The sequence below is a fragment of the Bemisia tabaci genome, chromosome 1 (assembly GCF_918797505.1).
Source record: "Bemisia tabaci chromosome 1, PGI_BMITA_v3".
NCBI classification, from domain to species: Eukaryota; Metazoa; Arthropoda; class Insecta; order Hemiptera; family Aleyrodidae; genus Bemisia; species Bemisia tabaci.
The window spans coordinates 43,281,604-43,504,131 of record NC_092793.1 but is presented as its reverse complement, the minus strand read 5'-3'; the positions used below and the strand labels follow the sequence as shown (position 1 = coordinate 43,504,131).

The window sequence follows — 222,528 nt, the reverse complement described above, 5'->3', positions numbered from 1 at the left end:
ATCAAACTTCGGATTGGACCCAAGGAGGGGGAGGGCTGCATTTTTGATTAGGTAACCCTCTTTCAGTCCCTGGTGATTTTGAAGCTGAACCAGTTAACAACGTCAAAAAAAGAAGGGGGGGGGGGCCTTCTAGTATCCTATATCGACGGTGTAAGTCGGCAATCACATACCTAACTCGTTTGCGGTGTCTGAAAATCTCCGCCTATCTATCATTATTTTAAAGGAGAAAAAAATTGACATTATTTCTTTAAGTTTTTGCAGAATTTTCTTCGCATAGAGAAGAAAAATCATGACAGATTTAAAGAATTGCCATTGAGTAGTTTTCCGTTTAAAAAATAAAGTATGACAGGAAGTCTGCGACGTCGCAAACCGAGTTATGTGATTGCCGACTTACACCGTCGATATGTGTATATTAAAATGCAAAGTTCCGAATCTTTGGGCGTTAGGTAACTTTGAGCGAACCACCGGACCGATTTGCCTGATCTTTTTTTTAAATGAAAGCCCCTGAGCTGTAGATTTTCAGGCTGTAATTTGTTTTTCGATTTTTCGAAATTTTCTCCAATGTATTAAAACGGAGGTCCGAATCTTTGGACATTAACTTTGAGAGAACCACCGAGCCGATTTGCATGCTTTTTTTTTTTTTTTTTTTTTTTTTTTTTTTTTTTTAATGAAAGCTTCTGATCTGTAGATTTGCAGGCTGTAATTGTTTTCTCGGTTTTCTCAAATTTTCTTACTTTTATCGACGAGTAAAGTTCAGCTGTTTCGAGCGGTCGTCCGGCCGCTACCTGCTTGCCCGTCCCTAGGTACCCCCCCCCCCCCTCTACGGTCTCAGCCACCCCTCCCGCCGCGCTCTTTCGGCTATCTCCGTTTTATTTCGCATAGCTCTCCTCCCACCAACCTCAAAGAAGGAGGTTCGGGTCGCATCGTCGTTCGTCACTTGCTACCCAGACCCACATTCTTTTGCAATCCCTCGGCTGCTCCGCGCTCCGCTTCACAGCTTCTTGATATTCTGGCACCTTATTCTCTGCGGCTTGACTGACCCTGACTTATTCACTTATTAACTGCAGTATTGCGTATTGCTATCAACACGTATTGTTACAGACATTTTATTCATCATTATTAAATAGATTCAACTAATTGCTCCGATTCCAATTTAGCTACTGCACCACCATTGCTAGCTGTGGAGGGCGCCCGGAGCAGCTAGTTTGATCTTAAAACAATGTGTTAAATTTTAGCAAAAAATGGTGTCTTTCATCAATCATGGCTTCATGAAAGCTTATTTGCGAGTAATGCCTCTTCGGCTCTAAATTAATTAATGCCTTTGCGGCTCGGTGTTCATTGATGTGTCACGGCTACTTGTTCATGAAGGCTTCTGCTGCTTTCTGTTCATTAAGACGTCTGTTCTTCATTGCTTATCGTGTCTTATAGGTAATGTAATTGTTATTAATGGCCCAATGGCTAGTGTGCTTTGTTAATGCCCCAATGGCGAGTGTGCTGATTATTAATGCCCCAATGGCTAGTGTGCTTTAAGATGATTCGATGGACGCCATATTTTGTGTCAGAACGGCATGCGATGTATCGCATTAATTGTTTCCATTTTTCCAGCTACTCGTTATTCTTTTCCAATTTTGAGATTGCAATTCTGTTGTCAGGAGACTAAAGCACCCACTTACCAATTTTAACAAAGAAATTCAACGTAAAAAAGGCGTGGTTTTATCAGAGAAAAAACATAGCATTCGATACTGATGTGGAAACTGCACTCGAATGCGATGTTTTCTCTCTGGAAAAACCACGCCTTTATTAGGTTGAATTTCTTTGTTAAAATTGGTAAGTGAGTGCTTTAGTCTCCTGACAACAGAATTGCCATCTCAAAATTGGAGAATAATGACGAGTAGCTGAAGAGATGGGACCAATTGATGCGATATATCGCATGCCGTTCCGACACAAAATATGACGTCCATCGAATCACCTTAATGATGCCCCAATGGCTAGCGTGCTTTATTAATGCCCCAATGGTTTATCTGTATGTATCAATGCTCCGATGGCTTATTACTGATAAAATGCCTTACTGGCTGCACTGTATTTTCTTTTTAGGGTAAGGGTGGAAAAAAGGAACTTTTTTATTATAAAAGGGAGGTGTTGGGGTTATCGGTGGCTCACCAGCCATCAACGACAACTCTCATTCGCGAGCGGGTGCTCATCGCGGCGGTCTGAACGTTGTATTGCGTGTCCTCTTTTGTGATATTTTATATCAGATGGCTGTGTGTCACCTTAGATGAATAAACGTGTTTCAAAGTGAAAATGGCTTTCTAGTTCTCTTTTCAAGCCCACCACTTCACCACCAACTAACAGAACCAGTTAACAACTTCAAAAAAAAGGGGGGAGGGGGGTGCTTTCAATTTGACTGAACGTATGCATTGCACTAAAGCAGCAATAACTAAGGCCTTGTCTCGACGGCGCAACTGTCGACGGAATCAGGTGCAACTGTTACGAGTTTGTTGCACCAACCGAAGTTCCCTGTCTCGACGCACGAGCATGTGTTCCTGGAACTTTTAGGCGGGAATATTTGAACAACATTAATTTTTTTAGGTTAAACGATGTCAATTGAGGCAACTGAACTGATAATTGGACCGAGTTCATCAGAAAGGAACCAACCCACGTTTTCGAAAAAATTGAGTTAAGAATGTTTTTGAGTTCTACTCGTCATATACACTCTCCTGCCAAAATCTCTAAGTCGAGAAAAAAGAAGTAGGCTGTGTTGAGAGGGGTTAAAGTTTATTTTCTACATTGAGCCTAATGGAGGAATAAAATTTCGAACCTCTTTTTCTGAGTTTCAATTTTATGTGGGTTGGTTCCTTTCTGTTAAACTCGGTCCAATTATGAACGAAAGGTGAATATTTTGCGTTTTTTCGACCAGGTACAAAACAAAAAACAATAACATAACACAGATATGGATAAAAAGAAAACATATTCGATAAAATTTTATTTTCTTGCTGTAGGTAGTGATATGCTATAAACGAAAATATAAAATTAATACTGAAATGTATACAAATATTTCTAAGTATTAGGTAACCGCTCCGAAATGAAACACCCGCAATAAACTCCCGCTTGACGTGTAACCAGCGTTTATCAATTCAAAATACGAAGGTAAACAACTGTTGAGGTTCCAGGTTTCTGACCCTGAAAATTTCTCTTATACGTGAAACATTTTTGAGACACTTCCTTCCTTCAACAGTTGCGTCGTCGAAACAAGGCCTAATGGCATATAAAACGAATGAACTTCAGGAATAAACTTATACTGCTAGGTTCACGAGATCTATATGTCGCAGGCAAACAGTAAAATCAGGCATTTTGTCACATGCCTAGGCAAACAGTGAAATGTTCTAACTTAGATTGAAATTCTGATTCTTTTCCTAATTTCAGACAAAATAATTCATTGCTCCTGCAAGAAAAAATTCTCAGTAAAAATTGGTATCTTACAATAGTATTTTAAACGGGTTTTAGCTCCTGAACAGGCACTTATCTTGAAATTTGCAACATGTCATAAAATACAGAATTTTTAGAATTTTAACATTTCAAAATATAAGAAGTGATTCACAGGTATTTGATGAGTTATTTTTCCAAAAATAGTGAAAAGTGGTGAGCTCTTTGCCATGAATTCGCAAAATTTTGTATAGACCGTTAAAATTTGACTATCTGCCTAGGCATTTGACAAAATGCCTGATTTCACTATTTGCCTGCGACATATATAGAGCAAGACCTGGATGGCATAAATATTTCATAGAAACATCGGTATCTATTCTCTAATCTCAGAGATTGGAAGAAGAATAAGATACAATACAAGTATAGGATGGTTTCCCACGGAATTAAATCCCTTCAGGATGCTTCTCCTAACGCCAAGTTAGAACACAGAGCCGTACCGATTTTACAGACGAACATATACATGATGAAAAAAGAATTTGTTGACCTTGACCTTGACCTTGTCTCATGCTGTCAGTTCAGCCTTTTGTCTTTCCTTCAGAGGATGCTCTGATGTTTTGCTTCGACCTTAGGGGGTTATGATCAAATTGGAACAGCAAATTAATGAGGTGTGAAGAAATAGGGGAAGAGGGAAATTAAAAACAGAAAAATAATTAAGAGATAAAGAAATTTTCGTCATGCCAGGGAGAAACAGTAACTCTCGCAATTTCACAAACTAAAACCTCCTGTTTTAATTCTGAATTTTTCCGAATCACTAACATCTGCACATATCATAGAGATGTAGGTAGGTGGGTGAGTTCAAATAAGCGTCTAATTTAGTGTCCCGAGCTGTTTTAATCGTCATAATCTGAGAAACATGGGCAGATCAAATTTTTTTCTCATTTTCCACACTACTGTTGACTATTACATGCTATTTCCCACTTTATTTGGACTGAAATAAAAATTTAGGAGAACTTTGAATGTGCAAATTGCCTACATTTGTCCCAAATTTGCGTGTCCCCCGTGCCTGGTTCTTGACTTTAAATCGATGTTGCAGCATAACTAGAGTAATTATTTAAGAAAACTTTATCGGAGATGATAGGTAATGCTTTTGAATTTGAGAAAAAAAATATGTCAATTTATTTTTTGCTCCATCAATAACTTTTTCACGCGCTAGAATCATTGTCCCGAGCAACAGTCAGTAACTGTCAGGAGAGACATGGCAACGATGTAATAAGCTCTAAATGATTGCCGTAACGTTGAGGTTTTTTCAAAAACGACTTTTTTTGTTTTGATTGAATATTTCACACGTCGTGGATGGCAAAAATTCTGAAATTCGCAAATTTTTGTGCAAGATTAACGCCATTAACGATGCCAAACAGAATGCTATACACGATAACTAACAGGGCGTCAAGCATACACACTCACTAATATCAGCTCGTAAAATACTTTTGAAGTGTGCGTAAGGGAAAATTTTCTCTTATTCCGATCCTCTAGGACGTGCTACTAAATATTCTGTGAAAAAAAACACCAAAATTGTCTTTACTGTTAGAGATAAGCTTAAAAAACAGCTTATTCCATCCTGTCCCGTTCCATCTTGTCCCGTTCCATCCTGTCCCATGTCCCAGTTTAGTGGGACAGAGTGGAAAACTGTTACAACTGAGACTTGCTTGTTTAAGCTTTGTAGGCGCTCTTTTCTACCGATTTAAGTGAGACTTGGTACCCGAGGGTATTTTTCAATTGGAAACTCGAATTTTCAGTCGAATTTTGAAAATTTGAAAATCCAAGATGGCGGACATGACCTAAAATGCTATCGCAGCGCCTAATCAACTGAGACTTGTTTGTTTAAGCCCTGTAGGCGCTCTTTTCGACCGATTTAAGTGAAACTTGGTACACGAAGGTACTTTTCAATGGGGAACTTAAATTTGTTGTCAAATTTTTAAAATTCGAAAATCCAAGATGGCGGACATGGCCTAAAATGCTATCTCAGCGCCTAATCAATCGCTTTACGCAAAACTTGGTACCCATGCGCCGCGGGTATTTTTGAGTGGGAACTCGAATTTTAGTCAAATTTCCGAGATTCGAAAATCTAAGATGGTGGCCGTGGCTTAAAACACTATCTCGGTGACTAATTAATTGATTTTAATAAAACTGGACCGGAAAACCATGGTATAAGGAAAAGAAAGGAAATTTTAAGAGGGGTGCAATAGGGTTTCTTATGTTTCTTAGGCTACGAAATCGAAAAATTCCTGTGTTTTTTCCATCATGCAAAGATTCTCCTGGCAAATTGACTCTTCTGGAAAAGCTAGATTTTTAAGGAAAATTCCGATTTCTCCGGAAAAATGCCGAACTTTCCCAGGATAAATCGCATCGATACAGGTAAATGGAGGTGTTCTTCAGAATCAGCGCCAAAAATCAACTCTGAAACCATTGGCAAATCTTCGGAAAATCAAAAATTTAAAAATAAAAAGTTGACCAGTGTAATTGTTATATTAATGTAAGTCCTCAAACTTTTCCTGGCTTTATCACCACTTCAGCGGGTACACGCCCTCTCGAAGTTTTAAAATTCGGTGTTTTTGATCTATTTTGTATTGCAATATTCCAAGAAATAAAAGCTTCTTCTTGTGTGAAACGAAAACAGTGCGCATTTTGATAAACAGACGGAACTGTCTAAAAGACGAGCAGAATAAGCTCCAGATATCTCTCATGACGGATGAATTTTTTCTTAATTTTTTTGGTTCTGCAAGATATGAAAGGGTTACATGTTTTCAATTATGCTTTAATTTAGTGCTCGACGATGCTTTTATGACAATAGTGTTCAATTTTTAATTAAAAGTATTATATGTCACCTCTGAGATGAAAATTTAGGAAATCAGGCAAAATTACGGCAAATTTTGGGAAGTGATACACTTGACGGTGGAAATTCGGGTTTAAGCCCAACTATTAAGCTCGACGGGCTATATTTCCTAAGTATACACCTAATGATAGTCAAAATAAAGTTTGGTTTGCCCAAAAATTCAGAAAAAAATTTTGGGAGGAAATAGAACCTGGAATTTGACCCTTATTTGAATTCACCCAGGTACTGCACAGTGATTATTCAAAAAATTTTGCAGAATGACAGCAATTTTTTATCTGATTATTTTCTTCAGTACTTAATTTCCCTCTTTTTTTATTTCATTCAAGCTTAATTGATTTGCTGTCCCAATTTGACGATAACACTACAATTTCAAAGCAAAAATCGGAGCAAACTTTGAAAAGAAAAAAAAAGGCCATAGTGCGGTTGCAGATGTACTTCTGTGTGCAGCTTGTGTAATAAAGTGTAATAAAGGCCGGCAAACTGAAAAATGCGGAATAATCTGCGTTTTTCGCAGCCCGACTAATATTTTCATTTCTTCAGTGTGACGATAAATGATTTACAACATAAAATGCTCCTGATATAATTTACAATTAATTATTTTGCCAGCATCTTGCTGAGAGGAATCCAGTACGTATATTATCATGTCAACAAGATAGGAGATGTACTAAACTGTTAAAATTTTAAATGAGTAATTAATAATCAGAGATTCTTTAAAACTGGGGGAGGGGGATAGTTTATGGTGTTGCTCCTTATGGAGAGTCCGACACCGAGCTGTCTCGATTTTGCGAATAAGTTTATGTGATGTAAAGAAATTGACACGTCATTTCTAGACTTTGTCTCGTAGTTTTCCGGTAGAACGGTAGCAGGTGAACAAAAAAAGACTCCTGTGTGCAGCTTGTGTAATAAAGTTTAAACGATACATCATTCTCTTCGTTTTTTCGTGCAGAATCCGATGTTGTCAAGTCCAAAAATGATGCTAGTTCCCCCAGTTCAAGATGGCGCCCAAAATGGCCGCCTCAGGGGTCAAAATTCTAAAATTTGAGAATATTGTCGAGTTTGGTGTCCATTAATATGTAATGTTGGTCGTAGAATTCGTATTTTGTGTCAAAAAATCATTTCAACCCCTTTGGGGCCGTCAAATCCAAGATGGCGGCCAAAATTTCAACTCTAAAGGTAATTTCACGAGATGCACCCTTCACTGCCGATTGACGTGTCTTTTTGTATGCAAACTGGGTTGTAAGACCTATAATGAAGATCTGCAATGCCGCTACATCGTATGGGGGGCCAGGAGCAGCCCCCTCCTCCCTCCAATATGGCCGCCGCGGGGGGCATGAACGGTGACATTCCCTCAGAACGTCATAGTAGGAGTCGATTCCTATGTAATTTGAGGCGTAAAATCCAAATTTCAAGTTATAAATCGCAAATATGAGACTTGCAACGGCCTATACCGTATATGGGGCCAGGGGAACCCCCTTAACCCCCTCTTCTTTCTAATATGGCTGCCAGGGGGGCATAAATAGTGAAATTCTCTCAGGACGTCATGCGAGGTGTCGATTCTTAAGTAAGTAGAGGCGTAGATTCCGAATTCCAAGTCGGAAATCGCAAATTAGGGGTCTGGAATGCCATTACACCCTACGAGGGGCCAGGAGTAACCAGCTCCTCTCTCCAAAACGGCCGCCGGTGGGCATAGTTGCAGTGAAATTCTCTCAAAGCGGCATGTGAGGTGTCGATTCCTATGTAATTTAAGGCGTGGATTCCGAATTCCGAGCCGGAAATCGCAAATTGGTGGTCTGGAATGCCATTACTACTACGGGGGGCCAGGAGCAACCCCCATAACCCTCTTCAAAACGGCCGCCAGGGGGGCATAGTTGCAGTGAAATTCTCTCAAGGTGGCATGTGAGGTGTCGATTCTAATGTAATTTAAGGCGTAGATTCCGAATTCCAAGTCGGAAATCGCAAATTAGAAGTCTGGAATGCCAGTACACCCTACGGGGGGCCAGGAGCAACCCCCTCTCCTCTCCGAAACGGCCCACTATGGTCTGGGAGCGCCAAATCGTGGCCAAAAATCCGATTTTTGAAAGTGCGGAAATCTGGTAACCTAGCATGCAGCCCTTATCTACATCCCTTGGCAAGTGTGAAATGACCGATCAAATTTTTTTTAAGTGTTTTTAAGATCGGATATACGGTGGCCAACTTCACAGACTTTAGAGGTAAATGAAGAAATGTGAGAATTCGAGGTGAGCGCCATCACATATTACCTTGTGCTGTTTTGTTAAAAGTCGGCATAGATCCTCGATCAAATATGGAACAGAAAGCTCAAAGGAAGCACTTTTTGATAGTTTAATAGTTTTTAGTTCTAAGATTAATTTTATGACCACCACGAGACTTCAAAGTTTTGTCCTAATTTAGGCAAAAAATGACCTTCACCTTAACTTTTAGTTATCACTAACAAGAGCTAACACGTTCTTATCGGTGCCAGAATGTAGCTCATATATTCCTCTAACAGGGAATAATGGGTTTTTTGCGTATTTTTGCGTCTGAGGCCTTTTTCGGTCATTTCAGTGCAGTGGTTTTGTGATTTTGTGAGTAATCCGATTCCGCTGTGCAACAAGATAAGAGAGATGAGGCAAGGTCAGCGTTGGACAATAAAGGGTGGATCTTATGTAATTTTGGCTGCTGAATCCGAAAATGATGCCCATTTTCTTCCAGCAGTTGCCAGTTCTCTGGAAAATGAAGTTTTTTTTGCGGGAAAACGCATTTTTGAGCGAAATTATATTTTCTCCACAGAAGTGATGATAACTGGATAAAACGAAGGTCATTTTTTCATTCTTGAGATTTCATATGCATACACATTTACCAACTCGCCTTCCTGTGGTGTAATGGTTGTAGTGCTAGCCCTATGATCAGAAGATCCCGAGTTTGACTTCCGCCCAGGCAACTCGAGCTTGATGATCGCAAGCCATATTACTGGGAGCTTATTGTTGGGAAGGGACTGATGGGGAAAGGAATTCAAGCACGGATATTAGACCTTAATAGCAATTTTAGTTCCGTTTTCTTGTATTTATTTTTTGAAATGGTTCAAGTTTATCATTCCACTTAAAACATTTTTAATAACATTGTAACCATAAAAATCAGCGCAAAATGGTTGAACTGCTTCCAAGAAATATAAGAATGTCCAGGCTATTAATTTTTATAGTGGGGCCGATAAGTGGAAAATATCATAACAATCGTGCACTTCTGGAAGAAAGCATGAAAATTTAAGGGATTCATCTCTACCCTACAGACTTTCGATTTAGATATAGACCCCAAAAATTGCGTTTTTTTGCGGTTTTTGCGAAAATCCCGGGTAGTTATGCTCTCAGTGAATCCCACGTAATTTGTGACGCTGAATCCGGATTTCAACTTTTCACCATTATATTCGGACCGGAAAGTTGCCAAATTTGGCTAAAATGGCCTAAAATCGGCCTTTTTTCTGGATTATGACCTGTAACTTGCTAAAAATTGATCTGACGATAAAATTAGTTATTTTCAGAAATAAAGCTCGTTAAATTTCCTGTAAAAGAGTTCCTATACACTTTTTTGCTCAATGCAAAATCAAGCGGGCTGGCGGGCTCCGAACTTTGAAAAATGAGCACTTTGAAAAATGAGCAAAAATTGTGTTTTTCGCGGTTTTTGCCCGATGTCTCCTGTTTTAATCGTCCGACGAGTAATTTCTGGACAAATTAAGTGAAGATGATAAAATTTACACTGAGTGAAATGAGTTGATGTAAATAATAGGGATAACCCAACACATTACAGTATGCGCAATTTTCGCACATTTTACAAAGTTCGGAGCCCGCCAGCGCGCTTGATTTTGCCTTGAGCAAAAAAGTGTGTAAGAACTTTTTTATAGGAAATTTAACGAGCTTTATTTCTGAAAATAACTAATTTTATCGTCAGATCAATTTTTGGCAAGTTACAGGCCATAATCCGGAAAAAAGTCCGATTTTAGGCCATTTTTGCCAAATTTGGCAACTTTCCGGTCCGAATTTAATGGCGCAAAGTTGAAATTCGGATTCAGCGTCAAAAATTACATAGGAAACGATGAAAACATTGCTACCCGGGATTTTTGCAGGCTCTTTTCCTTGTTTGCCTGGACTAACGGTGTTCCCGACGAAATAGCCGCTTGTCTCGGTTTAATCTCAACGGTGCGCAGTTTTAAAAATAATTATGAATTTACTGTACTGCCTAAATACTTTTTCATAGTGATATAAGCCCTACTTTTTATTAGTAACACATACAAACAAGCAAAAGGCGAAATACTCCAATGCGAAAGCGCCGAGTCAATAAGAGGGGTCGATCATCGCGCATCACGCGTCTTGTTTTCTCTGAATACAGAGCTTTTCCGATCTCGGTACTAAGTGCATTACCCTTTCCTCACGTAGGTTTTTTAAAGGGTTACATTTTTTAAGATATTAGAGCGAAATAACAAGTTTTAATATACGATTTTGACCCACTTTTTAATGACTATTGGAAACGGCGGATCCTTGATAACTTATTTTTACCTAGTTTATTTTCCACGTTACTTTCGGCGAATGGGACCATAAGCTGCTTACATAAGCAAGAATTTTGCAAAACTTGATGCTAAAACATTACTTGAGGAGTAAAGAGGGGGGCTTCACATTCCCTTCGCCACCAAGGTTACCAGATTTCCTTCATTTTCCTCCAATATCGTTTTTCGTTCATGTTAATTGGTTTCTCGCAATTGCACAGGTTACATACGAAACATCCCGACAATGTTCTTTTCTCCTCTTTTTTCCTCCAGCCAGTCAATAGAAGTTTTCATTTTCATGCACTCCCCACTCTTTCAGTCATTCAACAAATATGCATATTTAAAAAAATAGAACAATATATTATAATGAATAATAAAATAGTGTATTTCCTTCCGAAAATACCTACACTAAAAGAAGATATCTGAATCCTATCGCTTCTTTTTATCGAGTCACCTATGAAGATATTATTGGTACTTTCCACGAGAAATGAAAAATGGAATGAGTAGTAAAAAATTAAAAAATCCATGTATATTATCTTTCATTTTGTTCTACGGAGTTTGGAGCGGAGTTGGTAACATTTGTATTGAAAAAATATTAATGTAGGAGGAAATTTATTTATCATGCAGGTTCTGATCCTTTAAAGAACTTTGAGAAGGACCAGTACGTCAGGAAAAAATTCATTGCATTTCTTCTTTTTCAATCCACCAAATCTCGTACCGATTTTTGATTTGTAAGTATGTCGGAGAAAATTGTCAAGAAACGGGACTTGCAAAATATGCAGTGCACAAAACGTACAGTTTAAACTGTATCGTACAGTATAACACTAGGTAATCGAATTAGCTTTAGAGATTATCAAAAGCTTAATTTCTCGTCAATATATCAACAAATCAGTCAAAATCAGTAATCAGTAATCAGTTGCAAAATTACCGATATTGCGGGATATCGAGTGATGCGCGATTTAATTGATGACATAAGAACAGGATAGTTCCCCAGTAGGCGCGACCAGGGCCGGATTTACCTATAGGGCACTGGGGCACTTGCCCATAGCGGCAAATTTTGGCACTGGATTAATTGAAAGTTAAAGCGAGAAAAAAGGAAAAAATGGAGACAGAGACGGAGCGAAGTGAAAAATGAGCGGCAAAATGTATGAAGGAAGGGAGTTGACGCTTGAGGGGAGCGGCAAAGCTGCGGCCCCTCAGGTCCGGCCTTTGAGCGCTAGGATGATCGTTCGTTGGAGTGATACTAAACAACACGGCAATTTTAAACATCGGGGCAGACTTGATAATCAATTTAGACGTTGATGCTCTGGTTGACAGCTTTGCTAAACTGAAAACCCGGAGAAAAATTTTTTAACCTGATTTTCCGAAAATACATTGCAACTAATACATTGAGCTACACTAGCTTCAACTTTGTCTCCACATTTTATTTTTGTCTCATCCATCCATTCCATTTTATATATTCGCGGCGCATTTTGAAGCAGCTACGCGCACGCGCCCAGGCGGCGCACGAGGGGGGGGGGGGCAAGATGAGATGGCGTGGGAAGTTGGGAGTGCGGAGAGGGGGAGGGGGAGGAGGGAATACTGTTGACAATATAGTGGCGAAATATTGCAGACCCAGGGGCGGCAAAATGTAGCTTGCCCAGGGGCGGCAAAAAGCTAAATCCGGCCCTGGGCGCGACTTCCTATCACTCAAATGGACCGTTTTTGCAGATTAGCGGATATTGGCGGCTGTTTATTACTTAATAATATTCTTTGTAGTGTACAGGAAGCAGTCCAACGCATGTTTTTTGGGGGTCTTTTATCCCTATCAAGCTTTCTCAAGATTCTTTTGGCGTTTTTTCGGAGCAAGTTTTGAAGGTGGTTTTGGTCCTCTTAAAAAATGCCTGTACGTAGCAATGATGTACCAATATGTTCCTTAGAGAGGAGAATAAGCATGTTTTTATGTATACTCTTTTTTTACAAAACTAGAGGGCTCCGCCCCCTGGCCGCTCCGCGGCCCAACCCCCTCGTAGATTCTGTCAATTCATGATGAAAATATCACATAATTTTTTTTAATTCCCATTATTCTTGTAATTTTTATTGATACTGCTGAAGTTCTGTTAGATACTTATTCATTCAAAACATCATCATCAATTTAGCCACAAACTTACTTCAATTAAGTTTGGAATTTTAAGATAAGGTGAATAATCTGTTTGAAACGGTTTATATGGGATAAAACATGATGGATGGAAAGTAAAAATGATGGCCTTTTTTGTGCGTACGTCCGTGTCATTCCGCATTCTCATTGGTCTTTCATTAACCAATCAGAAAACGTCATTGAAAATCCCCGGGAAATTTAAATGTATTCTTCCGTAAATCATTCGATATTAATGATAGGTAGACACGGATAAAAATGGGATGTATCTCTTCTAGTTAACCAGGATAAAATGGAGGAATATTACCTATACAGGATAGTCCTGGAAAAACGGGATGTACCTCTATTAATAAACTGGGATGAAGGGAAGGATATCGATCTTCGTGTATCGCTCTTCGATATATCGTTTGATTTAAAGGAGTATTGATTGGGATAAAAGGTGATTTCTTCTCATTAACCAGTATAAAAGGTAGTAATATTACCTATACAGGATAGTCTTGGAAATAACGGGATGTACCTTTATTAATAAACCGGGATAACAGGAAGGATATCGATCTTTGTGTATCGATCTTCGATACATCATTTGTTCTAAAGCAGTATTGACTGGGATAAACGGGATTTCTTCATAATAACCGGGATAAAAGGGAGGAATTTTACCTATACAGGATAGTCATGGATAAAACGGGATGTAACTATGTTAAGAAACCGGGATAACAGGAAGGATATCGATCTTCGATACATCGTTTGTTCTAAAGCAGTATTGACTGGGATAAAACGGGATTTCTTCATAGTGACCGGGATAATATGCAGGAATTTTACCTATACAGGATAGTCATGGATAAAACGGGATGTAACAATGTTAAGAAACCGGGTTAACAGGAAGGATATCGATCTTTGTGTATCGCTCTTCGATACATCGTTTGATTGAAAGCAGTATTGACTTAACGCAGGGGATCTGTCTGTGGATCTGGGGTTTGACGCTCCCCCGTACCCGAGTTAGCCGGCAAATTGCTAGAGATAGTCGGCTACCCTTCGACCCCGTAGACTGCCACCTCGGTGACTTTCTCGGGTTTCCTCCTCCCGCCTTTTGGCGGGATAGGCATCCCCTGATGTTGCCGCTCCACTGTGCCTGCGTCCTCGGTCGTTAGCCCACATCCTGTCGCGGCGGCAACGCGGCGGCAGATCAAGCGGGATCGTTGACGTGTCTGGTTTCGTGATTCCCGCGCCCCCCAGGATCCCGGAATGCGGACCTTGAGTCCGCGCATCCGGCCCTGGTGGTTGGCGGGGGCTGAAAGCGGGCCGGACCGGAGGAGCAAGTCAAAGTTGACTAGTGCTTCGGATGGGGTTGGCCGGCCGCGTCGCTCGCTACTCGTAGGGAGGGGCGCTGCGAAGTCTGAGTCCCATGGGTGCAGTGGGTAGGACTCGGAGCGCCGGCGTAACACAGGACTCCTTGGAGTCCTGGCCGGGTGCCACCTGGAATCCCCCACACATCCACGGGAGGTAACCTTTCCGCTTCAGAGGCTCCAGTGCTGACGGACCCCTCGGGGTACGGATTCCCATCCTCAGAGCTGCTGGGAGGTTTAAATCCCTCCTGGCGGGGGTTAGGTACTCCGGAGGCAACGGGGTGCTCCTATGAGGGTGGGGTCCGGCTGGACACTGCTGCGGGGGGCCCTCTCGCCTGACGAGGTAATGGCCGTAGGCTGACCGTTGGGTGGGAATTAAACTCGGACAAAAGGGGATGCGTAGTGCGGATGCATCTCAAGGGGAGTGTCGTTAGTGTTTGGCGGGCCTACCGTCATAGGCCAAACCCACATAACCATTCACACTCCCGGACCGAGGTCCCCGGACAGCGATGCCCGGGGACGTTCCACTCGGACCGGGCCGCGATTGGTATCTGGTACCTGGGAGTGGGCCTGGAAAACCCCCCCGGGGCTCGCCGGATCTGGGGGCACTTCGGTTCCCCCTCAATCCAGTGCGGGAGAAAGCAGATTTTCACTTCCGTTTAAACAAAAAAAAAAAAAAAAAAAAAAAGCAGTATTGACTGGGATAAAACGGGATTTCTTCATAGTGACCGGGATAATATGCAGGAATTTTACCTATACAGGATAGTCATGGATAAAACGGGATGTAACTATGTCGAGAAACCGGGATAACAGGAAGGATATCGATCTTCGATACATCGTTTGTTCTAAAGCAGTTTTGACTGGGATAAAACGGGATTTCTTCATAGTGACCGGGATAATATGCAGTAATTTTACCTATACAGGATAGGCATGGATAAAACGGGATGTAACTATGTCGAGAAACCGGGATAACAGGAAGGATATCGATCTTTGAATACCGATCTTCGATATATCGTTTGATTGAAAGCAGTATTGACTGGGATAAAACGGGATTTCTTCATAGTGACCGGGATAATATGCAGTAATTTTACCTATCCAGGATAGTCATGGATAAAACGGGATGTAACAATGTTAAAAAACCGGGATAACAGGTCGGGCTTCTTCGATTTTATCCCGGTCGTGATTTAGGGATTTTATCGTCCTAAAATGGGAAAATTGGGGAGAGGAACGGGCAGCCTCGCCGTATTGTGATTATCGATATATGCGATTATCAGTTTGATGTGTTTTTTGTGTTTTTTGTGTGTTTCGTGTCACAAAAAACACATCAAATGCATCATGAAACACAGCAAACACATCCAACACATCATGAAACACAATCAAACATATCAAACACATCAAACACATCATGAAACACAGCAAACACATCATGAAACACAGCAAACACATCATGAAACACATAAAACACATCAAACACATCATGAAACACAATCAAACACATCAAACACAGCAAACACATCAAACACATCATGAAACAAAATCAAACACAACAAACACACCATGAAACACAATCAAACAAATCAAACACATCAAACTGACAATCGCATGTATCGATTATCGCAATGACAATTTTACCTAAACAGGTTAGTCATGGATAATCCCGTTGTATCCCAGTCAATACTGCTTTAGAAGAAAGGTACATCCCGTTATTTCTAAGACTATCCTGTATAGGTAATATTACTACCTTTTATACTGGTTAATGAGAAGAAATCACCTTTTATCCCAGTCAATATTCCTTTTAATCAAACGATATATCGAAGAGCGATACATAAAGATCGATATCCTTCCCTTCATCCCAGTTTATTAATAGAGGTACATCCCGTTTTTCCAGGACTATCCTGTATAGGTAATATTCCTCCATTTTATCCTGGCTAATTAGAAGAAATACATCCTATTTTTATCCGTGTCTACCTATCATTAATATCGAATGATTTACGGAAGAATACCTTTAAATTTCCCGGGGATTTTCAATGACGTTTTCTGATTGGTTAATGAAAGACCAATGAGAATGCGAAATGACACGGACGTACACACAAAAAAGGCCTTATTTTTTTTTACTATAGTAAGATTAGTTTCCCTGTCTTAAAAGTCTGGCTGGAAGCCGTCTCCCGGGAACTTTAGGGTATGTTAGCATATTAGATATCATTCTGGTGGCGCAGCACCGAGGAAAAGAGAGAGAGGAAAAAAAAAACACTTTAAACTAATTTTTCAGCTCATCGTGGTTAACAAAAAAGATTTGTGATTTTTAGCCCCCCCCCCCCCCCCCCCCTCTTCGCGAGACAACTGTGCGTCAGATTTTATTCCGTTCAACTGATGTCTGATACAGTCATCTCGAAAAAAATTACGCTTACATTAGCCGTTCAGTAGTTATACGAAATTTAAAATGTGGGGGCCCCCCTGCCCCCCCAGGGGGCTCAGATTTTTGGGGTCTATGTCTAAATCGAAAGTCTATAGGGTAGAGATGAATCCCTGAAATTTTCATGCTTTCTTCCAGAAGTGCACGATTGTTACGCTTATCGGCCCCACTATTAAGTATTCTAAAATATGTCCCGAAAGTTTTCGTAGCAGGGTCTGGCGATCAAAGAAATGAACATTTTTGGAAGAAAATTTTTGTTCAGGGAGGGGACACTCTATGCCTAGGCTTCATAACCCCCCCCCCCCCCCCATAATATATATCATGCTCAAGTCAGGACCAATAGACTAAAAAACATACCCTAGTAGCAGAGTTATATAAAAAATTTGTTTTTAAAAGTATAAACCGTAAATAACCACAAGCTAATGAATATTCATTGTTTATGTAATGGATGTAAAGTTTTTTTGTTAAAAGTTTACATTATTATGTAACCCTTAGTATAAAAGTTATATAACCAAATTCAAAGAGTGTATAAAATGAATTTTCATTATTCTTCCTGGCTGGTAGCGCACTCTAGTTATGAAATGTGCAAGTTTTCATATGCGTTACTACCAGGTGGTGGATCATCGTAGAGTTGTGACTTACCTTAAATCCGCGGCGCACTATGGTCCCATAGCCCAATTTAAGCGGCATTAAATCAGATATGTATGTTTATACCTTGCAACATGAGTTTTCAGGGGTTCTTGGGTCGCTGAGTGCAAATATGCTAACATTTTTCAGAAAAAAATCAATTTTTAACATTTTTATACTTTTTTATAACTGCGGTATAATTTGTCCAAAAACCTTAAATTGAGGCGATATTTCAACAGTTCCGCGGTGGTGTAGTGGACACCGTGTCTGACTCGTAAATCTGAGGTCCCGGGTTCGAACTTCGGAGGAATTTTTTTTTTTTTTTTTTTTTTTTAAGCTTCACGATTAAATTTTACATTGGATGGACTATAAGAAGCTAAAAGTAGAACTTAGTCGAACACTACTGTCAAGGGAACTTGAAAAAGACAGCTCAGGATAATACTTCAAAGTTTCATGGCTGCGGAGGCCTACTTTCAAGTTCCACCGATCAGCCGTTTGAACTTGTTTTTGTTCTACCAAGCTGAACTTAAGCTTAAAATATATCCATTTTGATAGACTATGTGTTTGATACATGGGTAAACGTCAAAAAAAAACTTTTGCGGGACCTCAAAGTAGCTTCCTAAGACGATTTCATCGCTTGGGAGCCTTACTTTCAAGTCCCACCGATCAACCGTTTGAACGCGTTTTCATCTGCCAAGCTAAACTTGAGCCTATATGTATCCATTCTGATAAATTATATGTTTGAAACATGGTAAAACGTCAAAAAAAAACTTTTACGGGACCTCTAAAGTGGCCTTCCGAGGCGATTCTTCGCTATTCTTAAGCATAAGTTTCAATTCCTTCCGATCAGCCCCATCAACTCGTATTATTCTGCCTGGGTAAATTTAGGCTTTAAGGCATCTGTTTTGATAGAATATGAGAGTGGAACATGATAAAATGCATGGTCAATGGCACATGATAGCTAATAGTAGTGACTGCTAAGAAACGCGAAAACGTCATTTTTCATGAGAAATAACTCGAGGCTATGGTGGACTATGGTTCTGCCACTCAGACTAAAAGGTAGTCTAGAGTCATGACAATAACTTCCGAGTAAAATTACGAAGTGCTCAGAGGTGCAAGGTATATTTTTTGGGTCATACTTTTGCGATTTTATTGAAAAAACTGACCATATCTAAGGGTTAATCTAGAGCATTAGACATGATAAAAAAGAATTGTTTCAACATGGAACATCTAGAAATCACCTTATATTTTGTGAATCAAGTACCCAAACACTTTCAGTTACGGTGAAACAACGAAAACAAGCCCTTAAACACAGCACTGCCGCTCGGTAACTGGAAGCGTACTCAAAAGTGCTCCGCGCGCCGCACTTCCCAGGCTTGTCACATCTTTATTAGTGTTTCAATCTAGATGATATTTTACAGGAGTCTTCTTTACAGTATGTACTATCGATCTACGTATTGAAATCGAACTTTTTTCAAACTTCATTTTTCCGATTTATTGCCGCTTAAACCGGCTATTCGGACCATAGTGCGGCGTCCTAGTCGGGATTAGAACCCACGCCTCGGGATGGAGTTGCAATCCGAAGTCCAGTACTTTACCACCAGACCAGCCAGGCTTGATATGGATGGGCCCCTAAATTCAATCTCTTGACTATCGCAGGCCTCTGAGTCCGTAATATGTTTGTTTATTGACGGATTCTTATGATATTTTACCAGACTTTATTATTTATTATTTATTTATTTATTGTTTTTTATTTCATGATGTAATTTTTTCATTTTCATTTTTTTTAACTCTCTCTCATTTTTTTAGCTCTCTCTTTTTTTTAACTATCATGATTTTTAACTATCATTTTTTCTAACTCTCTCTATTTTTTTAACTCTCATTTTTTTAACTCTCTCTCTCTCTCTATTTTTTAACTTTATAATTGCGTCTTTTTCCAGTTTTAATTATTTGGGCCTTTTTCTAGTTTGAATTTATGTCGATGTATTTATGTTATTTATTTATTATTATTATCATTTCCTTTTTTCTTTTAAATTTTTATAATATTAATTTAAACATTTTAAAAAATCAAAATTTTTAAAATAATATTTAATAATATTTTTAAAATATTAACAAAAATAATTATGATATACTTTAAAAATATTATAAAATAGTATTTTAAAAATTTTAATTTTTTATATTTTTAATATAATTTTAAAATGTTTTAAAAATATTCATTGATTGTATTTCAAAAGTACTTTTGAAAATATTTTAAAAATACATGAAAAACATTTTAAAAATATATTAAATTTCAATATTTTTAAAATATTTTTAAAATATTGCTGTCTAACTGGGCAGGGTTATGAGCCAGACACGCTACCAACTGAGGTAACAGGGCTCCTCGGATTGTGTGCCGAAATATCCCCTTTTAACTCGTCTCGGAGCCACTAGTACCTCTAATAATACCTATCCCACGCAGTCTGAGAGTCGAGGGTGTTCATTGAAATGAGATCATCATCATCATTCATGAAAATGAGATAGGTTTACGTTAAAGTCATTCAGGTCATTTATATAACAGTTATACATATTAAGCAAATTAAGCAAAAGGATACTATGCGTATAAAGAAAATTTATAAAAACCCTTCCTCAATTATATAAATTTTATATAAACGTTATCTTCTGAAAATATGAATAATTATTTTCATGGGCATTTTATATAAAACTTATATACACGATATATAAACTTTAGTTAAAATGGTGCTTATATAACCGGTATTGATTCCTTATACGTTTGTTAGGAAGGGGAAAGTGAATCATGCTACTAGGGTAATGCTAACTTTATTCAATTACGATAATGTCTTATCTTTTCCAGGGTAAAATACTCATTTTTAAGCCTTTTGCTCTGGTAAACGCGTCATTTTTGCAAAACTAAGTTAGCAAAGTGTAGTCTGGCAACCTTCAAAACACTAAACTGTCATTTAAAATGGCATCCGAATCATAGTTTGAATTTTTTTCTAATTTTTTTAGTTTTTAGGGTCCGCCGCCATCTTGGATTTGAGAATTTTGTAAAACTAAGGTCAAATTTGAATTCAGCGACCCTAAAAACACGAGCACACCAAATTTCATGATAATCTGACCATTTCCTGATTTATGGCCACAATTCGGCGCCCCCAGACCATATAGTGCGGCCGCTGGGAGGGGCATAGATATTACATGTTCGAAAATTTCAAATATGGTATTTACATTCTTGTCTCTGGTATTTCATTAGCATATAAATATGTTCTACTCCTATTTTTTTGGCCTGAATATGAAGAAAACACTTTTTCCGAAAAACAAACATTAAAAAATTGGCTAAAGTTCTTTCTTTTTTGGTAATTTTATACCCTTTGAATGATGTCAAACGCACGACTGTCTCCCGCATTGCGACACTATGGTTCCTAGCTTGCACTGTTACAACTCAAAGAGTAGACCGTTATTCGAGAACTTACACATCATGAAATATTGTAATACGTTTCTTCATAGTAAATAAATAAATAAATAGATATAATTATAATTCGTTCACAAGCGGATAAGAACGTTCGAAAAAGTTTACTCACGACCGTCAAAGCTAGACTCTAGAGATAAATGCTCCTATCAAACTGTGTGTAAGTAGCGCAACCGGAATCCGGTCGGCGTCGGTGATGCCCAGGGATGCCCCGAAGTGGGACGAAGTATTTATCATTACCAGGTTGAAGTTTTTGGTGAATCGCAACAATATTAGTCGGCAAGTAATGACTCTGTTTACTTGGGAACTCACGACCGCCACGCTAGTTTTTTTGTATTTGGAAATGTTTTTCATTAAAATCATGCTTGCCATGTGTTAAAGGGCATATCCTTATACCAAGATAGAAACCAAGATAACAAGATAGAAATCCAAGATAGAGATCTGGTGCTCATCTGTTCGTTTCCATAGATGGCGGTTCGTGCAACGTTTATGTTTCGAAACTCATGACCGCCACACGCTCATAACCGTCATAAATAGCTGGAGTTTTTATAGGAAAAAGTGTATTAAAAAAAAACATCCGATAACATTGGGACCATATACGTGTTCAGATCCCAGAAATCGTCCAGAATTAAGAAAACACAACTTCCAAGGGAAATTATGAACTTGATTTATCGACTTTTTTCACCCTGAAATGTCCGCTATTTCAAATTTTCGCCCATATAGGAACAGTGAAATTCTCTCAAAGCGGCATAGTAGGTGTCGATTTGTGTTTAATCTGAGGCGCGGATTTCGAATTTCAAGTCAAAAAATGTAAATATCCCATAGTGACGAAAATACTTAAATATGGCAACCGCTTTGACCTACATTTTGGACTAAAAATGCTGCTTGGATTCATTTTTTTCAAAAGAACTGGAAATGAATTGGTTAATTCAATGGTAATTGACAAATTTCACGCGTATTTTTTTCTAATGCACGCAAAGGACTCAGCTGGGCGTCTGTTTTTTTCATTTTTAAAAATTCCCACAAAAATATAATTTTTTGCCGCCGAAGTATGTATCTGCATTCAGAGTTCCTATGTTATTATTTATGCACACATTCAGTTTAATTGCAATTAAAACAACTGGACAATAGAGTGCTTTTTGTAGCGCAGGGTTCTGTCTCCTAATAGAAGCTACACCTACAGTTTCCTGCGTTTGCAATAAAACGCACGCTCCTGCTAGAAGAGAATCGATTACAAAAAGAACCATCTATTATCCAGTTATCAAATAATGAAAGAAACAGACGCCAATATGAATCCACTGCGTATATTTGAAAAAGAACATCGGTGAAATTTGTCAATCACCGTTAAATTATCCGATTCATTTCCAGCTCTTTGAAATTCGGAATCTACGCCTCAACTTACATGAGAATCGACACCTCACATGCCGCTTTAAGAGAATTCCACTGCAACTATGCCCCCCCCCCCCCCGGCGGCCGTTTCGGAGAGGAGAGGGGGTTGCTCCTGGCCCCCCGTAGGATGTACTGGCATTCCAGACTTCTAATTTGCGATTTCCAACTTGGAATTCGGAATCTACGCCTTAAATTACATTAGAATCGACACCTCACATGCTGCCTTGAGAGAATTTCACTGCAACTATGCCCCCCTGGCGGCCGTTTTGAAGAGGGTTATGGGGGTTGCTCCTGACCCCCCGTAGTAGTAATGGCATTCCAGACCACCAATTTGCGATTTCCGACTCGGAATTCGGAATCCACGCCTTAAATTACATAGGAATCGACACCTCACATGCCGCTTTGAGAGAATTTCACTGCAACTATGCCCCCCGGCGGCCGTTTTGGAGAGAGGAGGGGGTTACTCCTGGCCCCTCGTTGGGTGTAATGGCATTCCAGACCCCTAATTTGCGATTTCCGACTTAAAATTCGGAATCTGCGCCTCTACTTACATAAGAATCGACACCTCACATGACGTCCTGAGAGAATTTCACTATTTATGCCCCCCTGGCAGCCATATTAGAAAGAAGAGGGGGTTAAGGGAGTTCCCCTGGCCCCATATACGGTATCGGCCATTGCAAGTCTCATATTTGCGATTTATAACTTGAAATTTGGATTTTACGCCTCAAATTACATAGGAATCGACACCTACTATGACGTTCTGAGGGAATGTCACCGTTCATGCCCCCCACGGCGGCCATATTGGAGGGAGGAGGGGGCTGCTCCTGGCCCCCCATACGATGTAGCGGCATTGCAGATCTTCATTATAGGTCTTACAACCCAGTTTGCATACAAAAAGACACGTCAATCGGCAGTGAAGGGTGCATCTCGTGAAATTACCTTTAGAGTTGAAATTTTGGCCGCCATCTTGGATTTGACGGCCCCAAAGGGGTTGAAATGATTTTTTGACACAAAATACGAATTCTACGACCAACATTACATATTAATGGACACCAAACTCGACAATATTCTCAAATTTTAGAATTTTGACCCCTGAGGCGGCCATTTTGGGCGCCATCTTGAACTGGGGGAACTAGCATCATTTTTGGACTTGACAACATCGGATTCTGCACGAAAAAACGAAGAGAATGATGTATCGTTTAAACTTTATTACACAAGCTGCACACAGGAGTCTTTTTTTGTTCACCTGCTACCGCTCTACCGGAAAACTACGAGACAGAGTCTAGAAATGACGTGTCAATTTCTTTACATCACATGTACTTATTCGCAAAATCGAGACAGCTCGGTGTCGGACTCTCCATAAGGAGCAACACCATAAACTATCCCCCTCCCCCAGTTTTAAAGAATCTCTGATTATTAATTACTCATTTAAAATTTTAACAGTTTAGTACATCTCCTATCTTGTTGACATGATAATATACATACTGGATTCCTCTCAGCAAGATGCTGGCAAAATAATTAATTGTAAATTATATCAGGAGCATTTTATGTTGTAAATCATTTCTCGTCACACTGAAGAAATGAAAATATTAGTCGGGCTGCGAAAAACGCAGATTATTCCGCATTTTTCAGTTTGCCGGCCTCTCTTAAGTTACAGTTTAATTTTACCCTGAGAAAACAGTCCCTAGCAACAATGTTCCTTCCACAAAATTTGACGGGATTTTCTAGTTTTCTACAAAGAAAAACACCTGTATTGTCCTCGGATCAACAGTCTGAATATAGTGGGCCTAAAGTCGCCTTAAGAGCAGATTCCAGGATTTCCAGGTCATTCCTTTATGGAGAAAGGAGGGGTATCTCGATAAGGGCCGATTTTGGCCCCACTTCAAAAAATCATCGGAACCCATATTTTAAGTACCCTAGGGTGGGTGCATTCTGGCGCAAAATGTTTTTGCGATTGTGCGTCGTTTTTCTGCCAAAACAGCCGACTCAATTTTTCGGCTGAAAAATGGTTTGAATTTTATGACGAGCCCAAAAAAGCTTTGTTTTACGGGAGGTTTCTATGTGTAATTTTTTGGGTACTTTTCAATGGAACAGGCGAAAATTGTCTAAACCCACTTTTAGTGGGTCATTCTGGACATTTTCAACGATTTTTGGGGTTTTTTGGCAATTTTTCACCTGTAACTAGAAAACGGATAATTATACTACATAAACGATTGCAGATTCAGAAAGAGCGTAAAAAATCCGTTAGAAATCATTGGTTAGACATTTTCTCAGCTTAAACTGTCAACACGAAAAACAGCTCTAAACTTGAGAAAACCGAAAAAACTGCATTTTCCACGATTATTAGTCCTCATTTATACCCAGCACAATTTTGCCACATCACCAAAATTCAACAGATTAAAGATACATACCAGTACATGAAACACGCCAAAAATTACGGTGTGGAAAAATTGTGCTCATAGTTAAAAATAGACTTTTGTTGAATGGAACCATCCTTGAATAAAAGATGAAAATTCTCTATCTCTCCGGGAAGATTCGCCAATCATTCATGGGATATCAGTCTCCGGGTAATTTTTTGCGTACTTTCGATTGGAACGAGTGAAAACGATGAAAAATCATGTTAAGTGGGTCATCCAGAGAATTTATCACGATTTTTGGGGGGTTTTGGGGTTTTTTGTAAGGGGGGGGGGGCGTTAGGGGTTTTTTGGGGAGCTTGGGGAGCATTTTTTGTTTGTAATACACCAAAAAAATAACAAATTCAAAAAGAACGCGAAAAATTCGATAGGATTCGATACTTGACACTCTCTCTCAGCTTGGACTGTCTACACGAAAAACGGTCTCAAAGTCGAGAAACTGGAAAAACGGCCTTTTCTCCAGCTCCCCAGTCATAATTTACATCCTGGTCACTTAACAGGTTAGAACGTTAAGCAGTATACAAGGTGTAAGGTGTAAGTGACGACAAACCTTCAGGGGTTGTTCCATGGCTCAAAACAAGCAGAAAAGTCCCGTACCAAAATCCTCTAGGATGCGTGGTTCTCGACTTACGGGGAGTTCAATTTTTGAAAAAAATACCACACGTGTTCAGTTATGACGTCACAGTGGCTGTCCTAATTGTCGGAAACGAAAAAAATTGTGGAAACCGAGACCGTTTTCCGTGTAGACATTCCAAGCTGAGAGAGTGTCAAGTACCTATCGAATCCTATCTAATTTTACGCGTTCTTCCTGAATTTGTAATTTTTTTTTTTTTATTAAAAACAAAAAATGTTCTCCAAGCTCCCCAAAAAACCCCTAACCCCTCCCCCTTACAAAAAACCCCAAAACCCCCCAAAAATCGTGATAAATTCTCTGGATGACCCACTTAACATGATTTTTCACCGTTTTCACTCGTTCCAATCGAAAGTACGCAAAAAATTACCCGGAGACTGATATCCCATGAATGATTGGCGAATTTTCCCGGAGAGATAGAGAATTTTCATCTTTTATTCAAGGATGGTTCCATTCAACAAAAGTCTACTTTTAACTATGAGCACAATTTTTCCACACCGTAATTTTTGGCGTGTTTCATGTACTGGTATGTATCTTTAATCTGTTGAATTTTGGTGATGTGGCAAAATTGTGCTGGGTATAAATGAGGACTAATAATCGTGGAAAATGCAGTTTTTTCGGTTTTCTCAAGTTTAGAGCTGTTTTTCGTGTTGACAGTTTAAGCTGAGAAAATGTCTAACCAATGATTTCTAACGGATTTTTTACGCTCTTTCTGAATCTGCAATCGTTTATGTAGTATAATTATCCGTTTTCTAGTTACAGGTGAAAAATTGCCAAAAAACCCCAAAAATCGTTGAAAATGTCCAGAATGACCCACTAAAAGTGGGTTTAGACAATTTTCGCCTGTTCCATTGAAAAGTACCCAAAAAATTACACATAGAAACCTCCCGTAAAACAAAGCTTTTTTGGGCTCGTCATAAAATTCAAACCATTTTTCAGCCGAAAAATTGAGTCGGCTGTTTTGGCAGGAAAACGACGCACAATCGCAAAAACATTTTGCGCCAGAATGCACCCACCCTAGGGTACTTAAAATATGGGTTCCGATGATTTTTTGAAGTGGGGCCAAAATCGGCCCTTATCGATACCCCTCCTTTATAGGTATTGCTTTCTGATTTGGTAAGCCTTACTCTAACATTACTTATATTATAGTGCCTGCTATTATTAGAAGGTTTAGAAGTAAGATCATTCTGATTTTTCAAGCTGTAGGAGATTGCTTTGATGGTTTCATAGATGTATAGCGAGGGGACTGTCATTAGATTGTTTCTGCTGAAAAGATCTTTAGAATTATAATCATACGGCTTTTTGAATAGTATTCTAATCATTTTTTTTTTTTTCTGCACAAATACGTCCTGTGAATCAGGGCTTCTGCCCCATAGAATGATTCCATATCTGAGCAATGATTCTAAACTAGAATGATAGAAGGCCGAAACACTATCAATACTTACTTAATATCTTAACTAAGTTACTGAGCTTCCAGGTCTGCTTCTGCAGTCTGGCTAACAAGTCTTCGATGTGAATTTTTCAGTTCAATTTAGAGTCAATGTACAGGTCTAAGAATTTGGCAGTATCTCTCCGTTGAAGGCTAAGTGAGCTATTTATGATAACAGGTTCGGTGTAGGTACTATAACCTAACAAAAGAGCATAGTAGAGTAGTTGGGTCTTGGTTTTGTTAAGATAAAGGCCATTATACCCAAACCATTTACATATTTTCATATATATTTCCTGGATTTGCAGCATGTTTACACCAGCGATAACTGTAGAGGTGTCATCAGCGTAAAGGTATGTTGGGAAGATCATTAATGAATAATAAAAATAACAGAGGGCCCAGTATAGATCCCTGAGGTACTCCTATTTTACATTCAGAAACTTCCGAGAAAATTGGACCACTTTCAGTATCAATTTTAACTACATGTTTTCTATTCTTCAGATAAGACCTGATCAGATTTAGCGCTGAGTCATTTAATCCGTAAAATTTTAATTGATTTAAAAGAAGTTCATGATTTATCGTATCAAAGGCTTTTGAAAGATCAGAGTGAAGACTAGCTACCTGCACTTTGTCCTCAAAAGCTTCATAGATACTACCCAGCAGCTGCTGAACAGTTCTTACTGTGGATCTTTTTTTACAGAATCCAAATTAATTTTCATGAAATACAAGGTGATTTTCAAAGTAATTATAAAGTTGATCATGTATTGCCAGCTCAAAAATCTTTGATAGAGTAGGTAGGATTGTTAATGGTCTATAATTAGACATGACAGATTTTTTACCAGTTTTTTTTTATACACTGGTGCACCTACCTAATTTTGCCAATTTTGAGCGATTCAAGGAAGATTCCTTCAGTTAGACACTTATTTACCAGCTGTAGGAGACCTGGTGCTATAAAATGAAAGTAGTTTTTGAAGTTAGGTGAAGGTGTATCTCCAAATTTATCATTTTTATCAGGCTTTAGTTTACTAACTAACATCTGCAGTTTAGTCAAGGATATGAGCTTCAACATAAAATTGGTCGTGTCATCATAAACATCCGCTAGGGTGTTTAGAGCCTCCTGCTCATTCATGGTGGTGGTACCTATAAGCAATTATATTAGGTAGTATTTTAGGTAGTATTTATCATTTTCTTTCTAAAAATACGTGGTTCTCTGCACTACAGGGACACTTTGAAGAGATTGACCTGGTTTAAAATCGCAGATTATAAAAATATGGAACACCCCAGGGAGGTAGAACTGAAGGGTCCGACTGAGGGCACTTTTAAAAAAACTTTGCAGGGAAAAGTGTTTTTCGCCTATAAAACGTGCCGTGGAATGTGGCTGCTTTACCCTGGAATAAGACAGCTTGAGGGATACATAGAGTACATTACATGACGAGCAACTACCTAGTATTTCTGGCTCATCCATAAACGCACCTATCTGCGTGGGGAAACAAGTGACAAAAATGCTTTCTCCAAAATGAGTCAACAATTAATCCCTAACTGCATTGATAAAAGATTGCCGTACAGGGATGGAATTTTTTAAAATTCCTTTTACACAAAACTGGGGAGTAAAAATGCAGATATTACTAATTAAAATATTCATATGTTTATTTACTACCAAACTGCAGTATTAGTTTATACAATGAATGTTATGAACATGCGGCTTAACAACACCCTCTGATTTTTTTCTTCTTCAGTCTCACAATAGTGAAATTTACGAAAAACTAAAAGTAAACATTTTGGAAAGTATGCCCACCGTCACAAACTTCAGTTCAAAATTTCTCCTACCCAATGGCCAGCTTTTTTAATATTGGTGTGCTTCTCCTACCCATTATTAAACTTTAATAATCTCCTGGGCTTCAAAATACCCCCCTTATCAAGTGAACATTACATTTAACTTATGGAGCAAACCTGGCAATTGGCGAGTGAATAAAAATAAAGAAATGAATAAATTTAAGAAAATGGCGGGAAGATAAAAGTTTGGGAAAAAAAGAAGCTTACTCTAAGGAGCGGTGGAAAAAAGGTTTGCAACGTGTGGTTGTGTCTACTTTTTCCTACAATAGTTGAAAACTTTTTTTAAAATTAAATCAGTGGAATTGTAATCATTCAAAACTTGCAATTTGAAATGGAAGTTTAAGCAACTACAGCCGAGAGTTTGTGGAAAATAATTGGATATTTAGATGATTTAGGAGAATAACTTCGAATCCAGATTGAAAATCATTAAGTTTGTAGCTTGGAGTGGAATAGGTAAAATCTTGTCTAACATTACCAGTCCTCTCTCGAAGAGACACTTAATCGTCCAGGCGCCTGATAGCTAAAAATGAGGCTACCTGGAATTTCGGGTACACAGCGATTTTTTTGGTTTACTTAATGTTTTTTGGGTCGCTGAATCCGAATCTGAAGTTTCCTACCGCGTATCTGGTGAGCATTTTCGGCCATTTTGAAAAAATGGCCTAAAAAGGTCTTTTTTTGCGGTATTTTTTATAAAGCGGCTAAGCATGAGAAAAAGTCCCGGATTTACCTAATGTTTTGAATAGCTGACATAATTTGGAAGAAAATGGTGTGTACATATGCTAGGTTTGCTTAAAAATTGAGGAAGATACAGCATCGTGAACATCGCGCCCATTCACGTTTTCGCGGCGCACCCGTCAACGCGCGATCCGGCTCGCCGCGGTCAGCCAAGTTCCGAAGCGTTCCAAAGTTCCGAGATCCGAGGTTCCTCAATTTTTGAGCAAACCTAGCATATTTACATACCATTTTCTTCCAAATTTTGTCGGCTATTTAAAACATTAGCTAAACCTGGGACTTTTTCTCATGCGTAGCCGCTATATAAAAAAACCGCAAAAAAAGGCCTTTTTAGGCCATTTTCTCTAAATGGCGGAAAATTCTCACCAAATACGCGGTAGGAAACTTCAGATTCGGATTCTGCGACCCAAAAAACATAAAGTAAGCCAAAAAAATCGCTGAATACCCAAAATTCCAGGTAGACTTACCAGGCGCTTGGGCTAAAAAACATCTAGTCCAGGAAACGAAGTATTTTGATGGCCGTAAACGAACATACGGCTGGATTTAGGCCCAATCGATTCTTCGTATGAAAAGGAGTTTTTAGCCAAAAGTCCCCATGAATCCCCTTGGGGAACTGCGCACAGTGGTCCGATGAAGTTGAAAATTGGACATGTTTTCAAAAATTCACCACGAAGCGAGAAATGGACCTAGAGAGTTCATTTTTTTTTAAACTGTAGGTAATTGAGTCTACTTTTCGAATAAACTATAGTTTTGATTGTCAAAGTAATTTAAATGTGAGTAAAATGGAAAAAAATTGAAAATTGAGAATTATTGCCCGGCATTTTCTGCATTTGCGTCCTTATGAAGACCCGGATCGAAAAATACCCTTAGGTAAAGGTTGTAGATCGTTCTTTTAGCGTTGATTTGGTATAATACATCATAGGTTTATCTTTAAAATTGAGGGAGCAAAAGCGCAAAAACGGAGCGGGTCGGCGCGCGGCCGCCTATGTTTTGAATCGTAAACAGGCGATTTTAGGTGGTGGATGATGGCAGTGATGGTTAATTCACCTCTGCTCGTCTACTTACGACCGAACTCAATCATTTCCATTATAAAGGCTCTTTCCTAAAGCGCCATAGTTGCCAGTTTTCGCTTTACCATTTAACTGTTCACTAATTTGTTCTGGTAGTGATTCATGTGATACTTACAGCTTTTTGGACTGCATTTTAAGACTCCACCCCTTGTAAAGCAACAGTGCAAGCACAGTAGAATCAATTAACTGCCCTGATCCTCTCTTCCCCCCCCCCCCCCATTTCCAAAAAGTGACTGAGAAAGTGTGAAAACTGGCGACTTTATTTTTCTATTCAAAATTATTATTTTTTCTTGAAGTGGGAGGCTCACGTAAGACTTGACTTGACTCTCCTCCCCCTTCGTAAGACCCCGTGAGTCAAACTTAAACCTAACCCCTCCCCCCCTTTTTGAGTAGCTTACGCAAGGTTTTTATTGTTTGGTAATGTTTCAGGGTTGCACTCTTCAGTTGTGTGCAAATTGACTTTTTTTCTATTTTATTTCATGCGTTTTCTGTAAAGAGTTACTTAATTCACCAAGCGACTCTTGGTCACTCGCAGACTTCACCTCTGGGCCCACCTCAACACCGCGCAAGGCTCGATGAGGTGATTCCATTTCAAAATTTCAGTACGATCTCGTGAGCCAAACTTAGGCCTTACCCCTCCCAGCTCGAGAAACTTACGTGATACTTAAACGGTTTCCTAGTTCGGCCCAAAAATCATAGAAAGTACCTACCATGAAAAATACAATTTACCAAAAGTTCTAATAGTTCGTTTTTGCGTGTCGATTCAGTGTATCGTATACCTACTTTGACCGTAGGATGGGTTCATTTTGGAAAAGTGGGAAGCTAATGGAGACGAGAAGCTTTTTTATGTCGGTCGTATAGCAAACCGATTGATTACCCGAATGACATGGACACGAAGGCGATAATGCATTTTTCTTGCGTTGTCGATGCTTAGAATCTGCCGCAAAAAAAGTGCGCGACGGAACGGGCCATAAAAAAGAAGACAGTGGTTTTGTCCATCCGACGGACAAATAGCATAGGCCATAACACAATTTTCCATTTTTTATCCGTTTTTTGGCAAGTGAATTGGCAAGCACGTGAAAATTGGGACTTAAAATTTTAGACTCTTTTCATGGTAGATAAAGAGGTTGCAAGAATTATTTCATCTAGGTATATTTTCGTAGCTCCGAGGAGAGCCAAGCAGGGTCAAAGGATTTAGTTCTTATCGATTTTTTTAAAAGAAAATTTCGCATATTTCTTTTTTTTTGGGGAAGGTGGCTAAAAAATAGGGCCTCCAATTTTTAGAGACCATACTAAACCGTGCAGAAAAGCCCGGTCGCGTTGTTTCGTGTAAAACTAGTTAGGCAGCAGCCACCCGTCTTTTTTTTTTTTTTTTTTTTTTTTTTTGGCGTCATCATTTTTTAGGGGGAGTTTTTTAGGATTGGGCCGGGGTGGCTACCGCCACCTAGAATAGAAGATTAAAATGGTGATAATCGTCTTGTACCACTTGTCGTCTTGTATCGCTAAAAATTCGCTGATAATTTGTATATTAACCTTTGCTGTTGCCTCTTAGATGTAGTCCAAGAGCCAGCACCGAATTATCTAACCGGAGAGTATAAGAATTTTCACATATATTCTTAGATTGGGACACTCGAGTGTAGCAAGGATCGGGCAGTCTGGCTGGTCATAGCCGCTGGGTTCAAAATTTGAGACCCATCAAATTTCCGAAAAATTGCGTAAAATTTAACCGGAAAGTATTATACTTGGTTTTAGTCTCATTTTGTAGGGGTGACTTCCCTGATTAGATATTACCTTGCCAGACCGTCGAACTCAGCTGGGAAAGGGTTGCCAGACCGCCCGAAAGTTCCGAAAAATTGCGCAAATTTTAACCGGAAAGTATTATAGTTGATTTTAGTCTCATTTTGTAGGGGTGACTTCCCTGAGTAGATATTACCTTGCCAGACCGTCGAACTCCGCTGGGAAAGGGTTGCCAGACCGCCCGAAAGTTGCTAAAATCGACCTTTTCTGCCTCATGTGAATGCACAATAGTCCATAGCCAACCTATCCCAAAATAGGGGTTTACCTTCCACATTCTGGAAAAAAATCTCTAGCATATGTATCCTATGTGTTTTTTAGCGCTAAGTTCGAATCTGAACTTTGCTACCTTCAATTTTTGCCGCTAAAGCCGCCATCTTGAAGAGACGTTGCCAAATCTCATTTTTGTCCAAGAATCGGTAATAACTCGTTCCCTGTGCGTCGGACGACAAATAAAGTTCTGCAAAGCGAAAGTACGTTAAATTTTGATTTTGAAACATGCATCAAAGTTTTGATACAATGCATGTACCGTCCACCAGAGCGCGCTGAAAACCGCGGGAAATTTGAAAAAATTGTCATTTTTGTAGCTTTTCCTGAACACCTTTTTTTCTGGGCGATTTTTCGGCGAAAATGGTCGTGGAAAAGTGAAGTCAGCAAGAAATGCTACAAGAAAGACTCCAATTTTTGGACTAATGACTGTTTTCAAGGAAGTTAGGAGCGCTTGAAGTCGAAGATACCAACGGCCGAAATCGGCGTCAACGCTGGATCACGGTTCTGTCATATTATAAGGATTGCACTTAATATGGTTTCATGACGTATTATTTCAGCTTTGAGGCATTGAATCTCGCTGTGAACATTACAGTTAGAGGTTTCAATTCACCCAGTATGGCATCCCTTTCTAGATCCCTGCTCTGTCCCTATTCCCGCAGGTTTCGCAAAATTATGATGGGGCACTTTCCTTTCAGGGTCTAAATTTTTTCGAACCCGGGGGAAAAAGAGTTGAAGTCGCCTAACCATCATTTCAGCATTATTATTAAGAATTTTAAGTTTTAGTCAAATCAAATTTGGAAATATTTCCTTCATGGGAGTAGTATATCCGATCTTTACAAAAAAATTCAACACATGATCAGCTACGCACGCTTGAAGTTATCAGAATAATTGAACCTGGCACTCTTCTCAGCATGTTGGAAGCTGAATGAAATGATTAAAAACTCGGCATTTTGGCTTGAGCTCTCCAAGCTTGAGCTTCGGGTTCCAAAGCTGGCAGGGACGCAGAAATTTTTAATATTGGAGTTGGTAGGGAGGAGTATGTCCCCGAAACAGGGTTATCATCGACGTCTTTAAAATCAATTTGTACGGCCTCTGAATCGTCGAATTCTGCTACTTCCTCTTTGAGTGAGAAATCCTCCTGCATGGATTTTTCCATACATTTCCGCACAAAACTGTGCACCCTTAAGTGCGTACACGTGTGCAGCTTTTGCTCTGTAAGGTTATAAAAACTCCGAAGAAACTTCGCTGAATAATGATGGTATGAAGCCTGGTAAAAACGGCAATCCAAAATTTGACTCGTTACCTTGCTCTACGGAGGAAGCCCAAAAACACTCTTTTAGGACGAACCCGCAAGTTTAGATTAAATATGTCTGCGTGCCAACAAAGAATTACTTGTCGCCGATACTTAGTAGGGAAGAAGCCTAAACCGGAGGAGCTGATAAAAATATTTTCCTGCGAATCTCAAATGCTGCTGCCAAACAGATTATGTGACAGTTGACCGCTGGGTATAAGAAAACGACCTTATTCGGTGCACATATTTGCATTTATGAAACAAAGACATAAGTGCACAGGCAGCCCAAAACAGAAATAGCATAAAGAAAACAAAGGACACGGCGGAAATAAGGCTATAATATACATAAAAATGCACGGGACGTTTCGGTGTCTCATGACACCATCATCAACCGCCAAAAAGTACAAAAATAAAAAAAAAGAAATTAAAATCAAAAGAAACCAGCACGGCGTTACATGGTGATGATACTTGTCTCAGTATGTTGACCATCACCATGTGATGCCATGCTGGTTTCTTTTGATTTTATCTTTTTTTTCTTTTTGTACTTTTTAGCGATTGGTTATGGTGTCGTGAGACACAAAATCGCCCCGAGTATTTTACTGAATATTATCTTCGTATTTATGTTGCTGTGATTTCTGTGAAAGTGCCTTGAGGGAGGATTCCTCCCAAGAAAAAGAGGTAAAAAGCATTGACGCCTGAAATATTCAAAAACCTCGATTAAAATTGGTTCGACTAACAATTTACATTCCTAATAATGATGCTGAAATGATGGTTAGGCGACTTCAACTCTTTTTCCCCCGGGTTCGAAAAAATTTAGACCCTGAAAGGAAAGTGCCCCATCATAATTTTGCGAGACCTGCGGGAATAGGGACGGAGCAGAAATCACAGCAACATAAATACGAAGATAATATTCAGTAAAATACTCGGGGCGATTTTGTGTCTCACGACACCATAACCAATCGCTAAAAAGTACAAAAAGAAAAAAAAGATAAAATCAAAAGAAACCAGCATGGCATCACATGGTGATGGTCAACATACTGAGACAAGTATCATCACCATGTAACGCCGTGCTGGTTTCTTTTGATTTTAATTTCTTTTTTTTTATTTTTGTACTTTTTGGCGGTTGATGATGGTGTCATGAGACACCGAAACGTCCCGTGCATTTTTATGTATATTATAGCCTTATTTCCGCCGTGTCCTTTGTTTTCTTTATGCTATTTCTGTTTTGGGCTGCCTGTGCACTTATGTCTTTGTTTCATAAATGCAAATATGTGCACCGAATAAGGTCGTTTTCTTATACCCAGCGGTCAACTGTCACATAATCTGTTTGGCAGCAGCATTTGAGATTCGCAGGAAAATATTTTTATCAGCTCCTCCGGTTTAGGCTTCTTCCCTACTAAGTATCGGCGACAAGTAATTCTTTGTTGGCACGCAGACATATTTAATCTAAACTTGCGGGTTCGTCCTAAAAGAGTGTTTTTGGGCTTCCTCCGTAGAGCAAGGTAACGAGTCAAATTTTGGATTGCCGTTTTTACCAGGCTTCATACCATCATTATTCAGCGAAGTTTCTTCGGAGTTTTTATAACCTTACAGAGCAAAAGCTGCACACGTGTACGCACTTAAGGGTGCACAGTTTTGTGCGGAAATGTATGGAAAAATCCATGCAGGAGGATTTCTCACTCAAAGAGGAAGTAGCAGAATTCGACGATTCAGAGGCCGTACAAATTGATTTTAAAGACGTCGATGATAACCCTGTTTCGGGGACATACTCCTCCCTACCAACTCCAATATTAAAAATTTCTGCGTCCCTGCCAGCTTTGGAACCCGAAGCTCAAGCTTGGAGAGCTCAAGCCAAAATGCCGAGTTTTTAATCATTTCATTCAGCTTCCAACATGCTGAGAAGAGTGCCAGGTTCAATTATTCTGATAACTTCAAGCGTGCGTAGCTGATCATGTGTTGAATTTTTTTGTAAAGATCGGATATACTACTCCCATGAAGGAAATATTTCCAAATTTGATTTGACTAAAACTTAAAATTCTTAATAATAATGCTGAAATGATGGTTAGGCGACTTCAACTCTTTTTCCCCCGGGTTCGAAAAAATTTAGACCCTGAAAGGAAAGTGCCCCATCATAATTTTGCGAAACCTGCGGGAATAGGGACAGAGCAGGGATCTAGAAAGGGATGCCATACTGGGTGAATTGAAACCTCTAACTGTAATGTTCACAGCGAGATTCAATGCCTCAAAGCTGAAATAATACGTCATGAAACCATATTAAGTGCAATCCTTATAATATGACAGAACCGTGATCCAGCGTTGACGCCGATTTCGGCCGTTGGTATCTTCGACTTCAAGCGCTCCTAACTTCCTTGAAAACAGTCATTAGTCCAAAAATTGAGTCTTTCTTGTAGCATTTCTTGCTGACTTCACTTTTCCACGACCATTTTCGCCGAAAAATCGCCCAGAAAAAAAGGTGTTCAGGAAAAGCTACAAAAATGACAATTTTTTCAAATTTCCCGCGGTTTTCAGCGCGCTCTGGTGGACGGTACATGCATTGTATCAAAACTTTGATGCATGTTTCAAAATCAAAATTTAACGTACTTTCGCTTTGCAGAACTTTATTTGTCGTCCGACGCACAGGGAACGAGTTATTACCGATTCTTGGACAAAAATGAGATTTGGCAACGTCTCTTCAAGATGGCGGCTTTAGCGGCAAAAATTGAAGGTAGCAAAGTTCAGATTCGAACTTAGCGCTAAAAAACACATAGGATACATATGCTTGAGATTTTTTTCCAGAATGTGGAAGGTAAACCCCTATTTTGGGATAGGTTGGCTATGGACTATTGTGCATTCACATGAGGCAGAAAAGGTCGATTTTAGCAACTTTCGGGCGGTCTGGCAACCCTTTCCCAGCGGAGTTCGACGGTCTGGCAAGGTAATATCTACTCAGGGAAGTCACCCCTACAAAATGAGACTAAAATCAACTATAATACTTTCCGGTTAAAATTTGCGCAATTTTTCGGAACTTTCGGGCGGTCTGGCAACCCTTTCCCAGCTGAGTTCGACGGTCTGGCAAGGTAATATCTAATCAGGGAAGTCACCCCTACAAAATGAGACTAAAACCAAGTATAATACTTTCCGGTTAAATTTTACGCAATTTTTCGGAAATTTGATGGGTCTCAAATTTTGAACCCAGCGGCTATGACCAGCAAGACTGCCCGATCCTTGCTACACTCGAGTGTCCCGATCTAAGAATGTATGTGAAAATTCTTATACTCTCCGGTTAGATGATTCGGTGCTGGCTCTCGGTCTAATGGTACCAAACGCGCGACCACTGCCAGATAATTTTAAAAGCTTCTTTTTCAACTTTGAAAATTGAAGGCCCAATTTTTTCCTAGTTACCAAATTATTAAAAATATTTGTCGAAAATCACTGCAAAGTCGATAAAAATCGTGTTTGCGACCTTCATATTGGTACCAACCTGCCCATTATTATACTCACAACAGCCTCTTAATGTCTTTTAAATAGGCTTTTTAGAAATAACAAAACTCTCATTTTTTCATGCTTACCAAGCCGGGTTGAAAATTAGTAGAAAGTAAAAATGAAGAGACTTAAGCCCTATCGAGCGATTTAGCTGAACTATATGCTTACACATGGAACAAGAAACCGGGCATCTAGAAAACAAAAAATAGCACTTGATTTATTATGAAAATATTCCCCCAAAAACCGGTAGCAGATTCTCTGCATGTTTGCAAAGTCAATTGAAAAAATCTATAAAATTGCGGAGATGGCGGTCCCAATTGTGTATCCAGCTTTTCTAGGGCATATGGCAGACAATAGATTATTTTTATCCCACATTCAATTAGTATGACGCGCCGTTTGGGCAGAAAAACGCACAACTCTGACCGCGGAGCATCAGAGTGCATCGTTCGCATCGGTTTCACCGGTGCAACACATCGGTGCCACCAGCCTTCCCCGGCTTTTGATTGGCTCGCAATTTTCCTCAATTTTCTTTAGTTTGAAAGAAAATTTCTCGTGGAAACCTCTCTGAAGTGCTTCTCAAAGCGACTACAAAGCTATTGATATATTACACCTACCATGTTTCTGTTTTTTTACTTTCAATTTGAATCAAGTCTCAAAAAAAAGCTGTACCTAACCTAACCTCAACCATGGGTGTTCATTTTCATTGCCAAGAGAAAACATTGCAAAATAGCCACCAGCAGTTCTCGATCTGAAATTTGACAAATTTTCAATTTAAAATCATCTTTTGTGACCTAAAATGTTTTTTTGTCTTTCAATCAGTGTCGGCTTAATACCTTTTCACTTCAGTTTCTAAAGTTTATGGCATTTCTTCATTGTTCCTTTCGCTCCTAATGGTTGAAGCTGAGCCAAGTAGCTCGTCGGTTTGATCTGCTTTTTTTTCCTCGAAGAGGATTTAATTGTGCCTCTCCTTCAAGTCTCAGCTTTTGCAGTGTTACTTTTTCATCATAAACAATTACTTTGGTAATAATCAAAAGTTTACATTTCAGTTCTGTATCTACAAGTGTCTGCATCAGGAATCGTTCTCCGAGAGCAGCATCTCATGACTGCAGCATACAGATGGAAATTAAGCTTGTTTCATGGTTTTATTTAAACAACTTGTGCTCTAAATTTATCGTTGAAGTGACAAATGGTGTGTATTACTGTACCCGAAAGCCTAGCGTAGAAACTTTGAGCACCTGTCTCAGTGTGAGCGGTCCTTTGTTGCGGTCAAAGCTGCTCATTGATGACAGTTTCTCAAAGGAAAAGTCTTCGATGGATCAAGAAAAATCGTCTCCCTGAAATAGTAATTCACACCCTTTCTCATGACAATCTCAAAATTTAGTCCTCGCCTAAGTTTGGGACCATTTCTCAGTTTTATCCTTGGTGTTGCGGTGTCATCAGAAGGTGCACAATTTCTGTAGGATCAGTTCATGGTATGATTTGGAATATTTTAATTACCACTTATCTCGGTATGTGGACACTACAGACTTCCTGTCATACTTTATTTTCTAAATGGGAAACCACTTGACGGAAGGTTTTAAAAACTACCGTGATTTTTCTTCTTTTTACGAAGAAAATCCTGCAGGAACTTCAAGGAATGATGTCGATTTGTACTCTTTTATTAAAAGAATATAGGAGCTGAGATTTTTAAACACTGTAAGAAGTTTCAACCATCTGCTCTGCAAAGATAATTTGAATTCAAATCATCCTATGAATAGAATACCATGCATTCGGAAGGGGTGAGCACTTGAGGTTTCATTTGCCTGGGGAGGGCCCTTTCAAATTCACTGCCAAAGGGACTCTAGCAATATCTGGCAAATGGAAGGTACTGTCCTAGTCCAAAAAATGTAAAGAAAGCCTAACCACCCCCTGGGCTCGATGTAGTTGCTGGATTTTTCCCCCTATTTCTGGATTATTATTTGAGGATGCCTACTGGATCTTAACTTTTACAGAAGACGGAGTTAATGCTGAAACAGGAAAATTTAAGTTGGAAAGTCTGAGAAGTGGATCCGTACCTCAAAAGTCTGAAGCTTCACCTTTATTCAGCCCAAAGAGATGGTTATAGAAACATTCAAATTTTCAAAAGATGTTGACTTAGGGCAGCAGAGAAGGAACAAGCAAGGTCAAAGGTTCAACCTGTAGGGAAAAGGGGGGAATAGGAAGGAAATAAGGACAAATCTATCGGGATCAGAAAAGCGTGTATGAACGTGAGAGAGGATCAGAAAGACAAGTGGTGGTGCGTAACCATAGATACATACAAGAGATATACATGATACAGTCAAAATCGTACAAACCCGATACAGGGAGAAATGGCATTGATTATGACTCTGTTTAGAAAAAAAAAAGTTTTAAAAACTTGCTTTGGATGTTTTTCACCCCTCTCGGGAAAAAGAACAGATATAAATTCAGGTATCAAAGAAAAACAGTGACAATAATGGGCGGCGCTTCGTTCGAGGAAATTTTGAGTGACATTTAGTGCTCACAGCATTCATAAAAGCGCTCATAATGACATTTTTGAAGGTTTATCCAAACGTGAATGACCATTAAAATCTTCTTGACATGACTTGGAAATAATTTCAATGAAATTTCAATGCACATTTCAAAGATTTAGGAAACCTGTGATGATGATTGATTTTAAATGATTATGAGCTTTGAGTTAGACCAAGAACAACACAAGACACACCTGAGCAGCCTGATTGTTGAAATTTTTTGTTTGTCGGGACGGCATAGATGACATAGGTTAAAAAACCGAGCGAGATTAGTCGGCTATGTCTTATCCCTGCTTTGTCGTGCCTTTGTCAGGTGGAATGGACAACATACTGTCGGAAACTTAAGAGGTGCCGTTAGCTTGTCAAGAGTTCAACTTGACATAGGCACGACAAAGCAGCGATAAGACATAGCCAACCAATCACGCTCCGCCTTTTAACCGATGTCATCTATGTCGTCCCGACAAACAAAAAATTTCAACAATCAGGCTGAAATCACATGATTCATTTTGTTCCCTATAATATCCGTAGAGGAATGGTAAAGGAAATCATTCGGAGTCCGATTAGCACTCACTAGGAAAGATTTATTCACGTCAAGGAAATACATATTAAATCTTAATTTATACCTACATACATAAGCCATGGAAGAATTATTAGAGAATGACATAGAATGCGTCATCAGTATAAGTCATTAGATAATTTTTCTTGATCCATCGAAGACTTTTCCTTTGAGAAACTGTCATCAATGAGCAGCTTTGACCGCAACAAAGGACCGCTCACACTGAGACAGGTGCTCAAGTTTCTACGCTAGGCTTTCGGGTACAGTAATACACACCATTTGTCACTTCAACGATAATTTTAGAGCACAAGTTGTTTAATAAAAACCATGAAACAAGCTTAATTTCCATCTGTATGCTGCAGTCATGAGATGCTGCTCTCGGAGAACGATTCCTGATGCAGACACTTGTAGATACAGAACTGAAATGTAAACTTTTGATTATTACCAAAGTAATTGTTTATGATGAAAAAGTAACACTGCTAAAGCTGAGACTTGAAGGAGAGGCACAATTAAATCCTCTTCGAGGAAAAAAAAGCAGATCAAACCGACGAGCTACTTGGCTTCAGCTTCAACCATTAGGAGCGAAAGGAACAATGAAGAAATGCCATAAACTTTAGAAACTGAAGTGAAAAGGTATTAAGCCGACACTGATTGAAAGACAAAAAAACATTTTAGGTCACAAAAGATGATTTTAAATTGAAAATTTGTCAAATTTCAGATCGAGAACTGCTGGTGGCTATTTGCAATGTTTTCTCTTGGCAATGAAAATGAACACCCATGGTTGAGGTTAGGTTAGGTACAGCTTTTTTTGAGACTTGATTCAAATTGAAAGTAAAAAAAACAGAAACATGGTAGGTGTAATATATCAATAGCTTTGTAGTCGCTTTGAGAAGCACTTCAGAGAGGTTTCCACGAGAAATTTTCTTTCAAACTAAAGAAAATTGAGGAAAATTGCGAGCCAATCAAAAGCCGGGGAAGGCTGGTGGCACCGATGTGTTGCACCGGTGAAACCGATGCGAACGATGCACTCTGATGCTCCGCGGTCAGAGTTTCGCCCAAACGGCGCGTCATAATTAGCACGCTTCAATGAACAACCAGATGCAAGTATCAACTCCAGAAATGAGGACTAAAGGCGATTTTTATTATGTATAAAAAGTTTGAATGATTCTACAGCAATGGCGAAAATGAAGGGCCACACTGAGGGCGAGCCCAAGACTTTAAAGGGACCAGTCGCTTCCTGAAATTTTGAAATGGAATCACCTCATCGAGTCTTGCGCGGTATTGAGGTGGGCCCAGAGGTGAAGTCTGCGAGTGACCAAGTCGCTTGCTTATCGGTCGCCAATCGGTTTGCTATACGACCGACATAAAAAAGCTTCTCGTCTCCATTAGCTTCCCACTTTTCCAAAATGAACCCATCCTACGGTCAAAGTAGGTATACGATACACTGAATCGACACGCAAAAACGAATATACTATTAGAACTTTTTGGTAAATTGTATTTTTCATGGTAGGTACTTTCTATGATTTTTGGGCCGAACTAGGAAAACCGTTTAAGTATCACGTAAGTTTCTCGAGCTGGGAGGGGTAAGGCCTAAGTTTGGCTCACGAGATCGTACTGAAATTTTGAAATGGAATCACCTCATCGAGCCTTGCGCGGTGTTGAGGTGGGCCCAGAGGTGAAGTCTGCGAGTGACCAAGAGTCGCTTGGTGAATTAAGTAACTCTTTACAGAAAACGCATGATATAAAATAGAAAAAAAGTCAATTTGTACACAACTGAAGAGTGCAACCCTGAAACATTACCAAACAATAAAAACCTTGCGTAAGCTACTCAAAAAGGGGGGGAGGGGTTAGGTTTAAGTTTGACTCACGGGGTCTTACGAAGGGGGGAGGAGAGTCAAGTCAAGTCTTACGTGAGCCTCCCACTTCAAGAAAAAAATAATAATTTTGAATAGAAAAATAAAGTCGCCAGTTTTCACACTTTCTCAGTCACTTTTTGGAAAATTGGGGGGGGGGGGGGGGATCAGGGCAGTTCAAAACATAGGCGGCCGCGCGCCGACCCGCTCCGTTTTTGCGCTTTTGCTCCCTCAATTTTAAAGATAAACCTATGATGAATTATACCAAATCAACGCTAAAAGAACGATCTACAACCTTTACCTAAGGGTATTTTTCGATCCGGGTCTTCATAAGGACGCAAATGCAGAAAATGCCGGGCAATAATTCTCAATTTTCAATTTTTTTCCATTTTACTCACATTTTAATTACTTTGACAATCAAAACTATAGTTTATTCGAAAAGTAGACTCAATTACTACAGTTTAAAAAAAAAATGAACTCTCTAGGTCCATTTCTCGCTTCGTGGTGAATTTTTGAAAACATGTCCAATTTTCAACTTCATCGGACCACTGTGCGCAGTTCCCCAAGGGGATTCATGGGGACTTTTGGCTAAAAACTCCTTTTCATACGAAGAATCGATTGGGCCTAAATCCAGCCGTATGTTCGTTTTCGGCCGGAGACGTATCATATAAGGTGAAACCACCAGTTACAGACACCCCCAAAAATGTGACCAGTTATAGACACCCTTCGTCTAAATATGGTAATAATAAGAAAGAAGTGACTCGGTTCTTTGTGTTGTTGTTTTAATTCAACCCACATTCTCAAGTGAGTTGAATTAAAAACAACGACACAAAGAACCGAGTCACTTCTTTCTTATTATTACCATATTTAGACGAAGGGTGTCTATAACTGGTCACATTTTTGGGGGTGTCTGTAACTGGTGGTTTCACCTTATGCCTTCGTTTACTGGACTAATCTGGGGCCATATCTGTAACAGCGGCAGATGTCAACTTCCGCCATTTTCACGAAAAACGCCTTTTTAAAAATTCTTGGACATTGAAGGGTGTTTCTGCAAAGTTTTAGACTTCTTGATTTAAGCAGATGTAAAAACAACGTGGAGGCGAATCTTCCATCCTCATTGCCATCGTGAAATTCAACGTGCCTACACAGTCCTCCTCACCATTATTGGAAAGACACAGCTGGGAGTTAATCACTTTTTCAATCTTTTTCCTTCAGTTACAGGACAGAGGATTAATCTCATTCCAATTTCAGAAGACTAATTTCACAATATGCTCCTTATTTTATCTCGAAAGTTACCTAGGGTTTGCTTGTTCACTTAAGTTTATTAAGATTCAGAATAAACCCAATTCTTGATCCTTTCAAATCTTTCACCCCCATTATCCTACCTCATGACTTTATTTTAAGCATAAAAGAAAATTCTCTGTAAAAACAGCAGACAGTGCCTTTCATTTAAAATTCACTGCAACCTACTAACTATTCCTTCAAACTTTAAGTTCTTAAAACCATTAATTAGAGAAGAATTTGTTCTACGATAAACTCGCCTAAGCAAACCCTCTTCATCTTGCTAAGTAGGTGCATTACTTTACAAACTTCAGGGGCCATTTTATCAAATCTTAAGAACTTGACAACTGCCAGTGTTACGGGGAGAGCCTCATTTACCAGTCCACATAGCAAAAGTCATAACTCTTGCTGAACGTCAAGATTATTCTATTGGACTAATGGCACAGAAAAGAGTTTTATATGATTTATTCATTTTATTTCAGCCAAAACATTTACATCATACATATTGATTATATTTCATTGATGGACGATGATAATTTTAGAATACCCAAGCTAAATAGGAGCCTCCTTGGTCTCCTCATTTAGGAATTGGTTGAAAATCAGAAAACAAAAGAGAAAGACTCTGGATAAAACTGATGTACCTTTCCGTTCGTGTACTGCAAAAATCAAAGAAAAGAAAGGAAGAAAGAAAAAACTTCTATCTCTGTGAGTACACAAAAATAAAGACCAAGCCTTTAGGTAAGCAGTAAAAATATTAGCAAAAAAAATTACTCTTTGTTGTAATAATATTCTCCTTGAAAAATTGGAATCTTCATCTCCCTTGGCCACTAACACATGATAAGGTAACAGCACCAGTACCCGGAATGGTACCAGTATCCGGAATGTCGCTCAGTTTTTCGTAAAAAATAAGCGGCAGGTACATCAGTGCAAAAAGGGCATCAGGTTTTCACAAATTACACTCAGAGGGCGCCACCTTGCAATAAGTGTGATGGTCGTGCGCTCCTTTTATTATCTGTACCATGCTTCTATAGTGACGTATTCACAGAACGAACCGCTCTGTGAATACGTCACTATAGAAGCATGGTACAGATAATAAAAGGAGCGCACGACCATCACACTTATTGCAAGGTGGCGCCCTCTGAGTGTAATTTGTGAAAACCTGATGCCCTTTTTGCACTGATGTACCTGCCGCTTATTTTTTACGAAAAACTGAGCGACGTTCCGGATACTGGTACCATTCCGGGTACTGGTGCTGTTACCTTACATAAACATCATCAGTTTTTAAGCGTTGCTGCAGTTTCATCTGAATTTGCCGAGGTGTTAATTAGTACATCATGATTGGTTTAAAACCGTGAAACATTTTTATTGTAAATGACTGCATCAGACTCTATAGACTTATCGTAGGAATGCTCCACTGAATGAAAAAGTAGGTCCCCAAGATTTTGATGGTGAAGGTAATTTGGAATTTGACCCCGGCTTCAGACAAGAGTAGGCATCTCTCATGCCTCAGATGAAAATTTAACTTTTAAAATTTTATAATAAAACAAACAATTGGAATTTTCTTGCTCCCCGTCTTCTGTAGCTACCAAGTCACTGAAATAGGTGTACTACAAGATCAAATTGTAAGTCTTATGAAATATGGACAAAAAGATTAAAGGAAATACTCAATTAATAGTGGTAGCATTATAATGGTAGCATTGAGCACAAAAAATTGAGTGAGAAAATCTTGGAAGACACTTGGTGACAGAATTTTGTCCAGAGCAATTAGCCTCATTACAAGAGAAATATTTGGGGTAGCATCAATTTCTTTGTTGGGAGTGTATATGCAATGTACACAAACACAACTATTATATTGGAATGAGCTCCTGATAACATGATAAATGAACTTAAGTGACTGGAATTGGAATGGAGCCTTGGAACTAGGGAAAGAAAAGAATACCTAGACAAAAGTCACATCAGTCTGAATGCATAAATCATCAGTTGGCCCATTGGTTAGCATGTAGCTCTGTTACATCGTGCAATTTTTGTATGTGACATTGGTCTATTCTTTTCTTTCCCCAGTTGTAGCCAGGGAAAGCAAGACAGAAAAAATTTCAATTCATAAAGCCACAAGCTTAAACTCTATCTGAACTTTGTGAGTCCAAATTAGTGCACATTGCACTAACACCAAACGAGAATGATACAATTTGATGTTAATACTGCACATACGATTGTCTGGGAGGTTAACGTTTTATTACTGGTCAGATTGAGAAACTAGTTTCTGCTGTTCTAATACATGTTTCAGTTTTGAATCAGAAAAAAGAGAGGGAGGGAGAAAGAGAGAGAAAGGGGAGGAGAGAGAGAGGGAGAAAGAGAGGGGGGAAAAGTATGAAGGAGTCGTATCTTATACTCACTATGTTCTAAAATTTAACTACCTAACTCTGTACAGTTGGTCTTGCACCTACAGCTCATAATAAACAGTTGCTCTTACTGAACATTTATTCATCCAGATCCCTCCATGAGATGACAAGAGCTGGCAGTAAAAAGGAATGAGAAGGGTTTGAGAAAGGCCTCTGCTACTAACTGGGTCACGAGAAATTATTTGAATCTTTGTTAGCTAAATTTTACATGATAACAAAAGCGTTTCTATTTACAAAATAAAAAATATCCATTTAGAATGTAGCAGGCTTAGTGTTCATTACAAACAATGCCAGCTGATACATTGCTATTTAGCCAATTTAATTTTCCACGGCGTACTTGCGGGTCCATTCTTTCGCATTCTTTATTGCCTCGCTCTCGTTAACCTTCCATAATTCAGCAACATCATTTGCTAAAGGATCGTCAGGATTAGGGGCACTTAAAAGTGCTTGAATTGATAATAAAACGGTGCGTATTTGAAGTGCAGGACTCCATTTATCTTTTAGAATGTCTAAACATATTCTGCCAAGGCGATCAATGTTCGGGTGATAAATTTTAGTAATGAATCTTACTTTAGGGGCTGACATTGGATAGTCTTCTGGGAGAAACAGTTCAAGTTTGAAAGAGCCTCCTTCAAATGGTGAGTCCTCTGGTCCAGTTACGATAACATGAAAATACCTGGCGTTGCTCTCATCTGGGATGGCACTTATGCCTGGCACTGGTTCTTGCAGCAAACGTTGAGTTTCTTTAATGATTCTCCTTGGTAGAGCAGCCATGTCACTAAATGTTAAATGAGAGGATGTGATCTGCGAACTGTCTGAAATAATGGCAATACTCGGAGAGAGACACCACAATAACAAGGGGAAGATGTAATGGAATGATTCTGTAGGGACTAACGAATGTCTTATTTGCGTATGTAAATGCTGTGTAAGAATGAGACAGGGATATCACATAGTTCAACAAATTTTGGTAAAATTGTTTTACTTGCTCTGCTACACTGAGGGCAATTCCATTGATGAATAGTGGCCTATGAATAGGAGCGGTAACAAACTAACCAATACGACACATAACCTTAAACTGGCAGTATACAAATCACACAAATTACTGTGAGTATCTGGTATAGAGAAAAGACATCAAGACGCAGACGGAGCACTCACGGGGGAAAAGTGATGCAGCCCTGACGCTTAGAGTCCCTTTATACCCAGAGTTAAGACAACTCACTTTTGGTTCGGCTGAAAGTGGCCTAAAAAAAAATCCAATTCTGATTGGTTCTCGCTCATGGAGGCCGAAACGAGTGCACCAAGATGGCGGTACCTCGAATGTGAACAAGAATAATGAAAATATCACCTAATTGTGGTTTATCAAGAGTAAATTGTTATTTCCATCGGTCCAAAATGAAAATAGATTAAGAAATTATTCACAAACCAATCTCTTTTTCTTTTTAATTGATCAATTTGTTGATGTTGTTGTTTTTGTGTGACAGACATCGCAGGATTCCTGATCCTTATCCCTCAATATCGTTCGTTTGGGTGCACTCGTTTCGGCCTCCATGGCCAGCCAAGGCCGGCTGCCAGTCAGCTGATAATCGAGTTGTCTTAACTCTGGGTATAAAGGGACTCTACTGACGCTCTGCGTTTGTGTGAGTGTGTAAATAAGCGCGGGAATCCATGGCGGCGAACGGAAATTTGATTTCAACTTGTCCTCTTAATTTTTACACATTTCTTGCTCTAAACTCATTTTAAATGCTTAAAATGAAAAATTGAATACAGTTGGGGGGGGGGGGGGTGACTTAATACTTCTTGTCTCCACGGGACGAACCACGAGATTTTTCCCAAGTTCGAATCGCAGAAATGAAAAAACTTCTAGACTTTTTTCCCGTTGAACCTAGAGTCCCAAAATTATACTGAGAGTCAAGACAATTTGAATCCATTTCTGATTGGTTCCCGTATTTTAGGCCTCCACAGCACAGATTAGTCCAGATCGCTAACATCTAGAGTACCTGTATAGCGAGAGTATGGACAGATGTGAAACTCCGAAAATCCATCAGGCCTTCACCGATGCTTCTGCGAATATAGTTAGGGCCCAGAAATGCAGCCAACCTATGAATTTCAATTATCCAGAACGATTTACTAATACTATTGTTACGAACCGTCGTTTATTAAGCACGTGTTTGACTCAGTTTTTGCATAAATTTACTCAATTTTGCGGAAGAACGCTCATATATGTACATTCTTGGCCATCTTGGTTAGAATTGGAACCTGCAGACTGGCAGTGAAATTTTGTGCGTTAGGAGTTGGTTAGAAGGGTGGCTGCACTTTTGGGCCCTAAGCCCTCCATGATCCATGAAGCGATCTGTCCATACTCTCGCTATATAGGTACTCTAGCTAACATCAACATCCAATCTAGCCAATACTCTCAGAGGGTTTTACCGACTGACGGAAAGGAGGAATCCATCGTTGAATTCGGGCGGAGTGACCCCGAAACCGCACCCAATTCGGGTGCTCGATGTCGCACGTTGACCCGGTGCGCACAACGTAAACAAATCGGCCGCCATTTTGAAAATCATTCCTGTTCCTCGCCGTTCTCGCAGTCGTGGTAGCGTGCCGCTTGAATCCGTTGTTGAATCCTAATCGCTCTTCTTTTAGTTCATCTTTCTCCTCTGGTTTGTTCTTTCTCTCGTACTAGAACATGAATTCAGTGAATTTCCCTTTTGTGTTGCTAAAATAAATACTGTGATTATATTTATAATGAACTTGAAGACTAAACTTAAATAAATATATTCATTTCATCCCCTGATCACCCTTTAAGTAGATTTTGCTTTTTTCATGTAGGACGTTCAATATTCTCTCAGAAATAGGTTCTCATTGCCTGTCACAGAAAAAAAGAGCAACGCGCAATCCCATCCTTGATTTTTCTCATTATTATTGTTATTATTTTTAAAATCACATATTCAGTGCAGTATTTCATAATAGGAAGAACTTTCTGCGGGTAATTTGATCACCATGCATAGAATCATAGGAAACGAAGCTTTTCCCACCAAACTTATATCGGAGTTAATAAATTTGCTCCAGCTCTAAAACTCTTTTTGAAGATGGCAGGCAAATCATCGGTGGCAGGTCACTCATCATCTTGAGATAAAGAGCATTGATGCGGGCTATATTATTCAAAATTTGCTCAAGCTAAAAATAATGAGATTTATGCTGAGCGTTAACAACCACTCATTTTGGCAAATTTTTCCTCAACTGCCACGTAGGGAGTACCACTATTTTGCTGTTTTGAAAAAATGGAACAAATAATCTACTATAGAAAATAAACTTTTCCTCTAAGGTTTTTAGAAGGAAATTTTCCAGTTTGACGTATTTATGCTGCAAGAACTGTGTTGCCCTCAAAACCATGTGATGCAAACAATTAGCAGACAGGAATAATTGCAGATAATACTATCGGCATGCAACCTAGGTTGGATAGTGATCGTAGATTAAGAAGGTCATATTCTTTCTGGATATTTCATTTATAACAAACTATCTTCAGTAGATTGTAACTTAAGCCTGCAAGTCCTCATGCTATCATGAGTATTCCAAGTTGTAATTTTTGAATAAAAAATATTTCTTAATACAAAAAGAAAAAAAAAAATTTACTTTGTGATAATTTCGATGCGTTCATGCCCTTAACTTGTTGAATGAACAGATAGCTGCTAATACAAAGTAGCAGCTCAATTCACAAGTTCCCACTTGAAGACAGTGTCAATGAAAAATTGTGCATCTAGGTTTGCGATGCTGCATACTTCCTGCCATTATGTATGTCCTAAATGGTAGGATTCTCAATCTCAAGCGATGATAAGTGCCCCAATTCTTCTTGTGAGAGTAAAGAATATTCTGTGAAAATTTCAAGCAATGTTCGTCCACTCCCTTTTAAGAAAATAATATTTGAGCAGAGATTTTGACTTAGGTACTGCAAACGAGATCCGCATAGAGCAAGTTAGGTAACCGTTGATTTTTATTTTTTGTTGTTCTTTTTCTATGAGCAAGATACCCCCTCCCCCTCCTATCGGCAGTAATTTCTGTCACAGATAAGATGTAAGTAACAAATTTTAAATCGTTATTTTACTATTTTCAGTCACAAAAACCTTATTTTAACTATCACTGCTGCATTAAAAATACTCACCTGTACACAGAGAAAAATTTATCGGCACCAGTTATTCCATTTATCTAACTCCATTTTCAATTACAGCTCATGATAATCAATGAAAGCAATGTACCTAATAAGATGAATAATTCCATTCGGAGCAAATTTAAGAGTTCTTAGTGACCAAAAGAACATTTTGACAAATTCTACCTAAAATAAGTTTTTATAGCTACAGGGCGCGCATGACATAATAATTTGATGATATTTTAATACGTGGGTAAAAAATTAATTATTGCCAGCAAAAGGATGAAGCGTCATAGCTCTGTGCCCCGCTTTTCATAATTAATGCAAACAGGGATTATTCATCAGCAACACAAGTAATTGGTTTAAAAAGAAGTGAAAGAAAAGTTAGTTTAAAAGAGAAAAATATCAAGAGGGTTGAACGTAGAACCAAAATTGAAGGGCTATCTTACACTTGACGAGAAATTAGGAACAAAACTACCGCGCAAAGCGTTTCCTCGTCAGAGAAACCGGAGTCACGCATTTGAAAATAATTAAAAATACCGCGCTTAATTTGAATTTGCCGCGCAAAATAGGTTCCGCCATCTTTGTAGGGTCACCGGTGTGCCGACCCGAAGAGCATCATTTGATGCTTTTTCGGGTCATTCTTTTGGTCAAACGTTGGCCTCTATTCCGTCAGTTTGAACGACTCATGCTTCAGAAGCGTGAGTAATTTTGCTACAGGTTAGGCAACTTTAGAAAATTGATGGCACTACCAGTAGTGAAAGAACTTGACCGGATCGAGAGAAATTTCCTATTGAATCTGATTATAAAGCTTGAAAAAAGTATAAATAGTAATGTGTAATAATGGTTTTTGATCAAATAAGATTTTATCAAGTACTGTTATGCTAAGTATTCTGTTTCAATATTCTTACAACAGTTGGTAGCAATTAACTGCTCTCATGGGGGCCTGGCGGGAATTCAAAACTAGGAACTAAAAGTCTCATTTTGGCAGGATTTTGCTTTAATTTTCGGTTTCTAAGGCATTAAACTTCAAAAATATGATACATTATAATCTGCAAATTTTTTCAATAATGTCATCTACTCAGTATACTGATGAACTCTGATTTGTTTATTTCCACCGATAAAGCACAAAAACATAGCCCGATTATACGAATAAAGAAGGAGAATTAATTAAAATACGGGTAAACAAGGCTAAAAATTATTGAAACACTTAAAGGCAGGACGTTTCGAGCTGCTACCAGCTCATTTTCAGCTGCAAAAACACATAAAAACAAGTAAAAAATTGAGTGGCGACCTGACCCCAGCCGTTATTATGAGTGGTTACGTGATAACGGCTGAGGTTAGGTCGCCACTCAATTTTTTACTTGTTTTCATGTGTTTTTGCAGCTGAAAATGAGCTGGAAGCAGCTCGAAACGTCTTACCTTTTAGTGTTTCAATAATTTTTAGCCTTGTTTACTCGTATTTTAATTAATTCTCCTTCTTTATTTATTTCCACCTTAATTATTTAATCTGGAAATATTGAACCACATAAATTCTACTGAGAAACTAATTCTTGAATTTTTCGGAACGTTTCATCCCACAAAAATCTGAAAAAGAAGTATTATCCCGCCGAAAATCTGCTGAAAATTTCAGTTTTGGTTCCTAGTTTTAAATGCCCATGGATTTTCCCGCCAATGGCGCTCACAAAGCTACTCACGCTCTTCCGCCGATGTTAGCGATCTGGACTAATCTGTGCTCCACAGTGTCACAAACGAGAATAAAGATTACATTTTCACCAATTGCAAAGATTATAATCTGGGATGGACCAGGGAATTACGGGTTCGGCAAGGAACAAACGGAATGAGAGGAGGAACGGAGAAAGGCATTTGAGAATGGGCCGATCAAAGATTACGAAAAACATTCAATTTCTGTAATCTTTATTCCCGTTTGTGACATCCATGAGCCGAATTGTCTTGACTCTCAATAAGGGACTCTAGTTGAACCTACCCAGAGTACCTTTATAGACAGAGTATGGCCATTCATATCTTGTATAACTACAGGCGTTGCCTACGAGAGGCCGTAACTATGATTCTGTGACGTCACACTAGTAGATGAAACTCGGCCGCGGTTTAACACGCGTTCCTATGGGAGAACGCTTGCCGCGCGATGATTTCTCGCCGATATCTCTTTCAGGGTTGATCTGATGCAAAATTTCATAAGATAACCGTTTAGAAAGAGGATGAAATTTCACTTTAGAAAACTAACCAGTTCAACAGGAAAACTGTGCCGCTTTTTGATTGGTCAACGAGTTTTTAAGCCCTTGTCCTAAGACATATAGATCGTATTCGATAGTGGTTCGATCAAAGACATAAAGACGGAGTGCTCGTATCTAAAAGCACGGGGAAAAAGTTGGAAAAAGTGAAGCCTGGTTTGGCGCTGGGTGTTTGTGTGAGTGTGTAAATGAGCGCGGGAATCCATGGCGGCAAACGGAAATTTGATTTGAACTTGTCCTCTCGATTTTTCCACATTTCTTCTTCGAAACGTATTTTAAATGCCTAAAACGAATATATTAAGAAAGTTGGGACTGCGTCCTACTATAATACACCTACTTTTGCTAAGTAACAGGCAGTAATCTCAGATAAAGTTAGTTTTACTTCTGCTCATGGTGGTTCCGCAGGTTCAAACAGGCCGTTACAGTCGTTGATGACCGTTACTCCAAAATGAAATTAATCGCTCGACGACGGACCAAAACTAACGTAAAGTTATAAAAATGTGAGTGTGTTAGTGAATTTCGGCAAAAATCAACCTAAAATACTTTGTTTCCGCAATTTTATTAAGTTCTTGCCCTACATTTGAATTTCAAACTTGTCCCGATTTCGCCGCCAATCCTCTAGCCAATAGTAGAGGAAGGAGAGGTGATTGAAGAGAAGCTTCATTTTTTGCTTTTTGCGCTCCGTCTTTATGTCTTTGGGTTCGATGTATCGTTTGGTTCAAAACGATGAACATAACCTCAAACCAAACTAACAGGATTTAAGTTGGAAAAGCTGAAAAGGAGAAAATTCCTAACAATTTCTCTTTGCATTGGCATTTGGTACTCAAAGGAATACAAAATCTGTTACAAAAGACCCGTTCCCTCAGATTTCTGAATTGACTTTTGAGGCTATGTTTATATTTTGAACCAATCGATATCGATACAATCTCACCCGTTTGATGTATCGAATACGATCTATTGAATCACGGGAATACTGCATTACCTCCAACGGCATTACCTCCACAAGACTACCCTGCGATATATCGAATCGATTGTGGCAATGTGACCCAAGAGGGGTTGCGGCCAGAAGCCGAAAGAGAGCGCTAAAACTCATACAATGTTGCCAGTCTGTGGTTTATGATGTGTTGCTTGTTAAACGAAATGAAGGCGCGAAACCTATCAGCAAATGCCCGTTCTTCTCAATAAGCCAGTTGTACGGTGGATTAATCGCAATGAAAATTGAAGGCGATACATTGTTCAAAACAAATAGTTTTCTCGACTGACCCCTTTAGTCCACATAACTCTGCCGAAACGACCCCGAACTGTGTTGCTTTTCTTGTGTGAGTCGCTTTGTTGATCTTAGTTTGATTTTCTCGGACCAATATTGGCCCAGCCCATATATGAAGGATATCAATGAAATGAAGCGACATTTGAACTCTCTTAATAAATGTTCAACGATACTACAAACCATGAATGATCGGATGGAAATGCCGAGATTGTGGCAGTTGGTCGATCAGTCCGTCGACAGCAAAATATATTCCCCTGCTCTCTGCTCTCATCAGCCGGTAAAAAAACGGTGACGTTACGTCCCCCTGCGGTATTGGACGTTGGTCGCAGAGATGTTAAACTTCATGAGTTTTTATTTTTTTTTATTTATTTTTTTTTTTTTTTACCACTTCAAATAGTGCACAAGGACCAATCCTTGCCCTTTATTCCCGTCCCCCTCCAACCCCTCAACCAGTCCCAGGCAACCATTGTTTGAGACTATCAAACTCGGGTCATCTGGCCGGGAATCGTACCCGGGACCTCCCGATCATAGAGCTGGCGCTACAACCATTACACCATACTGCCGTGCTAAGGAAAAACGCCGTATGAACCTTCAAGCGTTGCCACATTTCCTTTGAAAAACACGAATTTCCTGGTAAACTCATGAATATTTTCCCTCCACTTTTTCAGATAATTTCGCTCGTAATTCCACCGAAAAGTCCTGAAAATTTCAAGGGAAAATATTCATGAATTTCCTCAAAAATTAACATTGTATCGAAGGAAATTTGGCAACCCTTGAATGTTCATACGGCGTTTTTCCTTAGCACGGCAGCTTAGGAGGCCGACTATTACGAAATTTCATTCAAAATTCATTACTTACAGAATACTAATTCGAGGAAGGGGATCATACAAAACGTTACGTTTTTTTTTCTTCTTCTTTTTTGAGTAGTGCAGACGTATGTCACAGGTGGGTTATGAAGATGAGAAAGAGTGAAAAAAATCTGAATTTCAAAATTACGTATTTTATAGCTCCCCTAAGCACCCACCCACACTCACTTTTTTTGAGGCGAACGAGCGGCGTTCGTCTTAAAAATTCACATGAAGTATCAAATTTGCAATGCACGGAAGAAAATGAAATTGCTGATTCAACAATTTTGTGGTTAAAAGAAGTGTTCGACGGTGTTTCATTGTAGATTTGACCATTAAAAAATGCTAATGCAACCACCCCCTGTAGCTCAATTAGCTTTCCCTTATTTAAAAGGACATTTGAGGGGCACATAAGTGCAGTTTTTGCTATTGCGAGAAATGCGTGTTTAAAGTTTCGAAATTACATGGATCCATGGCGGAGAGAAAGCTCAAACTGACTCTTTGATGCTTTAAAATTGGAAATTTGGAACGAATTTTCCACAGAATATGCATTAAGACTAGTTTTACTTAATATCATTAATATCTTAATTTTTTCAAAAACTGCATTTATGCGCCTTGTCCTCCAAGCTCCTCATTTGGAACAAGTCGGACAGTTTGTAAGTACAAAACTGTTAAATGAGCAATTTAATTTTTTCGGTGGATATTCCCATGCATTTAAACTTAGGTACTTTTTACGGGTTGGTTCCGCAGCCTGTAACAAATCACGCCGACGATTTGCAAGTTCAACTAACAATGTTTTTTTTCCAACGAAGTTTATCTCATAAAAAATTCAAAATTGAATTTTCATTTTTTTTTTGTTGGTTCATAAGCAGCCTCATTCATTCGCATAAGTTTCATAAGTTTTACGTGAAATTGCCACAATATCCCCCTTGAAATTTTCCGTCACTCGGCGGAGCTCTTATATATGCCGAGCGATACCTAATTTATTAACCAACTATTCCTATTTTTTTTCCCCCAAATTTTACGAGAATCGCTGATTTTTTTCCGTATGTAAGAAATCAACTTTCAAAAAAACCTCTAATCAGGCTGCAATGATGGTATAGTTCTTAGGGGTTCTATACGGGAGAGTTTACCTCTAACTACTCTTACTCTATGCTGCTATCTCTTCTATCTCTGTGTAAAAGTAAACGAAGAAAGTGAGGTTATGTTTACTTGATGTTTACAGTTTACTGGAACATCTGAAAGGATTCTAAAAAGGTAGATCATTGTCTGACAATGCAGAATTGGTCTATTTGTCAGAAAACTGGCGCTCTAAGATGTGCTGATAGGTGGAAGGCTGGTACATGACTTACTTTAAGCCAGACTTGACAAACCTTCATACAAATGTACTTCTCCTTCGATGCTTGGACGGACTATCGACGTGCTTTTCCACAACATTGTCGAACATCAATTAATGGAGCCCATTAATTGTTTAAACAACAAGAGTTGTGGAAGAGCATGGTGACATCCTGGATGAACTAGGTAACTGATCAAGCTACAGTCAAGTCAAGCACATCATGAAATCTATTAGCTCAGAGAGAAAACTGGATTGTTTCATAGCCGCAAGAGAGATGCTGTGTTCTTCAGCTGCAAAATATTATTTTGCGTACATTGAAGTAGAGAAATTCCAACCGGAGAGAACTTAGGTATGATTAGACTTTCCACAGGGGGCAGACTTAGCAAGCGATCTGCATAGCTAGGGAACACGGCAGCCTTGTGATTTCGGAGCGGAGATGCCAAAACATAAAATTTAGTGAAAGAGTACTTAACAACTGAAGTAACCACTTTTATTCATCATCTGCCTTCATAAGGGTGCGGTCGTGTAGTAGAGGAAACTAACTGATGACAATCATTGCATCAAAACCATAAGCGCTAGTTAAAAGCAAGCAATGCGGTTACACTTTTTCACGAATCTAATCACATCACCCATACTCCTTAAATTACAAGTCTCCCGATCCACGAGTATTAGGGGAAAAGTCTACGAGAAACTAATTGATCCTGTGATTCAATGCCTTTTAATACATACATTTCTACCAATTTCACTTAATGGATTCTAACCTCTAACTCTTAATTCACGCTCATGCTCATGTTTCGAGAGCGATGCGATTATCAGATTATCTCACAACTCGCACAATCTCACAGACCATCGACAGTGGTAGAAAGTGAGAAACACCTATAAAGAAATCTCATGCTTACTTTTTCGTTTGGCAACATCGTAAAATTCGAGACAGCCTTACATCTCGAAACCTCGACCGATCGATTTGGGCACATTGCCAAAGTTTCGATCTCTCGCTCCACCATGTTGGATTTTTGGAGGTAATGCCGTTGTAGGTAATGTCCTGCCCCCTTGAATCACGTAGACCGTGCGTTCGGCTCGGTTAAGTACTGGCGGAGCGAGGCAAGTCTCTCGGAGCCCCATGATGGGCGGGCGGGGAAGGGGAGAGAGCGTGTGTCCCAAGCACTCGAAGAGGCAATGGAGAATTCATGCCCGCGCTCGGTTTTTCACGAATATCTCGTTTAGAGTCCATTTTCAGACAAAATTCCTTAAAAGAAAAGTTATAGAACACATAATTTTACACCCGAATAGCATTGTTTCATTTTTCCGAACTAATTATTATCCGGGGAAAAAAGCCTCACAATTCGACAAAAATTCACTGGAGCTAGAGTCCCTTTATACTGAGAGTCAAGACAATGTGAATCCATTTCTGATTGGTTCCCGTATTTTAGGCCTTCACTGTGTCACAAACAGGAATAAAGATTACATTTTCACGAATTGCAAAGATTATATTCTGGAATGGACCAGGGAATTACGGTTTCGGCAAGGAACAAACGGAATGAGAGAAGGAGCGGAGAAAGGAATTTGAGAATAGGCCGATCAAAGATTACAAAAAACGTTCAATTTCTGTAATCTTTATTCCCGTTTGTGACTCCATGAGGGGGTGTTGTCTTGACTCTCAGTATAAAGGGACTCCAACTGGAGCCGCCAGGAGCCGCTACTGCGCATGCACAGATGTGCGCAAATGGGACACACTAGAGTCCCTTTATACTGAGAGTCAAGACAATTCGGCTCATGGATGTCACAAACGGGAATAAAGATTACAGAAATTGAACGTTTTTCGTAATCTTTGATCGGCCCATCCTCAAATACCTTTCTCCGTTCCTCCTCTCATTCCGTTTGTTCCTTGCCGAACCCGTATTTCCCTGGTCCATTCCAGATTATAATCTTTGCAATTGGTGAAAATGTAATCTTTATTCCCGTTTGTGACACTGTGGAGGCCTAAAATACGGGAACCAATCAGAATTGGATGCAAATTGTCTTGACTCTCAGCATAAAGGGACTCTAGGACATACGAACTCATCGATGCGGGTCGGTGCCACCACTCATTACATGCGAATTTTTAAAAGTTGCTTCGCCTTCCGTAACACAGGATGCACGGTCTACGTGATTCAATGTCTTTGCCCTTGTCCCATGATCATCAAATGAACTCATCAAATAGTCATCAAATGCAAGATGGCGACTGGTTTTCGCGCAAGTCTGCTATCCAAAATTAGCGGGCCGTCAAATGTTGATGAACACGCCATCTTGCATTTGATGAATTCATTTGATCGTGGGACACGACTTTAGGCTTTATGATGCTCTTACGGCCGTAAATAAACAAACAAGATGGCGATCAAAAACATTGAATCACGTAGACCGTGCATCTTGTGTTACGGAAGGCGAGACAATGGGCCTGTTGCATGCAAGAGATACAGCCGCGCGAATAGACTTTTTAGAGGTTAAATGACACAAAAATTACGATGGTCACATTAAAAAAGTCTGAAATACACTCCTTTCTGCGCAATTTGCGTTGTTAGGAACGCACTTTTTCAAATTTCCCGCGTCTGGGGGCAGTAAAAAGTCTATTCACACGGCTGTATCTCTTGCATGCAACAGGCCCCATTAACTTTTAAAAATTCGTATGCCGATGAGTGGTGGCACCGACCCGCATCGATGAGTTCGTGTGTCCCAGTTGCGCACGTCTGCGCATGCGCAGTAACGGCTCTAGTGAATTTTTGTCGGGTTTGTGAGGCTTTTTTTTCTTGGTTAATAATTAGTTCGGGAAAATGAGATATTGCTATTCAGTTGTAAAGAGCGACGCCAAAAACGACCGTTTTTTGGCACAATTTGGGCCAGAAGGGATTTTTCTGAAACCGGGCCCAAACGATACCTCATGATACCCTAAAACTCTGGTTAAAATTTTAGCTTGAGTATACGCTCGGTTTTTGAGAAATGAGGGGGCAAAGTTGCCAAATCGCCATCATTCTGGACAGCATTTCTACAGCAAAAAGACGGGGAAAATGGACGAAAAAGTCAAATTTTTGATGGGTTTCGGCTGTAAATGTTCTCATTGGGCCCCCAAGCATTTAACTGTGTTCAGTTTCAAAAATTTTGGTCGCACAGTGGTCCAAAATGGGGAGAAATCGTCGACAAATCAGGATTCTTTGTCAATTTTTTAGAAATGGAAGTAAAATTGTCGGTCTGCTGCAGTTTTCATGGCTAACAATGTTCTTATTGGTCTTCAATTTATGAAAATGTGTTCAGCTTCACAAATGTACATCGCACAGTGGTCAAAAATGGGGGAATTAGTGGACAAATTAAGATCCTCTGTCAAACTGTTGGTCCCCAGTAGAGTTTAAATCCCGGAAAAATGCATGTTTTTATTTTTTTTTAATTATTTATATATGTCAGACCGTATTGTTTATAGAAAGTTGTTATAGAATAGACTTTGTAGAATTATTTCAATAAAATATGCAAACTTTCAGAAATTTAAAAAAAAGAAAGAAAAGTGGAGAGAAAAAACGTAAAAAAGATTTAAATAGTCAAAAAAAGAATTTAAAGAATTTTTCTGGGATCTAAAGTCTACTGGAAACCAATAGTCGTACATCATTTTTAAAGAGTAAGGCAGAAGATCTTAATTTGTCCACTAATTTCCCATTTTGGACCATTGTGCCATGAAAATTTGATAAACTGAACCCAATTGAATGCATTGAAGACCGATAAGAACATTGTTCCCCATGATCTCTGCAGGAGACCAACAATTTTACTTCCATTTTTAAAAATTTTGACAAAGAATCCTTATCTGTCCACGATTTCTTCCCATTTTAGACCACTGTACGTCCAAAATTTTTGAAACTGAAGACAATCACATGCACGGGGGCTCAATAAGAACATTTACAGCCCAAACCCATCAATGGTGTAACTTTTTCGTCCATTTTTCCCGTCTTTTTGCTGTAAAAATGCTGTCCAGAATGATGGCGATTTGGCAACTTTGCCCCCCCATTTCTCAAAAACGGTGCGTATACTCAAGCTAAAATTTTTACCAGAGTTTTAGGGTATCATAAGGTATCGTTTGGGCCCGGTTTCAGAAAAATCCCTTCTGGCCCAAATTGTGCCATTCTTGGCGTCGCTCTTTACATGTTCTAAAGCTTTTCTTCCTTGGAATTTTGTCTGAAAATGGACTCTAGGTTCGATGTCCGATGGGTCACTGATATTTCTTGACTTCATAAACCCTGAATCATTATTCTCGGGCCAAATAGGTCACAAATCTCATTTTTTCCCGCTTAATAAGTGACGTTTACCAACTTGGCGGTTTTAGGTTAGGGTAGTTAGGCAGTCAGGTTAAGTTAGGTTAGGTTAGGTTAGGTTAGATTAGGTTAGGTTAATTAATTTAGATTATCGGCTCTCTAATTTATCGACATTCTATTAAATGGACAATTTCGTGTTAAGTTAATAATTATACTCGTATTTAATTTTTTTTTATTTCCAGCTTTTAAAATTACGCTGTTTTGTGGTGAACACTTAAGGTGATTCGATGGACGCCATATTTCGTGTCTGGACGGCATGCGATATATCGAAACAGTTGCTTCCATTTTTACAGCTGTTTGTCATTTTTCTCCAATTTTGAGATCGCAATTTTCTTGTCAGGAGACCAAAGCACTCACTTACCAATTTTAACTAGAAATTCAACGTAACAAAGGCGTGGTTTTTTTAGAGAGAAAATATCTCATTCGAGTGCAGTTTCGATATCAGTATCGAATGTGATACATATTTTCTCTTTAAAAAAACCACGTCTTCATTACGTTGAATTTCTTTGTTAAAATTGGTAAGTGAGTGCTTTAGTCTCCTGACAAGAAAATTGCGATCTCAGAATTGGAGAAAAATGACGAGCTGAAAAAATGGAACCAATTGATGCGATATATCGCATGCCGTTTTGACACAAAATATGGCATCCATCGAATGACCTCAAGCACAATATTAAGGTCTTGCGTCATGCGCGCTGCGGACAGCCGATGCGGCGCGGCCGGCGACGCTCATGAAATGGAGATGTTGCATGCGTGAGGAATTTGCGATTTGACTAGTGATACCTACGTAAAAGTTCGCGAGAAACACAATGGTGCCACTGGTTTTCTCTGAAATCTAATCCCAAGCTCAAAAAAAGCTCTCAAGTTGAGGCCAAGATGGAGGGGATATCCCACGCTATTCTTAGAGTCCCTTTATACTGAGAGTCAAGACAATTCGGCTCGTGGATGTCACAAACGGGAATAAAGATTACAGAAATTGAACGTTTTTCGTAATCTTTGATCGGCCCATTCTCAAATTCCTTTCTCCGTTCCTCCTCGTTCCTCCTCTCATTCCGTTTCTTCCTTGCCGAACCCGTAATTCCCTGGTTCATTCCAGATTATAATCTTTGCAATCGGTAAAAATATAATCTTTATTCCCGTTTGTGACGCTGTGGAGGCCTAAAATACGGGAACCAATCAGAAATGGATTCAAAATTTCTTGACTCTCAGTATAAAGGGACTCTAGCTATTCTGAGAGTCCACCTCTACATCAAGATAAACTATCCATACGAAGATAGGGAGCAAATACATTAGCAAGGTTGTCGTGTTTTCAGTTTTAGAGTGTTGGGGACTCTAAAACTGAAAACACGACAACCTTGCTAATGTATTTGCTCCCTATCTTCGTATGGAGAGTTTATCTTGATGTAGAGGTGGACTCTCAGGATAGCGTGGGGATATCCCCTCCATTTTGGTCTCGACTTGAGAGCTTCTTTTGAGCTTGGGATTTGATTTCAGAAAAAACCAGCAGGACCAGCGTGTTTCTCGCGAATTTTTACATAAGAATCAAAAGTCAAATCACAAATTTCCCACACATGCTACATGCAACATCTCTATTCTCCCCCGTGCTTTGTCGGATCTCCTACATATTCGTGCACAAAAATTCAATTTCCCGCGTAAAATCCGAATTTGAATTTGCCGTCACATCAGTCATCGGGCAACAGATAACCGGCTCTTTTTTTTCTTCATATTTTATGATGGTCTTTTATTTTTATTATGTTTTTTTCTAGAGTTACGGAATCCGTTCCATATACCGTTGCAATGACGGAAAGAGCGAATGGTGAATGGTGATGACTGATGACATCACGATCTGTTAATCAGATACACCTGCTAGAGTACCTATATTGAGAGAGTATGGCCACTGGTGTTACCACCTCTGATTGGCTCAGCCATCTTAGGCTCAATGGAGCCCTTAGGACCCAAAAATTGCGGACGCCATAAATTAATGTAATACAAAATGACTCAAAATGTAGTTTTCTTTCCTTATCGTAACGGGAAACCCAAATGTAGAGTACCTATATTGAGAGAGTATGGCCACTGGGCCCCATGGAGAGACTTAGGACCTAGAGTACCTGTATAGGGAGAGTAGCGACAGATCGGTTCATAGAGGGCTTAGGGCCCAAAAGTGCAGCCACCCCTCTGAGCAACTTCTAACACACAAAATTTCACTGCCAGCCTACAGATTTCAATTCTAACCAAGATGGCTAAGAATGTACATAAATGAGCGTTCTTTCGCAAAAATAAGTAAATTTATGCAAAAAGTAAACCAAATACATGCTTTCTAAACGACGGTTCGTAACAATTGTATTTGTAAATCGCTCTGGACATTCGAAATTCATAGGTTGGCTGCCCTTTTGGGCCCTAACTTCATTCGCGGAGGCATCGGTGAAGGCCTGATGGACTTTCGGAGTTTCAGATCTGTCGCTACTCGGATGGGAGGGGGGTCATTGCCAACTTTTGACGGTTATCACCAACCGCACTTGTTGCCAACCTTACTACATCTAAGATCATTTTTCTCAAAAATTGCACACGATTAGCCTTAAAAATATATAAAGATGTCGCAATAGTGCATTTGAGTAAATTTCTCGTTACGATAAGCGAAAAAAACTACATTTTGAGTCATTTTGCATTACATTAATTTATGGCGTCCGCCATTTTTGGGTCCTAAGGACTCCATTTAGCCTAAGATGGCTGAGCCAATCAGAGGTGGTAATCCCAGTGGCCATACTCTCTCAATATAGGTACTCTACCCAAATGCACTATTGCGACTTCTTTACATATTTTTAAGGCTAATCGTGTACAATGAGCTTGTTCAGCAATTCGTAATTCTTGCATTTTTGGAAACTAGAGAGTGCACAGAGTTCACAGGAATTTTCCCCGATTTTATTGAGCAATATTAACCCACGAAATACGAGTCCAAAAGTCCGTATTTTGGGCTCCCATTTAAACGCGCGCCGCTTGGCCCATCTCAAAATGGCGCCCATTTTCTCCGTCCGGCGGTGGCCACACTTTTGACCCGGCGTGCCGGCGAGGTACCTCTGCATGCCTCAGCCGTGTGTGGGTCGTTTAAACCTAAACAAACTAAGATTGATAACACTAACACAAATGATCCAAACAACTCGAAATCTCTTAATTTTAATTAATTTAAATCCATTTTCGACTTCAACCAAGCAATTGGCAATAATATTCATCGTATTTTACAACCAGGAGCCACGGCCTATCTAGAGTACCTATATTGAGAGAGTATGGCCACTGGGTCCCATGGAGAGGCTTAGGACCCAAAAATGGCGGCGTTTTGTTATGGTTCTTGTGGATGGGAGGGGGGTCATTGCCAACTTTTGACGGTTATCACCAACCGCACTTGCTGCCAACCTTACTACATCTAAGATCATTTTCCTCAAAAATTGCACACGATTAGCCTTAAAAATATGTAAAAAAAGTCGCAATAGTGCATTTGGGTAAAGTTCTCGTTACGATAAGCAAAGACAACTACATTTTGAATCATTTTGCATTACATTAACTTTATGGCGTCCGCCATTTTTGGGTCCTAAGGGCTCCATTCAGCCTAAGATGGCTGAGCCAATCAGAGGTGGTAACTCCAGTGGCCATACTCTCTCTCAAGGCCTAGATACACACGGCGATTAATCGCCGCGATTGCAATCGCGGCGTTTAAACGCAGGTGTATTCGGTCAATCGCCGCGACGGGCGAGTGAAATTCTCGGAATTTCTCCAATCGCCGCGATTGAATTCAAAGTAGGATTCAATCCTACTTTTTGGGCGAGTAGATGCATTTGTTGAGTCCTGTTTATTCTTGATGGATGCGAAATCCACCAGTACATGTGGTCTACATGTGTTTTTGTTTACGTTCTTCTGTCTTCGTGGTTCTCGCACAGAGTTGCTAAAAGAAATTTCATCGAATGAAATTTCGTGAAATTTCTTTTTTTCCCATGAAATTTCTTTCGACCGACAAAATGTCTAAAATGCTTGTTTTTTCAAACAGAATTTGTTTTTATTTTTAAAGAGAATAGTATTCGTCAATTAGACCAATTGGAGCTACTTATTTATCAAATATTTCCTATTTAAAAAAAGAAATACGTTAGCGAAGGAAATAACTGTTAGTTTCTGAAAAATCATTTAAATTGTTTCAAGGATAGTTTAATATCCCTCCCTCGCTTTTGTACCAAAAAAGGATGGACTATTAGGGAGAACTAGGATTCTTTATAGTTGAGAAATTTGTTATGTTCCAAATATGAAAGCTAACGTCTTACTTTATCCGTAAAATTTATTTTGGTGTTCAACCGGTACGGCTGTGTGTTTAACCAAGATTTGAGAAAAAAATTCAAAATTATGTTTTTGCTGTTTTACTCAACTTTCTGGGCATTTCTAAAGTTCCTTTTCACAGTATACCACGTGTGTTTAAAGGGAATTAAGGAGATTCATACGTTTTTAGGGTTTAATCCTGCATTCTGAGTGTTATATGAAATTTCTGGAAATTTCCTCATGAAATTTCTTCTTATAATTTTTCATTTTTGTAAAGATGTAGCAATTTCTATTGCTCTCAGGAAGAAAATTAAGAATATCAGAGATACCATATGCTGCAGAAGTAAGGGAAGTTAGGAAAGGTTTTAATAACATAAACAATCAGCGCTGATCCATAGAGTACAATAGAGTCGCAAAGTACTGGATCGCCGTTGAAGTCACTTTTCGAGGCTGTTTTGTCCAGTTCTCCGGAGACTAGTGTGCGGCGACTAGCGACGACGCATACGCAGAGACTCGCGCTCAGCGCTCCCCACCTCCCCACTCCCGACTCGGCTCCGTTGTTCGTCGGCTAGGTCCACACACATTGAACCAGCCTAGTAGGCCGGTAATAAGTCTGACAAGGGGAGTATACGAAGTGACATCCTGGGATTGGGTTCATTTTGCTTGTACATGAAGAAGAGACAAATCTAAGGTTGACGTATTTTTTTTTAGCCGCCAACTCCCAACCGTTCTCGAGATATCGATTTTTAAAGTTACGATTTTTGCACGTTTCCGCGCGGAGTTCCGGCGAGTCAACTGAGCGCCGGCAAGCTGCACGAAGCGCGTTTCTCATGAGCGCTGCAGACCAACACGCCTTAATAACTGTTCCGTGGCCGAGTGGTAAAGTGTTCGTCTACCATCCCAACAATCGCGGGTTCGTGTCCCGCTTCGTGCAGTAGCTTTTAAGGTAAGCCGCAGTGCGTTTTTACAAGATTTCTTTATTTTTATCACACACCAAGGGGTCCCCGCCCCCTGGCTGCTACGCGGCCCAACCCCCGGGGCGAAAAGGCCCGCTTCGCGGCAAGCGAAATCATCGAAATCAACCGTTGACGGTTGCAAATTCAGAGTAAGGAAAAAGTCATTAAGAATATTGTGTGGTGGGAAATTTTTATTTGAAACATCATTTTATCATTCAATTAAAATTATTTACCCAGTAACCGTCAACGGTTGATTTCGATGATTTCGCTTGCCGCGAAGCGGGCCTTTTCGCCCCGGGGGTTGGGCCGCGTAGCAGCCAGGGGGCGGGGACCCCTTGATGTGTGATAAAAATAAAGAAATCTTGTAAAAACGCACTGCGGCTTACCTTAAAAGCTACTGCACGAAGCGGGACACGAACCCGCGATTGTTGGGATGGTAGACGAACACTTTACCACTCGGCCACGGAACAGTTATTAAGGCGTGTTGGTCTGCAGCGCTCATGAGAAACGCGCTTCGTGCAGCTTGCCGGCGCTCAGTTGACTCGCCGGAACTCCGCGCGGAAACGTGCAAAAATCGTAACTTTAAAAATCGATATCTCGAGAACGGTTGGGAGTTGGCGGCTAAAAAAAAATACGTCAACCTTAGATTTGTCTCTTCTTCATGTACACGCAAAATGAACCCAATCCCAGGATGTCACTTCGTAGACTCCCCTTGTGAAATTGAGTCCATATATGAATATTATCTAGGAGTAACATACATTAATGGATTCATTATGGCTTTGGATATCTATTTAAAGCAAAATTTGTACAAATTAATACCGATGGAATTAAAAAAAGTCGAAAAAATACAAGCAGTCCTTGATTTCTCCATAAGCCACCGTGTTAAAAAATTCCGGTTGGTTCACACTTGGTATAAGTCAGAAATTAAATCCCTGTATGAATATTATCCAGGAGTAATATACATCAATGGATTCATTATGGCTTTGACTATCTAATTATAGCAAAATTTGCACAAATTAATATCGATGGAATTAAAAAATGTTGAAAAAACACAGGCAGTCGTTGCTTTTCCCGTAAGCCGCCGTGATAAGAAATGCCGGTTGGTTCACACTTGGTATAAGTCAGAAATTAAATCCCAATATGAATATTATCCAGGAGTAATATACATCAATGGATTCATTATGGCTTTGACTACCTTTAAATAGCAAAATTTGCAAAAATTAATGCTGATTGAATTATAAAATACCTAAAAAACGCAAGCAGTTCTTGATCTCTCCATAAGCCGCCGTGTTACAAAATGCCGTTGGGTTCAAAAATGGTTCACTATTTTCGGAGCACACGCGGCTCGGAAACGCCTGTTAATGGATTGGCTTCATCGGCGCTCCAGTACTTTGCGACTCTATTGTACTCTATGCGCTGATCGCGGCGATTAATCGCTAGGTGTATCACGTAATCGCACTGATGGTCTCTGTTGATCGTATTGCGTTGAGCGATGCGACCCGAACCAACCCAATCGCGGCGATTAATCATTAGCTACGTTTCGATGCGACCCGAACCAACCCAATCGCGGCGATTAATCATTAGCTACGTTTATGCGAGGCTCGAAACCGAGGTTTCACGAAACCCGAGTTTGTAATGCAAGTTTCCTCCGTCGGGTTTATGCGGGCGCTGTAACCCGACTTTCGCGGGAAATCAAACTTTCCGATTCTGGCGCTGTTTATGCGCATATTTTCGATTGAACTTGAATTTCATGCGTTGGCGCCATTTTCACAAGCTATACTTCATTTTGTCACTATGAATTGATTCAATAAAATTATTATTACTCTTTTATCCCGTGTATGTTCCACAATTTTTCCGCAATATTTAAGCGGAGGGTTCATCTTCACTAGAAAAGCCTTTACTGACTTTCTGAGCAACAGTTGGAAAAATGACAGTGGACTTTTAATCATTTTAGGTTCATATTTAAAAATTGAATGAATACCTAGGTAATCTCAACAACTCTTCAAATCATACTCGAGCTTATATTCTGAGTTCAGAAAAGTTGCCATTGGTAATTTTAGTGATGTTAAAAATAATTGTGGCAGGCGCAGAAATTCATCATATTGTTTATTGAGCTTCTAATGATCTTACAATAGGTAGATATAGGCATTGAAAGTGTAGGAGTGCTAATCCAGTAGAGCACCGCACCTTCACTCCATGGTGTCGTAAAGATTGTATGTCCGCCATTATTGTAGTGAAACAAATAACTAATCGGGAATACTTATGGGAATTGCTCCTTCAAAATATGATCAAAATAAGCGGATATTGATAGGCCAACAATGTATCGCTGAAGCAGAAGCGTCTAAATCCTCTTGAGGCAACGGACGGTGACAATCTTAACAAACTGATGACGCTTCACAAATTTTAAATTTCCACATTCCCAGAGACACGCGCTGAAATCCTGTTTCTCAATCCTCTTTCCGACTGCTCTCTGCGTCCATGAGCAAGACAGGAAGAAAATAGGCAAGCTACCTACTACTGTTTGCCTACCTATGTGTTTTTTTGGTAATTGTTCACTTTAGGGGGCCACGCTCTTTCACGATTTTTCCTTCAGAAACTTGTAGTATGCATCCTAAAGAACACAAAAAGTGCAAAATCACCGGGCGCAATCAATTTTAAACTAATTTTAGAAGCGATAAAAGTTACGTGAATTCCCTATATCATAACGCATTGCGTCCGCCATTACTGTTGACGGAGTCACGCAGTATGACCAACCTTGCTATCTTTCCTCGAAACAAAAGAACAGCGGAAAACACTCCCCAGGTCTACCAAGTGGGTAAGAATTGCACTGAAATGACCGTAGGCGGAAAATCCCACGCAATTCAAAATCGACTGATTCAATATGCATGCTTCTGAGCTCTGAGAAGTTTTTCCATTGTTACTATAAGAACTGACAGATCCTGCCCCACAAGCCTGAGTGGCGTAACGTAACCTAACGTAAGCTTACCTAACGTAACAGACCCATTGGTTAGGTCGCGAAGCGACCTAACTGATAGCCTGTTACGTTAGGTTAGGTTACGTTAGGTAAGCTTACGTTGGGTTACGTTACGCCACGTAAGGCATCCCTCGGGAGGTTAGGTTGGGTTGGGTTGGGTTAGGTTAGGTTAGGTTAGGTTAGGTTAGGTTAGGTTAGGTTAGATTAGGTTAGATTAGGTTAGGTTACGTTAATGATTGCTTTTCACATTTATTTTTGAGGATTGTTTTTCAGTTTTTACGATAACCTAACCCAACCTAACCTAACCTAACCTAACCTAACCTAACCTAACCTGACCTCCCGAGGGATGCCTTACGTGGCGTAACGTAACCTAACGTAAGCGTACCTAACGTAACGTAACCTAACGTAACAGGCTATTAGTTAGGTCGCTTCGCGACCTAACCAATGGGTCTGTTACGTTAGGTTACGTTACGTTAGGTAAGCTTACGTTAGGTTACGTTACGCCACTCAGGCTTGTGGGGCAGGATCTCCGGCTGGCCGTTTCGTCGGAAACAGGTGTCTCTTGTTTCGGGGAAAAAAAGCAAGGTTGGTCATACTGCGTGGCTCCGTCAACAGTAATGGCGGACGCGGACGAAATGCGTTATGATATAGGGAAATTATGTATCTGTTATCGCCTCCAAAATTAGTTTAAAATTGATTGCGCCCGGTGATTTTGCACTTTTTGTGTTCTTTAGGATGCATACTACAAGTTTCTGAAGGAAAAATCGTGAAAGAGCGTGGCCCCCTAAAGTGAACAATTACCGTTTTTTTTCTTAAACTTGATTTTCAAAGCTGACTCATGTAAAGAGCAACTGACAAACAAGATTTCAGAACCTGCCATTGCATTTCACTAACCTAAGACACAAACTCAACCTTACCATTGATATTCTTTCGCTTACGCTGTATATTATTCTCCCATTGAGATTCGATATGAACTCAATTCAAAAATGCTTTTGAATTTAATTATTCGGGTAGATTGGAATATGGAGCTTTCAGTCTACCTGTAAAGCGCATTTACTGACATTCACTGCTGTCACAAAATATTTTTGCACAGGCAGAGCCACTTTCCACAGTTGATGCATCTCTAACGCCAAGGCTCAATTATGACAAGTGATTCAACGACCAAAAATTGTTACACGCCTCAATAAAAACCGTATTCTTATCACAAATTGCAAATCTTGGATAAGAGAGCACTCACCAAAAAATCTCCTTCCTTCTGCCTCAGTATGAACGAGTGACGATACTTTGGAGCAATAACTTTGAACTAGTTTCAATAAATGATGGCCTCAGAATTTGAGTCATCATTTACAAGAGATTGGGTCAAAGAAATAAGTCAGCAGGTCACGGTTGTGGCTGGTCTCACACTTCCAGTAGGACAACCAGGAAATAGATACATGGATAACACACAAATTCAAGAGCTACACACCTCTGATTGGATCAGATTTTAGATTTAATCGGTAGATTGAAATGAAAAAATTCGGTGCACTACTTAAAGGGAAGCAGGGTGGCTTATCTTGAAATCTTAGGCAAATCGTGTGGATACAGTAAAAAAGTTCTCCGCAGATGATGAACTGGTAGGTAAGGCTATTACTCAATTGTAGCCTGTGAAGCTCTTTGCTTGCTTTGCTTCTGTAGTCATAAAATGTTGATTAGAGTTGCAAGAATTATCTGAAAAGCAGGAAAAAGCCTGGATTCCATCTGACACTAAACACCTTCACTAGAAAATAACGCCCTACGTTTAGCTAAATAAGGATAAATAAGCCACATATAACTGAAGGAATCACGTAAAAGTGCTTAAGCAACAATTAAAGTAAAATGATGATTGTAAAAAATGTTAAATAATGGCAAAATTAAAGCTAAATCGTGGGATAAGCACCAGGTGTTTACGAACGGTATGATAATAAATCCGCCATATTGCCGATCGCGCACCTGAAAATCGCATTTGAAGTCGAATTTCAACTAATTTCAACCTCCGGTTCGTTTATGCGGAGTGCGAAAACCTAGTCTTTAGTGTAAAATAAGGTTTCAAACACAAATTTCGGAAACCTACATTTCGTTAGTTCCGTATCGTTTATGCCGTGATTTGAACCTTGGTTTCAAACTTAGGTTTCGATTGAAGTTAGGTTTAGAGGCTCGCATAAACATAGCTAATGTAAAATCTCGAAAAATCTCGATCGCTAGTGAGATTTTCCTCTGTTCTCTTGTAAAAAATCGCTTGAAAGAGCGATTTTTTGTATGTGTGAGTGCGCTCCCAGAAGATCTGATGTAACCGCTTATCGTATTAGTGTGTATTTTACAGGGGTTTTTCGAGACTACCGATAGTCGCTGTTCGATACGTCGATACGTCGATTCAATTCTAAACCTACCAACCCTTTCCTACAAAATACCCTGTTCCTTCTGAGTTTCCTTAACTTTGCCTTCTTTAACTCCGTTTCTAAATAAACTGTATTAATTATCTGAAGTTCTTTATATCTTAAAGCTTCAATTTCCAATATGAATTTTCTAACTTTTTCACCATTTTCCTTATAAAACAAAATCAATTTACGTATGTACTTTTTACCCTTGTGTTTAGCGCTTGTTTCATTTGTGCGTCAGCTTTGATACAATGGCGGATTGTTTACGTTCATTTTATAGTTGAGCATTTTCCAATTTTTTCCTTTAAATCTCTTCGAAAAAGTTCCAAAATGACTTAGCACTCTTTTAATAAGTAATTCACCCCTTCAACTTAACATTGATGGTACTTTGGATGGTTCCACCTTTTGCAGTGAGAGAAACTGAATTGCCGAGTTTCTGAGCTGGCTATGGCTGGCTCCTTGGTTTGTCCGTGTCCTTCGGTTTGATTTGTGATTTGTGCAACTTCCTTAATGGATAATCTTACTTATCAAAATACTCTTTGACTGTGCGTGGAGTGTAATTTTGTCTTGAGTCTTGACAGCATTAGCACCATGTGAATCAAAATTTCAATCAACTCCATTTTTGCCGCAGGGTAGGGATCCTTTAGCTATCCTACCGCTATTAGAGTGCTGTCGAGAAACTAATCACAACTGTCGGTATGTTCTGTTGAGCAGTTATGTAAATATAAAACGGTTGTATTTGTTAGTCAATTTCTTTTGTATGTGAACAATAACTGAATGTCCAGAATTCCAAACATCTGACTGTATCTCAAGTATATGTCGGAAATATTTATCAAGGTCAGAGTTTGTGAATCCTTGGCAGCAGTTAATGAATTTCCCCTACTTAAGTAACAACTTCGCTCAACAAAGTTTGGTAAGTAAGTACAGCTCAGATCCACCATCGTACACATATAATTACATATTAGTTTAAAATCAGTGCAAGTAATGTTTTGAGGGTAAAGTGTTCTCTATTCTCCAACATTTATTAGCAGGGGTGCGAATTGCGCGGAGGCTGAGAGGTACTTGTTATTTTTCTAGATTTTTCAGATTTGCAATTTTTGTGGAATACTTACTGTGACTTTGGCACACATTCTAAAATTAACAAGAAATTCCACAAAAGTTTGATCAGCGCGTTGTGCTGACCTTCTTACGAGAACCTAGCCCGAAGCTGAAAATTGCAGAGGCATGAAACAATGTTCACTTTGGTTTGTGAGATTTTCTTATAAACTTGGCATCCTCATATTTGTCCGACTTTTACCAAAATAATCTTGAAATTATCTCTCCCATCACCACATAGCAACAAAATTAGCATAAACATTCTTGATAAGAGGTGGCATAGTATCCAGAGACCCCTGAGAGTTTTGTATTAAATACTAATGATGCTCCTCTGGCAGAATTAAAAATTGACCATTCTAAACTACATACTCATATCAACAGCTCTTGCTGACAACAACCTGCTACCTTCATCAACTTAATCTAAAGTTTAGAATAATAGATAAGCCGCCAACTAATGTACTATCATTGCCATGCAAACAGTCAACCTTGTATTTATTGAGGAATGATAAATACAGTTTTTACTATGCCTTAGAGTTCTTACCATAATTCTTACCATTTGGAGTCAGGAAATAAAAATAATTGCTTCATTGTTTGCATTTTTATTGGCCAACTAAGTTCACAGTGGAACTTTCGTCTACTTGGTGTTAATGAAGGTAAATATTTATTCCTCTCTTATTTGGATGAGAATTACCTAGGTACATCAGATAGGTATGACATACTGTGACACTGGGTGCCGCTACTAGGTACTCTACTTATATTTCAACGATACTGGAAAAATTCATAACTCAGGTAAGGGCGTTATCTTGCAAGCTACAGAGCTAGTAATTAGTCATATTTCGATCCTTTGAGATTCTTTCATCATTCAGAAATAAAAAACTAAATTCAGCTGGAACAGGCACATTTCTAGGAAGGAATGTGACGGATCATTTATATCTAATTTATCATCGTCATCTCACTTATCAAACAATGCTTCTCGTCCTCATCTTGTTCTAATCTTGTTGAGAGCAGGCGAAGATTTGAAATGCGCGCTACAGATTCGGTAGTCGCCTGGCAAAAGTGGTACCCGCCTGACGTCACAAAACTTCAAGATGGCAACAAAAATCAAACTGGGACAATAATCAAAGAAAAGGACTGTGGTGGTTACAAAGGAATACCTAAATGATCATTCATTTTTTCGAACCCTTATAATTTAAAAAAATTAATTTGAAGTGAAGTACGTATTTGGAGACTTTACACTTTACTGGGAGAACATCCAATGCCCAGCATGAGCATTGGAAACGTCATTCGTGAACTCAAAATGACCGACTTGTTTTTTCTCTATGCTCTAGGCCTATCGGCCAGTGCTGCCGTTTCCCGGAACTAATTCCGAATTTCGGAACTTTTGAAGTTTCTCGGAATTTTTCCCGGAATCTTTATAATTCCCGGAATACCCCGGAATTTTTGCCTTTTTTCGGATTTTTCCCGGAATTTTTGCCTTTTTTTCGGATTTTCCCCCGAAATTTTTGCCTTTTTTTCGGATTTTTCCCGGAATTAAAGCCATTTTTAGGAATTTTTTATATTTTCATCGGAGGTATTGAGATTAAACTGGACATTTTCTCGCAATGATCATTCTGAAAATGGGGATTCTGTCTTCCAAAATTTTCTCGAGTGTCGTATCCATTTTCCCGCGGTTTTCTACCAAACCTAACCTCAAGAAAGAAAATCAAAATATGAAAATAATGAAATGAACTGAACAACTGTTCACATCATGTTTTGGTGCTCGTTACTAAGTAGTTTTTTTTTTTTTAGTAAATAGTTAATTATCAGTGATTCCGTGTCTATTTTTGTCCAAGCCGTACTTACTTTTCTCCTTGTCCTTTTTCTATATTTGTTTGTTATTTTCATGTAAGAAAATAAATTATTAGAAAATTAAAGCCAATTTATGCATTAAAACCAAAAAATTCCTTTCCTAAACGGATGTGTCAGTCGAGCTTCTATACTACACACTACACATCCATTGCAGTGACTCTGAATAAAACAAGTTCAAAGCTGAAAATTTCAAAAGTTGACGTAGCATAAATGAAAAAAAAAGTGCTCTGAAAATTTATTAAACAGCAAATATTCTGCTGCTGGGAAAACCTGTGTTCCTAAAAAAGAAAAACTTCAAGTAAATCGACTGATCCATTTAAATGTGTCATTTTTACATCTCTAACGTTTAATCTTCAATTTATATAAAATTAAAATAATTTGCAGAGTTTTCATTCCGGGGAGATGGTCAATTATGTCAATTAATAATTACAATTAATTCCCATTCCTTAATGCGGGCTTTTCAAGTGATTTAACTGTTTTATAGGATAGCCACCCCTTAAAATCACTGTCAGGGCGTCATAATTACGTCCAAACCAGTTGAGAAACTGTTCATTTAATATTCATGATGCCCTAACAGTGATTTTAAGGGGCGGCCGTCTTATAAAACGGGTAAACCATTTGAAAAGCCCGCGTCAAGAATCGGAATTAATTCCGGGCCGATCTCGGAACTTTTTCCCGGAATTTTTGAAAATAATCGGAATAAAATAGTTCCGAATCACGGAATCTTGGGCTGAGCGAGAACGGCAGCACTGCTATCGGCTCTGTAGTGTACTGTAGTGCATAACATACTTATACACAGTTATGCTATCGGTACAGGTATTATTTCTTGTTTTCTACAGTCAGGACTTTCTCTTAAGCGCAATAATTTACCAAAGAAATTCACCTAGTTGCGTAAATAATTTGGTGTATAGATATTCTGTTAATGTCTCCTTGCGGTGATTCAAAGTTTCTGAGATCTATCACAAGTGGATTTTGCATTTAGACGGTCACTCTTGTCTGATAAAATTACTGCTCTAGCAGCTTCAAATTTATACTTTGATCTCTGATTCATCACTAAATGACACTCATGCGGTGTCATTTATCTTTAATCAGTTCAAAGCTATTTCGACAATGAATCATCAAAGGTCCGATCGAAGAAGGAATTTTCTGGTGAGTGCTGCGGCTGAACCGACATCACAACTCAACTTTCAAAAGCATCAACTTATAAAAATTTATCAGGAAGTGGTAACGGTAAGTGGAAATCATGGTAGTGCTCGCTTCTTTCATGAGCAAATTGTGCGCTCAAAATTTCAAAATCTACTCACCTGCATGTTTATTTGAGAGGAATATGACATGATATGTAGCAGGCTACACTTCATCTATGAGTATGAATAATACGTAAATTTGTCTTGAGAGCATTCTTAGGAAACTTCCACAATTTTTAGATTTGTTCCTGAGAGAAAATTTGGAGACGACTCTGCTGGTATTCCCAGGGTTTTTTCAGAAATTTTGTACTTCATAGGTATCATCAAATACTTAAGTATCAACATATATTGTACAAGACAGAAAATTTATTTGAGGATTCCTGCTAGCATGTTGTGTTTCCTGCAGAAACAAGGCTCATCATATTTCATGGAATGAAGTAATCAAAAACTACTTACTTACCTACAGCTTGGTCAGTTTCATGTCTTCCTAGATTGAAGAAAATATTTTTTTTTTCTCTCTATTTAAGAATTCAGGGTGAATCGAGCCTGTCCAACAAACATTTTAATAAAATCCCTTTGTTCAAAAACACCTAAGAATCATTTCAATGGTAAAGTTGCCAACGATTCTTGTTAAAAGTCCGAAAGTCGGCTGGTTTACTGAATTTCTCAGGTACAGATGGATGGAAGGATTTTGAAAAGACATAGAATTACATCCTACCATAAGAATAAGTCAGGAACATGGTTAAGGTTATCTGGGGATGACACTTGTAACATTTCGTTGCATGATTTTATAATCGAAGAGAAACAGAAAGTCTGAAACTTTGTAAATCTATGTTAGTGGTTTTCTAGTTAGGCTATGACATTGATATGCTCGTTTTGTTATCAATTAATCTCCACAAAGGTAAGCATACTTACAAAAACTGTACCACAAGAGATGCGAATGTAACTTGTGATACCTAAGTGACTTTACAAATCTTACCTGTTAAACTACCAGCTGCCCGATTATTGAAACTATGTCAGCCCGACATGAAAAGACATAGCCCTATCATATCCATGCAATATATTCGAATTTGATGTCTTGTCAGGTTGCTCTAAGCCTTCAATAATCGGCCTGCTGACTAGTTGCAAAATATTTCCACTTCCAGACGAATGATCATGTCTTGGTTGATGCTTTCGATAGTAGAGTTGTGATGTCGGTTCAGCCGCAGCACTCACCAGAAAATTCCTTCTTCGATCGGACCTTTGATGATTCATTGTCGAAATAGCTTTGAACTGATTAAAGATAAATGACACCGCATGAGTGTCATTTAGTGATGAATCAGAGATCAAAGTATAAATTTGAAGCTGCTAGAGCAGTAATTTTATCAGACAAGAGTGACCGTCTAAATGCAAAATCCACTTGTGATAGATCTCAGGAACTTTGAATCACCGCAAGGAGACATTAACAGAATATCTATACACCAAATTATTTACGCAACTAGGTGAATTTCTTTGGTAAATTATTGCGCTTAAGAGAAAGTCCTGACTGTAGAAAACAAGAAATAATACCTGTACCGATAGCATAACTGTGTATAAGTATATGCACTACAGTGGTCACTTATAAAGAACAGACACGAACAAACACTTATGACAAACATTGAACAAGAGAGCAGAACTGGATTAAGTAACTGTAGTCTCTGATTTAGTTCTAAACTGCGAATTTGAAGAGCCATAAGACACACATCAGATGTGTAATCACTTGGTTTGGGCCAAAGAAACCTCAAACTACATGAGATCATATCGGTAGGTAAAGCTTGAGAGGTTAAAAGGCTATAATACTAAATAAATGGTGAACTCCTAACTCTTGAATGAAATATGAATTCAGGACCACATACTTAAGGTTAATCTTCAGCGTTAGTTCTGAAAAAATCCACCACGTCGCGCTGCTAAAATCTGACTCCGAAATCAGCGATTATTTAAATATGAAGAGAAAGACTCTAAATTCTGAAGCTAATAAGTTCTAGCAGCATGTCTGAAGAATGTGTAAAGTCAAAGATGAGCTTTCAAAGTTGCACAATAAAGGCTGGAATTTGATCCCCGTTTTCCTTATGGGAATCCAATGAGTGTGAGAGAGACAGCTCACGGTGGGAGAGAGATATCTGCCAACTGCTGAGAGCGATCAAGCGCGATTGGTTGCATCAAGGTCATCATGCTTAACCCTACTTTTTTCTGGGATCAAATTGCAGAGCTTCAGAAACGACTTTTCACGTTGCTTTTAGGGTCAATAGGAAGAAGAATGTTATAGCTAGAACTTATTTATCTTCGATTTAAACAGAAATTCCTTCAACTTTTATAAAAGCTCAAGGACTCACGTGGTGCTGTACGGACTCTAAAACACAGCGGTGGCGCCCCCTGCGCGGAGAAATTTCTTACTTCACGCAGCTGTAGATACACCTTAAGACAAAGAAACTGCAAAACATTTGATTTGAGGCGAAAATGAAAAGAGAATGGTTAAGGTGTATCTACAGCTGCGTGAAGTAAGAAATTTCTCCGCGCAGGGGGCGCCACCGCTGTGTTTTAGAGTCCGTACAGCACCACGTGAGTCCTTGAGCTTTTATAAAAGTTGAAGGAATTTCTGTTTAAATCGAAGATAAATAAGTTCTAGCTGTAACATTCTTCTTCCTATTGACCCTAAAAACAACGTGAAAAGTCATTTCTGAAGCTCTGCAATTTGATCCCAGAAAAAAGTAGGGTTAAGCATGATGACCTTGATGCAACCAATCGCGCTTGATCGCTCTCAGCAGTTGGCAGATATCTCTCTCCCACCGTGAGCTGTCTCTCTCGCACTTACAGATATCCCGTAAGAGAAACTGGGATCAATTTACAGCTTTTATTATTAGACTTTCAAAGCTCGCGTTTGTTTCTAAGGATTCCAGACGTATGCTGCTAGAACTTATGAGTCTTAGAATTTAAGATACCTATTGTGATATTTAAATAATCACTGATTTCGGAGTCGGATTTTAGCAGCGCGACGTGGTGGATTTTTTCGGAACTACAGCTGAAGATTAACCTTAAAAAAAAGGGAAAGAAGAAAGTCTGGGTTTGGACATTGGACTTGTAAAACTGATTTTCAGAATGCACCTTAAGGTTAATCTTCAGCGTTAGTTCTGAAAAAATCCACCACGTCGCGCTGCTAAAATCTGACTCCGAAATCAGCGATTATTTAAATATGAAGAGAAAGACTCTAAATTCTGAAGCTAATAAGTTCTAGCAGCATGTCTGAAGAATGTGTAAAGTCAAAGATGAGCTTTCAAAGTTGCACAATAAAGGCTGGAATTTGATCCCCGTTTTCCTTATGGGAATCCAATGAGTGTGAGAGAGACAGCTCACGGTGGGAGAGAGATATCTGCCAACTGCTGAGAGCGATCAAGCGCGATTGGTTGCATCAAGGTCATCATGCTTAACCCTACTTTTTTCTGGGATCAAATTGCAGAGCTTCAGAAATGACTTTTCACGTTGCTTTTAGGGTCAATAGGAAGAAGAATGTTATAGCTAGAACTTATTTATCTTCGATTTAAACAGAAATTCCTTCAACTTTTATAAAAGCTCAAGGACTCACGTGGTGCTGTACGGACTCTAAAACACAGCGGTGGCGCCCCCTGCGCGGAGAAATTTCTTACTTCACGCAGCTGTAGATACACCTGAAAATGAGCCGATAGGCCGTGGCTCCTGGTTGTAAAATACGATAAATATTATTGCCAAATGCTTGGTTGAAGTCGAAAATGGATTTAAATTAATTAAAATTAAGAGATTTCGAGTTGTTTTTATCATTTGTGTTAACAATCTTCGTTTGTTTATACGACCCCCACACGGCAGAGGCATGCAGAAGTACCTCGCTGGCACGCCGGGTCAAAAGTGTGGCCACCGCCGGACGGAGAAAATGGGCGCCATTTTGAGATGGGCCCAGCCCCCAGCGGCGCGCGTTTAAATGGGAGCCCAAAATACGGACTTTTGGACTCGTATTTCGTAGAGTCCCTTCATCCCCTAGGTATAAAGGGACTCTAGTATTTCGTGGGTTAATATTGCTCAAAAAAATCGGGGAAAATTCCTGTGAACTCTGTGCACTCTCTAGTTTCCAAAAATGCAAGAATTACAAATTGCTGAACAAGCTCAAGCCACCCGTACGTGCTTCGCACGTATGAAACATACAATCAGAGAAAACAGAATTATTCTCACAATAATCAATAATCAGTAGGACATGAATCGTTGCGATGTATTATACGATATTATAATGCGGCATTATTATTATAATGGATTATAGGCATTATAAATCATTATTACCACGTGCGAATGAAATGTTGCAGAATGAATTGAAAAGCATGTTGGCAAAAATTACAAAAATAGTATAACATGTAGGTTCATAACATGAAGGTAATACAAATTAAATGATTAGAGCGTGTTTATTTTATTATATTATAGGTATATTATAATCATTTTTGTCATTATTGGAAATTTTGATAGTTTGAAATTTGATAGTTTGAAATTTGATAGTTGATAGTTGAATAGTTAAAAAATAATATTTGTAAACAGGGTGTCCCAAAAGTCCGTACCCCCCCCCCCCCCCCCCTCGTAACTTTTGAACGGTTAGAGATAGAAAAACGAAACTTTGAGAATGTTTCTATCTTAAAGGGGTCCATCTTCTAGGGGGGTCAAAATTTTTGTCCTCCCCTCGGGGGGGGGGGGGGGGGCGACTTTTTTTTCTTCAAATGTTAACCCCTATCTTGTGATACATCATTAGAAAGAGCATAAAAAACTAAGAATTTTGGCGCAAACCGCAAATCAATATCTTAATTTTTGACGGAGTTATGATAGGTCAAAGGTCAAATTTGACCTATTTTCAAAAAATCATATCTCCGGTTCAAACTATCGTAAAGAAAAAAAAACGGGAAAATTTACCAAATTGTAAGCACTTTCAAGTAAAAATCACAGAAATTACTTCAAACTAATTTTAAGGGGGATTTCGGACCCCCAAATACGTCATTTTAAAGGTCATACGATCTTGCGAAATGAGCCAATTTCTCCTTACTTTTCCTCAACATTATCTTAGTAAGTTCAAAATCAGTTCAACATTGCGTTTTCAAGTTCCCAAATTTCGAGCAAAGTTCAAAAAACGAAATTTAAGGTGATTCAATTCAACCATTTAAATTTCATTTTTTTTTTAAACTTTGTTGAGAGATGACAGAACAAAAATTTCGGTAAGAGATGAAGTTTCTGACATCGATTGCATCAAAGGGCCTGTTGCATGCAAGAGATACAGACGTGCGAATAGATCTTTTAGCGGTTAAATGACACGAAAATTACGATGGTCACATTAAAAAAGTCTGAAATACACTCCTTACTGCGTAATTTGTGTTGTTAGGAACGCGCTTTTTCAAATTTCCCGCATCCGGGGGCAAACAATTAACGGCAACTCGCGCTTATTTCCGGTCAACTAAAACTGACAACATAACCTTAAAATTGGAGCTCGTGACATCGTGAAATGAAATGTAGAAGGATTGCCTTGGATATTTAAAAGTTGATCGATTTGGTTACCGCATAAAGCGTATATGGACCACAATAGGAGATCACGTTGGGTTTGAAAACAAACTGAAGGAAAAAATAACAACAACAACAACGACTCGGCATCTTCCGGAAATCACCGAGCCCGCCGTTTGCTCGTTTCGGGTAGAGTCCCTTTATAATGAGAGTCAAGACAACACACCTCATGGAGTCACAAACGGGAATAAAGATTACAGAAATTGAACGTTTTTTGTAATCTTTGATCGGCTCATTCTTAGATTCCTTTCTCCGTTCCTTCTTTCATTCCGTTTGTTCCTTGTCGAACCCGAAATTCCTCGGTCCATTCCAGATTATAATCTTTGCAATTGGTGAAAATGTAATCTTTATTCCCGTTTGTGACACTGTGAAGGCCTAAAATCCGGTTGACCAATCAGAAATGGATTCGCATTGTCTTGACTCTCAGTATAAAGGGACTCTAGTTTCGGGTGATTAGAAAACTGCCCCCAGACGCGCGAAATTTGAAAAAGCGCGTTCCTAACAACGCAAATTGCGCAGTAAGGAGTGTATTTCAGACTTTTTTAATGTGACAATCGTAATTTTCGTGTCATTTAACCACTGAAAAGTTTATTCGCGTGGCTGTATCTCTTGCATGCAACAGGCCCATTCAAAAATTTAATTCAAGTCCCGAGGTGAATTCGAAATTTCAAATTGATGGATTTCAACGGTCTCTGGTGAGACCAACGAAGAAGTCAAATATCATTACATACATAGAGTCGTAATGTAATTGGGAGAGCTGGCGCCACTTTTAAGCATTTTCCATGTCCCGAATTCCGAGACTCCTGTGTGACGCCGGATCACTTTTTCGATACACAATCGATTGTTCGTGATACACGGGTACCCGGCCATCCGATGACAACAACAACAACGGAGATAGGAATTACCACGTATTCCACACCGCCATTTTGGATCGAAAATGTATCGAAAAAGCGACCCGAACTCGGCGCACACCGGGCTCGGAATTCGTCGAGCAGAACATGGCGCCAGCTCTCCCATTTACATTACGACTCTATGTGCTCTATGCGCGCGTCTAGCTCGCAGGTGTATTTGCCCCTTAAACCGGCATTTTGAGAAACTTGTGACGCGTAAAGGGCGCGGGTTGGCTTTTACTACCCGGTACTATGTGACGTCATCAGGATACGAAATGCGATCGTTTCAACAAGTCAAGAGGCGGATGGTGGTCGCATATCGTACCCTCTTGACGTCACACGGCATCGGGTACGTCTCGGGTACACTGATTGCATGGCAAAGCATGTTGATGTACCTTCTGCGCGTCACAGCCTTTAAAATGGCGGCTCAACTAGAAATGCGACCACCTTTCTTTATCCGCCTTAACTTACAAGTTTAGTCCAGTCCCAGTCCTTAATTTGCGTGAAAGCAGGCTTCAATGGCGGCATGGCCAATGGTTGCAATCGAGACAGTGCCGTGTCGATGCAAACTTTTTGTAATTATTGTAGTCAGCATTTCTTCACATTTCTTGCGTGTGAAATTCCTCTTAGTTTAGTTCACAATTTGAAGAATAGTGCCTTGTGTCTGTCGAACGTGGTTTCGGAAGTAGCATTGCGTAGTTTGCTTGTGTATGTTTCTCATGCGCTGTGTTTTTTTGTCGAACCCTCGGTCCCCAAAATTCCAGCGTTCTGCACCTGGCTATCCTGGCAACACTGAGTTTGAGCGTGGCTAGCCCTTTGTTCCTCGATTTATGAGGTAAGATTATTCAAGTTTGTGCGAAATTCATTCGAGAAACCGATAATTTTGCTGTTATTTAAGTTCAATTCTAATGTTTTAAGCGTTTCCAACCCCTCCTGTAGTTCAATTTCCCCTAAATGCGCGTGTATTACACTTGTTCTTCTGTAGGTGCGTGTGAGCCTATTCGGTGCCTATGTGAGTATTGACATTAACGAACAGGCGTTTCTCAGTTCGCAATTGAGTTCCACTTTCTGCGTAACATCCACCACTTTGTATCTCTTCACTGCACCCCACCCGAGGATTTGCAAGAAGTACATCCTGTAAGTAAATGCATCCAATTTGCATTGATAATTTGCATAACTTCATCCCATTATTAATCACCTATGGACGATGCCTTTGGAGTGATTTTTACCCTACTGTTACTGAATTTTCCAGATTTTGATCCGTCTTCTGTACGTAGTTTTGATTCATTTAAGTTGCCTGACTCTTAGGTCATTGGCTAAATGTTATGGATTGTTGCATCCATAGAGTTGGAGTTAGTCTTGCTGGAAGATGCCCAGGTTGAAAAGCAGCACTAGACCACTCAGATAAACTTTGAATTGAAGCACTAAGCAACATACTTTCTCTTCAATTCAAAATACCTGAAGGAAAGGAATCTTGTAATGGGAAGTCAGAGGATCGATTCCTCTTCAGAAGCAACTGATTCTTCTCAACATTGGTTGCTTAAATGGCGCAATTTTAAACCAAGCCATTTGTTGAGCTTGCTCATTGCATGTTGAGACACAAACATGTCAGTCCAAGTTCAGACCTAAATCAGCACTTCAAACGTCAATGCATGCAATCAGATGGCGCCATCGGTGGGTTATGACGAAAACAATACCTTATCTTTTTTCTGCCAAAGTATCACAAGTCCTAATTGGATTGCATATTGCTTGAAAGAATTAAGAGTATTCCAATGTTGCTAGGATTGAGCAACTCACATTCTCTGCAAGAAATCACATAAATCTCGCCAAAAATATCAAAGTAAATTTTGGCTTGAAGTCTTAGTTTACTAGGAATGAAAATCAAACTCCTTGAGTCGCTGGGTATCTATTTGCCAGGCCAAAAAGTTGCACAATGCTCTTGGTTCCCTTTCGCAAAATGTAATCTAATTGGTGCCGACCTCTCTAAGACTAATGAGAGTAAGTAAATCAAAAAGTCATTAGCGATTGACGGAAACAGAACGGAGTCTGAATGTTTGGTGTAAATGTGTAGTATCACTCCTAGCATCTGATGGTATTAAGTAATTTTTGAAGAGACCAGTCTTATTAAGTGTCCATTTGGTGCCTGCAATACTCAGATTTGAGACCTCAAGGTATTCGTAATAAGCTGTTTTTCATTTATCTAGAGCTGGGAAAAGAAAAGAATAAGACAATTGTTACATCCAAAAATTTCACCATTCAAAAGATAGGTACATTCTAACTAATGGGCGATCTGACGATTGATGCATTCAAACTCATGTGACTTTTTTATATTCTCTTCTTTCCCTAGTTCTAGCAAGTTTTAATTGAAGGCTGATTGATATTAGATGTTTTTCATTAAGTTTAAAATTATAAGGTTTGACAGCTGAATTTTTATTTTTAACCATAAAGAGTCCCTGAAAGGCAGTCCGTATTATAATTTGCCATTAATGGCGTTTGTGATACCCAGACCAAAGGGTGATATCTTGATTTCTGTTTTGAATTACGATGATTGAGCTCTGTAAACTAAGTGACTAGAGTTGGGGAAAGAAATGATGAGTCACATGTCATCTTGACAAATGGAACCATTTTCTTTAAAGAACCCCGCACAGAGCATGGGGTCAGTGGCTCTCTCTAAAAGTCGATGAAACTTTAATACATTGATATAAAGTTCATATTAAGGGAAAGCCAAAAAATTAGCTCACTTTTGCGAGTAGGAGCCGAGATATTAGCAATTGAATCCGGACTATTTTCTATCATGCCGCAGCATGGCTAAAGGATTCCGGGTCTCCTCTCCTCTCGTTGTTCAGCGTTCTCAATCAGACCTGCTCATGCGTTCGGCCGGTGCGAATGCCAACTCCCTCCCTCTCCCCGTATCTGTCAATTCTGTTTCAGCGACTACATTTCAGATTCAACCGGCCGGCGAACGCATGGGGATTCAAAGAGGGTATACGTGAGAGGAGCGAGAGGCAGAAAACTCCATATCTCACAGCCCGAATGTCCGAATGAAAGGAGTGAATGTAAACAATGCGACATCGTAGTTACCTGGTGGGGAGAGGGGGTTTCCTGGCCGAAGTGCTCAAGCCAGGCAAGGTTAGGCGACGCGGAGCGCCCATTTACCTCCGCCGGACAGAAAATAGTCCGGATTCAATTGCAAATCTCTCGGCTTCTACTCGCAAAAATGAGCTAATTTTTTGACTCCCTTAATTATGAACTTTATATCAATCTATTAAAGTTTCATTGACTTTTAGAGAGAGCCACTGACCCCATGCTCTGTGCGGGTTCTTCACATGGTTACCAATCGGCCAACCTATGATTGACGCATTTAGGTTAGTGTGATTTGTATCCCATTTTTCCTTTCCCTTGTTTCTATCATCTGATCTGTGTCGAGAAGACTTGTCAATATTTTGCTCAGGAGTTGATTTCCATAGGTCCTGTTGTAAGAATCGTATTCTACTAACCTTTTGTGAAAACTTGTGACATTTCACCTCTCGTACAAGCCTTGTCTAGTGGCCCCTTTTTTTGACAGTGGAATCAGTCTTTAATCTTAGCGGACAGTCTTTTAGTCTTCACTAAAAGACTTTAATTATATTCTCATTTTCAAAATTATTCTGCTGATCATCCCCTGCAATGCTGTATCTGCTCGATTTCAGCCACGGAATGTTGGAACATCTGTCCCATGTACTTTTCCCCTCTGCCTTATTTAACTACCTTATCAAATCAATTCAAGGCGACAACAGACAGGGAAAGCCTGCAAGTTGGGGAATCTGTAAAAACCTAGCAGTTTAGGCAATTTTATTTATTTATATTATTTTATTAGGGGGCTACGCCCCTTGGCCGCTACGCGGCCCAACCTGGTGAAGGCGCTCCGCGCCATCAATGGGCCGCTTCGCGGCCTTATTTTTACCTTCCTATCAGTGTTAGTTTTATTTTTCCCCTAAAAAATTACGATATGAGGTATACTTTAATTTTAAACTTTACTTAAAATTACTTTAAAATTAAAAGGACGCGTTTTGGAATGACTGATTGATGAAATATTGCAGTAAAACAATGAACAATGATAGTCAGGTAATAATTAAGATCTCATGAGACGGGGATTGTTCCCACATTGAGTTCATTGTGGACGCACTCGACGTCTTAGACGACTCGGCCACCGCTCTACTTGAGGATCACGGCGCGATTCTTGTGGAGATAAGTGTAGAGCTGATCCTTCCAAAAAAACAAAAATATGATTTTTGTACAAAATTTCGGCCCAATCCAAAAAATTTCACGAATTACAAAAAAAAAAAAAATAAAAAAAAAAAATAAAATAAATCAGGCACCCAAAAAATATGATGGCAGTACCGTTTGGATTCATCATTTAAAAGGAAATGATATCAAAACGGCCCAATTTCCTCTGAAATATGCCCATCTCTGATCAATAATTTTTTCGAAACCTTCCGACTCATCACTGAGGAGACACTGATCATTACTTGACCCTTAGTGTATGTCCTTGTTTAGATGTCAAAGAGTTCCTTATGAGAACTGTAATGAATTTTTTTTCTTTGAAGAGATAAAATCAAAAAATCGTCATAAAATTGAAAAAAAAATTCGAAGAAAAAAAAAGGAATGGGCCGGCCGGCCGTACATACAAGTGGTAGATAATATAGGGTGATTATCGTCTCTCTTGCACATATACATGAACAAGTATCATCGTTAAAAGGAGGATCAGTCCTTCTCGAAATCGTCATTGAAAGATAGACTGAAAGATATTCACACATGAGTGAACAACTTAACAACTTTTAAGCAATGCCATATTCTTTGTTGGTTCCTGATAGAAGGCCTTACAAACTTCTGAACCATAGCGTATTATTGCGAATATTATGTGCCTCCTACTTACAATGCTTCTTTCTTAACAACTTCATGGATGTGGCGAGACCGGGTCGGTCACCCATGCCAAAATGTCGGGGCATACCAATGTATCTATTTTCCCTCCTTTTTCTGTACGTGCCGGCCGGCCCATTCCTTTTTTTTTCTTCGAATTTTTTTTCAATTTTATGACGATTTTTTGTTTCCTATCTCTTTAAAGAAAAAAAATTCATTACATGTCTCATATAGACCTCTTTGACATCTAAACAAGGACATACACTAAGGGTCAAGTAATGATCAGTGTCTCCTCAGTGATGAGTCGGAAGGTTTCGAAAAAATTATTGATCAGAGATGGGCATATTTCAGAGGAAATTGGGCCGTTTTGATATCATTTCCTTTTAAATGATGAATCCAAACGGTACTGCCATCATATTTTTTGGGTGCCTGATTTATTTTATTTTTTTTTTTTTATTTTTTTTTTTTTTTGTAATTCGTGAAATTTTTTGGATTGGGCCGAAATTTTGTACAAAAATCATATTTTTGTTTTTTTGGAAGGATATCATGTATTTTTGGTATGACTTCTACGCAGTAGGTATCAGGCAAAGAGAGTTCCCATTTTAAATTTAAAAGTTGTTCCCGGACGCGAAGTAGAGAGGTAACGACCCCCTGGACCCCCCCCCCCCCCCCCCCACTCGAGAGCGGCCCACCTTTTTTGAAGGAAATTTCGTTCAAACCGCATGTCAATAATCTGTAATCGTTCTCGAGACATCAATAAGAAGGATCCATATTTTTGTCATAGCCTGTGTATTTTTGCCTGTGTGTCATAGAAAAAAAACCGCAGGTCAATATTAAAATCGTGACCAAGTTGGGTCACTTGACGTAATGCCTAACTCTCATTGGCTACGCACGATAGAAACTATAGAAGCGATAGATAGAGGTTATGTTATTGTTTTGTTCGGAAATTTTGGATCGGATTTGAGCCGCAATTTCTCCAGGCTCCTTTTTCTTTCTTTGTCATATTATTTCTGGAATTAATAACAATATAAATTCTTAAATGGTTTTCTTATTGTATGCACGAAACTTTTTCAATTTTATGCTGCCCTGAGGAAGAATGCTTCCAAATTTTTGCATGAATCACGAATCATGCATCTCTCTCTAGGTACCTTTTTGGTTGTGAGTTTTCCTATTTGTCTCTGGTTTTCCTTTATGATTCTCTTTACTGAGGGAATGATGTGCCTGAAACGAAGAGATGCTACTTACTTTGTTTATTATGTGCATTTCTATCTAGACAACACATGAAATCATCTTGGTACTTACGTTAAATCTTTCCGTTCATAAGGAGACGGTATACAATAAACTTTAGTTGTGATGACATAAATTTTCTCAACTGCATGCCGATTATTGAAACTATGTCAGTACAACAAGGCAAGACAGCCCTATCTTAACCGTGCAATGTATCGCATTTCGATCTCTTATCAGACTGCTTCGAACTTTCAATAATCGGCGTGCTGCAATGAAACCCTTTGATAACTTTCATCATTAGGATTCTCCATTTGCCCATTCCGGTCAACTAGAGTCCACACCGACCGATTTATTTTAAACAAGCAACAGGGTGAAACGGAGAGCGCCATTTCAATTACTGATGGGTTTACTTTCAAAGATAAAATTAACCAGTCTATTTTCTGTCACTCCTTCAAAGTGGGTGAATGTATCGAGCGAGAACCCTGATAATCAACAACTTGGGAGCCGCCTTTAATATAGGACTTTTATGTAATGTTCCATCTCCTGTGTACGGTAGGCACAAAACCAGGATTTACAGTAGGGACATCACCTATGCTTAGGGCTAATTTTTATGTCTCACATTATATCTGACACTTTTTTTTTATTAATGGAGCTAATGATGGAATACGAGCTAAATTCTGAAGCTCAGTGCAGGAGCACTATTATTTACGCTGCTTATACCCAGTTATGCCTGCCAGGTCCTTTGACCATTCATATTGCAATTTCTCCGAACTCTAATTTCATCATCAGTAATAACATTGCAAACGCTTATTACCGTCTCCTAAAGATAGCGTTTGGCAAAGTAAATATTTATCAATAATTTTTGGTTTTATGAGAGCTTTCTCTAAAGCTGTGGCATTATGTATCTTGAGAAATGTGACCAGTTCACTCTTCATCAGAAAAGATTAACAGCAAAAGTTGATCCTTTCGCAAGCAAAAATTACAGTTGCCACAACTGAAATTTCAATTGCAATAGCATAAATCTTTTGAACTGTAATGAAACAGTTTGATACAATTTCATTTTCATGAGCCTGCATCCTCTACTTCTGGTCATGCAGATTCCGTACTTGGTACGGATTGAGTTTAAATGCATGCGAACTAAATTCTGCAGCTCACTGCAGGTAAGTCAATAATGTGTTCCATCATCTATACTACGAATAGCCAGCCTCTCTGACCTACAATTTAATCAGCAGTAATAACATGGAGGATGCAGGACACTGCCTCATCAAGGCTGGTAGACAAAGTAAGTAGGTATCAATGCTTTCTGTTTTATGAGAGATGCCTTTCAAGCGCAGGCATTCCTTATCTTGAGAAATGTGAGCAGTTAACGCTTCATCAAAGGAGATAGTGAGTGTTGAGGCTGTAGCAGCCAAAGATTTTAGTCGCCCGGACTAAAATTTTTGGCTGTTTGAGTCTCGATTGATAGTTTTCAATAACCTGCCAGCTCCGGTCATCAATAGTCCTCATCTAATGAGTTTTAATGCACTTGCAGGGTGTGCCAGAGAATTAATTCTTGTATCCAATTTCCGTGCTAAATGGAACAGTTAATTTTCTGTCGCACTCTGATAATGGGTAAATTTGTCAGGCGAGGACTCAGATAATCTAGAGGTCAAGAGGCACTGATGTTTTATATTGAACAGCCGCTCTGCATTATCTCCTATATGCGGTAAGCAGTGACGGAAATTGCGTCTCCAGGTATTGCAAATTTTAGTGTATGTATAGAGAGGTTATCATCAAAATTATTCTGCATTAGTTACCACCTCAATTTTATCAAACCAATGAAGTAGTAGTATAGATACATACCTTCTGCACAGGTCAATATGAAAGACCTTGATTTGAAGAATTTTATCCGAACACAGGCTTTGATGATTCAATCAACTTCTGACCCAGAATCAAAGAGACTTGATAAAAATCAAATTAAAGCTAATGCTTGAAGTCAAGTATCTTTGATTTTGTGACATTGAGATGATTTCATTGAAGCGGTTTCATTTCAGTGAAGCGTAGCTTCTTTAAGTAGACACATAACAAAGACTGGCGGGTGAATGCGTTAACCAGTTTTCCAATATAAAGCATCACAAGTCTATGAATACATACAGGCTTTAGGCACCAGTTGCATGATACACTGAGAAAACACACATCAACTCCGGAGGAGGTAGGCTGCCTGGCTGCTAGCAAAATTTTAGTAGAAAGTGGAAACGCAGATTCATTCCCACCGATTGAGATCCCAGACACACATCATCATATTGAGGGAAAGGATGATTTTCTGGTGAAAAGTTGCTGAATCTTATTAACGAGAAATAGTATCTGGGACTCACTATAGTGGGATATCATCAATCATTCATGAACAATTACTTGAAAAGATCACTAGATCAGGGCCGCTGGGAAGAAATGGCAGGTTGATCCGAGTACTTACTGTGGCAACTAAATTTATCAAGGGTGCGGGAATCATAAAAGGATCATATAGAAATGGATCCAGTTATCTTCGGCTTTGATAAAAAAGAAACACGCATCAATTAATCTATCTTTTTCTTAATGTTAAAATTTAAAATATTTTAAGTCATAATAGCAAATAGCAGAAATATAACCTGAAATTTAGCTTCTGGAGTCGGCGCTCACCATCCATCGCGCGGTTCTACAAGTTATTTTCAAATTCAAATGTGCTTGAAGAATTGAAGGACCCTCCTTCTTTCGATTATTTCTCCTTTCGATGCCTATGTAGGTCTGCGAAAGTACCAAAAGTTCCATCTCCGGAGTCTATAGATTTAAATTTTACCTAAGTAGTTTAATGGGTTTCATGCTACCATTACTTCCACAGCCGTGCCCCCAGGTCGCCTTGGAAATACTAGAAAATGAACTATTTCTCCCTTATATGTCATTATATTCAAATTTCCAAAAAGTCATTTTTAGTTTATATAATGCTGATTCAAAATATATATACTTTTGTAGGGTTTTTTTCTACGATTAAAGCTGTAGGTTTGTCTAAATGAACACGCCCGCCTTCCGCGGGTCTCGAATCTGCTTATCTGCTCAGTGATTGGTCAATCCATCATCGTCATGTTTTGGGGTCCAAAATTTGTCGTTAAAGCTTAATAACTTTTTTAATATTTAAGTAAACTTAAAAAGGGTGGGCATTATAAGTAGAGCTGAGCATACTCTACCCAAATATTATAGGGTTTTTGGGGTTTACTCTCCGACTTAATTAGTAGGAGAGCTTAATGGACCGCAAACCGTGCAGAAAAGCCCGGTCGCGTTGTTTTGTGTAAAACTAGTTAGGCAGCAGCCACCCGTCTTTTTTTTTTTTTTTTTTTTCTTTTTTTTTTTTTTTGTCGTCATTTTTTAGGGGGAGTTTTTTTAGGATTGGGCCGGGGTGGCTACCGCCACCTAGAATGCGCAGGCTACACAGCTACTGCGCAACCTCCTTGACCACTGCGCATCCTCCCGCGCATAGCGGTAGCAGCACCAGAGCATTCAGTAAACTCACTCACTTTTATAACGTGATTTTAAAAAAACCTGGGTCCTTTTTCCAAAATCTGATTAGAGCGGGCTCATCTAGGGCCTATTACCTGTCGATTTACGCAAGAATCATGGAAATCGGCCCGGTAGAACGCTCAAACGAACTATGACAAAAAGTATAAATTTACATTGTTTAAATGGGAGAATTCGCAACTTTACCACGTAATATAAAAAAACCTGGGCCACATTTTGAAAATCTGAAAAGAGTTGGCTTATCTAGACACAATTGCCCGTCGATAGCCGCAAAAATCATGAAAATCGGCCCGGTAGAACGCTGGAACTAAGCGTCACCAGTTTCGCAAAATTAGGAGGTCTTGGAGCTTATAGTATAGATGGAATTAATTATCTGAACTTATCTGAAGTTGATCAAAGAATGCAATCAAGATAGGTAAAGAATTGAAGAAAACTATTTCACTGCTAGTGGGTGGTTTCATAATAATTGGAATAGTTTTGTCGCTGTAACAGATAACACATTTTTCGGTCATATTTTTAGTAGTAATGTTAATCACTAGAATTTTTTTGCATTATTCTTCAAAGGGTTACGTATTATAACGCGTTCTAATGATTTATTGCTCCTTTTCTCAATTGATATCATGTAAATCCCGAAAATTTGCTGTTTGTTACGGTAACTTTTTACGGCGTATCAGACAGCACATTTTCGGAATCTACACAATATAAATTGAAAAGTGGAGCAATAAATCATTAGAGAGCGTTATAATACGTAACTCTTTGAAGAATAATGCGAAAAAATTCTAGTGATTATCATTACTACGAAAAATATGACTGAAAAATGTGTAGTCTGTAGACGATTTTAGTGGTGACGTTACGGAGCGATATTGGTGGTTCGATATCTCGAAAGTCGAAATGTGCCCCAATAAACAAACATAACCTCCAAAATGAACAATTGACGAAATAATGCTAAAACTAGCCTGAAACCAAACAATTAATCCATGGGACTTTAAAATTATGAAAGCTACTCATTTACCAAAACGTTTGAGATCACAATCACAAGAATTGATTGTAAAATAAACTCGTAATATCATAGACAGCCATCGAGCGAATACCCCTACCCCCCTGCCTATATCCCGCAGATTCCTCCATGTTCGTTTGTTGGGGCACGTTTCGATTTTCGAGGTATCGAAATTATAACGAGATGTGACGTCACACTAAATTCGTCTGTTACGGTGACGAAACTATTCTCCAGTTATCGTGAAACCACCCTAGTACACTTGCCAAGAGCTCAGCTCGTATGGCCTTAGTAGGTAAACCTATTACACAGAAAAATACTGATAGGACAGGCATCTACAATGAATATTTTTTGCCAGGTAAGAGAAGATTACTGAGAAAAATTGGTACTCCTAATTTAAATACATCTTTTGGTTGGCTAAAACTCACGGAGTGCCATTTCAGACAAATAAATATAGTACTGTTTAATTGTTCATTTTAGGAACATTTGTTAAAATTACAGTATACACAAGAAAAGAGAGAACAAAGTACAAAAAATTTAAAGAGCATTCACTTTCAAGGAGATGTTTTTTTATTTTCGGGAATCAAATGTTTCACTGTTTACTTAGCTTATCATACTTACTCGGTAACTACTTTGTAGAATACATTTTGTTTCGATAAATCTAGGCGCAGAAACGTTTTTATGAATCAATGCAAGCTAAGTAACAAAATTAACGAACATCCATCCAACTTTCGAATTATTTATCTGTAAGCATTATTGACATTAATTCATAAATGTGCTTGAGTAAGCTACAAAAGCATCTTTCGGCTTTTTTCCACGATGTCCAGGACGTTCATCAGGGACTCTGTTCCAGAAATCAGGAATCTAATCCTAATCAGGATCCTAATGAATCGTAGAAAAGCTAAGATTTTTACAGATCGCCGTCTTTAATAGGAGGCATCATTAAACTAATACATATTTAATTGAAGATGCCTCATAATATCGACAAGTCGAGTCCGAACACATAAATCCATCACATATCACAAAGACATTTATAATAAAATTCAGTGGTTTGAATAAAAATTTTATAACTATTATCCTGCGATCAAAATTCCAATCAAACTTTATGATTTTGTGAAATTGGCACTATTTTTCTAAATATTTCAGTAAAAGTGTTTATAGCGCCGGCAAAAGCGAGAATGTGTTGTGCGATCCTTGCACCATGATAGAGGGACGAAGCCCCCCCACATGCCGGCGCTTGCGGCGCGCATAAATTGGCGGGAGGCCAATCTCTTTTTAACCTTACATAACTTAACCTAACCAAACCTACCTCACATTAACCTAACTTCATCGTCCCAAAGTTTCCTACGTCATCATAAAGTTGCTATCATCATCTTAAAGTCACTAACGCCATCATAAGGTCGCTATCGTCATCTCAAAGTTGCTATCATCTAACCAAACATACTTAACCGTCTAATATAACAAGTTTGTTACATTACACTTGAATCATCATCGAGTACCTACTGTGTTTTCCATCCTAAAAACAATTACCAAATTACATTTCAACAGTACAAACAAACCAAAGCTTCAAGTAGCAGTCCAAGTACTGAACTCGTCAGAAGTACCATTGATGGTCTTTCCATGCAGTCCGCCTACACCCGAAACTTCAAATCATCAAAATAACAGAGAAACTTTCATAGATCAGATAATAGAAACATCACTAACACCCTTGGAAATTGAATGTGTGCCTATGAAACAGCTAAAAGATAAAACAATCTATATCCACATGGTTTTCTCAGGAAAATCCTGGTGAAGTGAAAGAAATCTTCGCTCTCTCATCAGGGAATAAGCTCATGAACATCAGGGAATTAGTATGGTCAAAAATTCTAGACATAATGCACCTTACAAACAGGTTTTAAAGATGAGGGAAAATCCTTCGACCCTCTAAACTACTTTAATCAATTGAACATTTTTGGCCTAGCACAAAAAAAACTATTTTAAGGATCAGAATCAGTGGCGCAACAAGCAGTTGGCTCACTTTTAGTCAAAGGTTTCAGTTAAGTAGCAAGTCAGGTATCTCGCACAAGCAGATGACTGCTCAAGGATCTAAAAATTAAAAAGAACAATGATCTAAGAGGCTAAGAATACTCACTCTCTGAGGTGGGCAAATTTTGTTAAAAAATAGCTGCATTAAAAAAATTCACAACCTGAAACACCATTAATTGACTGCGCGTTTACTATGTTCTCTTTTACAGGCATTCACACACATAATGATTAAAGCAATAAATCTTGAGCTGTTGGAATTTTTGTCATTAAACTGATGAAAATCTATCAATTTTGCCAAACTATTGCATTGTTGCTTCTCGTGTCCAAGGTAGCTTAATATTTTAAGTATGAACAAATTGGGTGAGTGAAACACAAAGGGAGAAAGGACCTGCCCACTGTTTGTCCAAGCCTAGCCTGTAGGCAGGTCATCTTTCTTGAATTCTGATCAGAGGGAGAAATAATTGATACCTGCTGTCATTTTCTCCTGCTTGATTATCAGGCAAAAATAGTGTTTTTTAAATCCCCAGTAAAGAAGGAAAGAAATTAAACAACTGTTTCCCTGGGAATAAGAACTTACTTATCTAAGTTGATTAAATCATGTCTCTTGCTGTACCTCATCCACTAGAGGCTGCACGCTACAAATAAGTATGGGAAAATATGTTAGAGAAAACCTGGCATGTGAGAAGAGTGCAAGGAGCCTGAAATCGTAAAAATAATTGAGTTCTATATCTTAGAGTCAATTTTCTCATTTTTTGCTGTGGACACGGGCAACATGCAAATACTGCTAAATAGCAGTGCAAATATTTGCACTGAACATGTGTTTAGTTCATAATGCACGCACATTATTATTCTGCATTTTTCACTGTGGACAAGTTCACCATAAAGAAGTTCTTTGGCTTCAATTATTATCTTTCTCTGTTGCAGGACCGGTGTGTTTATCAGCGACAGCTGCTCTGGCATAGCTGCGTGTTCAGTTTGTAAGTTAACACTTCCAAATCAATTGTTATTCAATCTATTCACATGATGTCACATGATAATTCAAGTGATAATTGAGGACCTTGCACCAAGAAGGGCATGCACATGTATAGGCCCCTATTCCGTTGGTTTTCTGGATTCTTCGTACCCTTGCAGTTCTGTGGTATCGGTAAAATATTGATAGGTAACGGCTAGAGGTCAAAAACGCTTTTTTCCGAGTTTGATGAGTCAGGTCTCTGGATTAGTGGGTGGAAGAACAGTCTACATGAATGCCTGGGATGCTCCGTTTGGAGGCGACCATCTGAAAACCTTGCTCCCGGGGCTTTTTCCAATTCCTTTTATTTCCCCAAAATATAATTCTAAAGTTTCAGCATCATGGCTGAAGTCTATACTTTCCCATAAGTGATGTTAATTTTGGAAGAATTTACATTGGTTTTGATAGGGAGAAAATAGATTGATCCGCAGAACTGTGTTTTTCGGCTTTTAAAATGCACCCTAGTGATTTCCAAACTGACCATATCTTGGAACGACATCCAGAAGCCTATTTTGCACCAGAAAATTTCATTGTAGACCCAGGGATGAAGGAAGGGTGGGTCTTGGCATGTTTAGTTTTGAAGCCCTGCGCGCAGCAAAATTATCGCATTTGACAGTTTTTCATCAACCTCATAACAGCTCTTTCAAGGTTATAAGAAACTAATTCATCTAACTTGTAAAAAAATGGTTGTTTTTATCCCTCAACCCTTAGATGACTAACCGAGTCTACGAGGCCCAGCAGCGATTTATTTTTCTCGCCACAGAGGCTGTACTTGACCAAGAAGTCTGTACTTCACAAATAGCTCTACAAAAACCCTTAAGAACATATTTCTTGAAAAGAAAAATTTTTGAAATTTTTTTTTAGGCACAGCAATTTTTTTTGTCTACCCCTAGAATGACCTAGCAGGGCCTATGAAGTCCCCATTAAGAATAAATGGTTTTTAAATAGCTGCAATGGTATTTTCTCTGTTTTTTGCAGAATTTAATAAATATCATACTTCGTCTTCCATAACCAAGGTCCTACATTCTCTCTCCATCCATAAACTGCCCTCTCTACCTCTAAATCACCCCCTCCTCTCCCCAGAGTCCTCGGATCAAGGCGCCTCTCATTATAAACACAGTTTTATATCTTTTTTGAAAATATGAGGATGCTATATTGAAGAAGCATTATTACCCCACTCCCACCCCCTCCCATTTTGCCTTAAGTTAGTGGAGGGAAACTAGTTTGTAGCACAATAAAATACAATTCGAGATTCATAGCGAGGACTCTTTTAATTAAACGCTTGTAGGCTTTCACATTGTTACATAGAATGATAGAACATACTAGAGGGGTGTTCACACCGACACACTTTTTGCGCAAGCGCCGTACTGAAATACGTCACTATTCATCACTTAACAGTTAAGGCGGTTATTGTAATTTTTAGTTTATAATTCAACCAAGATGATAATTAGGCACAATGAGGGCTTTTAAAATGATTTTTATATTGAACATAAATATTTCTCCGAAAACTGAAAATGTATAGCAATATCCATTTGCATTCTTAAATGGAATGGTCAGGTCGCCCAAATAAGAAGAAAAAAAGTTTCCTGCATAGCTTAGTTGGGGTAGTACATCATGAACAGAAGTTTAAATGCGGTTTCCTTACAATGTCTCTTCCAGTTGTAGCCTCTTATTCGTCTGATGTCCTCAACTCTCAGGTGAATGCTACAAACCAGAGGACTGTGTCCCATAGCCTCTGCTTGACCCAATATTCCGGAAGGGACTCCACAGCCCTCTAATGCTCACTTTGTAGGCCTCGCGAGTGGAATGGCTCATTCAAGAACATAATAGTAGTTTCATTATAGCAGGGTGGGTCATTCCATGCCAACTGGTGCCACTTTCAAAAAGTGACCCCTTCAGAATATGATGAAATTTGGAATACTTAAAGTACATGCATAGCCTAGTAAGAAACCAAAACTTTAAGTTGATTCGACAGTCGGTTGGTTTTTTATCAGACACTGAAAGTTCTCGAAAGTTGGCCTCTCTCGAGGGATGCCGCTACTCGGAGTCAGGGCATGCATCCTTACAAAATTTGTGCGTAGTTCTATGTCAAAGAATATAACTTTAAGCTGGCTTTCTGGTAAATGCTCAGCATGTGGAGCCATCATTTACCAGTAAAAAATCAGGTTTAAAGTGAATCGAAGTCTTGCGGAGGATGTGATTACAAAGAAAATGAGTGGATGAGAAATAGAGTCTGAATCACTCATGTTATAGTTCGCATTGAGACAAACTATCAAAGAGTGGAACATACTAGCGATTGACAATATACCTGTTCATAATTAAAGAACACCGAACAGTCCTAGAATAGAAAATCGTGGAAGGCTATCTAGAGTTAACATGAGGATATTTCTTTAAAGAGAGGCATTAAGGGAAGGAGATTCAATTACTAAATCTATTTACATCGCTGTAATTGAGAAGTTAAAAGTTTCCTCAAAGATATTTACGTCCTGAAATGAAGCAAAAAGCTCGCATCATGAAGCTTCGACATGGTAAGTAACAGTGTCAGGATTTCACCGTGTGATCTGAAGTAATTAAAAGTTTGTAAGCCTTCCCCTAATGTCGTACTCATACGATAATGTATGAGTAAAAGGGTAATTTACAAATGAAATTAGCTTTCTAAGCAAAAAATACCACAGTTATAAAGGGACATGAAAGATTCTTCAAGTGGCAGCTGAACATTTCACCTTTCACAAGATTGTTTCCAAAGGAAAATAGAGACTTACAAGTTCAACCGAAAACTATTGCCAAAGAATATGCACTTTACATTCTTAAGAAGAATGATTCCCAAATTCTCTTCTCTATCATGGAAACAGAGTATCTGAGTGTACTGAATTAACGGAGAAAACCAGCACAAATTTAAGTGATGTTTCCGGATTTCCCAACGTTCCAAGGAGATCGCAGGTCGATATATTTGTAAAGCAGGATTAGATATTTTAGTTGAACAAGTAATATTTCAGAAAATATGCCAAAAACGAGTGAACTCTGTCAAAAGGTGAAATTGATAACAGCCAGTTGGTTGTTTTGATCAGCCTCGATGTTCGAAACGCGTAGAGGTCCCGCTGACGGCGCCCGGTCGAATGTGTGGCAAGAAGCCAGGGGGTAATTTTGACGCCATATGGGATTGCCGCTAAAGCGCGGGCAAACGCGGTGTTTTCAAATTTCGAACCTCAAAAGTCGTTTTCGGAGGGAAAAACGGCTCGGAAAAATCTGAAAAAATTAATGCGTGATCAGGAGACAATGCAGTTTCTGAAAATGCAAGAATTAGAAACAGGTTTACAGGCTCATTCTCCGATAAATGAGTCGGAGCGCTCCTGGGTATAAACAGCAAACGATTGGAGTCAGGTGAAACCTAAGATTTCAAATGCATTATACAGGGTGTCACAGGATTAAATACGAATATTGAAGGAGTCGATTCTTTGGGTCAAAAAAAGGCGTTTTTGTGATATGCATTTTTTTCCTAAAACGCTTTCCCTGGGCGCCACGACTCCCCAAAATTGAGGGAAAAAATCGTCTTTTTAACACTTCGGCAATGTTTATCAACCAATATTAATTTAAATTGGTAACTGGGAGTAATTTTTAGCGTTCTTTTCAATTTTCACCTCCAAAAAAGGTCAAACTCATTTTAAGGGGGGTTTAGGGGGGGGGGGGTGCCGAACCTAAAAGTGGCCAAAATTTATGTTTTTAGCGACAAAAAATGATTTTTGACGGCACCTCAAGATTCAGTGTTGAAAAATATTAAGAAAATGTCCTCTGCGTTTTTCCGCCATAACTCATTGTTTTCGAGTTAATGGCTCCTAATAGAGAATAATAGTATCTGATAATAGGGGAATAATGGGGCCCCCACGGAAAGTTTTTCGAAAAAAGTTATACCACGAAAACGTCCTCTTTTGACCCAAAGAATCGACTCCTTCATTATTCTAACTAAATCCATGGACACCCTGTATAATGTATCATATACTATCCCCAAAATTACTCCGTAGGTGTACACCTAGCAAACTTATACGACTAATTGCGTACTTACATACTATGAATCATCGAAGCTAACACTAGAACTGATACTTAGATCTTTAATAGAAACTAATATGTTTTTTGTTAAAGAACTTAGAATCCCTGCAGATTCCGTCTTTTACGGTTCCTTTTTACGAGCTACTGAACACAAGTATAATATTACTGCATGAACATGATTGATTTAATGATGAATGACCACAGGAAAGCGCATTTGTTTATCACGGTCCAGACAAAGAATAATGGTACAGACTTGTTGTTGTTGTTGTTTCACACACAGGGATACGAGCTAAGGAGGTGGCGCTCTCGGTGGGCAGGTGGTGAACCATTTCCAGTGGGGAGATTTGACCGCCAACTTTGAAACTTGGGATACTTGGCAATACCAGTTTAATTTTTTTGAATAGTGATTCCACACCCATTGCTCCCGGACTAGTAAATCTCTTCGCGATATGTGATGAATTCATACATCCGGGTCATTCCATGCCAGCTGGTGCCACTTTTAAAAATGACCCCTTCAGGATTTGATGAAATTTGGCACACTTATTAACCATGCATAGCTTAGTAAGAATCCAAAATTTTAAGTTGATACGACCACCTGTTGGGCTTTGATGAGACACTAAAAGTTCGCAAAAGTTCGCCTCTTTTGAGGGATGTCACCACTTCAGTGATTTGTAAAAGTTTAAAAAAAAAAAAGAAATTTAAGGTGATTAAAGGACCCCGCACACCTCTTATGGGAAGCTGCACCACGACCGATTGCCTTCTGACTTATGTACTTCGATTCTCCTCAAGATGCTGATCAAAAGTTATATTTGCGCCAACTTTCTACGATGCACCGTTTTCGCAAAAAAGCTAAGTGAAGATTCAATTATTCGGCGACTATGAATAAAAAAGAACAAAGCATTTAAGAACAGGCCCGATGTAAATAAGGAAAAAACGTACCTAGTGCGTGTCCGTCTTCTTATCTGTACCTGCCGACTCTAGGGCTATCCCCCTCCTCCCACTCTTGATGCGTCCGTTTGACGCTCATTTTCCTGTTCATATGCTCCTCACGATGGATGGTAGAGGAAAACGGCGCACTATGGTCCCAATTCACTTTTCAGTGATCAAAAATCATAGCGGCTCTCCGTTTGAGTATAAATACATTTAAGATGTGTTTTCCTCATGATTTTGATGCGCTAAATCCGAATTTGACCTCCGCTTTTCCCTAAAAAATCATTTGCAAAAGTTACCGTCATTAATTCACATAAATCACAAACTGCCATACGATTGGCTTGTTATACTTGCTTAGATTGGATGAAAACCATGCGTTCATTGCACAGACATGTACAGTTCATGCAAAATTAAGGATGTTTTAATTTTTTGACACCCCCCCAAAATTTTTTTTTTTTTTTTTTAAAGGATAACTGAACTGAAAAAAATGAAAAAGATCTAAAATTCATTTGTATTTTAAAAATGTCGAAATAATGCTTCAGAGAAGACTTTTCTTTATGTTGATTTGCCCGGAAATGCAAATCGGGTACATAACAATGTTGAAGAGCAGGGCAGGGGGTGCAATATTGTCACGTTAAGGAAAATAAACTACAAAAACCCTCAAAAACATTTTCGGGCAAAAAATCCGGTCGAGGAAATTGACGTGTTACATCTTATTAACCAAAAACATTCCCTTTCACCCCTCCAAGAAGGTTGATAAAACTAAGTAAGTAACTATGAGATGACAAAAACTTCTCTTAAATTCTCAGGGTCCACCAAGGCCACATATGTCCAAACACTTACTCTATATGGTTTAAAAAAAAGAAACAAAAAATAATCCCTCAACAATAAGAAATTTTAAAAAAAAAACCGATTTTGTGGTTCACAGATATGTACATAAATCCTTCGAATGAACTTGAAATCAAAAAATCGGTCGAGAAAATTTAAATGAATTTTCTCCTTCAATTATGAGTTCCGCATTAAGCACGACTCGCTTGAAGCTTTCCATACACGAGCCGCAAGAAACTAATTTCTTCTTTCTTACCTACTGAATGTGAGGAGAGCGGGAACATTTACTTTTTCCTTCATTTATACAGGATGCAACAAGCATGACTCTTGCGTTTGCAGAAACCCTTTCATTAAGGAGATCGCGAGAGCCTTTACCGCGTTCATTTCCAAAAGGGATTACTCCAGAATTTCACATTTTAATAATTTAAACGATTCATCTGTTCTTCTCTTCTCTCCTTCTGTCCATTGACAGAAATACAAAATTTTTCCGACTCACTGACGCGACCGGCTCGATGCTCTCAGTGAAACGGTGCCTTTTTATCCCTGACGCCAGCTTCAGTTTTACCAGTGGACCCATTTTACCACATAGGTACATTTCAGGCTCTTTCGATTAACTTCGCTGAATCTAAATCATGGTTGCTTTTACTGTAAGCTTACCATATGATTTGGATGGTGAGAAGGCTAAAAGTTTTCGTTTACTTTTCCTCTTTTTCATTTTCACGAAATGGGTCCCATTTGACAAGAGGAGTTATTTAAAAAAATTGAATTAAGTTTCGATATAAGAAAACTCACACCCATGCTGTGATTTAAGTGTTATTCTGATTTTTTTTTTTTTTTTTTTTTTTTTATTTTTTTTATTTTTTATATACCTTAGAGGTAATCCACACTTGTTTACGCATCGAGCCGGTCGCGTCAGTGAGTCGGAAAAATTTTGTATTACTGTCAATGGACAGAAGGAGAGAAGAGAAGAACAGATGAATCGTTTAAATTATTAAAATGTGAAATTCTGGAGTAATCCCTTTTGGAAATGAACGCGGTAAAGGCTCTCGCGATCTCCTTAATGAAAGGGTTTCTGCAAACGCAAGAGTCATGCTTGTTGCATCCTGTATAAATGAAGGAAAAAGTAAATGTTCCCGCTCTCCTCACATTCAGTAGGTAAGAAAGAAGAAATTAGTTTCTTGCGGCTCGTGTATGGAAAGCTTCAAGCGAGTCGTGCTTAATGCGGAACTCATAATTGAAGGAGAAAATTCATTTAAATTTTCTCGACCGATTTTTTGATTTCAAGTTCATTCGAAGGATTTATGTACATATCTGTGAACCACAAAATCGGTTTTTTTTTTTAAAATTTCTTATTGTTGAGGGATTATTTTTTGTTTCTTTTTTTTAAACCATATAGAGTAAGTGTTTGGACATATGTGGCCTTGGTGGACCCTGAGAATTTAAGAGAAGTTTTTGTCATCTCATAGTTACTTACTTAGTTTTATCAACCTTCTTGGAGGGGTGAAAGGGAATGTTTTTGGTTAATAAGATGTAACACGTCAATTTCCTCGACCGGATTTTTTGCCCGAAAATGTTTTTGAGGGTTTTTGTAGTTTATATCAGCTCGTTTTTGAATGGAGAAAGGTGTGGCCATAAAATATTAAGTAGGTACTATTGGCTATTTGAAAATCCTGAATGAATGGAAAGTAAACAACATCTGCTAAAGCACTAACACATTCAGCGGAAATTTTAATAGCACCCACTGATTTGTGATCAGTCTGGAAATAGGTAGTTGAAAGTAGTGGGGCTACCTGAGGTAGTCAAATGTATCTGTGCCTATTGGAAAGGCTCACAGGAAAAGGGTGACAGGGGAGGGGGAGGGGTTAAATAGCTGTAGAGTTGTCATTTACCTGCGTGAGAAAATTAATGGAAAAAGAGTATAACTTATTGTCATAGGCATTACACTGGAAGCTTATTCCAAGTGATAAAATAATTTTGCTCATTTGTTTCAACTACGCACATCATCCCTCTTAAGCGCACCTATGTTTGTATTAATGCTAGCGGCAAGTTTTTCGATACTGAATTTCATCACTCAGCAACCTATCAGATGATTATGGAAATTCATGAGAGCGTTGCCTTATAAATCATAGGTACTCCGTATGGAATGATGAATTATTCATGAAACAACCAGTGAATGAAGTAGTAGAGCACAAATTTTACCAAAATGAGGTTATTTGGTGTGGCATGACTTTAAACTAGCTAGGTATTTTCATGACTTTTGGGATTATTATTCTTTAGAGCATCCAAACATCCAAACTTTGTTCCTACAGACTCTAGGTGCACCATACTCTAAGGAGCATTGTAAAAGAAAAATTGTCGATGATTGCAATGAAATGAGAAATATTTTCATCTCCCCCGAATACTTAATTTCTCTTTGAAAATTTGGCAACAGGCATACTTATCGCATAAGATGATCTTCCTAACTTGAGGGTGCCAGCAGCCTGATTGTTGAAAATTTGTGTTTGAAAGGTAGACACAGATGACATTGGTTAAAAGGTGGAGCGTTATTGATCAACTATGTCTTATCGCAGCTTTATTGTGCCTTTGTCTGGTGGAATGGACAACATACTGTCAGAAACTTAAGAGATGCCTTTAGCTTGTCTAGGGTTCCACCCTTCAGAGGCACGACAAAACAGCGACAAGACATAGCGCCGACCAATCACGTACTGCCTTTTGACCTATGTCATCTATGTCTACCCGAGAAACACACAATTTCAACAATCAGGCTGCAGGTTCTGACAATGAATACCTATTAAGAGAATTTCTCACTGACCTTATTAAGTATCGGCCATTGCAAAAAAATACCTGCGCATGCAATGAAATAGCTTACCTTTCTCTTGGATTAATTTCGAATAATATCGCTTCACCATAAAATTTGTCAAATCATATACTTGCCCACATAGGTAGTGCCTTAAGTTATTTTACAAAATGCAAAAGCCACGGAAAAAGTATTTGGTCGTAATACAGGCATTTTAAGGATAAAATATTGAAAAATTTACCTCTTAGTTTCCTTGAGTTTTCAAGGTTCACTGACAGACATCAACCGAAACGGCAATCTCTTGATAAGAGCATTTAGTTAATATATGGAAGGTGATATGCGAGCTTTCCATTTCTTCTTATAAATGATACCAATAATTGATCTAATCACATTCAGCCTTGGACGATTAGCGGTGCAGAAACTAGGTAGGTCAATACTGAACTCCGCACAACTGATATTTTACGTGCACTGTTTCACTGGAGTAATTACATGCTGGGAGCTGAGCTTAGAAAGCACTCGCTAGGTCAAAATGGAATAATACTTCAGTAACACATCTAGCAATAAGTATAAATAGCAATAAGTGGGTGCAAACATAACCTTATGACTCAATGTAAACAAACACTCAATACGTGAATGACACAGAGCGTGCACAGAGGCTCCCTCTAGCAAACTGGTCCTCATTTAAAACAGAGAACTGAGATTAAATATCCATTAAAAGGGTGGAGATTATCCCCTTACATAAGCAGCAAGAAAGAAGGGCGGCGATTTAAACAAAGCTTTCCATTCCGATTTAGGTGGGTATATCCTCTCACTTACTGGGGCTGATGCGATCAGGCAAGGCTCATAGACAAAGTAAGGATCATGAAGACATACTTCTGGCTGGATAAAAAGATAATTGTTAATATAATTGTATTCAGCCTTGATTGACACAATCGCACTTATTCCAATAGAACTGGGTAGGAACTGGCACCTACGTATATTACTACTGTAGTCCTCTTAACAGATAAGCAATTTATTCTGTTATGCTTTTGTATGGAGGAAGAATGGACGCACCCATTTCACACGGTAATCGATGCAAGAAAATGAAGCCTTCATTGTGTTTTCATCATCAACTTATGAAATTATGAGAATAATACGAGTACATACCTTTCATTAAAGACCTTGTTACTATTGTTGGGCAAAATGATGTTTCTAACAACTCCTGACACAAAATCAAAGAGACTCTGAAGAAACCAATTTGAGCAAATGCTCACAGTCAAAGATCTTTGATTGTGTGACATTAAGTTGATCTATGATTGAACTGTTCCGAAAAGGGATGGAATTGTGCCTCACATACCAAGGTACGCAAGCCCTGCGTAACAAGAACGGTAGAGGAGATAGGAGGATTCCAAGATAAATAAGGAAACATGTTCTTAATGTCAATAACATACACTTCAGAAAAGCATAATCTAACCAGAGCACATAGGTTGATAGTAAGATATAGAGCAAATAAATTTTGGTCGAAGTTCAGTGACAGTCGCATGTGAAGGCCGAGGCTCATACTCTAGTAGTTTTTAGACTTTAGTCATGAGCATGCATTCTGTGATGTAAATGCTGCTTCCTCTCGAGAGTTTGGCACAATTTCGGTGTAATTTCGTTAACGTAATTTACCTGAATTACATCTATCGCTTCGGTCAGGTACAGGATCTGACACAAACATGACGACATAACCTCACTTATGATTTGTCACATTCGTTCAATAAAATAAAGATATCACTTGATCATTTTAAGAGAAACCATCGGGATCTAGTAGAACACGTGCGACGAATAATAGAATTTGTAAATATAGTAGTTAGCATCTACAAAGAATTAGACTCTTATCTAAATTAGGTAAATCTATTCACAAATCACAACTAGTTAGAGGCTGGTAACGACCGACCAGGGGAATTTTGTTCCCGAAACTCGGACGGACCTGAACCTGAACAGAATGAACCAATGGCATTGAACCACTACCGGTTTTTCTCTAAATAATTCAAAAGATTACAGCTAAAATTGTGAAAGATATTAGCCGATGCTGAATTATCCGTGCGATGAAGCCCTATTAAATGTGGTAGAAAAGAAATCCTCATATCCTCAACCTTGATCCTTTGTAGGTTTCACTGGAATTGGCCGACGTGTAAGCGAGAAATCTGCTGTGAAAGGTGGTCTTGACGGGGAGGTCGGCAGTCAGTTTAGTCGTTTTTACGTAATTTCTCTTCTAAAACATTTGGAATGTTAAAATAAAGTCAAAAGCGGCACACACGGTAACATGGCGATTCTTTAGGTACCCACTTTTATGGGTCTAAGGTTTACCGTTATCGCGGAGTTTGAGTGACTTTCTCAGGACCTTGGATTCTTGAAATTCAAATTTCCCGGCAAAGTGAAAAGTAAAATTTTCGTCGTTTTGGGTCATTAAGTGCTTATAACTTTTTGAAAACTCAATGGATCTTAATGAAACCCTTAAACGCCATCCGGCTAACTTAGCTGCGTCCATACACACCAAGATCGTTGGAATCCGTGCCGCCGTTTGCTCTGAATTCCATTCTAAATCGAATCAATTTTCAGATTAAGGGAGTTGCCTGTGACTAAGAGTGTCGGCCACCCGTTTGTTATCGGGACTTTAGTAGGACGTCATTTTCCTCGACCGGGGGTGGCTACTGCCACTCTTGATTCTATCAACAATGGATAAATATTCGGGGAGTAAGGAATTTTACATCAATAGGTACTTTCTAGGATGGAAAAGAGCATTTTTCAAGATAAAACTGCGGAACGGAAAACTTTTCAAAAAATCTCAAAAAGTAGGGGGAACCAAATTTTTTTCGAAACGGTCAACCTCAAAAAGATTCGAAGAAGCTACATAATGGCGTCTCTGTAGATGCAAAATTGCTTAGCACGTGTTAAGGCTGCAATTAATTACAGCTGTTTTTCAGGGCAAAAAATTGAGTTTTTCTGGGGCAAACACGTAGTCACGTAAAAAATTCAAATTTGGTCGAAAAAGCAGGCGGAAGCAATTATTTTTGGTTCGGTTGCCTTCCTAAGGATCTGCAGAAACTACTTAAAAGTGTCTCTGGAGGTGCCAAATGTCTCAGAATATTTTTCGAGGGGCTTTCCAGGGTTGTAATACAGTATTTCGAAGGAAACACGCAGGTACGAAAAAGATTCAAAATTCGTTCAAAAAGCAAGAAGAACCAACAATTTTTGGTTTAAAATCCTTCTTAAGGATTTATAGAGACTACTTAAGCACGTTTTTGGAGGTGTCGCATTCCTCAAAAAAGTTTAAGACGACTGCAGATTGATCGATGGCTAAACTTGCTAAATACCGTTATCTTAGCCACCGACTTAGAGACCTAATAAATTCGATTTCTCGAGAAAAAGCAAACCAAAGCACGAAATATTTCTACTGTAGCTTTCCAAGGATGTGTAGAAGCTCCCTAAAGGTGTCTCATTAGGTGACCTTTGGTGACTTTTTTTTAAAATGAAAGTACGTGGGAAAAATCGGCATTTTTTCATGAAAAATAGGTACCCAACTTCTACCTCGTGTAGAGTGTATCAGAATGCCTCGGAGAAAAACTGTAATTAGTGCGTTACAATCCTCTTAGAGTCCTCTACAAAATGGTATAAGCAAGAATTCTGAGAGACCATTTCATGATTCAGGAGAGGCTCCGAACGCTTTGTTAGAAATAGCCACTTCACGGGTCAGAAAATACATATCCGACTATTCGCACAGTTTGTGACACTTTCAAAGTGACTAGAAATTTTTTTGAGGTATAGTACGTGTAGTTTATGACCCGTAGATACTATATTTATCAATTTTTAACTCGAAAAAAAATGTCGTCCAATTTCATAAATATCGATTTTTGAGCGCTCCCGAGTGGATTGGGACCATAGTGCGGCGTGCGGAATCCGAGATAAGACTCCCGGTCGGTGCGGGAGTTCCCCTGATTTGTTCACTCGAGTACTGAAATGAGGAATCTTTCTGGCTTTTTGTCGCCAAATAATTGAATCTTCACTTAGCTTTTTTGCGAAAACGGTGCATCGTAGAAAGTTGGCGCAATTATAACTTTTGATCAGCATCTTGAGGAGAATCGAAGTACATAAGTCAGAAGGCAATCGGTCGTGGTGCAGCTTCCCATAAGAGGTGTGCGGGGTCCTTTGACTGTTTAAATTTCGTTTTTTTTAAACTTTTCCCGAAATTCGGGGACTTGCCAACGTAATGTCAAACTGATTTTGACCTTACTAAGATAATAGGGAGGCAAATCTGGGGGAAATTGGCTTATTTCGCGGGAAAATTGAATGACCTGCGAATTGACGTATTTGGGGGTCCGAACCCTCCCCCCCCCCCCTCCCCGTCAAAATCAGTTCGAAGTGAATTCTGCAATTTTTACTTAAAAGCGAACCCAATTTGGTAAATTTTCCCGTTTTATTTTTTTCATTACGATAATTTGAACCGGAGTTATGATTTTTTGAAAAAAGGACCTTTGACCTATCATAACTCTGTCAAAAATTAAGATATTGATCTGCGGTTTGCGCCAAAATTCTTAGTTTTTTATGCTTTTTCGAATGAGGTATCACAAGATAGGGGTGGCTATTTGGAAAAAAAAAAGTTGGGGTCCGCAGTCCCTCCCTATGGGAGGGGGGGGGGGACGAAAATTTTGGAGCGCCCCAAAAGTAGCTAACATTGATGGATAAACATCCCCAAAGTTTCGTTTCAAAATATTAATTAGGTAAAATTTTAGTGGGGGTGGAAGGGACTTTTGGGACACCCTGTATAACAATTTCCAAGCGACGTTACAATTTTCGTCGGTAAATTCCAAATTTTGAACATGATTAAATACATCTCGCAGAAAATTGAGGACACCGCACCTAGAACAGCCTATAGGCGTATAGGTCGTTATTACGCCCGTCTGCTTTTCGTATTCTACGTACCCTAGACTATACTGTGGTAGCGATAGAATATAGATATAGTCCAGGCGCCTGGTAGCTATAAATGAGGCTACCTGGAATTTCGGGTACACAGCGATTTTTTTGGCTTACTTAATGTTTTTTGGGTCGCTGAATCCGAATCTGAAGTTTCCTACCGCGTATCTGGTGAGCATTTTCCGCCATTTTGAAAAAATGGCCTCAAAAGGTCTTCTTTTGCGGTTTTTTTTATAAAGCGGCTACGCATGAGAAAAAGTCCCGGATTTAGCTAATGTTTTGAATAGCTGACATAATTTGGAAGAAAATGGTGTGTACATATGCTAGGTTTGCTTAAAAATTGAGGAAGATACAGCATCGTGAACATCGCGCCCATTCACGTTTTCGCGGCGCACCCGTCAACGCGCGATCCGGCTCGCCGCGGTCAGCCAAGTTCCGAAGCGTTCCAAAGTTCCGAGATCCGAGGTTCCTCAATTTTTGAGCAAACCTAGCCTATTTATATACCATTTTCTTCCAAATTTTGTCGGCTATTTAAAACATTAGCTAAATCTGGGACTTTTTCTCATGCGTAGCCGCTATATAAAAAAACCGCAAAAAAGGCCTTTTTAGGCCATTTTCTCTAAATGGCGGAAAATGCTCACCAGATACGCGGTAGGAAACTTCAGATTCGGATTCTGCGACCCAAAAAACATAAAGTAAGCCAAAAAAATCGCTGAATACCCAAAATTCCAGGTAGACTTACCGGTTGCCTGGACTAGTAGGTAACGGATCGAGGTCGAAAAACCTTTTTTTCCGAGTTAAGTCAGGCCTCTGGATCGATGGGTGCAAGAACGACCTATAAACGGGCCTATAAGGTATTGGTTACTCCTTTCCTCATTCACTATCGATATTCATTCATTTTGCGTTAATCATGCGTGATTAAAATGATTTATACTTCATATTGCCACCAAAATGACTATTAGGCGTAATAATGGCCTATAAACCGCTTTTTTAATTTAAATATATTAGAGTGTAAACCCAAAATGTATCGCAAAATCTACCCGGCATCCCTCAATAGAAGGGTTAGGTCACCCGAAAACACTAAAACAGGGTACCTGCATAGAAAAGTCAGCGCAGTACATCAAAAACAAAACTTTAAATGCGTCTTTCTCAAAAGGCGGTTTCCAGTTATAGGCTGTTCTTGGTGCGGTGTCCTCAATTGAGCTAAGAGATAATGAAGTTTCTCCTGTTTTGTCAACTCAGTGGCATTATGGATTGTTTATTCTCAAATAGACCACGAAAAACAGGCCAATCTGCTAGACTTGTACCGTCGAATTTTGGTAATTTGATTTTTGGTAATTAAAGATGAGAACGCAGATTTACTGAAGGTCTCAGAGAATTTCTTGAAGAACTGACAACAGAAGCTGCTGCATGCTTCGCAGGTAAATAAAGTTTCTCAACTAAGTCCTATAACTTTCCCTGTCATATTGCTTCTTCCTCCAGATCATCCGAGTTCATGACAATAAAGTCTTGACTTAAAAGAGTCTTAAATCAGATCAAACTCATCACGGAATTGTTTAACCTTTTAATGGACCAATCAAAGTCGCCCACATTATCGATTGTTACCTCCCGTAATGATTTTACAATCCTTTCAATTTTATTTACCATTTCTTCGTGGTTTCGGGAGGAGTGGCGAACAAGTTTCTAGACGAGTGAATAGAAGAAGAGCGGGAAGAGGAACTTTTAAAGGGACCACCGGCAAGCAACCGAGTAGCCCTGCGAAAATTAACATCCTCTAAAACCCTTTTGGGTAAACGAGTTTCACTGTGAGTCCCCACTTTGAGATCGAATTCAGATTCCATAATTATGAATTGATTCAGAGTTCCCATTGAGTAAAAGGTTTAGAAAATTGGCAAAGAAGACGAATAGATGATACCAACAGCAAAACATAACCTCAAAGCATCATCAAATAATGTTACGATCCGGCTTTTTTAGGATATGAAAATTTGAACGACTAATTCAAGTTACTTATGAATTTTTACTACAACAAAGAAAGGAAAAATAAGAAAAAAGTCGGAGCGACCTCATCGATTTTGACGATTTGAGGTTCTAGGACAACTTAAGATTTTGACCAGTCGCACAGTGCGCCCTTTTGTGGACAACTTTGATAGTGCCAAAGGGTTTTCCTATGTTGGTGCTACTATCTTTAATATTTATAGTTAAGTGTGTTTCGTCCATCAGGATGCCGCACTGTGAGTCGATGGATTGCCCTTTGTGATTCGTGCAGAATGGGATCAATTGAAAATGCGCCAGGCAGGATAGGAAAAGTTACGGCAATTAAGACGCGGAATGCCGCCGCGTAATAATGCTGCTGCGACCGACGACCCAAGCGAGCGAGGCGTCGAGTGAAGCCAGCAGCAAAGTCGATTTCCGTCAGTCCCAGGTCAGTCCCTGTCAAGACCTCGTGGGCAGTAATACTCTTGACAGATGGCATCATCTGCATTTAGACGACGATGAACGAGAATATCAAACGTACACTCGATCATGCGTGCTTTAAACAGGGGTTTGATAGGTTTCCTGCCTTTTTGAATGTTTTCTAAGGAGAGAAGCATCAACAGTATTTTCCGTTTAAGGGAATTTTTCAGTAATAAAATCAATGTTCTTCTTTTATTATCTGCCCTCATATTTTTGCTGAAAAGAAATAAACACTAATTCCCACTATAAAATAAAGCTGAGCGCATCTGTACTTTCTTTTTTAGCAACCACATTCGTATTTGTTCGCCAGTGGAGAAACACTTCTCAGCGGAACCACAGGCGACGAAACGGGCTTTTTTGCCGCGGCGAAGAAATCGCTCACGATTTGGCCGCGCGGCAAAGTCGGCCACCGGAACTGAAGCTTGAGTTTCCGCTCCGCCGGCCGTGCCCGGCGACTAAGCAGCGAAATCGCCTCCAAAATTCCGTCGTGTCCATCGGTAGTCTCGTCGTAAGTATCCGATGATAATTCGCGAATGTGTGTGTTGTGTCTTGCTACAATGAACATTCACCACGTTTCAAAACCTTCAATATCTTTTACGAGAATACCAGCCAAAATATCCGTTTGTAAAATTTCTAAAAGTATTGTTGAATGAGCCAAAATATGTTTTAAAAAAGTCCAAGATAAGCTTCCTATCAACAGTTTCAAATTAACGAATAAAACGTGAGCAAAGAGTTGTAACATTGCTAGCAAAGACCCGCATTTTTTTTCACTTTCAGGCATGATTTTAAAAAAAAATTGGTCGGTTAGGTTTCTCTATAAATACAGCAACGTCTAAATAAATTGTTCAGATGCCGAAAAGTTCTAAATAGTTATTTCGTTTTGTTTTTACAGATTTATTTCCCTGAAAAAAGGTGTCATGTTTCTTTTACCTACTTGTATGGTACGCTCCAATCTGTTCTCCCATTGAAACGCGTGTAACCGATTTTCCTTAAGGTTTTCCTCCCGATTTCCATTCCACCAATGAAGTGAAAAAATAAAATGACGTAAAACAATGCATTAAAATAAAAATGGAACAAATCTATGTTAATTGGTCGAGATATCCTGGCTGCCCGTTCAATTGGAAGTTAAATGCGGGGTTTTCGACCCCCCCCCCCCCCCCCCCTCGATCAAGTTCTCGGCATAGCTCAGTAGGTAGGATTCTTGTCTTCTGCTAGGTAGGTAGCAGGATCAATCCCAAAAAAAGCAAACAAATCTACACGGAATTAATGATAACAATGCATTCATAAGTCTCGCGGACCTCATTTTTGGTGGTTTTACTTCGTAATTATTTCCGTAAATAATCTCTTTTAGGGGGCTCTTGTCGACTGTCCCCTGGCTAGAAACCCCGATTTTTGCTGCCGATGCTTCAGCTTTGCGATAGTAACCAGGTTTAGCTCAATGCCGAACTATTTAAGAAACTACAAAAAACCCCAAAAAACTTTCAGATTCTAAGGGGTAAAGAATCCGGCCAAAGTCTTAAACTTGTTGAACCAAATTTTCTTATTACTCCTAAAAGAAAATTAAAAACTATACCTTACTGAAAATCGAATGTGGGCCCCTTCATAAACGAGTGATACAACATTCACTGCATGTGTGTATGTGAACCTCTATTGTAGGAGCCCAAGCGGTTCGCTCTTTGCAACAAACGCTACATTCGTGCATGGAAAGTCCTTGAAGGAGCACATAACGTCCTCTTTCTTTATTTAACTTTTGCATTTTTTATTCAGAATCTTCATAAAATTAAAAAGAAAAGTATGGACTGATCTGAGCCTTATATGTGCTCTAAAACAATATGAAATATTTTATCGCACGAAGTCAAATATTTTTTTCTTTAAAATTTAGAGCTACGCAACTAATTCAATAATCATGACTTGTGCATTCGCAGAAAAGATTTCTCAGAGACTCAGTAAATTCCCTTGCTAAGCTGCATGTATCTTCAAGTAGGCATTATACTTCTAAAAAGAAATGTAGGCCCCTTCATTTAGGAGTGATGCAACAGTCATGACGTGTAAGTATGTTTAGCCCTTCCAGGGCAGCCTCCTTCCTCACCTATTTGCATTTTTATCTAAAGTAAAAAAAAATATGGATTGATCTGAGCCTTCTATGTGCTCCAAAATAATATGAAATATTTTATCGCACAAAGTCCAATATTTTTCGATTCAGGTCCTACAAATGCTTTTAAAAGAGCATGAAAACAAAAATACTCAATCGGCTGGCTAAAGTCCAGTATTTTTCTTGAGAATAGTCTCCTCCTTCAATGAGTGATGCAACAATTGCGACATTGTTGTATGAAAAGCCCTTGTAGAAGCCTTTTTATTTGACTCAGCTAAATTGAAGAATCACTGATGTGTCCGCAAAAATGCGTAAAAAACATAGGTCACTGAAATTAATGCTTCATAGAGATATCTGAGGATCTATGTCAAAACCCTCTTACCTATTCTACTCTGCGTAAAAATTAAAAACGCTATTTTCAACCATGATTTTTGTTTTTTTAAATCTTCATTAATTTTCTCTTAAAACAATTTTCAATATCTAGGTATTCTGGAGTCCTTTTCGTGACGATCAGTTCATTATGCAGTGGTATATGATACAATGTTATGATAGCTTGCATTTACATGCATATGAAACTGCAGCATCATAAGTTGAGATTAAAAATATTATACAATAAATAAGTTTTGAGAGAAAGCAAAGGAAGAATGATACGCTCGAAAAATACGCTGCAAGCAATCTTCCAGCATGCAGAGGGGACAAATACTAATGATTACAGTAAGAGCATTTTTGCGGACACGTCAGTGACTCTTCAAAATTTAGCTGAGTCAAATAAAAAGCATGAAAACAAAAATACTTAATAGGCTGGCTAAAGTCCAGTATTTTTCTTGAGAATAGTCTCCTCCTTCAATGAGTGATGTAACAATTGCGACATTTTTGTATGAAAAGCCCTTGTAGAAGCCTTTTTATTTGACTCAGCTAAATTTTGAAGAGTCACTGACCGGTCCGTGACTCTTCAAAATTTAGCTGAGTCAAATAAAAAGGCTTCTACAAGGGCTTTTCATACAAAAATGTCGCAATTGTTACATCACTCATTGAAGGAGGAGACTATTCTCAAGAAAAATACTGGACTTTAGCCAGCCTATTAAGTATTTTTGTTTTCATGCTTTTTATTTGACTCAGCTAAATTTTGAAGAGTCACTGACGTGTCCGCAAAATGCTCTTACTGTAATCATTAGTATTTGTCCCCTCTGCATGCTGGAAGATTGCTTGCAGCGTATTTTTCGAGCGTATCATTCTTCCTTTGCTTTCTCTCAAAACTTATTTATTGTATAATATTTTTAATCTCAACTTATGATGCTGCAGTTTCATATGCATGTAAATGCAAGCTATCATAACATTGTATCATATACCACTGCATAATGAACTGATCGTCACGAAAAGGACTCCAGAATACCTAGATATTGAAAATTGTTTTAAGAGAAAATTAATGAAGATTTAAAAAAACAAAAATCATGGTTGAAAATAGCGTTTTTAATTTTTACGCAGAGTAGAATAGGTAAGAGGGTTTTGACATAGATCCTCAGATATCTCTATGAAGCATTAATTTCAGTGACCTATGTTTTTTACGCATTTTTGCGGACACATCAGTGATTCTTCAATTTAGCTGAGTCAAATAAAAAGGCTCCAAAAGGCGCCAAAATTTCCACGATAGGGTCAAATCTCCGAGAGTTGCGTAGAAGGCCGAGTAGGATATCTTTCATAGGGTTTTTTGGGTCGTAGATTTCGCCGATGAGGTCAGAATTTTGCTACAGGTTTATTGAAGCCCCAAAATTTCAATATGACGGCCAAATGACTGCCGTTGCGGGGTAAAATATTTTGTTGAGGCTCGTATCGTCGAGTGAGGTGTCCCTGCATGGGTTTTTTTGGGTCGTAAATTCCACAAATGAGGTCCAAATACCCAAACAGACCCATAAAAGTTCTCTAAGAACCAAAATGGTGACCAACATGGCTGCCGCTCAGATAGTGAGAACGTTAAAGAAGTTACCTTTCATGCAATGATGAATTTTCATGTATGTGTTGTACTCCGTTGATTCCAGATGTAGTCCTCTAGTACATCGGAGTGTTAGCGGTAGCGGTCTGTAGTACATCTAGGACATGCTTAAGAACGTATTTCCCGATTTTTCCCAAGAAGATGCTTTTCTCGATGGAAGGACAAAATACACTATTCTGAATACAAATCTTATTCGTTCGTGTTCCGTCTGGAAAATAGGGTGAATATTTTGTATATATCCGGTAGGACAAATTGTGTGCAGTTTTGATTGATTAGAATATCTCACTGAGTCTACCATGAAATTTAATTCAAAACTGTCCTTGAAAAACACTTTACGCATTCATGGTACTGTTAAATCTACATGACCGAAATTTATTGCAATTATTTTGTGAGGATGAATAAATTAATTTCAGTCTCAGTGTCAAACACGAACAAATTACTGAACACAATGAAAATTAATTCTAGTATACGATTTGTAGCAATTTCGTATGCAGATAGTGTTCGGTTTTCGCACGCCTCATCCTACTTAACAGCAGGAACGTTAACTTAACAAGTGAGAAGCTTTCTGGAAAAAGGGCACATCGCAAAAAATTGCGTATGAGAAAAATGCATCGTAAGTTTCCATCATTACTTTCCGGTCACTGATGATAACTTACATCGCAGCTTAAACTCCCGATCTCGAACGTAAGTAACAGTCGGTAGCCATAATTTAATGATGGAAACTTCAAATGCATTTTTCTCAAAGGCCATTTTTTGCTATGTGCCCTTTTCCCGGAAAGCTCTTCAATTACATAGACGTATTGCTGAGTATGAGGCAAGGATCTCATATAGTTACTCTAGGAGGAATCTTAGGGCTGAGCCCAGATACCTTGCTGAAATTGGCAATAGGAGCCTGAGTTTCAAAATTCCATAGAAATTCTTACAATCGGCTACAGAAACAATAGAATTCGTATGGCTGGTTTTAGGAAGCGAAGGAAACCAAACAGCCGTGCTAAACAGTTTATTGCCAAGCAATAACTTTATCGCCGTTGTCTATCGAATCCTGCAAGAAACTGCGTATAGCCGTCAATAGATGCTATAAGAAATCCTATAGCCGGCTATAGGTCTATGGCATTTGGGAACATAGATCCTAAAGCCAATTTTCACCAGGGTAAAGATATCCTCTTTTCCCTATCGAATGAAGATTTTCTAGAAAATTGCGGCATGATGGGAGAAAATGGATACCATTTCCAGCTTTGACAGTCAAATGTACAGGATGTCCTAAATCTCACGTGTCAGAATTTTTTCTACATGCGTTATTTTAGGCCGGACACAGTCCAGGACCACGAGGACAAAGAGAGCTGACCCGAGGAGTGCAGCTTTCGTCATCCCAAAGCCCCCTCGGCCACCCTTGGGAGCTCAGAGGACGAGGGAGGATTCCAACTTTGGAGAGCAGGATTCTCACAACAATTTTAAAAATTAGCTGAAGTTTAAGATAAATCAATACAAAAAAGTCCACCATCAGCCAATGCCTGTGCGCAGTATTGGTATAGCTCTTCGAGGGGAAATTAAATTTTCCGAAAGTGTATCCTCCTCCCCTTAAAACGCATGTGTCGGAAATTTCGACTCCTGCAACATTCTTAATGTTAGAGAACAATAAGGTAAAGTAGCATTCCTGCAATCACTGAACAGACAATTTCATGCTGTGTCGCAGGATTTTTCCCCGAACATTTTACTTTTTTGCCGTGTCTATGATTGCAAAATTTTCTGAGTATGATATAAGTCATAAATTTTCTCCAAAAGGAAGTGTGGGTTGCGAAATCTCATAAGCGTTGCAAATTACGTGGCATGCGTATCCGCTTCACTTATTTCCTTGACATTCTGGACTACATCCGGAATCAACGGAGTACAACGGATACATGAAAATTCATCATTGCATGAAAGGTAACTTCTTTAACGTTCTCACTATCTGAGCGGCAGCCATGTTGGTCACCATTTTGGTTCTTAGAGAACTTTTATGGGCTGTTTGGGTATTTGGACCTCATTTGTGGAATTTACGACCCAAAAAACCCATGCAGGGACACCTTACTCGACGATACGAGCCTCAACAAAATATTTCACCCCGCAACGGCAGTCATTTGGCCGCCATATTGAAATTTTGGGGCTTCAATAAACCTGTAGCGAAATTCTGACCTCATCGGCGAAATCTACGACCCAAAAAACCCATGCAGGGACACCTCACTCGACGATACGAGCCTCAACAAAATATTTCACCCCGCAACGGCAGTCATTTGGCCGTCATATTGAAATTTTGGGGCTTCAATAAACCTGTAGCAAAATTCTGACCTCATCGGCGAAATCTACGACCCAAAAAACCCTATGAAAGATATCCTACTCGGCCTTCTACGCAACTCTCGGAGATTTGACCCTATCGTGGAAATTTTGGCGGCCATATTGGATTTTGGGCATCCCTTTGAGCCGGAGACAATTTTGGACCTCAAATTCGGATTCTACGACCAAAATTACATAGTGATAGACCCCATGCACGACATCAAAAACAAATTCCAACATCTTCAACCCCCGAGCTCCCATTTTGGCGGCCATCTTGAATTGGAGGGGTTGGACGCAAAATTGAGCTTGACAACATCAAAATTATTTTTCTACGCATCGAATAGAAGAGATTAGGCCATTTTCCACACTTACTCCATTTACTATTCCACGGGAGGTTTCTTTTCAACATATGCCCGTGGACTAATTTATGCAGGCTCGCGCTGTGCCGCCGCCGCGCGGATCGCAATGGGGCGGAAACCTTAAATAATAGACCCATCATGTAATATATCGTTGGAAAGCTTAAAAGACGCTCTTTAACATGGTGAGTATTTAAAGTGACCTTAATAATGCGATTTTGAAAGTTATGCGAATTACAAGCTTTTTTTCCACACGCGAAACCCAGTTTTTGTGAAAAAAACACCCTGTATATTGTCAAAATCAAAAATTTTGTAATTTTTTTATATTTACCTTTAAATTATCTTTAAAACAAAAAAAAGAAAAATTAAATCGGTTCAGTGGATCTCGATCTATAGCGGCTCAAAGTACGCGCCCGGCCGCCATTTTGAATGGCCGCCATCTTGGATCTGCCACCATTTTGAAAATGCCTCTTCGACTCAAAACTCTTAAAATGTCATCTAGTTTGACCTCCCAAAGTGGCAAAACTGAATCACGATTTGCAGCGTACTTGCCATAAGCCACCGTACTAATAATCGACTTAATTTCAACCTCAAGTTACAATGGCCTCAGTCAGAAAATTAATTGAAAAAGAGAAAAACTTGCTGCAAATACTACACTGTAAGCTTACCCCCTGAGTGGCTACCGCCACTCTTGCTACAGTATACCTGTATTAACGCTAGCGGAGAATATGTTGATTTATTTTGCTTAAAGTTGCTTCACCACATAATTTGTCGAATCGTATACCTAACTGGCATGAAGTAAGCATTTAAATTTGAATGGAGTCTTTTGATTCATAAAAGATAATGAAGGCTACCTCTTAGTTACCTGGTAGTTCAAGAATTCCTAGTAATTTTGTTGTCCACTGTCGGACTAGAAACACCACCCCCAAAACTCTTCATCAGAGCATGTTCCGCAGTTGGTACCTAGGCGCAAACTTTTTGATCATAAACGCTACCGATTGGTCTAATCTTTTTTGGCTTTGATTCACCCGATTACATTTATTCCATTAAGAACTAGGTAGGCACGCGAACCATACATAGACCCAACGCGCAATTAATTCCAGAGTGCACTGTTTCACTGGAGTAATTATGCTAGAAACTCACTAGGTAAAGATGGAATACTCCTGTGACACAACAACCAACAACACCACAATATTTTCACATCAAGAGTGGCGTTAGCCACCCCCGTTCGGGGAAAATGACGACCTACTAAAGTCCCTATAACAAAGGGGTGGCCGACACTCTTAGTTACACCTTCAACTCACTTCATCTGAAAATTGATTCGATATAGAATGGAATTCAGAGCAAACGGTGGCACGGATTCCAACGTTCTTGGTGTCTATGGACGTAGCTAAGTTAGCCGGATGGCATTGAAGGGTTTATTATCTAACAGTCGGTAGCTGCACCACCAGTGTAAGTCCATAACATAACCTCACTATTTGATGTGTTTACATCAAGTTTTCATATAGGGCTTTTTTTTTATCGCGGATCAGGGTGGATCTCTGTGGAATGCACTGGATCGGAATCCTGATCGATCCGGACCGATCCAAGTGTTCCAAGCGATAAAAAAATCCAAACTTGGAATTTGGTTTGATTTGTTATTGTTTTGATTTTTTGGGGACTGCAACTTCCTCGCATTAGGTTAGGATCACAGTGGATCGCGAGCTCCCCCCACCTCGGAAGAGCGATCCAGCGTTCCACCCTGATCCACCTGGAACGCTTGGATCACGCTGAGGAACGGAATAAAAAAATACCGATGTTCATCGCGATCCACCGCGTTCCACTGCGATCCGCATAAAAAAAAAACCCCTTATGTTAAAATAGAGACGGAATGGGCGCTACGTAATTACTTGGTCCAGCGATTTATGCAGGAATATAAATTCTTGATTTCATAGTAATCATCAAGCTGAGAAAATAGAACGAGTACATACCTCTCATGAAAGACTTTGTTACACATTGACTGGCCACATGGTGTTTCTAACAACTTCTGACGCAAAATCAAAGAGACTCGAAGAAAACCAAATTTGAGCTAATACTCATCGTCAAAGATCTCTGATTTAGGGACATAAAGTTGACTTAGTGATTGAATTATACCGCGCATCCCCGCATATGCCGATGATGTAAACCAGCAACGGTAAGAGGCGAAAGCTTTCCAAGATTAGTCATGAAGAACACAAGATCTTAATGTCAATAACATACACTTAGGAAAAGCACAAGCACTCCAGAGCACCTAGGTTGAAAGCAAAATTTAAAGCGAATAAATTTTGGTCAGAGCATTGTGACCGTGTCGCAAGTAGTGTGATGGGGGAAGGCTCATATTACAGTAATTTTTAGATCTTTTCTTGAGACTGATAGGGTCCACTGAAAACAACTACATCTCATCAAGATATGGAAACTAGCATTCGTGACTTGAGGAAAACAATAATGTAATTAAAAACTGAGAGTAATGGGCTCTCCCTTCGATCCATTGGTGTGCACGGTAGGGAAATATTTGGATGCTGTTAGTCACGGGAATGCAAACTGTGGTGTAAATCCTGCTTCCTTTTGATAGTTTGGCACAACTTTGGTGTCCTATTATCGACGTAATTTACCTGAATTACATTTATTGATGCTTGGGTCAGACATACACACCGACTGATAATCTCACTTCTGAATAAAGACATCACTTGAACATTTTAAGAGAAACTAATGAAATAGTGTATCGGGCTCTGGCAGAAGACGTGCGACGTAATAATATAAGTGTGTAAAAATATTAGTTAGCTTCTACAGAGAATTGAACTCTTATATTATATTAAATCATAAATCTGTTCTCAACTAGTTAGAACTTAGAGGGAGAAGTTGGTAACTAGGCACTAGGGGAATTTCGTTTCCGAAACACGGGTTGGACTGGGTGAACTGAACGGAATCGAACAATGGCATTGAAGCACTACCAGTTTTTCTCCAAAATTCAAAACATTAAAGCTAAAATTTTGAAAGTTATTTGCCGATTCTGAATTATCCGAGCATTGAAACCCTATTAAATGTGGTATAAATGAAATCCTCATATCTTCAAGCATGATCCTTTGTAGGTTCCATTAGAATCTGTGGCCGTGTAAGAGAGAAATCTGTTGTGAAAGGTGGTCGTGTCGGTTTCCCGCTACTAAACGGCCTATGTTACAAAAAATATTTGTCATTTTGGGCCTTTAAGTCCTTATAACTTTTTGAAAACTCAATGGATCTTGATGAAACTTTCCAACTTTGTACGCCCAATTTAGGTGCGTCAGTAGACACCAAGATCGTTGGAATCCGTGCCGTCGTTTGGGCTGCAGTCGTTCTAGAGTCGAATCAATTTTCAGAATAAGGGAGTTACGTGTGTCTATGGTTGGCTGCCACCTTTTTCGTTTGGAGGCTCTCCAGTGTTGTCGAGTTCAGACTTCCTCCGGAGGTGGCCACCGCCACCCATGATATTATCCAAACTAAGCCCGTGTGCTCCAATTTTTGGCATTTTTGGCGTTCAGTACGATTTTTCTCGAATAGGCAATGTAGGGAAAAGTTACAAATCACATTTGTATGTATTTTTTTACGTTCTTTCCGAAAATGTATACGGTTTTTAGATTAAATTAAGTTTAACATACGTAAACTTGAAGAAACGCCTAATAATTGGTGAAAATTGGCAACCATGGACCGTTAGGCCTTTTAATATTCACAGAATGCCATTTTTAAGGCCAGATATGAAAAGTACGTAGAAAAATACCTGTAGCATTCACCCATAGAGGGTGACTAAGGTCGAAAAACATTCAGAAAAGCTACATTCAAGTAAGAAAAGGCCGCTGAAATCGATATCCCGGTCAATTTTCACATCGTGGGAATCCAGGTACAACTATAATTTTTTGATATGTTGTATATTTAGGTGAGAGCTGTTACGTACGTCAATGTAAAAGTTGTACCCCACTTTCTTGAACCTTAAGCGTGGCAATTTATGGAATTTTTGCCATTGGCTCTTTGGGACGATTTTTAGCGAAAATTTGGCAACTTAAAAAAAAAGTTGTACTGGACATTTTTTATTCATTTTTTTGCGTTCCTTTCAAAGACGTACACGGCTCTTAGTTTTAATTGATTTCTGCGTGTGTAAAATTGAAAAAAAAAAACCCTAAAAATGGGCCAAAAATGGCAACAATGGGTCATAAGGCCCCTTCAAATTTATCGGAGGCCTTTAAAAAGGCCAGAAACGAAAAGTACGCAAAAAAATACGCAGGAGGGATCTGCTGAACGAGTGTTAACAGTCGAAAAAGTCGACGAAAATAACTATTTTTCGACGCCAAGATTCTGGGTTTGAGGCGTTGTTGCACCTTTGGATGGGCTCCGTTCGGTAAAATATTTGGCCTAAAGTCTACCTAGGACTAGTACTCAGAAAATATGAAATATTCAGCAAAATCCAGGTGGGGCCGGAAATGGCCCAAAACGATACTCCTCCTTTAATGTTCCCGTTTCATTCTCATGCTTTTCTTCAGCCCTCTTGCGGAACTGAAAGGTCTGCATCATATGTTTTCGTCAAATAATACACTCACAAACAAACAGACAGACAGACAAAAAAAAAACAAAAAACAACGGAACAAACCGTCAAACACTGGAAAAAAAACTTCGGTGATGTGAACCAAAGTTCGGTAATGCAAACCGAATAGTTAAGAGCATATGGAACCACGAACCATTCGGTATACATTTGCGAACTAGTTCGGATCCGGAACTACCGAACCATTTCGGTCGTAGTTACCGAATCATTCGATTCGTCGCACCGAACTGTTTTTGATTATTATTCAGGCAAAATGCTGAAAAGGTGCGCCTTACACATTTTTCTGGCTTAATTTTCGTCGCGAACACCTGAGTAGTGATTCTGAGTACCCGAAAACCAATATTTACCGGGATCAATCCGCGCTGCGCCCGGGTTCCCAAGCGGTCACCCATCGAAGTACTAACTACGTCCGACGTTGCTGAACTTCGGTGATAGCCCGTCTATCGCTGCCACTAGGCCACGGATGCTCCCGTAGAGAATGCGGCCAAATTAGCACTAATAAACGTCCCCAGAGCTGGTTGAATGATTGGAAGCATTGATATTCTTGCAATTCTGTACGTCATTCGGTTTCACCATGAAAGATAAGACAATAATATGAAGTACATCAAGTTTTTGAAAGAAAGGAGTATGAACAACACATGAAAAAAATAAAATAAAGTATGGACGAAAAAATATTTAGTAAAAATGGAATAAGATAGATAAATAATATGAATTAATGAAAGACGAGTAACCCAATATTTTGGGGAAATTATTTTTTTTATTTAATCATTTTTTTAAGAGTTTAGAATAAGTGAAAAATCTTTAAGCTCAAGCTAAAGCCAGTGAGGTAGTGATGATCTCTAAAATATAGCAAAATGCAATGGAAATTTTTTTATAATTACTTCCTGGTCCCATCAAAATTGAGCAACATTTTTTTGACTCTAAGCCGCAGATATAAATGAAATTTTATTCAATGCACAAAGGAGTTTTGAAAGTCAAATTGACGAAAAAATGTTTAAGGGAAAATTCACTCACAGAAAAAATATCAACATGGATTTTAAAAATGAATAAGGCCACAAAGGCAAGAATAAGAAAAACGTCTTTGAACATATCTATGGATCAACACAATAATAAGACGCAAACCGAACGTTTCCGACTTTCTCCGAATATACTGAAAGTTCGGTGCGAATTACCGAATGATCGGTATCCATGACCTTAAAAGTTCGGTGAAACCTCACCGAACTCTGTTGATAGTGTGTTCCAAACGCCGTAATGCCGTTCGGTTCACAAAACTGAATACTTCGGTTTGTGCTACCGAACAACCGTATCTATAAGTACCAAAGGGTTCGGTAAAAATCACCGATTTTTTTTTTTCAGTGAATGAAGAAAACTTCTCAGTACTGTGCCGACGAGAGTAGAAGAGAATCAAAACTATCGATGAGATGTGTCGCTTGGTATGGATACACCGCGATCGTTGACATCTTACTCAGGGCCAGTTTTAATTTTTTACTGTCTGAGCACGACGTCAACTATCTTTGACGCCACGATCAGATTTGGGGTTTGTTGACATCGTGCAACATTACGACCGATTTTGTAAAAAAAAACTGAGTAAACTCCAGCACGCAGTCGGGCAATTAATGAAAATGATATCATTGACAGTTTTCCAGAAGAACAAAAAAAAAGCAGAATTCTGATACCGAGTACGAATTTTAATATTGCAGTACCTACTCACACCACGATAGCCCTTAAATCTACCACGTATCAACGTCTTGGCGGTATGTGGAACTAAAAGCTCACCGCAGAAGATTCATGGCAAGAAACTGAGCTTGAGCTAAGATAACTCTTCGAAGAGCGGGAGGTGTGTCACGGCGTGGCGCAGTTCAGAGAGGGAGTACCTCAACTTCACAGATGGCTGAGGGGAAGAAGCACGAGCTCTACGTTTCCCCTCTGTTCCGTCCGTGCGCTAGCCTTAAGTCGAGAAGTGGTGTAATCAATACCGACTATTCTCATGACAATTAACTGCATACAGCTAGCGCTCACTTGCCGTCGCAATGGGAGCTGCCCAGCGGCCGGTCAACGTGCCGCGCCGCACAGTGGATAGAGTCAATCAGGAAGGTCGGACATGAAATATTTGACCTAAACCGAAAATTTGAATGTTTATTTCGTCCAATTTCTAATTTTGACTGGAGTTTCCAGCCGAAAATTTCACGAGGATATTAATGGAACCACTTCTAGAACCTCAAAGTTTAGTATAAACGGAGTTATAAGCGTTTAAAGTTTCCCAACTATGACCCACCTCTCCTATTGACTCGATTCACTGTGCGCCGGGCCAAGTCGCCTCGCTCGGATACGAGGATTAAAATCCGCAATTCAGACCTGCCGAGGGTTGGTTACTTCATCATCAATCGGAGCTTTTCGAAGGTCAAGGAAGGGAAAGAGATGATGATAATGGGAGAAAAAAGAAGAAATGAAAGGAAGAATGCCGGAATAAAGGACCTCTCAAGTATTGTGTAAGCAATTTTGTCAGACTTTTTGATCCCCGCTGCCCTTGTTAGGCATCCGCAAGACACCCTCCCTCCGCCCCTTCCATCTGGTTTACGTAATATGGACGCACGGCCCACCCCACCCCCTTCCACTTTATTAGCCGTAGTAAGGCGATCTGAGATTCTCTCCTCCCCCCCCGAAAGTAGCTTACAAAATACTATAGACGAGTGAAAGGTACAAAAGCGCAACGCGTAACACGTGACGCTGGGCGCGTCCTATAACCCTCTCACTGCATGTCTCCTCCCTTTGCCTTCTGCGCCTGCTCAATCTGCTGCATCTTCTCATCCAGACCTCTCACTCCACCCCTACTTTCCCCTCCGCCATTTTACCTTGTCCTGCCGCCTTTTTGCTACTTTCTCCACCGACCATCCAGAGTTTTCTGACAATTTCCGGCAGTTTTCTCTGCGACGTTCTTTTGTGCTGTCTCATGCTCTCAAATAATTCTTTCTTTAATTTACCTTTTCGCTCACTTATTCAGTGATTCCACTGATTTTTACAGTGATTCCTAAATCACTCTTTAAAAAAATTATTTACTTTTCCTCGGTGAAGTATCATCATTATTGACTTCTTTACTAATTCTGAGCATATACCATTTTCTTATTTATTTGGTCTCTTCCATCTCTTCCATAGAAACTAAAAAAAATGATTAAACCGCTTCGCCCCACAATCATGTATATGGTCGCCGACATAAGTTGTTAATTGAAAGCTTTCTTATTACATGATAGATTAATCCCCGAGGGGGCCCTCGTCTCGGGAGTTGGGCCGTGTAGCGGCCAGGGGACGGAGCCTCCTTTTTACCAGCAAAGAGAGTTAATAGAAAACGAAGAAAAACGATGAAAGAGGAAAAGGTAGAAGAAAATAGAAAAGGGGCTGAAAAGACGCTAAAGGGATAGTACAAAAGAAAAATTAGAACGAGGGAGTATGAGAGAAAGGGTACACAATAGAGCCAATCAATCTTTTATACTAGAAGCTCCTAAGCCTCCGGAATTTTCATTTCTGGTAACTCTTCGTTCTGGAGTTCTACCGAGACGATTTTCATCATTTTTGTGGCTATAGGCAGGCAATTGTTTGTAGATGAGCCCGTTCTATTCAGATTTTGAAAGTATGGTGCATTTTTTTTTATTCAGGGTGTCCCAAAAGTCCGTACCCCTCTGATAACTTTTGAACGGTAAGAGATACTCGTAGAAAAACGAAACTTCAGGAATGTTTCTATCTCAAAGGGGACCATCTTGTAGGGGGGTCAAAACTTTTGCCCCTCCTTGGGGGGGTCGGGGGGGGGGGGGCAACTTTTTTTTTTCAAAAGGTAACCCCTACTTTGCGATACATCATTGGAAAGACCAATCAAAGCCAATTTTCCCTAACTTTGCCTCAACATTATCTCGGTAAGGTGAAAATAAGTTTAACATTGCGTTTTCAAATCTCCAAACGGGCAAAGTTTAAAAAAAAAAGTAATTCAAACGGTTAAATTGGATCACCTGAAATTTCGTTTTTTTTAACTTTGCCCGAAACTTGGGGACTTGAAAACGCAATATCGAACTAATTTTCGCCTTACCGAGATAGGTAATGTTGAGGCAAAGTTAGGGAAAATTGGCTCATTTCGTGGGAAAATTGAATGACCTTTGAATTGACGTATTTGGGGGTCCGTACCCCCCTTTGAAATTATTTTGAAGTGATTTCTGTGATTTTTACTTAAAAGTTCTCACAGTCTGGTAAATTTTCCCGCTTTATTTTTTTCCTTTACTATAATTTGAACCGGAGTTATGATTTTTTGAAAATAGGTCAAATTTGACCTTTGACCTATCATAACTCGGTCAAAAATTAAGATATTGACTCGCGGTTTGCGCCAAAATTCTTAGTTTTTATGTTGGTTCCAATGATGTATCACAGAGTAAGGGTTACGTTTTGAAAAAAAAAGTTGGGGGCCTCATGTTCCTCAAAAAACTCATGTTCCAATTTCGTGCTCGTGGAAAAACTGCATTAGATGCATCAGTCCCGTCATTATCCCATCCCATCCCACCTATAATAGTTACCCGACCTATGTCGTCAATTCTTTTGTTCACGATAATTATCGTTAGATTTACGTTAGCCTATTCAAATATTGTAATTTTGTCCATTTTGATCTTATAAAGAACTGTATAGATTTTTGGTTAATTCGCACTTACCGTTTAATCATAAACGGTAATTAACGTAAGTGCCCCACATACGCTGTTTTCCACTAATCTGTTTTTATGAAAGTTCCACTCCTTGGTTTCTTTGGTAACCTTTGTTTGCTGTCAGCTGATGTTTTATTTCATTTTTGTCTCTTTTTTTTCATTTTTTTTTTCTTTTTTTTTTTAATAAATCATTGCTAGGTTAGTTCTAATTTTTTTTGCCAGCATTTATTCTACCTCCCCCCGAGCTCATTCTTCTAGCTCCATCACCCTCTCCCCTCAACTCATTTTTCTATAGATTTTATAATTTTTTTTATGGCATGCCTTGCTCTCCTACCATCATTTTTTCGGGGTCATTTATGTATAGATATTTTAGCGGCATCTAGACCCGTGACTCCAGTCACGGGTATTTCGCTAGTACTGTCTGGCGTTCGTAAATCGATGAAAGCTTCTTTAATTTCATGCAACTCCCCCCAAAAATCCAAGACGGCAGCCAAAATGAGCCTTTCGAGATGAAACAAATTTATGTCGCAAATGTGCCGTGTTAGGTGTCGATTACTACGTCATTCCGGTCGTGGAATCCGAATCTGAAGTAAAAAACTATCTTAAGTAATCAGGATAAGGCCCAAATTCAATATGGCGGCCAAAAAGAACCTTCCAGACTAAAATGAAAGAAGTTCCGTCGGAGACATGCCTTGTATGATCTCGATCTCAATGTATTTCTGGTCGGAGAATCCGAATCTGAAGTCGGAAGCCACCCAAAGTATCAAAATAAAGCCTTAATTCAATCGGAAATATGCCGCGTGAGATTCCGATTCTAGCGTATTTCAGGTAGTAGAATCCGAATCTGAAGTCAAAAGCCACCCTTAGTATCAAGATAAGACCAAACCATGGATACCAAAATGGCCATAAGAATAGAAAACAAAGTCGGAAATATGGTGAGTAAGGTATTGATTTGATTGTGGTGTAATTGTAGTTGAAGAATCCGATTCAGCGGTCAGAAATCATCAAACATGCCGGCTTAAAATCAATGCTGACGGCTGGAATGATTGATCCCGCCCAGAACCGTCATTATGCACGTTTAAAATCACTTAGAGTAAGATGTGTTTTAATCTTTTTAAGTCTATAGAAACTTAGGTTTTAGACATTAGTTTTGGATTTTTACGACCAGAAACTCAAAAATGCCGAGAGCTACTCATGGAGGCAGCGTTGAATTTTAGCCGACACATTTGAGTATCATAATAAGGCCTAAATTCAATACGGCGGCCTTACCATCATATGAGGCCAAACTATCTCTTGTGAGATACACGAAATCGTTATGAGATTGGTTACAGTCACTTAAAATTTGGAATCGGTCTGCAGATTTTTTATCTTCATGAGGCATCAAGAAAAAATAAAACTTGAGTTTTATCGTAGGGCTCTGGACGAGATCAGTCATTCCAGTCGTTAGTATTGATTTTAAGCCGATATATTTGATGATTTCTGACCGCTGAATCGGGTTCTTCAACTACAATTACACCACAATCAAATCAATACCTTACTCACCATATTTCCGACTTTGTTTTCTATTCTTATGGCCATTTTGGTATCCATGGTTTGGTCTTATCTTGATACTAAGGGTGGCTTTTGACTTCAGATTTGGATGCTACAACCTGTAATACGCTTGAATCGAAATCTCACGCGGTATATTTCCGATTGAATTTAGGCCTTATTTTGATACTTTGGGTGGCCTCCGACTTTACATTCGGATTCTCCGACCAGAAATACACGAAGATCGAGATCATACACGGCATGTCTCCGGCGGAACTTTTTTCGTTTTATTCTGGAAGGTTCTTTTGGGCCGCCACATTGAATTTAGGCCTTATCCTGATACTTAGGATAGTTTTTGACTTCAGATTCTAATTTCACGACCGGATTTACGTAGTAATGGACTCCTAAAACGGCACATTTGCGACACAAAGAGGCTGTCCCAATTTCCGTACGAAATGGCCGCAAGAGCTTTTACATCCATCCTTTCAGGAATCTTAACGGATCATCGTAGAGGCCTAAATCCGGTGACATTTCTCGTCTAGTCCTCCAGGTGGAAAGGGCGGAGGGGGTCAAAGTTCAAACGCATCGACCGCCATAACTTTTGAACGAAGCGTCGCGAAGGATCAACTTGATCTTGGGCTCAGATGAAAGCTCTTGACGAGACCTTTCATTTGATGTATTATAGTCTGTTTTTGGTAATTTTTCAATGTGGAAAAAATCATTGTTTGATTATTCGAGCCCGAGAAATTCCGTTTTTCGGGGTTTTCTATTAAAGGGAACGCACAAATCATTACAAAAACCAATTTAGGTGAAAGCCCTTGATTGAAGCTTTAAAACGAGCTATCATTGAACTTTGGGAAACAAATGGTTCTAAAGTTTTGACCGTTCAAAGTTGGCTCGGCGCGCCATTTTCGAAGCGCGCGGAGTGTATACTCGCGTGCCACCCCTCTCTATCATTTCCCCCTGATGCCCGCTTCAGCTGATGACGGATACAGGAAGGTCTTAAGCTCCTTTCACCTAAAGAATGACCAATCATTAGTACAAAATTACTTTTATGTCTAACGAAAAAAGGAAATAAAAATAAATTAAATGCTAATAAACCATAAGACGCTGGCATACATTATTTTTTCGCCCCCCACCCCCCTTTCATGATTTTATATTTAATAGCCAAATCAAGCCTCTCATCATTGCGGTATCTGATCATTCCCGTGCAGATCAATCTTGATAAGATGGGAATAGATCAGAGAAAGGTATGCCCGTTTCTAATGCTGGTCGGCTAGTTGCGGTACAAGAGCCTATGAATATTATCTACTGCTTTTGACTGTATTTTGGGATAAAAGAGGCTTGATTTGGCTATTAAATATAAAATGATGAAGGGGGGGGGGGGGCGAAAAAATAATGTATGCCAGCGTCTTATGGTTTATTAGCATTTAATTTATTTTTATTTCCTTTTTTCGTTAGACATATAAGTAATTTTGTACTAATGATTGGTCATTCTTTAGGTGAAAGGAGCTGAAGACCTTCCTGTATCCGTCATCAGCTGAAGCGGGCATCAGGGGAAATGATATAGAGGGGTGGCACGCGAGTATACACTCTGCGCGCTTCGAAAATAGCGCGCCGAGCCAACTTTGAACGGTCAAAACTTTAGAACCATTTGTTTCCCCAAGTTCAATGATAGCTCGTTTTAAAGCTTCAATCAAGGGCTTTCACCTAAATTGGTTTTTGTAATGATGTGTGCGTTCCCTTTATTAGATAACCCCGAAAAACGGAATTTTTCGGGCTCGAATAATCAAACAATGATTTTTTCCACATTGAAAAATTACCAAAAACAGACTATAATGTACATCAAATGAAAGGTTTCGTCAAGAGCTTTCATCTGAGCCCAAGATCAAGTTGATCCGTCGCTTCGCTCAAAAGTTACGGCGGTCGATGCGTTTGAACTTTGACCCCCTCCGCCCCTTCCACCTGGAGGACTAGACGAGAAATGTCACCGGATTTAGGCCTCTCCGAAGATCCGTTATGATTCCTGTAAGTATGGATGTAAAAGCTCTTGCGGCCATTTTCTATGGAAAATGGGACACCCTCTTTGTTTTATCTCGAAAGGGTCATTTTGGGTGCCATCTTGGATTTTTGGGGGGAGTTGCATGAAATTTGAGAAGCTTTCATCGATTTACGAACGCCAGACAATATAATAATGACGGGACTGATGCATCTAATGCAGTTTTGCCACGAGCACGAAATTGGAACATGAGTTTTTTTTAAAATCTCACTATACTGGAAATTGCAAAAAAATGAAATTTGCTGCTGAAGGGCCAGACACACCTGCGCGCTACACGCGCGTCTTGACCCGAAAAGTAGGATCCGATCCAAGAATAAGATAATCCAATAATCCGGACAAAAAATAAGATTCGGCAACGTTTCTTCAAGATGGCGGCTTTAGTAGCAAAAATCGAAGGTACCAAAGTTCAAATTCGCAGTAAGCGCTATGAAACACTTAGGATTCATATGCCAGAGAGTTTTTTCCAGAATTTGGAAGGTAGACCCCTATTTTGGGATAGGCTGGCTGGACTGTCGTGCATTCACATGAACTAGGCAGAAAAGGTCGATTTTCACAGCTCTCGGGCGTTCTGGCAACCCTTTTGCCATCGGAGTTCGACAGTCTGGCAAGATGATATCTAATCACGGAAGTCAATCTTACAAAAAGAGGCTTAAATCAACCATACTACTTTCCGGTTAAATTTTATATAATTTTTCGGAAATTTGATGGGTCTCAAATTTTGAACTCATTGACTATGATCAGCCAGACTACCCGACCCCTGCTTCACTCAAGTACCCTGATCTAAAAATGTATGTTAAAATCATTATACTCTCTGGTTAGATAATTCGGTGCTGGCTCTTGGACTAAAGCAGAGACAAGGGACCCTCCACTGACCTCCTAGCGACAGGTGGAAGCCTTCACTTTCGGGGTTTCAGTAATTCCTTATGGACAATTATTAAGGAGCAACAGTCATCACCCTAGTTTCGGCTGTTGACTTACCTACATGGTCGATGATGAGCTTCGGATGACGTCTTGAGCCAAAGAAGTTTCCCAAACGTCGGCAATTTTTGGCTTGTTTGCAAGATTACGTAGCATGGTGTCAACGATTACGGTGTCAACAAACAGTTTTTCTAAGTTTTTGTTGACACCATGATCATCCAAAAATAAAAAATTCTGACTCTTATGAAAGATGATCATGGTGTCAACGATCACGACGGCAACGAAACTTAAAACTTCCCTGTTTAACATCTTTCAAATTTCAAGTCTTGTTCTCTTGTGTTATTTACTCTAACCTAACTCAACCTAACCTAACCTAACCTAACCTAACCTAACCTAACCTTGCCCAACTCTACCTTACAAGACCTAACCCACTTTCACAGAACTCAACTTGCCCCGACCTTACCCTACCTAACTTTAACCCTACCTTCCTAATCTGACCGTACATATCCTGACCTAAACTAACCTAATGTACCTATACGTGACCCAAACCTCTTCTGCACACTTAATTTTTAATTTTACTCATAAGGAAGATATTTTTCTGTGTGTTAACACTGTGATCGTTGACACCATACTCAGGGCTCATTTTTGAGTTTTACTGCCTGAGCACGACGTCAATAATCGTTTACTCCATGATCAGCTTTTGGGTTTGTTGACACCATGCAACGTTACCGTTTGGAAAACGAAACTGCCAATACGTTGTTGAACATCAACCATGTAGGTAAGTCAACAGTAGAATGCTGAAGTCCCGAAAGTAAAAGCTTCCACAATGGCCAATATACTAGTGAAGGGTCTCTTGTTCTCTGGACTAAAGTGACCGGGAGAACCGGAAAAAGTCAGGGGATGCAACTCGACTGGAAAAAATCAGGAAATAGTCAGGGAATTTTTTTGTGGAGGAGCTTCCCTCGTAGTTGTCGGGTCCGCGACGGGCCAGCTGATCGCGTTGCTGTGCCAGCGTGCCAACTGGTGTACCAAGCGGTGTTTCCGATGACTCTAGGTCAAGGGATTTCAACAGAAGTCGGGGAATGATAAAATGAAATTTTGCTAGCCACCCTGCCTACTGCTGCTAAAACTCAGACTCTGGGGTGAGATTAGAACACAGCGTACTTGATCGCTTTCCCCCCCAAATTTTCAGACCTGAACAAATTTTTGGGGGCGCTAGGGGGTTAAAGTTCATACTTCTTGAACTGTTTGGCTCCTCAGCGGACCACTCGTTGGAACGGAAAAATACGAACAACTCTGAGGACAGTTTATGGTTCACATAATTTGAGACTTCAATGAACTCTTCGTTTGCAGAAACTTTCTTCGACTTAAAAACTAATAGTCTAAGAGCCAGCTGTATTTTTGGCACCACTACTCCGTCACGCTTAAAACTTTGTGGATACATAGTTCTGACCCCCCTCAGTAACGGATTGGGCAATATCAGACTTCAAAAGTGGTTCCTCTGGCCGCTGCGCCCCCCGAAAAATGGAAAAAAGCGTGCGATCGCAGCGGCCAGAAGAACCACTTTTGAAGTCTGATGTTGCCCAATCCGTTAGTAGGGAGGTCAGAACTATCTATCCACAAAGTTTCAAGCGTGATGGAGTAGTGCCGCCAAAAATGCAGCTGGCTCTTAGACTGTAATAACAAAATATCCCCAATTCAACCGAACAATGTTGTTTTGCGGTTTTAACCCTAAGAATCTTGTGCAGTGTGCAATTCTAGACCATTTTTCGTGAAAATCGAACCTCCGTAACTTTTTTCGTTAGAAATAAATCAGGACTCAAAAGTTTTAACTTTCGCCCTCCACGTCTGAAAAGTTGGGGAAAGAAGCGATAATTTGGCGGGGTTTGGAGACATTAAAAAAATATCGTAATTCCCATCGGCACAACGCCTCACGCCTCACCGTGCCAGGCGCCGACGTTTGACCTCTCTGAATGATGTTGCTCGCCCAGAGAGCCGAGGAGCGGGCATCACTAGTGAGGCAGCATAATCTGGCGATGCTGGGTGACAGCATCAGCCAGCTGTAGGTGTCGGCATCGCTAGCGAAGCCGGCTCGTGGGCAGATGCGATTCCCCGGCGCACTGCCCGATCTGGCATCGAAGTTTGCGCCGGATACCTGCCTACTGCCTCGCACGGCGATGCCGCTCCGGCTCCGTGTATGATGCTGCCTCACACCCTTAGCTCTAAAGCCCTGGCTCTTGCCCATAAGGATTACGTTTGGAAATGTACACCATTGTAAATTTTAATTCTTTTGAGGTTTGCCTTCAAAGCTCCTATTTTTGCGTGTAGTGTGAACCCAAGTGAACCTAATCTGAATCAATTCCAAAGAGTAACGCAGTGTTTGTACTAAACAGCCATTCTAGACGTCTTGTCCGTTATCCTAGACCCCAAGCGGATCATACTGTGGCTTCTCCTTTCAAAGAGCCCCTCACGACGCGAAGAATAAGTTTTTAAATCGGCAATTTACAATCGAAAAGAGCATGACTAAGGTCATATTTGGATTGTACCCCACGGACCATGAAAACGGCAGCTGATGGTTTCAAACGAAGCATGGTTCTTTTTTACTTTTTGGATGTAATGGTTCTCCTCTAGAGTTGTCCTGTTGTAAAGAAGTAGCTATTTTTCAAAAGCTCATCTTTTTTCTCTCTGTTTTTTGTTGCAGGCCTATCCGAAGGATGAAATCCGCTTAGTGCAGCGAAGCTCAGAGTGACCTGTGCTTTGTTTGACGACCATGAAATGATGTGATCCAAGTTCCTCCACCATTTTTGTCTTTATTTTCATATTTATCCTGTTACTCAAAAATAACTTAATTTTTTTTTCGCGCATCCTTCAATGAAGTGTCACAGAAATCATTCTAAATTTTTCTAAATCTTGCTTAACATGTGTCAGAAATTCATTCACTCGTAAAAATAACCTGAATCAAAAGGTATTTAGGTTTTCGCCCAAGAATAGTGTAGTCGCGTAAGTGAGATTGTTGACTAACGGAAAATGCGTGAAAAATGTACAACGGGGTGATATTGAAAATTTTTACTTTCATAATCGGGAGTACCTCGTGATTCGTCAAGTTTAACGTCTGCGATATTCTTGAGTTTTTGTGTCCGGAGTCAATAATAATAAGCTTTTATGTTCCTTCTTAAATTAATGATTTCTTGTTCGGGCGTGTCGCGTTAAAATGGACAAGCGGAAAATGATGCCTAAACGACAGAGAATTGACAATTTGCGCGGGCCCATTGCCAACGGCCCAATGCAGACGAGGCCTTTGGTTGCCTTACTAGATGGCAGAGATTGTTCGATAGAAATGCCGATTTTAAAGGATGTAGCAACGGTCGCATTTTGTGATGCTCAGTCTACATCAGAAATCCACGAAAAGGTGAGAATGTTTCTTCTCTAGTATCTATAATAGTTGAAAAAATTGTATTTTTATTTGCATACCGGGTGTTTCAGACCGCGTGTCCACTAAATTTTTTTTAGGAAACGGCCAAAAATTGAGCTTTGGGACGAAAACTTTTCAAGCTGAATCAACCGCACAAAATTCAATGAAAATATTTTCCGACCTTATCAACCGCATTTTGAGGATAGTAGAGGGGTTCCCATTATTATTATAGTCCAGTACCACATGTAAAAATAAGAGGTCCCGTGTGCAGTTTCGTGGGTAAAATTGTTGTCATATACCTTTCTCTTTTTTAGGATGTCTAGAATCAGAATTTCGATGGTGTCAAGTTCAAAAATTGAACCAACGGCCAGAATTTAAGATTGCGTCCAAGATGGCCGCCACCATGGTGAAAGTTTCAAATTTTGCGGATGGCGTCGAGTCAGTTGTCGACTCCTACGTAAAATGACACGAGGAATCCGAGTATCACATTCAAAAACACCCCCGACCCAAAGGAGGGCTCCAAATCCAAGATGGCGGCCAAAAGTACCACTCAGGGGTATTTGCCTATACGGGTCCAAGTGCATAGTGAGGTATCAATGATTAGATTTGCAGGGTTGTAGAGTCCGAAAATGAGGTCCGTTTTATGCTGCGGCCCTCAAGAAACCCTAAAATCAAATATGGCGCCCAAAATGGCCACCGGTTTTACGGCTTAAACACCAATTTAGCGCAGCTATGATAAGCAATACGTTTGAAATTTAGTTTTATGGGGCAAGGAGTTCGAATAGGCGATCAAATGTTTACTCCTACAAAAAATTGAGCCTCCGAATCGAACATGGTTGCCAGTTAGAGGCGCAGACCGGTAAATGACTATTGATATTAAAGGGATTTGCTAAAGGAGGGGTTTCGATAAGGGCCGTCTTTCGACCCATTCCCTGAATTTCTTCAATTCTACGATTTTTTGCTGATTGGAAGTCTAAATTTTACGGAATGTTTCATGCTTTGGTCATTTTCGGTCTATTTTGGGGTCTAATGCTGGCCTAAACATGAGTCTGAAGGCTAATTTTGGAGGAAAATGCGGGTTTCTTGGCATTTGACACGCTGCGCCCACTGTTTCATAACGATCATATATCATCGGAGGAGCAAATTTTCCTTCAAGTATGTTCATTAAGGGTGTAAGATAGTTACTCTGGCCAACTTTCATCGATGGCAAACCTTGCCCTTATAGTTAAAACGAACTTTTTTGAATTTTCTTGTTTTCCATCATTATGGTGTAACAAGGTGATAAAATAGTGCTAGACTCCCACTATTTGCGGGGGGAGGGGGGGGGGGGGGGTTGGACGAAGCCAAAAAGTTCAAAAATTTTCAATCAGAGCCAAAAATGTTGTACTCTAATGAGGATCAGTAAAAAACTGATAGTGTTGAAGTCACACAGTTTGCATTGGAATATTAATTTGAGGTCACGTCGAAACACACAGTTTGCATTGGAATATTAATTTGAGGTCACGTCGAGAGATAAATAATTTTGGGTCTTATTTAAATCTCATCAGAAGATCACACTTGTCAACGAAATCAAAAGCCAAAAAGTCCGAAAAATTTTCAATCAGAACAAACAATTTTTAGCTTTTATGAGTAGATATAACAAAAGAGGGTGATTCCAGTAGAAATTTTATGTTTTTTTTGCTGGTTTTTCCTATTTTTTTCGTGAGATGAACCGTTGAGGAGATATTTGCAAAAATCTAATTGTGGGTTTTCTCAATTTTAAAAAATTTTAAAATGGCGGCGTCCTGACCACCAGATAATTTTCCTGAAGTTAATATGGGCAGCTTGGTGAAGAAGAAGATGAAAACGAAGATGTTTTCCTCCCATCACTGTTAAAAACTGTGTAGGGCGGCGGCGACTCGCTCGCGAAGCGAAGAACTTGTGGTCCTGGGGCACTCCTTGGCTAGGCGTGTCAGCTCGCGAAGCGAGCTAATCACGGCTAGTATCATGAAAAAGTATCCCGTAGTCCCCCTCATAATCGCTGAATAAGCCCCTCATAATAATGTTTTTGATAGATTTATCACTGCAGTATCTTTCTGTGACCAAATGAATGATCGAATACTTCAGCAAATGATCCAATACACTTTGTGTCTATTCTTCAAACGTTTCAAAAATGTTGACAGAAGCTTAAGAATGTACATTCCCGTCAATTATGAATAAGCTCTCCTCAGTTTCTGTAATTTCCAAAAAATAAAATAGTATCTCTACGTTCCCTGATTTAATTACGTATCCCTTCAAATCTTAAAATTCTGCTACTGCAGCTAGGTTTCCCTGTCCGTCCTATTATTACGCAAATGACGTATTTAAATTACCCCTCCCCCACCCTTTTTTAATGTTGGCTGGGGAGGCTAAGATGTCTAACGCCCCCCCCCCCCCCACCCACAGTCAATTATATTAGTGTGAGCGTGACCACGACACGCCCTGTAAGTTGCCTTTTAGAGTATGGTATTTTCGCGTTTATTTAAATTTTTTCGTGATTATTGTTTTGGGGGAGGGGGTGGAAGAGGAGGGGAAGGATAAACCCTTCTCCCCTTCCCCCTCCCTCGTTAAATTATGTTAGTATAAGCGTGTTAATGACAAGCCCTGAAAGTCGTCTTACAAAGAGGAATTTGCACGTTTAATTATCGTTTTTTGTGATTATTTTTTGGGGGGAGGGCGGAGGATGTACCTTCCTCCCCCCTGTCACCTCCCACAAGAAGTCACACTGATGTTCTCTTAGAACAAACGCCACTTGTTTTCATTTTGCCGCTCATCTTTGCGCATAACGCTACTTCAAGGAAGCGGCCAATCTTGACGGTTTTTATAGGGTGGGTACTATTGGGGGGTCCCCCTCCCCCCCACGAGGGGCTAGGCCGCCCCTCGAATGAAAAATTAATGCTCTATCATTTTAGGAATAAACAATTTTTCGATATTACCAACCTCCTGCGCGTTATTAGCGAGAAATCGCGGCGAAACGGTCATTTTCGCGGAAATTTGAGATATTTTGACATTTTAAGGTCCCCATTTTGGGGGACCTCGGGTAATGGCCAAAATCACTTATAACTTTTCTAGAACAAAATTTCACGAGCTTTCAGAATGTCTATGTAGAGTTTAGCCCTAAAATCAAACCTGCTCGAGAAAAATGGGAAAATTCGCGGAAAAGTCGGAATTTTGTGCAATTTTGGGGGGTTTAGGGGGGGCTTACTCCCCCCTCCCCCACCACGATAGCATTAGCGTAAACAAGAAAAATCTTTTTCCACCAGTCGAGAGCTTCAAGAAAATCACCATCTTCAATATTCCCACGGGGGGGGGGGGGGGGGGTTTACCCCTTGCTGGCCCACGGTCAATAAGATCAATTCCACTTTTGCTACGCTTACAACTTGCTGAACACCATCTCCGTTCCATATTAGCATATCACAAATTACCAGCCGTCAATAATCAGTGTTCAGTGACTGATGGGAAAATAATATGCAATTTATAGCAAAACTAAAGAATCAATTATTTGACAACTTAATTTTTCTTGACTACGATTTTCAATTTAAACCAGTTTCCAACCCTGAATCAGTCCCAGTAACTCGAATTTTTTATCTCCTAACTTCGTTCACTCAAAACCTCTAAAACATCAAAACCTCAATTTCTGAAATTTTTCATCGCTTCTCCTAGTACTTCTATCTGTAGCACCTCTTTTTACTACGAAGCAATGTAAATCACCAGGTGTTGATTCTGAAGTGTGACAACTGTTGTTCTCACATGACAGCTCATGTTGCATTTCATTTTTTATTTCAGGTTCTGAATGAAGCTGTGGGTGCTCTCATGTGGCACACTATTATACTAACTAAAGAAGATCTCGAAAAATTCAAAACATTGCGAGTTATTGTTAGAATTGGCAGTGGAGTTGATAACATAGATGTTAAGGTAAAGTTTTGCTCTTCTATTAAAACCTATTTTTTGGTGCATTCTTGTTCAAGCGGTACTCTCTGAATAGCAGCGAGAGCATTTTTGTATTTTCTGATCTTTTGTGGAAGGAGTTGTACAAGGTCCTAAACCCCTCGTAGTACTGTTTTTGGAGGCTACCAGCGTAAAACTTTGTAAGTTCTTTGCCGTAACTCCTAGGAAAATTACAGGGTGATCCAAAAGTCCCTTCCACCCCCTCTAACTTTTTACCTAATTGAGGTAAAGATTTGAAACTTGGGGGATATTCCTAGGTCAAAGGGAGCTACTTTTTGGCCTCCCTAAAATTTTCAGGGGGCCCCCCTTGGGGGGGCAACGGCCCTCAACTTTTAATTTTCAAATGGGAAGACCCCCTTTGTGATAGCTCGTTCGAAAGAGCATAAAAAAAGAAAACTTTTCGCGCAAACCCGAAGTCAATATCTCAAACCGTTTCAAAATGGCGGCCGGTTAAAGTTCAAAATGGCCGAAAATTCACACCGGTTATTTGTCGATGGATTTGCGCGAAAATCGGTATGTAGGGGTATTTTGACACGAGAAAAACGAATTTGACGTCAGATTTTCAAAAAAACCGAAATTTCCAAAATGGCCGCCGGTTAAAGTTTAAAATGGCCGAAAATTGTCACCTCGGTTTTTTGCTGATGGATTTGCCTAAAACTTGGAATTTGAGAGTATTTTGGCATAAGATAAACAAATTTGAACTTAGATTTCTAAAAAATCAATTTTTTGTCATTTTGAACTTTAACCGGCGGCCATTTTGGAAATTTCGGTTTTTTTGAAAATCTGACGTCAAATTCGTTTTTCTCGTGTCAAAATACCCCTACATACCGATTTTCGCGCAAATCCTTCGACAAATAACCGGTGTGAATTTTCGGCCATTTTGAACTTTAACCGGCCGCCATTTTGAAACGGTTTAAGATATTGACTTCGGGTTTGCGCGAAAAGTTTTCTTTTTTTATGCTCTTTCGAACGAGCTATCACAAAGGGGGTCTTCCCATTTGAAAATTAAAAGTTGAGGGCCGTTGCCCCCCCAAGGGGGGCCCCCTGAAAATTTTAGGGAGGCCAAAAAGTAGCTCCCTTTGACCTAGGAATATCCCCCAAGTTTCAAATCTTTACCTCAATTAGGTAAAAAGTTAGAGGGGGTGGAAGGGACTTTTGGATCACCCTGTATATGCTTTTATGTATTAATAACGAGACTAGAACAATAAAAAATAGCTGGAATTGTTTGTAACAAGGTGGAGAAATGGTACTGGGTCCACACCATTTCGCGGGGATAACAAAGCCAAGAAATTCCAAAACAATTCTAATGAGAGCCGAAAAAATATTTTGCTCTACTGAGTACCAGTACAGACTGAGAGGGAGGGGGGTGTGTTTAGCACAGGCAGCTTGCATTGGAATATTAAGTTGAGGTCACACCCAGAAATCTTTAACGTTTCAGGTCTTTTTAGACCTCGTCAGTAAATCACACTTGTCAGTGAACCCAACTTAGCATCCCACAAAATCCGCGACTGCATCAAAACGTCAAACGTCGGCATCAAAACTCGAAAATGAGCAAATTTGATGGATATTTGTCGTGCATGCAATTTATTTTTATAAATTTTCCTGGACCAGTGGTAGTGCGTTGGTTTTGTATTTTGAGCTGCTAAATCCGAACATGACCTTGGGTTTTTTCTATCACCCTTCAGTTTTCCGGTGCAACCGATTTTTTCGAGCCTAAAACTGTAAAAGCTTTCCGAGACTCAAAGTGTTATTGAAAATACATTTTAAAAATTTCTGTTACGTTATACATCGATTCCGATGTATTTTGAACTGTTGAATTTAAATATGACCTCAGATTTTTTCTATCACCCATCCTTACCCTGGGAAAGTTCTTTTCCTCAGAAAACGCTCTTCCCAGGAACTTTTACGATGATTTTCCTGTTTTAAGGAATTTTAGAAATTTTCCGAGATCCTCTTTAGGCTTAGATCTCTCCTGCTGTTTTAAGAGGCACTAAACTCGAATTTGACCTTCCTTCATCCTTGATACCCCCCCCCCCTTTTTCTTAAAAGTCTGATTTTTCTGGGTTAAAAGCTTTTCCAGACTGTTCCCACTTCCAGGGAATTCGAAAACTTTTCTACATGCACATACATCAATTCTCATTAATTGAGCTGAAAACCCCAAATATGACCTCAGAAATTGGTTGTCACCCACTATTTTTATAGAAATTTTTAAGAAAAATTGAACCCACATTTCACTGGGATAAGAGTCGCAATGACACCGCAAAATAGTCTTTAGTACCCATTTATCCAAAAAGTCGGGTTTTCATTCAAAATGGTGGGGGTGGATGATAACTGAGGTCATATTCGGATTCAGCAGCTCTAACTACATAAGTAGCACATTACCACAGGTCCAGGAAAATTTTTAAAAATAAATTGCATGCACGAGAAAGATACGTAAAATGCTCATTTTCTTGGGGGAAAGTCGCTTTTTCGGAAAACTGAGAGGTAGACTGGAAAGATTAAGGTAATTTTGGACTCAATGGCTCAAAATACATTGGAAAAGTTATATCTCGCAGCTACGGAAAATTTTACCTACATCCTGCAGGGGGTAACAGTCGGAACAATTCCAAAAATGCCCAAAATGAATTAGCCCAGGCAATGGAGGATAGAATAGGGGTTTACCTTGCAAAATTTAGGTGAAATCAGGTTATGGTTTGTTCCTATGTAATTTTTTACGCTGAATCCAAATTTTTGGTTTCCCAACAAATTTTCCTTGTGCTAACTCCGGAAAATCGGAAAAACCGCGAAAAATCACGTTTTTCCGCGGTTTTCCCGAGATATCTCTTTTCCAGTGCGATATATCGAGAAAATAGTTATTTCCAAAAGTAATGCTGATAAATTTCCTATAAAAATGATCCGAACGTTTTTTTCATACGTCCATTAGGGAGAGTGCTGAAGCCGTGGAAAGCTCTACAAACTCGTAAAATCGTGATTTTCCACGGTTTTCGCCACTTGAGTGAAATAAATTTGTTCTTTCGCAAAATTTCAAGATAGTCTTACCTTAAAAATTAATGCTGCTTACTTTGAAGACAAAAATGATGACAATTTTTTCTCTTTAGGTCTAGTGGGAGCGGTTTTAAAGCCGCGAAAGGCCGTGAAAAGCTCGAAAATCGCGATTTTCCTGCATATTTTTGTAACAAGTCCGTTCTTGTACAAAAAACTCATTTAAAGTGACTTCAAAATTCAATCTTATAAAATCGTCAACATACATACGTAGAATTTGCTCCCTTGGCGCACCCTGGTGCTCTGCGACATCCAAACGCCAGGTGTGCTTATCTACATAAAGGTAAGGAGACAACGAACGACGTAATAAAATAGTGCAATTTTCAACATACTTAAATGATGTTGAAAGTTCCTTATATATCTATAGAAACAACGGATATGGATTTGTCGAAAGTGTAAATAATGCAAAAAGTTGACATTTAAAGAATGTTTTGATACAATTTTTCAATTATAGCGAAAACAACTATAATAGTATCGTAATAATTTTATAATATAATAACTATGATAGTAAATACGTTCAATGTCAAGGAGTATAATTCAGATGCATGATCAGGTACTCTGCTAAGTGAATGTCCTGAGGATCTGAAAGCATAATGGAAAGCACGTGTATATTGGCATACCCTAACATATTTTCTATCGGTGAAAGAGCTACTAACAAGGGAAACTTCTCAAGCTGCCGCCTCCGATCGGGCTGAAAAAATTCGTACGAACTCTTTGGATGAATTTATTTGACCTGTATTTTTTGGTTTTTTCCAATGCCCCCCAGAAACACCCCAAATAAATTCCGGAAAGTTTTGCTTTGAGCGCTTGAGTGTATATACGCAGTATAGTAGCGCCCTTTTATCGTCAAGTGGTGGCTCTGCGGTAGCGCGCTCGCCCAGTGATCCGGCGGGCCCGGGTTCGGTCTCCGGGCGCCGCGCAAATTTTTATGACCGAATTTTATATTCTCACACATTTTCGCATCGATTCCCATCTGATACATTAGAACTTAAAACATCAATTCATTTACAACCATCAACGATCAACAACTTCTTCAATTTGAAGTGTAGATTTTTTTTGGGAGGGGGGGAGGGGTCACGCGCGCGATATTCTTGCCAATCAGTGTGCTTTCACATTAGCAGACGACCCGCTCTGCCCCCTCACATCAACATATTTCTCCTGATCACCCGTATGCGTCATGATTTTTCCCATCATTATCCAGAAAATGATAATGAAAAATTACCTCGAACTTTCAAATTAAAAATGCTACAATTTTTCATTATCATTTTCTGGATAATGATGGGAAAAATCATGACGCATACGGGTGATCAGGAGAAATATGTTGATGTGAGGGGGCAGAGCGGGTCGTCTGCTAATGTGAAAGCACACTGATTGGCAAGAATATCGCGCGCGTGACCCCTCCCCCCCTCCCAAAAAAAAATCTATACTTCAAATTGAAGAAGTTGTTGATCGTTGATGGTTGTAAATGAATTGATGTTTTAAGTTCTAATGTATCAGATGGGAATCGATGCGAAAATGTGTGAGAATATAAAATTCGGTCGTAAAAATTTGCGCGGCGCCCGGGGATCGAACCCGGGCCCGCCGGATCACTGGGCGAGCGCGCTACTACAGAGCCACCACTTGACGGTAAAAGGGCGCTGCTATAGCAGCGCCCTTAGAGTGTATATACGCAGTATACTGCGTATATACACTCAAGCGCTCAAAGCAAAACTCTCCGGAATTTATTTGGGGTGTTTCTGGGGGGCATTGGAAAAAACCAAAAAATACGGGTCAAATAAATTCATCCAAAGAGTTCGTATGTATTTTTTCAGCCCGATTGGAGGCGGCAGCTTGGGAAGTTCCCCTTGTAAGTTATAAAGTTGGGTCATGGTTTAAAATGGCAAGAAGAATGTAATTGTTGAATTGTTATAGGTGTTATCGGTGTTTTTTTTCTTTCTTTTCTGCTATCTGAGAATGTTAATTTGTGCCTACTATAATATAAATTTTCTCTTCTTAATCAACTCATCGAAAAACTATTGTATAATTGATGGGAAAATTCTCACCTGCGTTGTCATCACTGCCATCTTAGCAGTATTTTACGACTTCTGCATGAAATCGTCTAAATCGGAGAATAGGAACTTCTGGTTTGATGGATTTATCTGAATTTGAATTGCTCGTTTGAGCTTTTGCAACATCGTATACTAGAATAAGAGAGACATATGCCTAGGAAAATCTTTTGGTATTAATCTGGGAGGAGAACAATGATAAATGCAACCTGCATTCAATACGGTTTGCAGATTCAATGGCAATTTTTCGCTTCCTTGGCATTTCAGGATCTTATTTTTGTTGTCAATGAGTATTTATCCATTGATTGTTGGTTCATAATGACGCTACAATTTTTTGGAAATAATGTGACACTTGCGCAATTAATAGAGTAGTGTCATGATTGCTGAAATCAAGGATATTAATGTGATCTGCCGTAAGGCTAAAATTCTACATCTATAGTACAAGCCTCCCAAAATTTTGAGTAGTTCACGGGCGCGTGCCGTGATTACTCTCATTTTCGTTTTCTCATTTACCTAGAGTTGCCTCATTTACATCACTGATAATACCGAAGTGGAAGAAACCGTGATTTGAATTTCCGCGATATATGAAGTTAATGAGTACAATTTTTTCAGCATCACTGGCCATTTCTATCAATTCAAATAAAAATAAAAAATTGAGTGAAATTCATACCTGCAAACGTCTCCGAACTTCTTTCATCTCTTCGGTCGTCCGCTGTTCTTTCTGTGAACGATTCAGGAGCATATTCCATAAATCATCAGGATCATCTACGATAAGTTCCACGGATAAGTCCTCATTGGGTGCATTCTCACATGTACCATTAAAATTTCGACACATAATTGTGCAATTTAATCCGCCGAAAACATCATCACATTGAATTTTAAATTTTGAGGTATATTTTTAGCCCCATATTTTTACACAAGATGATTAATTTGCGGCTGAAAAGTGGAAAATCACAATTTTTCGCATCTTTTGAGCTACCCATAATTCTCTATGCCGCACTTTTTGACCCATGCTAAAAGCTTTTCACGTCATATTATGTGTTGACAATTTTATAAGATTAAATCTTGAAGTCTCCATTAGCCGAGTTTTTGGCACAAGAACAGATGTGTAACGAAAATATGCGGGAAATCTAGGAAAATCATTCCAGAAATTGTAGTAGTACATTCTTTAAATGTTAACTTTTTGCATTATTTACACTTTCGACAAATCCATATCTGTTGTTTCTATAGATATATAAGGAACTTTCAACATCATTTAAGTATGTTGAAAATTGCACTATTTTATTACGTCGTTCGTTGTCTACTTACCTTTATGTAGATAAGCACACCTGGCGTTTGGATGTCGCAGAGCACCAGGGTGCGCCAAGGGAGCAAATTCTACGTATGTATGTTGACGATTTTATAAGATTGAATTTTGAAGTCACTTTAAATGAGTTTTTTGTACAAGAACGGACTTGTTACAAAAATATGCAGGAAAATCGCGATTTTCGAGCTTTTCACGGCCTTTCGCGGCTTTAAAACCGCTCCCACTAGACCTGAAGAGAAAAAATTGTCATCATTTTTGTCTTCAAAGTAAGCAGCATTAATTTTTAAGGTAAGACTATCTTGAAATTTTGCGAAAGAACAAATTTATTTCACTCAAGTGGCGAAAACCGTGGAAAATCACGATTTTACGAGTTTTTAGAGCTTTCCACGGCTTCAGCACTCTCCCTAATGGACGTATGAAAAAAACGTTCGGATCATTTTTATAGGAAATTTTATCAGCATTACTTTTGGAAATAACTATTTTCTTGATATATCGCACTGGAAAAGAGATATCTCGGGAAAACCGCGGAAAAACGTGATTTTTCGCGGTTTTTCCGATTTTCCGGAGTTAGCACAAGGAAAGAGGTGTGTGAAAAAACGGCCAAAAATGCCTCAAGGCATTTTCGAATTTTGATCACTTGGGGCGATACAGTAGCTTCCGAGACGCCCAAAACCGGTCGCCGTTTTGCTTAGAAGCGCCGGGTTGCGACGTTGCCATTTTTTAAAGTGGAAACCTTTAAAAATTCATATCTCCGCTGCATCTCAACCGATTTCAATGAACTTTTTTTTCAAAATGTTCCTCTTAAATAGAGCTTTCTAGCCATGTATAGTTTCTTGGGGTTTACTTGGCTTTAAGTGGCACTTACGCGGTTTTAGCAGTTTTTGATAGACCCAAAAAGAGCGACGCCAAGAATGGCACAATTTGGGCCAGAAGGGATTTTTCTGAAACCGGGCCCAAACGATACCTTACGATACCCTAAAACTCTGGTTAAAATTTTAGCTTGAGTATACGCACGGTTTTTGAGAAATGAGGGGGCAAAGTTGCCAAATCGCCATCATTCTGGACAGCATTTCTACAGCAAAAAGACGAGAAAAATGGACGAAAAAGTTACACCTTTGATGGGTTTCGGCTGTAAATGTTCTCATTGGGCCCCCAAGCATTAAACTGTGTTCAGTTTCAAAAATTTTGGTCGCACAGTGGTCCAAAATGGGGAGAAATCGTCGACAAATCAGGATTCTTGGTCAATTTTTAGAAATGGAAGTAAAATTGTCGGTCTGCTGCAGTTTTCATGGCTAACAATGTTCTTATCGGTCATCAATGCATGAAATTGTGTTCAGCTTCACAAATTCACGTCGCACAGTGGTCAAAAATGGGGGAATTAGTGGACAAATTAAGATCCTCTGTCAAACTTTTTAAAAATGAAGTGAAACTGTTGGTCCCCGGTAGAATTTAGATCCCGGAAAAATCATGTTTTTAATTTTTTAAATTATTACTACATTTCAGACCGTATTGTTTATAGAACATTGTTATAGAATAGACTTTGTAGCATTATCTCAATAAAATATGCAAACTTTCAGAAATTTAAAAAAAGAAGGAAAAATGGAGAGAAAACATTAAAAAAATATTAAAATAGTCTAAAAAAGAATTTAAAGAATTGTTCCGGGATCTAAAGTCTACTGGGGACCAACAGTTTCACTTCATTTTTAAAAAGTTTGACAGAGGATCTTAATTTGTCCACTAATTCCCCCATTTTTGACCACTGTGAGACGTGAATTTGTGAAGCTGAACACAATTTCATGCATTGATGACCGATAAGAACATTGTTAGCCATGAAAACTGCAGCAGACCGACAATTTTACTTCCATTTCTAAAAAATTGACCAAGAATCCTGATTTGTCGACGATTTCTCCCCATTATGGACCACTGTGCGACCAAAATTTTTGAAACTGAACACAGTTTAATGCTTGGGGGCCCAATGAGAACATTTACAGCCGAAACCCATCAAAGGTGTAACTTTTTCGTCCATTTTTCTCGTCTTTTTGCTGTGGAAATGCTGTCCAGAATGATGGCGATTTGGCAACTTTGCCCCCTCATTTCTCAAAAACCGTGCGTATACTCAAGCTAAAATTTTAACCAGAGTTTTAGGGTATCGTAAGGTATCGTTTGGGCCCGGTTTCAGAAAAATCCCTTCTGGCCCAAATTGTGCCAAAAAACGGTCGTTTTTGGCGTCGCTCTTTAGTTTTTATTTTACCACGATCGTGGAATCGACGGAATCTAAACAAAAACCAGTCTAAATGAAAGTTCAGATTCTCACCTTTCTAACGAGCACAAGATCATCCCGGGGAAACGTTTAGTTTCGGAGATATGACCGCTCAAAGTTGGCCACATGCGCTTTTGCGCAATGTGAATGCGTGTTATCACTAAGTCATTCGCGAACTAGGGGTCCCTTACGTTCAATTTACGTTGAAATAATTAAACAGAGCAGTAAGGTGTACAACACGAGCCGTATTTTCACCTTCGGCTGCCGATGTGCGACGTTGCCATTTTTTGAAGTGAAAACTCTTAAAACTTTTTTAAAATGTTCCTCTTAAATAGAGCTATCTAATAGCATTTAGGTTTCTGGATTTTATTTACCTTAGGGAGGCACTTAGGTCGTTTTTATGGTTCTTTGCAGAGATTTTTCTTAAAAAAATAGGGTTGCTATTTTTTTTTTCTTTTTTTTTTCAGGAGGGGGTCTGTATTTTCCCCGATTTTTTTTAACATTCAAACTAGATCGGATAAGATCACCATCGCTTAAAGTATAATGTAAAAATATTGGTAAATTAGCAACACCACCTTCTCCTGTACAATGAGAGCGTCGCGTTCAATATTTGTACACGTAAAAATAGTGATTCAAAGAATCCCTTTTTTTAAAAGTTCTTTCTTTTAAATTTTGCCATTTTAAACCTCCCCACAATCCGCCGAGAAAAAAAAAAATATAAATAGTAACACTATTTTTTGTATGAAAAATCTCTGCAAAGAACCATATAAACGACCTAAGTGCCTCCCTAAGGTAAATAAAATCCAGAAACCTAAATGCCATCAGATAGCTCTATTTAAGAGGAACATTTTAAAAAAAAGTTCATTGAAATCGGTTGAAATGCAGCGGAGTTATGCATCTTTAAGAGTTTTCACTTCAAAAAATGGCAACGTCGCACATCGGCAGCCGAAGGTGAAAATACGGCTCGTGTTGTACACCTTACTGCTCTGTTTAATTATTTCAACGTAAATTGAACGTAAGGGACCCCTAGTTCGCGAATGACTTAGTGATAACACGCATTCACATTGCGCAAAAGCGCATGTGGCCAACTTTGAGCGGTCATATCTCCGAAACTAAACGTTTCCCCGGGATGATCTTGTGCTCGTTAGAAAGGTGAGAATCTGAACTTTTATTTAGACTGGTTTTTGTTTAGATTCCGTCGATTCCACGATCGTGGTAAAATAAAAACTAAATTTTTGTGTCTATCAAAAACTGCTAAAACCGCGTAAGTGCCACTTAAAGCCAAGTAAACCCCAAGAAACTATACATGGCTAGAAAGCTCTATTTAAGAGGAACATTTTGAAAAAAAAGTTCATTGAAATCGGTTGAGATGCAGCGGAGATATGAATTTTTAAAGGTTTCCACTTTAAAAAATGGCAACGTCGCAACCCGGCGCTTCTAAGCAAAACGGCGACCGGTTTTGGGCGTCTCGGAAGCTACTGTATCGCCCCAAGTGATCAAAATTCGAAAATGCCTTGAGGCATTTTTGGCCGTTTTTTCACACACCTCTTTGTTGGGAAACCAAAAATTTGGATTCAGCGTAAAAAATTACATAGGAATAAACCATAACCTGATTTCACCTAAATTTTGCAAGGTAAAATCCTGTATTGCCTGGACTAAATGGCCATTTTACTGAGTAAAATCTGCTTTTCTGGAAAATTGGAGGGTATTGGAAAGAAACGGAGGCCATATTCGGATTCAGCGCCTCAAAATACATTAGGATCACCCGTCCGGGAGGCATTTTTTTCATTATTGTCGTTGCGCTGTTGAACAGTGTTATTTGCCTTGGTGAGTGGTCTGAGTTTCGCCAAGTCACTGTAAAACTATAAATAGTTTTTGGGTCTTCGGGTTTCTTATCCCGAAGTCTCAATTAGAAGGTGGTATTTAATCAACGAACTACACTTCTAGAATGGCTGACCAGTGTTAGAGACGCGTAACGTTTTGAAGTTGATATAGGTTAGGTTTACTTGGGCTCACACAGCAGGCTGCATCTTAACTCATGTAAGACACTGCCCACCTTTTGCCCCAATTTCTTGAATAAAGTGATAGCAATGAAAAGATGGCATAATAATCGCTCCTCAAAAGGTTTTCTTCATTTAAAAAATGGGAAATTTGAAAGCAAACCTCAGAATAATTAAAGTTTACAAAGGTTGAAATTTTAACATGTAATCCTTATGTGCGAGACGCGGTAGAAATGGAGATTGAGGTTAGCTATACTTGGGCTCCCACTCCCCTCCTGCCTTCAAAAACCGTCCCATGCGCGTTTCGCAGGTTTGCTCTCTGGCGGCCATTCTAGAGGTGTAGTTGGTCGTATTTAATTCTATATTGAGTTTAAATCAAACAATACACCGATTATGAGTGCCTTCAAAAACCGTCCCATGCGCGTTTCGCAGGTTTGCTCTCTGGCGGCCATTCTAGAGGTGTAGTTGGTCGTATTTAATTTTATCTTGAGTTTAAATCAAACAATACACCGATTATGAGGCATATAACGAAAGATGGTCCCCCCCCCCCTCCGAAAAGGGGCTCAAACCTAAAGAACAAGCATTTTCACCACATTAATAAGTGTCTCTGACCTCCAAGAGTATTTTAACCCAAAACTTTCAAAATTTTATAAAACAGACATTAGCGGTTTTCACACGAGCCGATTTAATTATAATACATGTTAAATTGTATGTACATTACATACTACGCTTTCAGCTTTTTTGTATTGTTCTTCCGCAACGTTTCAGTTACTCATGGGAGCCATCTGCAGAGGATGTCACTTAGAACTATATTGTACTGTAACTATGAACTAGGATAAAACGTTAAAATTGCACCGTGCTACGGTATTATCAAAATGGTTACGAATTGCACAAAACTGTAAAGCTGCTAGCTCGCACACAACCAGGTTATGTTGTTACTGTTATCAAAATCAGCCGAATAACGAAATCACAAGCCTCTTACATACAATACTTCGATCAGCCTACTAGTATCTATTTTTTCTGCAGGTTGCCTCCTCTGCCCTGTCTCACATTTTTACTCAGGTTTCTGTGATAACTTCTTCAATAATCCTGATGGACATCCATTATTTAGCTCTATCATACATACCAGATGTAAAAATCTGTCCGTGTGGTGGTGGTCTAATTGCGCGCTGAAACAAGTTATCCACAACATTCACTCTCCAAAGAAGTAACTGCCCTACACCAACCCCAGCAGGAGATGGGCCGTGAATTTAATTTTGATGAAGTTTAAATCCTATGTCATGAAAAAAGAGATTTTCAGCGTATGCTAAAAGAAATGATTGAAATTTTAAAACATGAGGAAAATGTGTATAATGCTCGATCAGATGTAAGCAAACTCAGTTTTCTTTACCACTGGTTTTCCATATTCGGACGTAAAGGCCTGGATACAAATTTCCATCATACACTCAAATTTCCATCAATTTCCGATCAAACGGTGACTGGTGCGCACCATCTATCAAATTTTTGTGGCCTGCAAAAATTTGACGGCCATTTTTGGCATCATTTAAAGGAGGCGTCTCTTCAAGTTGAAACCTTGTATGGAAGTTTGCCTTACCATAAGCTTTCATTTGAGCCTTGTCTCGTTGACCAATTCAGGTGTACTAGTCTGTTGAACCACGATGATCCAGAATTCCTCGATATTAGCCCATGAAAATGGAAAATTGGCAACGCTGTACATCCTAAAGGAGGTGTCACTTCAAGTTGAAACCTTGCATGGAAGTTTGCCTCGCCATAAGCTTTCATTTGAGCTTTGTCCGGTTGACCAACTCGGGTATCCAAAAAGGGGCTAAAAAACACCCCTTTTTTGCAAGGCTCCGAACCGCATGCTTTTTGGCAGAAACCGAGAATCTCCTCTTCTACCGCTTAGGGATCATTTCGTTTTCAAAAGCGGTCGAATCTGACTGAGCGCTATTATTGACTTCTTGAATTACACATTTGAAGCTTCAAATAATCCAAAGAATGGTGGAGTTTTCATTGATCAGATAATATAAATATCAGGAATGCTTTTTGCATGAAAAATCCAATGCTCACTGAAGAGTCCACTGAAAGATGATGCAAATTTCATATTCATACCTGGAACAATAGAGAGTTGTATTGTTATCCCCAGAAAATCCCGGCAAAGTCAAAGCGGGAGAAAACATTAATTCCACATACGGGAAGGAGCTCTTGAAAATCATGGAATAAGCATGGTCAAGAAGCTTAGACACTGTGGCAGAATGTTTCTGGTAAGCATTGTTGAGGAGGTCACAGCCAGCAAGATGCTTTACTGCTGTGCTGTAAGTAAGTAATGAAAAGAAAATGGAACCTAGCTCCATAGAACTGCCGTGATAGCGAAGAGAGCGAGAAGTACAAAATTTTCGAAATCGAGTTTTCTTCAAAATTCGTTTAAACTCTTTTAGATGAAATTACTGAGACAGCTAAAACAGCAAAATTCATCCTAATTTAATGAAAACGAGACGTATGTCAAAGCCGTAAGTGCACAAAAAATGACACAGTTTTTTTTCAAGACAGCCATAGATGCATGAGAGCCAATGAAAACAGTGCTTTCCAGTTAAGTGCCGCCCTCTTCTGCCAATTCCCAACCTGAAAATGTGTTTATTGTGCGTCCAAAACGCAACCACGAAAGCATGCAGAAGATAGCACCTACGGCTGTCTTGCCTAACAATAACCTAACACGAAACTGAATTTTACCTTTTTCGTGTACTTTAAAATAAAATCGGTCGAGTTTCAATCCCCCAAATGATTTCTAGGAGTCTTCCGGACGAATAGTGGCAATTTGACAAAGAACGGAGGCTTCTTTCAATAAAATGTTCCGGTCACAAGCTTCTGAGCCCGTTTTCTCAGGACTTCATTTTTGCAGTTACGGCTCTCTTCGCTATCACGGCAGAGAAGCAAAACGTTGATAGCCAACTGTCAAGCATTGAAAACTCTTAAAAGACACTTAGTATCGGACGACTGGAATGTAAATGACTTTGAGAGTTGCATCAATAAATGTGGCTCTGCTATGATCATTGATTTTTTCTAGAACTTCTAAGAAACTTGAGAGGTCCACATTTCAATTCAGTTCAAGAAATAATTGATGTTGTTTAAAAGGTTTTCAACTCCCTCTCATGAGAAGATTTTGAAAAGGCAATTTTGATTGAATGGGAAACAATGCCTCAAGTTATGTTTGAAAAAGAAAGGTACATATTTTGAAAGTCTAAGAGGAGGAGAGTCATCAGATGAAGGATCATAACGTCTATTATCATTTGTAAGAACTATTTGCAAAGAATTGATTAGCACTCATATAAATTCAATTTTCAGTTCCTTTCTCTAGGGCATTGAGGGATATTTAAAATTCTACCAGGGGTTACGCAAACAAGTCGCCAAAAAATCACTGTAACTTGGTGATTTTTCGACGAAATGAGTTCAACAAGGTTGTTGTAGAAAGCTAATAAAATGATCTCTAACCTTGGCATTATGAGGCTAGGTTCCTTGTGCGCATGCGCCTCAACGGAAATTTCTTGTTATGCAAACAACCCTGATTCGACTCAGTTAGGAAGTGTCGGAATATAATTCAGATCCTCCTCGACCGTTACAGCTACTGATGTGAATATTCCAAGTAGAGGCTGTTGAGTAATAGTAAAAATGCTGTGCAAAGCAAATGGTTTTATTGAATGCAGATGTTGCACTCATGGTAATGAAACCGTTTAGCTTGTACAATTTGCATCCCGTTAGCTTAATTTGTTGGCCTATTTTAGGGTTGGTGACAAGAATTCTGGGCCACCCAATGCACTCTTTACAGAAGGGTAGGTGACAAAACCTGCAGGACACCCATTTTACTCATGTATGTTCCTGCCATAATACATGAAATTAATTGCAGCATAACCTCAAAAGTCTGGGAAACTGCGAAGAAACGGGACCGAGGTGGTAGTACCCATTATGTCAGCAAATAGCCAGGGTTAAGTGGCCAACTGAACACGTGTCCTGATTTCCCTTTATTATAGACATGTTTTAGCAGATCCCTGTCAAATGAAAACCTGCTGTTAGGGGCCATTTTAGAAAATGGCAGCCTTAGAAAAGTACAGGTAACCATGAAAGATCCGGCTTGTGTCTCAATCGATTTTTGTTGTTGCTGTCGAGTATCTCAAACGGCTTTTCCACCAAGTTTCATGTTGGTAGCCTAAAGCACACTACTAGGGTTATTTTTGACCCCAAGCAAACCTACTAAAATTCAAATTTAACATTTGATGTCATTAACTTTTCTTCGCATTCAAGGTATTCATTTTTATGTCAATTTTTAATTTTTAGGCTGCTGGTGATCTAGGAATAGCTGTATGTAATGTTCCCGGTTATGGGGTAGAAGAAGTAGCAGATACGACAATGTGTCTCATATTAAATCTGTATAGACGTACATATTGGTTAGCAAATGCTGTTAGAGAAGGAAAAAAATTCACAGGTCCTGAACAAGTCCGGGATGCTGCTCAAGGCTGTGCTAGAATAAGAGGAGATACTCTCGGCATTGTTGGTTTAGGTATGTGCACCTATCTTATGAACATTTTTATTTTTCAAGTATTGAAAGAAGGAGGTTTACAGTTGATGTATGATGACAGATTTAATCATTTGGAGGAAGTCATTTATCCTGGTCACCCAACTGTTGCAGGTGTGCAACAATGTCACAACTAAAATTTCAACATCTTCCTGCAATTAAATTTCAAAATTCTTCACCTGAGCTAAAAATGGAGCCTCCTTAAGATTCATTTAGTATATTATGCATTGTGCTTTTTGTGTTCAGTGTGCTAAAAAAGGGGGAAGAAAAAAAAACTAAATTCAGTACATCACAGATAAGACCAAGAGCTTGATTTATAAACAACAGTTTTTGCCCCCTCAGTTTTGTTTCCTCAGTCTTTACCCGTTTACTGACTACATAATCCTACTCGAGCCCTTCTTTTTCCAGGTTTTCAGACTCTTAAAAGAATCTCCGGGGGATGCCAGCAGGAAGGGGTCAAAATCGTTACTTGTGTTGATTAATATCCCCTGAATGAGGAAAGATATCAAAGGCTACTCAAAATTGTCTAAAATTGCCTCCTTTCAAATTCCTTAGAGAAAAAAATTCCTAAGTGTGATTTTTAGGCACTGTGTCTAGCAATTCTTCAATTTTTGAAATGAAAATATCTTGCTTTCTTTAATAAAAAAAAAGGGAGAAAATAAAAAGATTGCAATTTTCGATCTGAACCACAACAAGTTTTCTAAAGTGGCATCCCTATTTGGCGAGGACGTTTTCAAGTGTGGAAAGCAGGGAATTGTCAGGTCATTAAGTGAACAGATCAGCCCACATATTCCGGACCTAAGGAGGGGTTGCCATTTGGGCCGAAATCGGCCCCTCCACGGATTTGAGAAATTTTTGGATATTTGGTAGTTGACAGTGCATATTTGACAGAAATAATCCAGTTTTTCCGATACTCATGCTTTATGGCTGCGAAAAAGAGGCATAAACATGGCTCCGGAGTCGAAAATAGCTGAAATTTCGCGTTTTTCGTGGCTCTACCTTAGATTTCGACCTGGGCCCAACGGCGACGGGTGGTGAGCTTCAAATATGGTGTCTGAGAAACCTAGACACGTAACATACTTGAATATGATCAACCGTCGCACAGTGTGGCGAAAGGCCGGTTTGCCCGCACGTGCGCTCGACCACTTGCGTTTTGTTGTCAACTGTGGCCCTGAAACGCATCATTTCTTTCTAATTAAGGAGGACCCTCTTTAGGCAATTTTTGTCATAGATTTCAAATCTGCCCTTATTTTTACCATTAGAGTGATGAAAATCCGAGAAAAATTGCTATTTACATAAGTTGTTCCTGAAAAATACTAAAAACATTGATTTCCACTTCGAAACTGTGGCTTTAACACGCATCATTTGATGAGCATTGGGCAATTTTTGTTGTAAATTTCAAATCTGCCTTTACTTTTACCATTTGATTGATGAAAATCCGAGAAAAATTGCTATTCACATAAGTTGTTCCTGAAAAGTACTAAAAACATTGATTTCCATCTCGCAAATGAATGTATTTCTATAATTTAAACGTTTGACACATCTTAAAATATTTGCAGCCGTCCTTCTCTCTTTCCACCTGGCTTTATAAGTAGCATTGTACGTATTCATATCTGTATATTTTAATACTGCTGTTAATATAGGAACAAAAAAAATTGAATAAAATAGAAGAAACAAGATTTTAAACAACATCTCTATTTGCCCTTCATGACCAAACAAAACGCTAACTCTCGACTACGTCATCCACTACCACATCCAGCTAATTAGCTACATTCAGCTTAATTTATCAATATGAAATATTTTTTTTAAATATTTGGTAAAATTAATTAGACTTAAATTTGTAATAAGTCTATATTTACAATATTAGTTCTATTAATATTGACTTTCCACAGGTAAAATTAAATGATATTCTACATGATATTCGAAATTTCTATAATTGCAGTGTTAATAATTATTATAACATGAGGATACCAACCAGCGCGAGTAGAAGTCACATTATTTAAAGTTAAAATAACAGTTCTAACCTCTTTGCCATTCATTATTAGTATGTTAAATAACAGAAACAATTTAAAGTTCTGACATATCCAATATATAGAAGTAAATAAATTACACTACTACTGTTGCATCCAGTAACTTTTTTACTCGTGATTAGCCTATTTTAACCTCTGACCACTTACCTGCGTGATAGATCTTAGAGAAATATCAGCAATTGGTTGCGCGGAGTGATTAAAACCGATTTCGCGCAACCGACTTCATATTAGATAATATCATGCTGCCGTCAGAGAAGCAGATATTAGCAGCTAAAAATTGTTCAGGAGGCTGCTCAGGGGTCCTGTGGGTCTGACCCAACAAGTCCCAGCGTGGCACTCCTTGGCACTTGCAACGAAAGTTAATGTAAAGTTTTATTTTCAGCATTTTCGGCGCGAGGACTTTCAGACGGCATAAATCGTCTTCAAACCTATTTACGGCTACATTTTAGTAGTGAAAAATGATCAGCAGCTTGCAAAGAGTAAGATTACATCATCAGAAAAGGTCTCATTAAATTTTAAATTAGGCGAAAGAATGCATAAACATTGGTGCGTTTTTAGAGGAAATTTTAGATTGCCGACTTAGCGGACTCTACCACCCTCAACCACAAAGACCCCCCCCCCCCCCCCAAAGACCTCTACCATCAATATGGGGGATGAAAATTTAAAAACTATCATCAAATCCATATAATATAGTACCCGTAGAACACATTTCCGGTCCTAAACATTCACAATCCCGGAATCGCCCATGTCCGACCTTTTGCCCATATCGCCACACCGTGCGTCGCCTTAGGGCCCAATTTCAAAATCGAACTTTTCCAACTTCTTAGCCTGAAACAGCTGAAAATTCATGTTTTTTGCGGTTCTAACTCAGATTTCGACCTGGACACAAAGGCGACATGTGAAGAGCTTCAAATACAGGGTGTCCCAAAAGTCCGTACCCCCCCTCGTAACTTTTGAACGGTTAGAGATAGAAAAACGAAACTTTGGGAATGTTTCTATCTCAAAGGGGTCCATCTTCTAGGGGGGTCAAAATTTTTGTCCCCCCCTCAGGGGGGGCGCGGGGGCCCCCAACTTTTTTTTTTCAAATGGTAACCCCTATCTTGTGATACATCATTAGAAAGAGCATAAAAAACTAAGAATTTTGGCGCAAACCGCAAATCAATATCTTAATTTTTGACCGAGTTATGATAGGTCAAAGGTCAAATTTGACCTATTTTCAAAAAATCATATCTCCAGTTCAAATTATCGTAAAGAAAAAAATAAAACGGGAAAATTTACCAAATTTTAAGCACTTTCAAGTAAAAATCACAGAAATTACTTCAAACTAATTTTAAGGGGGGTTTCGGACCCCCAAAAACGTCATTTTAAAGGTCATACGATATTCTCGCGAAATGAGCCAATTTCTCCTTACTTTTCTTCAACATTATCTTAGTAAGTTCAAAATTAGTTGAAAATTGCGTTTTCAAGTCCCCAAATTTCGAGCAAAGTGCAAAAAACGAAATTTAAGGTAATTCAATTCAACCATTTAAATTTCATTTTTTTTAAAACTTTGTTCGAAATTTGGGGACTTGAAAACGCAATTTTGAACTAATTTTGAACTTACTAAGATAATGTTGAAGAAAAGTAAGGAGAAATTGGCTCATTTCGCGAGAATATCGTATGACCTTTAAAATGACGTTTTTGGGGGTCCGAAACCCCCCTTAAAATTAGTTTGAAGTAATTTCTGTGATTTTTACTTGAAAGTGCTTAAAATTTGGTAAATTTTCCCGTTTTATTTTTTTCTTTACGATAATTTGAACTGGAGATATGATTTTTTGAAAATAGGTCAAATTTGACCTTTGACCTATCATAACTCGGTCAAAAATTAAGATATTGATTTGCGGTTTGCGCCAAAATTCTTAGTTTTTTATGCTCTTTCTAATGATGTATCACAAGATAGGGGTTACCATTTGAAAAAAAAAAGTTGGGGGCCCCCGCGCCCCCCCTGAGGGGGGGACCAAAAATTTTGACCCCCCTAGAAGATGGACCCCTTTAAGATAGAAACATTTCCAAAGTTTCGTTTTTCTATCTCTAACCGTTCAAAAGTTACGAGGGGGGGTACGGACTTTTGGGACACCCTGTATGGTGTCTGGGACACCTAGACACGTAACATACTTGAATATGATCAACTGTCGCCTTTGGGCCCAACTTCAACAATGAACTTTCTCAACTTTTAAGCTTGAAGTAGTTGAAAATTCCTGTTTGTCCAACGTTCTCTTCAGGTTCTGGACTGAACCCAGAACTTGCCTTCGAATATAGAGAATGGATTCACATAGTCTTGCTATATTGACTGTCACAAGTCACTTGAATGACTGTCAAAAATGAGTTTTGTACTATTTACCGTATAGGTAAACTTGTCAACTCCAGATTCCTTGATTGCTTGCTTGAGCTCTCTAGTGCTTGGTAATGTCACCTTTATAAAAAGCTCAGTGTAATTGAACAGCATACAGGTTTATATTTGATGACTATCTCAGCTGAGAGATATCCGTTGATAGGAACTTCAAGATAGGTTTTTTTGACTGAATGCAGTTTTCACCAAATGTAACTCTGTAGTGCTTATCATGGCCTCATGAGGTCAGAGAATTATGCTGTGTTGGAAAGTTGGAAAAGTTCGATTTTGAAGTTGGGCCCAAAGGCGACGGTTGATCATATTCAGTTATGTTTTGTGTCTAGGTGTCTCAGACACCATATTCGAAGCTCACCACCCGTCGCCGTTGAGTCCGGGTCGAAATCTGAGGTAGAACCGCGAAAAACATGGATTTTCAGCTATTTCGGGCTAATAAGTTGGGAAAGTTCGATTTTGAAGTTGGGCCCAGAGGCGACAGTTGATCATATTCAGTTGATCATACTCAAGTATGTTTTGTGTCTAGGTGTCCCAAACACCATATTCGAAGCTCACCACCTGTCGCCGTTGGGTCCGGGTCGAAATCTGAGGTAGAACCGCGAAAAGCATGGATTTTCAGCTATTTCGGGCTAAAATGTCGAAAAAATTTGATTTCGAAGTTGGGTCCAAAGGCAACGGTTGATCATATGCAAGTATGTTATGTGTCAAGGTTTCTCAGACACCATATTCGAAGCTAATCACCTGTCGCCTTTGGGCCCAGGTCAAAATCTTAGGTAGAACCTCGAAAAACGAAAAACGCGAAATTTCATCTATTCGCTGCTCCGGAGTCATGTTTATGCCTCTGTTTTGCAGCCATAAAACGTGAGTATGGGCAAAACAGGATTATTTCTGTCAAATATGCACTGTCAACCGCGAAACATCCAAAAACTTTTCAATACCGTGGAGGGACCGATTTCGACTCAAATCGCAACCCCTACTTTCACCAAAAACAGCTGTTTGTCAAACCGCTGTCAACACCTTTCAATTGAATCAATTGCTGAGTACCGAGGAAGTGGAAGAAAGCTTATTATGTCATAACCTTAACACCTTCTTCATTAGTTGTTTTTGTGGCTTTTGTTGCATGAAGTCCAGGAGGGTATGAATAGGAAATCGACTCTAAGAAATCTGAATTTTATGGTCCCAGAGCCCCCCCCCCCCTTCATCTCATGGTAGGAGGGGGGGTAAAAGAGGGCTCCATACTTCGAAAGTCAGGGTTTACATCAAAATTGTGAAATTATTTCATTGGAATCTGAAAGTACGAAAATTCTTAACCTACAGTGACACAAAGAAATCCAAAATCGGCCCATCCATGTCTAAAATTCCGACCGCTAAAGGTGGGGGACTGAGCCTTCGATTAAAAACTCAAGTTCGTTAAATTGACGTTGAGACTCAAAAATAATGTGTAGTCATGGGTTATCGACCCCAAAGAATCCGAATTTGAGAGTCCTGTTGTATTCAGAGACTTTTCTGATGGGGCACATAGGGGCTCTGAACTTCTAGATTGAAGCAGTATGGGTTGGGGAGGGTTACCCCTGTGCCTCATCAGAAAAGTCTCTGAGGACATCAGGTCCCTCGAATTCGGATTCCTTGGGGTCGATCACCCACAACTACTTATTTTTTCCGAGTCTCCACGGCAATTTAAAGAACTTGAATTTGAAAGGAGGCTATTTCCCCCATATTTAGCGGTTGATATTTTCGACACGGATGGGCCAATTTGGGATTTCTTGGTGTACATTTATGTCAACAATTTTCGTACTTTCTAATTCCGATGAAATAATTTCAACATTTTAACATAAACCCTAACTTCTGAAGTATGGACCCCTCGTTTACCCCCCAAGGGTCGCCGGGGGGGGGGGGGCTCTGGGATCATAAAGTTTGGATTCCTTGGGGTTGATTGCCTATTCATCTCCGCGATCCTGGACTTTGTGCAACCTAAATTAACCCCAAGAAAGGACCGGTACAATAGGTCTGGGCCACCCTTTATGATTAGCGATTTTTCTCGGATTTTCATTACTCAAATGCTAAAAGTAAATGCAGATTTACAATCTACGACAAAAATTACCCCTCCCTCTTGCTCTGCGATTCTGAATAATGCGCCTTGAAGCAATAGTTGATAACATAACGAGTGTGAAGGAACGCATGTCTGGGCAAACCTGCCTTTTGCCACACCATGCGCCAGTGGCAGATCTGATGTGCTCTCTTAGCGTTAGAATTTTAGACCCCATTCTATTTTTTCAGCAGACAATCCTTGCATGTTTGCTTGTAAAGTTTTGCCGAATTTTTCTTGAGTTCTACTGAGTTTGACGCCAAATAGCAAGAAAATTCATGGATAAATATACTTGCCGACAGAACAAAAAATAGTTTTGCCTTTTATTGAAACTGTTTCCTTTGCTGAATCAGATGTTGATAGACAACTAAGGGTTTGCTGAATAATTTGGTTACGGCCAGGATTGTTAATTGGTACCTTCAAAGTCTGGTTGTTACAGCTAAAGGTAAAACAGTGGCTTTAATGTAATGCAAAACCAGAACCTCGCAGAGACTAGAGAACATCCATGAGAAAGTGAATTAGGAGCAATGTACTTATCTTTGTACATCTATCTGATGTTAACCACCACCATTACTGGGGATTTCGGATTTAGATTCGCACATCAAGGCATGAATTTCTCGTTTCTCTTATCGTCTGGACATGCTCGCTAAACTGTTGCAATTCTAGCTGGTTTTATGATCAACACCTGAAAATGAAAATGTTCACCTGCTTCTGTCATATGCAACAAAAAGAATGGAAAAAAAAATGGTTAGTTTTTAGCACGTTAAGAGCCCTTCACCAAAAGAGTCAAAATTTGCCAGTTTTGTTTAGTGCCCATCCAGAGTAGTGCGTTTAAAAAATGAGAATCATTCAGAAAAAATGATTGAGATCTGCACTCGTGATCAGCACTTGTCTCTTTTCGCCCTTCTATTGCTGTATCCTTATATCAACTTAAAGTCATTTTACTTTGTTTCAGGTCGTATTGGCTCAGCTGTAGCCTTAAGAGCCAAAGCTTTTGGTTTTAATGTAATATTTTATGATCCTTACCTGCCTGATGGTATTGAAAAATCATTGGGTCTAACACGTGTTTATACATTACAGGTAATGATACTATTTAAGCCAATACTTTTGACTGGGTAGCTTTGACATTTGTATCACATTTTCTTAAAAATTAGGAGCATATGCCCATAGATCACAGATCACGTTCGGTTTTTAGGGGGAAGGAGGATCAAGAGATAATTCAGTGGAGGTTGTCAAACACTGTTTAAAACTACGCATATTCGCGGCTGCAGAAATATACAAAATTAATTTGCCACCAATGCTCCAGACAATTTATCACTTTCTCTCTAGTTTCTAATTTTTGAATGAATAAGAGGTAAATCCGCTGATTATTCTCTTACAACTGCTCTTCAATTTTATGCACCTGTCCTTGTCTTTTATTGTTACTTCTGTCCTGATGGGAAAAACATTCACTTGTAACTGTAATACAGGAGTCCCTTGAAAAAATTTACTGTTGAATTTTCACTCAGCTTTAGTAGCATCAGGTTCCAGAATGTAAATTCCTAATCAAACTTTAATATACAGGGTTATTCAAAAGTTACGCACCACTGGCCATAACTTTAGTTCTAATTATGATATCGATTTGAGGTTTGTGGCGCCCTTCCTCATATCGAGGGGGAAACTTATTGAGGTACTTTCCAGTTCTTCACCCCCCCAGGGGGAGGGGGGGCGGGGGGCAACTCAAAAATTTCAAATGGCAACCCCCATCATGTGATACATCGTTAGAAAGAGCATGAAAAAAGAAAATTTTTGGCGCAAACCGGAAGTCGATCTGCGTTGCAGTCCGTAAGCATTTTTACTAGGGCGGGGCAGGTGGGGTGCTCTAATGCTTTCACTATATTTTATTATCTCTTAAATTTCTTTAAATTTACATGTTATTTTTAGCACAATTGCTTTATTTGAACCGCAATGTTCACATTTAAGATGAACATGAATAGAAACAAATGGTTAAACGGTATTTATCACCAAGGAATTAGTTTTTGGGATCATTCTTGAAACAACCAATGCGCCACTTGGTCTCCCTATGCAGTTAGGTGTTTTTATTGATGAGCCAGAAAAAGTGGTACCTTTTTGCAAAATGCAGCTCCTTCAATGTTGTCAATGCAAATAATTTGAAAAAAGCAAAGAAAGCCCCACTTCTCCTGGCAAGTTGCATTATCTGAAAACGTGTACGACAAAGAAATGTATCCTGTGTTTTTTCCCTCTAAATTTACAAATTTTATTTTGCAATTTTCTCTCTTACTTTTTAGGATTTATTATTCCAATCAGACTGTGTTTCACTACATTGTACATTAAATGAACATAATCATCACCTCATCAATGACTACACTATCAAACAGATGAGACCAGGTAAGATGATTGTTTTGTTGACCAAGTTCATGGGTGATAATTCTTTTTTTCTTTGACTTTTCCCTAACATAACGTCTCTCTCTATTCCCAGGAATTTTTTATGTATCTTAACCTCAAAAGAAGAGGCACCTCCGGTGTAATTACTTTTGACAAGTCACTGGCCAAAGTCAGCCTTACACTCCTACTTGCTTGAAAGTTAAAAACTTAAAGTAATTTTTTTTTTTTTTCGGATGAGGGGAATAATTCGCTACAGTGCCCCCATCATGAGGGTCGCCAAAACGCCCCCTCCCCCCCATGGAAGGGGCCCACCGAATACCGGGACGGCAACGGCCATCAGCTGGTGAAGAGCCGCCGAGGCGACCCCTAACCGACCCGACCGCTGTGAGATGGGGAAAACCCGGTTATGTGAGGGTAGAGCACGCCGCTGTATTCCATACCCACTCAAAGACCCCTGCAAGTGTGGCCCATCAGACACTCTATCCTCCAGTCGGATGTCCCTAAGGCACTCCTCGAACGGCAGTCCCCGGCACCGGTGCAGCCGGCGCCCCTCAGGACCCCCACTTGGGGGAGGGTCCCCCATCCCCTGGGATTGATCTGCCAAAGCCATCATTGTACCCGGAGTCAAGGGCGTAGGAGGTGAGCCTAGGGTGCGTCAAAAAAAATGAAAGTCTGAAATGTTCCGCTCTCCAGGCGGCAATCGATGACATTTGGTAAAAAAAACATGTTTGCTAAAATTTGGGCCAATTTCAACCATTTTAAATGGTGCCAAAGGTCAATTTTGTGATGAAACTATGATATTTTGGTTTAGACCTCGATTTCGTACAAAAAACTCGATTTTACGCAGAAATGGTGCTTTCATGAGATAAATGCCACAGAACTCAAGTTGTAGAAGAAGAAATTTTTCTGTGGGAAGACGTCTTCCTAAACAATAAAAATCATATTGAACTAGAAAAACTCACCTCGGTATTTATTTTTTTGGTCCTCAGCACTTTGAAGGTCTTACAAAGTAGCGGTTTAAAAGACTCATTTCTCGCGCAAATAAGTCAAAAGAGGGTATAAATTAACTGTAGGCAAGTGTTGAGGATGCAAAAGTCATCAGAACTTCCTCAGTTTTAAAAAAAGTTCCAACTATTTGGCACAATCTCCAAAAAGTGTACGGCTCGAGAAGCAGGATAACAATACAGGATACAATAGTAAGGGAGAAGTGCGGTTTGACCGGGAAAAATTGCTTAAAAAACTTTCCCTATGTAATCGTCATCAGTAGGTCCCCCTGAAAAACTGCCTAAAAGATAAAAATGGCCCTGATCGCATCAGTGGCCCCCCGGAACACCCCTCAAAGTAGTTAAAATTGAAAATGGCGGCCGTAATGAGGGGGTCCGGGAAATCGGTATTTTAAAATGCTCATTCTGTCTCATGTGAGGTATCATTTCTGTGTAACTATGGTCGTAAATTTCATAAATGAGCTCCAGAAGGCCCCCCCGTCAAAGGGGGCGCTCCAAACTAAAGATGGCGGCCAAATGTGAAAGGCAGGAGATTGCATTTTCTTAAATATTCAGCGAAGAAACAAGGGAAGTGAAGTGTCTCTATTTTCATGTATTTATGGCCAAGAAACCTAAATTTGATGTTATGGATGCATTTGATAAAGGAAATTAAAAGAAATATATGACTACGGAGATAAGCGTAAGCTCTGAAGCTTGTTTGCATTTTTACGGCCGCCGTTTTCAATTTTAACTATTGAGGGGTGTTCGGGGTCGGGCCATTTTTATCTTTTAGGCAGTTTTTCAGGGGGACCTACTGATGATGGTTACATAGGGAAAGTTTGTAAAGCAATTTTTCCCGGTCAAACCGCACTTCTCCCTTACTATTATAGCACGATCCTGCTTCTAGAGCCGCACACTTTTTGGAGGATTGTGCAAAATAGTTGGAACTTTTTGGAAACTGAGGAAGTTCTGATGACATTTGCATCCTCAACACTTGCCTACAGTTAATTTATACCCTCTTTTGACTTATTTGCGAGAAAAATGAGTCTTTCAAACCGCTACTTTGTAAGACCTTCAAAGTGCTGAGGACCAAAAAAATAAATACCGAGGGGAGTTTTTCTAGTTCAATATGATTTTTATTTTTTACAAAGACGTCTTCCCAGAGAAAAATTTTATCTTCTACAACTTGAGTTCTGTGGCATTTTTCTCCTGAAGGCACCATTTCTGCGTAAAATCGAGTTTTGTGTCCGAAATCGAGGTCTGAACCATAATACCCTTGTTTCATCACAAAATTGACCTTTGGCACCATTTAAAATGGTTGAAAATGGCCCAAATTTTTGCAAACATCTATTTTTACCAAACGTCATCGATTGCCGCCTGGGGAGCGGAACATTTCAGACTTACATTTTTTTGACGCACCCTAAGGAGAGCCTAGGCCCAGCTTGCGCCAAACTCTGCGACAACCCTACGGCAGGGCTCTGGAGCTGAGGACTGTAGGGCAGGGACGGCAGGGAGGGCAGACCTGCTACGTTTCGCTCAGTCCTCGAGGCACCCGATCTTATGAGGCCCCAGAAGGGTGTGTCGAACCTGATATCCCCAATTGGATAGCCTGCTGTTTAAAGTAAAATTAGAACACAAGAAAAGCAAAAAGCAAAATTTGAAAAACGGATGAAAAAATCAAAAATTGCATCTGAAAGAAAGTAATTGACACTAAGAAACGACCTGATGATGCCTGACATGCTTATAATAACGGACTTCTGCAATGATTGCAACAGGTTACTCGTTCTTCCTAGGTCTTGAAGAAGTTAAATTAAACTTTTCTGAATTATTCCTGTGACTGACATTTTAAGGGGCTTGATGTAATTTATGTCCGGGCTCCATTGTCGTTTTATTTTCGCAGCTAAGGGCAGATATTTTGCCATTTTTTCTTGATATTTTAACTCCAAGTTATGTTTATTTGGGATGTTAATATCAGTGATGTAAGTGGTGCAATTTTGCTTATCAACCAGCACTATGTCCAGCCTGCTAGCCGCGATGATCGAATCAATCAAGGTTGAGCTGTCCCAATAGAGCCACACTGCCCTGTTGTCTTCCCACAGCCCTTTCAGGGAGTTGGCACTCATGTCATTTCCTTTAGAACTGCTGTTGCCATTCTGTAACTGGGCGTCCCCTTCATCTCCTTCCAGGAGGGATCCAATCAAACATTTTCTTTGGCAGCTTCTCTTCAAGCTTGATTCAAAGGAGGTTGGTACAACTAGCCAAATTGTCAATGTACCAGTGGGACCACGATCTGATGCGCAGTTCGAACTGCTTGTTTTGATATGCTACTTGTAGTGTTTCAGAGCACCCATCCACTATCTTTTTCTCGAGAACGGCGGAGAACTGAGCTTCAGGACGAATTTCTAGGTGCAAATTGACCCCTCCGAATTCAATGAAAATATTTGCAGCTCCCTGAAACTCCATTCTGGGGGAATTTTAAGGGGGGTAGCGGTACCCCTCATTTCTCGCAAATTTCAAATGGGTAGGGTATGTTTTGACTTCGGATTCAAAGTTTATTGCCATAAACAAGACATTTTTGTTCTATGCCTTTAGTCCCTAAATCCCAATTTTTTGGTGTTACGCCCTGTAACTTTGCCCCGTTTTGGGGTATTTTTTGGGCAAATCACAATTTGAGACTGTAGGCGTTAAAATTTCGATTTTCGAAATCTAAAAGTCTCCTGAGAGAGGAGGTCAATACCTTTTTGTTGATGTGCCACCCAGAATTAAGGGGACCACGATTCCCCGAAAATTTTGTGACTTCAGGGAAATGAAGCAATTTAAAATATCGTGATAACAATAAAACACTTTCATAAAGTGTTTCGAATGTGTCCAATTAATATATGAGGACTTATCTGTAACAACAGCAGATGTCGAGTTTTCACATTGTGAGAAAATCGTATTTGAAGTTTTCGAAGCTTTGCAATTTGCCGCCCGTAGAACCGAGAGGATTTTTATAAAGATTTTCATGAAGAGCAACCCTTCCTGTTATAAAACACACGTTTTGGGATCTATGTAAGTGAAAAATTGAAGGAGTAACAGTGTTTCAAAGAAAACAGGACATCTGCTGTTTTTACTGAAAATGTTTTTCTATGCATGATACAAAGTCTTCAGGAGGGTTAAAGCTGGTGAAACGATTGAAATGAACCAAAAGTAAGTCAATACTGAGTCATTTAACACAATTGAACGAAAAACTAGAGCGTTTGTAACTTCTAGAACAAAAATAAGGGACCAATTATTAATTCAGTAAAAAAATCAATAATTCTGGAAAGACTGTCCCGATACGTATATTTTGAGTGTCAGCTATAGCCCATGGCTGGTGCGCGGGCAGTTATGGAAAGTGGATTCGATCCTCTACCATGTCCTGCTGCGCCGGCAGGGGAGAACAATGGATTCTCACACCCGCTGTTTTTAGAAATAACATGGTTTTCAGTTCCTATCTCGCTGAAAAATTGTCCTATAAGTCTGAATCTTTGCACAGGCATTCTTGAGGGTTCCAGAATTCGAAAATAGCATTTGCCCTAAAAGTGGCGTATGTCAGCGACCGCTTTTGTTACATATAAGTCCTCATATGTCTTCATATTCTGTCGCAATAAACAATGGGTGCATAACAAGAAATAGTTGTTATTAGTATCAGTCTGCTTGCACGCAACCCGCACCAGTCGTGTCAATTCAAACTTTGCGCTATTCGAGGTCCTACTAGTATGTCATCAACATGGCGCCGAAATGGTTGATTGTACCAACCTGCTTTTAATCAGCCTTGGCTTCTCTTTTGTCATCCTATTAACAAGACCATACTAGACAAGCCGTTTAGTCATGATATCTAATAGGTACAATGTCATTTTCGACTTCCATGATCTGATGCTCTTTTTCATTACGGACCCTACCTTTTCTGAAAATTCCTGTAGACCTCCAAGAGAAATCCATCTCTGCTTGGTTGAACATATCCTGTGTCTGTTTCTTTAGCCGCCAAACTTCTCGTCATAGGTTAAAATACTTTTGTTTACAGCATTGTAAATGCTCTTCTTGCTGTCACCATGTTTTTTAAGAATGTTTTAAAATTATTTTTAAAAGAATTATTTTATACTTTTAAATTACTTTAGGAAAGCATGGGGATATTCCTCTGTAAAAACATAATTTCTTTTTTTACAGAAGGGTATTGCTGAGTAAGAATGCCAAAAATGCCTACCCCTCCGTAAATACATTATTTCTTTTTTTACAGATGGGTATCCCTGAATAAGAATACCAAAAATGCCTATGCTCATGGATTTTGATTTTAACCGTGTCGAGTGCTTGAAGGGATTCTATGACCAAGGATTTTGGCCATTTTGGCCACCTGATTCCATCTACCTCCTGTAGCCCCCTCCCTCCCCCCACCGGTTTTTTAACACTATTTTTATGTTGTATTTTGTATCTCCCATGCTTTTCAACTAAAATAAAACAAATTTTGACTGGATTTACTTCAAATTCGTCAATGCGTTATTTTGTAGGATTGAAAATTTGAATAATGTTAAGCAGCATTCAGAGAAACATAATTTCATGTATTTGGAGAAAGAAATTTCCTAACTAAATTAAATACGTAATTCTATCCAAGGAATGAAACTTTTCAGGAACCATCTTTATAGAGGGTGGAAGAAAAGTATGGATACTTATTCATATCTCGGAAACTGCTGCAAATACTGCCTTGCTGTATGGACGAAACTTCCTCCAAAGGAAATGCGCAAATTTTTCAAGGGTGACTGTGACCCCTAGCCTCCACATTGAGCGTCAGACGAGGGGCAACTTTCGAATCTCCAATGGGAACCCCATCACTAGTATATTGTTGAAAAGACCATAAAAAACAAAAATTTTGGCACAAACCGTAGGTTGCTTCTATCATTGTTAAAAAATGGAGACAGGGGAATCACTGTCCTCTTCAAAAAATTTGCCCACTTCAAATTTCGATCACTTAGAGGGAAGTTTCGTTCGAACCGCATGTTAATGTCTGCAACCGTTTTCGAGATATTATTAAGTATTCATACTTTTCGCCCACCCTGCAGTAAGGAATCCTAGTACCCAGAGCATTTTTGGAAAATGAGAAAAGGCCGTAGCAATGACTCTCAGGCAAGTACCATCTTCAACTGCATAGAAAGTTACTTAAACCATGGTGAGATGAACTCATCTGTGACTGATTTTTCGCTTAATACTCACAGGTGCATTTTTGGTGAATACTGCAAGAGGTGGATTAGTTGATGATGAAGCACTTGCCAACGCCTTGAAACAAGGACGCATTAGATGTGCTGGTTTGGATGTCCATGAAAATGAACCTTATAATGTTTTTCAAGGTAAGTGAGATTCCTTTCTCAGTTTTCCTTCTTGTTTATTTTACCACATTTCAATGATATTTATCATGTTCTCTATCAAAATATATGCCGGGTGTTCCAGAGCACCTGTCCACCACCTTTTCCTCGAAAACCGCCGAAAATTGAGCTTCAGGATGTAATATCCGAGGGGTAAGTAAAGCCCAAAGAATTCAATGAAAATATTTTTAGCCCCCAAAATGGATTTAAGGGGGTGCCCCCGTTTCTCGCGTATTTCAAATAGTAAGGGTATGATTCGACTTTGGGTTTAAGTTCTATGGCCAAAATAAGAGCTTTTTCTTCAATCCATTTTTTCCCTAAACCCCATTTTTTCCCTAAACCCCATTTTTTGGGGCAAATTTCTATTTAACACGGTCAGCATCTGATTGATCCGATTTTCAAAATCTAAAATTCTTCTGAGAGTAGAGGACAATGCATTTTTATTGATGTGCCACAAAAAAAATGAAAGTCTGAAATGTTCCGCTTCCCAGGCGGCTAATGAAGTTTTGTTAAAAATAGATGTTTGCCAAAATTTGGGTCCATTTCAACCATTTTAAATGGTGCCAAAGGTCAATTTTGTGATGAAACTATGATATTTTGGTTTAGACCTCGATTTCGTACACAAAACTCGATTTTACGCAGAAATGGTGCCTTTATGAGAAAAATGCCACAGAACGAAAGTTGTAGAAGATGAAATTTTTCTGTGGGAAGACGTCTTTGTATACAATAAAAATCATATTGAACTAGAAAAACTCACCTCGGTATTTATTTTTTTGGTCCTCAGCACTTTAAAGGTCTTACAAAGTAGCGGTTTAAAAGACTCATTTCTCACGCAAATAAGTCAAAAGAGGGTATAAATTAACTGTAGGCAAGTGTTGAGGATGCAAAAGTCATCAGAACTTCCTCAGTTTTAAAAAAAGTTCCAACTATTTGGCACAATCCTTCAAAAAGTGTACGGCTCGAGAAGCAGGATAACAATACAGGATACAATAGTAAGGGAGAAGTGCGGTTTGACCGGGAAAAATTGCTTAACAAACTTTCCCTATGTAATCGTCATCAGTAGGTCCCCCTGAAAAACTGCCTAAAAGATAAAAATGGCCCGACCCCGAACACCCCTCAAAGTAGTTAAAATTGAAAACGGCGGCCGTAATAAGGGGTCCGGGAAATCGGTATTTTAAAATGCTCATTCTGTCTCATGTGAGGTATCATTTCTATGTAACTTTGGTCGTAAATTTCTTAAATGAACTCCACAAGACCGCCCGGTCAAAGGGGGCACTCCAAATCAAAGATGGCGGCCAAATGTGAAAGGCAGGAGGTTGCATTTTGTTAAATATTCACCGAAGAAACAAGGCAAGCCTGAGGGGTCTCCATTTCTTTGTAAATGTAGTCGTAAACTTCATAAACGATGGCATAACCCCCCCCCTCCCCCGATCAAGAGGAGTGCCCCAAATCCAAGATTATGTTTATGATAAGTCTAGTAATAAGAAATTGGTGGAAGAAAACAGGATCAATCATGTGTGCACGGATTGCTAAAGAACGGAGAACATGCACTAGAATTGGAAGAAATTATCTGTTGACACATTAATACATTAACTCATAAAAATGCAAACACGCTTCAGAGCTTACGCTTATCTCCGTAGTCATATATTTCTTTTAATCTCCTTTATCAAATGCATCCATAACATCAAATTTAGGTTTCTTGGCCATAAATACATGAAAATAGAGACACTTCACTTTCCTTGTTTCTTCGCTGAATATTTAAGAAAATGCAATCTCCTGCCTTTCACATTTGGGGGCCATCTTTAGTTTGGAGTGCCCCCTTTGACGGGGGGGCCTTCTGGAGCTCATTTATGAAATTTACGACCAAAGTTACACAGAAATGATACCTCACATGAGACAGAATGAGCATTTTAAAATACCGATTTCCCGGATCCCCTTATTACGGCCGCCATTTTCAATTTTAACTACTTTGAGGGGTGTTCCGGGGTCGGGCCATTTTTATCTTTTAGGCAGCTTTTCAGGGGGACCTACTGATGACGATTACATAGGGAAAGTTTTTTAAGCAATTTTTCCCGGTCAAACCGCACTTCTCCCTTACTATTGTATCCTGTATTGTTATCCTGCTTCTCGAGCCGTACACTTTTTGGAGATTGTGCCAAATAGTTGGAACTTTTTTTAAAACTGAGGAAGTTCTGATGACTTTTGCATCCTCAACACTTGCCTACAGTTAATTTATACCCTCTTTTGACTTATTTGCGCGAGAAATGAGTCTTTTAAACCGCTACTTTGTAAGACCTTCAAAGTGCTGAGGACCAAAAAAATAAATACCGAGGTGAGTTTTTCTAGTTCAATATGATTTTTATTGTTTACGAAGACGTCTTCCCACAAAAAAATTTCATCTTCTACAACTTGAGTTCTGTGGCATTTTTCTCATGAAGGCACCATTTCTGCGTAAAATCCAGTTTTTTGTACGAAATCGAGGTCTAAACCAAAATATCATAGTTTCATCACAAAATTGACCTTTGGCACCATTTAAAATGGTTGAAAATGGCCCAAATTTTTGCAAACATCTATTTTTATCAAACGTCATTAGCCGCCTGGGAAGGAACATTTCAGACTTTCATTTTATTTGACGCACCCTAATGACCCCTGTTGATCCTAAATTATGAAGCCATGACCCCCCCCCCCCCTAAAAATAGAATTTTTTGGGGGGGCTTCAGAGGGCCGTAAGTAAAAAATTTTGATCAAATGGCAAGGGTATATTTTGACTTCAGATTTGGATTTAACGTGAAAAGTTACATTGAACTGATATAGTTCACAGCCTATTTGTTCAAAGATGTAACTTCCTTTAGTTGCTGTCAATGACCGTCTCTCAATAATTTCTCTTATGATAATCTCTTAAAAAGAAAAGTTAAAATACTGAAGAAGAAAAAATGAATGAGACGAAGAAAAAGAAGGAAGATGTTGGCAATTGCAACATAATAGTGTTGTAGTAGTGTGTGCATGAAAAATGTTTGAAGGTATCTTTTTCTTTTTAAATTGAAGTGAAAAAAATTCATGTATATAAAATCAATTTGAAAATTCATTTAATTATGTAATACACAATAGACAAACTTTTAAAATATGAGAATTTCACTAAAAATTTTGAAGACAAGAATGTTTGTAAAACCCAAGACAAAGGACAAAAGAATATGATAATCAAGGGAGAAAAAAATCAGATTTTACAGTGTAAGACGTTTCTAAGTATATTTAAAAGCCATTTTTAGCAATATTTAAATTTTTAATTTTATGGAACATTGCTGAAATTTAAATTGTTGGACTTTTGGAAGAAAACCGGCTTCTTGGAAAGTTTAGAACAAAGACTTGTATGTTCATTTTTCATTTCAAATAACCATGGAAACAGAATTCGAGCTTAGATCCAGTAATGTAACCCAAAACAGTATCGGCTGATAACTTGGTGCACAGCAAATGTAGACTAATTATTGATACTATCGAGACATGGGAAACAGATACATATCGATTTATTTTCTTTGAAAAAATTAAGGAAGGCTATTCAATGAAAGATCAATTCCAATCTAATTTGATGCAAATATTAGTTTATAACATAGCAAAAAAGGATGGCAAAGATATGTATTTAACTTAGAAATGATAAAAAATTGCACATATACACGGAAACAGATTTCAACATTTTATGAACCATTTTCAGTGCTCAAATCGCTGCTTCTGAATGATCTGACAGAAAGAAGACGTACAAAATATAATAAGAAATATATACTACAAGCAAATAATTGTCAATTGTGATTCAAAATAGGTGCTTAAATGTTTATATAATTTAGCGAACAATCACTGTATTAGTTAATTACTTCAATCGCCACCATGACAAGTACTGCCAGACTTATTTTGGTACACATTAAAACACTATGCAATGTCATTGCACCAAGGCTGTCAGTCTTGTTGGCATTCTCAAAAAAAGACTTTAACACCAAAAAATAGATTGTTTTTGAACGGTCACAAGTAGCTCAAAGCAACTGGGAATTACATTGTAAAAATGACAAAATGCCTCAAAGTGGTAGGATTGATAAATTATAACTCATTCTATTCAACAATGACTTATCCGTTTTTCAACTTTAAGAAACGAAGAAAAAACTTGATGGCCACAAGCTTCAGCACAAAATCCATTGAAAAGAATAGAAAGCAAGGCTGGCTGTTCACTCTCCATATTATGAAATCCAAAGCGTGCCTACATACCAATAAAAGGCATGCTAAAATTAAAATATTAAAAGAAGAGGGGAAGAAAATATAAACAAAAATGAAACGAAATGAGTGGATCTATAATAAATAGTACAACAGTAATAAAATATGAATAAAAAATTTGGTGATTGGGATATGAAAGGGAGAAAAGTATCAGGAAAATTACTAGCATGACGAAAGGAGGGGGGTCAATGAGAGGAAAGTAATCTTGGAGGAATGTGAAAAGTGGGTAAATGTTGCGATTTGAAAATGACGAAAGTAGCTTTTTCGTTGTGATGAGGAGGGGAGGGGCATAATGTCATAATAACACCAAAGGACGACGGACCGGTACTATGGGAAAAGTGGGCCCGGTTAAATCGGCTGGCTTTTGATATGTTGTAGGTCTTAACCTACTGATCAAAAGTGTTAATGGGCGTTTCTTCCATAGAGTACATAGAGTCGTAATGTCAGTGGGTGAGCTGGCGCCACTTTTAAGCATTTTCCAGGTCCCGCATTCCGAGACTCCTGTGTGACGCCGGGTCACTTTTTCGATATATAATCGATTGTTTGCGATACACGGGTACCCGGCCATCCGATGTCAGCAAAGAAGATAGGGATTACCACGTATTCCGCACCGCCATCTTGGATCGAACTTGTATCGAAAAAGTGACCCGAACTCGGCGCACACCGGGCTCGGAACTCGTCGAGCAGAACATGGCGCCAGCTCTCCCATTTACATTACGACTCTATGTACTCTATGGTTTCTTCCTATCTCGAAGTTTTATCCTCCATTTTGGGGGTCAAAGTTGCCAATTCGGCGTATAATGGGCCTGTTGCAAACTTTTGCTAGAGCAAAACTAAGAGTTGTTTCTTATAGATAATGCCTTAAAAATCACGATGAGCGCATCGGCAAACTCTGAAATGCACTCATAACTTCACAAACTGCGTAAGAAATTTGCGGTTTTTTGAGCTTCCCGCTTCAAAAACGATACTACGGCACAGGTGAACATTTTGTAAGAGGAGTCGTTCCATTGTCGGCAATAATCATCATAGCCGACGCCAATCCGCCAAAACACGTTTGATGGGACGAGATAACACCTGAACTGGATTAGACCAGATAACAATCGGTGTGTTAACGTTCATATTTTCCACGCCCGAATTGATTGACCTTGAACTCTCCTTGAATTACGCGCGGAACTGCGTGCAAGCGTCGGCCATGATGAATATCGCCGACGATGGAGCGACTCCTCTAACAAAATGTTCACCTATGCCGTAGTATCGTTTTTGAAGCGGGAAGCTTAAAAAAACGCAAATTTCTTACGCAGATTGTGAAGTTATGAGTGCATTTCAGACTTTGCCGATGCGCTCATCGTGATTTTTGAGGCATTATCTATAAGAAACAACTCTTATTTTTGCTCTAGCAAAAGTTTGCAACAGGCCCATTGGTAGTTTTGACACCCGGATTTGTTGGTTGCCTTTCAGATTCCATATGGTTTTTTGAGTCTATTGTATCCTCTGAATAGGTTAGAGACCATCCGAACTAAAAAACTGAGCAATGTTGCCTTACAGGGAAGGGGGGGGGTTGTTTACGCCGCCGAGTTCAGAGTCGGCGAGTCGCATTAAACCGATTCTCTCGCCATGTTTTGGAAAATTTTTTATGCAAATGATTGCGACTGCATCTTGGAAGGTTGACTAAGATGCTGCTCAGAGTATACCCCTGGGCGGGAGGGGGGAAGGGGAGGCGACCGGACTCGAGCAGCGAAACTGGCTCGCGCAGTTCGGATCAAACCGATGGTTTCGTCATGTTTTGGAGACTTCTTTTATCCCAATGAGGCTGACTGCATTTCGAAAGGTCGACTGAGATGGAGCACGGAATATATTGTAAGAGAAAGGAGGCCTCTCAATCCGCACCCTCCGTCGCAATACGATCTCTCAGCATAGGTCAGTGTTGGACTGGCACTATAGTATAGTGGCACTTCTTAGCACCACCATCACTCATACATAATTCCAAGGGTCATTTTTAGTTGGCACGCTTTTCCGACTGGACACAATATTTCTACACGCGACAGCTAATGGTGCAGATGATTCCCTTGGCTGAAGCTTTATGACGTTGCTTCAGTTGAGTTCAGAAATATATCATCCAGGTGATTTTTCAACGAAATTGCGCATTATATTATCGCGTATCACATTATCGTGCATTAAAAACTTCTGCAGAATGTCATCTGTCTCATAATCAAGCCAATCGCCTCTCGTCTCGAGAGTCGAGATTTAAAAGGAATGACTCTGCTTACTTCAATTCCTTCTAAATTACCTGACACCACCCGCCTCATGTCAGAGCCGCCCAGAATACCGTCCCATTGCGACTTTAAGATGCAAGTGGATAAAAGAGATAGTGAATATTACAATAAAATTGGGGAAAAAGAGAGGATTTTAAGCAGCCCTGAAATTAAATACGAGGGCTGTCCCAAAAGAAACCGGACTTTTGTCATAGAAGGCGAACCGAGCGTCGTGATGAAGTTTTCTTGGGCTTGTTTGAAAGCTGATAAGCTACTGGAGATGCTTGTTTTTACAGAATGCAAAAATTCGTCTTGGTAAGGAAATTACACGCTTTGGAATAAAGGAAAGTCAAACTCGGGTTGCGATTTTTGTCTTTATTTCAAGAAAAATTTGGATACAACTTACAAAAAACCCAGGTTCTAAGTGAAAAACTTCTTTGCTCTCTTATTCAAATGCTTAAAAATAAGGAAATTAACATTTTAAGCAGCTTACCAAGTAATCACCTATCCCCTTCAAAATACTCGCCAGCTTTGTCGATGCATTTTTGCCACCGTTTCTTCAATTAGAAGAAACACTGTTGGAAATCCTCAGGTTTGAATGATCGCAATTCCTTCAAGGTGTTCTCTTGAATTTCCGGAATGATTTGAAAACGTCAACTTTTCAAGGTAGATTTAAGTCGTGGAAATAAGAGAAAATCACACGGAGCCAAGTCAGGTGAATATGGGGGATGAGGGAGGACACTCATGGCATTCTTTGCACAAAATTCGCGAATTTGGAGGGATGCATGGGCAGGTGCATTATCGTGATGCAGAAACCTCCGTGTGATTTTTTCTTATTTCCACGACTTAAATCTACCTTGAAAGGTCGACGTTTTCAAACCATTCCAGAAATTCAAGAGAACACCTTGAAAGAATTGCGATCATTCAAATCTGAGCATTTCCAACAGTGTTTCTTCCAATTGAAGAAACGGTGGCAAAAATGCATCGACAAAGCTGGCGAGTATTTTGAAGGGGATAGTAGACCGAGAGCTCATGACGATTCGTTCAACCGGAATAATATAAATTTGCCACCCACCTCATTCGAAGCGGATTTTGGTGTGTAAAAAGAAATGGGCGGTCTGGCAGGTCAAACCGGTTGCATTAAGAAAGTTTTAGGCCCCTAAAAAGCCCAAAAATTGCTCGGATTTTGACCGGAATCATATACACTTGAAATTGGGCTCATTTAACGCGGAAAACCTTCCTGATTAAGGATCAGTCGGTCTGGCAGCCGAAATCGGTTGCTTAAGGGCCGCCAGACCGGTTCAAAGTTGGAAAAAAAGTGCTCAAATTTCAACCGGAAACATATACATTTGATATTGGGCTCATTTAACGCGGAAAACCTTCCTGATTAAGGATCAGTCGGTCTGGCAGCCGAAATCGGTTGCTTAAGGGCCGCCAGACCGAACTTTCTCCGGAAATTCTTGATTAATTATATATATATAAGGTGGCTCAGACCTACTATTCCAGGCCTTTTTTCAAGAAAAACTGGTTTTGATGTTTTGAGAAGTGGTCAGTGGAATAGGGAATGGACCAAAAAGAATCCAAATTTCATATATTCAGGACCCCTCACGACCCTTTAGGGGGTATTTTTGGGGGGCCCCCCTTGTAACTAAAAATTGCGTTGAGAAACGTGGTCATTTAAGTTCAATGAGAATAGAGTCCACGCAAAAGTTCAATAAGTATGGAGTAAAAGAATATGCCGTCTCTCAATTTTCAATCAAATTAAAGACCCTCCAAAGAGAGAGGGGGGGGGGGGGCTGCGGCTGGTGTTACCGTGCTTGAGCTCCCCACGATGAACACCAGTTTTCTTTCAAATGAACTAACATCCCTGGAAAAGCTGCAATTCTGAGCTATTATAGGGTAACTTTTCATGAAAAACACGATATTTTAGGTTTAAAAGACCTAAGAGGACTCCCCAAGGTCATGCGGGGAAAGGGCGCACTGCGCAAGCCCCCTTTGTCCTCTCCATGTCAAAAGCCTAACCTTAACTGTTCAAGAGAAACACGCATGTTGAGGTTTAAGATTCCCAAAGGGCTTCCCACAGTAGGATGTGTCTTTTTCGCAAAAGTTTCAAATAGTCCCGCTCCACCGGGTTTTCCTGGTGATGCCTGGCATTAGGATCGCCTACTAAAAATTGGAACTTGATTGGACAATTTTTGGACCTACCGATACACTTTAAATGCAAATTTGGATCCATAGGTCCAAAGATTTAAAAAAAAAATAGATAAATAAATTAATAAACCAAAAAACCAAAACTAGCTGAGTGAAAAACGTCGGTTATATGAACCAAACGTACGGTGTTCAATATCGGCCGTATTGTTCGGTGCTGTAGCCCTCCCGGTCCTGAGAACCGTATCCTCCGTTCATGCAACCGAGCACCCACACCGAACAGAACTAAGGAAAAAACTCGGTTGCATGAACTGAGGATGCGGTTCCCAGAACCAAAGAGAGCGGTTACATGAACCGAAAAATACTGCCGGTGAACACCGTTCACACGACTGAACTTTTTTTCTCAGCTGGTTCTGTACCGGTATGGCGGTGAAAATTGACGAAAATGGGGAGTTCTTGCGATTTTTTCTCTCTTCTCCAATCTCCTCTTCTTAATCGGAACGTCTACAAAGTATCTTATTATATTTTCCTAAGTTTGCAATAAAGCGAAGAATCGAAAACAAAGGGTTGTATTTAATCGTGGGTTTATGTGCCTCTCATGATATATGTATTAAGTTGACCTATTGGTCTGTATGACCAGCCTGAGATGACGTCCCTGCAGTAGGGTATGGCTCTTATCTAACAACAGCAGGGTGAATAATGGAATTTCTTAAGCAGCATCCCCTGGATCGGTATTATTTAATGTGAAGGACTGTAAAAAAATTGGAGTCCCTCACAGCAAGGTCACATGATGCCGCAAACAGGGGAAAGTTCTCGCGCTTTAATTTGAGGAACCCGCATTCTTACGGTCTTTGCCGATTGGACAAGTGTTTACGTGGAAGCTGTAGATACTATCGACACCCATTATTTTTCATCATTTAACTCCGGTGCAGAGTAAAATATTTTAAGATACTCGTATCTGGTCTTGAATGATTACCTACCTACCTCTCGAACGGCGGGATGAAATGACCTCAAAAACCGGATTTTAACAGCAGACATCCATTTTTTCGAAGTTTGCCCTCCCTATTGGCGAATTGAAAGTCTGAAGAAACATCATGGTCTTACACGTGTCACTAATTTTTGCGTAGCTTAAAAATATTGAAACAGATTTGGTCTCGGAATAGCAATTGCCCTCTCACGCGGTGGGCTGAGGCACACCTAAAATGCAATTGCCGCACTTAATACCACAAGAGTTGTCCTTAGTGTGAAACTTGTTATACATAATATAGAACAGAGCAGGAGCATAATATTATCATAATCTTTATCTCTTTAAGATAATACTTTTTATCAAAAAAGATGAGTTTACGGAAAGATTCGACACAATATCCTCCCCTAAGAGGATCTTCCTCTCTCATCTTATGAGACATATTTAACACGTAAATACCAATGATACCAGCCCGTATGCTAGAGACTTTTGCTGCGGATTCACGTAAATAGAAAAAATAAACAGAACAAGCTGAAAAGTCTACAACGACCGATAAACTAACAATGATTAATGCTGTTTTTAGTGCAGAAATTGCGTTTTAAGTGTACCGGTAGGTCCAAAAATTGTCCAATCAAGTTCCAATTTTTAGTAGGCGATCCTAATGCCAGGCATCACCAGGAAAACCCGGTGGAGCGGGACTATTTGAAACTTTTGCGAAAAAGACACATCCTACTGTGGGAAGCCCTTTGGGAATCTTAAACCTCAACATGCGTGTTTCTCTTGAACAGTTAAGGTTAGGCTTTTGACATGGAGAGGACAAAGGGGGCTTGCGCAGTGCGCCCTTTCCCCGCATGACCTTGGGGAGTCCTCTTAGGTCTTTTAAACCTAAAATATCGTGTTTTTCATGAAAAGTTACCCTATAATAGCTCAGAATTGCAGCTTTTCCAGGGATGTTAGTTCATTTGAAAGAAAACTGGTGTTCATCGTGGGGAGCTCAAGCACGGTAACACCAGCCGCAGCCCCCCCCCCCCCTCTCTCTTTGGAGGGTCTTTAATTTGATTGAAAATTGAGAGACGGCATATTCTTTTACTCCATACTTATTGAACTTTTGCGTGGACTCTATTCTCATTGAACTTAAATGACCACGTTTCTCAACGCAATTTTTAGTTACAAGGGGGGCCCCCCAAAAATACCCCCTAAAGGGTCGTGAGGGGTCCTGAATATATGAAATTTGGATTCTTTTTGGTCCATTCCCTATTCCACTGACCACTTCTCAAAACATCAAAACCAGTTTTTCTTGAAAAAAGGCCTGGAATAGTAGGTCTGAGCCACCTTATATATATATAATTAATCAAGAATTTCCGGAGAAAGTTCGGTCTGGCGGCCCTTAAGCAACCGATTTCGGCTGCCAGACCGACTGATCCTTAATCAGGAAGGTTTTCCGCGTTAAATGAGCCCAATATCAAATGTATATGTTTCCGGTTGAAATTTGAGCACTTTTTTTCCAACTTTGAACCGGTCTGGCGGCCCTTAAGCAACCGATTTCGGCTGCCAGACCGACTGATCCTTAATCAGGAAGGTTTTCCGCGTTAAATGAGCCCAATTTCAAGTGTATATGATTCCGGTCAAAATCCGAGCAATTTTTGGGCTTTTTAGGGGCCTAAAACTTTCTTAATGCAACCGGTTTGACCTGCCAGACCGCCCATTTCTTTTTACACACCAAAATCCGCTTCGAATGAGGTGGGTGGCAAATTTATATTATTCCGGTTGAACGAATCGTCATGAGCTCTCGGTCTACTATCCCCTTCAAAATACTCGCCAGCTTTGTCGATGCATTTTTGCCACCGTTTCTTCAATTGGAAGAAACACTGTTGGAAATGCTCAGATTTGAATGATCGCAATTCTTTCAAGGTGTTCTCTTGAATTTCTGGAATGGTTTGAAAACGTCGACCTTTCAAGGTAGATTTAAGTCGTGGAAATAAGAAAAAATCACACGGAGGTTTCTGCATCACGATAATGCACCTGCCCATGCATCCCTCCAAATTCGCGAATTTTGTGCAAAGAATGCCATGAGTGTCCTCCCTCATCCCCCATATTCACCTGACTTGGCTCCGTGTGATTTTCTCTTATTTCCACGACTTAAATCTACCTTGAAAAGTTGACGTTTTCAAATCATTCCGGAAATTCAAGAGAACACCTTGAAGGAATTGCGATCATTCAAACCTGAGGATTTCCAACAGTGTTTCTTCTAATTGAAGAAACGGTGGCAAAAATGCATCGACAAAGCTGGCGAGTATTTTGAAGGGGATAGGTGATTACTTGGTAAGCTGCTTAAAATGTTAATTTCCTTATTTTTAAGCATTTGAATAAGAGAGCAAAGAAGTTTTTCACTTAGAACCTGGGTTTTTTGTAAGTTGTATCCAAATTTTTCTTGAAATAAAGACAAAAATCGCAACCCGAGTTTGACTTTCCTTTATTCCAAAGCGTGTAATTTCCTTACCAAGACGAATTTTTGCATTCTGTAAAAACAAGCATCTCCAGTAGCTTATCAGCTTTCAAACAAGCCCAAGAAAACTTCATCACGACGCTCGGTTCGCCTTCTATGACAAAAGTCAGGTTTCTTTTGGGACAGCCCCCGTATTGTAATTTTATATCTTAGGGTTTCAAAACGCATGACTTGTAATTTTTCCCAAATACAAGCTCTTTTATCCAATGCAATATTTGAATAATTCTCGCATTATCATGTTCTGTTTTTATGAGACTGTTGCTCCTTGGGCACCCAATTTGAAAGCCCTGGGTGAGCCAATTGATGAGGCAAGCTTGTTGAGATTTTTTCACAAAATCAAAAAATCTGAGAAAAAAAACAAAGTCATGTATTTCTTCTTTTTAATATTTTTTTTTCTTTTCAAAAGCAACTAACCTCTCCCCTCACCAAAATTCTGAGGTGCATCAGGATATGCTGATAATTTAATGATGCGTCAAATGCTATGAAGTTTTAATTGTACTAGCCACGTTAAAAATTGCCACTATACTATAGTGTCAGTGCAACATTGACCTATGCTGCGAGATCCTATTGCAAAGGAGGGTGCGGATTGAGAGGCCTCCTTTCTCTACAGCATATTCCGTGCTCGATCTCAGTCGAACTTTCGAAATGCAGTCTGCTTCATAAGGATGAAAAAGTCTCCAAAACATGACAAAACCATCGGTTTGATGCAACTCGCGAAAGCCAGTTTCCCTGTCCGAGTTCGGTCGACTTTTCGGCCCAATTTTCGCATCTCCGGGAGGTACATTTTGAGCTACATCTCAGTCGACCTTTCAAGAAGCAGCCAGAGTTATTTGCATGAAAATCTCTCCTGAACATGGTATAGGCATCGCTTTGATGCAACTTGCGAATGCCAGCTTCGCTGCCCGAGATCGGTCGCGCACTTTTCACACCCTAAAGTTTACAACCTAAATACTGTGAATTTCTTATGGTAAAGTTCCTTTTCGATCGGATTAACCTCCACTTCAAACCCATATGTAAACGGATTTTTGGAGGAAAATAAAACACAAAAGTACACACTCGTGTCCGAAAAATTGCCCTGATCACGAATAATGTAACAATAATATTTGGAAAATTTGAAATTCAATTTTTGATTTTTGTCCTTGGGATTCCGCACTGTGCACCTGCCGACCTCGCTCTTCGAGACTAAGCTTGAGTCTGAGTCTCCACAGACTCAACTGGAGAGATCGTTAAAACCCCTGGTGCCGAGTATTCGGGGGCCCCTTCCCCCTGGCTGGCTGTGAAGGTTTGCTTCAGCAAGCCCAGAATACCTAGCCTTACTCAGTATAAATATGTTTTCCAATTGGATAAGCACAAAAGTATTATTGTTTTAATGTTGAAAAATTGCATCATTGTTCGTAAAATACAATTAATACCCATTGGGTTTGATGTACCTCTTTTGATGCGATTATTTTTGTTTTTGTCTTTATTAGGTCCTTTGAAAGAGGCTCCTAACTTAATCTGCACTCCTCATGCAGCATACTATTCAGAGGCATCTTGCACAGAATTGAGAGAAATGGCAGCCAGTGAGATTCGCCGAGCAATTGTTGGCCGCATTCCTGATTGTTTGCGCAATTGTGTGAATAAAGAGTATTTTCCAGCTGGGACGGTCTCTGCGTATCCAGGACCAGGTCCAACCTCAGCAGCAGCTACTGCTGATGGAATGAATGGAGGGTAAGTTTTAATATGTGCATTCAATTTAATGTCCAATTTTTTAGTTTGCACAATGTGCAAGGGGGGGGGGGGGATTTCGCCTTTGTCCAGTGACAAAAATTCAAACTTTTTTTTAGAGTGAAGTCGTAATACAGGGTGTTTGAAAAGTCCTCTTTTTCCCTCCCCCCTTCGCTGACTTTTTACCGAATTGAGGTAGAAATTTGAAACTTGGAGGACGTTGCTAGGTCAAAGGGAGCCACTTTTTGAACCACCTAAAATTTTCAGGGTCCCCCTGGGGGGGGGGGGAGATCCAGGGTTGCCACGGTCAGGGAATTCAGCGAAAACCTGGAAAAGTCAGGGAAAAAAAGTGCTCTGGAAAACCTGGAAAAGTCAGGGAAAAAAAGTGCTCTGGAAAACCTGGAAAAGTCATTGAATTTGACCAAAAACAGCTAAAAGTCCGACAATTTTCACAAGTTGCTTAAAATCTTGTTAAATAAATGCTCTACAATTAACTTCTGACTCCTTAGCTTAAGCGTGTTTCAGATGAGACGCTATATTAGTGCGATGGTAGCTAGCAAGGTGTAAATTTGGCTGTGCGATCATGGCGCGCGTTCTCAAAGGTCAGGGAATATCTCCATTTTTCGTCGGGGAAAACCTGGAAAAGTCAGGGAAAATCATTTCCAAATTTTTGTGGCAACCCTGGAGATCCCATCTTTTTATTTATAAATGGGAAGACCTCTCTTGTGATACCTCGTTCAAAAGAGCACAAATAAAGAAAAGTTTCAGCGCAAATCTGAAGTCAATATCTCAAACCATTTCAAAATATCCGTTAAAGTTCAAGATGACTGATAATTGACATTGGTTGTTCATCAATGGATTTGTGCAAAATTTGGCATCCAGTGGTATTGCGACACTAGAAAAATGAATTTGAGGTTAGATATTCAAAAAATACGAAATTTTCCAAATGGTGGCCGGTTACAGTTAAACATGGCCGGAAATTGGCATCTCGGTTATTTCCCCATGGATGTACTAGAAACTTGGAATGTAGGGGTATGTTTGCATGAAATTAACGAAAAGCGACCCTACAAGCGACTGTTTTTTGGCACAATTTGGGACTGCAGGAATTTTTCTGTAATCAGGCCCTAACAATACATTATAAATCCCTAAAACTCTGGTAAAATTTTTAGCTTGAGTATATGAACGGTTTTTGAGTAATAAGGGGGAAAATTTGTCAACTCGCCATCATTCTTGACAGCATTTTAACAGCCAAAAGGCGGGAAAAACGGACGAAAAAGTTACAATTTTGATCGGTTTTGGCAGTAATTGTTCTTTTTGGGCTCCCGTGCACACTGCTCATGATTGTGTTCGGTTTCAACAATTTCGGCGGTACAGTAGTCCATTCAAAGGTCATTCAATTTTCCCGCGAAATAAGCCAATTTCCCCTAGATTTGCCTCCACATATCTCAGCAAGGTCCAAATCAGTTCAACATTACGTTGGCGTGTCCCCAAATTTTGGGAAAAGTTCAAGGAAACGAAATTTAAACGGTCATATTTAATCACCTTAAATTTCGTTTTTTTTTTAACTTTTCCCGAAATTTGGGGACTTGCCAACGTAGTGTTGAACTGATTTTGACCTTACTGAGATAATCTGGAGGCAAATCTAGGGGAAATTGGCTCATTTCGCGGGAAAATTGAATGACCTCTGAATTGACATATGTGAGGGTCTGAAACCCCCCCCCCCTCTAAAATTAGTTGGAAGTGATTTCTGCAATTTTTTCGTTACGATAGTTTGAACGGGAGTTATGATTTTTTGAAAATAGGATTAAAAATTTGACCTTTAATATATCATAACTCTGTCACAAATTAAGATACCGGTCTGTAGTTTGCGCCAAAATTCTTAGTTTTTTATGCTCTTTCGAATGAGGTATCATAAGATAGGGGTTGCCATTTGAAAAAAAAGTTGGGGGCCCCTCCACCCCCCCCCCCTGAGGGCGACCAAAATTTTGACCCCTCCCCCCTAAAAGATGGTCCCCTTTGAGATATGAACATTCCCAAAGTTTCATTTTTCTATCTCGAACCGTTCAAAAGTTAGAGGAGGGGGGGCTGGACTTTTGGAACACCCTGTATGAATGAAATAATGCTACAAAATCTAATCAATAACAAAGTTCTGTGAACAATATGGTCTGACATACAACAATAATTCAAACAAACTACGTACAAGGATTTCCTCAGGATCTGAACTCTGCAGGAGACCAACAGGTTTTCATCATTTTCAAAAAGTTTGACTGAGGATTTTAAGTATTCTTAAACTCCCTCATTCTGGATCACTGCGCGGTGAAAATTTGTTAAGCTGAACATAATTTTATGCATTCAGGATCATTAAGAACATACTTAGCCATGAACTCTGCAGGAGACCAATTTTTTATCCTTTTATGAGGAGATCCTTTTTTAAAAAGTTTGACAAAGAATGTTATTTTATTTTCTTTATTTACAACAGGCGAACCTAATTACCAAAAGCACAACAATTCAAAGGTAGTGAGAAGACGGTAAGATGAAGACCAGTAGAATGAAAACGACAGTAATAAAAGAGAATAACAAAGCAAACAAGATGACAGAAAGTAGTTGAAATTGGTTGAACACAAATGAAGCGTCCTTGGCCTGGCTCTTGAAAAAAGAAATTGGGACATCAAACAGATCATATGAATCATTGCAGCAATTACCCAGGTCCCTCAACGTAACTGTAGGTTAGAGGTTACGGCAGTTGCTATGATCATGAAAAATGCTGAAGAGTGCCCCACCCCTTCTTAGGACCCGACCAGGAACGTGAAGATGAATCAACTTAACTAATTAAGAGCAATCAATAAAATTATTGAACAATTTGAAAAGAAACATGAAGAATTCTCGGCTCTCGAATTAAGGTTACTAATATGCAAAACATTACTGATGTCACCATAATCATGGTCTAGGTGAGAAAGAGCAAGGTCAGTTCTCCATGAGGCCATTCTGAGAAAAAGATGTTGAACACCCTTGAGCTTATTTGACAGGACTTGAACAGATGGGGACCATATTTGGGATGCATATGCTACGGGTAATCTAGTCAAACCGGGTAATGTCGACATTACCCGGGTAATGGCGGCAATAATTGACATTACCCAGGCCGTTTTGGTTAGGTTAGGTTAGGTTAGGTCCAGCCGGTCCCGTCTGCGGCCCTCCCTGACGACTGAGGGGTGGGATGCCAGGTATTATAACCTAACCTAACCTAACCAAAACTACTTGGGTAATGTCAATTATTGCCGACATTACCCGGGTAATGTCGACATTACCCGGTTTGACTAGATTACTCATAACACATACATTAGGATGGGTTTAACAAGTGCGGCATATGAAGATACAAAAGTCCAAACACTACAGAAGCGCATGGATCTCCTGCGAATGAAGTAGAGCTTTCTTTATGCTCTCGAGACAACAGAATCTATATGCTGGGCTAAAGTCAACTTAGAACAAAGAAATACACCTAAGTCCTTAATAGATGAGCATTGATGTATGGAGGTGTCATTTACTCTGTGGTCAAATAAAGGGGCGTCCAATTTGGAGAAAATAACACAGAGCTCTATGCAAAAACGGCTTTTTTCGCCCCCCTCTGGAATTTCTTCAGACTTTGTCCATTGATTACTCATACTTGAGCACTTCTTCTCCCAAAGAACCCCGACCCTTCCTTATGGGAAATCTCCCCCAGTCAAACGCGATGCCGCTTGGATATGTTGCTCAGCTCGTCATTCTGATCAAAAGCTCTATGGGGCCCAAAGAGATCCCATGTGCGGTTTTCGAGATATTCGCCGTTTTATGTGCGTAAACGGAGGTTTCGCGCGCTCCCGCCGGAAGCCATACCATTGTGCGGCGCCGCTCGTGCCCTTCCCTCCCAACCACTCTCCGCTGCCCCGCCGCCCATACCTTGGCTCCTCTATCACTCCAACTCCGACGCTCACGAGGCTGCGCCCATTATTACCGGACCGCGCCCGCACGCCGTCTTCTTACGCGGCCTCTCCTTCGGCCATGTCGCCTCTTTTTCTCATCGATCCTTTCTCTAAGTCTTCAAAAACGATTAAGAAGTCCATTTTTACTAAACATGATAATGCTAATAACACAAATAATACAAAAAGAGAGGAAAAACAAATGATAATCCATGCGAAAGTACGTAGGAGAGATGGAGTGCCTAAGAGACGTTAAATAAAACAAACTTTTTTTTTATTTTCTTCCCTCTTCCTTTCTTTCTTTTTTTTCTTCATTTTTCTCATGTGGAAGCAGTGAAAGTAACTTCTGTTGGAAGATGATGTTGATGTTTTTTTTTTCTTTCTTTCTTTCTTTCAATAATGACGTGGCGGAGGTTGAGGGTAATTAGTCGGCTGACGATGCCCAAGTAGGAATTAAGTTTGCTTTAGTCTTGACTTAGCTGAACCGCACCAATGGAGGAGGAGAGAGGGATCATTAAAAACTGAACTCTAGGAAGAGAGATGTCCATTTATGCGTAAATGGTCACATCTTAAGTCGCTCCAACTTGCAGCACCACCTTATCAGCCATCTTATTATCTGCTGATCGTATCCTCTAATCAGATCGTACATCCAAGACGAACTCCATAGAGATGATGAAAAAGAGTTGCAGGTCGACCGTAACATTCATGCGCGTACGCGGCTTTTTGTTAGTACGAGTTTTCTCCAGGTTCCATAAAAAAGACATTAAAGATGCGGCTGGAAGACCATTGCAAGAAAATCCCTAAGTAACTTTCGAAGGTCGAGGGTTCTGATCGCCGATCGTAAACTCGTACTCGCAAAAAAGCCGCGTACGCGCATGAATGTTACGATCGACCTGAAGGCTGATTATTTTCCGCGTCGATATCCGAGTCGATAAGTTAACGACTCACGGATAACGACTGAATTCTAACGACGTTCTTTAGCCGAGTGATTATTTACATCGAATTCCGCTGATCGTTATTCATCATTCGATAAGTTACCGTCGTTAAGTTAGCGATCTGGGATCCCAACGTTGCCGACGTGAGAGATAATAATCAACCAATCAGAGAGCGTTTATGATACAAGCAGCGCTCCAACTGCGCGGCGGCGTAAGTTGAAAACAACACATCTCTTTTCTTGACGTCACGCGGGTATTTTTTTAGGTTAGGTTAGCTTGCCGCGAATCGTTAGCTTAGAGGTTGCCGTGGAGCAACCTTTAACTTATCGACGGACTCAAATATCCCGCCACGGTTTAACGATCGGCGCGGAGTGAAATAATCGCTCGATTATAATTTTGCCGCTAACGACGGCGTTAACGTAACGATTTCAATATCGACGCGGAAAATAATCAGCCTGCTGCAACTCTTTTTCATCATCTCTTTGGAGTTCGTCTTGGATGTACATTCTGATTAGAGGATACGATCAGCAGATAATAAGATGGCTGATAAGGTGGTGCTGCAAGTTGGAGCGACTTAAAATGTGACCATTTACGCATAAATGGACATCTCTCTTCCTAGAGTTCAGTTTTTAATGATCCCTCTCTCCTCCTCCATTGGTGCGGTTCAGCTAAGTCAAGACTAAAGCAAACTTAATTCCTACTTGGGCATCGTCAGCCGACTAATTACCCTCAACCTCCGCCACGTCATTATTGAAAGAAAGAAAGAAAGAAAAAAAAAAACATCAACATCATCTTCCAACAGAAGTTACTTTCACTGCTTCCACATGAGAAAAATGAAGAAAAAAAAGAAAGAAAGGAAGAGGGAAGAAAATAAAAAAAAAGTTTGTTTTATTTAACGTCTCTTAGGCACTCCAACTCTCCTACGTACTTTCGCATGGATTATCATTTTTTTTTCCTCTCTTTTTGTATTATTTGTGTTATTAGCATTATCATGTTTAGTAAAAATGGACTTCTTAATCGTTTTTGAAGACTTAGAGAAAGGATCGATGAGAAAAAGAGGCGACATGGCCGAAGGAGAGGCCGCGTAAGAAGACGGCGTGCGGGCGCGGTCCGGTAATAATGGGCGCAGCCTCGTGAGCGTCGGAGTTGGAGCGGTTGAGGAGCCAAGGTATGGGTGGCGGGGCAGCGGAGAGGGGTCGGAGAGGACTGGAAGGGAAGGGCGCGAGTGGCGCCGCACACTGGTATGGCTTCCGGCGGGAGCGCGCGAAATCTCCGTTTACGCACATAAAACGGCGAATATTTCGAAAACCGCACATGGGATCTCTTTGGGCCCCATAGAGCTTTTGATCAGATTGACGAGCTGAGCAACATATCCAAGCGGCATCGCGTTTGACTGGGGGAGATTTCCCATAAGGAAGGTGCGGGGTTCTTTTCAGACCCCCAAAAAATTTTGGGGAGGCATGGAAGGCAAAACCTGTGAACCTTCATATCTCTAGAAGGAAGAAAGATATCAAGGTGTGGTTCGTACAAAAAATCGTCTAAAATTGCATACTTTACGATTTTAAAGGTCGAAATCCCGAAATCACTTTTTTAAGTCAACATATGTGTCTTTTTCTAGTTTTTGGGTCTAGAAAATTTCTTGTAAGCGAAGAAATTACAAAGATCTCAATTTGTTATTTGAACCGAAACCAGTTTCTTAAATTGTTCGTCTTTTTCGGAATCCAACGAGTGGTCCATTAAGCTGGAGAACCAAACGGTTTTGGAGTTATGAGCGATTGAAGTTTCCGCCCAACGCGGGCCGACCGATTTTCGCGCGCTAGAAAAGTCGGCTTTGACCGTTATTAAATCAGATTGAATGTTCTAACCGTGCAAAATGCTCTTTGATGGACTCTTGAGGGTCGCCGAGTTCAGAAATTACAGATACTTCCAAAAAATTCTCTTTTTCAAAATTACAGCTCTGTAACGCTATTTTAGAGGCCCACCAAGCGTCGACCGGCCGCTCAGTGGGCCTGTACAGGGCTATCATTTTAATCAAGGGAATTTTTTGGAAGTATCTGTAATTTCTGAACTCGGCGACCCTCAAGAGTCCCTCAAAATGCATTTTGCACGGTTAGAACATTCAATCTGATTTAATAACGGTCAAATCCGGCTGTTTAGCGCACGAAAATAGATCGGCCCGTGTTGGGCGGAAACTTCAATCGCTCATAACTCTGGAACTGTTCGGTTCCTCAGCTTAATGGACCACTCGCTGGATGCAGAAAAAGACGAACAATTTTAAGAACTGGTTTTGGTTCAAATAAAAAATTGAGATCTTTGTAAGTTCTTTGCTTACAAGAAATTTTCTAGACCCAAAAACTGGAAAAAGACACACATGTTGACTTAAAAATGTGATTTCCGGATTTCGACCTTTTAAATCATTAAGTATGCAATTTTAGACGAGTTTTTATACGAATCGCACCTTTATATCTTTCCTCGTTCGAGAGGTATCAAGGGTCTCAGGTTTTGCCTTCCATCCCCCCTAGCGCCTCTGCAAAATTTTTTGGGGGTCTGAGAATTTGGGAAAAGAAGCGCTCAAGTACTACTAATCAATTAACAAAGTCTGAAGAAATGCCAGAGGGGGGGGGGGGGCAAAAAAAGCCGTTTTTGCATAAGGCTCTTTCGATCTCTTGACATGAACAACTAAACCATTGACGTCAAACCAGTTTACAACATTATTCATGTCAGAATTCAACCTCCAGACGTGGAAAATTGACACAATATGTGGATACAGCTTCCAATCTTCAGTAAAGAGTAAATATTTCGAGAGTTTCACAACCTTAACAATGCCATTAATAAAAGTTAGGAACAGGAGATCCTCAAGATCATCTGTGGTACCTTCAGGTACACCAGACAGTACGTGGATAACAAATGAGTGAAAGTTCTTAATCCAAAGAATTCTGATTTGTCCTCGATTCCCTCCCATTATGGACTACTGTGCGGCCAAAATTGTTGAAACTGAACCCAGTCATGTGCACGGGGGCCCAAGAAGAACATTTACTGCCAAAACCGATCAAAATTGTAACTTTTTTGTCCGTTTTTCCCGCCTTTTTGCTGTTAAAATGCTGTCAAGAATGTTGGCGAGTTGGCAACTTTGCCCCCTCATTACTCAAAAACCGTTTGTATACTCCAGCTAAAATTTGACCTGAGTTTAAGGGTATCACAAGGTATTGTTAGGGCCTGGTTTCAGAAAAATCCCTGCGGTCCCAAATTATGCAATTATTATGGTCGTTCTTTAAAAGTAGATGTTTAAAAAAACAATTTTTGGCCCTTTGTTGTTTTAAGTTAAATTTTGAGTTTTTATAAAAATCTAATGTCTAATTTGTTGTTTTTGTGTTAAAATATCACACGAAAGGGTTGTTTCAGGGTGAGTTTCATAGGCAAATCCAGCGACAAAAAACCTAGGTTCCAATTTTCGGCCATTCTGAAATTTAACCAGCCGTCATTTTGAAAGGGTTTGACATATTGACTGCGGGTTTGTGCGAACAATTTTCTTTTTTCATACTCTTGCAGACGAGGCACTACTCATAGAGTCTTTTTATTGGAAGTAAAAGTTAGGGTGTATGCAAATAAAAGGATGGAGTGCAAAAATCAAAGATAGAGGGATGTGGAGAGGAATTGTTATGGAGGCCAAAGCCCACCCAGGGCTGTAGCGCCGTTAGTAAGTAAGTAAGTAAAAGTTGGGGTGTTACTGCCCCAATGGAGGCCCCCTGAAAATTGTCGGGGGGGTGACAAAGTTCCTCCCTTTGACCTAGAAACGTCCTCCAAGGTTCAAATCACCATCTCAATCAGGTCAAAAGTTGGGGGGGGGGGACTTTTCGAACACCCTGTATGTTTGCAGAAAATGGAGCTCAGATCATCAAGTTACCAGAAAACGTTCGGGAAATTGGAATTGAAACAAGTTAAAAGAATTTTATCTTTTTGAGTTGGAATGATGTACTTGCACTGAGCTGATAGGACTCTAAAAAGGGTCAGATTAGTGCTTTGGGGCTCAGGATGCTGAGGGACAAAAGGGCCTGCACATAGCAAGTTGTATACTTGAAATAGATAAAATCATCTAGGGCTTTGGGGTGTTCCTGACTTATCCGGCTGTGGTTTTGAGCTCAGTAATACCAAGTCATCCCGACTTTCTATACTTTATGCTCTATGGGTGATAAACGAGATCAAGCAATTCTACTGACTTAGGCGGATTGTGGACTTGTTTAGGCACTGAGTCATAGCAGTTTCACTACACACCCATTTATGAAGCAATGCAGTTAAGGTGTCGGTTTCTCCGTTTTTAGCATTGAGGTAGGCTGTAGTAACATTAACATTAATGCTGCCATTCCTGTTTGACTAGATACTATGCAGCTTCAACCCCAGGAAGTTTACCAGTTCAGCAGGCCCATTCTACCACAACACCTCACGACTCGTCAACACCCCATTCTGTGCCGGCTATTCCTCCAGCGCAGCCCACACCTCCTCACAGCATGGTAAATAATAATTGAACTATTGTTTAAACATGATAACTAAATCCATCTCTCATATGTTGCAAGAGACATAATGAAAAACTTTTATCTCAGAACATGTTGAATTTTTAACATAAAACAGAGGTGCTAGTTGGCAAATTCAGTGAAAATGTGAGGAAGGCTCGTTCTTAAAACCTTTCCTTCTTCTCTACCTAATGAAAAACGTCAAAAAACACTGTGGAAAGATGATTCAATGAGGATATGAACAGCCACGGCTCCGTTGAAGGAAAGTTATATGAAAAGTGAATGTACATCTCCGATCTCTTCGGCATCTTCAAGTAGGGTAAAAATACTATGTTTTTAGCCAAAAATCGAAATGCGTTGTTCGAGCTCCTCAAAAGATATATCGACTTTTAGGTTTTTTTCTCAAAAAAATCACGAAATCGAAGAGATTTCCATTTTTTTCAGGAACAAATCTTATCGCAAACTAAAATCCAATTATACCGTTAAAAAGCTCTTGCTTTCAGCTTTCTAACGGTCTATAGGTTTTGTAATTTGGAGCAACTGGCCGCCTATAAACTGAATTTTACTGCAATCATTTCAAGGAATTTTCCGCCAACTCGGACGGCCGGTTCCCTTGCATTTATCTCGGCCATGGACCAATAGAATAAATAAGGACTCCCAACTCCCTATGCTACCCTGTGTTAAAAACCGTTAACGCGCGCTCGCAGCGAACCTGGCAGAGGGTGCGGTGAACTAACGCCGCAGCGGTCCACGATCGTACCTCTATAGTATGTTATTCCATGCAATGTTCTTTGTTTATCTATGATTTATTTATTTGTGTAGATACTTTAATACATTTTACTTTCGCAAACTAATGAAATTGTATAGATACATACCTTCGGCAGAGGTCAATGCGAAAGACTTTGATTTGAAGTATCTTATCAAAACACGAGCAAAGATGATTCAGTCAACTTCTGACGCAGAATCAAAGAGACTTGCTAATAATCAAATTAAAGGTAATGCTTGAAGTCAAGTATCTTTGATTTTGTGACACTCAGTTGATTTTTATCAGTACAACACTATTTCTCACTAAAAAGATTTCACTTAACAGAGAGGCGCCTTCGGCTAAAAGTACAATCCTGATTCCTGCTGCACACTACATACACACTTCCTTTGGTTTTCTCAACAGCAGTTGCTGCTGAGTAAAACGGTTAGAAATAACACTTCACATTAATACCAGTTTATGTACACGAAGACTGACGAAGATTGAAATGAAAATGGGAAACTTTTCACACTAAACTCTTCAAAACTGCAGGGCGACCACGAGGATACGAGGATCTAGAAACTTCTATGAGCACTACTGAGTGATAAGCCTAAATAGGTGGTGCATGGAAATATAAACAGGAAGACCGAATCATCGGTTCAGTTCACTACACCCTCTGCCAGGGAGCGCTGATGTCAGCGCTAACCGGAGTTGGGGGTCCTTATTTATTCTCTTGGTCCATGTCTCGGCTGTTTTTGAAGTTAAGAAAAAAAACATGTACTCCGTTAGAAAGACCACACTCTCAGCTATCTATTGGTATAATAATTTTTGAATTTTGAGCAACTCAACGCCGGCACGTAGGAATTTTTTGAAACTATGTCCATAAACGAAGAAATACGGGTGGCTTCAGTCAAAGTCAATTTCTCGCCGCCCAAATGCACCAAAATGAAAAACTAACATGTCGTTAGAAAGCTAAAATCGTCAGCTTTCGAATGGTACCCTGGTTTTTTGTAGCGTTAAAAAATCTTGATTAAAAAACACGACTCTACATCGGAGATGAAAATTCCTTGATTTTAGCATATAAAAATGAACAATTGGAACTGTGCGGCCTTAATTGTACAGCCGAAACGAAGTGTCACTTCAAGTTAAAACTTTGCCTGGAAGTTTGCCTTACCATAAGCTTTCATTTGAGGCCTAGGGCCGGTTGACCAACACGGTTATCCAAAAAGGGGCTTTAAAACACCCCTTTTTGGCGAGGGTTTTTGGAAAAGCTATGATAAATGGCCAAATTTGGCAACCATAAATTTTCACTGTGATAGGTGTGATTCATAATGTGTTATATGAGACACAGGACTCCCAGGTAATGTTCAGAGTGACCAAACTCTCCCCAAAAATGACGGGGGAAAAATTAAGAGATGCCTCCCTAGAAAAAAGAGTAGTCAAAGTACAGGGTTTCATCTCCGACGTGTTTTTTAATCAAGATTTTTTAACGCTACAAAAACCCAGGGTACCATTCGAAAGCTGACGATTTTAGCTTTCTAACGACATGTTAGTTTTTCATTTTGGTGCATTTGGGCGGCGAGAAATTGACTTTGACTGAAGCCACCCGTATTTCTTCGTTTATGGACATAGTTTCGAAAAATTCCTACGTGCCGGCGTTGAGTTGCTCAAAATTCAAAAATTATTATACCAATAGATAGCTGAGAGTGTGGTCTTTCTAACGGAGTACATGTTTTTTTTCTTAACTTCAAAAACAGCCGAGATAAATGCAAGGGAACCGGCCGTCCGAGTTGGCGGAAAATTCCTTGAAATGATTGCAGTAAAATTCAGTTTATAGGCGGCCAGTTGCTCCAAATTACAAAACCTATAGACCGTTAGAAAGCTGAAAGCAAGAGCTTTTTAACGGTATAATTGGATTTTAGTTTGCGATAAGATTTGTTCCTGAAAAAAATGGAAATCTCTTCGATTTCGTGATTTTTTTGAGAAAAAAACCTAAAAGTCGATATATCTTTTGAGGAGCTCGAACAACGCATTTCGATTTTTGGCTAAAAACATAGTATTTTTACCCTACTTGAAGATGCCGAAGAGATCGGAGATGTACATTCACTTTTCATATAACTTTCCTTCAACGGAGCCGTGGCAGCATAGAATGCTGAAAATTGCGCTGTTTTTTATATCTCTCCCCGCCTATGTACGCTTTTCTTCATATCTGTTCAACTTCTCCCAAGCTTTTCAACTGAAGATAAAGAAAGCTTTCTAAACTTTCAATACTCTCATTTTATTTGCCCAACTGAAAGAAAAAGTAAAGTTGAGGAATGTTTGTGTAAATGTGAAGGAACTGAAAATCGCACTATTCTTGACATTCTTGTATAACTTAAGCTTTTTTCTGCTCTCTACTGAAGAATGTGGAAACCTTTCCTCATCCTCCCTCCTCTTGAACGAAAAGCGTAGGTCTCTACGCTCCATACTGTAAGGACAGTACTATTAAAACGTAAGAGACGCCAAGAAATTGCAATTCTGTAAATTTTTATCCACAAGTTTGTTTTTTGTGTGCCTTTCATGTACCATTTGATCCTTCAAAGAGAAATTGTTAAAGGTCTCTATGTTCTGAAGACCTTCCTTTGTCCTTCCTTCACCCTCAATAAACAAAAAAACAGTTGGAAGTTATGGAGTAGTAGTTGATAAAGGATCCTTGCATTTGAGATATTTTTTTAAAGATATCTCTCAACAGTTTTTGCTGTTTTATGTCTTTTCTCATTTGTACAACCTTTCACTTCGTGATAATGACCAGGAGGGATGCATCATAAAAGTTGTCCATCGGTAAACCCATTTCAGTCTTTCACCTGAGGACATCACGCTTCTGCTGCTTCCTCATGATCTATCAGTTGAACCATCCTCATGTGATATCCTGTTTTTGCCAGTATCAAACAGTTATTTAGATTAAAGTATTCCGACAAGTGGGTATCAATTTGAGGAAAAACTTCTATAACTCATTGGATTGCACGCAAGGGTTGTAATTCAACTTGAGAAAAAGTTTGAATTTGTAGAAAATTTTGTAGAAAGCTTATGAAAAGCGAATTTAAAAAAGTCATTATGTGGGCTTGTAAAATTATGAAGGGCTGAAATCTTCTGCACCCCTGAAAAGTATTATGTCTTACTTTTGGAAAGTGAAAACCTCAAATAAGATTTTCTCAAGTTTTTAGCTTCCTCATGGAATTAAAAATTTACTGATCGATATTTATAAATCTTCCGTCGCAGCTAACCTTATTTGAAGGGGGAGGGATTCTCAGGTAGGTAAAATCCTACGATGCATGGTATAAGGATGCTTTATCAATTATTTTTGGTTCTATAGTCATTAAATGTCTCAAATCATCCAGAAGTAGACAGAATGCCACCTCAGGATAGCTCTGATCAGGGTGTTTTAAGGTCTGGGAAATCGGGAAAAGTCAGGGAATTTCAACAGATCAGGGAAAACCAGGAAACCCAGGGAATTTTACGAATAAAACTGGAAGTTTTTTCAAAAGGTGCGTTCACTTGGCCTGCTGGGCTGCACAGTAGGCTCTATTAGGAGCATGTAATAGTTTCCCGCACGCAGCTAGCGCTGATGGCACCGATGCTGTCTCTGAACCCTGAGTCTCTTAAGATAGCTACAGGTTTGCCGTGATTTACTCAAGGTAGGTTGAGGTATTACCACAATTTTCTGAAGGTCCTTGAGGTTTACCTTGCAGGAATTAGTGTAACTAAAACACAAGCTATGGTGAAGAAATCAAGGCAAACCTCAAGCTGCCTCAAGAAAGTCAAGGTTTGCATCCAGTAGAGAATTTTCTGTTGACAAATTTACTTCCAAACCTTATTATCGATGTGTGCCTTAATGTTTGTACTTTCAATTCGGTTAAATTTACCAAGAAAACCAATAAAAATGCCTCTCATCGGTTGGCAGAGAACTTGGTGGTCAGCTGCAAGCTCCCCAACTGTTAAGCTCTTATTTTTTCGTTTGTAAATGTCATCAGCGCTACCCACCCAATCAAACTGATTGTGTGTGAGCCTCACTCCGGTTTAGGGCTTAACGGTCCACTCAGAATAGTAAACAGAGAATAAGTCTCAGTAAGGAATTGCAATTTTAGATGTTAGAATGCCTGAGAAAAAAAGATTTGCATGTTTGTATCAGTTAAAGCGAAATCAGTGGTAATAATTGTTCATTTTCAGTTTGACGCGTTGAATTGTCGATGTAAAAAGTTCGGAAATTTTTATCATTTTTGGTCAGAGAATTTTTTTTCTCCAAGTCTGTAGACACCCTGTCTGGTGTACTCAACAATTTTTCTGTTTTTGTTTAACACGTAACTAAAATTACTCACAGTCCAGACCATTTTTCTGTCTGAAGACATGAAAATATTAACCTCGTCTCAAAAAGTGTTGGAATTTTATTTTTTTGGCGGAATGTCGAGGAAGCTCCTGAAGAAAAAAAAAATTGTGGTATTTTTCTCTAATTTTCTTAATTAAGAAGCTGGTGCACTTCCTGCTAGAACTAGGCCTAGATTGGAATCTTTTCATTCTTGCAGATTTTGTAGAGTAAGTTAATATGAGTGGACAACAGGTACTAGTTCAATTTTGTAGATGCACTACAAAATCTGTGAGCACCCTTCCCAAGAGCGCTGCAAGTCGCAAGTGACGCTTGTTGGTCCTAGCAAAATGCCCTTCACACAAAAAGCAATTTGTAACTCGATCATACGGCCAAAATTTTGTTCTGAAGGGCCGCAGCTTGCTAGTTTACCCTTGCTTACATACATCCCTCAAGAGATACACACCCTTGTATGATAGTTTTGAAGTAAAATGAAATACGAGGCCTGCAAGATTAGAAACCGGATTTTGGTGATAATTAGCCCATTTTGCGTCTAAATTAGGTTTCCTTGGACTTTCCTGGTAGCTTATGACATACTGAAGAACGCTAGATTCACAGGTTTTGTTTATTTTGATCAGTGTTCATTCTGTGTCACTTTGAATACGAGTTAGTCAGGTACGTTCTGCGATTTTCATCATGCAATCACTGATAGAGCAAAGGTTTAACATTGAATTTTGTTTTAAACTCATTATTCCTTGTGCCAAAACTTTTGGTATGCCAAGTTAAGTTTACTAAGATCATTGTTTGAGTTGTTCTCAGTAATTTGAAGGGTCTAAACGGTCGAAAACTGGTCAGGAGTCCGTCAAAGATGAGGAGCACAGGAATCGACCATCAACGGCAACTGACATTTGCCATATGGAAATAGCGCGGGCTAAAGTGCTCGAAAATGGTCGTTTCGAGTTTTCTGAGCAGTTTGCAATTTCTAAGGGCTCTGCTCATACGATTTTGATAGAATATTTAGACATGCATCAAGTTTCAGTTAAACTTGTCCCGCGATTGTTGTCATTCAACAAAAATCCAACAGAATGTCAATTCCCCTTAAGCTTCTCGAACGTTTGAACAATGATCCCACATTTTTGGATACGATAATTTCCGGTGACAAAACTGAGGTGTGCGCCTACGATATGGAGACGAAACTCCAATCATCCATGTGAGTTGAAGAAGGTAGTGCAAGACCGAAAAATGAGCAATAAGTTTGGTCAAACGTGGAAATCGCAGAACGCCCATGAGGTTGCCTTACTTCAAGCCATGTACCAACAAAGCTTATTAAGTTTTTTCAAATTTGTGAGTGTAGCATTCTTAAGTATATTTTCAGCTATCAGAAAAATCCAAGAAAACCTGATTCAGACGCGCAATGGGCTACCACCCAAATATGGCGTATCACCAAATTCCGGTTTCATATCTAACGGACCTCGTATGGCAACTGTCCCAAGCTCAGGAATAGTTCAGCAGATCCCTAATCGGTATTAAGCCTTTTTTAGACCCTTTGACAACTATTGATCACAGGTAAATAGTTACCTCTCAAAAGTTTGACTGGAGTGATCTAGCTCAAAAAATATGGCAAGAGAGGATTAAGAAGAGGTAGGTATGTAGAAAATTGTTTCCACAGAGGATTATTGAATACATGAAGTGAAGGAGACGTTTTGCTCGGGGAGAGAAGACACTAGTAAACTAATGTATTTTTATGATTTTGCTTTGGTTGAAAGATGTTCGTATCAAACTCAGGCAGTATGTGACAAGATTTCTGCTGACATTCAGAGGAGGATGTTCATGAAACAGCACATTGAATCTTCTAGGAACTAGAGAGACTCTTGCTAAGAACAATAAAAATTACAGAGAAGAGACCTGTGAGGAAATTTAATCAAATTCAACCTTTAAAAGAGTATCGTAAGGAGTTAATCCCCATTTCTTTCTTAAAATTGTCAGTCAGAGATGCTTTTAAGTCTGGTTTCGATTTTTGCGTTGTGTATCTTCAAATTCCTTTTCTTTATGTTCGTTTGTTTCTTTTGCCTCTCGGTCAACATAAAGATAAAACCACAGGATTTGATGATGACAACACTTTTGTCGAAACCGGTTGGTGAAGAACATTAATGCTGTCTCAGTGCTTTCCCCCTTGACATCAGTTTTTCTGTGTGAGTACTTCACCATCTTTATGTTCATGCATTTTCTCAATATATTTGAATTTCCTAATCAACTTGCTTATGTTCAGCTGTTCGTAGCTTAATTTATTTTATAGAGAGAACAGGCCACTGTACCACGATTCAACTTTATGAATCATGAAAAATAATGGCACTACCATTAAACGGTCTTGTCGCTTTGATGATGTTTGATGGCCTGGCAGGTTCTTTCACCTATGAATTGGAGAGAGGTGCCCAGGATTTAGTATGACCAGTGAGCCTGAAATTAGACTTCCGATACTCTCTCCAAATCAGAAACTTACGTCCCCCTTTTTTTTTTTTTTTTTTTTTTTTTTTTTTTTTTTTTTTTTTAATTTCATCACCAGAAACCAAAGGCTGTTTAGTCCTCATTTTTTCTAAGATACAGCCGCAGTGTTAGATGGATCTTATTCACTTTATGCTTTTTTTCACCAGTGTTAATGAGAGTTAAAGTATTGTGACATATATATATATCTTTGATGTCTGGAATTTTGGTGTAACATTTCCCATCATCCTTTAAGCATCAAAGAATATTATCAAAGCTTACTGGTGTTAACTGAAGTCAAAAATGAACAAGGTGCCTGTTGCATCAAATATTTTGTTTAGGTCATGATTTGTACCATCGAACAATCAGAAGCAACAGAAAGATCAATAAGCATACTCTTAATATCTGTATTAGTAAGTTTCTCTTGCCTCGCGCTTTTAGCGCTAAAATTGTACCAAACACAACCTCATCAAGATATTTTTATACCATTTTAATATACTATGAACAGAGTTTCTAAAAACTCAAGGTTCAATTTTCGCTTACTTGCCAAGTCACTCAAAACAATCAACAGAAATCGCTAAAAAGTCAATAAAAATCATTTTTTAAACCTTGCTAGGCGGTTTTCGGCACAATACGCCACTGATTAAATAATTCTTGCGTCCTCTTAATCTACTAAAAATGGAGATTCTAGAATTTGAAGAACATTTTTTGCATGTTTGCCAAGCCTTCTAAGAACTTTGCAAAAATCGCTGGCCCCTCATCTATCTAAGGCCAATTTCATTGCACATTTTTTAGGAGCAATGAGTTGCATCAAGAAGGCAAGATGAATTTATGATCACTATTTTATCTCAAAATTTATGATACTGGTCAGAAATACGACCCCCACGTTTTTCAAAATCAACTGATAGTTCAGCACGGTTCGTTTGATTAAAAGTTATATGAAATTTTCTATCACTCAAAAAGTCTTTTCGGATTCGAAAAGTAGAGTAAAAATGGAGTCTTTCTAGCTAAAAATGAAAAAAGGTTGTTCGAGCTCCTGGAGAAGTATATAGTTCTTTATATTTTTTAGAGCTTATGAGAGGCTGATACGAAAATTGACTAAAAGTTACTGTTTTAATTTCTAAACTAAAATAGCTATCGAAATTATCTTGGTCTCATTTTAAAGCTGGTGTAATTTGCTGTCGATTGAGTGGTCTGCAAGCTAATTTGGTCAAAAATTGACAAAGTTATGATAGCTTGAATAAAGGGTGTCCAAAATGAGCTTACTTGTTTTCCTTACCGAGTAAGGCTCTATTTTTTCTTTTTTCCCCTTCAAGATTCAGATTTTTTTCCCCCTTATTTTCTCCAAAAATATACGGCCTCTTATGGCGAAATGGGGTTCTTTAGTAATTTGGAGCAAACAGGCGGTGCGGCATATCAATTCTACGTAACTTTTCGCGTAGAATCCATATCTGAAGTCAAAACATACCCTTGCTTTTTGAAATTTTCGATTTATGGCCCTCCAAATCCCCAAAATTTTTGGGGGGTCGTGGCCCCCAAAATTTTGGAGCAGCAGGCATTTTGATGTGGCATATGACCATATGGCACATCAATAAAAATGTATTGACCTCTCCTCTCAGGAGACTTGTAGATTTTGAAATTTTGAATAATTTGGCTGCTTACAGCATCAAATTGAAAATTGCCCCAAAAACGCCCGAAAATGTCCCATAACTCAAAAAAATGCGGGCTAAGGGAAAAAACGCAAAGAGTAAAATGTTCTGTATCATATTTTCACCTTTCTTACGTGCTTTAGATGTTAAATTTGATCGATTGTTGAAGTGGATCAAATCGATTTTCTGTACTTGGTCTCCTTGTAAGTGGCGCATTTTGCGCCAAACGTCAATAGCTGATTGTAAGCGGAACGGAACAGAAACCAAAAATTGATTTTCTCCGGAACCAATGGGTCAAAGAGGGTTATTCATATAGGCGAAAAATGTACCCAGCCCGGAATGTACGAAACTTTGTGAGCTGATAGTACTAGTTGAGAGAGGCTTATCCCTAGCTCCGTTTTTGCAGGAACCCCAGGGAAACAGCGTTGCCATTTTTTAAAGTCGTAACCTTCAAACACCCATAACTTTCACAGAAATGCAGTTACAGAGCTCGTATTTATACCAAAAGATGCAAAAAATTACGTTCTATCGACCAATGCCAAAGAAATTTTAATTTGACTCCATTGTTGCCACGTTTTGGCCATTTTTTTAATTTTCGTAATTATTTAAAATCACGTTACCGCCTAAAAAAGTGTTTGCGGTTGGTGGGGATTGAATAAAAACCTGTCGGAATTATTGTTCGTTCGATTCCGCATCCATCGATATATTATACTTTTCTGAGAGACTTAGGGAACACGAGTTATAGCGATTTGAAAATTCGGCAACACGCCCTATACCCCGATATTGACGCTCGTTTAGGTACGTTTCGCAACTCCGTGTTAAAGCAAAACGCCTAGAACAAACAAAATTCGAAAAGTCAGTTCATGTTTTGCGCTTTTTTGAAACTTTCACATGATTTTTAGGAATTCAAGGAGCGGCGGTGTTGCCGGTTTTCAATGAAAACCACCGCTGCCATCACAATTTAAAGTAGTACTCATTTAATCTCATCCAGCTACATTTGCTAACCTAAACTGACCATTTGCGACATGGTGTTGACAACATTGCCTAATTTCCGTGGGAATTCGCGTAGAGGCGGGGTTGCCAGTTTTCATGGAAACCGCCACCGCAATCACAAAAAAAATGTATTACTTATTTAATCACGTTCAGCCTTATTCTGTAGTTGGAATTGTTTATTTATCGAATCGATGGTTTCATCTATCTCTCTGCAACGGCAGTGGTGACCGACAGTAACGAGATATCGAAATTTAAAGCTACCGAATCACTCAAGCGGTCCGATGAGTAGTTTTGGCGAGGGGCCTAGATCCATTGCTCTTGATCTCTATACAATATCGATATCTCGGTACTGTCGGTCACCACTGCCGTTGCAGAGAGATAGATGAAACCATCGATTCGATAAATAAACAATTCCAACTACAGAATAAGGCTGAACGTGATTAAATAAGTAATACATTTTTTTTGTGATTGCGGTGGCGGTTTCCATGAAAACTGGCAACCCCGCCTCTACGCGAATTCCCACGGAAATTAGGCAATGTTGTCAACACCATGTCGCAAATGGTCAGTTTAGGTTAGCAAATGTAGCTGGATGAGATTAAATGAGTACTACTTTAAATTGTGATGGCAGCGGTGGTTTTCATTGAAAACCGGCAACACCGCCGCTCCTTGAATTCCTAAAAATCATGTGAAAGTTTCAAAAAAGCGCAAAACATGAACTGACTTTTCGAATTTTGTTTGTTCTAGGCGTTTTGCTTTAACACGGAGTTGCGAAACGTACCTAAACGAGCGTCAATATCGGGGTATAGGGCGTGTTGCCGAATTTTCAAATCGCTATAACTCGTGTTCCCTAAGTCTCTCAGAAAAGTATAATATATCGATGGATGCGGAATCGAACGAACAATAATTCCGACAGGTTTTTATTCAATCCCCACCAACCGCAAACACTTTTTTAGGCGGTAACGTGATTTTAAATAATTACGAAAATTAAAAAAATGGCCAAAACGTGGCAACAATGGAGTCAAATTAAAATTTCTTTGGCATTGGTCGATAGAACGTAATTTTTTGCATCTTTTGGAATAAATACGAGCTCTGTAACTGCATTTCTGTGAAAGTTATGGGTGTTTGAAGGTTACGACTTTAAAAAATGGCAACGCTGTTTCCCTGGGGTTCCTGCAAAAACGGAGCTAGGGATAAGCCTCTCTCAACTAGTACTATCAGCTCACAAAGTTTCGTACATTCCGGGCTGGGTACATTTTTCGCCTATATGAATAACCCTCTTTTAAAATCTGACGCTCGTCACAGACCTGAGAGTACTACAAATGCTGAAATTTTTACAGATTGACTCTAGTATTTTTGGTCTTGAAGGGAAAAAAAGAAGAAATAGAGCCTTACTCGGTAAGGAAAACAAGTAAGCTCATTTTGGACACCCTTTATTCAAGCTATCATAACTTTGTCAATTTTTGACCAAATTAGCTTGCAGACCACTCAATCGACGGCAAATTACACCAGCTTTAAAATGAAACCAAAATAATTTCGATAGCTATCTTAGTTTAGAAATTAAAACAGTAACTTTGAGTCAATTTTCGTAACAGCCTCTCATAAGCTCTAAATAGTATAAAGAACTATATATTTCTCCAGGAGCTCGAACAACCTGTTTTCATTTTTAGCTAGAAAGACTCGATTTTCACTCCACTTTTCGAATCCGAAAAGACTTTTTGAGTGATAGATAATTTCATATAACTTTTACTCAAACGAACCGTGCCAGGTATTAGGGGATTTTTTATGGAAAAACGTGACAGACTACACCTCGGGTGCTTTTCGCCCCATTTTTGGGTGGTAGAATCCGAATTTGAAGTTTGCTGCCTCATAGCTATGAGGCGTTTTCCGCAAAATTGAAAAAACGTCGCCAAATCTCCATTTTTTCTAGTTATATGCTAATAACTTTTTTTGTAATGGAAAAAATGAAAATTTATTTGCACGACATGAAAGAGCATGCAATTCCATAGACATCGGTATATACATGTTCTATTTTAGCATCAAAATTGACGGAGCTCCACCACTTGCTGGGGGGCATCGAATCTATGGCTCAAGGTGAGCACTGCGCGGCGCGCGCACCGGGAGCTATGCAGCGCGGCTGTCCAACATGCCGTTTTATTTTAAGGAGGCAATCGATTTGAAACTTTCATTACAGGTAGGTAATAGGTGGGTACTTGAATAAATACGATTTTCCCAAAATTTCGTCAAGCGGTTTGCATACCCTGCTCCTCAATACCCAAAAAGTGATTTTGAAGAAGCAGCTTGTGGCAGCCATTTCTCGGTCTGAGAATGAGCTAGGAGACCTGTGGGGTATTTTAAAGTCTTAAGAAATGCCTCTAGTATCCAACAGAGCCAGATTTTTGGATTTTTAACTGTGAAGACCATACGCGCGGATACGTCAAATTTAGGACTGATTGCTCCACAAGAAAAAATTGAATTTCTGTGTAGCCTGTCCGTGCATTTACTTTACCGTGCTCATTCCCAGACCAATCTCCTACCTCTCCTTGAAAATCTACCATGTCCTCCTTAATCGTAAAGGACTCATCTTTTTTAAACATGAAGGAATGAAGTTAAATAGCGAAAAAAGCATAATGACACGGAAATAGCTACATCTACCATGTAAATTGATTTGCTGTTCTACTAACTTGGTGATACATTGGATCGCTCTCTTAGAAAATCGAAAGCAGCACCAAAACGGCACAAGGAAACCCCTCCAAATGTCACTGAAATGCGATTGTCCATCGTCAAAACATAAAAAATATTTAATCATAAAAATCTAAGATATCTTGTGTTAATTCTGTTTTTCCTTCATCTATACTGTAAATTTTGTTCTCAATTGTAAGTTGCAATATTTGACACGAACGAACGAAAGAACTTATTTGGAAGAAAGTATCTAAATAAATGATCATGCTGCTTTATGCAAATTATTTACGATAGCTCAATTGCATGGGTACGTAGAACTAAACGGTTAGTAGCACAGCGAATCAATTTACATGGTAGATGTAGCTATTTCCGTGTCATTATGCTTTTTTCGCTATTTAACTTCATTACTTCATGTTTAAAAAAGATGAGTCCTTTACGATTAAGGAGGACATGGTAGATTTTCAAGGAGAGGTAGCAGATTGGTCTGGGAATGAGCACGGTAAAGTAAATGCACGGACAGACTACACAGAAATTCAATTTTCTCTTGTGGAGCAATCAGTCCTACATTTGATGCATCCGCGCGTATGGTCTTCCTTTTCAGTTAAAAATCCAAAAATCCGGCTCTGTTGGATACTAGAGGCATTTCTTTAGACTTTAAAATACCCCGCAGGTCTCTAGCTCATTCTCAGACCGAGAAATGGCTGCCACAAGGTGCTTCTTCAAAATCACTTTTTGGGTATTGAGGAGCAGGGTATGCAAACCGCTTGACGAAATTTTGGGAAAATCGTATTTATTCAAGTACCCACCTATTACCTACCTATAACGAAAGTTTCAAATCGATTGCCTCCTTAAAATAAAACGGCATGTTGGACAGCCGCGCTGCATAGCTCCCGGTGCGCGCGCCGCGCAGTGCTCTCCGCGAGCCATAAATTCGATGCCCCCGAGCAAGTGGTGCAGCTCCATCAATTTTGATGCTAAAATAGAACATGCCGACAGTGCAAGTCAGCAATGACATAACTCGTTTGCAGTGTCTGAAAATCTCCGCCCCTTTGTCATTTTTTAAAGGAGAACAAATTGACATCATTCCTTGAAGTTTTTGCAGAATTATCTTCGCACAGAGAAGAAAAATCACGGCAGTCTTAAAGAATTGTTGATGAGTAGTTTTCCTTTTAAAAAATAAAGTATGACAGGAAGTCTGCGACGTCGCAAACCGAGTTATGTGATTGCCGACTTACACCATCGATGTATATAACGATGTCTTTGGAATTGCATGCTCTTTCATGTCATGCAGATAGATTTTCGTTTTTTCTATTACAAAAAAGGTTATCAGCATAAAACTGGAAAAAATGGAGATTTGGCAACGTTTTTTCAATTTTGCGTAAAGCACCTCATAGCTATGAGGCAGCAAACTTCAAATTCGGATTCCACGACCCAAAAATAGGGCTTATAGCACCCGTGGTGTAGTCCTTCACGTTTTTCGTGCAAGAGCTACTTTTAAGTCTCTAATGCCTGGACTATGAGCATACTGTTACAGCATACAATATATATACTGAATCAACACTAGAGAATCGAAGTAAAAGCTTTGGTAATCGGCATTTCTATGGTACTTTTTATGCTACTTGGGCTGCTCTTGAGGGGGTCCAAGTATTTTGTAAGCTACTAGGAGGAAGAAGGGGCTCTAAGCTTGGCTTGCAGGGAGAGATGGAAAATTTCATGAAATTTATTCTCGTGAAATTTCACAAAATTGTTTGAAACTTTTGGAGATGCATTTAGGAGGCCACGAAATGCTTATAAACAGTGATCCCAGATTTTTAAATTTTTCACTCCGAGTTTAATAGATTCACATGTTGCAAATGTTTCTGTTTGGTTTAGAGGTTAGGTCAGGGTTTTTCTTGCTAAACTCCCCTCTGTACCCCCACTCCCCACCTGCTTCGTGTATAGCACCTTAGTAGAGTAGCATAATACTGCTGCACCAACAGGAAAACCATTTGAAAGGCCTTCGGATCTCCAAAGGTTCAATTAATAATTCCGAAAAAAAAACTAATAAATTTCTAATTTAGTGGAATTTATTCAAGCCTTTTGAAATTTCACTTTCCATCTCTGCTTGCCGGGTTTTCCTAGTGAAGAGGGAAGTCAAACCAAGTCTTACATAAACCTCTCATTGCCAAAAAAAAGTTATTGCTAAAATTAAAAAATCAGCGATTTTTCAAACCTTACCTATTATTCTCTGAAAATGTGGAAAGTAAGAGGTAAGGCCAGTCTCTGAAGTGATTCAAAAGGAGGCTGACAGAGTCGTTCAAAATGCCTCATGTCATTTGCACTTGAATGGCCATCAGTTCAAATCAGTAAATTGTAATAAATGACTTAAAAAGTGGCAACCATGGCATTTATGAAGAGTCTCTATGATGAAAATGATTCACTCTGTCCTCAACTGAAATGATAATCACTGTCATCATATGTCACTCAAAATTGCCTGTTTAGGAATCGAAATGGAGCCTGCATTTGGACTCTTCTTGTTTTTTCCCATTTTTTCTGTGAATTTGAAAATAAACCTACGATGCAATCTATTAAATCAAAGCAATAAGAATGATCTACAACTCTTACTGAGTATCCTATGATTGGGTCTTTTCTTCATATGTTTGAGCAGAAAGTGCTGGTTGAATCCTTCTAATTCTGTCAACTTGAATCACCTAAAACTACTTTTCCAAGACCTAAATTTAATCGCGAAGTAGATTCAGTTACTTTCACTTCTAAAAAGAAAATAAAGCCTCCAAGGTCATTCTTGTTTTGTGATGAATTTTGCAAAACATGCCCAATTTTTCGCTGCATTGAATCACTGTGTGAAAGCCCCCTTCGGGCTTCAAGGGTACTTTTAGTTGTAAACACCTTTTCATGTGTCAAATTAACTGAGCCTAAATCCAGCCATACTCAATCGCTGCATTATGGAAATAATTTATATGAGTCTATTCCAAACGTTTGCAAGAGCTAATAAAAGATGAGTTTAATCACCTGTAAAATGGCTCAAAGATTAGGATGATCACAGCAAAGTCTGAAATTCACTATTAACCCCACTATTTCTGTTCAGAATGTGCTGTTTTGATGGCATAAACATAATTTAATACGATGAGACGACCTGGTTTCGTAACTCGAAGGGAAACTTAAATTGGCCACTGTTATGTAACAGTTCTTCACATTGAAACAAAAGACAAAATTGCCTTTTTTCATCATGCCTTATTTGAAAAACCAAAAACTCATCAAAGATAAAGATATTTAAAAATAAGTTTTTATCCTCCTTTTTGATGCAAATGAAGAAGTAACATTTGTTTTTGGTTGGAACTTTCTCGATCGGGCCTCATACTTCAAGTAATTAGAAATTTCTTGTCACCTTGAAAATGTAAACGAAATGATACTTACGCTTTGACCATTTTGACTGACAGCATTGTTAGGTACCACAAGTATAACGAAAACATAGACGAAAAAGCGAAAGGAAAATTAAGCTAAAATTTGGTACACAAACACCAGTTCGCAGTCGGTGACGGGACCCGAATCGGGTACCCAGTTTTAATGATATTTCCGTTTCGTTTATGTTTCTGTTATACTCGTAGCAACTGATGATGGCGTCAGTCAAATAGCCATAAAGAAAGTTTCAATTCGTTCAAATTATCAGGGTGACAAGATATCTCTGAATACTTAGATAAGATTTACATTGGGTGAATAGGGAGAGTTAATCGTCTGATCAAAGATACTATTAAAAGAAAAAGTGGGAATATTTCTCAAGGATCCCTTGGACATAAGCCTATTCATTGTTGGCTGCTCCATCCATTTTATCCCAGCATGTGGTAGTTTCTAGGGAAATTGAGTTACATTTGGAAAATATTGTTTTCTTGGGAAAACTTAAATTTTCGAGAAAATTCTCACTTGTTGGGAAAAAATAGATTGCATTTCTGGTCCCGGCATTATAAACTGGTACGAACATTTTTAAGTCAATGCTGCTTTTTTCTCTTTCTATCAAGTACCATATTTTAGTGAAGTTACCAAACCTCCGCCATAATCCTTCTTTTTCTTTTTCTTTTTGTCAACAGCCTCCGTTAAGTACTTCTGATCCAACCAATCACCATTCTCAAAAACCGGAATCTTCTGAAGTGCATTAGTAGGTTGCCGAGTTTTTACTCATTCAAAACATGTAAGTGAAACAAATTTTTTTGAGAGAATCCGAAAAGTTTGTACTAAGTTTATGACCCTTTGGTTTTGTAAAAATTAATACCAAGAAAGAAATAAAAAGACAGAAGTGAAAGAAGAAAGAAATCATAGGCAATTAATTATTAATATGTGTATGTTCTCTTAATTTTAGCATACAATTTGATGTCGCTCTTGCTTCATCTTGAGTATGCTACAGGTTTATTCTAACTTTAGGGCCATCATGATCTGACTGTTCTGATTGTAACATACCTCAGCTGATTGTAATCGGCCTGAGCTGACTGCAATTAGTCCCGATCTATTTGAATAGGATCTTGATAAGTCACGTGATAGCAATAAGCCTGGGCTGGTTTTGATAAATGTGGGCACATAGCAATCAGTTCAAATGAAATTAGACTGATTGAAATTTAACCTTTAAACAAGCATGGGGCAACGAAAATATATACGGCTCAGCATGATGAACAGGAAATGATGTACAATTTGATATTTGGCAGAGGAAGCTTACCTCACCGTAGTCTTTTGTTAGTGCAGATAGATCAATTGTAATTTCAGATGAGCCAAGTCCTCTATTTTCCTTTTTCAAGCAACTTTATGCTTTACAACTGTCTCAGCAGCTGCTTTTAATGATGGTCAGGTTAAATGGTCTTCAAAATTTGAGTTTTTGCATCGCAAGAAATGTAGTAATGTCTCACCAGATGAAATGTCTTCAACACTGTCAAAATTGGACGTGCAGTTGTAGTTCAATCGCTGATTAAAAAGGTTTCAGAACACTATTCTTTGCTGCAACTTTGTACACACTTCAATCAGTAACTTCTGGAATAACATACATAGATCACATTTTTGTGTGTCCTTTTTGGCATGGTCAATGTCTGTAAACTGTGTAGTGACGTTTGAGCTTTCCCTCAGAGGTAATGCATGAAACATGGTTAAATACCTACCCTAAACACAATTTTTTACATGGAACCAGTGAAACACTATGCAAAACTGTGTTGATTTTCTTATCTTGCTTACTTGTAAAAATATGCCCACAGTATCTGCAATCTATCAAAAACAAAATGGGACATCTGACATGAGTAGGCCAGACTGTTGCGGTTCCTTGTTAATATACACAGTTTGCCAAAGAGGTCTTGGCACCACATTCCTCGTTTAAAATTCAATTTCTAATCAGCATTGTTTTGCTTCGAGTGTGATTATTGTGATCCATCAGTATCCCATTCAAATCGGCCTGCGCTGATTGGAGATCAGCCCAGTTAAATTGGGGTCGGCCCTAAATTGGCATCAGCCCGTTTTTTTTTTTTTTTTTTTTTTTTTTTTTTTTTTTTTTTTTTTTTTTTTTTACCATCAAGAAGGGTGATGTCCACCTCTTCAAGCTGCTTCATAATGCCTCTTTAAAGTGACAGGATGTCTACTGTACTAAAAAACCACGGATTTTGATTGATTGTCACGGAAGTACAGAAAATGTTCGGATTTGTCATTAGAAGGTTCAAATATGACATCTGATATGATATTGATTCCCAGACAGTAAGTCCACTGAAAAGAGGTCGCACAAAATGGTCAACTTTTTTGGCCTTCACGGAAAATGTCTACAACTTAAAAGATATTCTATTTGAGTGCCTAACAGAATAATGTTAACATGGAAAGTGTCCATGAAAGGAAAATGTTGGTACAATGTTTCCTCTCCCTAAACTCCAAACTCATTTCTCAAAAATGTTTTACAGTTAATTAGCAAAAATCTGCAAGGAGTGCATCCTGCTGTTTTCTCTAGAATTTTCCATGGTAATGTGATATCATTTAGGAGTAGTAACAGTAGTAATCGTCAGTTCAGCCGTAGTAGGCATAAGTATAAGGTTGGCACATCATCGGTCTCCTTGCATCTTGCATTCATCTGGATATTCTCTGCAGCAATTTGGGAAGAGCCAAGAGGCAAGAAAGCTGTATTTGTCCAAAGAGGGGCAGTGCATGGGCACATTCCATGACCAAGAATAGTTGACTTTTGGTGTGTAGACGATTTTGTTGTAGACCTACTGCTTGCATACCATTTTCGTGGTTAACAATAAAAATAGCCTGCGGGCTCTGCAATTTAGAGTTCAGTATCACAGTATCATTTTAGTCCACTTTCTCAAGCGCTGGTAGTTTGATTTTTTCGTGTTTCAGATCATTCTGGTCCAACTCTTCATCACTCCTACATTCCTCTCTATGTATTCGAATTTGTTTTCACTTCTCCAAGTTAAAGCCAATCTTGTTTCTCTTAACTTGGTATCAAAAGCTTGCATTGTGTTTTTGTCGCTAAATATTAAAGATCATCGAGAACATCAGGAAAACTATTTATGATACAAATATTAAAACATCATTCATTGGTTTGTCAGGGAAAAAATATTTTGCTCTTTGCCGAGTCTAAAATGCAAGTAAGATAAGGGAAAAGTATTGAGAAGTCAAGGATTCTTAGAACCCTTCCTCCCCCTTTCAGAAAGAAATTTTTTGGAAAGACAGGAAAGAGTAAGGACTTAAAAAATAATGAGGTGCCAGTAGCATCCTGACTTAGCTGGGCATCACTCTCCAACATCCCATTCATCTTTTCCTAATTACCTAAGCTTGCATAACTCAGAAGGAAGTTGATACTGATACTAGGAAGTTTTTGAAATCAGTTTTTAAGTACTCAAATATTCTTCTTTGAATTTCAAATGGACAATATGTTGCAATTAGGAATTATAATATCTGGCTCAGGTTCGAAAAAATATATGCACCATTTGGTCCAGCGAGGCGCTCAAGTGTTTTTCTGTGTGAGCCAGAAATTGTAGTCCCTAATCGCAGATTTTCCAAATTTTTTTGCGAAGTCATAAAGTTGCATACCTATGTAATTCTTAGTGGATTTCTATGGCTTGTATAATTCAAATTTGATGGAAAAAAAGAATTTGTGTAAATATGTTCAATTCTTCAGAGGTCCTCTTGCTATTCCACACCTCATATAATTATGAGTAGATACTTCACGGAAAAATCTGACAAGATTTCTGTCGACATGTTTATTGTCCATGTGCTTTTGCGTAATGGTTCTCAACAAGCCAAAATGCTTTACACCATGGTTACCACCAATCACTTTGATGCCAGCGCTGCCTATCTGTTACACTGGGACTTAGTACTGAAGAATTAGCTCTCTGTACGCTCCGTAGATAGTGCCTCTATTGCACAGCAGTGCATTAAATATGAGCTGCACTAAGTGCTGGCCACTGTCTCTACAACCGCCATAGAGGTGAACTTGATGTTTTATATACTCATTATTTTCGTACCTTTCTAAAAACTATGAGAAATAGATGACAGCCTGAAATATTTGCATGTGAAAATTTTACAGTAGAGTCCTCTTTTTTCCTCATCAATCATGAACACTTTAAGGATACAAATAAGGGGGAAAGTGGTAATGCCTTAAAATGAAAATTTCTTAATTTAAATAGAAGAATATATCTTTCTCTACTTCTACTGCCTTTTAATTTTGCCAGAAATCATGAAATAGTTCTGCAGTTTATATGCCCTCTCTGTATTACAACTTCTCTCTCAAAATATTGAATTTTTCTGGTCAAGAACTTGTCTGATCCTACCCAACATGACTTTACCACTATTTTGCATCCTGAGGAACATAATCATGTTCGTTTTTCATCCCTTTTGTACCTGCTCCTCCTATATTGTTATCTCCCACATGTTCTCGAAAGCAGATGATTTGGTTGTATATCTTCAGTCTGGTGTTGGCCAACATTTGTGTTTTCTGATGAGCCACTTTGTCCTACGTCAAATGATGGTGAAGGTGTAAACTTTGAAATTGTTTTATCATTCGCCGAAGTAAATGTGTCATGTGCAATCTAATGAATAGCTAATGAAATCAAGTTAGTTTCAGCAAAAGTATTCTTGGTACTTTACTCCTTTGGAATCAGTATTTAATTATTTTCTATTGGACTTTGATCTGTTATCCTCCTCAATCAGCAAAATGGTTCTGGTCAAACTACTTAGATAATCTGTTATCATATTTACCTGTGCGTTTGTGCATTTTGGGCACTGTTTATTAGCAACCAAAAAATAACTTTGAAAACGGGCTGCTGGTTTTTTTTTTTTTTTTGATTGGGAAAAAAAACGCCTATCATCGAATATCAAGGGGTGCCAAAATCGTACGACTGTCATCAAAGGAGATCAACTACCTCCAAGATGTTTTGTTTTCCAGAAGAGAGAACAGAACTACCTCTCAAAATTGTGAAAATTTCACTTAAAAACTGTACTCTTACAAATAAACTGGCTGGCATTTCTGACTAAAAATTTCACTGATTTTCGTTATGATTGTATGCTAAATTTCAGGCTGAAATTGCTATTAAAAGGAAATGACACTGTGTCTCACCCAAATTTCCATAGGGGCGGGATCAAAAGTCGTCGTGCACAAAACTCCATTTTGTTGGTTTTGGAGATGGACTCTGGACGATTACCCAAATAAACTATTTAAAAAAATTTTCGAAGAGGATTACAAGCTGATGTGCTAAATGAGACTCAATGGGTTTCAACATTGAAGTAGTGTAGTGGCTTAGAGCGCTGCGCACTACCTGAGAGATTAGCTCTTTAAATCCAAGCAATCCAACTTCATCCTTTATTGATTCTGTGATTTGGTGCTTAATTTTTTCCTATTCTCTTTCAACTGTACACATAATCATGCTGTTTTGGATATCTGAAGAAACTTATTTATTATTTTCATAATTACCAATCTTACAATGCTTCTGTAAACGAAAAAAATAAAATAAAAAGCTGCAGAAAAAAGCAGCAGACTGTGTGAAAATATTCATCTATTAACCATTTTGTCACCTCTGTTGATAACTGCGCTCTCGAACGGATGTAGCAAGAGATTACTTACAATAAACGGGAAGAACAACAGCAAAAACTAGGCAAAAGATCATAATTTTTATTTATTTATCACAATATCATAGGGAATAATCTCAATGAATAGGCAAAGTGAAGTATGTTTATACGATAGCAACAAGCAGGAAAGAACAATGCATTCAAATCCACACAATTGATGAAAAAACACAATGAGACAGATGAGAAGTATTAACAAACAGAGGCAAATTAGGAGAAAGCTGTACGAGGTCTGCTCTATCAGAAACCGGATTTTTGTGATAAATAACCCTCTGTATGTCCGAATTCGGGTGACTTACTGAAGAATACAATATAAAAAGATTTAAAAAATTCAAACTAGGTCTGTTGGTACACGGTTTTGGAGTAAGACAACCCTAAGAGGGTTCTGCAATTTTTTAGGAACTCCTGCCAAGAAGTAGTCACTTGCTCCCAATCTTTGTATTTAGCAGCTAATTCAAAAGAAAATTGTTATTTGTTGTTCATTAAAGATCGATTATCCCCAGATTGTCACCTCTTTTGAAATAATCCCCGCCAACATCAATGCTTTTTTACCAATTCCGCTGCTTTTGCAAAAAACTCGTTTTAAACTCCGTGGGGTGGATTGCTCACAGCTCCATGCAACAATGACTGCAAGCAAGTGATCACTCTTTGGCAGGAATTCCTATAAAATCGTAGAACACTCATGAGGTTGCCTTACTCAGAACCGTGTACCAACAAACCTAGATTGATATTTTTTAAATTCGTGAATGCTGCATTCTTCAGTATGTTGGACACCTTCCAGAAGAGTCCAAGAGGACCTGATTCGGACGTACAGTGGGCTAGTTATCACCAAAATCAGGTTTCTCATTGAACAGACCTCATTCACAGACATGAAAAGATTAACATCACAGTCAGAACTCCAATAGGAAGCACTAACAGTCAATGCAGAATCTAAATAGGGCAAAGAAAATAAAAATAACCGGAAGTGAAAACACTTGAATACCAGAAATATTCTATTGAATACCTCTTGATTTCTTCTGGTATATTACTTTGAATTTTTGAACAGCTGAACAGTGCTTATTTGATCAATTTTCATCTTCTTACAATATGTATGACCATCGTTTACAAAGTAGTGTTTAAAAAAAAAAAAAAAAAATTGGTAATGTTTCCAGTTGGAAGGAAATAAGATAAAAGTTGTGGGAAACAATCGCAGAAACGAATTTTAATTTTGTTAAAATCCTGGAATTCATACCACTGATTTCTGGATCAGTTCACAGCGCTGGAAACCACTCCTTTACATCAGCGCTGAAGTATGAAGAGAGTAGCTTAGCTACATGAGCAAGTGCTGCTTCTTTTTGCCAAATTTTTAATAAAAAATTTTGGGGTTTGTCTGGAGCCCATTTGCAAAAATGGCAAAATAGGGTTCCAATGGTTTTGCCGGAAGAAACTTTTGGCGTTACTCTGAGCAATATCTAGGTGGGACACCATGTGAATTTCCCTCGTGAGTTATATTCCTGTCATGGATAGAATTGTTTGAGTCAACTTTGCAACCCTCGGAAGAAGTTACTTTTCTTTGTCCAGGAAATTACTAATTGGAGATAAATATAGAGGGAGAGTCTGAGTCAAGTGCGTGCAGGAACAGTGTTTAGTTGTTCATTGAAAGCAACGCTGAAAGCACATAGGAACTTCTTACACGGTGTGCAAAAAGTATGGATACTAATTGAAATCTCAATACTGCTGTGCTAAGAAAAACGCTGTATGAGCCGTCAGACTTTCCAAGGACAGCTTTTTTATTTCAATTTTTCAGGCAATTTTGTTCTCACTTTAACCTGAGAAATTTTGTAACATTCGAATGTTTGTGCAGAGTTTTTCCTGAGCATGGCAGAATAGTGATAACTAAAATAGACGTGCGGTTTGAACAAAATTGAAGCGCTAGGTGCAGACAAGCATTTCTTGATTGTGTTATCTCAAGATTTCTGTTAACGTTTCATCCCTTGTGATAGAACTAAAAATTTCAGAAATTTCATCTAATAGTTTCCTCTGTAAAACATAATTAGCAGTGGAGATTTTGAAACACCACAACCAAGAAATGCCCTTTCTCAACCCAACGCCCTGATTCCTTTGGAATAAAGAAATCAATTTTTTTTTACCCTGCGCCTTCTAGAGTGAGGTGGGCAACTTGCAAATTTCCAATGGAGACCCTCCTCCCCCCCCCCCCCCCACCACTGGTCAATGCTTTGTCAGGAAGATTATAAAACAAAAGACATTTTGGGGAAAAGTGTAACTTTTATCGTTTCAAAATGGCAGAAAATTGATCTTTGTTGAATTGGAAGAACAGGATGGAAGTTGATTATTGAGGGTTTCCTAGCGTGCAAAGAATGAATCTAACATCAAATCCGAATTTGTAGATTTCTTTTCTAGATGGTCGGCAACTCACTGCATAACCTACTTTTAGCCACTTTAAAGGATGCCATCTTGAAAATGAATCAACATTTTTGATCTCAATGGCAGATTTGTTCTGTTTATGCCAAAAAACCCTTAATCTCAAATCCTATCCAAAGACAGATACAAATTTTCCGCTAATTTGAGCTTTAGTGGCCGCCATTTTGAAACAATGACATTCACCTGCTGTTTTCGCTAAAATTTTCATTTTTTCATTTTCTCTCCAAGGAGATATTACATGATAAGAATTCCCCTTTTAAATTCACAAGTTGCCCCCTCTTCTTTATGTTCATTTTGCATACCAGAGTGTATTATAAATTTCGCTTCTTCTTCATTTTTTCTTGAAAAGCTGACATTTCTTGTCGATCTGGGGAAAAAAAAGAATGATCGTGAAATTTGCTGCTGTAGAAGGGAGTTTTTTCCCCCCTCCCCCTCTTTCTGGAATCAACTTTTGGGCACCACCTCACACCTGAGACATGGAATAGTGAACAATTACTAACCAACCTGGTGATGCCTGGCGCTCTTAACACTTAGCAAATTCGGGAATTCGAATTACTGTTTTCATGGGATGATTCAACTGCTATCTCAATTCTCATTTTTTGGTCCGCCCTCTAACCAGGTTAAACTTTACTTATATGTCAATCCTTATGTCTTCTCCTAAGTGGCATTCTGTTTAGTGTGTGCGTGTGTATCTAAGTACGTACATGGAAATTTTCTATCTTCCACATCTGTCTGCCCCCTCCTCCCTAAATGTTTCTTGAAGTCTCATTAGACCTCCGCAAGAATTTTTAAGCCAAGTCTAAGGCACTGAGACACATATCTAAGTTGACAGAGTTTAATATAATCCTCAGCAATCAAAGGATGGGTATACAGTGAGCATACCAGAGTCAAAGAATAATTGCAATTTTTTTCAACCCATCATATTATTTTTTAACTCCTACTTTTAAAGTGGATGATGGAAATTCTCCTGAAAAATTAGTTTCTTTTTTTGTGCTTTTATTTTTGCAAAAGATGATTTGCTCTTTCTTCTTGATCTCGTCTGATAAAAAGAATCACTTCCAAGACGTTAAGTTTCTGTGCAAAGAAAGGAAGGGCGATTAATGAGTGGTTTACTACAAATTTGCCTTCACACTTAGATTCCTCTGTGTTGAGGCAACTTCACCACTGCTACCATGTAATATTTCCTCTATCAAGCCTTGATGGAAACATTACCCAATTTTTTTCCATTTTCTTATTCTTTTGGTGGGGGAGGGGCGTGGTAGAGGTTTCTGAAAATTCTACGTTGTATCAAATGACGGACCAGCTAAGACGATATGGAGAGGGTTTCAAATCTGTCAACACGTATTAATAGATATTTCTCCCTCCCTCCCTCCCTCCCTTCCTCCCTCCCCCCCCTCCGGTTTTTAATTTTTTGACTCCTTGAAAACTATTATAGCTAACGTTATTATTTTAGTGATATCTCTATCTTTATTTTTAAGTTAGTGGTTTAACTTTTCAATTGTTAATTTTAAGTTGTATTTTTTCTCTCTGTCCATAAAGTATTGAGTGCGTGTTGACTTAAGTTTGTATCCGCAGTTTCCTTTTTACGTTTTCCAATAATCATTATTAATATGTATTTATATTTTTCTTTATCTGTCAACTGCTTCAATCGACGAGAGATTATAATTGGTGATTTAAATCTGCTGTTTCATCACCAGACCATTCAATGTATCAGGTGTAATTAGTTAATCATCATAATTCCCCTGCAAGGTCTCTATTTTGTGCAATATCTTTAATCAGAAATAGTCTTTTTATTCATTAAATTTAATTATTTTTCTTTCTTTTGGCAATGGTCATTAGTCCCCTCAAAATGAGATACTTCAATTTGACCATTGATAAATGGATAGAAGAGTCCCAATTATTGTGAAACAAAAGAACTCTTTCTGTTGACGTGTGTCTTTTATAACCTTTTTTGAAGTTCCCCTTAGTTTCTGCCGAGACAACGCTTTGTTTGGTTCCCTTTTACTTTTACTGAGCACTTGAATTGTGGAACCGAATTTAGTCAGGCCTGCTACCGGTACTTAAAAATTCTCAGGACAAGTCACGACTGCATTCAACTCCGTCCTAGAGCCCTTAATTGGCTGGTGGTGCGGTTCAGACTCAATGACGGATGTCCCATTTCAGTGCTAAATTCCCAACAAAAGTAGGTTCCTGTAAATGTAAACTGAGCTGATTTCGATGTATCATCAGCATCAAGTATGCATCATCTGTATAATATTTTGACTGTAATTTTTCAAAAAGATTTGAAGAAACCAAACCTGAGAGTTTCAAGTTTTTCCCATAAACAGTTCCTTTTCTGAAGGAGGACCACATGGTTTACTTTGTGATGAAGAAAATTTCAAATGGACGGCACAAAGCAAAGGAACCATGTCACATCAGCCATTGCCAAAGAACCCTGCACAGAATGGGAGGCTCAATGGCTCTCGATAGATTTTGATAACTCTTTATTAGATGACGTAAGGTTCATTATTAGCACAAACCCATAAAATTAGCTTGTTCCAACGAGTAGAAGCAGAGATATTCACGATTGAACACTGACTATTTTCTGTCATATCATACCATGATGAAGGACTTACAAATCCTCTCTCCTCTGGTTGTTGGGCTTTTTCGATCAGACCTCATACATAGTTAGGTGCTCATACGTTCAGCTGGTTCATAGACCCCTCCTTCCCGCGTCTGCTGTTTCTGTTTCAGCAATTTTAAGTCATTTTAGAGGAGAAGTGCGAGAGATAGAAAGACTCCATATCGAACTGCCCGAGCAGCTACCGGGAGGAGAGAGAGGGTTTCTGGGCTGAAGTCTGAGGTGTTCAAGCACAAGAAAAGCCGACGAGGAGCGCCCATTTGTCTCCGCTGCACAGAAAATGGCCCATGTTTAATCGCAAATATCTCGGCTTCTACTCGTTAGAATGAGCTAATTTTTTGTGCTAACGATGAATTTTATTTTAATCCATTAAAGGTTCATCAAAATCTGCCGGGAGCCACTGAGCCCCCTGTTCTGTGTGGGGTTCTTTCATTAAACAATTTTTTCCCCCCTAGGAGAAGAGGTATATAAATTTTTTTGAAAATTTCACCTCACAGAAAATGTACCCTAAAACTTTCAAAAGAATTCACAATGTTACTCTTCTTAAGAAATAACATTCCAAAGAAAGTTAGCGAAAACTGACGTGACTTGATTCCTCTCTGCCTAATGCGGTCCAAATATGCCTCTACCCCAGGACCAGAGAAAGGGCAATTTTTATGGACTTGGACTTAAATTGAATTGAATAGAATAACTTGAAATTGATACTTGTAGTAAACTTACTGGAATGTTTGCTATCACTTTAGTTGAAAATATAAATAGGAAATATTTTCAATGTCGACAACTTTAAGTGTGGCGATACCTATTTTAAAATTTGCTTCATTATTATGCAAATGATCTTTTTTCAGTTTCCTCAGTATCCATTGCAACTCCAGACAGAAACATTAATTGAGAAAGAGGAAAGGAGCTATTTTGCAGAATACCTTTGATATACACCCAAAAATCGTAGTACTTACTGCTAAAGTACAATCATTTTTCTTATTTGGCTTGCAGAATCCTAAAATTGAGAGTCTTGTATTTTTTAGATGTCAGGATCGCAGCTTTGAAACTAAGCATCATTAAATTTCATGCATTGTGTATTTCTTCAAAGATGGAGGAAATGCAAATTGACTATATGTACAGATTGTGAAAAAAGAAAAGAGAAATTGATAATCTTAAGTTTAATTGATAAGTAGAGATAAGTTTAGTGAATGTATCTTTTCATTCCTTACTTTTGGAGAAAGGAGTAGAGGCCATTTTTGGGTGAGGAATTGAATAAAAAATGATATTATGCAGCGACAAATGCTTGATTTGAAAAGCATGATAATTTTTAACTATATCTTTGCATCAATATTTTACATGTTCATTATGTTTCATCATCATTTTTTTCTATTGAAAAGTTCTCCCTTCATCCACCGTTCAACTCAAGACACATTGTCTTATTTCCTGATAGTTAACATTTTTTGTATAAATAAAAGGCTATCATTAATTTCATTCATTAACATTAATTTTAATTTTTCAACTTTATTTACTTCATTATGACTTAAGTATGAATAAATTCTAGATTTATCTTGTCACCTAGTTTTTTATCTTTTTTAATCCTGAAAGTTCTCTATTTTTGGTTTAAGCCTCTAACCAATGAAGGAGGTCAACATATTAAGTAAGGTAACTCTTGTGTGATTTTGGGATAAGGAGGTTCTTACTTGAAATTACAAAATATGTAGGATCCTCAGGGTTGCAACCTGTAAGCATACCAGCAGGGCATCCTGATTTTTGAAATTTTCTGTTTGTCCGGTAGAATAGATGACATAGCACGGTGCCCCTGAACTCACTTTAAATGCGACTTTGTTGTACATCAAAAATTCAAGTTGGAGGTTGTAGTGGGGTACTTCCTGATGGGTTTTTGGGCAATTTCAAAATAGGTTGTCGGAGCTCCTCGAAAAATAATCGCATTTTTGTGGTTTTTTAGGGGTAAAATAGCAAAATTGGCCTCCGGGCGACAAATTAAACCCCCTCTCCCTCATCCTTGCCTTGACCGATCTGAATTTTTAGTATGTTTTTACCTGGTATAAGATGGGACTTTTCTGAAATTTTCATGCCCATACAAATTTTTTTGCTCCCGCGGCAGCGTTGCCAAGTTGCGGACTCCAAAATATCGAATTTAATGATAAAATGAAGGTTTCGGAGTGTGATTTCCATTCAAAATCAAAAATTCAAATTGTAAGTTGTAGTAGGGTACTGCCTGATGGGGTTTTGGCCAATTTCGAAGTAGAGTGTTTGAGATTTTTGAAAAATAATCGAATTTTTGCGGTTTTTTAAGGGTAAAATAGCACACTGAGCACGGGGCGGCAAGTTGAACCTTTTCTCTCTCATCCTTGCCGTGACCGATCTGAACTTTTAGTATGTACTAACCTGGTATAAGATGTGACTTTTCTGAAATTTTCATGCCCATACAAAATTTTTTGCCCCCCGCGGCAGCGTTGCCAATTTGCGGACTCAAAAATATCGAATTTGATGATAAAATGAAGGTTTCGAGGTGTGATTTCCTCCAAAATTTCACGAAAAATGTGCAATCTGAGAGTTTTCGATAAGAAAAGGCATACTTGAACAATTTAGAGTTGCAGTGTTGCCAGCTTTTGATTTAAAATTCGTCAAAATGATCCAAATCGCGTTGCAACCTCGAGCGCTGGATTTTTATTTCGTTCAGAATTGGTTATTACGGTTTTTTTGTACTCTATGCATTTAGGTACCATGAAAATTATGCCATTACTTACTTGATGGGTGCAGCTAACTCAAAAAGAGAGGCCGGATAAAGCGATGAGTCGGGGGAAAACGAGCGGTTCGGGTTGACAGAAAGTTCTTAAATCTACTCCATCACCAGAAAGTAGAATTTGAGAACTTTCTCCCACCCCCCAAACCTTATCCCTGTTGCAGTCAATCCTTTGAACATCTGATCTGAAATTTTGCTCCCGAATTTTTACCAAAACATGATGTGTTTTTGCACAAAAACGTGTTTTTATTTTTCATGTTTTTGGTAAAAATTCGGGAGCAAAATTTCAGATCAGATGTTCAAAGGATCTATCTATGTCATCTATGTCTACCCGACAAACCCAAAATTTCAACAATCAGACTGCAGGAAAACTG

General features: G+C 39.1%; 2 protein-coding genes across 9 annotated transcripts; one reads left to right on the top strand and one right to left on the bottom strand.

The window, feature by feature from the left end:
• Positions 1-43,831: 43,831 nt before the first annotated feature.
• On the bottom strand, positions 43,832-46,894 carry LOC109040598 (ubiquitin-conjugating enzyme E2 N). The gene is made up of 2 exons (XM_072301219.1): positions 46,348-46,894; positions 43,832-44,034 (listed from the first exon to the last, which is right to left on the bottom strand). Exons 1-2 carry the CDS (start codon positions 46,549-46,551, stop codon positions 43,978-43,980), a joined length of 261 nt encoding a protein of 86 aa, XP_072157320.1. The 5' UTR covers positions 46,552-46,894; the 3' UTR covers positions 43,832-43,977.
• A 34,751-nt stretch (positions 46,895-81,645) lies between these two features.
• On the top strand, positions 81,646-220,961 carry CtBP (C-terminal binding protein). Of its 8 annotated transcripts, none has more exons than XR_011899998.1 (13): positions 81,646-82,293; positions 94,751-94,803; positions 134,041-134,748; positions 138,556-138,684; positions 153,700-153,922; positions 161,392-161,516; positions 162,725-162,824; positions 169,033-169,164; positions 182,773-183,013; positions 192,274-192,406; positions 199,576-199,679; positions 209,372-209,472; positions 217,138-220,961. XR_011899998.1 is itself a non-coding variant. In XM_019054482.2 (12 exons), the coding sequence occupies exons 4-12, from the start codon at positions 134,551-134,553 to the stop codon at positions 209,438-209,440; spliced, it is 1,350 nt and encodes a 449-aa protein (XP_018910027.1). In that variant the 5' UTR covers positions 81,646-81,991; positions 82,142-82,293; positions 94,751-94,803; positions 134,041-134,550; the 3' UTR covers positions 209,441-220,961. The 8 variants fall into 8 exon arrangements, 6 of the variants coding, with proteins under 6 accessions (XP_018910027.1, XP_018910029.1, XP_018910028.1 ...); XR_002009683.2 differs by having other exon boundaries at positions 211,641-220,961; XM_019054482.2 differs by lacking the exon at positions 199,576-199,679 and having other exon boundaries at positions 81,646-81,991; positions 82,142-82,293; positions 209,372-220,961.
• The last annotated feature ends 1,567 nt before the right edge of the window (positions 220,962-222,528 follow it).

Bases quoted from the DNA above. Each gene is read 5' to 3' on its own strand.
- LOC109040598 (XM_072301219.1), bottom strand. From the start codon at position 46,551: ATGGCTGCTCTACCAAGGAGAATCATTAAAGAAACTCAACGTTTGCTG. The intron at 44,035-46,347 runs GTAAGATTCATT...TGATTTTTGCAG, and splicing joins ATCCAATGTCAGCCCCTAAA to TACACGAACGGAAAGGTACA.
- CtBP (XM_019054485.2), top strand. From the start codon at position 134,551: ATGGACAAGCGGAAAATGATGCCTAAACGACAGAGAATTGACAATTTG. The intron at 162,825-169,032 runs GTAAGATGATTG...TAATACTCACAG, and splicing joins TATCAAACAGATGAGACCAG to GTGCATTTTTGGTGAATACT. The intron at 169,165-182,772 runs GTAAGTGAGATT...TGTCTTTATTAG, and splicing joins ACCTTATAATGTTTTTCAAG to GTCCTTTGAAAGAGGCTCCT.